At 44.3% G+C, this 288,358-nt stretch overlaps 3 protein-coding genes across 7 annotated transcripts in view; all 3 read right to left on the reverse strand.

The window, feature by feature from the left end:
* Sc5d (sterol-C5-desaturase) overlaps positions 1–5,822 on the reverse strand; it is an 11,944-nt gene extending 6,122 nt beyond the window's left edge. Inside the window, exons 1-4 of one of the 2 annotated variants that reach the window (XM_041657450.1) lie at positions 5,727–5,822; positions 3,624–3,706; positions 2,015–2,232; positions 821–953 (exon numbers count right to left, since the gene is read on the reverse strand). In XM_041657450.1, coding sequence (XP_041513384.1) covers positions 821–953; positions 2,015–2,224 — 343 coding nt within the window. In that variant the 5' untranslated portion in view covers positions 2,225–2,232; positions 3,624–3,706; positions 5,727–5,822. Of the gene's footprint in view, positions 1–820; positions 954–2,014; positions 2,233–3,623; positions 3,707–5,621 lie in introns of both variants that reach the window. The other variant, XM_041657449.1, reaches the window with a different exon arrangement.
* An 80,582-nt stretch (positions 5,823–86,404) lies between these two features.
* LOC121451665 (tubulin-specific chaperone cofactor E-like protein) lies at positions 86,405–231,054 on the reverse strand. Of its 3 annotated transcripts, XM_041657361.1 has the most exons (30): positions 230,872–231,054; positions 210,819–210,968; positions 207,769–207,908; positions 202,460–202,641; positions 200,239–200,495; positions 196,046–196,172; positions 194,340–194,456; positions 156,409–156,473; positions 153,000–153,133; positions 150,114–150,401; positions 146,281–146,418; positions 145,499–145,664; positions 141,223–141,635; positions 134,822–135,392; positions 132,164–132,756; positions 130,502–131,075; positions 124,666–125,267; positions 116,462–117,023; positions 109,918–110,117; positions 105,599–105,982; positions 103,086–103,372; positions 101,234–101,514; positions 97,853–97,963; positions 96,493–96,695; positions 95,124–95,287; positions 94,445–94,693; positions 89,266–89,428; positions 88,080–88,167; positions 87,690–87,806; positions 86,405–87,000 (listed from the first exon to the last, which is right to left on the reverse strand). In XM_041657361.1, the coding sequence occupies exons 2-30, from the start codon at positions 210,949–210,951 to the stop codon at positions 86,897–86,899; spliced, it is 7,413 nt and encodes a 2,470-aa protein (XP_041513295.1). In that variant the 5' UTR covers positions 210,952–210,968; positions 230,872–231,054; the 3' UTR covers positions 86,405–86,896. The 3 variants fall into 3 exon arrangements, with proteins under 3 accessions (XP_041513295.1, XP_041513296.1, XP_041513297.1); XM_041657362.1 differs by lacking the exons at positions 194,340–194,456; positions 196,046–196,172; positions 200,239–200,495; ... (2 more) ...; positions 210,819–210,968; positions 230,872–231,054 and having other exon boundaries at positions 101,234–101,529; positions 156,409–156,472; XM_041657363.1 differs by lacking the exons at positions 86,405–87,000; positions 87,690–87,806; positions 88,080–88,167; ... (18 more) ...; positions 153,000–153,133; positions 156,409–156,473 and adding an exon at positions 169,702–173,307.
* A 51,086-nt stretch (positions 231,055–282,140) lies between these two features.
* The window catches only part of Grik4 (glutamate ionotropic receptor kainate type subunit 4), a 426,914-nt gene continuing 420,696 nt past the window's right edge, over positions 282,141–288,358 (reverse strand). The window contains exons 19-20 of one of the 2 annotated variants that reach the window (XM_041657560.1): positions 286,531–286,649; positions 282,141–283,048 (exon numbers count right to left, since the gene is read on the reverse strand). In XM_041657560.1, the coding sequence (XP_041513494.1) occupies positions 282,692–283,048; positions 286,531–286,649 (476 nt within the window). In that variant the 3' untranslated portion in view covers positions 282,141–282,691. The remainder of the gene's footprint in view (positions 283,049–286,530; positions 286,650–288,358) is intronic. The other variant, XM_041657559.1, reaches the window with a different exon arrangement.

A 288,358-nucleotide genomic window follows, 5' to 3' on the forward strand; every position in this document is an offset into this window, starting at 1 on the left:
GCATGTTTGGAGACTTAAAGAAAGAAACCGTAAGACAATCACGGAGGCACACTTGGTGATTTTAAAGCCAGCCCGGGCTACACAGCAAGACTCTGTCAAGAAAGAAGAGAAAGAAAAAGGGAGGGGAGAAGGAAGGAAGAAAGGAAAGGGGAGAAGGGAGGAAGCAGGCAGGCCGGCTAGAAAGATGGTTCACCAGTAAAGCACTTGTCTCACAGGCCTGAGGGCCTGAGTTTGATTCTTAAGAACCATACAAAAAAAAAAAAAAAAGAAAGAAAGAAATGCTAACTGTGATGATGGGGATTTGGATCCCACACTGGTGAGGTAGGAACACTGGTGCTGGCTGGCTGGCCAGCCAGTCTGGACCAACTGGCAAACTCCAGGCCAATGAGAGAACCTGTCTAGACTTGACCAGGTGACACATGCCTTTAACTCCAGCACCTGGGAAACAGAGGCGACAGACAGACGGATCTCTGTGTGGTTTTGCTCCATTTAAGTAAGTTCCAGGCCATTCAGGGCTACATACTGAAGGCCTGTCTCAAAAAAAAAAAAAAAAAAAAAGCAAAACAAAACAAAGCAAAAGAATAAAAACAAACAATGCCCCCCACCCCCCAAATCAACAACAGCAACAAGAACAAAAAAACAACAATAAAAACCCAGGAGGTAAAGAATATTGCTGAAGCTGGCATTTGAGGTAGCCCTCTAACCTGTTTCATGCATGAACACATATGCACATACACATGAAGAAAGAACAAAAGAACAAACAACACAACAATAACAGCTTGTACTTAAGCACCCCCACCCGCCCCCAGTATCTGCTCACCACTTGGGAAGTCTCCTATGTCATCATAGAGCTTGCTGTAACCTCTTAGCTCCAGGAGGAACAGTGAAATGGTGGGGATACTAATCCAGGGCAAAGACTTGACCGTGAACATGATCTCTCGATAGACTTGATTCTGAAGATGAAAGTTCCAATTATTTAAAAGTCACAAAATCTGTTCAACAAAAACTGTCATAAAGTTGATTGGGGGTGGTTTTTAAATATTTTCTGTTCATAGTTGGACTCTGGCTCGTATCAGGTAAGAACTCTACCACCAAACTATATTCCTACCCCTCAATTTTCTCTCTTTTCCTCAGATTCTATTTCATATTTTATTTTTAAATGTGTGTGTCTGTGTGCATGTAGATATGTGCCTATAAATGCAATGTTTGCAGAGACCAGAAGGCCCCAGAGGCTGATGTTTTAGGCAGCTGTGAGTTGTCAACATAGGTGCTGGGTACCAAACTTGGGTCCTCTGCAGAAAAAAAACATGCACTCTCAACTGTTGCGCCCCCTCTCCAGGCCCACTAAATTCTCTTTTATACTAAGAAGCCAACTTCCTAACTTTTCCTGTGAAGACTTTAACACACAGGAAAGCATAAGAGAGGCATTCCTTTATACCAACCAAAGGCAGCAAGTACCTTCACTTCTGAATTCTTTTCTCGTCTTCACCACGTCTATATGTTGAGTAGTCTGTATGGAGTAAAGCCTATGGAGCAATCTTTAAGTGAACTTCCCTCACCAGTTCCTTTCAGTCCAGGGACTACCCGACCAGTGACAGTGGCGGTCACAGAAAATTGTTCCAAGCTGATTATGAACAAGTCTCAACCGCTGACCTTGAATCCCCAGCTTAGCCGCCGAAAAAACACATAGCAAAACTACCTTTCATCTTGCAATGGCCAGAGGGTAAAATATTTACATAAGCACAATAACTGCATACATATATTTATTCACCAATATCAGCAAAGTAATTCTCATCTATGTACATGGGGAAGTAAGATTTGCAGCTGGCGGAAAACCAGATCCACTTATTATTTAGAATATAAAAAAGAAAGAAGTGATTAACCCCTATAAAAACATCCAACCCATTCAGGGGGCTGTTTTCAAAAACTTCATTTACATATAACCAGTTTAATTAGCTGAAAAAGTCACCATACATTGTATCATTAAGGTAACATAAACTCGAAAATCTCTTACCTTTAAAAACTGTGGATGCTTCATTAATGAATGATCATAGACAAAATAATAGCTCAGGGTTGCGCAGAAGAAGTAGAGGATATAAGCACCCAGGTTTGTGACAATCAGGAGACTAATGGTTTGCCGGACGATGTTGTCCTCGGGCCACGAGACTGGGTATACGTATGGAGTAAAGAAGTAGTGATCGGCGACGCTGAGAACCAGGTCCATGGCAGCCCCTGCACAACAAGTGTGTGGCACTTTACTCCTCACATCTCCACAATGTTTCAGAAAAGCTGTAGGCAGTTTCTGGACTAACAACAATCTTACGTAGCACAGACGTGGCCACCAGCCTCCCCTGGTGCCAGAAGAGAATATATATACATATATCATTCCTAGTCTGACCTCTTCATATCATATAATGCTGAAATTAGATATTAATCACATGTGAAGATCAGGATGGAGCAACACAGTGCAAGATACCTTTGATAGGGTTTCTTCTCCCTTGCCTATTGCCCTAAGGTTTGGCTTGCACGCTAGCTATTACCCTAAGTAATGCCTTTAACAATTTTCCCATAAGCGTTCACAACATAGCCACTCATGCTAGCTTACTACCCTCAGGCACTCTCGTCTAATAACCTTCCAGTAGTTTCCCAATCATGTCTCCAGAAGCAACAGAATCAATGTGTAGCATATCCTCGAGGGTAGCCTCCCCTGAGCTATTCCCGGTTTTTTTAGACTTAGGAAACCCTTCATTTGGGCCGGGGAGATGGCTTAGTCAGCCAAGTGCCTGCCTTGGAAACATGAGGACTGAGTCTGGAGTCCCTGAACCCAGGTGAAGAGCAGGGCATGGTGGCTTGTGTCTAAATAATCCCACTGATGGCAAGATGGGAAGGAGACACAGGAGGACCCTGGAACTTCCTGGTCGGCTAGCTCAGCCTACCTAGGAGAGTCTCAGGCCAATGAGAGACCCTATCTCAAACACAGGGTAGAAGGCACCCAGGGACAGCAACTGAAGCTATTGTGCTGTAAACATTCTTTCTAACATGAAGCCAAGGAGGAGAATGTGCTAAAGAGTCGTCTACGCAGAAGGAACGTTCCCAAGTATCTTTCATTAGACTTCCAGATATTTCCTACAGTCCCATTTTCTTCATTTCTAGGTTCTTCCCTCTTACTACTGCTGCTAACAGGCACCAGTCTATTAACGTGCATTAACAGTAGTGCATGTATGCTGTCTGGTTTCATGATCAATGCAGCCACTAGCAATACCTGTTTACTTTTTTATTGTCACGCCTATGTTATCAAACACGGCTAGTATTTCATTTTTCTCTCCTAGGCAATATTTTGGTTGTCACTTCTGGTTAAAATTCAACAGTTTGTCTTGCCAGTCCAAAAGTCATGAGTGGCGTTAGTTCCCACATGGTCTCTTTCAGTAGGAGGCGTCAGAAACATACCACACACTGGGAGCGCCCTCAATACGTCCTGGGCAGTACTGACAGCAGCTTCCTTCTTGCTGCCACCCAGCAGGCTGTCTTCAGCCACTTCTGACATTTTCCCAAGGAAGTAAATCAAAAGTTAACAAAACAACAAAAAGCCAAACATTGCCAGAGGGCACAGGCAGGAGGAGTACCTGGAATGCTGCCCACGAAACAAGAGGTGCACGTCAGTCACTTGGAGTCAGGACCTGTCATCAGATGAGTGTGAGCACTGAACCTACGACAGAAAGAAGACAGCTGATTGGTTCCCAGGGTTTGCAGGCTCTGAGATGGAGACTGTGTGTAACCCGGGGCAGGCTGCTCAGCTGCTCTCCACAGGTATGGAACCACTTGTAACAATGGAGGAGGGTACCTGTCTCTCCAGAATCCCGGGGTGGGGTGGATTCAACTCCATAGGAAAGAGAAGACATCTTGGTGCTTACTTAATCCATATCTACCTTGAGTGATACTGAGCACAGCTTCATCCATTTGTAATAAATTACACTTTGTCTATGAATGGTCTTGATTTTATCCTTTAATCACTTCCCCCTGGGATGGTTCAGTTTCTCTGAAAACCTCTTCTACCTCTCCTCCTTTTCCTCCAGCTCCATTACTCAGGCCATCCTCCCTCCACAGCCTTCCAAGTAGCCTAGCCCAGAAGTTTGCAGCACCACGCCCAGCTAGGATCTGATTTATTAAGAGGCTTAGCCCTTTGCTTATGGGATGAATCACAAATATTTTTTCTCACTTTGTCATGAAAAAAATAAATTTATATTAAGGGTTAGGTGTTTGGATCTCCATCATATATGCTACTGATCATTCAATTTAACTTGTACCAAGTTTTATATACAGTAATAAACACCCACACATTCATATAATTTTGTATGTAATTTAAAGGACTAAACCCCTTAAAGTCAGAGGCTCTGTGGACTCTCAGTTATTTGGGCACTGCTGCTTGAAACTGAAGTTTACATGAAACTTATACTGCCTTGAAGAAGAAGCATGTTCCCCCCTTTAGAACATGGTTATCAATTAAACGGGTCTGGGCTGTAATTCAGTGATATTCCTTCAGCCTAGTATGAACAAAGTCCTGGTTCTTCCCCCAGAATCAGTTAATATGCAAATAAACACACTATTGTACTTTGACAACTTAAAACTAGTATATTTTTCTTAACTAAAAGAAAAAGCACAGAAACAATAGTTAGCATTTATATATTCTTCGAAAAGCCTATAATTATTAATTCACCACCCCACACCACCCCCACCCCAGCCCCAGGGTCTTAGCTATGTAGCCTGGAACTTCAATCTCCTGCTTCAGCCTCCTGAGCTCCCAGATTCCTCGTACCACATCTCCTCTGACATTTACACATTTGGAGGCATAATGGAGAGGTCCTCTCATCTAAGTCTCACCAGTCCATAAGGTATATACTTGTATAAGCGTAATATACAGGACAGTGAAGGCAGGAATAATTTAAATAACTTTGTCTGTAAGGAGTAGTCGATGTGATGTAAAGCCCACTGCTTGCTTCTTCTACATCACTACCTCTCTAGAGTCACACAGACAGATAAGGAACTCTGAGTTCTCCACACTAACTATATTACATAATGCATGCCCCAAAAATCCAAGTTAAAGATCAGGGGGGTCACACGGCTGTTATCAGCAAACACTTTAACAAAACAACTGAGGGCGCCACAAACTCAGCTAACCCACAAAGTTTTGACAAACCCAACCACTTTCCAGACTGGTAACTTCTCTAATGGGGCCAGGTTTTCAATGGGACCACCTTCGAGTTTACTAGCAATAAAGCAGGGAAGCCAGGTTACGCGACTTTTCCTAATGATGCTCAAGGAAGCATGCCGCCTTCTTGCAGTCTTCAAAAAAGGCAGGGAGAGCTGGCCCACTACCCTCACTAAGTCGCAGTAACTGTCAGATCAGACGCAGGTCGCAAAGCAACGCACCAGCGTTTCCCATCTCTGCCTGGATGTGGGATCCACAACAGGCAACCTCCAACACGGGTGGCGACCCAGCTCTCCCGGGTTGGTGTCCTTCCCTGCCCCTCAATAGCCCTGTCCACATCGCAGGCCCCTCGGCCCAAGGTGTCCACCCGGCCACCACCCCATGCCACCTGCGCCTCTAGCGGGGACGGTCACACCTGTGCGGAGGATGCTGTCCCAGCATCCGGCAACTGGGGATCCCTTGCGATCGTTCGCAGGTCCTTCCACTCTTGGGTATCCAGCTGCCCGCACACCGAACCTACCTGCCGGGCCAGAGCCGCTCAGCACGCCGCCGCTACACCGCCAGCGGGGGCTGGAGCTGGAGAGTGCGAGACACCGCCCGCCCAGCAGAGCCCCGCCCACGTGGAGGCAGTCCGCCAATCAGCGGCCGGCGCCATAAGCTGATGTGACGGCGAATCGCGCGACCTGGAGCGGCGCGGCCTCCGTGGTCACGTGACCGCAGCTCGCGAGCCCCGTCCCCCGGTCGACTCACGTCTGAGCTTAACCCGACGCTGTGGGCCGCACGTCTGCGTGAGCACGGTCACCTGCCCACTTTCTTCCCGCCGTGGAAACCACCCGGGATCAAGGCAAAATGGCATTCAGCCTGAAGGAAAATCAATGAGGTTTCTTTTGAAGTTAAAAGCGGAGGCATTTGCCAATGCTTGTGGCTTAAACATTAATAATTTTTTTTCACCTACCCGGAACAGATCCTTTTCTGTAGCATTGAAAGTTTAGCATTTGCATAAAATATGTAAAGTGAAAAAAAAATCTGTGTAGTTTAGTCAATTAAAGAAGCAGTTATCTATGGAGAAATAAGAAAAAGGTTATGATCTGACCGAACCTGGCTTACATAGGTGTTCAAACACTGACAAGATGAAAATACAGATAGAAAAAATAAATTTAAAGATCAAATTAGCTAATTATGACTCAAGAATCTAGGCAATAATCCATTCTATAAAATAAAAGAGCTTATCAAAAGTGAGCGGTAGAGATTGGCTGTATCAGCTAAAGGAAATGAACCTTAGAAGAAGAAAAGGCCAAAAGGATGGATGCTTTCGAAGTGGCATTCATAGGACTTACCTGTTCTGATTGGCTGCTGTCCTTTCTTTTTCCCAATGTAAAGGGTGGGTACTTCAAAAGTCAGTTTAGTTAAGTGGCAATGACCTTAAGGGACTCCATTCTGGCTTGGTCTGGTCTTCTAGACATCTGAGGCAAGAGACTAGTTCAAAATAATGATCCTCCATAAATTTCACTTAATAAGTGTGTTTTCCAGGGTTCTGTAGAGGGACAGAACTGATAACACGAATATATACATAAAGAGTTGTGAAACCAGCTTATATTAAAATAATAAGTAGTCTCACACCTGGAATAGCCCAATAGCTGTTCCACCCTGGAGGCTGGTTATTTCACCAGGCAGTGACTATCTCACACTGAAAGAATGAACAGCCTGGTAGAAGGTCTGCTCACAGGTTTGGGTGCTTCAGCAGTCCCTGTCTACCACCAAAAACTGGGAAGGTCTCCGGAGAGTCTCTGGTTCTCTGTCAACAATGCAAGCTTGGAAATGTTGGCTTTGATGTCGGCGATGGAATCAGCAGCAGCAAGGTCAGTGGCAAGGGGAAGACCGGAGGCCAAGCAAGGTAAAGGGAAAACATCCTCCTTCTATTCTACCCCTCCCTTTTTAATTGGGGGGGGCACTATCAGAAATGCTGCCCACATGTAAGGTATCTTCTTTCGTATCAGTTAAGACAGTCACATCAATGAGCCTCCCTACTCAGATCATTCTAATTTGTGGCAAGTAGTCACTAAAACCAGCCACCGCACTAAGATAAAGCAAATCTGTGCAGAATTAAGCAGGAGGATGGGTGAGTTCCAGAGGTGTGCCTTGGTATGAGAGTATAGGATTTGCCTTGTGACAGTGGACCTGGCACATCACCATTTTCTGGGGCTTCAACTATAGTGGTTCCCAAAGTCCTGTATCCCATCCATAGCATTAACAGTATTGGGGCAGTTACTAGGAATGTAGATGTGGGGGTTATGCTTCAATGTTAGAGGTAACCTGATAACTTCCATTCCGATTCCTTATATAAACAAGCTGTTCCCCCACCCCCAGAGAAGTCTTTGCTCTATGTATAGAATAAAGTGCTCTCCAACACTAGAATACAAATAAAAGCCAATTCAGTTTCTAAACATATCTTGTCATTTTGTCTTCTGACATTCCTGTAATGGTTAACCTTGATTTTCAATCCATTGGATTAATAAACACATAAGAGGGGCTGGAGAAACTGCTCAGTGGTTAAGAGCATGACTGCTCTTCTTCATTTCCCAGTCTCCACATTGCAGCTCACGAACATATGTAATTCCAGGTTCTGCTGCCCTTTTCTAGCCTCTGCAGGAACCAGGCACACCCACAGTGTGCAGACATATATACGGGCAAAACACCACACACACGCACGTGTGCACGCACACACCACACACACACACACACACACACACACTGATAACCACCTAAGAGATTAGGAAGCATAGTGTAGCATAAGAGCACTTCTATCAAATCCTGAGGCTCTGACTTATTAATGACATCATCCAGTGATGGATTAAAATGTAAGGACTATTGAGAGAGAGTAGAAGAGTGGAATGTAGGGACCGATGGGAGGAAGGTCACTGGTGAGGGAAGCCTTGCCCTGGCTTCCTTCCTGTATCTCCTTTTCTGCTTCCTGACCACTTCCTCCTCACCATGATGGACTAACACCTCTGAAATAGTGAGTCAAAATAAGACATCCCTCCTCTGAGCTAATTATGTAAATTATTGTGGCTCAGCAAGTCCAAGTCTGACTAATGTAATCCCCTTTGGTTGACTGGATTTCATATTTAAATAAATAAATAAACTTTACAGAACCAACTGGAAAATCTGACCTGGGTTCCTCTGTGGGAATAACCAGCTGCAGTCACATTGACTGCTTCTGTCACGTGGCCCTTGGCCTTCTGGTTTAAGTGAAGCTCCACAACTCTTACCAACTTCCCTGTTGTGCCATTTCCTGGTAACAGCAGTCATTGGCTTGTGTGCCTTCTTGATGTGGGAATGTCATATATCCGTTGCTTTCATTTGTTAAGTAATAAAGAAACTGCTTAGCCTGATAGGTTAGAACATAGGTGGGTGGAGTAAACAGAACAGAATGCTGGGAGGAAGAGGAAGTGAGCTCAGACACCATGCCGCTCCTCTCCAGGGCAGACGCAATGAAGCTCCGACCCAGGATGGACGTAGGCTAGAATCTTCCTGGTAAGTGCACCTCATGGTGCTCCACACATTAATAGAAATGGGCCAAGCAGTGTTTATATGAATACAGTTTGTGTGTCATTATTTTGGGGCATAAGCTAGCCAGACAGCCAGGAGCCGGGCAGCAGGAACGCAGCCCATAGTTCCTTCAATACCTCTGACCTAGCATCTTGGGATTAGGAAGAGAAAACACTTTACATAATGAAATTTAAAATGTGAGAAGAATAAATGGTGAAGGGGTGTGTGTGTGTGTGTGTGTGTGTGTGTGTGTGTGTGTGTGATGTACAAGTATGTGCCTGTGGCACTCAGGAGACAGTGTTGAGGAGTCAGTTCTCACTTTCCACCCTCTGTTAAGACAGGATTTCTCTAGTTTCTACTGCCTCAATACTGTATACTCCAGGCTAGTTGGTTCATAAGCTTATGAAAGAGGATCAATCCCCAACACCCACATAAAGAGCTAGACATGTTGGCTCATAATTGTAATCCTATCCCCAGGGAAATGAAAACAGGAAGATCCCTGGGGTTTCCTGTCTAGCTAGCCAAGCCTAACTAGTGAGCGGTGGGTTAGTGAGAGACCCTGTCTCTCAAAACAAGGTGGGTGGCCATTGAAGAATGACATCTGAAGGTGAGTATTGACCTCTATATGTACCTGCGCACATGCACGCACAAACACGCATTCACACACATGCACACACACACACACAACACACAGGAAATTGTAGCAGGCTTAAACACCAGAAAGGAGAGCTGTTGGATAACATATTTTAAGCTATCTAGCACAATTGGTCTAGAGATAATAAGAAAATAAAGTTACAGTTTGAATATGGGTAGTGTCCCTATAATCCCACGTATTAAGATCTTGATAATTGTGGGTCCCTAGGTCATTAAAGACATTCCCTTGCTTGGGACAGGATTCAAAAAGTAGAAAAAAGTATTGAATTATAAACCAAGGTCAAACAGGGCCAGAGAGAAGCTTTTATTGACTTATTTTTACAAGATTAACTAAGGCTGTACAAATAGGAGTAACAGACCCAGAAGCTAGACGAGTAAGTACTATTGAATCTCTGGAGTTTGAACATACCAACTTAGAATGCAAAAAGATACTTGGGCCTTTAGAGTTTAGGTAAGCACCAATGGACAAACAGATCCTGCATATAATGAACATTGAGACATTTGACTATAATACTGAATCTTGGGTAGGAGAAGCAATTTCCAAAGGAATAAGGAGACATCAAAATGCCAAATGTTTCAGTTGTGATAGAATACAATACAGGGAAGGATCCAAGTAGTTCTCTTTGAGGTCAGAAAAGGCTGATTGAGTTATCACACATTTATTAGAAGTTATGGCCATCATGGGTATACCTGCACAAATAAAGACAGATAATGGTCTAGCATATGTCTCTAGGAAAATGAAACCATTTTTTTGCTTATTATAATATGAAGCATATTACAAGTATACCAAACAATCCCACAGGTCAGGCAGTTATAGAACTATAAAGGATATGCTAAACAAATAGAAAGGGATGAAAAATACCCCCAGGAATAGATTACATAATGCTTTATTAAATTTGAACTTTCTTAACGCTAATGAGAAAGGAAAAACAGCAGCAGAGAGACATTGGATAATAGAAAAATCTTCTGAATTAAATCAGCTGGGGGTATTTCAAGGATGTGTTGACCTCACAATGAAAACCAGGAGATGTGCTATGTTGGGGAAGGGGTTTTGCTCTTGTTTCCATAGGAGAAGAAAAGCTATGGATACTATCAAAATTAATAAAGATTCAGTTTGAAAAAGAGAAACCTCCTGAGAAAGAGAAATGACAGCTCATCCACAAAGGTGACAACCATACAGGTAGTAAAGGAAACTCATAAGGGTTGGGGCAGGGTTCTATTTTTGTCTTTGCAGAAAAACACTCATCTTCAAAAAAATCTAGAGACCTTGGACATCTAGATGCTTAAAGGAGAAAAGATAACTATCCATAAAGAATCACCAAGCTAAGAGAATTATGACTTATAAGGACAGGTCATCTGAGGGTAAGAATCTCTGAACATAAACTAGAATAATAGTCATGACTCACTTAAAAATCAAAGCTGGCTTGGGAGTTGGACAATGGCTTTGTCCTTCTCTAAATCCAAGCGTGTTGTTAAGAGAAAAATTCAGAGTTTTTGTCTCATGTCAGGTGCCATCTGGTATGGGACAGAAAGAAGAAAGAATTTAGAAAAAAAATTACTTTTTTTCATACCTATTTTTGTCTCTATTGTACCTTTCATTGAATATATGTCTGTATAAATTATGTTTAAGTTTTCTACAATGAACAATGGATTTTCCTGCAGTAATCTTTGGAGTTTCCAGGAAGAAGATGGGACCCCACAATGACTCCACCGGGTTGATATAACGTCATGATGCTGATAGCACTACAATAAGACCTGTTTTGGGTACCAACTGCTCAAGATGGTTTCGACTTAGTTAGCTGAAATGGTGCACCTTTTTACAACGTTCTGGCCAAAATTCTAAATATGAGTCTCAGAAAAACCTTACTGAATACTCAGAGACTATTTGCAATTATACCAGACAGAAATCTTGAAACTTAACCATTATTTTACTTTCACTCCATAGAAAAAAAACATCACCCCCATGACAGCTGGAAGTAATTCTAGAAGACAACGTCCCCTCTCCCAACAAAGTTTGTCCTCAGGGTTAGGGACATCAATTAAGGGTTGATTATAATTGGTATAGGATTGGGGGTTGGGGTGGAAATTATGTAAGCTCAGGATCTCTTTTTTTAAAAAAAATGGGAAATTGGATGGGATAATAGATTAGTATGAGAAAACTCACACTAATCATAGTGAGTAATTGAGTGAATACTTATGAGCTATTATTTATAGGCAATTTACACTGGTATAAATTCTTGTATATTGTTACAAATTCAAATTGTATTGACTATGTTCCTATTTCTGTTTATAGTATTTGTACACCCAGGCAAAGTTGTTTTGTCATACTATATGCATACATGCTTCTACCTCTGCTAAAGACATTTTGTATATTGATATAATTTTAGGATATATTTATCATATTGAAATATACATTTCTACCTCTGACCAAGATACTTATATACTGTTTACATTTTGAGGTCATTGTCCTCATTTGTTGCACAGTTGTTTAAAGATTGTTTAATATTCTAGTATGAAGTCCTAGTCTTTAAGTTATATAGGTATTAAGAATTATAGGTCAATAGTCATCCATGTTTGTTATAGTAAGACTAATCAGGTTCTTTAGATACATAGAAATTGATAGGTAATCTTCAACCACTTCAAAGAGCTGTAGAATATGGCATTTAAATAACTTAGGGTTTTGTTGATGTGAGACATGATTGCTTCTGGCAGCACCAATCTATTCCTGAGAGAATGTTGAGCACCAAAGACACTCCACTTGGAGCTTGTTTTCTTCTTGGCAAAACTGGCCTTTGGGCAAGGAACTGCCCGTGCATCAACTACTGACAAAATGCATGATGTCTGGCCAGGACAAGCAGAATACAATAAAAAAGACTGTCAAATCTTGCGAAGACAGGGTAAGACAGCTTTGAAAATTTTCCTGCTTCTGAAAATGATCTGTCAGTTACTCTAGCCCTTAGCCAAAGTTGGTTGCTTCAACATTGCAAATGAGACTTGGGTGATTGCCCAGGTAGCCAGTTGTCTCTGTCATTTGTTGCACATTTTGGAAGTTGCTTGATTGCACTTCCTGCTTACTCAAGTAATATTATTTCTCTTCTTAGATCTTCGATGGGTTTGAAGATTAGATAGTTGTAGTTACTTGGCCAAGTTATTTATAATACAAGACTTAGACTCCTTAGGCTAGGGTAATTATTGAAACATTTATCACATGTTTCTTGCTTGATGTTTCTGCTGGTTAGAATTCTAATTTTTATACTTGATATGGAGAGTGTGGGAAGGCAGGCAGAGAGTAAAATCCCTTCCATGTCCTTGTATGTGGGCTGCTACCAGATGGTGTGGCCAAGATTTAGAGTAGGTCTCCCTTCCTCAAATATTCCACTCAAAAAGTCCCTCATAGGTGTGCCCAGCTCTGTGGGTTTTAGTTGACTCGAGAGTCATTCAGTTTGACAACCAAGATTAGCCATCACACCCTGGAAGGGGCTTTGGAACCCTGGTTCATATTTTCTCTCTCTCTCTCTCTGCTTTTTAGCTCCTGATGTAAGAAGTTCACTCAACGCATGCTCCCACCATCATCGTCTGGCACCATTACAGAGGCCCAAAGCTTCAGGACACACCTGCACACCTTCAGAACCACGAGCTACATAACCCTTTTCTCTTTATCAGCTAATTGACTAGCTGAGGAATACAGAAATTTGGTACCAAGGAAGAGGGCCATTGTCATCCATGTGAGGAGGTGGAGGAGCCTTTGGAATTGGTTTGTGGGAAGAGTATGGAGGTTTTGGATGAACAAGCTAGAGCAATCCTAAAATGCTATTGAGAGGGCTGGATAGATAGCTCCATGGTTAATAGCACACACTCTTCTTCTAACGGACCTGAGTTCATCTCCCAAGTACCAAGGTCAGGGAGCCCACTGCCATTTATAACTCCAGCACCAGGGATCTGATGCTTTTGGCCTCAGCACTCTCAAGTACATGTGCTCACACACGCAAACACACACACATACACCCACAGAGACAGATACACACATGCACACTCTTGTATATACACATAGATATACTCACATACACATGATTAAAAATAAAATAAATCTTAACAAACACGGCTAAGAGGAGCTTGATGTGGGACAGTTGTGATGGCTTTGAAGAGGATGTTGATAGCAGTGTGAATAGTGAAAGTCATGCTGGTAACATTTCAGATGAAAAAGATTGTGGAACTGGAGAAAAGGCCCTCTTACTGATACCATGGCAAAGACTTGAACAATGCTGTGGCATTTTATGAATGCTAATCTTAAAGACAATGAACTGGTTTACCTGACAAACACTGATTTCTTTCTCTATTTTTTCATTTTTATTCGTTCTTTGATAATTTTGTGCAATATATTTTGATCATAGTCACCTGTCCCAGACTCCTCCTATATCTGTTTTTCCTTCCAATCTACCCAACTCTCTCCTCTTTACCTGCCCTCAAATCTGTCAAGGTCAGTTTCTGCTGCCCATATTCTCTTGGATGTGTGACTTTGACTAGAGGGTAGTCTTCCCCTCAGGGGTGGCACCCTTAAAGAAACCTGACTCTTCCTCTCCGAGCAACTATTATTGCCAAAAGCCCATTGGCTGTGGAGGGCTTCATGCCCACCCCCTTCCCACACTGGAGTTAGGTCTGGCTTGTGTTACTGCAGGTTTTGCGCATGGTGTCTTGGTGCTGTGAGCTCGTATGTGCAGAAAGTACTACCTCCTTACACTCACCCACCTCTGGCCCTTATACTCTTTACACTTCCTCTTCTACAATGACCTTTGAGCCTTGGGAGGAGGAGATGTGATATAGATGTTTCATTTAAGACTGAACATTACTTGGTCTCTTATTCTCTGCATCTTGATCAGTTGTGGGTTTCCGTGTTGGTTGCTATCTTCTACAACAGGACGCTTCTCTGATGAGTGTTGATAGATTCACAAATCTGGGTCCATGCCACATATCTTGCAGAGATTTTAGGACATCACACCAAAGGAATTACTGGTTGCTTTCAGTCATATTCACAGTGAGGTTAAAAAGATTGGAGAGACCTGTAGTTTAGTCAAAAAGAGAAAAAGTATGTAAAGGTGTGGGCAAGAAGGTTGCAATTGGTAAGCCTTAGCAATTGTGTTGGCTAGACTTATGTCAACTTGAAAGATCAGGTCAATAGGAAAAATGTCTCAAGACTTCCCCGGAAATCAGCAAGTGCTGAGTGTAGAAGCACAGATGTATTTCAAAGACTTTCTACTGTAACTCATTACAAAATTGAGCTCCAGGGAAGCGTGTGAGTCCCCAGGATTCCACTTCTGTGTTTAGCAATTGCCATGGATTAAGTGGAGCCGAGCAGCTTGTTCCAGCGGCAGACATTGGTGCGTCCACACGACACTGGCTTTACCACTGTGGCAGAGTGCAAGAGTTACCCAGCCATGACCATTTCAAAAACTCTGGACGGTCAGCCAGTGAGTTACAGAGCTGAAGTTCCTGCAAAAACTCTCTCAATGGGTGTTGCATAGTGGAGCCGTGGGAGTCAAGTGAGTGTTTGCAAGGGTGACAGTGGGAAGAAGCATCAGGAACGTGCAATGCCTGCCAAAGGAAGCTGCATGTGACCGACAGAGGCAGCCCAAGCCAGCAGTCAAACTGATTTTAACCACACCACACATAGCATGCAAACAATACGGAAACATAAGCACACACAAGGGCATACATATAAACACACATGAAAATAAGCTCAAAGATTTTATAGATTTCCTTTCTATTTCTCCTTTGTCCATTTTAAAGATTAGATCACATCTGATTATTTCCTACATGGTACTAGTAATCCTTACTCTGAAATCTGTACTTCCAGAAACATCTCTTTCTTAAATTAGGCCAAAGGTCAGCAGGTGCAGTTTGGTTCTACAGACATAAGGTAGTATGTTCACCTGTTTCCAAAAGCTAAACATTCAAGGGGGAAGTATCCTTATTAATAGGAAAATATTCTGAAACATCAATTTTAGGTCATTTTCTTCTTTACTTTGACTTACAGCTACTTATTTATACTCCCTGTATGTACCTCTGTGTCTAGAAGAGAAAGAAGAAGGAACAAACAACCTGGACTTCTCACACTCCTTTCCCACCCTACACTAGGCAACATTAGCCTGTTCTGTATTTAAACCAAGATACGGTGAGTTTCCATCTGGACTGGACACTACAGGATCATTCAGAGTAGCAAATTAATGGCTCGGGTGGCTAATTTTCAGGTGATGTCCCTAGATACTATGAACACAGCAAATTTTAACATGCACACACATACACGCGTGCGTGCACACACACAAGAATGCACGTGTTATCTGAATGAAGAAATAGTTCCTCACATGTATTTGCTGACTCTGTGTGTGAGCTTGTGCATGTTTGTATAAACACATGTGCACATCCATGCCACATTACATGTGTGGAGGTCAGAGGACAACTCACAAAAGTTGGTCCTTTCCTTCCATCCTTTGAATTACAGGGCTAGACCTCAGGTCTTCAGGCTTAGCTTTAGCACTGGGCCACCTCAATGGCTATCTTTGGGCTTTAAAGACATAGTTAGAGAGAGCAGCTGGGCAAATGAGATCTCATGGCTTCATCCATGCTGGTCTTAGAAAGCTATAGAGGCTCTTTCCTCAAAATACCACTCAGGGCTTAGACAGAAGTAGACAGGAATCTGTTGTGATGGGTAGGAGATAAATGCTGTAAATGCAAGCTGAGAAGACAGTGTCACGGAGGTCAGCAGGGTGCTCAGATGTGCAGGCCACAGTCTCATAGGACACATTAAAGCCGAAAAGTAGGGAGCATGGTTAGGAAAGGGGGGAAGGTTGAGGGATAAACTGGGGCAAGAAGCAACCGTTCTTAGTGTTTGTGGACCAGACTGTAATGCTTCATGAAGCTTGCTTCTCTGAGAATTGTCCCATTTCAGTGCACCTCAACAGGGTGTCAGGTGGCTCTCCTGCAGGCAAAAGAGTAGCTTGGGATATTGGTGGATCAGTCCCTCCCACGATGTCTCTGTTGATTGTTCTGCATTGTTTCCAGGAACAGGGTATGGAGAGCTCCCGGGAGATGCCAGTCCTTGGACTTCTGATGGCATTCATTAGCTACCACATGAGCCTTTTTTGGCTTGAAAACCAAGGTGAAGAAACCAGAGTACCATGGAAGCAAAGAGCAGAGCTGAGGACCTAGGTGCAAGTCAAGGGCATTCAGCGGCTGTGTTTCAGAATATCCCTGTGTGGGTCATCAGGGGTGTCACAGACAGTGCAGCAAGGGTGGGGGACACAGCGCCACACCACCATCTCTAGCAGCCTGAGACATTCTGTTCAGAGATTTCCACTCAAGTGAAGCTGGGCTTCTCAGTTTTACCACCTGAAAGAATTTCTGGTAAGTCAGTAGGAAGCAACACTGAAGCTTGTTTTAAAAGCTTTGAGGCACGACCTTAAGTGTCTTTTGGCCATTTGAACTTCTTCTGTTGAGAATTCTCTGTTCAGTTCAGTGCCCCATTTTTTAATTGGGTTAATTAGCATTTTAAAGTCTAGTTTCTTGAGTTCTCTATATATTTTGGAGATCAGACCTTTGTCTGTTGCGGGGTTGGTGAAGATCTTCTCCCAGTCAGTAGGTTGCCTTTTTGTCTTAGTGACAGTGTCCTTTGCTTTCCAGAAGCTTCTCAGTTTTAGTAGGTCCCATTTATTCAATGTTGCCCTTAACGTCTGTGCTGCTGGGGTTATACATAGGAAGCGATCTCCTGTGCTCATCTGTTGTAGGGTACTTCCCACTTTCTCTTCTATCAGGTTCAGTGTGTTCGGACTGATATTGAGGTCTTTGATCCATTTGGACTTGAGTTTTGTACATGGTGATAGATATGGGTCTATTTTCATTCTTCTACAGGTTGACATCCAGTTGTGCCAGCACCATTTGTTGAAGATGCTTTCTTTCTTCCATTGTATACTTTTAGCTCCTTTATCGAAAATGAGGTGATCAAAGGTCATGCTTAACCTCCTTAGTGATCAGGGAAATGCAAATCAAAACAACTTTGAGATATCATCTTACACCTGTCAGAATGGCTAAAATCAAAAACACCAATGATAGCCTTTGCTGGAGAGGCTATGGAGGAAGGGGTACCCTCATCCATTGCTGGTGGGAATGCAATCTTGTGCAACCACTTTGGAAATCAGTGTTTCGGTTTCTCAGGAAATTCGGGATCAACTTACCCCTGGATCCAGCAATACCACTCTTGGGAATATACCCAAGAGATGCCCTACCATATGACAAAAGCATTTGTTCAACTATGTTCATAGCAGTATCATTTGTAATAGCCAAAACCTGGAGACAACCTAGATGCCCTTCAATGGAAGAATGGATGAAGAAAGTGTGAAATATATACACATTAGAGTACTACGCTGCGGTAAAAAACAATGACTTCTCAAATTTTGCATGCAAATGGATGGAAATAGAAAACACTATCCTGAGTGAGGTAACCCAGACCCCAAAAGATGAACATGGGATGTACTCACTCATAATTGGTTTCTAGCCATAAATAAAGGTCACGGAGTCAAAAAAAAAAAAAGCTTTGAGGCCTGAAAAGAGGAGATGGCCCTGGTGTGGGAGGTCCTTCTATGTGCTGCTTTGATCGGTTAATGAATAAAGAACTGCGTTGAGCCTATGGCAGGGAAGAACAGAACTAGGCATGGGTTGGGGGGGGGGGGAGACGGACATGGAGACATGAGACTAGGCTGTATGCTGGGAGAAAAAAGGGCGGAGTCAGAGAGCCACCTGAGACAGACATGCTGAAACTTTAGCCAGAAAAGAGGCTGGATGTGTGCTTTACCTTGGCATAAATAATGTAAGAGGCCATGTCCAACTGGGCAGGTAACTTAAAGTCTACTGGCAGTAGGAATTCCTACAGCATGGCCCCACTGGGAAAATGATTGCAGTGCAAGCTTGAGGGCCTGAGTTTGAATCCCCAGCATCGGTGGGAAATCCAGTTAGTGTGTAGCCCTGGGCTGGAGGGAGGAGTTAGGTGGAGCCCAGAAGCTGACTGGTTAGTCAGTATAACTGAGATAGTATGCTCCGCGTTCAGTGAGAGATCTCATTTTAAAAAATGAGATAGAGAGTAAAGAAGACATCCTGATGCCAACCTCTGGCCTCCACGTGTGCCCACATTGATAAGCTCAGCTGCAATCACATGTGTACACATGTGTACCAACCCCTCCCCAACACAGAAAGAAACACCTAAGTATAGACACTAACTACAGGGAGGGGGAGGGAAGAATAGTGTTGGCTCTTCATGGTAGGTAGCCCAGAAGGCCTCTGCTTCATGATGGCTCTGCCTATATTACCTTCAAGCATTTGTCAATAAGCTTGTGCCACCAAAGCCTCCAGGTTAGTGGTTCTCAACCTTCCTAATGCTGCAACTCTTTAATACAGGTCCTCATGTCGTGGTGACTGTTCAGTTGGAAGCTCTGCCTCGGCCCACTCCTCCCTCTCCAAACCCTGCTTGCTCAGAAAGACCATCAAAAGTCCAGGCTCCTCCCCCAAAGCTCAAGACCAGTCCTACAGAGTATTTAGGCTCCTGGTCCCTAGATCTGCCACCTCAATTCTGGGGGGCTGAAAAGGTCACCTGAGAGCGCTTGGCTCAATAAACCTGGTCTTTTTAATTTGACTTGATCTGGCTTACTGTGTCAGTAGAGAAACCCACTATCGAGGATCCAAAAATAGCCATAAAATTATTTTTGCTTCTATTTCATAACTGTAATTTCTCTACTATTATGAACTGTAATATACATGTTTGTGTTCTCTGATGGTTTTAGGCAAGCCCTCTGAAAAGGTCATTTGACCCCAAAAGGGATCATGACCCACAGGTTGAGAACTCCTGCTCTAGACTTTTTTTGCGACAGATGTACAACATGGTATATTTTGTAGATTAGCTCCTTATCAGATAGATGATTTAAGAAGATTTTCTTCCATTCCATGGCCTGAATCTACATTTTATTGATTACTTCATTTGCTTCTCAGAAGGTTCAATATCGTCCCATTTGTTTATTTTTTTATTATTCATTTTGTAGCTTAACCAAAAAAAATCATTACCAAATGTTTGAATGGAAGCTTCACCCCAGTCCCTGACATTTATGTATCCAAAGAGTCTGAAATGTTCAGATGGAAGTTCTAACCCAAGCCCCCTTCCCTTGGAGTTGCTCAGTCCAAACTCTGCCCCTGAGAAAGCCTGCCAAATGATGACCCCTCCCCAGAGATGCTCAAGACCACTCCCACAGGGTATTTAAACTGTCCCCCAGAAAACAAACACGTGGTTTTCAAGTCTTCCTTTCCTTTCCTGTCTCCTCTCTGGGGGGGCTGGAAAACTGTCTGGGAGCATGGTATCCATTAAACCTGGACCTTTTCTAATTCTGTTTTTGTTTGATCTGATTTGGATTACTGCATCGGCAGAGAGGCTTATTGGGGTGCAGAAACTTTTCATGTAGAGGTACCATTGAGGGGCTGTTTTTCTCGCACTGGCCCAGGGCTATGTGATGAGGAAACCCCCTTCTCCCACGTACCTGATCTCCATCAGTTTTCAACTGGGTAAGTCGTCCTTTCCAAATCATTGCCTTAGAGGCCCAGGGCCTCCTGTGATTTGGGGGGTGTCCTGCCAAACACTCAGCTGTGCCAGACCTCTGACCTGTTACCAGGACAAGGACCTGCCTTTTTGTCCAAACAGCTGGACCTCACTGTCTGTGGATGGCAGCCATGCTTGAGATCTCTGGCAGCAGCAGCTAAACTCACCTGGGAGGCTCTCAAGAACACCCTGTTGAAGCCAGGCACGGTATATTCCACCCACTGCCTCTCAGAACTTCTGAATCATTCTTCTCTCTTCCTCCTTGGGCCTTCAACCCCAAATTACCTTGGCCTCCAGTCCTGCCCTAAACCCTGCAACCCTCCTTCCTGTCCTCTTCCTCTCTGGTACCTCCTCTCACTCCTGCCTAGAGGCTGCAATGGCCTTATGCTCACCTTGGCCTGGTCTTCTAGATCAACCACTTAGAAATCCCCCACTCCCCTCTGTTTGTTGATGGAAGTTCCTTTATAGACAGGTCAGGGAACCACCAGGTAGCACAAGCAGTGGTCACTTCCACTAAAACAATTGAAGTGACCCGCCTGTCTATGGGGACCTCTTCACAAAGGCCAAATTAATTGCTTTGACTAGAGCACTCCAGATAGCCAAGTGTCAATGGGCTAACATCTATACTGACTCTAAATATGCCTTTTTTAATAGCCCATACTCATCTGTCCTCTGGAAGGAAAGGGGCTTCCTCACTACCAAGGATACTCCCATAGTTAACTGGCCCTTATAGCCAAACTCTTGGAGGCCCTCCAGCTTCCTGCAGAAGTAGCCATAATTCACTACAGGAGACACCAGTCCTCCAAGGACCCAGGGGCCTTAGGCAATGCCAAGGCTGACTCGTTAGCCCACAGGCTGGCCTCCAGCTCCTCTGGATCAACAGAACATATTTTGGTTTTGACTCCCTCCTATCAGCCCTGCTATCAACCAGAAGACAGGGACAAACTCATGAAAAAGGGGGCCACACAAAGGATTGATGGTTCTACCTAAATAGCAGTCTCATTCTTCCACAGGGCCAGGCATTGCTTATCATTTCAGACATCCACCAGACCATACACATGGACAATGGGGCCAGCCTTCACTTCCAGGGTCATGGAGCTCATGTCAGAAGCTCTCAGCATCTCCTGGAAGCTCCACATCCCCTACCATCCACAATCCTTGGGAAAGGTGGAGAGGACCAATGGACTCATTAAGCAACAGCTAATCAAGCTCTCCACTGAACTCAGGTTATCTTGGCCCTTCCTTCTCCCCATTGCCCTTACCCACCCCACATTCTCCTACAGGTCTAAGCCCTTGAGAGCTTCTTTATGGCAGGCCCTTCCTCCTCAATCACCTCCTCCCAACCCAAATGCCTCCATTGGCTGGGTCCCTACCCTACCTCCTCCTTCTGAGGTCCCTTTTCTGTTCACATGCTGACAGCTATCTCCCTGCCCCCACACCAACAGACCCAATTGCCCCTGAGCCTGCTCTCGCTGGGGGACAGAGTACTCCTCAAACAGCTAGTTCCTAGGTTTTTTTTTTTTTTGAGCCTCGATGGACAAGACCTAACACAGTGATCCTCACCACAACTTTGGCTGCCAAGCTCCTGGGACAACCATGCTGGTACCACCTCTCCAGGTTCAGGATACTTGGTCTGTCCAGAAGTTGGGACCCTCCGGTTTTTCAAGATGTTGCAATGAAGGGTCTATCTGCTCTTCTTCCTGACACACTCATCTTTGTCAGTACAACCAAGACATGATATCAATCTATTTTTTCTCCTAGCAACCTGCCTTCTCAACTCTCTCAGGGAACAGATGCCTGAGGCCTCCAGGAAGGCAGTTAACTGGATGCCTCTCCACCCACAACTCCCAACTCTCCCCTCCCCCACGTGGCACCATGCCTGCAGAAAGCAGCCAGACATGGACCGGCATCCATATATCCAAAGAGTCTGGGATGTTTGGATGGAAGCCTCACCCAAGCCCCTGACATCCGCATATCCACAGAATCTGGAATGTTCTGGTGGAAGTTCAATCCCTAGTCTCCTTCCCCTGAGAAATTCCACCAAACATTGACCCCTCTGCAGAGATGCTCAAGACCACTCCCACAGGGTATTTAAACTGGCATCCAGACAACAAACAAGTGGTTTTCCAGTCTTCCTTTCTTGTCTCCTCTCTGGAGGGGGGGGGGGCTGAAAAGCCATCCAGGAACATGGTATCCATTAAACCTGGACTTTTTCTAATTGAGTTTTATTTGGTCTGATTTGGATTATTGCGTCAGTAGAGAGGCTTATTGGGGTGCAGAAACTTTTCACTAAAACCAAAACTTTCTTCTGGAAGTTTTATGGTTTCAGTGAAGTGACTGAGATAATGCTATCTTGTTTTGATCTTACCTTGTCTCCAGTTTGTGTCTGTGTCTGCTCAAGCATTTTTTCAGCCCCTAGTCTGTAGCATGATTAGTAAAAACCTGGAAATAGATATTAAGGTTCAACCTGAAAGCCAGAAAAGCAAAACAGCCAGTCACTGGTTCTTACCTCTATCTCAATCTGAAATGGCAATCCTGCCTCCAGGAATCTCAGAATGAGATTGTGTCTGAGAGATGTCTCTTCCCATCTTATATTCCTCTCTAGGGCTGAGATTAAAGGCATGCACCACTACTGCCTAGTTCCTATGGCAACCTAGTGTGGCTACTGAGATTAAAGGTGTGTCACCACTGCATGGACTGTAAAGATGGGGCTGTTTTATTCTCTGACCTTCAGTTAAGCTTTATTTATTGAAAATACAAAATAAATATCACTACACTAGTCTCCTGAACAATCACATCAGCCTTGGCAACATATTCAGGACATCCTATGACCTTGACTAAAGCCCAGATGTACAACCAAAACAGTCGATGTGTTCTGAGAAAACAGTTGTCACAAGGTTCCCCCTTACCTACACCTGACAATTGTGTCATTGAGGTTTTCCTGTATAAATGTTGTCCTCTGGAGTTTCAATCCCAATAGGTTTTCTAAGACACCAGCCAGTTCATGGTCACTGGCTAAGAAAGGGACCCTCATTTAGCCTGATATGGGGTGGTGGGCTGTAACTCCTCGCAGGTCCTACAACATCAGGTTTTGCAGTTAAGTCTTTGTGTGTGGTGTATCATAAGGGCCAAATCTCATCCTCTTGCATGCAGAGTTCTAGTTTTCTCCCCATCACTATTGAATTCCAACCTGTGAAGTGTGGGAAAACATGAAATTTGAAGGGAAAAGATGAGTAAATGGGGAGGGCATTGGATTAGACAGGAGGGAATGGAGGACGAACCTGATCTATGTTGTAATAGGAGCGGCGGGGCTGCGTCCCCGGCACCCGGCTGCCCGCATGGCTAGCTTATGCCCCGAAATAATTACACGGAAACTGTATTCTTTTAAACACTGCCTGACCCATTAGTTCCAGCCTCTTATTGGCTAGCTCTTACATATTGACCTAACCCTTTTCTAATAATCTGTGTAGCCCACGAGCTGGCTTACCAGGAATGATCTTAACCTGCATCTGCCTGGAGTGGGAGAATCATGGCAACTCACTTGACTCAGCTTCTTTCTCCCAGCATTCTGTTCTGTTTACTCCACCTACCTAATTTTATGTCCTATTAAAGGGCCAAGGCAGTCTCTTTATTTAACCAATGAAATTAACACAAAACAGAAGACTCTCCCCCATCAGATCCAAACACATTATACGAAGGCACATAATTATCTTTGGTGGTATAACAGCTTGTGCCAGGTTAGCACTTGTGGTCAGCTACATTGGTTACCAAATGAAAAGATGCCTAATGAATTTGAGCAAATGTCAGATCAATCTGGAAGATAGTGACCTGCGTGGCTGCCACAAAGATTCTCATTTTTTAGAGCATATCATTGACCACTCTGGACACAGTTTGATGAACAGAGTGGAGAGAAGGATGAAACAATCCTTTTCTGAAAGACCAGGCACTCACAAAGAAAAAAAAACAAAAAAAACAAAAAAATCCTAAAATGTATAGATAATTATACTGTCCACCACTAAGACTGGTATTAAAGAATGTCTTCTCTATAAAAAAATTTTAACATCTTGAGTAAATTGGAATTTTTACATATTTGTTTTATTTTATTATACTTAAAATGATGTTGATGAACATGGGTCTGTGTGTGCTTATGTACATGAGTGCAGGTGTCCTCAGAGACCAGAGGCCTTTGGTCTGTAGAGCAGGAGCTATGGGAGCCTGTGAATTAACCAGCTTGAGTGATGGGATCTGAATCGGGTCCTCTGCAAGAGCAGTGAAGGAGACTTCTGCAGAGTTGGGGCTCTCTCCTGGACCCCGGTTAGGCAGGAAGCATACACAAACACCTGCCTTCACAGAGAGATCCTCTATTTATTGGGGAAGAGGAGTTAAAGTGGCTGCTTAAGCAGAGGAAAGAGGAGAGGTCTGTGCTAGGATGGGCTAGGAGGTGGTGGTATATTTTGTCTAGGCATGTTAATTAAGGCAGCCAAAAGGAGGATTTTTGATTGCTGAACTTCAATACTGTGATAGCTGGACCTTGGTAGTCAGTCTCAGAAGGAGGAAGTGGCCACAAAAAAGGGAACAGACCTTTGTGGCTAGCTTTAGGAATGTAACCTTATATTATTTAGCAAGACAGAGGGAAGTGGGGAGAAGGGTAAGGCCTGCCAGAGCCACAGGCTCCCATGGGCCAGTCTCCCTTTAAGCAGTGTGCACTCTCAACATCTCTCTGCCTGGAAAACTTGCACGTCGTAATGTGTATAAATAAAAGCAAGTCTAATTTCAGTAAGAGAGATGAATTTTAGCCTGTTTATATACCACAGTGCTTCAGGGCTGTGGAAACGCATTGTAGCTTTACCTATCAACTCATATGAGCCTCAGAAATAGATAAGTGGGGAAAAAAAAAACAGGCCAGGGGAAAAACATACAACTTGATGATTTTAGTATCGTAATACGGCACAAGTGGGATCAAGTGGGCCCCAAAGTGGGTGAGTCCAAACCATGGCTGAGGGACAGACAAATATGCCATACAGACAGAGTTTGAGTGTGGAGTTTATTGCGACAAAGGGAATGGGAAGAGAAGAAAGAACAGGAGAGACAGAGAGACATAGACAAAGAGAGAAGGAGAGAGTGATAGAGGGAGACAGAAATGCCACCTCCTCAGAGAGAATGGCAGAGAGAAGGGAGTGGGTGGAGCTTGTCTTTTAAAGGGACCTTTGCACCTGAGCACAGGCTAGGACCCTGGGCTGGCCAGCCTGGGTCCATCCTGCCAGATGACAGGGCAGCCACCATAATCCCTGAATCCTAACAAATAATGCTTTCCAAAACTCGGCAGATCTTCCCTCCGTACACAGTAATATATCATACACTGTAAGTGAATTTTCACAAGAGCTATTGATCCATGTGCAGAGGAGAATAAGATAAGAGAGTGCCCGTTGGCTTCCGGGAATTAATCTATTTTGTTCCTTAAGCTTGGAGATGGTTGTGGAGTATTCAGCCAGGCAGGCAGCTCGGCAGTGGAACATTTGTCAACATTGGAGAGTATTGAGTTTGACCCCCAGAACAGTAAAAACAAACAAACAAGAACAGCCAAACGACACCGACACCGAAATCACCTCGCCTCAGAGCTTCAGAGCTGGGGATGTAGCTCAGCTGTAGGAGGCTTGCCCAGCATACACAAAGTTCTGAATTTGACCCCCAGCACAGAGTAACAGCGCAAGTTGGCTTACACCTGCAATTCCAACGCTCAGGAAGCAGAGGCAGGAGGATCAGAAGTTCAAGGTCATCCTTGACTACATAATGAGTTGGAGGCCATCTTAGGGTATATGAAACCCAATATAAAAAGAAACAAGCCCAAGTAAACAAGAAATCAACACCTTGCCTGAGCAGATAATTGTTTTCATTGGTGAAGGGAACTCTCTCCAGCCTGAGCACAACAGACATGGCTCTGGCAGGCCTTCCTCTCCCCCTTTCCCTCCTCCTCACTAAAATCTTTTAGACTGCATCCCTAAAGCTAGCCACAAAAGTCTCTTCCTTTATTTGGCCACTTCCTCCTCCTGATGCCAACTGCCAGGTTCTAGCTATCAAAGTATTGATTTCCAGAAATCAAAATCCCCCTGTGGCTGTCCTAATTAACATGTCCAATCAAAATTAAACACCTCGTCCTAACACGGGGTTCTCTTTTACCTTTATAAACTGCCCTTTGCCTATGGACCACAACTGTCTCTTCTCTATCCAGAGGCAGCCCTGTGTCTCTTGAGGACCAATACCCCTTTGTCTTCTCGCTTGTTCCCTTCCCCTTCTCCATCGTCCTCTATCTCCTGTCTTTGTCTTTTATTCCCTGCCCTTTGTCCCTCTGGGGCAAATAAATCTCCTTCCTGCTGAGAACTTGGTCTGAGGGTGTCTTGTACCAGTGCTGATTCTTTCAATCTGCACTATTTAAATAATAAGTACATTTTATTCATTATTTTGTATAAGTGACTTTTGTTTATTTAAAAAAGTTAAGTTTTGTTTTTAAAATCAGCCTAAATCCTATCAGAAGGTCTTCATTATGAAATTGGTGCTTTTACTTGGAAAACAACATATCAAATGGGTCCATCTAGTGGTGAGTCAGAGAATCGCCAGCGTACCTGGATGTCCACCAAGCGAATAAGGCTTTTACATGGTAAAATCCTGGAAAGCCTATGATTTCCCCCATTCTCTTTCCCTTCCGGGTCAGGCTTCTCTTTCCCTTTCGGGTATTACAGTGCTTGCTTGCTGTGTGCCATCCTGTGGCAGGGACACTTTCCACACCTTTCTTCATCTACACACACATACATATAGACATCCCCTCCCAGTGTAGAGGTGTATCCTCACAGCGACACATGGTTCAGGTCACTCTGTAAGAGTATCTCATTGAAAGACACAAACAAGGTGCAGAGCGTGATGAAGCCTGTTGGGACAGCTGCTGGGACAGCCGATTCCAATTTTTCATTGTTTCTTTGATGAATTGTTCAAAGACTGTAGGCTCCTGTACGGAGCTTTGCCGCAGGGCATGAAAATTCACTGCTGTAGTAGAGGCAGGGATATCAGGAGTTTAAGGTCATCCTTGGCTAATAGAGTTTGGAGTCCAGTTACATCTAATCAAGTCTCAAAGAAACAACCAACTAACCAACAAACAAAAATCAAACAGGCTGTAGTACCAACTCCTGGGCTCAATCCCGTCTTATTAACAGTGTAACCGTGTATCAATACCTCAACTCTTTTTTCTTCTTCAGCTTTCTCATTTGTGGAATAAGGATTATTCCACAAATATATTGATATATTTTGGTCTCATATAGTTATTGTAAAGATGAAGTGACTGTTAGCTGTCAGGTAATTAGAAAATACTAAGAACATAAGAAGCATGCAATAAAGATTAGCTATTATTTTTGTGTTTGCAAATTTGAAAACATTCAGAGTTTTATGTGGTGATTTTTTTGCTTGTGCTCTAACAAATAAAGCTTACCTGAAGATCAGAGTACAGCACTAAGCCACTAAGCCATAGAGGCCAGGCAGTGGTGGCACACACCTTTAATCCCAGCACTTGGGATGCAGAGGCAGATGGATCTCTGTGAGTTCAAGGCCACCCTGGCCTACACGAGATTGATCTAGTCTAAAAGAGAAACAGAGCAAGGCAGTAGTGGCAGGCACCTTTAATTCCAGTACTTGGAAATCACACATCTTTAATCTGAGCAATAGAGAGGTGGAGACAGGAAGGGATATGACTGGGCAGAGAGGTGGGGCTTTCTGACTCAGGCAGAAAAATAGCAGAAGATGACCTTGCAGGTGTAATTTTTTTTTTTTTTTTGGTTTTTCGAGACAGGGTTTCTCTGTAGCTTTGGAGCCTGTCCTGGAACTCCCTTTGTAGACCAGGCTGGCCTCGAACTCACAGAGATCCTCCTGCCTCTGCCTCCCAAGTGCTGGGATTAAAGGCGTGAGCCACCACCACCCGGCTCAGGTGTAATTTTTAAAAGAAGGGGAGATCTGTGTTAGAATGGGTTAAGATGGGGTGGTAAAGGAGACAGGAGATGAGGGATGAGGGGAAGGGGACAAGGGAAAGAGGCAGGTAGGATTTGTTCTGGAAGGACAAAGGACTGCCTCTGGATAGAGGAGACACTTAGGCAAGTGGAGGTTTATAAAGGTAAGGGAGAAACCCTGTGTTCCAATGAGGTGTTTCATTTTAATTGCACAAGTTTGCCAAGTGAGCCAAGGGGACTTTTGATTGTTGGATTTGGTAGTCAGTCTCAGGAGGAGGAAGTGACCAAATAAGGAAACAGACCTTGGTGGCCAGCTTTAGGAATGTGATCTAATGGTTTTTATGGAGGACGAGGAAAGGGGAGAAGAGCAAGGCCTGTAGGAGCCATGTTTGCCAAGCTTGGGCAGAGGGAAGGGGGAAGAGGGGAAAGGCCCGCCAGAACCACATGCTCGAGCCCGCTTGTGTGCCTTCAGTAACAGCACTTAAAACACGTGATTAACTAAAACTTTCAAGTCAGTTAGAAACGTTCCTTCTCCTCTATTTAAAATCATGATACAAAAATTTATTGTCTGTGACAGGAATCTTGTAAACAGAAGATAATGATTTTAGTTTATTAAAAACATGAAAAATCTACTTAAAACTTTTAAAGACTATAGAGACTTCATTCGGTAAATTAAAATCTAAGCTATGAATCAGCTGGCTTATGCATGACTACAGAAGGTTGGTGATGAAATAGTAAGAAGCAGAAAGAAATATTTCCGAGATCTCCTGGAGTTCTGCTGAAGACCTGTAGAGTGCATTATTCGACAGCAATCAAAATTCTGGCTTGTTCCGTGGAGATGGATGAAATAATCCTGAAATTACTTTGAATAAGATTATTTTCAATTAAAAAAAAAGAGATCCAGGTCTGGCTGTACGCTTCTATAATCCCAGTACTTGAGAGGCAGAGGCCGGAGGCTCATGAGTTTGTTGCCAGCCTTTCTGTATGATTGTGTCACAACAATCAGTCAGCCAATCAAATAAACTAACAAATCATAAATCAAACAAGGGGAAGGAAATGGAGGAAAGAGAGAGAGGGAGACAGAACAGTCCACCCATGTTCTGAAATGTGTTTTAAATGTGATATGGACACAAAGACAGATGTTTCCAGCAGTACGGTGGATTGGCCAAACCGTAAACATGTGACATTACATATGAAACTCTATGCTGAGTGTCTCTCCATAGTCATGCCTGTTAGACTCCATGACCTCAGGGCACTACGGGAACAGCCCAGTCACACAAAATGAAAATCAGTTCACAGACATTTGACAACACAACACGTCAGTCACAATAACACTGATTCAAACATCACTAAGACCCCACTTCTTAAAACAGGGAAAACTGGTGGACTCAGGAACTATTTATTAATTTCTTCTGGATCTCTATGTGATGATCTACATCAACATACATGGAAATATTTATATTTTTGTCCTAGTGAAGATATGGTGTTGGTTTATCTTTAAACAATTTAAAAGATCAAACTGTACTCATGATAGTGTTAAATGAAGCATTCTTTAAAGTAAAAATGGAAAATAGGGACAAACTTAGAATATTTTACAATGGAGGCTATGAAGAGGGCAAGTTCATTTTATTTACCTTTTATATTTATTTGTCTTATGCTTGTGAGTGTTTGCTTGAATTTATGTGTACCCACAGCCATGCAGTGCCCAAGGAGGCCAGAAGAGGGTAGCAGAACTCCTGGAATGGTGTTAGAGGCATCATGTGGGTGCTGGAAACTGAATCCAGGTCCCCTGCAAGAGCAGCAAGTGCTCTTAGCAGCTGAGCCATCTCTCTGACCCTCAAAATTTCATTTTCTACTGAGTTAAGCATCCATTGCTACTCAAAAATGAAGAGTGTTGAGTTTGAGGGGTGTCACCGTGTATTGAACTCTTGTTATGAAGCAGATCATACACACACACACACACACACAGACACACACACACACAGACACACACAGACAAACACGTATGTGCATGCACTCACACACACACACACACACAGTCTCAGGCTCTCACAATCACTGTGCAAGGTAGAGATTTTCTATTCTCAGTGTCTAGATTTGAGGTCCATGCTCTCATGGAATCTCACGGCTCACAAAGGCAGCACAGATAGTAAGGGAGGAAGCTGCCCTCGTTGCCTACCTTGCCCACAGCTGATCAAAGGGAATGGACCTTGCTCAGCTCCTAATGAGGCGTCATTCTTTGGCCGGTTCGCTGTGACCTATGATTTCTAAACCCTCATCCAAACCGGCCTTCCTCACCACACAGTCTGACTCTGGTTCAGGAGCAGCCAATCCCACCGCAGACCCCTGACTAGTGTTATGGGCTGACACACAAAGCTCTGTCCGAGCGAGATGACAGGAATTGCCACATAATCTCCATCTAGTCCAATTTTAGAAACAGCCAGTCAGGTAGTTGGTGGGGGCAAAAGTTTGGAGAACATGAGATAAGTATTAAGGGTGTTGACTAATAAAAAATTAGAAGAAGCCATTGGTTGGGGCCGAACTCTTCCTGAGGTCCCAGCAGACCAGACTAACACCCACAGAGTACTCACTTACACTGGGATCGTATATTCTAGGGATTGGGAGACAGAAACAATAGTTTCAAAGCAGGTCAATATGGAGTATGCCAGTAAGCTTGCTTCTGCCTTCATAATCACCAAAAAACTACTGTAAGCTAACTAGCTAATTGTTTTTCTAGTGTTCTCCCTCTGCGTGTCCTTCCTTGAAGGAAAAGAATTGAAATAATCAATCCCCTTATAAATAATCAGTCCCCTTTAGCGTTCTTAGGTTTGGGTTTCGTTTGTGCAGTGTGGAGAATCAAACCTGGTACTTCTCACAGAGTAGACAAATGTCCTGCTCCTGAGCCGTGGCCCCCAACCCCATGTTCCCCACTCCTAATTTCCTTGTTTTCTCTGTCGAGAAAAACAGACTCTTCTTGCCCAACTCACCGAAACATCTAGTCAGTTTCTTGAAATGTTGTGGGATCCTAGACTCACAAACCAAGCAGACTGAGAAGACAACAACCGAATCTGTAATGTTTTCTCTTTACAGAGCAGTCATGACTCAGAGGTGTCCCCTCCCCCTAAGTCTGTGCGTGAGAAACTTAACCTCCAATTCAACACAGTTGTGAAATGAGACCTTTGAGAAGTGACCGAGTCTTGAGGACTCTGCCCTCACAATGGGTTGATGTGCTTGTGGAAATAGCTTGTTACTAATGTTATGAGTGTGGGTTTGCTATAAAAGTGACGATAGCCCTGTCTTGCTTTTACACCTTTATCCATGGGATTATGTTGCAAGGAGACCGCTTGTTTGTCCTGGCTTCTCAGCCCCGAAATAACCACACAGAAACTGTGTTAATTAATCACTGCTTAGCCCATCAGCTCTAGCTTCTATTGGCTAACTCTTACATATTAATTTTACCCATTTCTATATAATCTGTATATCACCACGAGGTCGTGGCCTACCAGCAAAGTTTTAGCACATCTACCTCTGGCTGCAGATCCATGGTGTCTCCCTGACTCTGCCTTCTTCCTCCCAGAAATCAGTTCTGTCTTTCCACCTAACTAAGTTTTGTCCTATCAACAGGCTAAGGCAGTTTCTTTATTCATTAACCAAGAAAAGCAACACACAGACAGAAGGACTCCCCACACACACCAGGATAAGGTAAGGCAAAGTCCTTGCCAGTAGCCCCAGATCTTGGACTCTCTAGCTCTAGACTGTTAAAAAAAATTATCTTTAATACAAATCATCTGGTGTGTGGTGGTGTTAGAGCCACAGGAAAAGAAAACAGAGGGTAATTAAGCTTGCTCTCAAGACATCTCCTAATTAACAGAAATAGGGATAAACTGTTTCATCAACCAGTGACAGAAAGACCAGGGAAAAGAAGAAATGGATAGAATTGATCAAAAAAGAAAAGAGAAACAATTGCTGACCATGCTAAATTCTACAAATGGTGCCTACCCTATAAAATCAGACTCACTTTGTGAGTCAGTATCTTCTCATCCCTACCACCTGTTCTGAAGTTCTAAAGGGAGGGTCATTAAGACCCAGAAGTAAATTCACAAGTCTCAGGGAGTCCCTGAAACTTAGCTGGTGCACAAAGTTCTCCTTACCCCAACATTACGTAAGAAGTGAGGACTGCTGAAAAGAGAAGACGTACCCATCTGCCCAGCTGCCCGCAGGTTGTCCAGAGAACTCTTGGTGCTAGCTTTTGTAAGTCATCTCCTATGCTAGAGTGAGCTTTTGTTGATGCAGCTGACTTTGTCTCACTTATGCGTCTTGAAGTAACCCCTTCACCCATACTTCTGTAAGTAGCTACAGTAAACTCATTGGTTACTCAGGTTGGACTTGGGTGGTACTATTGCTTTGGTCTGGCATCAAATAACTATCTGGTACGAGCAGACAACTGTTCACATCTCCCAAGGCATAGTGTCACACCATGTCACCTTTTTAGATTAGTTTCCTGCATGGCCTTTGTCAGAGCTCTTGATTCCGGCTACACAATCAGCTGCGTGCGTACAAACACACCATGCCTGCTAGTAACAACTTGCCCTCAGTTCCAGAGTCATCCTTTTTTTTTTTTTTTGAATCTGTCATACAAGTATACCATTGTTGGCCTGACTCCTTCTGTTGTATCCTATAAGACACAAGAGAAGCTCCTCTAAAAAGCTTTTCAGAACCTTCTTCATCAGACTAAAGTCACCTGAGCAGAGCTCCACTGTTCTTGGAGTTGGATTCAATCTAGAAAGTTCTTCTGAGATCTCTAAGTCATGAGCATATAGTAAACAAACAAGCAATAGAGGGAGGGCCAGCATCGAAACTTTTAGAATATCAACCCAAATAACCTCTAAGGTGAGTTTTTGTGTATTTGCTTTCTTTCTTTTTCTGAAAGGGTTTCTCCCTGTAACACCTTGGCTACCCTAGAGCTTGCTCTGTAGACCAGACTCAGATCAAACCAGGATCCGAGAGATCTACCTGCCTCTGCCTCTTGAGTGCTGGGATTAAAGGCGTGCACCACCACTACCTAGCTCAACTATCCCTTCTAGACAGGGAGGAAGCCTTTGGGTTATGGTCATCCACATATCCTTGTTTTACTTTCTGAGTTAAAGCAAGTGTATTCTAAGATACACACAGTATGTAATTATATACACACAGTATATATAATGTGTACACACATGTATATACATGCATATTATTGACTCTGAAGGAGTAGACAGTTTTAATTCATTTGTAACTCATAACAAACAGATCTGGCCCTAAACTAACGTGAATGCTCCCTGGAACAGTCCATGTGTACTTGAGACAGCCAATAAATTGCTCCTGAAAGGGTAAGGCAGCTCTCTGAGTCCTGCAGAGAAATGATGCAAGTTCTTCTGGCTCTCTGCCTTCCGTTTATCCATTTGGTTCACTGGTTTGTGAGCAAATTTCTGTATGAACCTTCCAAAGCTGCTGTAGCACCATAGAGTAAAGAGAGGAGTGTGGCGGCACTTTGTACTTGTGTAAGTAGAGCAGCAGTCCCAGGTGAGCACATCATTTCAAAATATTCTTTTCTATGTTCCTCATGTAACACTAGCCTGGAAGGAATTACACACATTTAAAAAATGATACAGCCGGGTGGTGGTGGTGCACACCTTTAATCCCAGCACTCGGGAGGCAGAGGCAGGCGGATCTCTGTGAGTTCGAGGCCAGCCTGGTCTACAAGAGCTAGTTCCAGGACAGGAACCAAAAGCTACAGAGAAACCCTGTCTCGAAAATCAAAAAAAAAAAAAAAAAAAAAAAAAAAAAAAAAAAAAAAAAAAAAGATACAATAAGAACTCTTCCCAATGAGCTTGCACCAAAGTGGGTGTTATAATTCTACGTTCCTAGGGAATGGTTCTTTCAATTCAGAAACTTGAGTTTTCTTCAATGTCTGCCACCCAAGAGATGCCCTATTATACAACAAAAGTATATGCTCAACTATGTTCATAGCAGCATTGTTTGTAATAGCCAGAACCTGGAAACAACCTAGATGCCCTTCAATGGAAGAATGGATGAAGAAAGTGTGAAATATATACATATTAGAGTACTACTCAGCAGTAAAAACCAATGACTTTTTGAATTTTGCATGCAAATGGATGGAAATAGAAAACACTATCCTGAGTGAGGTAAGCCAGACCCAAAAAGAGGAACATGGGATGTACTCACTCATATATGGTTTCTAGCCATAAATAAAGGACATTGAGCCTATAATTTGTGATCCTAGAGAAGCTAAATAAGAAGGTGAACCCAAAGAAAAACATATAGACATCCTCCTGGATATTAACCTTCATCTGGCAATGAAAGGAGATAGAGACAGAGTCCCACATTGGAGCACCCAAGGTCCAAATCAGGAGCAGAAGGAGAGAGAGCACGAGCAAGGAACTCAGGGCCATGAGGGGTCCACCCACACACTGAGACAATGGGGATGTTCTTTCGGGAACTCACCAAGGCCAGCTGGACTGGGTCTGAAAAAGCCTGGGATAAAACCGGACTCGCTGAACATAGAGGACAATGAGGACTGCTGAGAAGTCAAGAACAATGGCACTGGGTTTTGATCCTACTGCACGTACTGGCTTTGTGGGAGCCTAGGCTGTTTGGATGCTCACCTTACTAGACCTGGATGAAGGTGGGAGGTCCTTGGACTCCCCACAGGGCAGGGAACCCGGTCTGCTCTTGGGGCTGATGAGAGAGGGGGAGTTGATTGGGGGAGGGGGAGGGATATGGGAGGCGGTGGCAGGGAAGAGACAGAAATCTTTAATAAATAAATAAATTAATTAATTAAAAAAACAAAAACATACTAAGTAAGAAAGAAATAAAAGAAAAATATATAGTATACAATTCCAGTAATATGGATGCTAAATAATCTAAAATACACCCATAGGAAGCACAGCAGTGAGTGTCTGGAATCATAGGCGTGTGGAGCTTGATTGGATGGGGAACCAGGTTAACTTTTGAGGTATTGGGAATTTTCTTTTTATTGACTGTAGTTGTGGTCGTTCTAAAGATTTACACACTTGGAAAAATCCATCAAATAATAAATTTTGTACCAGCAAAATTTTTTTGGGGGGGGGAGATGTGGGGGGAATTACATCCAAAGCTATTGCAAAGTGAGATAGGTCATGGACAGAGACGGGAACTTTGGAAACAGCATTGTTAGAAACCATGGGTTTTGTGTTAAGCAGTGTTTTGTTTTGTTTTTTCCCTGACACAAAATATCTAATTAAAAAGAAACTTAAATGAGGGAAAATGTGGTTTCAGTCTATGGTAGGTTGGCTCCGTCTCCTTAGGGCTGTGGTGAGCCAATATATCCTGTCAGAAGACTGTAGCTGCTCACCTCACAGAAGCCAGGAGTCGGAGAGACAGGGAGGAGCCAGAGACAAGTAATAACCTCAAAGGCTCCCCCTACCCAGCCCTCCCCTCCTGCTCAGTGTGAATGCAATAGTGGGTTAACCAGTTGATGAAGCCAGTACCCTTGTGACCCAGCCATCTCTCGGGATCAGCACCAGCTGGGGACCAAGTCTTAAATATTAAGTCTTGGTAACAATTTCATTTCCAAAAAACCTCATTAATAATTGTTTTGAAGACAGGCCATGCCTGCCAGAAAGCGAAGTAGGCTGCCTACAGATCTATTTACTTTGTGTTTCCCTAGATCCAATCCCCATGCCTCATCCCCAGCTCTGCAGCGGGACAACTGTGGCACCCCTGTTCCCAAATTCTATGGATCCCACAGACCTTCCTCTCTTAGCCTTCCTCCCTCTTCTTGCAGCTTTATCCCAGCCCCCGACTCCAGCAGGCATTCCCTGCTAACCCACAGACCACTCCTGCAAGGGAAGCAGGTAGACTATCTTTAAATCCTCCCCTCTCTTTCTGTCCCTCTTGATTGGACACCCTAGTCTCATTCCATTTCTATAGCAGATCCTCTGGGGTAACCTCTCTTCACTGTCTCCCCCTATTCCAAGAAGATGAAACAAGCAGATTCTGGTTGAACACTCTGCTCTCCTTCCTCCTCGGAGTTCCCAGTACTCAGAAATACATTTTACCCATTGCCATTGTTCTTGAGTTCTCAGTAGTCCTCATTGTCCGCTATGTTCAGAGAGTCCGGTTTTATCCCAGGCTTTTCCAGACCCAGGCCAGCTGGTCTTGGTGAGTTCCCAGTAGGACATCCCCATTGTCTAAGTGTGTGGGTGTACCCCTCACGGTCCTGAGTTCCTTGCTTGTGCTCTCTCTCCTTCTGCTCCTGATTTGGACCTTGAGAATTCAGTCCTGTGCTCCAATGTGGACACACTGGCTTTGTGGGAGCCTAGGCAGTTTGGATGCTCAACTTACTAGACCTGGATGGAGGTGGGGGTTCCTTGGACTTCCCACAGGACAGAGAACCCTGATTGCTTTTCGGGAAAACTAAGGAACAAAACACCCACCCAAGAAAGACAGACCCAGAAATCAGCACCTAGACCTATAATCATTCTAATTCTAGATGCCTAGACACCAGCATTTTGTTATTTTGGGGTTATCTTGATACCCAAATCACATAAAGACCCAACATAGAGTTACAGACCAATTTTCCTTATAAACCTGAGTACAGAAATACTTAATAAAATACTAGCAAACAGAATTCAAGAACACATCAAAAAAATTACCCACCATGATCAAGTAGGTTTCATCCCAGAGATGCAGGAATGATTCAATATATATATATATATATATATATATATATATATATATATATATATATAACAGTCAATAAATGTAATTCACCATATAAACAAACTGAAAGACAAAAACCACATAATCATTTCATTAGATGCAGAAAAGGCCTTTGACATAATCCAACACCACGTCATGATAAAAAAAAAAGGGTGCTGTAGGAAGTCCTACAGCCAGTAGTTACCTGCTCACTGGGGCATGGCCTCTTAAACTATTTTATGTTGATGCTGAGTATGAGTCTGGCCTCTTTTTTGGCTGCGAGATTCAGTTTCTGATCTCTGTTCCAGCAGAGGATTCTGATTTGTGAGTGTATTTCTAAATAAATAACCATCTATTTCTCAATTCTGAGCTAGTATGGGATTTCTTTTAAGTGTCCTTCTTCAAAAAGGATATTAGGGATACAAGGGACATATCTAAACACAAAAAAGCAGTTTCTGGCGAAGCCATAGCCAACATTGTAGGGTAAAAGGGTCAGCCAAAGAAATCTACCCTTACCCTGAAACCAGAGCCAGTGAAAAAAACACATTCTGACCCTGAAACCTGAGTCAATGAGAGAAACACTCTTTAGCCCTGAAACCAGAACTAAAGAAACACACCCTGATCCTGAAACTAGAGCCAAAAGGTTAAAAAAGGGCCAGTGAAAGAAACATTCTTTGGCCCTGAAACCAGAGCCAAATCTTCCCCTGACCAACTGAGCATGAAACCAACCAATCCCTGAGCACAAAACAAACCAATCCCTGAGCATATAATCTAGCCAATTTGAGCTTGTCCAAGATCAAGGGGATTGAGATCTGACCAATTCCCTCCCTGAAAATCTTCTCCCTGGACATTCTCTGCCTCTAAGAAGCCTTATATAACCCCTGTGCCTGTTCAGTTGGTAGCTGCCCTTCTCCACCCTGGCAGAGGCAGATACACTTCTGGATTCCTCCTCCCCAAATAAATCACTTGAAAGATTTTTGGGTGAAGACTTTCTTTTGCTGTTGTGGAGAAGAATATTTGCTGGGAACTCTCTTTGCATAGTGTCGCAGAGAAGCAATGTACACTTCTGCTGGGAAGCTCCCTTAGGAGAACCTAGCAGAGGTAACAACTTCTGGAGCCAGAGCTCTATTTCTGCAGGGATTTCCCCCTTAGCAGAGTGAAGCAGAGAAGTAACTATTTGGGCCAGAGCTAGGAGGAAACAGACCTCCCTGTTGGGAAGCTCCCTAGTAGAGCTGAGCAGAGAAGCAACAGATACTCTGCTGGGAAACTCTCTTCGAGGAGTGGAGCAGAATCTCAGCAAGGAGCAGGGTTACCACATCCTCCGCGGAGATCATCCCCCACCAGACCCAGCTTCAGGTATATCCTGACTTCCCAACAGTCAGGATACCTTTCTCCCCACAGCTGTAGGTATCCAGGACACCTTCTCTTCACAGCTTCAGATATAACCTGACTTCCCAACAAGCCAGGGTACCTTTCCTTCCAGAGCTGTAGTACTTGCAAACATCAACTTAAGTGGAGAGAAACTCAAAGCAATTCCACCAAAATCAGGAACAAGACAAGGTTATCCACTATCTCCAAACCTATACAATATGGTTCAATAAGTTAATATACCTTAGCTAGAATAGCAAGATTGAAGGACTTTCCCTTTGGAAAGAAAGAAGTCTAAGGATTTTTTCGTGTTTGGTTTTGTGGTGGCTTGAAAGAAAATGGCCCCCAAAAGAAATGGCATTATTAGGAGGTGTGACCTTGTTTGAGTAGGCGTGGTCTTGTTGGAGTAAGTGCATCACTGTGGAGATGGGGCTTTGAGGTCTCATATATGTTTAGGATACCACCCAGGACCTGAGACCACTCCCTGTTGCCTACATAAGATGTAGACCTCTCAGCTACCTCTCTAGCACCATGGCTACCTGCACATCACCATGTGCCTCCATGAGGATGATAATGGACTGAGCCTCTGGACAGCAAGCAAGCCACTAAAATTAAATGTTGTCTTTTATAAGAGTTGCTGTGCTCATGGTGTCTCTTCACAGCAACAGAAACCCTAAGACAGGATGTATCTCCTAAAAGCCTATTTCTAATGACAGCCAGAAAGAGAGTGGATCTGGAGGGAAAGGGAGGAGAAGAACTTGGAGGAGTAAGGGGGGGGGTAGAATCTATTTTCAGAAAAAAAGAGTATTTTTGATATAAGTAGGCTGAAGAGTGAAGGAGCTTAGGGAGTGTAAAAAGTTTTTTACTTAAAAAAAATTAAAAAAAAGTTTTTTACTTTTATTTATTTATTCTGTGGGTGTGTGCATGGGTGCATGGTGAACATAGGTATGTGAGAGTTAGAAACAAGTTCTGAGCGTTCATTCTCTCCCTCCGTCATGCAGGTTCCTGTAGTTGATTGTTTTTTCACTCTACTCCTTCACTGTTGGCTTTTTGCTCTTTGACTGTTTTTGGAGCCCACCACCCAGCTCCCAAATAAATACACACAGAGACATATTCTTACTTATGAATGCCTGGCCTTAGCTTAACTTGTCTCTAGCCAGCTTTTCTTAAATTATTACCTCTACCTTTTGCCTCTGAGCTTTTGCCTTTCTCTATTTCTGTATATCTTTTCTTCTCTTCTTATTCTGTAACTGGTTGTATGGCTGTGTGGCTGTGTGACTGGCCCCTTCTTTTCTCGCTCCTTGTTCTCCCTCTTCCAAGATTTCTCCAATGATTTATTCTCTCTGCCTGCCAGCCCCACCAATCCTTTCTCCTGCCTCACTATTGGCTGTTCAGCTCTTTATTAGACCAATCAACTGTTTTAGATAGACAAAGTAACACAGCTTCACAGATTTAAACAAAAGCAACGTAAGAGAATGCAGCGCATCTTTGCATCGCTAAACAAATACTCCACAGCATAAACAAATGTAACACACCTTAAAATAATATTCTACAACAGGTTCCAGAGATGAAACACACACTGTCAGGCTTCTTGGCAAGCCCTGTTACCCCCTGAGCCAGTTTTGCTACCCCCTCCCCTGCAATGCAGTTCTTTTTAAGAACTTTTGCTTTGAACCAAAGTCAAGAAATGGGTGATAGCTTGTGGCAGTCAAGTATGTTTCTTAACATTGGTTATTGAAGGCATGACTGGATGCTGCCCAGTGATGGGAGTGAGACTAATGATATGAGAGAAAATTGTGATGAAGGTAAGAGTGTCCTGGATACAAACCTCAGAGAAAGCATCCATCTTGGACCAGAGCTGGAAGGGCATCCTTCACATTCGCTGGGCAGTGGACTGGGGAGGGGCAACAGATGAGCGGCTCTCTTTGATGTCTGTGTGCATTAAGGATGACTTGGGGGAGAAGCTATTGGGGGCTTAAGGAGAGACAGTAACCCAGGAATGCCCTCTAGAAGAGAGCATTTTCTAGAGAATATGAGAGGGATGTTTGGTTGAGGTGACTGTGCCTTTAAGCTTTATCCAGAGGGAAGCCCATGGGCACAGAAATGAGGTTTCCAGCAGCTACGCTCAGCTCCTGGACCACAGGCACACAGTTTTCAGGATGGTTTTTCTGCCCCCTGAGGTTGACATATTCCAGGTGACATTTGAATAGAGCTGGCAAAGCTGCTTGCTAGTTTCAAGGCAGGGATTATCTGATATCCACAGGTGTATCATGTGGGTGCTATGTAGGTGAGGTGTGAAGCAAAGATAAGAAGTGTGCCATAGATAAAAGGAAAGTGGCTATTAGCAGGTAGAAAGCTCTGCCCGGGTGAGAGAATTTAGGGGAGGTCAGGAAATCAATTGAAAAGCTAAGAGATGGAGATCTGTGAGTCTGGCACTTAAAACCAAGATGGCAGATTTGTTCTTTTTTTTTTTTATGTGAGTGATGGTTGCCGTGAGTGGAGGTCAGTCCCTAGCTTGTCTATGGTTTGCGATAGGTTTCTGCATGCATCCAAAGTCTCCAGAACGGATAGGCTGCAGGCATAGACATGGGAAAGAACTGTAAGCCCAGACTAGAGGCTAAATAGGCGGTGTGAGTGACCAACTGGACTTAGCAAGTAATGACCTCACAGAAAGACAGAAGTCTAATTGTCTTACTTCTCACCACTAGCTCTAGCCCGCTCGCTCTTCAGGCTCTCTTAGTGTGTTTTGGAAGGTGGGAAAGAAGAATCAAAACCAAATTGATTTCAGCTGTGTTTTAATGTGTGCTCCCCCCCCCCCCCCGCCACGCCATTGATTTTCTACCTTGAATCACTTACTCTGTTTTTCTGGATGAATAAAGTTTGAAGCAAGGTCTGCTGATGGGATTAGAGGTGTTCAGAAGGATTTTTTTCCATGATTGCCCAATGCTAGCAGCTGTTACAATGCTGGGGGTGAAATTCTACTCATGGAATTACTTTGCTCAGCCTTGTTGACTGGTGCAGACCCAAAGCCAACTGTTGGTACCTGGTATCATGCCAAGATTCCTCCTCCACCCTCCACAATCACCTGTACAGGGCAAACCTTCATCCCCAGCACACTTTTTCTATTATTAGTATCCCTCAAATAATAAGAAAAACCCAACCCTGTTATTAATAAACATAATTATAGTAATAATCCTTTATGTAATGTCTCCTACATGCCTGGTACTATACTGGTTATAATAAGGCCTTAAAATCCAGCATACTGCAACACCAAATGGTAACTCATTAAGGTCTGTCTGTCCATACAATGTGTGCATTCTGCCAATTGAACAAGTTGTGGAACTTGTCAGGCTTGGCTGCAAGTGGCTTTGCTTGCAGAGCCATCTCCCCAGCCCTCGTTGGCTTTTGTTTTCCTCCAGACCTCTGTGCTCTGGTTGTGTAATGTGATGTGCCCTACTCACTGTGATCTGGCAAAGGTTTAAGGCCATGATAAAGAGATTATGGCCCAAACATTCTTGAGCAAGATCACATTGTATGAAAAACTGGCTATAGATGGAGACTCAGAGTTGGATTTGAAATGGATGTGTTCACACTCTTGTATTTGTCCTCATTGTGCACAGAAGTATTTGCAAAGGTAGGCCTGCCTCTCGAAGATAATTTCCCAAGAGAGAGAAGCAGGCCCGTGAAGAAATAGGTGTAAAAAACAGCAAACAAGATAAACTCATCACGTGAGATGTAATTGATAGATTTGAGAGATGTTAAAGAGACCGGCTGACTCATTGCTTAGTCCCACCAAGGCTAGTCAAGTTGTGGAGACTCCTGTTGCCGGGTGTTTTTTTTCCCCACTTTTCCATCGCTGCTGAAAGTCTGTGTTCCTGGAACAGCTGTGCCTAACAACACCCACTGCTCCAGTTTCCCAGTTACTGTGTAAGTTTAGTGTTTTCATTGTTGGCAGTTTGGTTTCTGGGGTACTGGGGTTATGTCTTGGGCAAGAACTCTATCATCAAGCTTAACTCTCACCCTACTTTGCTTCCTGAAATCACCCCTAACTCCTGTTTCAGTAAGCACATATAGCAACTCTATTCTAAACTGCCTCTTTCTGTAACTGTGCTCCATCCTGTGCACACAACCACGTGTGCTTCCCTGCACAGCAGGAGAGGGGCCACCTGGGAATCTGTGTTTCCTATCACTGCTCTCTCTGGCAAAAGAGGCCTGGCTCATCTTCAGTCTTGATGCTGAAAGCATGGGGTAGATGGAAAGGGTGGGATACACAGTCCTGAGAAGGTGGGTGACTGCCAACAGCGGGCCAGAGACTGGTGGATGATGTAACCATAATATAAAAAGCACAGTGGCCAATTATTGAGAGGAGAAGAGAAACAACTAAGAGTTGTGCTTTTTTTAAAAAAACAAACAAACAAAAGCCATAAAATTTGGGGAAACTGGGTAAAAGGCTCATGCTTGTAAGGTATAGGGGAATTATTGGTGCTATTTTTATACTTATGTCTAAAATTATGTCCAAATGAATGTTTAACCAACTTTAACAAATGTGTGTTTAGCACAATTTTTATGAATGAAGGCAATGAGTGGGGCCTGGGTGTCCCAGTTCCCATGGTACACACACTCCATTGCTGTTAACTTGTCCTCACACAGAGGTCATGCCTAACACACCTCTTCAGGGCAGCATAGACAGAGGAGGAGATACAGCATGGGGCCAGGGAGGTGTTATGTAATGTTAATAGGAAGCCATTGGACACTTTGAGCTATAGATAGTATAATAGCACATAGCAAGAGTAGCCTTTGGGCAGGACAAAATGGAGGACGGGAAGTTGCCAATGGATGTTGAAATGGGGAAGAAAGGGAGAGATGGGCGCTAGGTTTTAAGGGTAGAATTGACAAAATCTGGCTTTTTCCCTGTGATGCCATCAATAAGACAGAGGACCCTGGATGCTATCAAAAGAAACAACACTAAAGAGCAGGACTGAGCCAGCGACCTAGGCTGGAACAGGCCTGAGACAGCAAGCTCCCCAGGAGCAGGAGCTGGGGAGTAAAAGCTGAGCAAGTGGGCCAGAGCCAGAGACCCCTGTGTGAGGGTCTAGGCATGATTCTGGAACCTTTGAGGAGATAGACCTGAGCCAGGACCCCTGCAGGTCTGGGCATGAGTCTGGAACCTCTGAGGGAGTAGGCCTGAGCCAGGTTTTCTGCTGGTCCAGGCACATGGAGTCTGGGACGTCCTAGGGAGAATATCAGAGCTAGAGACCTTTGCAGGACCAACCCCAAGCCAGGGACTTCTGAAGGAGTGGGTGCAGACCAGGGACATTTACAAAAACAGGTCTGAGTCAGCAAACTAGGCCAGAGCAGGCCTGAGACAGCGAACTCCATGGGAGTGGAGCAAAGCTCAGGATTACCGAGTGACCTCCAGTAAGTAGAACCATGGCACTGACAGTACCATAAGGAACAACAATCTGAATCTTGGATCCACTGGAACCTAGAAGATTAATCAACAGAGTCACAGACAGCCCCAACCACACCAATTAGAGGAAAAGATGAGTAGACAAGGTAAGAATACATGCAACACCACAAAGAGTAACATGACAACAATAAAATCTAAAGACCCTACAACAGCAAGACTTGAACAACCTAATATAGATGAAGCAGCAGAAAATGACCTAATAAATAACTTCAGGAGAATGTTCAAGACTATTAAGAGGAAATGAGAAATTCCCTCAAAATAATGGAGGAAAAGCCAAACAAAAAATTGGAAGACAGCAAATCCCTTAAAAAAAAAACAAAAAACAAAATAAAGCAATCAAGCATATGAAAGAAACTATTCAAAACTTGAAAACTGAATTAGAGACAATAAAAACACAAGCTGAGGGAATTATAGAAACAAAAATCCTGAAAAAACAATTAGGAACCACAAATGCAAACATAAACAGCAGAATACAAGAGATGGAAGAGAGAATCTCAAGCAGTGAAGATACAATAGAGAAAATAGACTCATCAGTCAAAGAAAACATTAAATCTAACAAAATCTTAACACAAAATATCCAGGAAATATGGGACACCATGAAAAGACCAAACCTAAGAATGATAGGTATAGAAGAAGAAAAAGAAGTTCAACTCAAAAGCATAGGAAATATATTTAACAAAGTCATAGAAGAAAATTTTTCCAACCTAAAGAAAGATATGCCTACAAAGATACAAGAAGCTTGCAGAACACCAAATAGATTGGATCAAAAAAAAAGTCTCCTTGATACATAATAATCAAAATACTAACCATACAGAATAAAGAAAGAGTATTAAGAGCTGCAAAGGTAAAAGGCCAAGTAACATATAAAGGCAGGCCTATCAGAATTACACCTAGATTCTCATTGGAGACAATGAAAGCCAGAAGGTCATGGTCAAGTGTTATGTAGACATTAAGAGACCACAGATGACAGCCCAGACAACTATACCCAGCAAAACTTCCACTATAGAAGGACAAAACAAGATATTCCATGACAAAATCAGATTTAACCAATACCTAGCCACAAACCCAGCCCTACACAAAGCACTGGAAAAAAAATCCAGCCCAAAGAAGTTGCCTACATCAACTAAAACACAGATAATTGATGATCTCACAACAGCAAATCCCAAAGAAGGAGGAAAACACACAAATTAACATCATCATCAACACAAACTAAATTAACAGGAGATAGCAATCACTAGTCATTAATATTTCTTAATATAAGTGGACTTAACTCACCTATAAAAAGACTCAAGCTAACAGATTGGATATGAAAACAGAATCCATACAAGAAGCACACCTCAACCTCAAAGACAGACATCGCCTCAGAGTAAAGGGTTGAGAAATTTTTTCTTTCAATCAAATAGACCTAAGAAACAAGCTGGTGTAGCTATCCTAATACCTAACAAGATAGATTTCAAACTAAAATATATCAAAAGAGACAAAGAAGGATATTTCATATTAGTCACAGGAAAAATCCATCACGAGGAAATCTCAGTACTGAACATCTATGTCCCAAATACAGGGGCACCCTCATATGTAAAAGAAATATTTATAAAGCTTAAATCTTACATTAAACCCCACACACTAATAGTGGGAGACTTTACCACTCCACTCTCAACACTAGAGAGGTAAGTCAGACAAAAAATTAACAGAGAAATAAGGGAACTAACAGATGTTATGACTCAAATGTACTTAACAGACATCTATAGAATATTCCATCAAAACATAAAAGAATATACCTTCTTTTCAGCACCTCATGGAACCTTCTCAAAAACTGACCACATACTCAGTAACAAAACAAACCTCAACAGATTAAAAAAAAACTGGAATAACCCCATGTATCGTATCAGATCACCATGGCTTAAAACTAGAATTCAACAGCAATACTAATTCCAGAAAGCACACACACACACACACACACACACACACACACATGAAAATTAAACAATGCTCACCTAAATTATCAATGGGTCAAGGAAGAAATAAAGGAAGAAAAGGCTTCCAAAATTCAATGAAAATGACCACACAACATATATGGGACACAATGAAAGCATTGTTAAGGGGAAAGTTCATAGCACTAAATACCTACATAAGAAGCTGGAAAAAAAATCCCAAACTAGCGAATTAACAGAACATTTGAAAACTTTGGAACAAAAAGAAGCAAACTCACCCAGGAGAACTGGATGGCAAGGAATAATCAAATTGAGAGCTGAAATCAACAAAATAGAAATAATGAAAACAGTACAAAGAATCAATGAGACAAAGAGTTGGTTCTTTGAGAAAATCAACAAAATAGACAAACCTTTATCCAAATTAACCAAAAGGCAGAGAGAGAATATCTAAGTTAACAAAATCAGAATTAAAAAAGGGGACATAACAACAGACACAGAGGAATTCAGAGAATCATCAGATCATATTTTGAAAACCTGTACACCACAAAATTGGAAAATTTAAAGGAAATGGACAACTTTCTGGATAAATATTACTTGCCAAAATTAAATTGAGACCAGATAAGCAAATTAAACAGACCTATAACTGCTGAAGAAATAGAAACAGTCATCAAAAGTCTCCCCCCCCCCAAAAAAAAGCCCAGGACCTCAAAATTCTACAAGATTTTCATAGAAGAACTAATATCAATACTCCAATAGAATTATTATTCCACACAATAGAAACAGAAGAAATATTGCCAAACTCTTTTTGTGAGGCTACAATTACCCTGATACCCAAACAACATAAAGACATTACTAAAAAAGAGAACTACAGACCAATCTCACTCATGAACATTGATGCAAAAATACTAAATAAAATACTGGCAAATCAAATCCAAGAACACATCATAACCATCATCCCCCATAACCAAGTCGGATTCATTCCAGATATGCAAGGATTGTTCAACATATGAAAATCTGTCAACATAATCCATCATATAAACAAACTGAAAAATAAAAACCACATGATCATCTCATTATATGCTGAAAAAGCTTTCGACAAAATACAACATCAATTCATGACAAAAATTTTGGAGAGAGATGGGATACAAGGAACATACCTAAACATAATAAAGGCAATATACAGCAAGCCAACAACCAACATCAAACTAAATGGAGAGAAACTCCTGGCGATCCTACTGAAATCAGGAACAAGACAAGGTTGTCGACTCTCTCCATATCTATTCTTTATAGTTCTTGAGGTTCTAGCTGGATCAATAAGACAAGAAAAGGAGATCAAGGGGATACACACCAGAAAAGAAGAAGTCAAACTCTCACTATTTGATGATTATATGACAGTTTACATAAGCGATCCCAAAAATTCTACCAAGGAATTTCTACAACTTATAAACACTTTCAGTAATGTAGAAGGATACAAGATTAACTCAAAAAAATCAGTAGCCCTCCTGTACACACATGATAAAAGGACTGGGAAAGAAATCAGAGCAACAACACCCTTCACAATAGCCACAAATAGCATAAAATATCTCAGAGTAGATCTAACCAAACAAGTGAAAGGCTTGTATGACAAGAACTTTAAATCTTTGAAGAAAGAAATTGAAGAAGACACTAGAATGTGGAAAGATCTCCCATGCTCTTGGGAAGGCAGAATTAACATAGTAAAAATGGCAGTCTTACCAAAAGCAATCTACAGATTCAATACAATGCCCATCATAGTCCCAGGAAAATTTTTCACAGACCTCAAGTTGGCCCTTAACTTCATATGGAAAAGCAAAAACCCAGGATAGTCAAAACAATCCTGTACAACAAAAGAACTTCTGGAGGCATCACATTCCCTGACTTCAGACTCTACTACAGAGCTCCAGTATTGAAAACAGCCTGTTTATTGTCAAAATAACAGACAGGAGGACCGATGGAACTGAATTGAAGATCTGGATATTAATCCACACACCTTCAAACACATGATTTTTGACAAAGAAGCAAAAAATATCAAATGGAAAAAAGAAAGCATATTTAACAAATGGTGTTGGCATGACTGGATATCAACATGTAGAAGAATGAAAATAGATCCATATCTATCACCATGCACAAAACTGAAGTCCAAATAGATCAAAGTCCTCAACATAAAACCAGCCACACTGAACCTCATAGAAGAGAAAGTGGGAAGTACACTTGAACACATTGGCATAGGAGACCACTTCCTAAATATAACCCCAGTAGCACAGACACTGAGAGAAAAAAATTAGTAAATGGGACCTCCTGAAATTGAAAAGCTTCTATAAAGCAAAGGACATGATCAACAAGACAAAATGGCAGCCCACAGAATGGGAAAAGATCTTCACCAACCTCACATCAGACAGAGGTCTGATCTCCAAAATATACAAAGAACTCAAGAAATTGGTCACCAAAAAAACAAATAATCCAATAAAAAATGGAGTACAGACTTAAACAGAGAACTCTTAACAGAGGAATCTAAAATGGATGAAAGACACTTAAAGAAATATTCAACATCCTTAGTCATCAGAAAAATGCAAATCAAAATAATTCTGAGATTCCATCTTTCACCTGTAAGAATGGCCAAGATCAAAAACACTGATGACAACTTATGCTGAATAGGATTTGGTGAAAGGGAACACTCTTGCATTGCTGGTGGGAGTGCAAGCTGGTATAGCCCCTTTGGATATCAGTGTGGCAATTTCTCAGAAAATTAAGAAATAACCTTCCTTAAGACAGAGCAATATCACTTTTGAGTATATATTCAAAGGATGCTCAATCGTGCCACAAGGACATATACTCAACTATGTTCATAGCAGCATTGTTTGCCATAGCCAGAACCTGGAAACAACTTAAATGCCCCTCGACTGAAGAATGGATAAGGAAAATGTGGCACATTTATACAATGGAGTACTACACAGCAGAAAAAATAACAACCTCTTGAAATTTGCAGTTGATAGGATGGAGCTAGAAAACATCATTTTGAGTGAGGTAACTCAGACACAGAAAGACAGTTATCACATGTACTCACTTATAGGTTGTTTTTAAACATAAAGCAAAGAAAACTGGCCTAAGAATCACAATCTCAGAGAACCTAGACAACAATGAGGACACTAAGAGAGACACAATTTGATCTAATCTACATGGGAAGTAGAAAAAGACAGATCTGAGTAAATTGGGAGCATGGGAACCTTGGGAGAGAGTTGAGGGGGAGGGGAGCAGATAAAAATGTAGCACTCAATAAAAATCAATAATATATATTATTAATTATATATAAAATATTTATATATAAAATAAAAATGTATTATATATTGATTATATGTATAACACACACGTATATGTATATGTATATGTATCATGACTGGAGCAGATGCAGATTAGTTTTGGCATCACCAACTTGAATTTGGGATGCCCAGAAGTCATTGAAGGGATCATTGGGTAATCACAGTTACCAGTTCAATGGTATGGATCTAGAAGCAGCTTAGCTGTATGGAAGGGGCTGATGACACTGTAGCATGAATGGGGGGCATCAGGTAGCTAAGCTGCTGGCTAGGGCTCGGGCCATAAGCAGATATCACCCATGGGTGATAGCAGTGAAGGAACGACAGCTGGTGAGGAGTCGTGAGGAAGAAGCAGGAGACCTGTTTTGGTGCTGAGGATCCAAATGCAAGCGGGACACTGTCAAATGTTAACCCAGATGCTCTGTTCCCCTCACAATGCTCTTGGTCTCTCCAGGCTGTAGCCAGGACTTTCTGTGCTGTTGTCTTTATCTGGATGGCCAATGTCAAAAAGCCAGCCTCCAGGAGGGTCTTCTTGCTGCATCCCAAAATGGTGGAGGAGACACAGCAAGACCAACAGCGGCAGTGCTAGCTGGATTCTTTCTTCCGATAAGCTCACCAGTTCCATCTTGCCCCTCACTATATGACATTTTTAAATCCCAATCCCTCCCCATAGATCCCCACCTCTGGACACCATCTATGTGTGTGTCATGGAGTGAGCTTTAGAAGGCTTTAGGGGGCATTTGAATTATGGCCAAGGCCTTGAGGAAGGAGTGATGAGGCAAAAGAGGAGTCAGAATTCTGGATTCTGAGTTTCAAGGTATGCTGTCCAAAAACAAGCAAAACAATGCATATTAAAATGAACTAAAGGCCAGGGAGAGGCGTCAAAGGATAAAAGCTCTTGCAACCAAGCCCGAAGGACTGAGTTCAATCCCTGGGACCCACATCATAGAAAGAGAGAGAGAACTCCCAACAGTGGTCCTCTGGCCTCCCTAGACACGCCATGACATGATGCACCACATATATTCAAGACATAAATCAATGATAATTTCAAGTGGGCTAAATTCCAAAACAGATACTTCATCAAAGAAGATACACACGTGGTAATTGTCACCTTGAAAGGTAGACAACAGTGTGTTATTAGTTGAAATTCAAAACTATAATGGGGCTTTACTACATGCCTATTAGAATGACTAAAATCCAAAACAAAAGCTGACAATAGCAAATGCTGGCGAGGAGGCAGAGCAACAGGGAGTCTGACTCACTGCTGGTGGGAACACAACATGGCGCAGCCTCCTTGGAAGAGAGTTTGGCAGTTTCTTCTCCGGATAAACCCTGGGTAGAGTGTGCGTTTAAGTTGGAAACAAACACAGTACTTGGAATGGGTTTGAGGAAACTTGTACCATATGCAGATTTTCTCCAAGTGGCTAAACAAAGAGCGAAAAGTGGGTAACAAGAAAAGGAAATGCTCCCAGTGCAGAGCCGGCAGCACAAACGTGTCCACACACCTGTGTGGCACACCATTGACAGCTTTCTGTGCACAAGACTGACAGCCGTGCTCCATGTGGTCACAATTTCCCACTGTAACAACACGCCGACACTTCCCTCAGGAAAATTATTCTTAAGGATGGCGTGATGGGTGTTCCTGCATCTGACCGGTTCCAACTTTAGGTGTGTACAGAAGCAGGCACCTGCAAAAGATTCCTTACCTGGTGTCAGGCAATGGCATAGGAGGAACTCAGCGACAGAATGAAGTCCTCATGGCTGCACTCGTGTGTTCATATGGTAGGTGAGACCTCCACAGGGGAATTTCAGATGGAGGGAAAGCGATGGAGCAACTTTGGCTGTGTTTCGGGTACACAGTCTGTCTTTACTCTGAAACCATCATTTGCACACACTTGTTCAGGTTCTTTAGATCAGTTGATGTAGCCGACCCGACAAGAAAACATTTTGACACAAAAATATGCAGAGACCAAAAAAAAAAGATATGGAAAAAAAGGCGGATCTCTGTGAGTTCGAGACCAGCCTGGTCTACAGAGCTAGTTCCAGGACAGGCTCCAAAGCCACAGAGAAACCCTGTCTCGAAACCCCCCCCCCCAAAAAATGCAGAGAGACAGCTCATTCATCATTAACAGCATAACCACCCCCGAATCCTTTCCAGAGGCAATGAAAGTGTCCTTCAGTAGGCAAATGTGGACTGACGGGGTGGTGTGTTCATGCAATGGGATATTGTTCAGTGAGAAAAGGAAATTCCTTGACAGTCACAACAAGGCATACATGGACAAATCATATTGTATATATGCTAAGTGAAAAAGGCCACATTCTATATCATATACTACCTTTTTCTTTTCTCTCAATCTACCACTTCCTATAGTTATCATGTTAAATGTCTTCCATTTGTTAACGGTGTAGTGTCTAGCTTGGAACTATTGGGATATGGTGGGAAATTCTATCTTTTCAAAAAATAGTATTTAGGGGCTGGAGAGATGGCTCAGTGATTAAGAGCATTGCCTGTTCTTCCAAAGGTCCTGAGTTCAATTCCTGGCAACCACATGGTGGCTCACAACCATCTGTAATGAGGTCTGGTGCCCTCTTCTGGCCTGCAGACATACACACAGACAAAATATTGTATACATAATAAATAAATAAATATTTTAAAAAACTAGTATTTATGAATTATGCATAATGAGTTTCGTTGCAACATTCTCACGTGTGTACATAACATATTTCCACCATGTTGACTCCCATTATGCTCTCTGGCCTCTTTCTCACTCATGCTGATCCTGCTTCCCTTCCCAGCCAATCACCACTGTCCTCTCATGTCTTTGGTTAAATGCTCCACTGAGTTTGCTGACCAGTGCATAGACATCTTACCAGCAGCCTCCCCTCTGGATAAAATACCTCTTTCTTATTCAGCAACCACTCACTGCCTGCAGATTCTCAGGGACAGGCGGTCCCAGCAGCCACTCACTGCCTGCAGATCCTCAGGGACAGGTGGTCCCAACCACCACTCACTGCCTGCAGAGTCACAGGGACTGGTGGTCCCTCCTGAGATAGGGCCTAGTGACATGTCTTGTAGCTGTTGAAGATATGTGTATGGGAATTCCAGAGCCTCTGTCTTCTTCTTCTGCTTCCTGCCCATCACAATGTGAATTGCTTTAGTCCACCAAGTATGTTCTACCACGGTGTGGTGCTTCCCCATGGTCCATGGGCAGCGAGGCCACCCAGCAATCGAGTGAAGCCTTACATACCTTGAGACAAAGTGAAGCGTTCCTCTCTATAAGTTGCTTAGTGTGACTTTTCTTTCAGTAACAGAAAGGCCTCTGGCATATCCATTATATTATTAAAAAGACAGAAGGCATCGAAACAATACAAGATGATCAGTGGCTTCTAGGGCCTTGGAGATAGAGGGAAGAATAAGTGCAGCCCAGGGAATGTTTAGGGCAGCGAGACATTCTGCATGATATAGTAACAGGGGATACATGACACTGGAGCTGTGTCGAAACCTGTAGAATTTTACAGCATAGAGCGAGCTGTGATGCATGCAAAGTTTGTAAAGCCTTTAGAGAGTCTCCATGTGAAACTGAGAACGTGGTGGAACAGTCTACCTGTACTGTGAGCATATGAAGTAAGAGTTGCTAGAACTGGCATTATTTTAAGTACTTCCTCGAGGTAAAAGTGGCTAAATGGGTGGCAGGTACTGTGACCCGGGCTGTCACTCTTGGAGTGGGAGGCAGCAGATAAAACGATTCACATCGAAGTCTTTCTCATTTTAGAAGGATTGGTGTGATTCCACTAAAGCCACCCCAATGATTCTGGAAGATGCCCCTCAGGTCCCGATCCTTCACTGAACCACTGGTGCAAAGTCCCAGAGCCACAGGTTCTGGGAAAGAGGATGTGGGATCTCGGTGTCTGCATCATGCTGCTTATCCAAAGATGGTTGAACAGGGATATGTAAGTATGTAAGTCGTGGATACGTAAGTACGGTTTAGCATATGCACTTATATTTTATTTTTTTCTAACATTTTAAATTGATTCTTTGGAATTTCACATCATGTACCCCAATCCCACCCATTTTCCAGTCCTTCTATGTCTGCCCTCTACCCTTAAAACCTCCCCCCAAAAGAGAATTTTAAAAAATTAAAAATGAAATTAAACAAATAAAAATCTCGCTGACCCCTCTGGGCAATGACCTGCTCCACTATGACCATACGCTTTTCTCACCCCCAGCACAATTGCCTCGTCTGCAGTTCCACTGTGTGTGCCAATTCATGCTTCCTTCTCTCCTCCTCCCCATCACATATTCGCTCATCGTAGTGGTCCTGGGAGCTGCCGTGTGTCATGCAGTAGACCCTTCTGCCCAAACATCTCTGCTTGAAAATGTTCATTTCAATGAGGCGTTGGTCTGGTTCGAGGCCTGTGAATTCGGCCACACCATCAATCCTGGACCCTCACTGAGACTGCTCTTGAATATCCTGCTGTTGGGACAGGTCATGGAGACCCTGCAGCTAGGGTTCTGCCAGCTTTCCTGTGCCCACACCATTGGGGTTAGCTATTTCGCACCACCAGGGCCAGCAGCTCTCCTACGTGGTCAGTAAGGTGACCAGGGAGGGGAGGGGACACCTCTGTGCCCATGTCCATTCTTGCACTATTCACTGAGGAGTGGGGCCAACTCTTCCCCAGTGGCCAAGGGGCAGAGCTAGCTCAGCACTGCCCACAGATATCAACACGGATTCAGGCGCAGCCCAGACCACAAGCATCTGCATGCTTTTTGTTGGTAACACGGAACACAGACATCAACACAGACCCTGGTTGTGGTAGAACCATGGACCCAGACATGGACTATGGACCCAGCCCATGGCAGCACGGGCTGCCCCCCCCCCTATATCAGCTTGTTCCTCACAGCTCCAGCTCTGCCTCCTCCACAGCACACAGACCACTCTGCTTCTCTTTCTCTCCCATCTCTCCACCACATACACGCTCATCTTAGTGGCTCCGTGTGGCTGCAGGCCGGGCCTGTAGTCCCGGTCTCTCAGTGCTTGCTTTCTTATTCTGCCAGCCATGAGGGCTTGGAAACCAGCATGGTAGCAACAACCACACTTGACACTAGACTTTGCGTTTCTGGAACAATCTTTTGATTAAGAGAACAAGGGGCCCTTGGAGGAATGACAGACTGTAGGTAGGTGGCACATTGTCATTCGAGAAATAAGTGCCCAATCTCCTCTTACAGCTCAGATCTGATGCCTGCCACCCAAGCTTCTGCTTCAAATATGTGTCCCCTTGGTGGTGGCCCCGTTTGAGGAGGTTGTGGCATCCTTAGAGGTGGGGTTTGGCTGGCAGAAGCGGGCCATTCTGTTACAGTCTCTGATTTCTAGTCCTCTGTACTGTGAATGACTCCCACTGCCGCCAACTGCTATGTACGCTCCCGCCTTGGTGGACTGAAGCCTTTGAAACCACAAACCCAAGTAAGTCTTCCCTGCATGATGTGTTTGTCAGATGCTATGGTCACAGTGCTGTGGGGGTGACTAATGTCCTCTGAGTGACAGTCAACAGCTGTGACTTCTGTTTCCACCAGGACTGGGGCTTTTGTCCCCAGACAGACCGCTCCTGAAGGAAGACACTAGGGAGACAGGGTTTGCTGGCAGAAAGTGCTGACATACGAGATGACTGATGGAGAGACTCTGTGGTGACATTCTGTTTGTCATCTAACAAAGAAAGCTCACCTGAAGATCAGAGTGCAGAGCTAAGCCACTAGTTAGCCAGAGAGGCCAAGCAGTGGAGGCTCACACCTTTAATCCCAGCACTATGGGAGGCAGAGGCAGATGAATCTCGGTGAGTTCAAGGCCACCCTGGGCTACTTGAGAGTGATTCAGTCTAAAAGAGAAAAAGAGCCAGGCGGTCACGGCTCACACCTTTAATCCTAGTACTTGAGAGTCATGTGCCTTTAATCCCAACACTAGGGAGATGGAGACTGGAAGGGATATGGCTGGGCAGAGAGAGGACTATAAGGCGGGAGGACACAGTAGCTTGTGGCATTCAGTCTGAGGATTTGTAGAGACAAGATCTTGCTCACCTTATTCTGAGGATTCAGCAGAGGGAAAAGGTCTCTTTAGAGGCTGGCTCCTTCACCTCTCTGATCTTTCAGCATTTACCTCAATATCTGACTCTGGTTTTTATTATTAAGACCAATTTGAATTCACATTACAAGACTTGGAAGCCTGACAGAGATGTTCTCCACGACTGTCCCATCTACAGCCAGAACAACTTTTGATTTCTTACTCTTCTTGGTTCAAAAGGCATCCAGTTTTTCCAGGGCAGCCTGTGGTGCTGCTCCCCTTTGACCTTGGTTCTTCCAGTTCTGAGAAGTTGGAGTGGCGCCATGGCCACGTTTGCAATGACAGAAGATTGTCTCCATGCCTGGCATAGGGCTGTCAGTGTGGGTTGCAGCCACTCTGTCTTCATAGCTTTGAAGATCAGTGTGAGCTTTATGTGAGCTCTTGTCATGGGAACAGTGTGAGATCCAACGATGTTGAAACTGATGATTATTTGGATTTTAAAAAGAACTTTGTCAAATCCATCTGTCGAAATCTAAAAAGAGAACCTCCCCACACTGTATCATGGAGAGGATCCCAGCATGCTCCTGGGCTCTTCTGAGTCATTTTTTCTGCTTTCACCCTGACATCAGAAAGCAACCCAGCAGGGGCTTACTCCAGCTTTGGCCAACCCACGTCTTTGTCTTCCTTAACTAGCTCCTACCCGAGTGATGTGTACATAGCATCACGGCGGGTTAGGAGGAGCCAGTGGGAGGGAAGGAACTCTGCCCAGTGTGAGCTCTGCCCGTGTTCTTGCATTTGAAGAATGGGGCAGGATGTGCACACAAGACGAACCAGGCAAAATGTGTTTCAGCTGCAGCATAAGGCGGCCACTGTGACCTCCTGAGCGCTGAAGAAGAGGGAGGCCACAGCAGCTTAACCACAGGGTGGGGCCCGAGGGGAGAGGAGTTCACTTTCTTGGTCAATAGTTGTGTGTGTGTGTGTGTGTGCAAGTAAATACCTGTATGTGCATGTACATGTATCTAAATCAGTGCTGACTTTTACATTTAAATATTTTAAATGACTACAAGTGATTTTAGGGGCAGGATTCTGAGATACGGTCTTACTATTTAATTAATTTTGTATCCCAGTAGAGTCTCACACTCACAATAATACTTCTGCTTCAGCCTTCCAAGTTTGAGGACCACATGGATGAGCCAACAGGCCTCGCTGGGAAAAAAAAGATACAAAATCTAACTGCTAAAGATCCATGGTCACATTAGAAGAATTTGAAAAAAAAGATAGAATAAAGTAGGGTTAGATTGCAACACAATATGTAAAATAAACCCTCTGAGGGCTCAAACTGATATGCATGAATGATTAGGTGGGGGTTAATGGTAAAATCTTTCAGGTACAAGAATTTCAGATGAGATGTGGCTGCTCTGCACTGTGAAGCTAAGGCAAAGCCTCCCAACTTCAAGTACAGGCTGTGCACACCATCTTCCTTCCATAGAGTGTAATGTCGAAAAAAAGAGCAAATAGGAATGGCTTTGAAATGGAGACATCTAACATGACTCCAGACACCGTGTTAGCATCAGCATCTCAACACCAAATCACATCAATGTGTAGGATGACAACAGCATTTGGCCTCCATGAGCTTTCTCCCTCGGGGACGTGATCATAATTTAATTACTGGGAAAGCACCAGTCAACTCCCAATATTACTCTGTAAGACTTCTGTAGCCATGTGCTAATGAGCTCTCCTGAAGACCAACAAGGGAAAGTTTAGGAAATGCATAGGACAAGAGATGTCTGAAGGGATGTGTTGACTCCATATGCTCTAACATCGACCTGGACAGAGAAAGACCTTGGGACGTGATGGCGGAAACTGGAATGAGTGATGGGCTCTGGGCATGCTCTGCATCAGGACTGCTTCATCAGCTGTTAACAAGGTACCATGTAAGATGTTAAATGATGGGGAAATTCAGTGAGCCTCGGGAATTCTCTACACGGCCTGCAGTTTCTCAGTAAATCTAAAATAGTTCCAAAATATAAGGTTAATTTTTTAAAAGTATAATAGATGAGAAAAGAAATCCTGAGCTTAGAAAATGTCAAACTTAGAAGAACATTGGTTAGTCAAAAGCAATCTTCACCACCCAGAGGGGGGAAGAGGTTTCCTTTTAAAGAAGAAAAAAGAGAAATTACCCGAGAATTAAAACTTTGTATTTTAGAACTGGAGAGATGGCTCAGTGGATAAGAGTACTTGTCTACTCTTCCAGAGTTCAATTTCTAGCAACCACATGATGGCTCACAACCATCTGTACTGGAACACTAATATGTGTGTGTGTGTATACACATACAAATATATGTGTATATTATATGAATAAATAAATCTTTAAAAAATTATTTTGCATTTCCAAGACAAAGAAGTCCATGCCTGCTTACCGTCCTCCAGAGTAAATCCAGAGCTTCAGGGCCCAAAGGAAGGATCTGTTTCCCTGTGGGATGGAAAGTTGTCCAGTTCCCAGTGTGCCATGGGAGCATGATGGAAATGACTAAAAGGGACTTCCAGGCACATTGGCCTGAGGCATCCGCACAGTCTCTGCATATCTCAGATTTTTTTTTCTGTGTATGGGGATGCGAAGCTGTGAACCAGCATCCCGGCAGCCCTGGAGCATCCTGCAGTAAAGGCAGTGACCCACGGCCATCTGTGTGGTCCAGTGACTGGAGACCAAGCAGCAGCAGGACACCTTAACTAACTCCACACTAGATTGGCATTGAAGATTCCTGTACCTTGTTAATAAGCCTCCTAAATTTAGTTAAGATCTTAAGAAAAGACAACAGAAGTCTCTTCAGTGGTTGGTACCGAATTAACTAGGGCTTGGAATCTATTTCCTAGAGAATCTAAGTACAGATGTAGAAAAATAACTATATGTTGTATACCCTAAAGTGTGTAAGATGATAATTCAAGCTCGTTGAATGAAGAACGGCCATTTTAAGAAGAGTAATGCTGATTAATTTCCTGGACTAATGATAAATATAGGAAAGACCCTATATTGGTCTCCTGGGACCATGACAGAAATGCTTCCTGGAAGCTAGAAGGGCAAAGCCAAGAAGCCACCTGGATCATATTCCCTCTGAAGTCTCCAGGGAAGAGTCCTTTCTTTCCTTCAAGAGTCTATTGGCTGCTACGTGCCCTGGGCATTCCTTAGTTAGGTTTGTATGACCCCAAGCTCAGCCATCGTCAGAGGAATTTCTCACTGTAGAGCTGTATCTCTTTGTTTCAAAAACCTTCCTCCTCTCTCCCATAAAAACCCCAGACACGTACAAGCCCATCCTAAGCCACTGCGGTCTCATTCTAACTGGATATAGAGCTTCAAAGGTTCTCCTTCTACATAATGTAACATGCCTATTAAAGGAATCCTACAGCATGTCTTCTTTGGTGACAGTGATGTCTGTCATGGCAACTGTAGCCATGCTAGTGGGGATGTGAAGGTCTGCATTTTCTGTCATTGGAATGTTAAACATCCTTTAGCATCCTTTTTGGTCATTTGTGTGTCTTCTTTGGGGAAATATTACTCAAATAATTTACTCTAAGCACTTTAAATTGGATGATTTACACTAGTATTGAGTTGGAGAAGCTTATTATGTATTCTGTATACAAAGCTCTTATCAGACACATGATGTGAAAGTAATTTCTCCTAGTTTTTGACTTGTCCTTTCAGTTTCTTGATGTCTTTTACAGCACCAAAGTTTTCTTTCTTTCTTTTTTTCAAGACAGAGTTTCTCTGTAGCTTTGGGGCCTGTCCTGGAATTAACTCTGTAGACCAGACTGGTCTCAGACTCACAGAGATCCTTCTGCCTCTGCCTCCCGAGTGCTGGAATTAAAAGTGTGTACCACCACTGCCCGGCCAACAGCACCAAAGTTTTACGTTTTGATGAAATCCAACTTATGTATTTTTTTCATTTGCATTTCTGATATCATATCTAAGAAGGCATTGCCTAATCCAAGAGGGTGAATATTTGTCTAAGAGTTTACCTAAAAACATTCAAGTTGTGGACCATGCACTTTGATCCACTTTGAGTTATGTTTAGACATGACAGAAGGTCACATGCAAAGAAAGAATGTAACATCACTTTATACACACTAATACTTAGTCATTCCAGCATCATTTGTTGAAGGATAAAAACCCCTTATTTCTTTCCCACTGATTTCTTTGCATATGATATATATATATATATATATATATATATATATATTGACATATATATATGTCTATATATAATGTTATGTAAGTTTATCTCTAAATATTCTTCTTTTCTGCCCAATCCCACACAGTCTTAATTAATGTAGCTTTGTGTTAAGTTGTGAGATCAGAATATGATTTTTTCCAAGCTTGTTTCTTTTTTCCCCCTGAAGATATCTTTAGACATTCAGGATCCTTACATGTTCACATGTTCATATGAACTTATCTACTTCTGGGGGAAATTACATCTGCGAGATTTTTGTAGTAGACTGCATTGAATCTGTAGCTCAATTTAGGGACTATTGCTAAATTATTAGGTCGAATAGCAGCCTCCAAAAGTTACAACTTGTCTTAAATCAGAGAACCTGTGACTGTGACCTTTTAAGAGAAGATTTTCCCAGATATGATAAAGTTAAAGACCCTCAAATGAGATTATACTGAGCTAGTGCTGGTGGTCTAACCTCAGGAGGCTAAGGTAGGAGGATCACAAGCTCAAGACCTATCTGGGCTACAGAACAAATTCAAGGTGCATAATTCAATCCCTGATAACATTTTTTTAATAAGAAGGGGCTGGAGGTGGATGAAGAAATGGTGATAGTGATGATGATCCTGGCTCTAAGATTATATGACGAACCTTACATCCAATGGATACCCATTTTGTAAAAGAAGGAGGAGGTGAGGAGCGGGGAGGAGAAGATGGCAATGGTGATCCTGGCTATAAGAATATATGGTGGACCCTACATCCAATGAGAGTTATATTTATAAAGGGGCAGAAGGATGTTTCAGACTCAGACACGCAAGCATGTAAAGATAGAGAAAGAGATTGGCACCACACACTCCCAAGCCAGGCCTGCGTGTTCTCACCAGTGACTGGAAGAGGAGGCAAATATTTCCCCTAACACTTTTGGAGGGAGACATTCCCGTTGAGACATTGATTTCTGCCCTCACCCTGATTTGTTTCTTTACTTAAACAATTTTAAGCTGATTCGGGGCTTCAATGGGAGATTCTGCCAATTGCTTTTGTTTCTCTGTGTCGGGGTGATACTATCATTTCTTGGTACATCATATGACTTTTGTGGTTGAAACCTGGAGCCCTCAAGCAGAGTGCAGCCATCCTGCATTCTCCCACTACTTGGGGTTTGTTGTCTTCAGCCCGTTGAGTGACTGCTCTGTGCTGATTGCTTAGCATCTGTCTTTCCCCTCAGGTGTGGCTACTGGACTTTCAGCTTGGTTAGATTGGCGGTTACTTAAACCATTAGAAAGATGTATCTTTTGATGCTAAGGATCACTAAGACTCCCAGACTCCTTGCCTAGCACGTTTGACGTTCCCTGTTCAAATCCTAGGACTGTTCCCTGTAGTGATATGTCATTTGTATTTTAATAAATGAAGTTTTCCTGAAGATCAGAGAGTAAAACAGCTACCCTACTTAGTCTTACAGACCAGGCAGTGGTGACACACACCCTTAATCCCAGCAGCCACACTAGTTTGCCATAGAAACCGGGTGGTAGTGGTACACGCTTTTAAACCCAGCCCTAGAGAGGTATATAAGATGAGAAGAGACAACTCTTAGACACAATCTCATTCTGAGGATTCCTGGAGGCAAGATCACCATTTTGGACTGAGGTAGAGGTAAGAGCCAGTGACTGGCTGTCTTGCTTTTCTGACCTTCAGGTTGAACCCCAATATCAGTCTCAGGGCTTTTATTAATCATGCCACAGTTATTTCACACACCTTAAAAAAGTACAAAACAAAACAAGACTCAATGTATGTTTTGGGGGATATGTAGTAATAAGAGCGGCGGGGCTGCGTTCCCAACACCCCAGCCGCCTGCTCGGCTAGCTTATGCCCGAAATAGCAACACACAAACTGTATTCACTGCTTGGCCCATTCTCTTCTAGGCTAATTCTCACATATTAATTTAGCCCATTTCTAATCATCTGTGTCTAGCACCCCAAGGTGCGCTTACCGGGAAGATTCTAGCCTATGTCCATCCTGGGTGGGAGCTTCATCCCGGGAGCGGGGCATGGCATCTCTCTCAGGCGTCTGCTCCCGAGAGGAGAGCTGTTGAGTCTGAGCTCACTTCCTCTTCCTCCCAGCGTCCTGTTCTGCCTACTCCTCCCACCTATCTTTCAACCAATAAAATGTGCCAAGGCAGTTCCTTTATTAGCCAATGACCTTCCTCCATCAGGGATATCCTCAACACCCAGCCAGTTATTTGACAATTTTATCTTAGCCTTCACTTTTCTACTTGAGAAGGATTAGTGGTGAGACCTTAGGATCTTCCCACTTGCCTTTCTAGCTTCCCATTAACAATCTGCTATGGTTTTAAGGTTGACCATCCCTAAATATCCATCTATCAAATGCATGGTTCCTAGGGTGATGCTATTGGGGATGGTGGGGGTCGAGGTTTTCAGAGGTCAGGACTAGCAGAAAGCTCTATTAGTTGCCATTCTAAAAGAACAGAGCAGGTATCATGAACACATACTAAAGGAGATTTCTTAGACTGGCTTACACAATAGGATCAGAGTAGCTCAACAATGGCTGCCTCACACCAGCGAGCCCGAGAATCCAATGGTGCAATAGAAAGCTGAATGGCTCAACAGTCCCAGTCCTCGTGCTGAAAGCCTGAAGGAATCTATTCCTTGAGAGTCGCTGGTTTTCTGTGGTGAGATTTTGTTTGTGCTATAACAAATAAAGCCTGCCTGAAGATCAGAGTGTGGAGCTAAGCACACCAGTTAGCCGTATTCAGCTCACATTGGAAGCCAGAAGAAGCTGGCTTTTGATATCAGTGAAAACATGCAACAACAGCCACCACAACAGCAACAGCCACCACAACAGCAACAGCCAGCAACAGCAACAGCCAGCAATAGCAACAGCAACAGCCAGCAACAGCAACAGCCACCACAACAGCAACAGCAACAGCCAGCAACAGCAACAGCAACAGCCAGCAACAGCAACAGCCAGCAACAGCAACAGCAACAGCCACAACAGCCAGCAACACGTAGACGAACTTGCCAGGAAGGGCAAAGGCAAGCAGATAAAACCAAGTATTTCTTTCTGCCCGTTCCTCTCATCTGGGTTGCCACTAGAAGGTGCTGACCACACTTAGGGTTGATCTTCCCACTTCAAACAATCTGGCCAAGCAAATCCCTCATAGGTCCTCCCAGCAGCTTACCTTTTAATTGATTCCAGCTCCAGTCAAACTGACAAATAAGATAAATCATCAAGAATCCTTCAAACCTGTGGGGTGCCGTACCTCATCATGATGTGCCAACAGGCCCTAAACAGCCATGCCAGCCTGAATGTGGACTTGATGAAAACACTTTTTTTTCCCTCTTTGTAAGTTCATTATCTCAAGTATTTCTTTTAGTGACCCAAACTGTCGGTTTCTTAAACCCCCACGAAGACATGCCATGTATCAGCTTCCTCTTTCCTCGCCTTAAGCCTTTTAGTTTTCTGGCACTCTGAAGGAGTCTTAGTTAGGGTTTCTGTTGCTGCAAGGAAACAACATGACCAGACAGCAAGTTGGGGAGGAACTTGTTTATCACTGAAGACATCAGGAATCTCAAATGGGGCAGGATCCTGGAGGCAGGAGCTGATGCAGAAGCAATGCAGGGTGCTTGTTTCTGGCTTCCTCCCCATGATTTGCTCATTCTGCGTTCTTTACAGAACCAAGGACCACCAGACCAGGGATGATCCCATCCACAATGGACTGGGCCCTCCCCCATCAATCACTAATTAAGAAACTGCCTTCCAGATGGATCTAATGGAGGCATTTTCTCAATTAAGATTCCCTCCTTTCTGATAACTCTAGCTTATGACAAGTTGGCCTAAGACTAGTCCGGATAAATGGCATTGGCTTATTGTTGCTGTCTCTACGGTATCTAGGCAGCTGACTTTCATGGCTGCCAGTGAGATAGAGAGGAATGAGATCAAACTGAATCAAACGTCCCATTATCTTTCCCCTCCCAGCCCCTGTCTCTGCTTGTCTGTTTTCCTGATCTATCACTTATTTCCTTCTGCCTTTCAGGGAGTCCTCTCACTGAACCTGGAGCTAGACCAACAGTCAGCAAGCCCCAGAGGTCTTCCGGTCTTCAGGATCCCCAGTAGTGCTGAGGTTACAGGCATGTGTGACCTTGTTTTGGTTTTTCTATGGGTGCTAAGGAATTGAACTCAAGTCCTCTTGTTTGCATAACAAGCATTTTTACTCACTGAACTATCTCCCCAGCCCTCAGAGATTTCTTGCTTTTGTTCTGTTTGGTTTTAGTACTAGGAATTGAACGTAGGTCCACATGTTTCTAAGGCAGATTTCTACCTCTGAGCTAAAGATACAGCTCCAGCTCTTGATTGTTCTTCCCTTTACCTAGATCCAAATGGTTTGCTTAAGAGAGAGAAAATTAAAGTTTCCCTTTGCCTCAAACCTTTGGTTTGTTACCAGAGCTCCGTGGAAGTTGGTTCTGATTGGTTTTGCCAGTGCCCCTGCTGCCTGTCTGGAGGCGTCTGGAGATCCCCATAGGCCATTCCCCTGATAACCTACGGTCTTTGGATTTTGTTGTCATTATTTATTTATTTTTTAAGCTGAACATATATTGTCAGATGTGTTCCAAATATCAAGAGCAGTTTAGATGATTGTTTGCACTGTAGATTAAGCATATTGATGAGGATCTTGCCAAAGCAGAGTATCTTTTTGTGCACTGAGGTGGGTAACGGGAGGAGGGGGAGCCTGATTTACATCTGGATGTTGTGAGCTGGCTGTTTATCTTGGAGTTGCGTGTAAATGTCAGCTTGGAGAGAGGGAGAGAGGGTTGCTTATACATTAGTGAAGCTGAAATAAGCAGCCAGGCTCCTCAAATGCCATTAATAAAACATCGGAGGGTGTTCTTTTGAGTTAAGCAGGTCTGCGTGGCTATGCCTAAGATGACTGAGAAATGTTTTCCTTTGAAAACTCAGTTCCTGAAGGGAGGAGTCAAAATCCATTTCTCAATAAAAAAAAAAAAAAAGAAAAAAGAAAAATTTGTCTTTCTTTCCAATAAAATGTCACAACATGTGTAATAGGACCTCTCCTACACCATGGCCTCTCTTGAAGATGCCCAGCCCTCCAGCAAGTCAGAATGAGAAGGAGTAAGTGAGTCACTGTGTCCTCCGGCTGGGGGATGATTCAAACCAGCACAGTGGCAATGGTACCCTCCCACACACTGGCTAGCCCTCAGCTCAGCTTTGCTTCTACGGCATTGCTGGATAAACAAGCCTCATGTGGAACATGACAAGGTCACGTTTGTATTTTGACAGATGTCGCTCATGTTTGGAAGCCATGCACTGGGGTAACGTGTCATCACCAGGAGAATTAACTACCCATCTGTGGTGACTGTGAACTTGGGCCTTGTATGAGGACACTACTCGGCATTCTATCTATAAGGTCCCTTCCTCATCACCCAGCATGCCATGTAGGGAAACTGATATTGTAATACTAGAGAGACTCATGGAATCTATTCTAGCTTAACATCACATGCATGCGCGTTCACACACACAATACACACAAGTATGTGTCTATGCATACATATGTATATGCATGTTTTTTTCCTAATATCTCACCATTTCTATCTCAGCTCTGGGACCTCTGAAATAGTTAGTGTGGACTGTGGGCTGAGAATGTATATTTCTAACTATTTTCTGATAAAAAAAATGTTGGTCACAGGCGATAGACAGAATGGCTATCGCAACACAAGGGATTTGTTTTAGGTCTATGTTACTCTGCAGTCTCATGAAAATACCAAGTTTTCCCTTAACTCAACTGGAAGGGTGTTTGGAGTCCTACTATGGGTCAAGCAAACACTTTGCTGAGTCCAGAAAGTAAAGTTCATGAACTCAGCCACCTGGGGAGGATAAGCCAGTAGACAGGAGGTAGGAACAGACCATTGCCATGAGATGTGATAGGTACCCTAACTATTCTCTCTGTGGGAACTCGGGGTCACTTCCTCAAGGAGATTGATTGGCTCTCTTCAATATTACTAATTTTTCTTAGGAAATTTATATGTGTTTGCCATGTCCAATGTAATCTTTGGGATTATGTTTACATGTTGGAAGTGGATTAACATACATTGCTTCATGTACATAAGCTTTTTGTGGCAAGAATACTTACATCTCTAACTTTCTTCAGGATCACAGCTCATTGTGACCGACTACCATTGCCATGTGGCCCAACCGGCCTCTCAGACTCGCTCCTCCTGTCTAAATGCAATTTTAATCATTTATCAACATCTTTCCACACCCTCCTTGCGCCATGTCCATGCGTACAATGAGTTCTCCCAGAAGATAACCTGAAAGGTTCGCTAGGCTTTGTGTGCGGTTATTTTTATATTTCAAAATGATCTTATCTCGGAGTGTAAAGTTCACTTCTGCCTTTTCATATCCCCCATTCCCAAGAACCACAAAAAGTTTCTGGCAGGTCACAAGCGCATGATCTTCTGTACAAGCAAGTGTGAAAAGGGGGATTCTTGTTCGCCATGCTTGAGCAGCCGTAGCAATAGAAGATGTGCCCATAAATGTTTCGCGTCTCTGTTCCTTTTAAGTGTAATTAAAATAACTGGGCTAGTGCGTAGGTTACAATATTTGCTGGGAAGCCACTTGCTGATATGGTTCCTTTGAACGCCTGGATAGCAGTGATTAAAATGCATAAGGGGGTGTTTTCTGGAATGAATCAGTCAAGTTCCATTTTAGATGGCAAGCGCTGAGTGAGAAAAATGAGAGCCACATCACTTCAGTATTACTCGAGACTCTCCGCCTGGTATTTTTCATAAGAGAGGATTTTCACATTCCTCATAAACGTTTGCCGATATCCACTGCTAATATCCACTATTTAAATTACTCTGCATAGCATCTACGCTGATAAATGAGGTGTCAAAAATATAAAAGCCATTTTTTTCTTTCTTTCTTTTTTCTCTTTCTCTCTTTTTTCTTTTCTTTCTTTTTTTCTTTTTCTCTTTTTTTCTTTTTTTTTGGTTTTTCAAAATAGAACTTCTCTACATAGCCCTGGCTGTCTCAGAACGTGCTATGTAGACCAGGCTGGCCTTAAACTCAGATCCTCCTGCTTCTGCCCTCTGAGTGTTTGTGTTAAAGGCATGCACCACCACCGCCTGGCAAAAAAATCATTTCTTAACCAGTGCCCTGTGATGCTTCGTTGGCATGGTCTCTCTGACTTCCTTATACCCTTGGCTAATTTTTTTTAAAGATTTGTTTATTTATTATGTATACAACGTTCTGCCTCCATGTATGCCTGCACACCAGAGGAGGGCGCCAGATCTCATTACAGATCTCATTACAGGTGGTTGTGAGCCACCATGTGGTTGCTGGGAATTGAACTCAGGACCTTTGGAAGAGCAGCCAGTGCTCTTAACCACTGAGCCATCTCTCCAGTCCCACCCTTGGCTAATTTTTAATTGAGATGACAAAGAGAACAGAAGGTGGAAACTTCGGGACCTGGAGTGGAGGGGAGAATAATAATGGCTGGTGTGCCTGGTCTTCTCACTGAACTTTTGGCAGCTGTGTGAGCAGTGGCTCTCTCTATGCTTGGCAGCAGGTGTTGACACGCAACACCATATCAAAGCACTTTTGCAGAGATTGTGATGTGGATTCTGATTTGGAGTGGGCAGGGTATCAGAGCTTGGCCCTCAAACCCAAAATCACCCTGGCTGTGAGTGACTCACGGAAGTACAGATTTCTTAAGAATCCCTGCCTCCTTCACAAATTCCACCCACAGGGACGACATCCTCTGTGAGTCAGAGATTGATCTGTCCCTACTGGGAGATGTTCTCTATCACCACCATGGATGAGCGTACTTAAAACCCACTAAGGGAGCAGAGAAGAAACATTAACTTTATTCGTATGACTTTTTAGTTACCAAGGAAACAAATTAAACTTTACTAACAATGAATACATTAGTCAATCCTGATGCTTTCGTTCAATTTGTAAATTGGATAGCTGCTACCTATGGCAGGCTAGTCCCCAGTATTCCAAGCAAAACGTGGAAATATCACAGTGTAACAGGCTTGACAGTGGTGTTTTCAGTCACTATCTCTTATCATGCTGTCGCCTAGACACATTATTTACACTAATTTGTGTAAAATTCATGGTTTCTAAAGGATCTTGGCTAAAGAAGAGTCTGACAAGGAGATCACAGACAAAATACAAAAACAGCATCACAAGATGCACAACTTAGCAAGAAAATGAAATGAAGCTTCCATGTGAGAAACAACCCTTGTGACATCAGCTGGTCCCTACAGTGACACATTATACATATAGGTCATAGAATTGTGACAAATAAGTGTTAATTTTTTTGTAGTAGAAATTAGAAAACTTAAAACTCCCATCAAATTGTTTAGGATTGAGCCAAAAATCTTTTCAGAGAGACATTTGTAGTGTTAAATACTTACGGTAGGGAAGAGTAGATATCTAATTAGTTCAGCCTGTACTTTGAGAAGTTATAGGGAAAAAAAACAAAAGTAACTCAAAGAAAACAGGTAGCAAAAATGGGCAGAAATTACTGTAACAGACACACTATTAGAAAAGATTAACAACATTAAAAGCTGGCTTGTCGAAAAATACATAAAGTTGAGGCTGGAGAGAGGGCTCTTGGCTGAGTGTTTGCTCTTCCTGGGGACTAGAGTTTGCTCTCCAGAACCCTTGTAGGATAACTCACAACAATCTATAATTCTGTCTCTATGGAATCCAGTTCCCTCTTCTGTCCTCCATGAGCATTATACTCATATGCACACACCGCCCCACACATACACATGTGATTAAAACTAAAATTTTGCTGGGTGTGGCTGCCTTTAATCCCAGCACTTGGGGGGGGGGGGGCAGAGTCAGGAGGCAGGTGGATCTCTAAATTTGAAGCTGGCCTGGTCTAACAAGTGAGCTCCAGGACAGCCAGGGATACAGAGAGAAACACTGTCTCAAAAACCAAAAACAAAAAATAAATAAAAATATATCTTGAAAATACAATAAATAGGTATAATAACTTATAACATTTAAACTTTAATTAAAAGTCCCTGGAAAGGCATAAGATTAAAACTGATTCAAAAATAATTAGAGAATTAGAAGATGTTACAGCTGTTAAAGAAACCGAATCGGTTAAAATATGAGTAAATTAAAATATATTCCCCCCCAAAACTTCCTCTTGCTCTATGTAGGTTTTGAGGGAGAAACTTCAAAAACAAAGAAAGAAAGGAAGGAAGGAAGGAAGGAAGGAAGGAAGGAAGTTCTAATCTCTGAATGCAATTATGGGCAAACCAGGAAATATTCTATAACTCACAAGGCAAAGAATTTTGGTTTAAAATTTCAGCGAGGAATATATGCAGGAAAAAATATAGGGAAATATGAACTAATTATTAGCAATATCACAATGTCAAAAGAGTAATCCTTCGTAAAAAAATTATTGTTGTTAAAAACATAAGTCAGGCAGTGGTGGCACATGCCTTTAACTCCAGCATTTGGGAAGTAGACACAGGCAGATCTCTATGAGTTCGAGGGCAGCTTGGTCTAAAAAGTGAGTTCCAGTACAGTCAGAGCTGTTACACAGAGAAACCCTATCTCAAAAATAAAATAAAATAAATGTGGTAGTATAAAAAGCAAGCACCTGATCACATTAATCAATTAAGAGATAAACTATATGTTCACTACATGTTGAAAATCATATGAGAAAATTCAGTATTGTCATAATACAAGTTATTGGAAAAGGAGAGGTATAGAAGAATAGTCACAAAAACTTCAAAAGCAGAGATTAGCTTAATGGGGGAAGCAGGAAAGTTTTCACTTGTCAAAATGAACAACCCAAAGCTCCCATTATACACACTGAACAGTGTTCTGGATATCCTAACACAGCCAGGCAAAATAATCGAAAGGTATGTGATGTGGGATTCCCCTCTGTATGCTATGAATATGTTTTATTACCATCGGTTATTAAAGAAATTGTTTTGGCTTAGCAGAGTAAAGCCAGGCGGGAAATCTGAACAGAGATAGAGAGAGAAAGTAGGCGGAGTCAGGGAGATGCCAGAAGCTTACCGGTAGGCTACAGCCTTATGGAGATACACAGATTAATAGAAATGGGTTAATTTAAGATGTAAGAGTTAGCTAAAAAATATGCCTAAGCTATTGGCCAAACAGTATTGTAATCAATATAGTTTCTGTGCTATTATTCAGGGAAATGAACAAGCAGTCTCCATTTACTGTTATGAACATCATGGCTGTGGTAGAGGGCTTGCGGTGTACACAGACCTGAGACAGAAATGAAGATAATAAAGATAGGTAGAGATAGAGATGGATGGGGTGATATGCAGAGAGATACATACAGATAAGTTATCAGAACTCCAGAGATTATCAAAATAGAAACATTCAATATACAAAAGCACCCGCATTTCAACATCAGCAACAATAGAAAATATATTAAGAAAGAAATATCATTTCCATTAACAATAAACCTTAAATGCCAGCATTTTGAAAATAAATATTTCCGAAACCTCATGAGCAAAAATGAAGCATATTTGGAAAGAAATTAAAACTCAAAATGGATGCAGATAATATGTTTGTCGTACTGTGTAGTTCTATAAAGGGGTCTGTTTGAAAATGAATCTTTTCATATAATGCAATTCTTATAAAAAATTCTCACAGTTTTTGGTTGCTTGTTTTGATTTTGGAGAACTTGAGCTGATTTTAACATCTATACGTAAGAGCAGAGACGTGAGACTAAGACATCTTAACAAAGGGACTAAAACAGAAAGGTGCGCTCTGCAGTGTGTGAGATGTGTTATAAAACTATAGCAATTAAGACCCTGGCTTTAGGGCACACGGAAATAAATAAGCCAATAGATAAAACAGAGAGTTCAAAAAAATCTGTATGTAAAGGGGCACTAAAAATCAACGGAAAAAAGATAGGCTATTGCGTAAGCAGGCTTCGGCTTCTCATGACCTGGTGGTAGGAAAAATGGAATTTTATTTCAATTTCATACAAAACACAATCCTAGTGGATTCATTATGTAAATATTATTATTTTTTTGTTAAAAACATTTAGGGGAGCAGAGGCAGGCAGATCTCTGTGAGTTCGAGGCCAGCCTGGTCTACAAGAGGTAGTTCCAGGACAGGCACCAAAGCTACAGAGAAACCCTGTCTCGGGAAAAAAAAAAAAAGTTTAGGGGAATAGCTTTCCATTCCTGAATTTTGGGTAGGACATGAATTTTTAAAACATATACAGTGAGACACTACTAATTATTGAAGGAGTAAAATTAAGAATTTGAATCTGTTTTTAAAATATATCTCAAGATGGGAGAATGCATTTCCAGTACACGGAAGTGTAAATACTAGAGTCTGGACTCTAAATGATTCAATCGGAAGTGACGAGTAACTAGACAGATGAACAGCAGACACAAACAGAGGCCAGTAAAAATGGTACAGACGTTTATGCACTGATATAATTCACCTCAGCAGAAATGAAAATTTAAAGATATCTTTTTTTCCCATTTCCTTTTTCAAAATGTGTATCCATATGTTCAGGTGTCCATGGAGGCCAGAAGAGGGCACCAGATTCCCCGGAACTGGAGTTACAAGCAGTTGGGAGGCACTGGATGTGCTTGTTGGACCCTGAAATCAGGTTCTCTGCAAGAAAAATACATGCTCTTAACTGCGGAACCATCTCTCTCCAGTCCCCTTTATGTCAAAACCTTGAAATGTAGTCTCAGACTCAACAGACTTGGGGGAAACCAACTTTGCAAACCTAGATGTAGGCAAGGCAACACAGCTGCAGAAAAACTGAAAGAAACTGATAACAAGCAGGGAGAGAGGCTGGGGTGAGTGACAAGGTTTATCCTTCCAGGGCATGGTTCCCCCAAATCACTTCTTCCAGTGAGGCCCGCCTTCTACTTCCCACCATCTCCCTGTAATGATGCCACTTCCTCAGTCCACCAAGTGATTTGTCTGTTGGTGAAGTAAGAGCCCTCACGGTTTAACCAGCCCTCAGTGAGGGAATGTACTAACCTTCAACCTACCGGCGGGGACTTAGCTTTTGTCAGGAGAACCTTTTGGAGGGATGTGTGATACCCAGACTCTGATGGGACCTAAATGAATGTCCCGTCTATTGTGATTCTTCAAACCGTGTATGTGCTCTTTTATAAATGCGCAATACTTCACAACAAAAATATAAATTAACTGTTTATAATTCTGAAAATACTTGGACATTTTTCTTTGATTACTTGCAAATGTGTTTCTCAAAACAGCTTAATAATTAGACACCACATCCCTAAGCTAAAATAGCATAACATTAGAAATCTTAAATTAAAAATTAACATTATTAATTTTTGCTAGTATTTATAAAAAAATTCCAGATATTTCAAGTTTCTCAAAAATAGAGTGAATAGACATTTCCCTTCTATGCTATTATTATGCAATGATTATTTGAAATTTAACTCTTTTAATAATTTTTGTATGTGTCATAGCATATATTTGTAAATTCATGCTGACATTTCATTTGGTGGGATAGCATACGCTAAGACAAAAGTCTGATTTTACCATCGGCTGACCTTGAATTCATGGCAATCCTCCCAGCTCAGTGTTCCAGGTGCTTGCATAACAAGTATGCCTGGTGAGATTTTATTTTTTTAGTAAAGACCTTTTTTTAAGATTTATGTATTATTTATACAACATTCTGCCTGCACACCAGAAGAGGGCACCAGATTTCATCATAGATGGTTGAGAGCCACCATTTGGTTGCTGGGAATTGAACTCAGGACCTCTGGAAAAGCAGTCAGTGCTCTTAACCTCTGAGCCATCTCTCCAGCCCCTAGACATTTTTTTTCTTAAGATGGAATATAACTATATATCCAAGCCCCTCCCCCCTGAAATCATAACCCCCTTGTCTCAGTCTCCTGAGAGGCTTATAGGTGAATATCATCCAGCCTTACCCCACTACTCAGAAATACCAAAACGCTTGCAGGCCTTTCGTCAGGACAGGGTTAAACAGCAGTACTCAAGCTGAATGAAGGTGCTTAAGGTCCACAGGAGTGCACAGGAGTGCACATCCCACATGCCGCTCTTCAACGTGGTACCCAGGATTATGATGAGTTTGCAGAGGACCCTGAAATGCCCATCTTTTGAATCATACTTCACACAGTTCTGCCATGAGTAGCTCATCTGCCGCAATTTTGTCCTTAACTTAGACCCCAATTAAGACACATCTCTCGAGAGCTACGTACGGTCTAGACTGCACAGATCTGCTTCTTCTGCAATTAGCGTGGAGATGATGCCATTGACCTGTATGGAAGGGTGCCATAAGGAAGAAACGGCCCTTTGAATTCATGCCAACAATTGGAATGAAGATGTAATGGAGATACAATGCGGGGAAGGGGAGCAGATCCTGGAGCTCCATCTGCGGTGAGGGCAGGGGCAGCGGTGTGGGCAGGGGGAGCGGTGAGGGCAGGGGCAGCGGTGTGGGGGGCAGGGGCAGTGGTGCGGGCAGGGGGCAGCGGTGTGGGCAGGGGGCAGCGGTGTGGGCGGGGGGCAGCGGTGTAGGCAGGGGGCAGCGGTGTGGGCAGGGGGCAGCGGTGCCTTCTCACTGCGACAACACACAAGAGCACTCAGAAGGTAGTGTTTCCCTTCTCTGTGCAGGGGACAATTAGGCTGTTCTGCGTGATCCCGAGACTTGAGAGTCTGCCTCTGCCCCCCGCATTTGATCCTTGTTTTAGATGGCCGTCGTGGCTGGCAGAAAGAACCTCCTGCGGATGAGAAGAGACTCAATAGCAAGCCTTACCACATGGTGACACCTATTTTCCCCTCCCTACACACTAGTTAATCTAAGCAAAAAAAAAAAAAATCTTTTTATCCTATGAAAATTGAGTGGCTTTGTGATTGTTTGCTGGAAAGCCTGGCGGTCCATCCTCAGTCCTTGACGTAGGTTTGATCCCATGTCTCTAAAAGGAGTCTCAGCGGCTCCTTATACTATCCATCCCTTTTCCTCATCTACTGGCAATATTTTAAATGTAAATTTCCTGCGTTTCTGCTACTGCTGTAAAGAACTGTCCGGCTGTTTTGAGAAGAAGGACAGTGGAAGGATGGCCATGAACGAAAGGAGACTTGAGAAGGTGAGTCCGTCAAGTTGGGTCTAGTAAGTTCGGGCACGGCCTCAGCAAATGTGCAGCTCACAATACAGTCCGTCATGTATGCGTCTCTCCCTCTTCCATATTTAAACAGTAATTAGACCTTCCTGTAGTAAATTCTAACAACCCAAGGAGCTCTCCGTGGCTTTGCAGTTGCTCTGGTGTTTGTGTGGTTTTGAGATGGGGGCGGGGGTCTTACTATGTAACCTAGGTTGGCTTTGAACATCCCATCCTTCTGTCCCTACGTCCCAAATGCTAAGAGTACAGGCCTGTGTCCCCGACTTTGACTCTTTATGGAGAGCTAAGCACATCTGTGTTGCTTTTGCTTCTAAAATGGTGTTTATGGCCCCGTAAAAACACTTGAGGTGAGTCCTTTTAGTTAATTGGAAAAGATTAGTCAAGTATTTTTTGATTGAATTTTCTTTAGGGCTTGTGTGTGTGCATGCTTGTGTGCGCACGAGCCTGAGGGTACGTGTGTGTGCGCGCGCTTGTGTGTGTGTGTGAGTGCATGCTTGTGTGCGCATGGGCCTGAGGGTACGTGTGTGCGTGCGCACGCTTGTGTGCAGAGGTCAAAAGTCAATCGCAGGCTCATTCTGCAGCCACCATCCACTGTTTTGAGCTAGGGAGCTCCGAACGTGGAGCTTTCTGATTAGTTGGTGCTGATTGGCGGTGAGCTCAAGGGATCTGCCTGTGTCCACCTCTACTTTTCTTGAATTTTTTGTTTTTTTGTTGTTGTTTGTTTGCTTTGACTTTCATTTTATTTAATTCTTTGTGTCTTTTACATTATACATTTCAGTCCCATTCATTTCTTATCCCTGTGTATCTGCCCTCTGTCCTTGTAGTCCCACCCCCATAAAATTTAAGAGGAATAAAAAAGGGGGGAATCTTGTCATGGAAGCTGTAGTGTGCCATAGTGAGTCATGCAATGAACCCCTTTGTCCATAAATCTTTTCTTGCACGTGTTCATTGCAAAGAGTCGTTGGTCTGATTTGAGGCCCCTGGTTTCTGCTTCACTATGGATGCTGCGTTCTCGCTGGATTCCTCTGGGTTATCCTGTTATTGCCCTGTGTCATGGAGATCCTGCAGCTTTGGGTCTGCAGGACCAGTACTTTCACATGTTCCAACAGATCACAGATGGGCTGGATGTTGGGATGGGCTGACCCATAACCTTGGTTCTGGGCCTGGGTAGTTGCAAAGTTGGTCAGCCTGCCAGCTCTCCCTTGTCCTCACCACAAGGGAGAGCTCTCCTGCATTCCCCTGGCTGTTTCACCCCTTGTAGTGATGAGCAGGGGGCAGGCCAGTTCTCCTGCTTTCATGTCCTCAGGGTCGGATCTCCCACATCTACACCTTCAGGGCCCGCTTTACTGTGCTGCCCAGGTAAGGTGCAAGGGCCACTCTCCTGAGTGCTGCAGCAGATGGGGGTCAGGGCTAATCCTCCTTCTCTTATGACCTCAGAGTCAGCTCTCTCGTCTGCCTCAGGCATTGATGGGCAAGGGAAGGGGGATGGGGAATTTGGGGTGGGAAGATGACACCTCTCCCCCAGCCATGCCCCCACATACAGGTGAGTAATGGGAACAGTTCCTCCATGCTCACAATATGTGTGGCTCGTCCACACTTGTGCCAAAGGGGATGGCTGTACTGTGCTGCCCATGCAAGGTGCAGGACCTGCTCTCCCAAGTGGTAGCTAGTGGCAGTCACGTTTTAGAAAACAAACTTGGGTCCTAATGTTTGCCAAGCCCTGGTTGTTTTTTCCTGCTCTGAGTCAGTTGTGGGGAAAGCCATCTTAGAACAACTTTGTATGAATCGATCTTTTTAAAAGGAACTCCGGGTTTGCTTTTCTTTTGCCACACTAGCTGAGAACATTTTCATCTTACATTTCTACCTGCTGCTACCATTTAGCAAGAAGATCTAAGTGCATTAATAATGGGTCGGAAATGAGTGTGTTTACATAATTTTTAATAAATGCAATCTGCTCATTTTCTTTTCATTAATGCATTACTGTTCTTAGGAGCTTTTAATTTCTCCTGCCTTTTAGGAAAGCCTACACGCTGGATGATTTTCCTGCTTAAATGGCACTTCGGCATTCAGAAACACCAGTAAGCTCTGGGAAACTATTCCCACAAGAGGCTTCTGGGAAAAAGCTTTTCCAGTAAGTGGATCAGTGTTTTTAAGATGCTAATAACCGTGCTGATTTGGTCCCTCCTAGGGTTGTAGTTAAAATTAATTGAAAAACAACAACAGAACGCTCCTACACTTCACACAGAGACCAAATAGTGTCAGGAAACGGTGAACAAGCGAAGCCGATCTCGCGGTAATTAATGGCTCCCTTTCGGTGACGTTGGAAACTAGTGGCTTAGCAGAAGGAAATATTTTCCTCATATTTTAGAGTAATTTATATTGTCAAGAGGAAAATAAGAGTTAGATTGTCATTTTTAAGGATTGATTTTCCTTTGGCTTACATGTATGTCTGTGTTCGTGTATTGACAGAGGCAGGTGAGGGCAGTGCCTGCTGAGGCTAGGGAGGGGCATCAGAGTCTCTGGAGCTGGAGTTACAGCTCTGAGTCACCTAGTGTGGATGCTCTGGGAACTAAACTCAGGCCCTCTTCAAGACTGAGAACACTCGTAAGCACTGGCCCGTCTCTCCAGCCGCCTTGCTAGCAGAGGAATAGTTCTTTGCTGGCTAATCTTTTGCACAGTTGCTCTACAGCAAAACCTAAAGCTGTTGAGCTAACAACACACAGTTTCCTTAAACTACTGCACAATCAGTGAACACAGAGACCCATGTTATGTGACTTAGAGTTGTCCTTTGACTTGATACTTTGGGCAGCTCATCCTTTATCTGTAGGTTGTACAGCTTCTCAAAAAGGCTAAATACCTTGCCTGTGACCCATGGTGCTCAGTATGATTAACCTCTTCGCCCTGCTTCAAATCCCCACCAACCCTGGGAGGAGTCACATCACCCCTTTGAGTTTTGCTGGGCTCTTTCTGGTCATCCTTTGGTCTCCTTATTTAATTTCTTCCTCGAATTCTTAATACTCTCTCGGTGTGTGCACATGCAAGCGAACCCATGCATGATGTGTAGGGACACACATGTGCCAGAATGAATGCATGTGTGGAGGTCAGAAGAAAGTCTGTAACGTCAGTTCTCTATTTCCATTTCTATGTGGGCTCCTGAGATCCAACTCAGGTCACGAGGATCGCACAGCGAGCCCTTTGCCCACTGAACCATCTTGCGGGAGACTAATTTCTACTTTTTGTTCCACTCATCTTTGGTCTCTATTCCCCTACCTCTCCTAATTCTGTCCAGAGTCTAAAATATTATCAGAATCTACATGGCTGCTGTCTACAGCTGGTCTGCTAAGCTCCTGCCATGTGTCTTGCTGCCTACTTGACACCTCTTCTTGGATCTCTTAAGACATCTCACGCTCAACACCTACAAAACTCAATTCCTGATTTCCTTTCTCAAACTACAGATTTCTCCCAGCTCCGTAGACGCTGTCAGCACACTTCCATCTGTATAGGTCAGATACTCCTTGCTACCTCTGTCCTTCCTTCAAACCCCAAATATAACTCAGTCCCACAGCCTCTGGCTCCCAAACGGAGTTTAGAGCCGTCTGTTTCTCCCCACGCCTATGTCCCAGTGCTGAAGGCAGAATCCCAAGCCCCTCTTGCATAGTATTTGCATATAACCCATTCACATTATCCTAAATATCTTTATTAACTCGCCTCTGGGTTACTTACAAAATATATTGTGATGCAATGATATGCAAATAATTGTGATATTAAGCTATTTAAGCAATATTTAAAAAGAAGGAAGTATTACCACAATTAAGAACAGTGTAGGGCAGGGTGACCGTACACACTTCCCACACTCTTACATGTGGAGGTCAGAGGACACCTTTTAGAAATCATGTTTCTCAATCTATTGTGAATTCCAGGAATATTGAGCTTAGGCCATCAGGATTTCATGGCAAGCACTTTGATCCAGTAAACCCTTTCACTGATCCTGGCATAAAAACAAACAGTAAGTGATTTTCTTACTTACTAAGTTTTCTAGCAGCTACCTGCCTATTTGTCCCCTAAATAAATTCAGACTACTTCTCATGGCTGATAAGGTCATGCCTACCCTTCTACCCCTAAAGCACACCAACCTCAAACATTCTATCCACACTGGCCAAGACACAGCTCCCCTGCTCTGTTCTGTCTGAAACCCTCTCCTGACTCCTCCATCTTCATGCTGTATACTTCCTCCTCCCTTCCAGGACAAGTTGTGGGAGTCAGTTTTCTCCTTCCACCAAGTTGGTCCGAGGGATGGAACTCAGGTCATCAGACATTACACCTTACCAGCTGTGCCATCTTGCTGGCCCTAAGTTAGTGTCTTTTTTTTTTTAAATTTATTTATTTATTAAGGATTTCTGCCTCCTCCCCGCCACTGCCTCCTATTTCCCTCCCCCTCCCCCGATCAAGTCCCTCTCCCTCATCAGCTCGAAGAGCAATCAGGGTTCCCTGACCTGTGGGAAGTCCAAGGACCGCCCACCTCCATCCAGGTCTAGTAAGGTGAGTATCCAAACTGCCTAGGCTCCCCCAAAGCCAGTACGTGCAGTAGGATCAAAAACCCATTGCCATTGTTCTTGAGTTCTCAGTAGTCCTCATTGTCCGCTATGTTCAGCAAGTACGGTTTTACCTTCATCAGGCGATGAAAGGAGACAGAGACAGAGACCCACATTGGAACACCAGACAGAAATCTCAAGGTCCAAATCAGGAGCAGAAGGAGAGGGAGCACAAGCAAGGAACTCAGGACCGCGAGGGGTGCACCCACACACTAAGACAATGGGGATGTTCTATTGGGAATTCACCAAAGCATGGGTTAGTGTCGTTTTTGATCTTCACATTTAGCCCCTGAATTCCCACCTTGCTCTAAAGCACAGTCTCTTTTTGATGCAGGAATTAGACCAGCCTATGTAATCTTCTAAGTGGCTTTTAAAGAGAAGTTGGCTTCTGTTGTTCTCTGATTCTGCCTAAACAACAACACAAGGATAAGACACAGGCTCTTATAATGGGCATTTCTTTCCTCCCCTTCTTCCTCTCTTCCTCTGCCTCGGAGGCGTTTGTTAGCCAGGATGTACTACATGTTCTAGTGTTCTATCTCTTGTGCTTTAACGCAAGCCTGGGATCTCATTTTTCTTTGAGATCAGTTCAAAAGAACTGTGTTTCTTTTATAAAACATAACCAAATCTCAGGGCATCTTTTCTCTCCCAGGGCTACAGGACTTCTCCAAAAAGCGGACAGACCAGTGGCTGGAGACCAGTGACCTCAACAGTCAATTCCTGGTGCTATGAACCGTGGGGGAGGGGAAGAACTTTTACCAAATTTATATGGCTTGGAAAGGGAAAGCTTAAGACCAAATAATAAAAATTATAAGGTTGGTAAAATGAAGTTTTTTCCATTGCCATTCATCCTGAGGCCTCAAACTTCATGCACAAACCCTATCTAAAGAAATAAAATAGAACCTGCCTCAAGCAAATGTCCAAGAAATAGTTTTACAACATCTTAGGGGGAAATTAAGATTTTCCTAGAGGTACAACCAATCCAACTCCTGTGGATTAGCTTTAATATTTATTGCCTGGCTGTTCAGGGTACTCCATTAATTTTTTTGTTATAAAATCATGTGTTTACTTGAAAGGAATAGTATCAAGATACTTTTTTCTTTCCTTTCCATCAGTTTAGCAGCCACAAGGGATATTTCGTTAAATTCAACTTTCTTACCCAAGGAACACTTGTCTAGAAATTTCCTTTCTCGGGTCTCAATTGCAGTAGGATTTGGGTTTGTTTTTTTGTTGTTTTTTTTTTCCATTGAATTAAGACTAAGAGGCATTGCTCTTATAATGTCCTCACATATCTCAGGGTTAAGGTAATTTTATTTACCTTTGTGTTGGCTAATCTTTTTTTTTTTTTTTTTTTTAGACTTTCGAGACAGGGTTTCTCTGTAGCTTTGGTTCCTGTCCTGGAACTAGCTCTTCTAGACCAGGCTGGCCTCAAACTCACAGAGATCTGCCTGCCTCTGCCTCCCAAGTGCTTGTGTTGGCTAATCTTATGTCAACTTGTCTGAAGGGAGAGGACCTCCATTGAGAAAGTACCTCCATTAGACCCATCTGTAGGGCATTTTCTTAATTAGTGATTGATGTGGGAGGGCTGAGCCTATTGTGGGTAGTACCACTCCTGGGCTGGTGGTCAAGGATTCTACAAGAAAACAGGCTGAGCAATCCAGGGGGAACAAATCAGTAAGCAGCTCCTCTCTATGACTTCAGCCTCAGCTCCTGCCTCCAGATTCCTGCCCCATTTGAGTTCCTCTCCTGACTTTTTGATGCTAAACAGCAAACAAACCCTTGTCTCTTTCATTTGGTGTTTTGTCGCAGCAATAGAAACCCTAACTAAGACAGTCTTTTGGTACAACCTGCCTAGGTGTTCTAGAAGAAATGACCTCATCTTCTCTCAGCCTCTCTGGAAAGAGATGAGACTTTGGCAGCATCTGGTCAGCCAAGCTCCTTAAGGGTCCCATGAATAGCGGGGACCAGTGTGGGACTCACTTGAGCCTCTGGCCCCTTTGTAATCTCTCTGCCACTCCTAGCTGTGTTTTGTCCATGACTGATCAGAATCTTCTCGTCATACCTTCCAAAAATGAAAGAACTCCGCAGCTTACATTTTCCCAGCCCACATGCATTTGCTTTCTTCTGGCGAGAGGAACAACTCAGAATAGAATTGGCATAAATAATGTAGGAACCAGTGAGCAGGCTTCCTTCCCCCTCCCAGGTCTTTACACAAGTAAAATGTTAGAGACAGAGAGCCAGTGCTCAGTGGCCCAAGTTTGCGTTTTAAGAAAGGACGTATTTTTAATAAGGGACCTAAAGATGAAGATTGTGTTGTTGTCTTATGTGCGTGTATACGTTTAGAGGAGGGGCTTGTATATCTGCCTCTACTCTTCTCTGCCTTATTCCTTTAAGATGAGTCTCCCGCTGAACCAGGAGCTAGGCTGGTTAGTGTTCAGTAAAGCTCAGCACTGCTCCTGACCCTCGCTTCCACAGCACCAGCGTTCTAGGCCCAGGCAACCATGCCTGACTTTCTGTCTGGGTGCTGGGGATTTGAACTCAAGTCCTCAGGCTTGAGCAGAAAGCACTCTCGCCCGCTGAGTTCTCTCTCCAGCAGCCCTCGTTGTTATGTTTGTTGTGCGGTCATATCAGAATATCCCAGAATGCCAGTTCTTGGTAACTCTGATTAGCATGCATATTTTACTATAAAATTTTCAAATCACTATACTTTAAGTCCTATCATTTTGTTCTCCCTACAAAATATGGGAAGCCCTCAAAATATGGTTGAACTAGAATGCCTTCATCCCGAGCCAGCTGTGAAGTTATTGGTTCCCTTGGTTTTGATGAGTCCTGATGCCTCTTTGGGGGGTCCAGGGAGGATGGTAAATTTTGTTGAATACGTGTGTTTAAATTATAATGGTGGAATTACAGTAAAGTTTTTATGGTGATGGTGATCTGGTGTCATAAAAAGGAAACATTTAGACTCATTTCCCTGTGATTTAGGCAGCTCTTGCTTTGGGGACAATTTGCCCACTCAGAATATCTTTAAACTAGTGATCATCACCAGGTAAATGTTCAGTGTGGACCAAGGGAGTGTTGAAGGTATAGGTGATAAGTTTTCTTTCCCTCTATTAATTTAGCTTTCTGAATAAAAGTGAATGAGTGAAGGTAGTCCTCTACAAAGTGACCAGGCTTAACTACAGTTAGAGCATGCTAGCCTGTGGGAGACAAGCCTTAAAATCTAACCTCTACGTGGGCCAAGATTCTGCTTATCCTGAATTAATAGGGCACTACCACTCATCTATCTTGGACGTTTACAGTCAGCATTTAGAACCTGAAACTTTTTTGTAACAGGCCAACGTGTGTGTGTGTGTGTGTGTGTGTGTGTGTGTGTGTTATTCATGGTTGTTTTCTCTCATTTTGTGCTGTGAATATTCCGATAGGACACCCAGGTGCATTCACAGGAGACAGTGAATTCTTTCCCCCTTGTCGAATCGGTTTGCCAAACTGCTTTCTGATCATGACTCTTCACGCAGCAGACTCCCTGCTCTGCGTGGATGCAAATAGCCCTTAACAGCACGTGGCAAGCGTCATTGCAAAGATTCATGGAAAATGTGAAAGAACACACACACTTATGACCCCACATACTTGGGAGGCTGGACACCACAGGTCCATGTAGGACCTAAAACACATTGAGGACCAGCATGAATACTGAATCATAAATGTTTATGAAAATTATGGTTTGGATGTGAAATGTCCCTCTCCATCCCCCTCCCCCCTCATGTATTTAATCGCTTGGTCTCTAGTTAGTGGCACTGTCTGGAGAGGTGGTGGAACCTTGGGGACTGGGCCTAGCTAGTGTAAGCTAGTTGCTGTCAGGCCTTGAAGTGGGTGTCTGTTTCTGGTTCCAGCCACAGCTCTCTACTCTCCCGTCAGCTACAAAGTAAATAAGCTAAAGAATAAGATATAGCGGTCGCAGACTGTGCCACATCATTCCATCCCTGCCACGGTGGATGGCAGCCCTGAAAACTCTGAACCAAAATATATCTTTCCTTCCTTAAGTTCTTGTGTCAAGCACTCTGTAGAGACAATGGGGAAAAAAGCCATTGCAGTAGCTAAGAGTAGTAGCCCTGTCTTTTCTGACTTGGGCTAACATATAACCTAGAAAGAAAATTATATATAAAGACAGTCTTTAAAAATTTTTTAATAATTTTGAGTAGATTTAACGCAAAGATTTGCCAATCTTGAGAAACTAAACATGTTACTGTCTTTAATAGGATGTTTTTATTCCAGTTAAAATGGGACTACATAGTTGGATTCTTTTGTACCCTGAAGTATTATTACACAAGGAAATTTAAGAATTAAGAGGAGGAAGCCTCATAGATTCCTGGTTATTAAAATATTATTCCCATTCAAATATCTCTCATTAGGAATTGACTGTTATAGAAAAAGTGTGCATGAAAACCCCATTTATATATACACACATCCATACATATATACATATATATAACATACATACGTGGGATTTTCATGTACATTTATTCTCTAATGTATATATGAGAGTGGGCTCAGGTTTCCCCTAGTACTTGATACTATATGTGTTTTAACTTCAACTTAGCACCTCTGTAAGGTCTCCTCCAACGTGCAGTGTGATTCAAAGCCAAACAATATTAAATACAGCGGGAACGCATTCGTTATGGAGGGCACTGCATTTGCATAACATATTGCAATTTCATCTAATGGGAGAGCATCTTAGCTCCCCAAATATTTCACAATGGATATTTTATGCTAACAAACAAAACAGCAGCTAACCTAGAGGCTATGTGCAAACAGCAAGCACACAAAATGTACAGTGAATATTATTCCTCCACTTGTTCCCTCAGCAAACAGAATTTGATTGCCGGGTTCTTCCTGGAATGATGAATCTTTTGTGTTTTATTTCTATCTATAGACACTGAGATCTGTCCCTCTGCCACGGCGATGTTTTCTTAGAAGAGAGCCGTATTTCAGTGAACATAATTAAACCATCACTAGCAGATCCTTCCATTAGTCAGAGTCGAGTTACTGCTCTTGCTTGGTAGATACGGAGCTCAGCGGCTTACATTCTCCTGGAGGGAAAAGGCCACTAAATATTTCATGAGCTCTCTTCTCGGTCTGATTGTTTATTTCGCAACGTTTTAAAGAGATACTTAATGTTTTTCAGCAGCTATCTCTGTCATCGCGTTAGAGAAATAGATATTAAGGGCAAAATTTGCATGGGATGCCCAAAGCTGGTATTTTCTCGGAACAAGTCTTACTGTGCGCATAAAAATCAATCCTACCAAGTTCTTCAGAAGATGCCCTTGGCATTTGATGTGTTTTCTAAACTGTATTCTGGTAATGTTCTGTATCTAAGGTGTGGGGAGGCGGGGATTGTAATTTGATTGCTGTGGTTTGGTACAATTTGGGTTTCATGCTAAATTAAAAATAGACACTAGAGGGTGCTGTTTGATTTTCTTTTTTTTCACTGGTCTGGCTGCCGCTGTCAGTACACCCATGACGGGAAGTCCCCCAGCAACGAAATAGGAGGTGAAGAGATACCCTAAGGTTTTGGAGGGAGTCGGAGAGATTCTAACAGGGTAGCTCTTAACTAATTTAGAATTAGTAGGGAACAATGCTTTGTATCCCAGCCCTGGTAGTTGTTACCTTTCAATAATTACCTAATTCCTTTAGTTGTGAGTTTTATTAGATTTCAAGCTCTCGCTAAATGTCAAATGGCTCTAAAAATAGTTGGAATATTAGACTATGTTAAATAATTAGTGCTCTCAAAACTCTGCCATGAAGATTTCGAGTAAAGCACATACCTAACACGAGTTAAGAAGCCAATTATAGCATCCCCAGCTGTCACAAATACCAGTTCCATGCTCCCCGGTGTTACTCTTGGTATCAAATACCCAGTCAACAAGCTTCCCAACCGGATTTCTTCTCTTTTATACCCTAAATTAACACACCCTTTCTTCCCTTTCCCCCTTGAGTACAAAGACAAGATAAAGTTCTAGAATCATCTTTTTTGTTTATTTGTTTGAGATGGGGTCTCACATAGCTTGAAATGGCCTTTGAACTCCTGATCCTCCTGCCTCCACTTCCTAGGGTTGGGATAATAGGGATGTACCACCACACCTGGCTTCCAAATTATCTTAGTCAGCTATCACGGGGCTTATATTTCTCTAGTATCATTTTTCTAACCTAAGAATATTTAAAGGCCAGCATGATGGCTCATTTGGTAAAGGCACTTGCCATCAAGTCTGATGACCTGAATTTGATCCATGAGACTCAGAAGGAGAGAGAATCAGCTGGCACAAGCTGTCCTCTGACTTCCAACATGTGTGTTAGCACACACAAACAGATAAGTAAATATGAGTTCTACAGGCGACTCAAAGAAACGTCTGTGTTCTCATTTTGCAGGGAAGAAGATGAAGATGAGCATCAGGGGTGTTAAAAAATTTGTGTTTGGGGCAGAGTGTGAGACAAGTCAGGGCCGGCTCCCTGTCTTCCTGCCTTCAGGGAAATGGGCTAAGTGGCCTGCCTGTGTGTTCTCATTCCTGCGGGAGTATTTCTCAGCTCCGAGAGAAGTGCCTGTCCTGAAGCCACCATGGAAGCCACTGCTGCTGATTTCCAGTCTTCCTTACAGGGGCCATCTCACAAGGTCTCTGAAACTCAGGTATAGTCACATGACTCGCATCAGCCTACGGAATGGGGACAGCAACAGTAAGTGAGACTTCCAGGCAGAGAAGTGACAGAGCTGGGGCCATGGTGGGAAGGGTGCGGTTCTGCATGCCCTCCTCCTTTGAGCCACAAATTGATCTGGTAGCATCAAAATACGATGACACCTCCATCCGCAGCTTGCCCCCCAGGAGGGCAATGAATGGTAGAATCCATAGAATGTGAGCCTTCACTGTTTAAGCCTCTGTGATTGCAGAGTCTTGTGCTAAGGCACCACAGCATGGCTTTCAGACAGGTGAGAAAGTCAAAGGAATGAAATTGTGGCAAAAAGATCATTTTATTTTATCTTACGTATGTACTATGGTGTGTATGTGTGTGTGCATACTCACATGTATGTGAATACAGATGTGTGTGCACCTTTGTGTGCACGCGTTGATGGTCCAAAGTTGACAGCAGATGGCTATCACTCTTCAACTTATTCCTGAGTCAGTCCCTCTCAGCTGAACCCAGAGCTCACTGATCAGATAAATCATTTACTCATCGTGCCCCAGGAATCCTGTCTCTGCCATCCAAAGTTGAGAGTACAGTGGGTCTCCACACCTTCCTGGCTTACACATGGCTTCTGAACTCTAAGCCTCATGTTTGCACACTGAGTACTTTATCCACTGAGCCCCATCCTCAACCCAAATCTTCACTTTAGAAGCTCAAGCCAAAACCAACAGTACTAAGTCTAGTCACTTTTGATGACGTGGTGAGAATCAGTAAAGATAAATTACTAAGCAGTATTTCTTTTCCTTCTTGATGCTTTTGTTCATACTTTATCTAAGCAACCCAATGAGACCGTATTGGGCTTGGCCCATCTGACCTGATGGGAAAGACCTGGCCTGCTCTGGAGTGGATGGAAGTGGCGCAACAGCTCGGCCGAGGCTCTCATCTCATCTATGTGAAGTTTTCACATAGACAGAGAAGATGCAGCTGATCATCAGCTTCTGCCCCAGCAAAGATGAATATGGAGAGCTGACCCAGAATGGTCAACCACGTTCAGTGTTTTCTCCAAAGACCCTAAGGTGTCCGTCTACACTGAAGCACACATTTCCTCATCTCCATCTGTCCCCATCCTTCTCCTAGCTCCAGGGCACGTGCAGATACTCCTACGTCTGCTGGAAATCTCTGGTCCTGCCAACAGAGCCAACTCAGGGCAGCCTCTGACGACACCTTGCTTCCTCAAGCTCAGTGGCAGAGAGATGCAGGTGTCTTTGACACGTGAAATGACAGTCATTGCTCAGAGCTTATGTACAAAGAGGTCACACGTTTTCCCTCAGCTTCTCAGAGTTTCCAGAAAAAAAAATTTAATTGCCATAGATCTGATTCCAAGATAACTTCAAAACAAACTTGAAGTATGGCTTACTGTGTTTCTAGCCTTAGAAAGGGAGGCACCCCAGGAATGGATTTAGTAAGCCCTTTATCTTGTAGCTAATAAGAGTATGTGCTTATGTACCACATATAAAGGAGGATGCTACCTGCCTATCTTCGGCGAGTATGTTTGTGCTCTGAGGATGCTCTGTGAGTGCGAACCAACAAGGACATCACACACATCTGGCTGACAATGCTTGCCTGGTCCAGTGGCTACTATTGTTTCCTTTCTGTTGTTTAATCCGAGCATGCTACTAGTCTACATATAGAATTTCATCGCAAATCATGAGAATACACGAACGCAAAGTTTATTTAAGGATAAAACACATTAAAAATTATTTGGTTGATTTGTAAAAAGTGAAGGAGTGGGTTTAAGGGTTGGGTGAGGTTCTCCAGGTCTGCAAACATTATATCCAGTGGTTGAAGCTGGTATGGCAAGGTGGAGGCCGCAGCACGGGGGAGGAAGGAGTTAAGTGTGATCAGTGGGCAGGGCTTGCACATCAGAGATCACACTGCTGAACAGAAGAGGGACTGCCTAGAGGGAGTCATAGCTTTAATTCAGAGTTACGGCAATAGGCCCGTCTCTAACAACAGGGGTCCAGAAACCGCAGGGGACAGACTGAGTTTTCTCATCAGGCTTCTATAACCAGAGGCTTTCCCTGACTCGCTTTTGGCCTGAACCACAGTCCCCAGTGCCAACTGTATGGGCGTTAGGGTAAATGTATGCTTTCTCCCCATTCGTTTTGAAAAGCCGCCATTGCATACCATGGAAAAGGAGCCAGGAACTTCAGTGTCCTCCATATCTGACTGCTGGGGGAAGGTGGCATGAGTTTGAGAGGCTGTATACATTCAAACAGGTTTGGCCTTGGGGACACACACTTTTTATACCTACAGGGACTGAAGGAAGCACCATGAGTTCATTGTGAGGTTGTGCCTGATGTATAGACAAAATGCCATAGCGAAAACTGGGTCACGATGAGAAGAAGCGTCCAGACTTGAAGTTCGACAGAAGAATTCGAGGCTGTGGACAGAAAAGAGCATAGCAAGAACATGTCAGTTCAACAGGCTTCAGACCTGCCCGGCGGCACTCAAATAAAGGGAATGTCTTGGGAAAATCCAAATGGCCCTGATTAAGAAAGAGAAAAAAAAAAAAAAAAGCAAATAAATCCAACCTCTAAGAGAGCCCTGTGCTCCTTAGACAGGGGAAATCAGATGCCAAGGTTATCGACTTTCTGTCTGATTGTGTTTCTTTGAGCTAGGGTCTCACTGTACAACCCAATCTGATGTGGAGCTCACGAGCCTCCTGCCTCAGCCTTGCAGTTGCTGGAACTTCGGGTATGTGCCACCATGTCCACCTAAGACTACTAACTTCAGCTCAAGGGGGCTTGGCTGAAATTTGATGGTCAACATATAGCCTAGAAATTACTGAACCAATTTTAATTGTCCACATCTTGTAGAGGAAAGAACAGTGGCCCAAGGTATTTGTTGGTGGTGGTAGTGGTGTTTTTTTGGTGGGTTTTTTTTGGGTGGGGGGTTATTTGTTTGTTTATTTTTCTGTTTGCTTTGGGGTGCTGGAACTCCTTGGGTTCCCCCTGTCTTTCTCTGGGACTGTCACAGACAAGACACTAAGTGGGCTTCAGCTGAGTTTCTCTTCATGGCGAAGGAGCTTCCTAGGTCACCTAGCATCCCGTCTCTTCAGAAGAGGCCCACCTCTGCAGCTCCTGCCATCCTCCTGTAGGGAGCCAGTCACACAGCTGCACAGAGGCCCATCCACCCGGCTGGTGCAGATCTGCTCGCAACCCCCATTGTCCTCACACCAGTCCAGCCCTGAAAACGAACACATGGGAGACTTGATGACAGAAATACCAACCCTGCAACTCAGAATCAAGGCAGGGTCGGGGGCTTGAAGGAGAGGAGGGAAGAAAGAGTTGCTAAAACCCAATGAAAAGGTTTTCCTGGAGAACATAGGCAGTCCGCTCATACTGGTGTCTCTGGTGTCGCCCCCTTATCCATCAGACACACGTCACAAGTGAGGCTCGTCTGAGCCCTGACCTCCCATTGTCTTAGTAATTTATAGTGTGTTTTAGGGAACATACATACTTTTTCTCCTAATAGGTCCCACTGAAATGATCTGTTCTTTGGGCTCTTTTGTATAATCTGTGGCGATCCTGGAATTTTGCGGGCAATTCTGAAAGACAGAACACCAGAGGGGGATTTCACACAATTAAGCTGATAACTTATTCTTCACCATGTTTCCACCTCCAAGAGAGACAGCGGCTTCGGCCTCCAGCACTATCGCTGCTCAGATTAATTAGAACCAATGCATTCTTGATCATCGAGCCCACTGGGACTCGAGGCTTTATGTCAAGCAGAATTAAATATACTCTCCACACTAGAATGAGACTCAAAGAGGCTCTCTGCTCAGGAATGAAAATTGCTGGCTCTCGCCTGATACTAATGTATGCAGCGCCATCTGATAGTAGCTCTGACCATAACTTACATCCAGCTTCTGTAAACATGAGGGAACCATAAAGATGAAACCTGAAAGACGAGGAATAAGAATCCAGAGCAATAACATCTCGAGGACATAGCCATCATGGTAAGGATGTAAGTCTGGCATAGAGGAGGTGATGGATTTGCCCTTTTGCCTGCAATCCCACCCAGTTCCAGACTGTTAGACGGTAGTGCAGATCTGATGAACCATTGAGCACTTGGATGCATTGAATTCTGAGTTTGAGTACCAATGTTGTGATGCTCAGCCCAGGGGCTATTCAATGCAGGAAGCGTGACTCAATACACTGCTGCAGACTACTGTGACAGTCCTTACTCAGGTCGGTCTTGTCTGTTCGGGGTATAGACATTCTTGGAGACAGCTTCAAAGTGTTACTACTGGAGAGGAAATACTACTGCTCTCTAGAGGCCCATAATGCTCTTAGCACCCTACACTACACAGCTCAGCTCTCCTTCACAGCGTTGCTCCATCCAAGATGTGAATGGCTCCAGGAACCCTTGCCTAGTGTGATGTCGATGACCTTGTCTCCTTGACATCAGTTCTCCATCCAAGATGTCAATGGCTCCAGGAACCCTTGCCTAGTGTGATGTCAATGACCTTGTAGTATTTTAGAGACTGAGCACTACATGGAGATCATTCCACTATACACTCTGTACCAAATATGACCACCCACTCTTGAAGGTGTTTGGATGCCTCCAACGCTGCCACCGGGCATCCACAGTCACCGTGGGGCAGCTAGAGAAAGGCTGAGCACATCGTTTTTTTTACACTTACAATTTTGCAGGAGTATTTTTCCGAGTCACAGAGGGACACTGCACAGTGAAGATGAACTTCATCATAATCTCCGATGAATTTGAAGACAGTGACATGAAAACGGCAGGTTAGGGACACTCCGTTCTCCTCGATGCCAATGGTGTTATCTTTGATGTTCTGACACCTATTCAGGAAAAAAAAATCATGGACTCCAGCTTTGTTTGGTTGTTTGTTTTTTTTCTCTCTCTTAGAGGTTAATCCTCATCTTTATTTCAATTTCTCACATTTCATATAAAATGGCTATAAACACCAAGAATGACTTCGCATTTGAAAGTGACCTCTGGATTGCTCCAGTGAGCCATTTATTACCACTCCCTCCTATTTTCATTGTTTGTTTTGAAACACTGACTGCCACCTTGAATCACTAACCTAACAGCAACAACCAATGAAATGTTTGCGGGGACCGCCCTCAATTTCCCAATGCTTCAGGAACTCGGTCCGCCCCCTCACAGCGCCATGTTCCACAGGAGACAATTTAACAAACACAAGTCCCACTTCCTCTGTTTTCTCCAGTTAATTATCGATGTTGGCAGGGGCCCTGATTCAGATCCCTTGGGGACTCTTCCCACACTAAAGTAGTTAGGAGCTAGAGGGAAGGAGGAGCAGGATGGCTGAGTCCCAGGGATTGTTTTGGTGGAGGGGGACTGCCTCTTTCTCACCACCCTTGGCTTATTGTTGTGTCACCAAAACCCAGTTCCCACCACCAGCACATCCCCCCAGAGGCATGGTGATTTTTCCCTCCCACAACCACTTAAAAGTTCCCAGCTGCATTATCGTCTGTTCTGCTTGTGTCTTCACGTGAGGTCTTCCCCACTGGAAGGCCTTTCTGCTCTTTTTTCCTGGGCCCAACCTATAGCACCCACTCCCATGGAAGTATCTCTGATGTGCATGCCAGAACCAGGCAGCAACAGGTAGCCTTTCCCGGACTTGACAGCAGGGCCCTGTGGAGTCCTTCTAGTGTAGGGAGAAAGTCACAGTTACCACTGAGGCTCTGCCATACCACATGGCATATGGCAGATATTCAAAAATCATTTTTGAATAGTTGAATGAGGGAAGGAAGGAAGGGAGGGAGGGAGGGAGGAAGAGAGGAAGGGAAGAAGAAAGGGAGGGAGGAAGAGAGGGAGGAAGGAAGGGAGGGAGGGAGGAAGAGAGGGAGGGAGGAAGGAAGGGAGGGAGGAAGAGAGGAAAGGAGGAAGGAAGTGCCATGGCCACTGTGAGTCCAGAGGAGCCACAAGACTTTTAAGGGATAACGATCTTAAAAGGTGTCTCTTTTTCTTTCTCGTTTCTTTCCCCCAAGTCCACTGGATTAAATAGCTCAGCAATAAGGAAAATTAAAAATTGAAGTTATCCTTCAGTGTTCCCACACCTATTAGTTTTCGTAATTAGACAAAATGCAACTTGGCTTTTCGGAGCAGTAGTCTCTTAAACGCTTTGAAAGAAAGGCTAAGTGTGCCACGGTTTTCTTTGTCATTATTATTCATTGGGAGGATCAGAGTCAGCTCAAGGATTTTCAGACTCCCAGTCTTCACAGGGACCTTCCGTCTTAGGACAGGCCCCCTCCTCTCTCTCTGTACGTGGAGGCATAAATTTTAGGTATCAGAAAGTCCTGCAAACGAGCAAAGGGTATGGCTGTCTGTACACTCTATTAGAGCAAGCAAACAATTCTTAAGAGCTCTTTCCAATGGCGTCCTGTCCAGACTGTTCCTTTTGTTGGGGCAAGGGGTTGTCACAGAAGCCTTCAATGTCTCCCATTCTCAATTGTAAGTATACAGTTTTCAATACCACTACAGACGAAGATTCCTTGCCAGCTCCGGTTGGCGGGAGGGTGGATCACGGTTTTTGGCAACAGTGTGGACCACAGACATCCACAAAGCCTCAGGCAGCAGCACAGACCATGGACTCGGCAAGGCCTCTGGTGGCAGTGTAGACCATGGACAAGAGAGCGCTTAAAGTTTGTGACAGGGACGCTGAAATGTAGTTTTTCCCAGTTGATGACTTCTGCCTGGGGGTTGGGGAAGAACTCAGTTTTCTTTAAGGAGCTGGCCACTGGGAGATTGACCATGCTGCAATGAGTATATGGGCAACATTGGACTCAGTGTGTGTTTGTGTGTGTGTGTGTGTATGTGTGTGTGTGTGTGTGTGTGTGTGTTTCTTCTTCTCCTCCTCCTTCTCCTTCCTCTTCTTTTGGGAGAGGGAACTAGGGTCAGGGGATGGACCTGGGAGGACTAGGGAGTGTGATTGGGGTGCATTATGTGAAATTCTCAAATAATCAATAAAAACATTGTGTTGGGGTAGGGAGGAGAAAGCAAACAAGCCAAGACTATTAATCGACACTTGTCCTTTTGCCTATCGGGACACCTGAACAGAAGGGAGACGTGGCCTGGATCCCCAAATGACTGGACCAGTAGTAGAAGCTGATGTTGTCTCTTATCTTCCACTTCGCTGGGGAGGAACACCTCCCCCCCGCCCCGCCCCGTACATGAAAGGGTCCATTTTGCTACTCATTCACTAAGCTGAGCATGTTTCCCCATGAATTCATTGGGAGTGTGGGGGGAAAACAATATGCACATGCCTCATAGAAAGGTTAGAACTGATGAATTCCAGTTCTCTCTGAGGATGAGGTAATTTCTCACATAACAATGGTTTAATTTGAAGGCCTTTATTTAGACAGACCCAGGGGTAAGCTGAGATTTATGAACATGTTTGCTGGCTCGCTCTCCCTCTCTGGGTCAAGTCTATTAAATACTATTTTTAAAATGCTAAATACCACGTCGTCCTTCAAAGGATACCTAAACTTTGTCATTTGGGTTTGTAGCTGGAGCACAGCTCCTGTCTTAGCTTCTTTACTTCAATAAAGGAAGGTGGTAAAAGGGGGTGGGGGGAGAAGAGACACAGGAAAAGAGAAAAAAAACGGTACTGTCGATGCCGTCTTCAGGGACTGAGAGACACCTAGCAGTCTCCAAGTCCCCACTCTGCTCTTGGAGGGCTGAATATCTACTCAGAAAGATGAAGACTTTAGTGAGGGCTTTGCCGAGAAATTCCACAACACACCCAGACAATGCACTGGGTAGCACCCAGGGCACATAGGTCACTATGTGTTCAGACAGCTAAAATGACCCCTCTGCCTCCTGCTGGTTGGTGGCCTTGGGCGATATCTACCTAACTTCTCTGAGGTTGTTATCAGCAAAATTGTGGACTTTCACAACTTTCTCCGGGCCTCTCCCCATTCTCTCAGAGTTCCCATTCCTTTTCTTGTAGTCACAAAGCTAATGACAACTTCCAGAACTGCACTCCCCACCATCGAGACCTCTGAGGTAGGTGGCAACCGGGGCCGGGGAAGTTCAATGCTGTCTCTTCCCAATAAGGGTGATCCTATATGAGCATATCTGGAATTAGATGTGCCCCATTCTCAGTGAGGACAGCAGTGGCAGAATGTGAGGCCAGGATTGCCAGCAGCTGCCTAACTGGGCCAATGGCAGAGACAGACGGACAGGTGAAGGCAAGAGAAAACGGGAGAGCCTTGACATCTCCTTGAATCCGATCATCCCTGACATTCAGCCCTCATCCGTGACTGCGTTTCAGAAGCAGTAAATTCCCTTTTTATTTTTGTGTCAGCCAAATCACACTGACTTCCACCAGATTGAAAGAAATCTGATTAATGTAGTCACTCCAATTAAGAAAGCTTGTACCGTGGTGACAAAAGCATTGGAAAGTCAGACGGTGGGGGTGTTTACACTCTTCTTCTGGTGTACTAAAACGTCATCGTATTTTACACTTAAAGCAACCACATCTTTTTTTTTGCATAAGTATACCATGATAATAAAATAAATTAGTATGAAATTTATTAGTATAGGTGTAAATGGCCAAGCAACCCCATGTTCTTACTCTTTCTTGTTTGGTCTAGCCTTCTCATTCATGAATTGGATAAATTTTGTTGGGTAACCATGTTTCAGGAGATATGTGAGGGGCAGGCATATTATAGCAAGGATGAAGAAGCATGGTTAGCCTAAGATACCCCCTCTGACATATGGTCCTACTTTCTATAGTTTTGGTTATTCACGTTCAATCACAGTACAACAATATTCAGTGGAAAGACTAAGAAATAATTTATGAGGTTTGAAATTGCATGCCGTTCCGAGGACTACGACGGAATCTGGTGAAGCCCTGCTCCAGCAAGCCAGGACTCAATCATCCCTTCGTCTTCTTGTGTGTCCTTGCTGTGCATGGTACTTACCCAGCAGTCATTCGGTAGCCGCCTCGGCCGTCAGACTGATTAGTGTGGGAGCCCAGTGCATGCACTAGTCATCTGTCTGTAGTCCTGAAGCTGAGTCCCAGGGCCTGCATTGTCCACCTCCCTCCTCTACCACATCAACACCGTGTCTTCTCATCATCACAAGGAGATGAAGGGTGAGTGCACTAAGTAAGATGCTTGGAGGGAGAAACAGTGCTCGCACAACTTCTATTACTCTACATTGTCGCAAAAGCTCTTTTAATTATTAGCTATCCTCGTTAATCTCTTAATGGGCCTAATTTACAAGCTCAACTTTCTTATGGGTATAGGGCAGTGTGATCAGAACTGTCTACGGCTGCAGGACGTCACTGGGAGTCTTGGAATGTGTTCCATCTCCATAACGGGGAATCATGATATCCTAATTGCTTTTTACTTTCGGTGTTATTGCTGTTGCTCTTGTTGTTGGCACTGGGAGCTGCTCTCATGCCTTAGCACGGGCTGGCAGAGAGCTCTACCAACGAGCGCCGTCCTTGCTCCCTTCTTTGCTATTTGTGCACCTGCCGCAGGCCTGGACCGCCACTCACTCTCACTACATTGCTCATTTTCAGAATTCCAGATTCCTCTCGAAATGAAGGCGGAAGCGAGAGAGTCGGGACTCCTTATTTAAAGCATTATATGGTAAATGCCTCCTGCAGGGGATCTGCCCCTAACTTGTGTGACTTTTGGCGAGTTGCTGAATCTTATACAGTCTACCTCCCAGGGTATGGGAGAGAAGAATCTGCTCATATAAAACACTGGTAGGTGTCAACAGAAGTTAGCGCTATTCCCACTCTTAAAGGATGATACAGAAAATGGTACGTTAAAGGCTCTGAGCTTGTTGCCAATGGCAAGGCTGCCGCGGCCACTTACCCTCCTTCAATGATGAAGTACCGAAGCTTGTCATTGCTGTCTCGGGAGGGGGTGGCGTAGCATTTGTTGAGTGTGAGGATCAAGTGTGTGGAGTCAGCTCCAACCACGAAGACCCCCACGTAGAGAACATCGCGAGTCGTCAGCACAACTTCCCCCTGGCGGTACGGGTGTTTGTACGAGGCGTTTTTGTAGAGCGCCATCTTGGTAGTGAAGCTACCCTCTTGAGTTGGAACTGTCAGGTTGATGACACTAACAAAGAAAGACTCACATGTGAGGTGAAGAACCCCCCCCAAAAAATTGTTATTTATTCAATGACCTGCTGTTTTCCAAGCTAAAATGTAGAGGAAGGCAGAGCATGCAGGCCTAAAGTGTAAGGCTGCCTTGAGTAATTTAGTCCCTACATGGGGCAATTTACATTTAAATGAAATTAAATAAAATAAAAAATTCAATTTATCAGTCCCCGGAGCCAAATTTCCAACACTCATTGGTCACAGGTAGTTACTGTACCACATAGTTCAGCAGCGAAGCATTCCCGTCATTAGTCGAGAGCATCTTGTTTCCGGAAATGTGAATTATATTTTCTCTGGTGCCTCAAAGACAAATGCTAGCTATTCTGAGGCCGCTAACCTTAGCTGTCAAGGAGAGAGGAAGCATAAGAGCAGCCCGTGAAATTCTTTACCTCAGCATAGGCTTCACGACAGAGTCCAAGGAGATCTTGATATCCAGCTCATAAGCGCATGAAAATTCCACATTGATCGTGCGGTCCCGAGTGATGATGTTGCCCGTGTTGTTGGCGCTCTCGATCCAGATTGTGTTTTTATACATGATATGAGTGCCATTGGACTGCAGATCAAGGGGAGGTCAGAAATCATTAAAATACGGGAGCACGCAGTTAGCATTTCAAATCTGTCTCCCGGAATGGTAGAGAAATGGCTTTGTTCCATACCAAACCCAGAGGCTAGAATACATCAGCATGGAAGCAGCCTCAGCACCAACTGGGGGAAAGAAATATTGCCATAGATGCGAGCAGTGCCCTTCAGTCTGATAACCTTGAGTGCCCACAGGAGGCAGATTCCATGTGCCACTGAATTCCAGTTACAAACAGATATCTGATATCTGTTGGAACTCGGGCGAGGGAGAGCACAGACTAGGGCTAGGGAAACCATGAACTTGGGCTAGGGAGAGCATGGACTAGGGCTAGGGAGAGCATGGACTCGGGCTAGGGAGAGCATGGACTAGGGCTAGGGAAACCATGACCTTGGGCTAGGGAGAGCATGGACTAGGGCTAGGGAGAGCATGGACTCGGGCTAGGGAAACCATGAACTCGGGCTAGGGAGAACACGGACTTGGGCTAGGGAGAGCACGGACTCGGGCTAGGAAGAGCATGAACTCAGGTAGGGAAAGCATGAGATACTGACAATGCCCAGAAAATGTAAATTGAATTGGAAATTCTTTTTCGGTCCTTAACCTGAAATCTCCCTTCTAACAAACATTTTTTCCCAGGTACTCTTACAAGTACCAACTGAACAAGTGAGTTTCACCTCCTTAGCCCATTCTCCCTCTGATGAAAGCACTTTGTTACGTCATAGGAAGAAACAAGAGATGATGTGAGATGCTTCATTAAACCAAGTGCTGGAAACCCCGACACTAAAAGTCGGGGCCTTTCTATATTTATACCGCCAACTCCTTTCTTCAGCTGGCATCCTTATGACCTAAACCAGCTGGACCAGGCTCTATTTACCTGGAAAGACAACAGAAGCATGCGAAAGGTAACAAAAGTCTTGCAGATAAATAGAACAAAGGACCGCAGTGGGCATTGCAAACCAAGGAAAGAAGTGTCCCACTCAGAACGTGTTTTCCGTTCACTCAACCACTGGGCCCCAAATGATGATCGCTCTTTCTGTCTTTGATTGTTGCATGTGTGCTCTGCTACGCGTCAGTAAGTGTTCTAAGCACACTGCCCTGACTTTTAGGATGATCAATGAACACACTCCAGGAGATGACACTGCCTCAGCCAAATGCTCTCTCCGCCCGCCCCATTTTCTCACCTGCACAATGTTTCCGCAGTTCCCTTTGGTATTGTTGATCTGAAAGGAGATAAAATCCTCCCCCTCGATGCCAAGGCACTGTCTGTCATTGATCCTCACACCCTCTCTCTCGAAGCCCAGCTGGAAGAGCTTGCACTTAGAAATGGATACTTCCATCTGGGCCGCCTTGCAGGTCACCTCTGCGTCGATGATGTCATGTGAGTCTGTGGGAACAGTCAGGAGGACAAGGCTGTCAGGGGGAGTCGGTCTTGCTGCATGGGTGGGCTGGGACCCCCTTGGCTGTGTTTCTTTAGAAGCAGGAAGCAATCTCCACTCAGAGGCTGCAATTCTTTCTAATTACACTTTGATCACACCAACTGAGTACATGAATTCATTCGAAGCAATAACCTGGGCGTTGGTGGAGGCTTATTAAAAAGATAAAAATGCTAATAAAGTGCCTTTTGTCTTCTCTGTAGAAACCCAGGCCTTCCTCCCACACAGGCTGGTGGCAGGTACTTTTCTGTAAGTGACACACAGAATCTGTCACAGTGTGGTCTGGCTGGGGAGCTGATGCCTCAGGGAAAACAGTGCTGGCCTGACCCTACCACCCACCGCCCTGGCTGAGCCCCGCTCAACAGAACCTCTAGGGAGTCTGGGTGAGCTCCACTAGAAGGCTTTATCTCTGAGTACCTAAGCACCATAGAAACAAAGAAAAATGTTTTTGCTGCCTACATGAACATGTCCCTTCCTATGCAACATTCTAGTCGACTGGGCTTTTATCTTTGAATGATGCTAATATTAGCATGTGCTGTGAGTTACTTGGTTTGGAAAAGGTCGTAAAGCCAAAAGACAAAGCACTTCCCCTTTAAGCTGGCATCCAGGTGGGCTCTGCTAAGGACAATGCCATTTCTAACCCTGGGGAACTAAGGTCAGGGACAGAAGGAACACTGGTTATCTGCTGTTCACATCAAACATTGCAGCCCAGTCTTCAGGATCAAATATCTTTGGGCCAGATAAAGCAGGCTGGAAGTCTGTCTTAAGGCATCTGGCTCTCTAATTCTTTCTTGTTGGCATCAAACCATTTACTTATTTGGGAGTCTAAAAGAGCAACTTGGATCTGTCTGATGTTACTTGGACTCACGTAGGAATGACTAGTTCTATTCATATACGCATCTGCGTGTCAGGATGTATTGAAAAGGATATTGCTATGAGGAAAAGATCATTAGCCTATGTTGACCCTGTCAAATTGTTTCCTAGACCCTGAAGGTTTTGCTTTGGGTTTCTAGCACAGTGCAGGGTGGGCACACAGTCCCTTCCCTGGCATTTTTCTTGATAAGCTTCCTCATTAGAGCTTCTGGGCAGAGATGCGTTAGCCACTCACTGTTTCCGTATGGGGGCGGCTCAATGCAGCCACACAATTCTCCTCCGTTGTCCAGCTCACAGGTCCTGTTGGGACAGTCCGCCCCCACACAGGGGTCTTCAACCACTCCTGCTAAAAAGGAAAACACAGAAACGCACAATTTGATTTTCACACCTACATGCAGTAGCATTGGATTACACTACAGATTTGACACACAGTTCAGTAGGGACCGGTCAGGTGGGAAAGCTGGCAGGCAGGGTAAACTCCAGGAAATAAAGGCAAGTACTTGTGATTGTATGTTTACTGCGACTCTGCACTATGCCTTAGCATGAATTAGCATGACTGACGCTCACAAATGCTCCTCAAGCTGAATATTAGAAACCCAGTTTCACAGCTAAAACTTACCCAACTTACCCAAGATCATCCAGGCAGGTAAGTTGTAGAAATAAAAACCAGACTTATCTACCAAGTAATTCCATAAATTCTGTACCCACCATACCATATCACAGTACATTTTATACATATTGTAATTACTTGAATTCTCTATATTTATAGAAAATTCACATCCAAATAATTAGTTTCTTGCTTTCCAGCATCCAACCATCTCATAGGCAGTGCTCAACAAATATTTATCAATAACAAAAATCTTAGGACTCCTAAGATTGCAGAGAAGCCCCTCCTATGAGACTTCTTTGATTCACGGTGCACCTTCTCCCCAAACATCTACTTGATTTTATAAAGGTAGGCAGATCAACAACTATGCATCATTCTCCAATTCAATCAACTGTACCATTTTGCTAAAGGGAACAAGGAATAAGGTAATGTGAAAGCTTAGGAGGTGTAAAACACCAGCCTGTTATTATGAGCAATATTCCTGTAAGCCATGACTCTTCGTCGTCCCTTTGACACTCGCTAACTGAAAGTGTTCTCTTTAAGAGACTAATTCTTTATACGATGAATATCCTTCCACCCAAGAGAGAAAGAGCCTTGCTCAACGTGCCATAGCTTTTTGCTAAGGATACACTTGCCCGTCATGAGGGAAGTTGCTCTGGGAGCTCTTTATGGGGCTTAGAAAGGTCACACATGTCAGTTATTAGAAACCATCTCAGATCAACTGCATATGTGGTGGTAATCAATAACAAGACACTGGGGACTTAAAAACTACTCAGCAAGCAGAATTTTAAGTGATCATCACAGACACATACAAAAAAAAATAAGGTTAATAACAAAATTCGGGGCTCAGCAGTTAAGGACAGTTGCTACTCTTTTAGGAGAGCCAGGTTTGGTTCTCAGCACCCATATAATGGCTCGCAACCATCTGTAATTCTAGTTTGAGGGGACTCAACTTCCTCCTTTAGTCTCTTCATACACTAGACATACACATGCTGTGCATACGTATATATAGACAAATACATGTGCATAAGATAAAAATAAATGTTTTTAAAATACAATCTTCAACACACACATGCCTTGTTCAATGTGGATGTCAATCCCTGCTACTGAGTAACTAATTCTATGTGATGAGATGGGGTGGGAAGTTCTTCTGTATATGTGTTGCTTTTATTGGTTAATGAATAAAAAGGCTGTGTGGGCCTATGGCAGGACAGAAAAGAGCAAGGTGGGAATTCCAAGCAGAGACAGAGGAGGAAAGGAGATGGAGTCATAGAGACACACGTAGCTGCTGAAGGAGAGAGACAACCTGGGACCTTACCAGTAAACCACAAAATAATAGGAGTGGGTTAATGTAAGAGTTAGTTAATAAGAAGCCTGAGCTAATAGGTCAAGCAGTGTTGTAATTAATATAGTCTCTGTGTTATTATTTGGGTTTGGGCAGCTGGGAACCAAACGAGCTGTCTCCATCTACAGTGAGAGTACAGAGATGGCTCAGCATTGTGCCTTATTTTCTAGAAAGACGAGTGAAGGAAAGCCATCAGCATTGCTTAGATGTGTCTATTCTGAAAAGTCTTTCTGTTTTTAAGACCTTTCTCTGCTCACCCAATGTGTTCAATATTTGACACAGGAACAAGCACACAGCAGGCAGTCAGCAGAGGGTGTCCATGGCTAATTCCATAGGAGACTGGCAAAAGAGAACAGAAATGATGAACAGTGTATGGCCTGCAGGAAGAAGAGCTCATCCAAAATGTAGAGGTCCTTCTCCCTCTTGACACACAAGGTATAAACACGCTCTGGCAGGAAGAAGCTTGTGTGTGTGTGTGTGTGTGTGTGTGTGTGTGTGTGTTTGTGTGTGTGTGTACAGATAAAAGCCAAACAAATTTCAAAATTCAAACACTTAACTTTTAAGTTAGTTAAATTGTTTTACTTATGAATACACTAAACTCTGAGTTACCAAACAGATTTTTCAACAGACTAGTAATTTTTTAACAGTTTCTGAAATCACCAAAGACATATTTTAATTAACTACATGATTTTTAGGTTCTGAACTGGGTGCACCTCAACCACTTAATCATATTTACTCTACAGACTCACTAATGCATGTGTGCTTTAGAAATGATCCTGAAAACCTACTGGCTCTTAGATGCACTCAGGGTTGGTATTGTGTCTGCCTACAAACACATATTCTGTTGTTCACACCATCATACCGTACTGATGGAAATGGCCATTTATATAATGGGCACACCTATACTTATTACCCACTTATTTGTGTCTGTATTATTAAGAATTACTTCATCAGGCAGTGGTGGCACATGTCTTCAATACTAGCACTTGGGAGGCAGAGTCAGGAGGATCTTTGCGAGTTGTAGGCCAACCTGGTCTACAAGAGCTAGTTCCATGCTACAGAGAAATCCTGTCGAAGAAGAAGAAGAAGAAGAGGAAGAGGAAGAGGAAGAGGAAGAGGAAGAGGAAGAAGAAGAAGAAGAAGAAGAAGAAGAAGAAGAAGAAGAAGAAGAAATTACTTCATTTATTTAAGACGGTAAACACACTGAAACATGGAAATACTACATACACTGAAGTTTCTTACTACAGAACACAACACATGAAGAAGAAGTTTTTATTTCACCATCTAGTTTAATGTATGAACCCTACAGACACCCATCTGCAGCTTCCTTTGAAACCAGATAGAGCTAGTACACTCCAGCTCATCTTTCCACCGGCAATGCCTTCCCCTTTCTGCTATGGAAGTCATGGAAGAGCTGAGTTGAGAACTAAGAGCAACTAGGAGTCTCAAACTACCTACGCCCTTCCACCAAGTCACTAGACTACTGCTTCTTCCACCTAGATTCCCCCCACCCCCTGGAAAGGCCCCCTCTTTGACTCTGGGGGCAGCCGACAGCACTCTCCTCTCCTCCTCAGGGAGCAGATGGACAAGGAAAGGTGGGGTGGACCCGACATCAGAGCAGTGCCACCCACACAGCACCCACAGAGAGAAAAGGATTCTCTTACAGCAGTTCTCCTTCTCAATCCACTCGGTGCTGAGGATGCCGAAGGAGCGGCAGGCCTCCCCGTAGGCGGCCAGGGAGCCGCAGAGCTGGAACTTCTTGTGGTTGTAGCAGCCGTCCAGGTAGCAGGACTCGTAGAAGGGGAGAGGATCAAGAAGGCCGTAGCAAGGCTGAAAGAAGCCCTTCATGTCGGTGAGCTTCAGGCAGTAGCCATCCCCCTGCATGGTCTGGATGTGCACGTTGTCGCACGTGGCTGCGTACTGGGAGAACTGGAGCTCGTTGCAGCTGGGGGCGAGAGGTCTGGTCAGAATGCGGGAAGCGGAAACCGCCATCTGAGTTCGCCCACAGAACGTAAGACCACGTCTGTCGTGTCTGCTGGGCTAGCTAGGCCTGGAGCTCATATGATATGCAGATGTCAACTAACTAGCATTGTGACCTTAGGAAAGTCAGGTTCCAACTGTCTCTATCCACTTAAAAAAGTGAAACAATTTCGATTGTTCATATCGCTGGGATAGAGTGAAGATAAAATACCAGAATGGATTATTAACCAACAGGTATTGATATAACAGTCATTCGCACTTCAATATAGTTCACTGATATCATTGGCACAATAATGGTTAACAGCATATTGGCAAAATAACAATACCAACAATAACGATGCCTACAGGATTAAAGAATGAGGAGGAAATTCAGGAGCTTCTAGACAGTTCCAATTTAGCTGTCAGAGATCAAAAGCAAAATATTTGTAAGAGAGCTGTGTGCAGCTGAAGATAGTTCATAGCAGGAAAACCAAAGACAGGCAGGAGGAAACAAAACAAAGTGTAAACAAAAACACAGCCTCTCCGGGGCCTAGAACCTTGCTTATTCGTGGGCAACCCAGAAGAGCTTAAATGCCCAAAAGCAGCTGTACTACTTGTGAGCCACTTTGTGGGACATAGAGGGAGAGGCGGCACCAAAGTAGAAGCAGAGGATTCTAGTCCTGGCTTGGCACTTCCAGGACCTCCTCATGCAAATGAGCCATTTAGAATGTTTCTCTAAGTAAAGAGAGATACCCAACTAGATGCTAAAATCCTTCCCAGCTCTGGGTCCACTGAGTTATAGACTCATTTACATATCATCTTGACATGATATATTATTCAGCGTTTGCTTAGGGCAAGGCCAGAAGCTTGGAGCACCCTTTCTACAGCTGGGTACTTAGATGGTATCTGACATGTAGGGTATGAAGAGGCCAGGCCCTTGGAGAAGCAAAGAAATGTCAGGAAGAAGAAACATGTTCACAGAGCCAGAAAGGTGTCCGCGGGATTCTGCAGCTGAGGGAGACCCTAAATCAAGATCCTCTGCAATACCGTGTTTAGCTCCGACTCAGCTGACCAGAGGGGAAGTGGCTGGTAATCACCTCTATAGCCCATGTTTACAGAACGACTTCTTCATTCACAACATCAGTAAAGCCTTCTGGGAAGATTGCAGGTTACCCAAGCAGCCTCAGCACTAAGTAGCAAAGAGCTGCCTTTCTCCAATGTCATCTCTCCATTGCATCACCAGTAGGCGATCCTAGATCTCAGGTAGATAGCTGGCGACAGCTTCAGATTCTAGTCCCAGGCACACTCTTGTGAGTGGCTGAGAGCAGGATCACATGACAACTTAGAATTCTATCATCTAAACCCCGCTCCTACAGTTGGAAAATTTACTGGGTCCTCCAAGGCACCTAAACTCCAAAGGCCAAACACAGAGTTCTGCATGACAGGATGAGAAAGGATGCTAAGGGAAGTACACGCCCCGTTCACACCTCCTATGTATGTAGGGAGACTGGAGCAAAAAGTCCGTGGCCATGGTTTGAACTACTGGGATACACTCACCTCTTCTGCATGCCATTGGTCTTCCAGCTCTGGGCCAGCACCACACTGCTCACCACCGGTTTCCCCCGCAAGGTCACATAATCATCAGTCATGTCCCCATTGAAGTTGCCACAGAGGCCACACACTTTGTTCTGCAGCCTCTCACTGATGCTGATTTTAATGATGTTGAAACCATTGTAGTATATCTGGATGTCGGGGCTGGTGTCGATCACCAGAAACCCCTCGCTGCTGTAGATTTTGGTTGCCAAGCCAGTTATAAATGGTACATTTACTTGTGTGCCGTTCACCTATTAGATGCAGAGAGATAGGAAGTCCTTACCTGAGGGCTGGGATTGGCCCATCTTTTCAGCAAAGAGCCAGATGTTACAGGCCCTGATTTCTCTACCACAGTTACCCAACTCTGCCCATGTGCTGGGCCATCACCCACCCTGTGTAACAAAGTGAGTGGCTAGCTTCCAATCAACCTTTATTTACAAAGTCAGACAGGTGAGGTGGCAGCTCAGTCAGCATAGCGCTGCCCTCACGAACATGAGGAAATGCTTTTAGTGTGAGGAACCCACAGTGCAAAAAGTCAGCAACCCATGGTGGCTCATGCTTGTAATTCCAGAGCTAGGGAGAGGCTGAAACAGGAGAATCTCTGGGGCTTGTAAGGACAGCCAGTCTAACTCACTCCTCAAGCTCCAGGCAGCTGAGAGACCCCACCTCCAAAATGAATAAATAACTAAACAAGCAAACACACAAATAAATATATATGGGCAACCTGAGGAAAGATGCCTGAGGTTGTCCTCTGACTGCCACACACACCAGAGCACACATGGGTATACACGTGCATTAACACACAGACACCGCAAGTAGATGTGGTCACAGGCTACAGACTCACCACCCCTGCCCCAGAGTTTACGAATATACACTTATCCCGCGGTTTCCAGAAAGGAAGCCAACTCTAGGAATAGAAAAGTTAAGAGGGAAGAAAACATTAGAACAGTACGCCTTCCTTTAATGGATAGATTTCTGTGTTAAACTTTCCCCAGCATCTACCAGTTACTGAAAATGACATCATAATCTTGTTCTAAGGAGAGTCCAACATGGTTACAATGGATCTTGGGATAGCTGCCACGTTTATTGCTTTCTTATTTATAATGTGCAAACCTCAGGTCTTCCCTGCTGTCTCATAAACACGGTATTTTCTGCATTTGTCATTTTCCTGGTCTATAAAATGTCTTAGCCTTTGGGATTAGATATAATGTGTTTTTCCTGTGCTTACAAATGTGATTACAAAATCAATTGGATTCCCCCCCCAACCCTTAGTTATTAGTAATGTTCCATAAAAAAAAAAAAGATGGCTTTAAAAAAATCCTGCCTTTTCTTTTGACTGGCTTGGGGTATTACTTAGCAGTGCTGTCTGTGTGGCTCTCCTGAGGGTCACTTTCACCTCGTCCTGTGTTCCTACCAGCGCAGCTGTGTCCCTGCAGGCCATTTTGCCAGAGGAATTAGAGTGTCAAAACCAGCTGCAGCTTTCCCGGAAGTTTAAAGCCGGTAGTAAAACCCGGATTCTTCCCTTTAAGTTTGCAAAAAGTCGGTCTCTTCCCTGGCACTATATGCCAAGCTATTTGATGACTCCTTAAATAAAAGTTCATTCAATGCTAGATTTAGCTGAGCTGGTAGTGGAAGGCCAATGAAAGGCCCAATGTTCCAGAACATGTACACGGGGCTCTTCTCCTCACATCCCCACCTTGTACCTGAGCTCACTGTAATGGAGCCTGGCTTCATCTTTTGGGTCAACCTAATGTGGCCAGTCTGGTATAGCTGCAGACCGGGGCCCAATAGTTCATTATTTTCCTACGTGGAATGAGTAACGGCATTTAAACCAAATATTCGTTTTGTGGGGGGTGAGTGGGCCCTTCACATGTGTTTATATACAGGTCTTAGATTTAAAATTTTTAACAGCCAAGGCAATGACCATAGGAAGAATCAACCTAAGATAAATTTGACATTTTCTTTCAGTTGGAACATCATCATGGGGCTGCCGGTGGAGGCGGCTGCTCTCCTTGGCTTTATTCGCATCATTGTTTTTATAGGTAAATAAACACCTGCCATCTCTGTTTAGGGAATGCGTGGCAGAAATGAGGGTTGGTCTTAGTATAAGTGGGCAACGTCAAGAATAATTGTAAAGGCTCTTAAGATTTAATGAGATGCCTTTTGGAAATTAATCCAGAGTAAAAGCTGACTTATCTACCATTTTATCACCTGGAGCCCAGTTGCCAGCCTGCTGTCAATACAGCCTGAGACACTAAGTTTCCTGCAAGGCCTTTAAAAGCATGGGTAACAAAGGCAATGGCCTATTCTTATGCCCGCAGAAGTTTCGGGCTTCAACTCTCTAAAATGTGGCCATGTGTGTAGGATACTTGGAGCAATCCCTTATTACCCTTCAACTCAGTTATTTGGGATAAACTACAACGAACAGCCCACTATTAAAGCCCCGGCTCCCTTGGAACATTTCTTAAGAATCAAACCTTGACAGTATTGCGGTCATTGATGAGAATCTGCTCTTCGTTGATGTAGAAATAGACAGGGGAGATGATGGTGAGGTTGGGAGAGGACCACTTGTCAAAGTTGATGATGAGCTGGAAGGAGATGTCCGGCAGCTTCTGGCAGATGGTGGATAGCACGAAGGCGCAGTTGGCCGGGAAGCGCAGGAAGGCACCATCGAAGGTGCGGAAGACGCCACCCCCTGCCGCTAAGCAGTAGGAGGTCTTGGTGCTGAAGCAGCCACGCACCCCACTGCGCAGGGCACACTCCTCATCTGACTTGCACTGGCGTGGGTCGCACTGGATCAGGTTGCGCCTGAAGCAGCGGCAGCGCCTCGTGCAGTCTCCATTCCAGAACAGCTGCTTGGGCTGGAAGAGAAGTGCCATTGGAGTTAAACTGAGACCTCAGATTGCCCTGGAGACCCCAGAGCCCAGCCTAGCCTCCCTTTCACAGCGCTGGTGTTTCACTAGAGAGTGGAAGGGAGGCTGCCTGGATTCAAACACATATCCCTTTGATGCAATTCAGAGGCCAAAGAATACGCAATTTAGATTTTATTGGTTTCAATCAAGAACTCTGAACCTCTATGGCTGGGGTTGTTGAACTAATCAGAGCCTACCCGAATGTGCAGCCAGCTGTTAGAGGAGGTAGGTGAAGAGGAAAAATGCGTTGTAGATTTTCTTAAGCCTGAGAATCATGCTTCTAAGAAATATAGGCTCCCCTTTAAGATGAAATTTAAATTCACTCGGGAATGGAAGACCGGTGCTTTAAATCTCAACCCTCAAAAGAAAATGATAATCAACTCCTATGAGCAGCCATTTCACCATTTCCCCATTCGGAGCTCTTCCCTCACTCCAGCCTGCTTCTGATTTGCCTCTACTGCAAGCGCCTCCATTTCCCGGGGCTCTAAAGGTGACGTGTCCAGCCAACACCTAGGTCTTTTTCTTTTCTTCTATGAAAAGAAAGCTCTAGGATCAGGTCACTCGCCAGTCAGTCCCAGCCCTATCACCCTATATACTCCATCTGGGGATCATCACTAACTCCCATAGTGAGTTTGCTCGTCTGAAGTGGGGATCCTAATCACATCTCACAGGGCAGGCAGTTGTGAAGGTCAAACTAAACACGACGTGTAAAGCACATTTCCCGGCATCAAGTAACAACCCGATATATGCTCACCGCTGTTAGTTTTACACAAGAGCCTCTCAGCCTCCTTCAGAGGCTTTATACAAAATCATTTAAATGCCTATGCCACGAGGTCTCCTCACGGATGAGACACTGGTTTAGATTCTTCTTCAGATGGGCAGCAATCTGCAGACACAATCCTACTTGATAGAGTTTATAGCCTTAACCTTGTACTTGCTCTAGATTGGGAATGTTGGGGAACAATCATGGCCGTCTACGTGGGAGGACCACAATAAGTAGACGATGAGAGAAAGGGCTAGGCAATGCCTTTCCGGCTGACCATCCCTTGTCATATGTACTATGAATAAGAGGAGTTTGGATTTGGGAGCTTTTCAGACTTAGGAGTAATTGCACATATATGATGAGCTATCTTGGGAAGAGGACCCATGTTCAAACATAAAATTCATTTTATGTTTCATATATTCATTCTACATTTAGCCTGATAATTTCATATGATATTTTACATATCTTGTGTCAAAGTTTCATAGAGTGATTTTTTTTTTTTTTTTGCCTATAGCATCAGGTCAGTGCTCAAAGGACTTTATATTCTGTAGCATTTTGTATTTCAGATTTTTGGATCAGAGATGCGTAATTTATATCAATTTGGCAGACATAAAAGATGTCTTAAGATGCACAAAGGGGCCGATGATTCTCTCGGGTCCCTGTTTTCTTCTTTCACTACAGATTTCACGATACCCTGAGACTGACTGATTGCGACTCAGATTCAAGGGTGAGCAGAGGGCAAGCTCTTCCAACCAGTGTGTCATTCATCCTCCAAGTGAAGACATCAGGAGCCAGGTCCCCGCTCCTCCTAGATCTGTAACACATCCCGGGTCCCAGAAGCCTCACGAACTGGCTTCATTTCTCTTATCAGATTTATACAATAATTGAGTGCTTGGCCTGGCCTCTGTTTGATAAGAACACAGACTTTACATTGGTGGGAAGGAAAAGATAACCTGATGTTTGTAGATATGATCAGGGGTAAATAATTCATCCACAGAAGAACTTGATTGCGAAACCAGCACCAAGGGGAGTGACTGGCCCCATGCTGCTTTCTTTACCTTAATTAGACAGCTGGGTGATTACCCTACATGCTAATGACTAGATGTGTTCTCTCTTTATTTCCAGAGAAATCTGCTGTATAAACAAGCCTCCGAGCTTGTTTGAATTGAAGCAAATGGATGTGGATTATTTGTTCTGTGACTTTGTCACTTCCCGGATAGAAGCTGTTGTCAAAACCCACTGACTTTCCGATGAAAAACCAGATAATAATGTTGATAGAACTAATAGCTGCCGAGGGTTGTTATGAGACTTTCTGGGGGAGTCCAAGTGTTCTATATGCATCATTTACTAACATGTCTGGATCTTTTCTTTTATTTACTAAATGTTTCTCAAGAGAATAAGAGCCACCACCTTAACAACAGCAGTACCAATCACTGAAGGACTGGATGCCCGGTGCCAGGCTGGGTAACTAGCGTGGGGCATATGGATGACCCTATTGAGAAGCCACAGTCGGCTACATTTCATTCATAGGAGGCAGAAGGTCAGGGAAATGAGACAGTTGGCTCAATGTCATCCTCCAACAGTGAGACAGCCAAGGCAAAGCTCAAATCCTGTTCCCTTCGGCCACGCTGACACTTGGGATCCCTGTGAAAGGGTACATGACACAGCGAATAGACAGACATATTTGGGCCGTCTCCAGGCTAGGAGCAGAGTTTAGAAGTGTGCTCTTTGAGTCTGGAACCTGGTTATAATCGCTCCCCGATGAGGAGAACATGGAAATGATTTTCTTTCTCTGCCTTTCAAATGATCTTCCCAAGAGTTAAGTTGGGTCCTAGTCCTCTGGAGAAGCCCTCTTGCTAATTCTACTATTCTATGCTATGTTCACCCTGTCTTTCAGATATAACCTCCAAATGTCTTTTCCAATGAAAACGAAATTGAGCATAATGCCTACATTTCTATTCTTTTATTTATTCCCCAAATAAAGGCCGCTCAGTCAATCTCAAATGAGTCAAAGCATCTTTACAGAAAGGAGACATTATTTATTTTTGCCTATTCGAGTTCCAGTTCAGACGCTTCAATTAGATTTCTGGCAAGCTTTCCTACCTTCATTTAAAATTGATCTGCTCTGTGGGGCATCATTTTTCACTTGTTGATATGCTATTTTGTAATTGTTCCCATCTTTAAAGCACAATTTTTGTTTCTCTTGCGAATAGGTATTTCTAAGTCCCTTAAGGGAATACACTTCCTTGTCCTCTGAATTGCTACTCAAACAGTGGCTGGCACACGGCCAATGAATGCTCAGCGTGTGGAGTTAACTGTCTGCTCACTCACATGTAAATAAAGATTGCTCTTGAGGCAACAGGACTGGCTGAAGACCTTCTCATCAAGGCTTTCTTTAGTTTGGTGTTATGGAACATTAACTACCAGATGGCTAGAGATGTGCCTCCATGCTAGAACACTCTCCCAACGTGTTTGAGGACCTGAGTTCTATCCCTAGTGCTGCCTCTTCTCCCAAATCTAAATAGTAAAATGATTCAGCAAGCCAGTATGTTTACTTGGGAAATGTGGAAGAGGGGCTTCTTGGTCGGCATTCTGTTTCTGTTCTCCTGCCCCCATCCCGGGAGAAGCAAAAGGTGGGATGAAGCTGAATGACAAATGGCATACGTGTGGGCGCTTCAGTAGCCAGAGAGGGCAGGCCACTCCTCCCAGCCTCCAGCCCCATATTTTCTGCTTAAAAACATCCTTAACGGAGACAGCCACAAATGTCAGATTCACAGCCACTGTATTTCCAAACTAGAGCCCTGTCGGAAGCTTTCAGAGCAAGATTTACAGGGAGGCAGTCAGAAAGGCATGAGAGAGAGGAGGAGGAGGAGGCCTTGCCCATGCAGAGGAGGCAGGAGAGTGAGGCCTGGCTGCAATTCCAAACCTCACAGAGAGCAAAGGCCTCTCCAGAACACCCCTTAACTTCCCAGCTCTGGCGTCAGATCATCTATGCTACAGTAAGCCCCACGTTCGTCAGTCATAACAGAGCAGGAAACCTGGGCAGTTCTGGCTGCCCCCTTGGCCTTGTAGAGAAGCCAGCCAGGTGTGGAGGAAGAGGCCAGCTGCCTCCTATACCCACCTCATAGTATTTGCCATCCGAGTAGCAGCCGCAGTTGTGGGGCAAGATGCAGCTCTTGCCGTTGAGGACGTAGCCCGCGTCACACTGGCAGCCCTCCACACAGTAGTGATTGCAGTCACTCTTCAGGCGGATGGCAGCACAGCGGGGCTGGCAGACGCTCACACAGCTCTCATAGTGGCTGTTGGGAGGGCAGGTGACCGCTGGAACAGAAGGGACTAGTCACAAGGAGCTGTAAATGGTTTTCTCACAGCCTTGCTTAGGGAGGTCGAGGGTGTGGGGCAAGGGAAGAGGTGTGAGGCTTGCCACTCTTCCTCACTCATACCCTTTGACTATGAAAAGCCTCTGCCCAGTTTCTTATCCTCTAAATAACAGTCCAGTGTGCAGAGGGAAGGGACTGGAGTCTCCTCACAGAATCTTCATCCTTTCTTCAGCACTAGCTTTTGCGATCTTTATTGCCTGCCACTGAGAAAACTCACCAGTCAGAACAAATCCCCGCTTGGACTAGAAAAGGCATGCGCACCAGCCCCACATCCTGGGCTTCATTCATATTGATCCCCTTATTCATACCCTGCTTCTCCCAACTGCCCATTCTTCGGGTCCCACTTAGAGAAACATGATGTAGTGTCCTCCTCCTGTTATCAATATCAGTTACCCTCACCTCAGAATCTCTACAGACCCTTACGTCTATCTAAACTGGTGGTTTATATCAGCAAGACTCCCGCGCTATGTAATGTCTGAAAATGTGTGTGTGTGTGTGTGTGTGTGTGTGTGTGTGTGTGTGTGTAAATCAATTACATGCTACTGGTTCTGATTTGCATCTAAAACTGCATCCATGGAAGGTAGAGAAAATACTGGTGAATAACGAAGGTTACGAACAGGTTTCTTAGGATCTCTAAGGTTCAGCTTCTGTGTGTAGATAATGCAGATACCAACAGCACCTAAATTTGTATGCTTAGAAGAGCGCTGGCCATGTAGTGTTCAATAAGTATTAACCAAACATTAAAGCAAGTCTTGCTTGAAGGTTTTATAGATGCTGCCATCTTAATCAATGCATGCTGAAAGCACAACAACCATTCATGTGGAAACGTCTACTCTACAATATATGGACGGTTTGGGGGGGTTATCCTTCATCTAGTGGTAAAGAGGTACCTTTAGAGTGCATAGTCCTAAAAATTTTAAGGCATGGGTATGTTCATATAAGCACTACCATAGTATGGTATCATAGTTTTGAAAAATATTTAGTTCAAAAGATAATATCCTCGTGTCATAGAAAATACAAACTGCCTGAGAGCAATAACTAACAAATTACAGTGGATTCTTGCATAAATCGTCTCTGCACATAGATGCGTGCGCACGCATCTTCACCGCAGCCTTGGCTTTTACATAAATGGGAGCATAATCTACAAACCTCACTGCACATTGCTTTTTAATGACGATATTTCTTCCATTCACTCTCAAATTATTGTCTTTACACAGCTTCAGGGCGTGTGCCTTTTATGTGAATATCATTGTATGTGTAGTTTTGCCCTCATAAATTAGGCTGCAGAATAAGTTCCGAAACGTGGAGTTTTTAAGTCAAAGGATAGGAACCCCTATATTATTGTTGTTACTGCTGCTACCACTGCTTCAGTGCTGGAGATCCAACCCAGGTCTCACACCTGCTAGGTAAGCATTCTACCATTGAGCTATGCTACCAGCCCCTCAAGTGTGTGGCAGATATCCCTGAACTGCGCTGGAAGAGAAGAGAGTGTCCCAATGAACGAACAAGGAGATTCAGTTTCCTGGGGTCTTGATGACTACAACCAAAATTTCTGATTTCTGGAAATGTGGAAAGTTAAAAGAAATCTATTTCTGCTGTTTGTGCATTTAGTTCACATTTCTTTGAGCCTTATTATCTTTTCATTTGTTCATAATCATTTTTCTGTCTCCCGAGAATTGCCTTTTCTCATCCATTACACACTGTGTTGCTGAAGTTCCTTCTTATTAAACTGTAAGTGCTTTTTACAAATTAAAAATGTGCTTTTGTGTGCCGCATGTATTACGAAATACTTATCATTTGTCTCTGACTTTGCTTCTTTTGAAAAAAATTCACTTTTTTAATTATGTTTTTACCATGTAGAGAGGTAAAGATTTTTATGAGGTCAAGTTTATCTGGTTTTCCTCAACAGCTTTGATTGGGGGGGGGGGGACAAACTCCTTTGTTTCATTCAAGTACTTTCGTAATTCAATTTTTTTTTTTTTTTTTTTTTTGGTTTTTCGAGACAGGGTTTCTCTGTGGTTTTGGAGCCTGTCCTGGAACTAGCTCTTGTAGACCAAGCTGGTCTCGAACTCACAGAGATCCACCTGCCTCTGCCTCCCGAGTGCTGGGATTAAAGGCGTGCGCCACCACCGCCCGGCTCGTAATTCAATTTTTAAATGTTTAATCTTTATTATCTCTAGACTGTATGTTGTATCCAGAAGTGAAGGGAAGATTAAACTCTTATTTTTCCCAGAGAGTTTCCCCACCATCTTCTTACAATTTATTAGACAAACCTTCCTTTCCTCAAGCTCTCTGAAACCAGCTTTGCTGTATATCGAATCTATTGATTAGGTGACCAGGTCTTTTGCTGACGTGCTCAGATTTTCACCGGTTTGTCTTTCCATTGCTGCAGTTTATTCTTGTTATCTGCTGCTAGCGAACTTCATCATGAGAAAGTATTGACAGTGAATGTTAGTTTATTAATGTAACATGAATACTATTAGTAGAGAATATTAGTAGTAAAATGTAGCCATTTTCGTATCTCAGAAGGCACTTATTTCTCTTTCTCCATATTTAAGACCTTGGATTCTTCCCTGGCATCCAAACAGCAATGAAAACATGGTGGCTGATCAATAGACACCTGATTGTCAAAATCAAATTTTCAAATTTTAGAAACTGATTTATTGCTCCTCTCCTCCCAAATGTGCTTCTGAGAGCTGGAGAATGATGACTGGTCACATGTGCTGTGTCCAAGAACGTGACTCTTGTTGAGGCCAGAAGACCTATTTAAAATTAAGCCTGGGAGGATGGCAGGGTGCACAGACCCCAAGGAAAAGCAATGGAACAGAATGGAATGGGCGAGCTCTTTGGAATCAGTCTGACCTGACTCCGAACACTGACTCTACCATTAGCTGGCAGGGTCACCTTGCGCAGGTTCCTTATGTTTTCTGAACTCATTTATTTCCTCCCCTATAAAATGGGGGTGATGCTGCAGCTCTCTTACCAAGCAGCTGCTAAAATGAGATCGTTTGGAAGCTGCTAGTTCCTTCTTTCCTTTTCCTTCCTGTGAGTAACAAAGGTGCTTTGTCCTTCCACGATTTGGATGGGGTCGAGGATGGCGGGACTAGTTATAGTAGCTATTCATTTTTAAAAATTAATCTACAGGAGTCTGTTAGATTTGCAGGGGGAATAAGTAAAACAAATCCTTAATGTTTAAACACTGATGAAGGGGAACCCCGAAACGATTATGCTAATCAGTTTTGACCGCTCGTATGCCAAGTGCTTAGGTGGGCATCAGAGAGGCATTGGTTCCTGATGGCCAATAGGGCAAGGCTGCCTCTGTATGCACTTTCCCTCTTCCACAAGTTGCTTTCTTTTTACGCTGCCTACTTTCCAGTTGCCCCTCTAGAAAGCCCACATGCCACACATCTTGAACAGGGCCTGGAAACAGCAAGAATGAAGGAGCACTACAAACGTGTGCCTTTTACTGTGTTCTCACCGTCTTCTCTCCAAGTTCCTCAAGGAGCAACTAAAATTAGCTCACCAGCCTCAGCTGACGGGATTTTAGGTGGGGTTAGTAATTAAGACCATTTATCTCCCATTTTTCCTCCAAGGCCATTTGTTCAACGTGGGTAGAGAGGTTTTCAATGCATTTACAAATAAGATAATTGAGTAATAAATTATCCCATTGATAGGAGCAGCCGATATTGTTGAGAAAAATTGGCATTTTACCTTGTAACCAATAAAACGTATGGGTTGAATGGACAGTTTGGTTTACTCCCACTAAGTCGAAAAAGGTTCACTTTTCCCTGAAAGTGCTGTTCTTATACATAACGTGTGAATGATGCATTGGGTTAATTTTTAGTGGAATGATGACCCCCAACTTCCCAGAGGTCAAAGTCACCTAGGATTCAAAGGACCATGTCAGGCCAGGCTTTTTGTGAATGTCTCACTCAAATTGGAAAGCTAAGCCGCCGGCAACCCTGCCTTGTTTCCCACACCACCCACAAACCATCTTCAAAGGATACGTTTGTCCTCTGGGTCTAGCTTCCCTCTTTCTCACCCATTCACAGCCACCATCCTCCCACCTGTTCCACATCTGGAATCTTTACCCCTGGTTTGAAACGCTGAAACAGGAAAAGCTAAGTCACTCTGCACTGGGAACCTTTCTCTGGGACAAACTTGGGGCAGCTGATCTGTGCAGGGGTGGAATCTAAGGTTAACAGTCTGAATGCCCTGAACAGAAGTCTCTATGACTAGGTTAACCAATGCACACAGAAGTGTAGGAGCAGAACTTTGAAGAGAAAAGAGGACCTGGTCAGGAGGACAGGAGGAAATGGAAACTCTTCTTCATATCTCTCGTCACAGGTCAAGTTCCATCACAGTAACTCTGCCTTCAGACAGAGGGTCCTATGGCTTCCCAGCTCAATTCTTTCTCCTTCCCACAAGTGACAAAAGCTGAGGCCTATTAGTTGAGGGTGAAGTCTTGGTGATGGTAGTTCCTTTAATACCTTACCTTAGTTGTCACAGTTAGACATGATGGCATTTGGCATACATTATACCTGACTGTCCCTCCCTCCGCCCACCCCCGTCCAATTCATTTCAGCCATTCCAGAAAACCAGAGCCAATAAGCAAGGCTCCAGAGAAAGAGCTAGCTCCCTGTGACAGACCTCAAGGAAAAGCAGGCTGAAGCTCCTCATAGAAACCTGCTTTCTCATTCCGTGCCATGCTCAGGTGTCTCTGCCAAGAGCCTGTTTTTCAGACATGGAGGAAGGCAAGCACTCCAGTCCCCCTGCACTGACTCCAGTGAATCCCCAGTAGCCCTCCAGGGCAATCTCCAGATTGCTCTAGGCCCAGGACTTTCATGAGCACATTTGTTTGAAAACACTAGAGGCTGATCTGTCTGGACAGTCATCCACAGACATCTTGTCCGCCACCTTCCTTGCTTGAGAACTGAACGTGGATGATACAGTCTCGGTATCGTTTCCCTCCCCTCTCTCTTCTCCGCACCCCAAACCGTTTCCACCAATTCAATGGCTGTATATGAAATGCAGACTGATCATTAAAACACAATAGCTCTGCATCCAAATCTCCCATTTCCAGGATGAAAATGAGAGTTTGTTCTCTGTGAAGCCTGCTGCACCCTTTATTTAGAGTTCTGAGCATCCAGCATTAATTTGCACTCCTTTTATACAATCAGATCTTTTATACAAAGCAATGTGCTATAGTTAATGAGATTAGGATGGGAAAATAGGATGTAACAGGTTAACTAAAGACCCACGGTGGCTTCATCCTCAACCTTTTCCTACAGGCACCTACTGAATGCCGGCAAGTACTCTAGCTAACTCTTCTCCTATAGTTTATAGTCCACTAGTGTAGCACATGGGTATGGGGTGAGAAGGTCAAATCCCAGCCTTGCCATTGAGACTGACTGTCTAACCTTAGTCAAGTAACTCAACTCCTATGAGTTTCAATTTCATCTTGCCTATTTGGGTTATTGAAAAGAATCAATGAGAAAACATTGATCAGAGTATTTTAGCAGAGGGTTTGACTCACAGCAAGTCATTAATATAATACTACCACCTATCATTTATTGTGTGCTGGGATTCCAATGATTTGATTTTACCCTTTTGATATTACTGTGGATAAATGGTACAGGCAGCATTATAGCTGCTCTTAGGAGAAGAAGCTGAGTACCAGGGAGGAAAGTGAGTGGGTTACACTGATCCTTAAGGACCAAGTTGAGGCTAGAATCCATGACCTCTACTCCCTTTTCTAATGCTCTTAATATTCTACAGTCATGAAGTCAAGACTATATTTATATATGTATATATGTATATGCATATGTATATATGTATAATATAATGTATATATGTATGTGTCAGACAGAATGACATATATAAGGAAGGTATGTAAGTTATCCATGCAATTATGGACCCATGAGGTTCAAGAGTAAATGAACAAACTAACTGTCCAGCTCTTCCCCTGTTAGTCTCTAGGGAGTATCTTATTGTGTACTTTGAATTCAAATGCAGTATGTGGCGTTCTGTGCATTAGATACCTGGTCTTATTCCACTCTCCAAGGCAACCCATCAAATTCATGGTGTTGACCCCTCTCTACAGAGAAAGAAAGGAAACTGTAGGAGGCTACAGCTTCTGTTTGAGATAGAAGACTCGGTCACAAAGTGCATGCCCTGAAGTCACTCTTCTCAATTTGCTCTCACTTCTGTGGAGCTGAGAGATCAGCCTCTCACACCTATCATAAATAAAAAGGAGCAAGCCAGAAAGACAGAAGATGGACTCACTGCAGGATGTGTAGTTCCTCCAGCCGGTCACTGCAATCCCTTGAGTCTGGCAGGTGCTGGCATAGTTTTGGAGCCAGCTGCAGGCTGTCTGCACAGCACCCCCATCAATACAGGAGTCAAACAAACAGTTTTTGTAGAAGAAGGTGGGGTTGACTTTGCTGTGACACTTGGCAAAGCCAGCATTCTGGTTGGGGATGAGGCCACACAGCTGTTGCACTTTGGAGAAACCTTCAACTTTGGCACAGGATGGGCAGCGGTCCCCACAGCCCACCTGGCAGAAGGTGTCTCTCTTCACCCAGCTCTGCCCAAACTCATTGATGCTCAGTGCAAGCAGCCCCATGGGCATCTCCAAGTCATCATCAGGGTTGCCATTGTAGCGTCCACAAAGGCCATAGGTGCTGTTCTGCATACTCCGGGGGAGAGTGATGGACAGGAAGGTTTTCCAGTCATACACGACCTTCAGGCCGAAGTCAGTCTCCACCACCACGTGAAAGCCAAAAGAAAAGATGTTTATCTTCCCTTGTCCTAACTTCAGGGGCAGGTACAAACGCTCATCGTTGACCTGTAAGGGACAGAGAAGAGAAGAGAAAAAGCCCAGTTGGCCCAAGGATTTCTCAGACCTCCTAGTCATCAGTTTCTTGAAGCACACATTCCATAGGTGGCTTGCCCAGGTAGAACATGGACTTTGTATGTAGTGTTGTTTATGCCAGTCAATTCTTATTATTAGGATTTGAACAGACTTAAATGACTATCCTTTGTACACTAATATACCTATTTATTTCGGTGCCTTCTGTTTGTTTATACAGCATTCTTTTCCCCTAGGAGTTCAAATTGTTTTCTCTAAGGTAATGAGAGGGTAATAAAAATTCAATTAACACTGAGAATAAAATACCAAAACTTAGAACTCCTGTGTTTCTATTTCTAGCTCTACGGTGGATTTATTTTAGGCAATCTCCAATGTATTAATTCCATTGGGATTTTTTTTTTTGAGGATGACTTTTGGTTCCTCTACCTGCCACACCACTCGCCACACACCCCCATCTCTCTCATCCTCAGCATTGCTCCTATGCTCCTTCTCCAATAAAGCAAGATTCTCTGAGTCTAAGATCACGGTTAGTAGAATCACTCCCTCACCTGGGCAGGCACAGCATGTCATATTTAGAATTCTCTTATATCTCCTCTAGATCAAACACGTGTACATGATCATTGAGGTATACATCCAAACCTTCCCTTTGATGCAACTGGTTATAGGTACTTCTGTCTTATCTGCAAGATTAGAAGCAACCTAAAGGCAGGAGTCATTATGTCCACCTTCTCCTTACGACCTTCTACACGACTCACAGTTTAGTTTCCCAAATGAACCAAGCACACCATCCTAGCCCACTATCTCCTACGATTCAACTGTGATGTTTTTCCTGGTCCTGGCCAGGACCCTCGTCCCATGCACTGTGGCTGTGGTACAATGATAACACAGATGTCCATAGCCCACACAAAGGCAAGCCCTGGCCAATGAATGGTCCACACTGGTGACTATCTCCATGATATAGGTCATTTTCTGAATATTTAGAATCCTAGTACCTAACGCCAGTCTTTATTTCTTCCTCTAGGCTTTCCCTCACTTTCCTAAGAAGCCCTGTCTCGGGGCTTGCTTCTAAGGAATGTTCCCCCAACACACCAAACAGGTCCTTCCTTTATGTCCTTTCACCCCTCAACACTCAGCTCTGCTTCTATGCATATTTTTCCAGGTAGAATCCATTCATCTAACAGACATCAGTGTGGCAACTACTGTGTGCCAGGCACAGTGCCAGGCTGGGGCAAGGCAAGAGCCTGTTTTCCAGAATATAACAAGGCAAGGACTTGAACAGATAGTGAGACTGTCTGATAGAAGCATTAACACAGGCTCAGATATGCATGGACCTCAGACTCAGCCTGGGTAACAGAATTAGTGGAGCCTACAGAAGACAAATACTCACGTGGAGTCTTAAAGGACACACAAGGGTGGGTGAGGTGAGGAGGAAGGAGCATAGCCAAAGCAAAAGCCCAGACAAGATCAAATAGCTTACTAACAATGAAAGATGATCACACTTTAGTACCGATGAAAAATCAAATGCAACTTTGGGAATAAAAGATGATCTAAAGACAGAGAGGTTGGAAGGACTTCAGTCAAGGATGGTCACGTTTTTAGTGTCCATCAGGCAAAGAGACTGTGACAGAAAGCTTGACCCATGGATGTCAGTCTTTAGGTGAGGGGACATTATCTAAGATCTTAACAGGAGAATTTAAATAGAATAATGAGATCAGAAAACACACTGCACATAAAATAACAAGTAGGAGATCCAGAAAGAAAGATGATCCACAGAGGACTTCTGTTAGAAAGGGAGAAAGGGTCGGAGAGAGCTTGAGGAGTGGGCTTTGATATAGAGTAAGCATGCTTATTGGTGTCAGGGAAAGACCATAGAGAAAGAAGGCTGAAGATACTGGAGGAAGGGAAGAGGGCAGACAGGCCACACCCACAGGTTAAGGACAATGGAAAGGAGAGATGTCTGCATCTAGGCAGGGGAAAAATTGAATCATGAAGAGACAAGATTCCTCAAGGGTGGAGGGAGGACAAAGAAGGTGGAACACAGCTTGCTTCCCAACAGTAAACTTAAAGGCGAAAGTAGGTGGGCCATGTGCAAACACAGACTCTCCCCACCCCCCAGCAGATCACCAGGACAAAAGAGGCCACAGAAGTTCAGAGACACCTTGGAGGCTAATAATCTTGGCCGATGAGTGCAGCTTGCTTGTCTTGTATTATGGGTTCTTTAGTACCTGAAGTCACATGGGAGATACCAACCCAGGGAGGCAAAACAATGCAATTAAACCTTGCACATGCACTGTCAAACAGAACCTTGAAAGAAAGCATAGCCTCCATCTCTAACCAACTCGGATCTCCCTGTCTCTATTGCCCCATGATGCTACCTGTCATAGCCCATTGCCTTGACTCTCTCTGGAAATAAGGAGTGGGAGAATAGGGACCCCAGGGAGAGGAGTTCAGACGGAAGGAAAGCAGGAGGTTGATATTGCCAAAGGGTTTGATGGATGAAGTTAAAGGTGCATCAGAGGGTGAGTAGAAGGCACAAGGATGGTAGTTATCACACATCAGTACTTCCATGCCCAGAGGGAACTGAATCCATCACCCCTGAAGACATCAACTCCCAGGATACTTCAGACCCTTCTGTAATATACTAGCAATCTATTCATGGACTCTAGACACATAGTCTATCAGGCATTTGACCGCATGTGTCAACACATGTTCACAGCTCAATGTGAAATCATAAATTTACTTAAGCATTATGAATTGTTTTGTTATTGTTGTTATAGGTGTGTGTGTGTGTGTGTGTGTGTGTGTGTAACTAATTCAGATGTCAGTCGAACAGATGATGATGTTTTGTGACAATATTAGAGAGATGGACACACCTGCATGACCACCCCCAGGTTACTTGTAAGATGAAGATGCCATGGTAACAATGCTACACCACACAGTTTAGGAAAGAATGAAAAAAAAAATCCACACATACAGAATAGATGCAAATATAGACACGATTGATGATGTTGGTTAAGCCTGTGGATATGAGAGCTGTGGCAGGGAGTCTGATTTTACTGGAGATGAGATCACGTGCTAGCATTTCCATGACAGTTTCCCTCTGTGGGTTTCAGCTCACACCCCACACCCCACTTTCACTTCAGTTCTGCCCTGGTGCTTCCCTGACCAAGATGCTCTCAGCTCATTCTCTGCCTACTAGACAGGCTCCTCCAGGTTTAGATCTGGGTCACCTCTTCCAAGAACCCTTCCCTGAAGTCTAAAGCAGAACATTTTTGTATGCTTCATGATTACCACTGACGTTGACTGTTAGCAGGTCCATTTCTCCCACTAGGCTCTTATGAGGGAAACCATGTTTAATTATTTCTGCTGGGTTTTTTTTTTCATTCTTGATGCCACGTGTAACACATTCCTTGACTGGGGAAATACTTCCTATATAACCATGAGGATCTGGATTCAAATCCCAAGAACACATAGAAGCCTGAACACAATAGTACATGTCCTTTGTCCTGTAGTCCTACAGGAGGGGAGAGGCACAGACAGGAGAATCTACAGATGCTTCTAGCCAGCGGGCCTGGTGAGCTCAGTGAAGAATGAGAGACAGTATCGCAGACAAGGTAGAATTTGAGGACCAACATCCGGACTTGTCCTATGACCTACACAAGCATGCTGTGTGGAATACACAAGCTTTTACTCAAACACATGAATGTGCATGCATACACATACAGCTCTTTTAAATTTTCATCTTTTAGTACAGAGAGGGTTGTTGAACTGAACCATACCAGAGCGAAGCCCCAAAACTAATAAGAGGTTGAGAGAGGGTCCCCCATAGCCCAGCCTGGTCTGTACAGAGCATGTTTGCTCCTAGCTTTATTTGCCGTGTTAATTTTTCCATTGCCTGCAGCACAGTTCAGTGCACACAAAGGTCAGAATCATAGCAGAATCTCATGTCCCAGAGAGTGCCTTCTATATTATCCTCCATTTCTAGGAGCACGGTGGTGGCCTGGGGCTCTGGGCTGCACTTGGTCTTGTACTTTATTTCCCACTGTCACGGTGACAGCCATTATTCTTCAGCTATGGTGACTAATAATAACATCATGAAAAAACAAATGCAAATCACTGAATAAGCAGGTCCTGTAATGCATATTAATAATTCAAAGCAACTGCTAAATCTATCCCATGGGCTCCCAAAGTAAAAAGCCTTTGGTGAATCCCGAACTTGGCCTTCGTGTCAGGAGTTTGAAAGCTATCTGCTCTGTTCCCAGAATGGCACTTAGAAAGAAGGGTCCTGGCCAGGAGTCCTCATGACCCCTTGACCTCCGCATCTTTGATGCTAATTTCTCTCTATCTGCCTCTGTTACGAGTGGAATGTGTACCCCAGGAAGATAATCTGAGGCTATAACTCATGCTACCTGTGAATGTAGCCTAAACTGGGAAACACAGTCTTTAAGGACATAACCAAGATGAGATGAGGTCATGGTGGACTAAGCAGACCCCGCCCACATCCAAGGATGGCTGTCCTTAAAAGGAAAGGGAGATGGGCTGGAGAGATGGCTCAGAGGTTAAGAGCATTGTCTGCCCTTCCAAAGGTCCTGAGTTCAATTCCCGGCAACCACATGGTGGCTCACAACCATCTGTAATGGGGTCTGGTGCCCTCTTCTGGCCTGCAGGCATACTCACAGACAGAATATTGTATACATAATAAATAAATAAATAAATAAATAAATAAATAAATAAATGGAAAGGGAGATATGGATACTGATAAACAGGGTACAGAGAGTCCTTATGGTTCTTATCCATGAGCACATTTCACAAGACCAGGGCAGGGCACGTGCCTGGAAGGCAGCCTGACTCTGTGCGGCTTAGCCCAACAATGGGAGGAAAAGAAAGGAAATGCACAAAGAGAATGGGGAACTAGCTCCTCTGAAGGACAGAGGAGGCATGTCATGTTCGTGAATGTGTTGATTAGTGGTTTTATTGTTTTGTTTGTTTGTTTGTTCATTTTGTTTATTGATTGTCCTGACAACTTGATACAAGCTAGACTCATCTGGGGAGAAGGAACCTCAACTGGAAAAATGCCTCCATCAGATCGTCTACAGGCAAGTCTGTGGTACTTTTTTTTCATTAATGATTGATGTAGGAAGACCCAAACCACTGGAGGCAGGGCTCCCCTGGGCTGGTGGCCCCCGGATTACATAAAACAAAGCAAGCTAAGCAGTGTTCCTCCATGGACTCTTTAGTACCTGCCTTGGCTTCCACTGTTGCCTGTAAAACCAAATCAACCTTTGCTCCCCCAAGTTGCTTTTGGTCACCTCATTTATCACAGCATTTATCTTACCAGTAGTAAGAAAACGAAAACAACAAGAATCCAATGAGCTATCTGTGCAAATGACTAGGAAGAGGTTAAGCAAAAACCTGTACAACCTCAGATATCTACACCTTCATGCAAGGCAAGGCAGAAGCAGGATGTGCAGTAAAGTAGGTTGGCAAGGCTTATCAGCAGGCAAATATATTTTAGCGGGGAAACAATCCAACAACCTTGAAAGGCAAAAAAAAAAGTGGAAGGGTATTGTGAATATCAAGGAGATAATTAGCTACATGAAAATTTATAAACCTAAGGGTAGAAATGTATCAGAGAAGGTAAAGGCAGGAGAGGACAAAAGTGAGGTAATAGCACAGACAGTGAGCGACACCTTTGTTTTGCCTCTGATGAGGATGGGATGGACAGAAGGTGCTACAGTGAGGTGCTTCAACTATCAAGACATCTGCTAGGAATTTTGATCTCAAGGCTGGGGAAGTGACTTAGCTGGTAAAGTGTTTATACACAAACAAATTCCCAGAAGCTACATAAAAAGCCAGGCTTGCTGGCACATGCCTGCAACTTCAGCATTGGGAAAAGACCAGAGAATCCAAGAGTTGTGTTGGCAAGCTAATCTAGCCAGTTACTAGCTCCAGGCTCACTAACAGTTGAGAGATCCAATCTTAAAAAGTAATAATTAGGGTTGGAGAGATGGCTCACTGGTTAAGAACTCTGGCTGTTTTTCCAGAGGACCCAGGTTTAATTCCCAGCATCCACATAGTAGCTCACAACTGTCTGTTTTAGGAGAGATCCAATCACTATCTTCTCTTGGCCTCTGTGGGCACCAGGCACATGTGTGGTTTACATACATACATACATACATACATACATACATACATACAAACAGGCAAAATACCCATACATTTAAAATAAAATTGAAAAAAAATTGCATGGTGATCAATAAAGGGAGACAAACACAGACACACACACGCGCACACACACACGATCACACACACACAGAGAGAGGTATGGATACCTGTATACACACAAAGAAAAGCAGTCTAATCTGGCTAAGAGACAGACACCTGGCATATTCCTCACTAGCCTCATTGGCCCATTTAATAGCTCAGATTGCTAAAGAAATGACCAGAAGCAGAATGAAACACACAGGAACTTTAAAAGAAAAGGGTCATGATGTCACCTCAGTCATTCACTTGACAAGTGTCACTGTGAATGGGGCACAATTCCAATCTATAGTGAGACTCTTCACCAGAAACAAAACATAAACACTCTATCGCTACACTAAGGACGCTGCCTTAAATGCCAAGAAGGAAGTTTATCCAATAAATGTAAAAGGGAGGCTTTTCTGGAAGCTGTACCCTCTCTGTGTCAAAGCTAAATGGACCCCCAGGAGGAACTAAAACCAGGAGGACCTCTCGGGCAATAGTAGCCCATTGTGTTTTGCTTAGTTCACTTTATTCCAACATTTCAAAAAGAAAACCTACGATATGTAAAGAGGTCCTTTTGGAGATGATGAATTATAGCACAAACCTGTGAGGGGAAGGTTCATCCGCTAAATCCGTGCCTGTGAAACAGCCCCACAGTCTACCCTACCAAGCGAGCTGGCTGGTAGTCAACATCTGAGCATCAGGTTCAGATAAGACAGTATAGCAGGGAAAGCTTCTCTGCCACGGGGGCTGCTGTCCAAGAAACTCACGGGACTCCTTGTTCCTACTGCTCCCATCATCATGGTTCAAGAAGGCGTCATGGATGAGAGGGTTGTAAGAGTAGAAGGAGGGACCCAAAGCCTTCGTGAGTAAAGACAGTATAGCGGGCCCCCAAGTACTCCAGATGTGAGTAAGACTCTGGAACTCAGATGCCGTGGCACCCAACAGGGAGAATGAGAGAGGTCAGTGAGGCCAGATCAGGCAGAGGACAGGTTGGTCTCAGGAAAGGGGATGACGAATGAGGACATTAGTGCCATTGAGAGAAGCACGGTCTGTGCCAGGCATGCAGTTTCTTGCAGATAAACTAGAAGGTCATGGGATCGCCCTAGGTTGCACAGTGGTTATCAACACTAGATTTGAACCTAGATCTTTGCTCTTGATGCATCCTTCTATGATCTAAGGTCCATTGCGAGCACTTCTTCTGCCTGTGACTTGGGCAATCCTTTGCTCTCTAATCCCCAAGGCCTCCCTCTAATAGCACACTATGATTGCCTTTGGATACTGGACCGCCATGGCTCAGCAGCATCCATCTGGACCAGGACACTGTCTCCATAAGTGCTGAATTCCTTCTGGAGGTTGGTCTTTTACTACTCACCATCACAGTGTGCTTGTAAGCCCGGTGAATCACAATGCTGTAGCCAAACACGCTCACATCCACCTGCTTCACCCACAAGGCCAGTGATGGGTCCCGATCCTCATTCTTGGCTGTTACAACGAACTTGGGGAAAGAGTCTGAGATGGATCTGCTTCCTGTGGTGCAGAGGATGAGAGGGCAACTGGTCTGAAAGTCAAAGGGATAGCCATCAAAGGTGAGGTAGTGGCCATAACCGGAGACGATACACGAAGCATCGGTACGGGGCTGGCAGTAGAATAAGCCACTCTCTTCCATGCAGTATTCATCATCTCTGCAGGGAATGGTCTCACAGTGGACACTGTTGTCTGTGCCATTGCAGTAGCAGAAGATCTGGCAGTCCTGGTCCACCCAGAAGGTCTCATTGGTGGCAAGTTGATGCCCTTCAAAGTTGCAGCCACACTCACTCCGGGTCACACACTGACTGCCCTGCAGGGCATAGCCTTCATCACACTGGCATCCCTCTGAGCAGCTCTCCACACAGATGGGGCCCAGGGCCAGGGTCTCACAGGTCTCTGTACATGTCATACACTCCTCAAAATGACTGTTTTCTGGGCAGTCTAGAGCTGAGGGTGGTCAAAGAGAAGACAAGTTTGAGAATTGAACAGAGGGTAGAGACAAAAGTATGCTGTCATGTGCACTTTTGCAAAACTACGTGTGTGCAATCACATGTGGACTCATATTTGTGTAGGACAATGAGTTCTATGAAGTTGTATGGTTAAATGCTGTCATTCTCCCCGGCACGATCAAGGGCCAAAGGACACTTACAGGCTTCAACTGTGTATTTGATCTTCTATGTAAAAGATTCTTTGTCTATGAACACCTGCTACATGTGGCCCTTTTGTGAGCCTCATCTCAATCACCTGGATTAGGAAAAGTCTTTTTTTATTAATCACTATTCTATAGGTGAGGATAGGGAATGCCAATGATGTAGCTTATCTACCCGATGAGAACCAAGCAGGGGTTCAAACAGGTGCCTTGACTTAGATTCTGAAGATGGTGTGTGATGTGCTACAAAGCCACTTGTTCTATGGCCATAGAGACCTCTCTCAGCCCTGACTTGTGAATATCTCTGAGCTCCAGTTCAATAATAGCCATATTTACCTGCTAGGATTGTTCTGAGGATTAATAAGTTAATATGCTGAGTACATAGTAGAGTATCAATAAACAGCACGACCCCACCCCCCCAAACCCTGGAGCATCTTTCTCTTAAACATTTTGCCTTGGTCTGATTCCTTTCCTTTGTCTTTTATTTCTCTGTATCTGACACCCTGTGGTCTCCTTCACCCCCTCTCCTTGCTCTGTAGGCAATGATCCATCTGTCTCTTCTCACACTGTCCTCTGCCAGGATATCCCCCTACAACACTAGGTCTCTACACATCTTTTCAAATCACACTTTCTCCCAGCAGCCTTCCTTGTTAGATCAAGGCTCTGTCATAGAGGAGCACATGCGACTCTCTGTGAGGTTTTGGGTTAGCACCCCACTTCTCTCCATGCTGTGGCTGGTGACAATTTGACAGGAGCAGGGACAGAATCCAACAGCACAGGAGACATCTGCCTACAAGTCTGTGTGGTCTAAAGAGCTACAAAGGTCCCCACCCCTCCAGGAAAACAAGATCTTGTTTACAGAACTTTTTTGGCTCTTAGACCTACAATCCTCCCTTGCCAATGTCTTTTGATCCAAGGACATGAAGGACACTGCAGAGAAATAAATTACATGGACATAATAGTTCTGCCCACAAGGACCAACTCAATCGTTCTGCACTGTGGACTGAAAGCCCATCTTTTTTATTTCCCTCTAGGCTAAAGGACTCTCTCCATTTCTGTTGACTACAAAACCATACGGCTTTGGAGTTGAAGGCTAGTTCAACACTGATTATAGATGTCTAGATAGAGGGATTTTCACACTTGTCTCTAAATTATGAATGCTATAGCACCGACTGCAGGTTTATGGGGAAAGCAAATAACATGACTTATTTAAATGGCTGTTGCTTCTGACTTATTGTGTTGTCTGGATTTGTCTGAAAGTCTGGAACATAGAGATGCAGAGTCATAAAACTTTCCCCTACCCCTGAAATCACTCTGGGAAATGACTAAATTGGGGATGTGGCTCTGCCAACAAGAGGGCTGGTTAAAAATGGCCAAACACGGATAGCATGGTAGTCTCTTTACAAGTTCAAAGAAGATGCTATTCCTTGTCTGTAGCTGCCATTCAATCCTTTTTTTTTTCCAGGACCCAGTCATAACAAGCCCTTGCTGCTCAGACAGCTGGCTGATCAAGTATACACACTTTGGTTATTCTCAACAGATTCAAACGAGCCAACTTAGTGGCTAGACCAGGTGTAAGCCTGGCTCTTTTCCCAATGAAACTATTCTCCATGTGGCCACCTCTGCCCAAATCCCCCTTTAACGAGTGCTAACAAAAACTACCTCCATGCCACTGGCCTGGATGAGGCTTGGTGACATGCCTTTCTCAGGAATCCTCACAGCCAGGCCAGGCTAAACTGAGTGCCACAAAAATGTGTTCTGTACAGTACAAAACAACCCATAAGCACTCCCTGCCGGGCAGGAGCTACTTATCTAAAAGGATGACCTGGCAGCAGCATAGATCTGGGATGAGGGATCTTGGCAAACCCACACCATGTGTGAAATCAAGCCAGAAAGCTGGGTGTGAGAACAGGGGCAAAGGAGAGGCTAGAGAAAGGAGGTGTGCGGGAGAGCAGATCAGAGGGGCTTTGGGGAAGTAGTTCAAGATCCCACTTGGTAGAGCAGTCAGCAGGAACATAGTGGCTTTCCTGCTGACAGAGACTTTGCAAAGAGTTCGGCTTCAAGACTCATGGCATCTGTTGCTAGTCCCTTCTGAACAAAGCTAAGGCTCATCAGCAGCGTACTCACCCAAGGTGAAAGTCACCAGGTCTCCCACATACTTATTAGAATTCTTAAGTTCATAAATTAGAGGCTTAAAACGCATGTGCCTGCATGCACGCGCGCGCACTTGTGTGTGTGTGTGTGTGTGTTTCACTCTGCTGAAAGAACCTATAGCAAAGCAAAGATACCTCCAAGAGCACTGGGTAACTGATTCCCAGGTGTTTGTCTCATCACACCCCTCACTGAAAGGAAGTAGAGCCCCTTGATATAAGGGCTGAATGTGGCCCAGGGAGGAGAGAATTGAGAGATAAATGTGAATCTTTTGTTTGATTGGAAACTAAGACAGAGCTAAAAAGCACAACGGAGGCATGACAAAGAACAGGAGTCAGTTTGAAGGTTCCCACAGGCCAAACATGAAGTAATTTTAACATCAAAATTCTTTCTAAATGTAATATGAAATATAAAAGAACCACCCCAGAATCCGTGTCTATATTGTTGAGACAAGGTGACATAGACAAGAGGTCTGAGCAGATGGGTCGATCAACTGAGGGAGAGTTGGGAGAGATGGGAAGGCTCTTGCGCTGGGATGGTGATTTCTGAGAGGTAACATAGGGAAGACGATGCTCCACGTGGAATTGTACAGTTGATAATCACAGTGCAGAAGTATAGCACAAGCTAGAATTGACCATAGGTGTGCAACCAGGGCGGAGATTTTGATGGACAGCAATAATGGACAATGTCAAAAACTCTCCCCACATTTTGCTTTTTGGCTGTAAGAGAAAACTCATGGGAATCTACCGAGGAGCCATTCTCCCATACCTTGACCTGGACATAAGCAGGCACCTCACCCACAAGGGGGAAGGCTGGATCTAGCCTGGGTCTGCTGGGAGAGCCTTGAGGAGGCGCAGTGGTGCGCAGCTGGGGTTCACATGAGTCTAAATGAGAAGCAATTCTATTTTAAAGGACACAGAAAGCTAAGGGATGCTTCAAATCATATTACGGGGCACATTATAGGACTAAAGAAACATGTTTTAAGATATGAACCTAGACAAGATCTGTGCAGAGGGGAAAAGCATAAAAGGTGTTGCTGAGTCAGGTGACAAGACTGGAATGCAGATCTTAGGTTGTTCTATCTACATTAGATTTCCTCAAGTAGATAACTGTACCGCGGTTACATAAGCTTCCCTCATAAGTCTCAGGGAGTAACTACTGAAGAACTAGTGGGGATAGGTGACTGGGTGGGATCTCCAAGCCCCCTCAAAGTTAAAGGTCCCCAGCAAGGTCTTTGGAACATTAGGGGTGTGCCTTGAAATGGAGAGTAGGAATCCAGTGCTTCCTCTCCCTCCCCTTCCTACAATGAACATTTTTTTCTTCCCCAGATGTACTCCACCATGCTGCACCCTCACTGCTGGCCCCAGAGCAATAGGGTCAATAGGGACCATCAGCCCTTGAGCTGAACTATGAGCCAAAAAATAATGTTCTCTCTTTGTAGGCTGATTACCCTTGGGCATTTTGTTATAGTCCCAGAAGGTTGAGGAAAGGGCCATGATATGTGCAAATTTCTCTCTGATTGGGGTAGGGGAGGGCAGATGGGGGAAGGAAACAAAAGGGATAGACTGTACACAACAGGTTTGGTCTGGGTAATAGGTACATAGGAACACTCACAATCTTTGTGTAACTTTGAAACTATTTTTTTTTTAAATGATCACACTTAGAGTGGGTCATGCCAGAAAGATACACAGACCTAGAAGTTGGCATCTTCACAGTTTAGGTTTTGGTTTAGGGCCAGTCTTTAGTGGAGAGAGCAATGTGTAGAAGGCCTGGCCATACCATTCTTACTGTCCTGTATGGGTTCTGCTCTCTCAGCCCCTCCCCTTCTGCTTCTTCTGATAAGCTGGGTGTTAGGTATCTTGTCTGCTCAGGAGTAATTCTAATGACTACTAGTATCACCACTGCCCGGCTGAGAGGGATCACATACTCTGGGGACAAAATGAAGAGCCAGGTACATGGGACTGTCTTAATTGCCATTGTCAGGTTTGCCCCAGGGAGATACACTGATCTCCAACACCCTGAAAAGCTTCCCAGCTGATTGTGCCCTACCAAAATGAATGGGGCTCTTCTTTACTCAAGGTGAAGGCACCCATGGAGCCATCACCAAGATTTCTAATCTTTTAACCCAGTGTCTGTGCTCTCTGTGGATAAAACCACCAGACAATGGGATGGCTAACTGCTCTACAATGAAAAGATGCTGTGTGCTGAGAAAGAAAAAGAAGGGACTTAGGAGGAGATGAGGTTGATGAAGTACCCACCGCACAAACACGAAGATCCCTAGCATCTATAGAAAACCTCAGCACTGAGAAGTGGAACCCTGGAGCTCTCTAGTCAGTGAGTCTAGCCAAACAGTGAACTTAGATTCAGTAAGAGACACTGTTTCAAAAGACAAGGCTGGAGTGGCTGAAGAGGTGGGTCAACAATTAAGAGTGTGCAGAGGACCTGAGTTTGGGTACCAGTACCCATACTGGGATGCTCACAATGGTCTGTAACTCTAGCCCCAAGGCATTGGATGTTCTCTGGTCTCCAATGTGTACACACGCGCGCGTGCACACACACACACACACACACACACACACACACACACTTTAAAAATCTCTTCAACCAAAGAAAGTAAGGTGGGAAGGAATAGTGGAAGATATCAATGTCAATCTCTAGCCTCTACACACACATGTACATATGTACATGCACACATAGAAACCATATACACAGACACACACACGAAAATAAAGATGAGAAACAGTCTAGTCTGGGGTAATGGGATCAAAGACAGGTCATCGGACTCCCCTTGATCTCGGTCCCACTAAGAAGTCCTGACTAGCAAACCGTGGTAGAGGATGCATCCCCAGCCTTAGCCTCCCCACAGTGAGCCCTAACTTACGGCAGAAGTCATAGGTCCTCCAGGGGCCCACCTCCACATCTGCATTCTTGCAAGCACTGGCATAGCGGGCCACGGAATCACACAGCTCCGACTCATTGCCTCCGCTCTGGCACAGGCGGAAGAGGCAGGTGCGGTAGTAGGCAGTGACGTTGACCACCCCGTGACACTCTAGGAAGGAGCTGTTGGAGGGGTCGTTGATGATACCGCACCGGGAGCGGCCCCGGTAGAACTTGAGCAGCTCCGAGTCATTGTTGCAGGCCTTCAGCAGGTCCCCACACTCGCCATTACAAATTTCCTCAAAGGTCGTCCAGCTCTCCAAGAACACTGCCAGGTTGTCTGTACATTTGCCATTAGGAAGGCAGAACTCGTCGCTAGCATTGGCGTTGAAGAAGCCACACAGGCCCCCAGTACAGTTGAAGTACACGGTGGACAGTCGAATGTACAACAGGCCCACATCAGAGTACTGGACTGACACCACGCCTTTGGACTCCACGGTTGTGCTGTTTTTGTTTCGATGAATCTCCAGCCTCCCCGAAGGATGGAAGAAGGGTAATTCCACATCTTGACCATTGAGCTGAAAAAATCAAAAGCGCTGTTATCAGTGACCGGGACTCATGAAGGACCCATGAAGGACCCACTGCCTCTGAGGCTGGGAAAGAGCCGGCTCTGCGCCAGGACAAGCTCTGTGAAAACACCACGGAGCTGATGCTGTATGGAAACTGGACACAGACCCCAACTGTCTGTTCGTAGGCTTGTTTCTTTCTTCTGAAATTCCCATTCTCTCATTACCTTAGTGTGCCCCAGACCTTAAGCTGGTCCCACACAAACACACTGAGTGAAACCGTCTTGAGAAGCTGTATTCCTCCTGCAGCCATTCCCCTTCCAGCACTGGTTCCCACACAGCCCCCTTCCTCCACACCTTTCTGCTTCCTTCTTTTGTCATCGGATTTTAATTTTTCCTGTGCCCCAGACCACTGGAGCACATGGAGGAGAGCTAATGTCTAGATGTCCGTTCACCTGTGCCTGCTGTTCCTTCACTAGGCTAACCTCTGCCAATTCACATAGCCCCTCGGCACCTTCTATGGAATCGAGCATTGCCCAAGATTCCTTCCAGAACCAATGAACCTGGACTCCTGATCATGGCGACCTTAGCCCATGCCAGAGGGCAGGCACCCCAAGGAATCTTTCCTTGCCTTCTATATTGAGAACTCCCTTCTACCTGCAGAAGGAACATTACAGCATGCAGAACACAGATGACAACACCCGGCTTACCTGCACTTAAATCCCATTTTGAAGCTGTGTGTCCCAGAAAAAAGTGTCTTAACCTTTCTGTACCTTAGTTTTGACAGCTATGTGATAAAGGTAATACTATAAACTACTTCATGAAAAAGGCTTAGAAAAGTGCTTGGCACACAGCCTTCTGTGGAGATTTGTACTTATAGAGAGGGACTTTTACTCTCCGATTCAGAAAAGTCCAACCTGGCTCCATTTCTCTACCTGCTAAAATCTCATTTGGGGTCAATAGTTTTTAAAACGCCACCATATGGGAGCCATGTTCTTTTCAGAATCCATTCACAGCCAGAGGAAGAGAGCCAAACCAGATGAAACGGGCAAGTTCCATCACTCCATCCGAAGACCCTCGAAGGAAGCAAGGAATCTTACCTTGACTTCCAAAGCCCCAACTCCTCCTATCTTGACCTCTTGGTCAGCCACGAGGATCCGAAGACCCCGGAGCCAAGCAGGCCCGGCGTCAGGCTTCTTCTTGTTGATGTCAATTTCCAAGTACTCAGGACGCTCGGGGCAGGTCTTGAGGAGTGTGTAAGAGAACTCCGATGGGAATGCGTAGGCGGCACCATCAAATGTATGCAGCACCTGGTTCTGGCTGAGCAGGCACACAGTCTCCCGCTTGGGGAAGCAGCCCTGGTAGCCATCCTCCACAGCACACACCTCCCCACTCCGGCAGGTCTTGTTGAAGCAGTAGACATCCCCTCCCTCCTCGCATAAGCACTGCACCGTGCAGTTGGCCGTGGCCCAGAAGAACTCCCCCATGGTGTAGTAGTGGCCGTCGAAGTCACAGCCACACTTGTGCAAGGGGACACACTGGCTGGTGCTGAGAACAAAGCCCTCGTTGCACTCACAACCTTCCGTGCACGGGGTGGCACAGTTCTGAGAGGCCGTCAGGTCTGAGCAGGTGTCAGGGCAACTACTGGTGCAGACAGAATAATGGCTGAAGCTTGGGCACCGCACGGTGGACACTGGTGAGGAAAAAGGAAGACAGCTCAGTCATAGGTGAGTAGACCCAAAGCCAACCAGGACAGGGGCTGGGAGAAAACACAAATGCTCCTCCCAGATCATCCAGGCCCCAGAGTGAGAGCCGGGTGGCCACTTACTGAGGAAGAGACTGAAGGGGGACACCTGTAAGTATTGACTCAATTGCTTTCTCTATATGCTGGGGCTGTGAGGTTTTACCTGAACTCAAACCCACTAAATTTCACCTTGAAGTTGCTCCCTACTAACTTAGCCCTATTCCTCAATCAAGGGTTATTACTCGATGATCTACGGTCATGAAGATGTTTTCCAATCCTCCACCAAGGACATAGGAGATGCCTTGATTTTTAAAGAGCATGGCCCATTCTTAGGAGGAAATAAAACTTTCAGGAGAAATGAAAATTGTGCCCGTTAGAGCAGCAATTTGAGGACATGAAATTTCAAACAAGAAGGCACTTAAAATATCAGAGTGTGACCGAGGCAGACTGTGGAAATGAATTCCTGGGACATTAAAAATGAGAAAGGAGCTGAGTAGTCTGCAGAGATTGTGTGCCTGTTCCTCTGGGAGGCTTGCTGGGAGCTAGTTGCTGCCTTCCGAGGCCCGTCCGTGCCTTAGAAGCTTGCGTCTCTTATTTAAAAGCGTTCAAGTCTACATAAATGTTTGAATCTAGTTGAATCCAGCAGGCATAAGTCTAGCAAACCAGCTTTGAATTAAATATAATTTATCCAAGTAAGGGGGTGAATATAAGACGAGAATCAGACCACTAGGAAAAATATACAACCGTTATTTATAAAAATTTACTTGGGCAATTTGGATGCTCTTGGATTATATAAGGCTCAAAGAGAAGCCATATTCAACTTGAATCTGAATTATGAGATGGCTCCTCAGAGTATAATGGAGGCTGGCCAATCATTCACACAGCAAGAAAGATACACTGTCTCTCGGTAGTGTGACCAATATACTGAGATTTGAATCTGACAGACAATGATTTGTGTGGCTCCAACTCACGCTTGTGGAGGGAAGCCCCGTATAGCCTTGGAATTCAGAGAAACTTAAATCTCACCTCCACACACAGCCTCTCAAAGGCATGGACAGCAACTGTCCATTTACTCATGTGAAGGGAGCCAGGGCCCAGGAAGGAGACAGTTATTATTGTGCCTTTATACTTTTATATAAGTAGGAAAGGGGAGATTCAACTGGGATGGGGAGGAGGAGAGAAACAGCTGACAGCTAAGCAGTATGGGAAAACTTCATCCATAAGCCTATTGTAAAATGTTCTGGACATGGACATGCACATGCTTTTAATCCTAGCACTTGAGAGGCAGAGGCAGGCAGATCTCTGCGAGTTTGAGGCCAGCCTGGTTTATAGACCAAGTTTCAAGATAGCCAGGGCTAGAGGAAGAAACCCTGTCTTGAAAAAAAACAAAACAAAAAACAACAACAAAACCCCAAACAAACAAACAAACAAATAAAAAGTCCTGGATACCCCCAGTAGTCCAGGTGCCTCCTGACTCCCGGCAAGAAAGGGCTTCCATATTGATGCTAGGCTGTATTCTCTGTCTATGGCCCTTTCTCGGACAGGTCAGATGGGATGCTGTAGAACAAACTGCACAAACTCTGAAGGCCCTGGAGGTGGGGACCTAAGCTAAGGAGCTAAAGAGCCAGGGCGGAAGCCTCCACCTGGGAGGGAAGTCACGCCCCCACGAGGGCTCTATCCCCTAAGCTACCTTCTGCCCTTCCTCATGAGCCAACTGTGGAAGCTCCCCTCTCTGGCTCAGGTCTGGGCTGCCATCCCCACTACGGGGTTTCCTCCAGCCGTGCATTTTCTGCCATTCATTTCCTGTTTCTAGATGCCTTATATTCATCGATGCTACCTTATTTCTTGGTTCTGACAGTGGGAGCAAAGAGCTCTTCATCATTCATTCTGTATAATTTGTGACATTTCAATACCACCCTCACTCTCAGCCAGACCCTATCTGGAGGAGCCCTGACATCCAATCCCTGTCCCTGGAATGGAGGGCTGTCTTTCATAGAACAGCACACCAGCTTACCACACCCAGTTTGGATTCTCCAGTCTCCGATTGGGATGCCCAGGGCTTGACACACCAAGGCGTAGGCCTGAATGGCTTGGCAGAGGAGCGTGCCGTTGTCCCTCACGCTGCACAAGTCATACACACAGCTGTGCACGAAAGCTGTGGCATCCACAACAGTGCCACACTCCCACAGGGGACCGTCAGTCTTGTTGAGGAAGCCGCAGTAGTCAGAACCAAAGTAGAGAGCCTCGGTGGCCGCATCGCACTGGGTACAATTGTCCACACAGCCGGAACCACACTTCCAGTCGGCATGGTAGACACGCCAGCTCTCTCCCAGGTCCAGCACCGACATGGCGGGCCTGCCATCTGGGCGGAGGAAGTCATCCAGTGGGTTTTTATTGTAGTTCCCACAGAGCCCACAGGTGGAGTTTATGTAAGAGCCTGGGATGGAAATGGAGGCGTAGTGCTGGCCGTCAAACGTCACTAAGAGCCCAAAATCTGTTTCCACGGCAGTAGACATGCCACTCTGGTAGATTTTCACTGCCCCCAACTCTAAGGTGACAGGCAAAGAAGTCACCAGGTCATTAACCTGCCAACAGTAACAGTAGAAGGCAGGTGAGCAGGTGGCCACACATGCACTCCAGCACAGGTTGGCAAGGGATGGCAGGACGACTGTTTAGATATCTGGGGGAGGGGGGATTACTTAGGAAATGGTGAGCTCTGGGCCGGAAGGCACTGGCCATTTGAGCCCAATAACTCTGACAGTTCTAGTGCCATCGTGCATGCCTCTGGGGACTGGCTGGCTGGCGCCCTTCTTGCCCGGCTCTAGCCTGACTTCAAGCTTTTGCCTGAGTGGTGCACCGCTTTGATTTCCCTTTTTTATTTCTCTAAAGATTCATTAAATCCGGAGTATCACATGTGTTTTCCATGACCCCCTCACTAACTGCCCTTTGTACCCACTGGCCCTCTTGCCAGATGTTATGTGGTTGTGCCAACTTTAGAATGCTGTTGATCTTAGAGGTCACCCTAGGGCCTTACTCTAAGCATGCTGCACTGTGGTTTCCTGATTTCTGAACTACACCATTCAATCACTCAACATCAACAAGTCTAAATACTTGTTAAATACCACACACTAAGCCAGGATCCGAGAAGCACAGGGTTAAAGAAATAATATTCACCCTTGTTCCTCAAGGCGCTCTCCGCCTAGAGAAGAAGAGGAACACAAACAGATATTTATAGTAGTCAGTTTTAAATATGAATCAAGGGGTGCGATGGGAGAACAGAGTGAACACTTAACCCAGCCTTGGGGACTCATACATGGTTTTTAGAGGCAGTTAAATCTGACTTGAGTTTTTAGAGATAAACTCAAGTTGCCAGATAAAAGCCCTGGGGTGGGTGTTGAGCAGAGAATTCCAGGACAAAAGAATAAAGGCAGGGAATTAGAGGTAACTGTGTGGGGTGGGAAGAGTTATGGGATGCTGAGGGTTGCTGAGGAAATCAGTAGCCAGAGAGGAAGCTGAAGACACAGACCAAGCCCTGGGGCTGCTCTGATGTCAGGCAGTGTTCTAAGACTTTAGAGTCACAAAGTGAATTGATCAAAATTCCCTTCCTTATGTAACCTAGCATTTAGCAAGGGAGACTAACCACCAGCAAAATGAAGGTGTACAGCATCTAAAGACGTGTGAATGAGGATTACGAATCCCAATGTTGAGAAGGAAGTTTTATGGCTGTAAGTGAATGGTCAGGACGCAGCTTCATGGGAAGGTGACATCCAAGAGAGGAAGAAGCCTTGGGGTGAGCTGTCATGGGGAGAGACCAGCAGGCCCTCAGGTGGGGGTGCTCTGGGTGCTACAGCCATCAGGGTCTCCATGTGGTAGACCTGAGCAAGCAGTGGCGGGCAGTGGTAGTTGATGTCAGGCAGGGTAGCAGCCAGAACAAGACAGGACTTTGGTTTTAGCTCTGAGCAAAATGTTGAGCCAAGTGGGTGTTTAAAGCAAAGGATCCACAGGATCTGACTTCCACTTTGAAAAAACCACTCTGGCTCCCATGTTGAGAACAGACCTTGAAGGGCCTTTAAAAACAAGACAGCACAAATAGACCTGAATTTCTACTCAGTAGGGAGCAAGCCCCTGAAGGGTCATGAACAAAGAAATAACACAGGAGGTTTGTATTTCAGGAAGCTGATCCTGGCTGGCAGGAAGTGCCTGATGAACTAAGCCAAGATGAGCAGCAAGGAGCCTAGACAGCAGCTGCCAGGGCCCAAGAGAAGACAGGGGTTAAAGCAAAAACAGGACACAAAGTGGGAGGCACAAGCTGCGCACCCCACTCGATTGTCCCTCTCAGTCTCTCCTGTGGTTGATTCAGAACTGGGGGAAAAATCAAGAGTGAATCTTAATCATCTAGAAAACACGAACAGGTGCTTCTAACAGAGAGTCAAACTTTACCTTCACAGTTGCTGTGCCTAGCTTCTGAAGCTGTTCCTGTTCAAGACCTGGGGTGAAATGATTAGTCAGGGTCCTCGGTGGGCTTGACTTTAACTGCACTTCAGCTTCCCAGGCTGACCTAGATTCACACTGGTTTCTGGCATATAGAAACATCTAGACGGGAGCCTGACCTTCCATTTGGTCAGTACGTTCCCAGTTGAAAATGAGTTGGTAAACTGCCTAGGTATTGCGCCCAAGGTTTGCTGAAGTAAACACCTCAGGTATTCTCTGAGACTGGAAGCAGACCCTCAGCAGAATTACCCTTAATGGTCTACTCACACTGATGTCGGCTCTGACCAGTCTGTACCTCAAAATTCTGGTAACTTCTGCCCAGTTTAACTCAGTTTTAAAGCTACAACTACACTTTTAGGAATTTGTCCTAGTGGCCCCCCACTCCTGGTACCAGTGTTCTGTCTTAACCTGCTTGAATTGTAATGAAATATTTATAAACCACAGAAGCCTGGAAATTCAGGATAGGAATGCCCACAGGTTAGTGTTGTAAGGGCCAGTTTTCTGGTTCGTAGATATGTATTCATGTGATAGAAAGGGCAAATTAGCTTTCTATGGCCTTCTATAGGGCATCAATCATATTACCTAATTATTTCCCCCATCCCATCTTCTAATACTACCTTCAGGAGAATTTATTAATGGAACATCAACATATGAATGGGGAGAGCATAAACCTTCAGACTGTGCCAGTGGTAGAAGACTGAAGAAGCCTGAGACACTGTCCTGCAGTTAGAAATGGGAAACCACTGGCGATGGTGGCGCACACCTTTAATCCCAGCACTCAGGAGGCAGAGGCAGGTGGATCTCTGTGAGTTCGAGCCCATCCTGGTCTACAAGAGCTAGTTCCAGGACAGGCTCCAAAGCCACAGAGAAACCTTGTCTCAGAAACCAAAAAGAAATGGGAAAACCAAGGAGTTGGGTCATTTGCCTCTATCTCATAGGTAGGGCTAAGTCAATAGGGGTACAGAAAGCCACTTTATAGGAAAGGGAAGCCTGCCAGAGTGACAAACAATTATCCCCTGTCCCTGTTTGGGTGTGGAAGAGTAAATCTTCTCTAAGATTGGTCTAATTTCAAATTCCAAGTACGTTAATTGCTGGATGCCTCCCTTCCCTCTCCCTTAAGTTCCTATTCCTAGCAAGGAGACAAAGTCTTCAATGCCTCAAAGCAGAAGTCATCAGCCTCTGGATTTTGCTACAGTCCCTAAACCCCCACCATGGGTTCCCTGTCTCTGTTCTCATTCTCCTCTGGTTGGAGAGTTTTTCTCCCGACCCAAGAGTGCACGGTGCTTTCTGTACTCTTGCCACATCCAGCCACCACATTTATGCTCCCCAAGACTCAAAGCAGGAGCCCCTGGAGAACAATAAATGCCCTTGACATGTGATGTATTGCTTCATTGCTACCTTTAATTCACTAGTAACAGACAAACCTCTTAGCCTTTCCTTCTCCTTAGGTTCTACGCACTTTCCTCGTCAGCGGGTCTCTCCGAAGATGTGTGCAGGGACAGGGTGTGAAGGGAGAAGAGGAATCACAAAGTGTGGGGCTTGGAAACGATAATGTGGGATCAGCATGTGCTGAGTGCCTACTGTGTGCCAGCCTCTGTGATGCGGATGTACATGTTTGTTCTAATCAATGTGTGTGAAACCTTAAAGGTTCCTACATGTTCTCTTCACTGTAAATGAGGCTAGAGCTTGTGACAGAACCGGACAGCTACTGAGGTCCAAAGCCATGCTGCCCTGGCCTGGATTAGCTCTGAGAAGAGGCAACAAGTCCAAGCTATTGTCTAGGTGCCCGGTAGGTGACACAACTTCCCCCCCTTTACAGAAAAGGAAAATGAAGCAGAGGCCACTCTGCTGGAAGAGATAGCACAGGTACAGGGCAGGTCCCACTCCATAGTCGGAGCTCTCCCTACCCCATGGGCTACATGGCCTGCCCAGCCCCTGGAAGTACCCTAAACCATTCAGGTTCATGGTGGGGAGAAACCAGAAAACCTTTCATCACCGGGAGACATTTGCTAAGTATGGACACTCAGTCATGTTGACTTTCTTTGGACTTCATTAGCATACATAACCCAAATTGCTTATCATATGAGAATGGGTTCAGCAGGAAAAAAACCCATTGAAAGAACGCTGCTTCTAATCCAGCAAATGGAGGCAGGGTTGGAGAAAGGGGGCATGTGGTTTGCAAGGGCACAGCTTGGGTCATCCCTGGCACAATACCGCTGGCTAGGAGGTCAGCAGCTTCCCAGTAGTCTCCAGCTCCTTCCTGTTTCCTGGGCCTCTCCCTGGCTGTCCCCACATCACCCTGGGGCAGGGCCCTGCATCCGTCTAGCCACTCTGCCCAGGGTGGCAGGTGTATTCCAAGGCACTGGAAACAGTTTGGCAAAGGGAAAAGGACGTCGTTGTTAGCTTGCAGTTGGAGTCACATAACCTTTTCTTGCCGAAGCATTGGTATTCACATCCACAGCTCCCTGTCGCTACAGAAAATTGAGGAATCCGCGCCCTACGCCTGGACGGCGGAATAGAGCCATGCAAAATTAGCAGAGCTGCTGGGCCTCAAAGAGACGACAGTGTCCTTTCTTTCATTAAAAAGAGAAAAAAGAAGTAGAAAGTCTGAGCTTGAGCAAAAAGGAATTTTAATCAAAGTAGAAAATAGGGACGAAGCAAGACCCTTCCTTTTCAACTATTGGTATCAAACACACTGGTTTACAACACAGGCGAGCTGGCAAAGCTGGTGAAAAAAAAATTAGCTGGAAAGGTATCTATCCATGGGGATCAAAATGGCTCTCAATGGCACCATACAAATTTACATTGGAAAAAGTCCAAACTCCTGTACGAGACTTCTTCGCTGATAGATGAACCTGTCCCTAGAGAGACTGGCCAAATAGCAAGCAAATTGGCATTTCAACCATGGTCACAGCTCACTTTCCTAATTAGAAAGCCGATGGCCCGCACACATGAGAATGGCAGCACCAGAAAAAGGAGAATTGGTTCCCTGGTTTTGCCTTTTGTCGAATATGCGAGCGCAATGAAAACTACAGGGCATTTTTTTTTTATTAGTTCTGGGTGGCCCTCTGTTTAACAGCCAAACATGGGATTAAAGATTGCATGGGATACAGCAATCACCCCTTGTGGTCTTCAAGTTAAGACTGCTTGAATAAATACATAGTTACACCAAGGTCTTCATTAACGTTATGAAAATTGAGGCCTCCATCAATTGAGTAATTGCCAGTAGCTCCTAGCGTTCCCTTTTTAGTCAGTGCCCCTGTAACAAGAGTCATTTACATATGCTAAACAGGCCAGAGATTTGTGCTCCTCTCTGTCAGTGTGGGCAGAAGTGGCGGTTTCTGCAGAGGAGCGTTTGGGTAAAGATTTCCTGGGATCTTTTCATACAGGACTCATTAAGGAAGTCATCAAATCTGCTTTAGGGTAGTGCCTGTGTAGACATCAATCAATGTGGAAGTTTCTCTGTGAATGAAACAAGAGTTCCCTGGCAAACAGAATCAGGGTGCTGAGTGGATCGAGGATGACTCCAAGGCTATATATATACTGTCCAAGCCTGGACATGACCATATGACTTTAATTATTGCAAGCCAAGTCTACGAGGAACTAAGTTTGTCGGTTACGGTAACTTCTGAGAGACGTACACCTGTATGTATGTGTACACATGTGCATGTGAAAATATGAGCACATCAGTAAGAGAACTAGGAGTGTGCATGTGTTTGTTTTTTTTTAAATATATGGTCTTGTTATGAGGCTTTTGCACAAATAAACTTCGGCTTATTAAAGCATCTTCCAAGGCAAGAAGTGCATCTACCTGTTTGGCACTATAGAAAGACAAACAATGAAACAGTAGACAGAGGGAAACTTTCCCCAGGACAAAGTATCCTGGATTCTCCATCTCCCCATGATATATGGAGAGGGTCTTACCTTGACTTTTCCATAGCTTCCTTTAGGGATGAGAATCTTGTAGCCATTGACCTCAACAGAGAGCTCCTTCACCCACGAGACAGCAGAGCCCCCTCGGTGCTCGTTCTTGGCCTCCACACTGAAGAAGGGGAGGCTGGAGGTTTGCAGACACTGTCGGGCCAATAGGTAAGCACAAGAGCCTTGGAAGTGGAAGAGGAAGCCATCGAAGGTGTGGTAGTGTGGTTCCCCGAACACCACACAGGTGCTGGTCTCTACAGGGCTGCAGTAGAAGAACCGGCCCTTGGGCTCGCACACCTCATAGGGGCTGCAGGAGGCTTCCTGACAGTAAATCTCATTGTTAAAATCCAGACAGCGGCACTTGACGGTGCAGTTCAGGTCATCCCAAAACACCTCCCCTCGCCGGAGGAACTGTCCTGGGAATAAGGACAGCAGAGCCAACACTTACTACTTCCCCTCTGTGCCAGGCACTGGGACAAAGGCTTGGCTTTGATTATGCCTTCTCGACCCACTCATGAACCCACTTAGGTAGAGATTAAAGACTGTCACCCTCATTTAACAATTGGGGAAACTGAGGCTTAAGAGCAGTTGAATAATTTCATTTAACGCCGCTCAGCAACTCAGCCAAGATTTCAAGCGGAGTGGGTCTGAATCCAGTGTGAGTTGCTGGCATTGTTAACTCCCCAGCTGGTGAGCAAGCCCACATTCAAGCAAAGACACATTGCCTTCGTCTGTGGGAAAGTCTCTGACACTCAGGAGCCATTTCCTTTTCAAGAATACGAGCAAGGGCATTCCAAAAGCAGACCCAGCTGATAGGACTGGGTCTCAGGACTCAGCAATCAGTTGTTCCTTTCCTAATTGGTTCATTGAATCAACAGTCTAGGCAGCATGTATGCAAAAAGGTCAACAGCACAAATCAGGAGGCAGCCATAAATCGCAGCTTCCTGGGAATAGTCTAGAAAAGACTGACCTCTTCTGTGCTACTTTCAAAGGTTCATAAATACTACAGATGCTGCTCAGGCTGAATTTCAACCCTTGCGAGTTGTTTTCTCTCCAACTCCAGATTGTGCCCAAGTCTGGTATTCCTCTCTCTTTATCTTCTGGAGAGAACCTGTTGTCCAAGTCAAGGTCAGGGGAAGGACCAGGGGAATGACTTTAAGGCAGGTGCTAATTTGTAATAAATATTCACTACAGTTTATTTGACAGACATTTAATCTTTAAAATCATTTCCCTAAATAAATTATGTAAAACACACACACACACCCCAAGACGAAATATCTTGCAAGTTATACAAGTCTACCATCTTAACCCCAGAAGAAGGCAGGGGACTGTAGGAACAGCTCTTTCTATATCTGTCCAACAAGAATATGTCTCAACAAGCAATTATGCCTCCTACCTGTTGAGATTTGCAGCTAAAAGGAGATAATAGATGTATTCATATTCCCAGTAGGTTGTATGTATCCGCCCTTAAAACAGACCCTAAGTCCTCTAGCACTTTGGCGCTAGCTCAAGGCTGCACATCTTTTAACAGCCTTCATTCAGTATCATTTCCAGTCTCTGCATTTCCAGGCTTCCAATAAATGAGAGCAAAATGACTCTGAATAGAGGAGGTTTGGAGCAAAAGGTAGATGCTCTGTGATAATTTTGTTTGTGCAATGGTGATTTAATAAGCCAGCTCCATGGAATCGAGTCCCTTGCTATAACCCAGGCCAAATCCCAATCTCATTAGATTGATATACGTCCAGTGGCACATAAAAATGCACAAGTCCTGTGTGGATATTGAATTTGCCCTGCATATGAAACCCAAACACATAACTCAAGAGGGAAAGAAAGCTGTGAAAGTGGGAACATTGCACACAGCCCGCATCAGTCTGTCCCCACAGCTCTGCCCGCCAATGCTGTCTGTCATCCCAGTGCTCATTCCCAGGACTCGGGTGCGAGGTTGCCATTGAGAGCTCATGTTGCACTCAGCAGTCAGTGAACTCTACATCGCTTGAGCAAAAGGGAAGACATGCTAGGGAGAGAGTCTGAGCCGAGATGAGGAGGCAAGGGGATAGCATCTCAACAGTGTTAAGATAGTGTTAACTAGTGTGATGGGGAAACTATCAACCTATCACATCTAATTAGGGTGTGGCTACCTGGGGCCCAAGTAGAAATACTGGTAGATCCAGGTGTGCCCTCTCTCTCTGCGCAGTGCTCGCCAGACCTATTGGATTTCGGACCTCCCACTCTTGTAGCGTGAGTTTTCGCTTTTCAACTATTAAAAAAAAAATGCAACTGTTGTTTTTGAGCTGGTCTGGTTATTTATCATGCCGACCTAATTCGTCAGCATTAGTGTTGTGTTGATTTTCCCAAAAGGGAAGAGGGACAGTCTCAGAAATCATGCGTGGGGGGGGAGGGGCTTTGGGACCAGATTCTTTCCTATCCAGATTAATACCCACTAAGCTGCATAGTGCTTCTTGATATTCCAGCATGAAGGACTTCACAGAATCCACAAGGCTAAGATGCCCAGGCAAACCATCCTCACATGCAACCTTGCCTGAGGGCAAAGTCAAGAGGTTAGTAAATCAGTAGGTGAATGCAGGGAGCATGGGAACTTCAGACCATATGAAACTGGCTTTTCTATGTGTTGAATATGGAATCTGCATCAAGAGAGGCATCTGGCAGCAAAAGAGGCAGTCCATGTTTTCTACCCAAGGAAGAGAGATCTCCTTAGCCCAAAGCAAAAGGTTCTTACAGATCTGCAATCACTTTGCCCAACACATCCTGTGCTTCCACAATACTTTGTGCCATGTTTTTTATTTGTGCTACACTATGTCACCATTATTTCTGTGGTTATTTCTTTTGCTGTAATATTATCGTGGGCAACTATAATACTGACATCTCTGCTATCTGAAGAGTAGTTGGGGTTCAGTGGGTCTCTTACATTGTTCTTTAGAAAGATAAAGTGGATGGATTTGGTGCATCAGTGGACATGTGAATAGATGGGTTGATAAGAAGACTAACGTAAGGATGGATGGATGGGTGGATAGTGGATGGGAGAATGAGGGGATGGGAGGATGGGTGGATGGGAGGATGGGTAGGTGGGAGAACGGGAGGATGGGTGGATGGGTGAATGGGAGGATGGGCTGATGGGAGGATGGGTGGAGGGGAGGATGGGTAGATGGGAGAATGAGAGAATGGGAGGATGGGTGGATGGGAGGATGGGCTGATGGGAGGATGGGTAGATGGGAGAACGGGAGGATGGGTGGATGGGTGGATGAGCGGATGGGAGAACGGGAGGATGGGTGGATGGGCGGATGGGAGGATGGGTAGGTGGAAGAATGGGAGGATGGGTGGATGGGTGGCTAGGGGAATGAGTGAATAGGATGGTAGATGAAGATGGGGTGGGTAGAGAGGGAAATGTTGGATTGGTGAGTAGCTCAGCAAAAGGATGGAGAGGTAGATGATGGTCACTAGGTGAGCATCAGACAAACAGACAATTTCTTGCTTCTTGTTGCTGTAGCCTCTACTTCTACATACAGAGTTATTAACAGAAATCCTGTTTCCTGAATCCTTTGAATACATAGGGGACAGGAAACAATACCCAGGGATGCTCCTGTGAGAACTCCAGGGCTATTATGCAGTTCTGAAGAGATTTTGGTAGTTGAGAAAAGATGCCACCACACTACAGAAACCAATGTAAAGGGAACTCACCGAGGAGCCTGTCCACACAGACTAGGAGCAGCTTTGATTCCCCCAGTCCCTACAATGTCTTCCTACCCCTCCAAGGTTTTTAGAAGCTCCCCTAAAAAGTCTGCTACTTTTTTCTTTCTCCTTGTACTAGGAGTTACTGATTTACCACTACAGGGACTTGGCGACACTCCAAGTTCACCCACTCCTGTGGCTCTACGGCATGCAGATGGCAGGAGAAGAGTAAAGATGAGGATGGAATCTTAAAGAGGAAGCAACAACAACAACAAAAATAACATGAGGACAGGAGGGCTCCCTTCTGTCCATGTGGCTGAGAAATAACTTAGGATCCTGGTGCATTTTGAAGATAGTCCAAAGTAGTATCTGCATGCACCCTACAGGCAAGGACTTGGAAGTATACTGCACGCAGTATTCCTCCTGGGCTGATGAACATGCGTGCTAAAATTACCTTGATCTCTACCAGGCAGCTGAAAGATGTCAAAAGAGTAAGCCATCAGGAAGGAGTCCGCCCCCGTGGCTGGAAAGCTCGCCTGTCAATCCAAGGAAAAGGAACCCTGCTCTGTCAGAGAAAAGAGGAAAGGTTTACCCCTGGAGGTGCAGCCATTGGCCGGGTCGATTTCCTTCCCGTCAACTTTAAATGCCCAGCGTCCTGGAACATTGACATTCGTGGTCTCTTGGATATTTACAATCTCAGGAGTTCTTGACCCCGGTAGGCTGAAGAAATTCGTGAGGTTTCCACCATTAAATCCCGCCTAGAGCGAGAGCGAGAGAGAGAGAGAGAGAGAGAGAGAGAGAGAGAGAGAAGAAGAAGAAGAGGAAGAGGAGAGGAGAGAGAGAGAGGAGAGAGAGAGAGGAGAGAGAGAGAGAGTTTTGAGTGAACACCATTTCTATTAGTTACCTGAGCTAACTACTTGTTTTTGTTTGTTTGTTTTGTATTTTTAGTTTTTTTGATACAGGGTTTCTCTGTGTAACAGCCCCAGCTGTCCTGGAACTAACTCTATAGACCAGGCTGGCCTCAAACTCACAGAGATCCATCTAACTCTGCCTCCCCAGTGTTGGGATTAAGGGTGTGTGCCAGCACTGCTCAGCACCAACTACTTTAAGAATCCATCACACCTGGAAACAAGAGGTTACTTTTTCCCTGAACTCCACCAGGCCACCATTCAAGGTGTGGAAGGCCTATCTAGTTCACCCCATGCCCAGATTAAAGTAGAAAAGATGAACAAGGCTAGCCCCTCAGTGCAACTACAAATCAGACATGTTTCAAGAACAAAGGTATCGGCAGGGCTCTGTCCATGATGCTAAGCAAAGCAAGCAAAGGATGCAATAATTTAAATCTACAAGAGGACAAGACGGGGAGCCTCTTACCTGTGCCATCACACCCCCAAGGCCTGTCAGGGGGTCGCCACCACTCGCTGTCCCAGTAGTCCAGTTGATTTCATAGTAATTAAAGAGTGTGAATGTATAGGAGCCATCGGACACCAGCACGGCCTGGAAGGTGTTCACCTGCAGAATGTGCAGAACAAGCTCAGGAGCGCCTCACCCAGTGGTGGCTCCCCGCCACTCCACAACCTCTATGGACTGACCCCCCTACCCTCCACCCTACCACCAAACAGCTCTGAACTGTACTGCTTCTGGGTCCTCATGCTCTGTCTTTTCTTGAAATTTGTCCTTGCCTCCAGTGCAAAAATGCAAGCTGTGTAGGACGGTGTATCCAAATGAGAAATTGACTGAGATAAACCTGGAGTCTGACTCAGTGCTCCCCCCACCCCGCCCCACCCCGTGACATCTCTTTTGGACCAAAAGAGAAGATTCAGAGGACCTGGCTGAGCATGCTATGACTTGAGAACACCTATAGATGGCAGCATGAGAATAAACTATAGGAAAGAGTCAAGCCAGGGACGTCAGCACCCATCCCTGCTCCCACAGCCAGAGTGGGCAGGGTGGGGCAGGGAGGGACGCAGAGAACCCAAAGCTCCAGTACAGTGGTCCTCTGGACTGGGCTCTCCCAGTTCCTAGAAGACATCGCTAGTCTGGATGAGATGTCTCCCCTTTTTAAAACGAAAGTTGGGAAGTGATTTTTAAGAATCACTTTCTGGAAAGAAAATATTCCTCTAATTGAGCATTTATGCATGACTTAGTATCTGCAAAATCATCAGTGCTCATCCGTAACTCAGACTGAAGCTAAGATGGCAATGGTTTCAGTCCATTCCATTTAGAGCTAACTACAGACTAAGGGAAATGAGTTGCTGGAAACTGAGCAGTGACAGGGTCATGGTACATGGGATCGCAGCCAGAACACCCAGTCTACCTCTCAGGACATGGTCACTCCATGCCGTCTTAATCACAAACTTTTGAGAGGACAGAGATGTTATATAAATCCAAACCAACCTCGCAGTTGGTACTCAGATATAAGATTCATCAAGCTTTGACCTTTCCTATTTCCTTTTCCTAATCCCCACCCTTGGGCCTGTGTTTTCAGGTAATGCAGATCAAAAGAGAATTAAAAGTAGCCATTATGACCTTTCTCTGTTCAAGCCTCATCCTTTTCCCATCTGCCTGAGAGCGCCCCAGTTAGCATTCAGAGAGAGAGCAGAGGAAGACCCAAATTCCTATCCTGTGTAATCAGACTGGGGTGGAGGATCTTGGAAGCCCATTCTAGACAGTCCCAGGGAGGAGTACCTTGTTGGTAAAGAAAAGCCCCTTTTGTGAAAGAGAGCCTTCTCCTCTGGCCCTGTGCCTGCCACAGCCGATGGCGTTTATGATAGAGTTGGCTGTGTATATGCCTTCATTCTTTGGGTTCGTTTAACAAAAGAGGAAAGTGGGACACAGAAATGAATGATCAATAAACTCAAGGTTTCTACAAGATCACTAGTCGGGCCAGATTCAAAGGATAGGTACAAAGTTAGGGTCGTGCAAGGACTGAAGCTGGACCCTGTTCACAGTAGGATGCCCCTTGAGAAGTGAATTTCTATCAACTTTAGGTTGGAAATACCTGTGGCTCAAGAAGTCCTGAGAGTTCCTCCCCAAATCACGCCATCTCTTGTTACTCCTAAACCAACCAGGTACCCCAAAGCTGACCTGTCTAACATATGCACACTCCTCGGGTGTTCACACACACACATACACACACACACACACACACACAAACACACATACACAAACACACACACACATACACACACATACACACACATATACACACACTTATATACACACATAAATACACATATACGCACACATACACATATACACACACATACATACACATATACACACACATACACATATACACACACACTCACATATACACATACTCATACCTATGCACACATTTTTCCCAATACTCATTTTAAGACCTTTCTAGATCTGTTTTTGCACACGAATTCAGAGAACTCAAGATACTACCTGGGGGAAGCGCCTAAAGAAAGCGGTTAGGAGCCAGCCTACAGAGTTCAGCATGAAGCCTCTGCTCTGTCTCTTAGGAGGCTTGAGCCCCTCTTATTGTCCCCTTGGAACATAGCACTTGGGGAATTTTTATGGGGCTTAAGAAACAGCCGACTCCAGGGCTGGCACATAGTTAGAACTTCAGTAAACACCAGTTCTCCTTAAATACATCCATTTCCTCTTTAGTTGGGCTTCCATGGCACTTCCTTTCCTTAAGGTCTCTCCAACCACCTATTTAGTGGACCCAGTGATAAGCAGGCAGTCTTGGATTGGAGAGGTGGATCCATTTCAAAGATAGGGATGATGGGCACGTTGCTATTCTACAGAAACCACCTTTTTCTTTTCTCTCATAGAGCTCAAATCCTTCAAAGTTTCACTGTTCATCCTCATGGAAATAGATCTTACTTGCTTCGGAAACTGGCCCCGAACTAGGAAGCAGAAAGCACCCACATTATCTGGCCATTTTTACGGCCAGAAGAGGTTTCGGTAGAGGAAAATGGTGGTCAGCATTTGATGGGCATTTCTTCTCTCCCCTACCCCTTCACTGACACTAAAATTTATCGATTACTGGCACCCTGCATTCTAGCGCTGTAAGATATGAGGCTTAAAGAACATAAAGTATCACCCGAGGAGTCGTTAGCGATCCATAACGTGACAGAGGGAAATGCATGCTTCTTTAGGGGTTATTTCTAGCCAATGCATCTGCCGTTTATACGTGCGTCTTTCTGTTCTGCAGGACCTCTTAGCAATAAAGTGCTTTGAGCTTCTCTAGTCAGACAATACTAAACCACATGCTCATTGCATCCTAGCCATGAATTGCAAGAGCAGCACTTTTGAACCTCTCTCTGGTACACAGGAATTTCAGTTCTACCCCTAAATAGTCAACTCATTGCCAGGAAAACAGATGGAATTAGAAATAACCCTACGAAAGAAGAGAACAGATATTTTTAAAGCATCTCTGCTTACTAGGGAACTGGAGTTGAAGATGCATGTGTTTGCAACTTCAAAAACCTCTATTATTGTGGTCACCCAAGCAAGCTGCATGTGTCCATGGAAACTGGGGTTTTTCCCCTTTAGGCAGAAAGTTGATTGCCTCTATGATATTACCAGAGATAATCTTTTTTATTTGACTTTTATTCGACTGCTCATTTGGGATCTCAGAGCAGATGTTGAAACTTTATTCAGGAATTGCTTTAACTGCCCACTCTAATTAACATCAAATATGAATCATTTCAGCCCTGGTCATAATAAAAAAAAAGTCATAACATAATAAAATGAACCAGGCTGTTTGTTCCCAAATCAGACACCCTGCTTTTCTCTTCCTATCATATTTTATTGAGGGGGAGAAAAGGGAAATTATTGATAGTGAGAAACATTTGTGCCCCTGGCAAGAGAAAACGGCCTCTGTTTCCCTCAAAAGATCCCTAATCGCATGGCCTTGAATAAGTCTCGGGGTCTCAGTTACTCTCTCACAAAATCGAGTGCTGCCTCCTGCAAGAATATTGTCAAGGAACGCCTCTTAGACACTGGTAATGAATTGTGACGGGTGACGCATCTGAAATATTTCAGCTGACTGGACTGGTTCACAGTGATATTTCCCTCTGTTTCCTGGAAAGTGGGTGGCAAGACCTATTAGTGTAACTCAAGCGAGCTGACATTCCTCAGCTCTTGCAATTAGACTGCAGCTCGGTAGTGAGGACGGACAGGACCGAGGTGTCAGAGGCCCGCGGAAAGGGGGAAAGTTGAGTGATTACAGGCGTGGTGCTGCTGCCTCCGTAGAACGTGACTTCCTCCCAGGTCACGATGAAAACCCAAGTGGCAGAGAAGGTCGCCATGTCTTTGAAGTACTTCCTGATGTCCTTGGTGGCCCTTCTCAAGATGGCGGAGTCCATGGTCTCTCTGTAATAGATCTCCCCCCGAATTCCATTGTGTACATCTGCCCAAAATGGAGCAATGAAGGCCCTCCCGTCCGTCAGGGGAAAGGACTCCGGCGTAAACTGGCTCACTAGCACGTTGAAGGAAACAACACCATTGTTATTGACCTACAAAAATAAGAGAGGTTTTGCACAGGGGACCTGAAAATAGGGAAACTTCAGAGTCACAGATTAAGACAGACACACAGCCAATCACCTGGATGAAAGGGGCTTTTAAATTGCTGACTTTGAAGCCCTGAGTACCTGTTCCCAATGCTCAGATGAGGAGGTTCACTTACTCCCAGACAGTCTCATTGGTTTTCTTTCACTTTCAATTTGTAGTCAGCATCATTCCTTATTAATAACCAGCCTCGTTTTCATGTTCTCGGTCCGATCTCTATTTGCATTTATTAAATGCTACTGGGCTGTGGGGGGTGTGTGTGCGTGTATGTGTGTGCGTGTGTGTGTTAGGTCAACCTGGGGATAATGAGACAAAAAAGACTAATTTGTTGAGAGCCACATGTTCACAGATGCAAACCAGACAGGGGAAAACAAACAAACTCAAAAGTACAGTTCAAGTTAATAATTGAAGCACTTCATAGCGTACCCTGAGTCTTACTCTATAATAAGTCAGGGATAGATGACTCAAACACCCCTTGGCTGAACTCAGATCTCAGGGTGAGCCGTATCACCGTATCTCTCTGGGTGAGACATAAACAAACAAAGGAAAACTTCTCTTGTTATTGTAAGTTCTTCCTCACTCAGAAAAAGGACAAGGCTAAGACCTAAGGATGTCCAGTCTCTGTCCGGCTCTTGTCATTTGACAGTGTCTTTGTGCCATCGCTGCATAGAAATTGAGACATGAGTACTTCGCATTGAATGTAAAAATACTACCGAGTGGTGGTTGTTTTATGACCTACAAATGGCTTAGGAATAACAAAACCTTACTGCAGTGTGTTCCCTAGGTTCATTCAGGACCTGAAATCCATCCTGTGTCTGAGAGAAACACCTGTGATGGGGATACTCACAGTTCCTGGGCAGAGGAATGCCGGGGATGATTGCCCTCTACATCACACTGTTTGTTCTATTCCCACCAATCAGCAACAGGCTAGACATTAGCAGTGACCCTAATTCCTTGGGGAAGTGCTTTGCCACTAGACTGAGGACACCTCAGCACGCATCGGAAGAAATTCTGTGAGGTTTTGGTGTGAGAGGGCCAGAGCAGGGGAATGTTGGAATCCTGTTGTCTTCAAGGAACAAAGAACCACCCAGAGGTCTTCGGATGATTGAAAGACTGTACTACTCAAAGCACTGGGAACTCGTGCAATAGTTTGCCACCGCCCCCCCCCCCCTCGCCCAATGATCCTGCCCTCAACTATGGTTTGTGCTTCTTCAAGGCCATGAACTGTGAAGCTCTATGTCACACTGTGCAATGGGAGAGAAAGAGGAACTGGCTGAAATACAGGCCCTAGGGGCCTGGGAGGCTAAGACTCCCAGAATGGAAGGCCTTTCATTTTCAAAAGCAGGTCAGCACACTTCAGAACTCACAGTCAGCTCCCTCAGACACAGTCCAGGGAGGCCCCCTCTGTGAGGAGGATGCCAGAGCCATGTATTTGCTAGGGGAGATCTGGTGTAATTAAAACACAGAGGCTCACCTGCAGAGGAGGCTGGCGGGGAGAGAGAAAGACAGAAAGACGTATGTGTTTTGATTGTATTCTATGGTTGAGAGCAGTGGCTCTCAGACTTTGAGGGGCACCAGGATTACCTGGAGAGCTCATTAAGGCAGATTAGTAGGCTCTCTCCCCTGGTTTCTGAGTCAGCTCGGGTGGAAGGTGACAAGGCAGGTGGCGCTGCCCTTGGTTCAGGAACCCTTCCTTAGAGTAGTGGGAGAGGGGGTGATTTTCTCGCTGCATGCCAGCAACCACCAAAGCAGCAGCCTCGGGGCAAACATGGAAATGCTCCAAATTCATTTGTTTGTTCCTCCAGGGTAGGGCACAGACCTAGGGTGAGATGCGGCAGAATCTGCCTATGCCTCCCTTGGTCCATGAAGGCAGAGATGAAGACAGGCTCAGCTGCTCCAAACCACAGTCTCCCAGCAGCAATTTAAACCCTCCAAACTACACAGCCTGAGAAGGCAGGTGCCAGGAGAGCTCTGACAGCCACGGAAGCACTTCCTAGTGCGGGCTCAGCCATGGCACGGGCTCGACAATGGCACCCTCTGGCACAGCTACCGACCTGAGAAGGGTGGCCAGTTCTGCAAACAACTTTTATGCAATCATTGATTATCCATCTCTCGTGCTCCAGCTCAGCCTCAAATTGGTTGGAAGCCCAAGAAGAGCAGATGCCTAAACTTTTCACACCCCCAGAAGGGAGAAAAAAAAATGATATTGCTCCTATTGTGGTTCATTGTATCTTTTTTTTTTTTCTTTATCTTGTTGAGTAGCCAAAATGATGTGCATGGCATTGGAGCCTCTGCTTCACTTCGGGGTTTAATCACCCACAAAGGCAATTTATTGCCCTGTATACTCCTCCACTATGAACATTAGCCATTAAATATACCTTTGACTTTCTTAATCATAAAACCCATCAGCTCATGAAATCTCAGAACTTGTCGTTTTGGACGCCGATAAATTCTCTATCGTCAGAGCCCTGGAAAGGGGTATTCAAAGTGTTTTCCTTAATGACAAACAGAAGGGAGAGGCGCTCGGGAGCCGCTGCTGCACTTACATAGACGGTGCGGTAAGGAACACCAAAGAAGAAAACGGGGATGGCCAGCTTAATCTCAGATGAGCTTCCATCGTCTACTTTGGGGGTTTTGGTGTCATTCTGCCAAAATGGATACATGAGCTCCCTGGGCTGGGCTGTCAAGAGAGATGGTGGTTACAAAGATTAGACGGCAGCTGCCACTTCCATTCGGCAAGCTACTCCCCTCCCACCCACTAAAGTCAGTTTGTCTGAGTGTGGTTTATAAGCCAAAGGCAAGGCAGACAGGCTTTCCACCCCGAGTCTATGCTATACCTAGTCCATGATCTTTGATCTTCTGTCTCTGGGGGAAAAGGGACACACACAGTCTCTACTTAAAGCAAAGACCTACACGCTTTATTATTGTGTGCCGGTGCACTGAAGAGAGCAGTGGCGAGTGTGGGTGGGAAGGTCATGCCACCATGGGTACCTGGGGCTCTCAGGGTATGGAGGCAGCCTTTAGATCTGCATGGCTGAGGAGGACTTGCTTCTTGAGTAGACGACCAGATGGTGAGAAGGTGGGTGTAACCAGAGAGCACCCTTCAAAGCTAAGAATTCTATTTACCAGGAGGGTCCTAAGAGTTTTTTCCTAAGACCCCTGTCCTTCCTGCCACACAGCAGAAGGCATCAGAGCCCAAGAGGAATATTATTGGAATCAGCACAAAGTGGGGAGAAAAGGGTTGGTAGTCACTGCCTGTAAGTGACCTTGACGGAGACTGGCCCAAGGCTCTCTGCCCAAGCTCTAGTCACAAAAAGCAGACATGGGATTCTCCAGCAGAGGGAGTTCTGTGTGTACGTGTGTGTGTGTGTGTGTGTGTGTGTGTGTGTACGTGGAGTGCTGAAGGGTGGACACAATGTTCCTCCTCGTCCTCTTAGTCAGAGATGAGGCGTTACACAGACCCCCTTCCAGGACGCTTGGGGTGCAAACTCTTGCAAGGTATGGCCCAGACTGGTGGGAAAAAAAATAAGACAATGTCCCCAGGGCCTATGCTACCAGGGACCTGGCACAACTGCCCCTCTGAAGTAATCAACATGTCATGTCTGGTGTCACTTTTCTCTGTCACTGTTCTTTCTCCTTTTGAATGAAAGTTGGATAACAGAACATTTTTCTTCCTTTGAAAGTTTATCTGTAGTTTTCTGGGGGTGGGGGTGGGGGTACCTGATCCATGTGGGGGTGGGGCAGCTGATCCACACTGGGCTGTGGTCACAGCCCTCAAGCCTGTCTGTCCAGAAGCTGACACCCAGTCTCATGTCACCGCACTCTCCGGGAAAATCCCTGCTTTGCACTGATGGAGCTGATAGGGGGGAGGACAGCTGGTCGTGGCTAGTTCTTCCCCTTGGGGAGCCTTTTAGTAAATGGATAACAGCCCCTGCAAAGAGCTTGCAGAGTGGACAGAGAGCAGCCTGGAGGGCCAGGCAAAGCGCCCACACCTTTGCTCTGGAGTTGGTGCAGGTCTGCCTGAATAAAGGTTCACTCTCTGGGGGACAGCATCAGGAAAGCAGGGCACTAGTCCAGTCATTAGTATTCACACATTATGCCGCGCATCTCAGAAGTCCGGGAAACTGACCAAATCCTAACCTGTAGGAGAGGCTGTGGCTGATTGAATCTGGGGAGCACTCAGCCAGTGATCTGGGTTTGAGATCACAATCCGTATTCAGAAAGGCTCTTCGAGCATTCTTACATTATGGCAACAAAGTGCAAATTTTTAGAAGATAAAAACTTAAAAAAAAAACTGTTCGTAATTCTTACTTTGGTATTAAACACAGGTACTTATTACATTTGAAGGTGATAGACTGCCTTGAATTGCTAGCACATATAGAGGCAAACTACAGGTCTGTCCTTCATAGGGAACTTTTTGGGAGTCATGCCCAGTACGGAAAACATCTCCAGTTCACATGGCATGCAATCCTTTCCAGGCAAAGGTCTAATTTGTATTTTGCACAGCAGTGGCTAATCTGTCTGGAGAAGGAAATATCAAGCCTGCTTTTAAGGACACAGAAGGCATTGACGATGGAGACCGCCTTAACTCTCTGTTTGTTCCAAGATTCTTCACTTAGTTTGTGATGTTGAACAGAAATAACACACAGCTAACAGTCTCCATCTCAAGAATATTACAGATAAGCACATCCAACACCGTACAACCTCAATAAAGATTTGTTGAATAAATAGGACACTCAACAAAAGGGGACAGAAGTAAACAGCAGTGATTGCCATCTTAGAACCTATTACCATTGAAAACAGCACATTTGGCAGCATGGCCTATGGCTAGTGTCAGAGTTAGCCACAGAAACACTATCCCTACCCATGCTTGCTCTAAACTAGGAATTACACAGTAAGTAGAGTTGTGTTTCTAGGGTTTCTCCTTTTCACCAAAGAAAAACACACTTCCTTGAAGTAGAGGTGGGAAATGGAGTCACTGGGATTATTGGAGGGAAATCACTCTATTGTTACTTTGGGTTATGTAATACAACTTTTTTTTTTTTTATTTTCGAGACAGGGTTTCTCTGTAGCTTTTTTTTTTTTTTTTTTGGTTCCTGTTCTGGAACTAGCTCTTCTAGACCAGGCTGGCCTCGAACTCACAGAGATCTGCCTGCCTCTGCCTCCTGAGTGCTGGGATTAAAGGCGTGTGCCACCACCGCCCGGCTGTAATACAACTATTAATTCACCCAATTCTAGGACAGTGGGCATGATCTTAAAGGAAAGGTCCTTCCAAGACCTGAAACCATGTGGCATCTGAACTTAACATATAAACATGCAAAACAAAGGTGTTTTGGAATATAAACCCTAGAAGAACAAGATGTACACAGATTGCCCTATCTTTCTAATCTAAAAGCCCAAGAACAGCAGGAGGAAGACATACACATGGTCCTTTGCTAACTTAAGGCAGAGACAGAGAGAAAAGGAGGGATCATGAGCACTCAGGGAGCTAAGTAGCTTATTCCATTTGTAGTTTTACATTTTTGGCCAATGTCATCGGTCCCTGAGAAACAGGTCACCAACACCATCGTTACTGCTGCAGCTTCCTAACTTGGAGCTAACGTAAGAACACTCTTTAAAGTCTCCAGCATACGCTAGATGGGATCGATGACGAGAGAGGTGATGGACAGCCTCAACTCCTACATGTACTTGCACGAGAATAAGTCTGCATTATTTTATAGACCTTCACCGGTATATACAAATTGTATTCAAAGTTAAATAAGAAAAAGTGAGCATCATTCAAAGTTAATGCATTTTACCCTTGACAACAGAGTTTAATTTACTTTTTTTCCCCACCTTGTTGTATCTGCAGACACATGTACACCTGCCCTTGCAATTATGATGCCAACAAAAGTGTCTCTTTATAAATTCAAGAGCGTGCTGATCAAGAGCTTTATGAGATTCTGTCGTACTCACCTTGGTGCTGAACAAGTGCGAAGATGAAAGAGACCCAAATTCTAAGTAATGATGAATAATTCATCCTGAAATTTTAAAAAAAGAAAAAGGAAAAAAAAATCCCCTGCTTGCCAGAGTAAATACAACATCAGGTGTGTTTGGTGGCAAACCCCTGAGACACACCACAACCATCACAGAACACATTCACATCACGGCGTCAATCCTGCCGAGTTGGTCGGAATTCCCAGAAGGCTCGTGGGTCCTCCTGAGCTTAACACTTGGGGAACAAGGTAGACCCCCCAGAAGAAGACTGCCTAGAAGTGTACATGGGTGGTCAGGGAATTAGAGGGGAGTCGATGCAACTTGCAAGGAGCAAGGGAAAGGTGTCTACTCTGCATCTGATTCAAACAAAAATAGCATCCAACTCCAAAAATGCAGGTCCCAGACTGGGTCTCGGGAACGCTAGCCTTTATAAGACCCAGCAGTCCTAATCTCACAGGGCATTCTTCATCAGGGTCAAAGAAATGTTGGTTAAAAGACCACGTGTTTCTCCAGGTAGGAGGATTTAGAGTATGTCATCCTCTTCTCAATGACATGGAGCCAATCCAGTATTTTACTAATCAGACTCACAGGTGGTCTAAGATTGCCCACCGACATTCTGCAGTGAAATGAATGATCGATGGCTGGCTTTGGTGCTCAAAGAGCATCCCACCAGAGTGGCTCCTTGGAAATACAACAGAAATAGAACCCGGCACGTGAGCAACTTGTTAGTTCCGGGAAATTAATTAAAAGTAGGAACATCACAAAGCTGAACTCGTTTGCATGTTAATTTACGCTCAGTTGAGTGGGTGGCTTTACCCTCTGGTAGGAACGTAGATAGTCTGCGCTGCTCCGAAAAAGCTGAGATGCAAGCACACCCGCAAGCTCCAAGTTCAACGTGCACCTGCTTGAGAACCTAGGCACAGACCAGGAAACCTGCTCCCAACAGCGTTCTTAAAGATAAACACCCTGCTCTTATCATTTGAGGTTATCAGTTTTTTTTTTTAAAGCCAAACTTTTAGAAGAAACCAATGAGATGATACTGTGAGAGTCTCATGGCAATCTTCAGCTACCAGTCATGCCCATTGAGGTCTCAAGCATAGAGCAAATCTAGTTAGTTTGGCTGCAGATGGCAGAGGACTGACTCTAGCAGATATCACATGCAGCTCGGGCGGAGGCAGCGCAAGCTTCAGGCTGGAGGCCTTGGGGGAGCAGTGCGGACAGCAGCAGCAAGGAGGAGTCATTTAGATAGTTGTATTTATGAAAACATGCCACTAACCTGTTCTGTCGAGGCTGGAGGAATTGAGTGGAAAATAATAAGCCAAATCTTGGTGAGTCCAGAAAATTAGGTATAAGAATTCACACTGGTTCTCCCGTCTCTCTGCCAATTATTTCTGATCCCTGAAATGACGTCCGAATCCTGAACTCTTAAAACCAAAAATTCGGTTCGTCCTGCGCTAGCGTCGGGGAGTGTTGAGTTGCAATCAAGTTGCTTTCTATTGATTAAGGAAAAGTAAATCTGAAGATCGGTTTCAGGACTGCGTGGAGAGTCTCTTTTCCTGAAAAACTAGACCTCCCCTCTCCTTTAAAAGGAAAAAAAAAGTGGATTCAGATGGAAATGTCAGGTACTTGGAGCCGAAACCTTGGTTTTCTCTGATCGGAATCACTTTGCACTGAAAACACAAAGGAAACCCTCCCTTTCTCTTTGTACCCAGAAGAAGGCAAGTGTCTAGCATTACAGAATTAGCATCCACCAGCATGGGAGAAAACCCAACAAAGCGGCTCCCTCCGACAGTTAAATGAAGTTGGTTTTCTACTGAAGTTTCCTTTTTCTTTCTCTCTTTCTCTCTCTCCTTCCTTCCTCCATCCCTCCCTCTGTCTCTCCCTCTCCACTGTCTGTCCCTCTTTTCTTTCTTTCTTTCTTTCTTTCTCTTTCTTTCTTTTTCTTTTCTCTCTTTCTTTTTCTTTCTTCCTTTCCTTCCTTCCTTCCTTCTCCCTCTCTTCCATTCTCTCTTGCTTTCTTCTTTCTTTCTTCTTTTCTTATCTGTTCACATACAGACTCTACTCTGATCCCCCCTTCCTCCCCACCCCCCCCACAGGTATATATAAAGTATTTAATGAAACTTTCCCAAATAAAAGGTATTTATTCCTTGTTCTCTCTCTGATTCATTCAGGGATGCTCAAGGGCACTTCCCAGGCAAAGGAGAAAAAGGAAACTACGCCTGTGACCCTTAGGCTGATAACCCTAAGGGTCTTCACAGGTAGTGGGGTACAGGCTTCCCCTGATGAAAGTGCCCAGGAAGGACTTTGGAAGGGGGTTCAAACAAAGAAAGACCATTCAGCTTGATGCTTGCACAAGACCAGTGAACATAAACTAAATCCAATCCAAATTAGTTAACTCTGGGCAAATACACATACAAGCAACACTAGATGAACTCATTAGATTGTGTTTCCATTTGTGCATATAAATATAAATATATATGTATATATACATGCATGTACATATGCATGTATGTGTGCAAGTCTATGTAACAATAATAATTAAGAGATCATGAATTTGAAAGGGGGAGTTTGAGGGGAGGGGGGGTAAGAGTGATATAGATACAATCTTCATATACAAAAATCTCAAAGAAAAATTTAAACATGTGGAGACTGCAAAATAGCTCTTGCTACCAACAAAATTAAAATACTCAAAGTGGAATTCACTAAAAAAAAAGAAGTAATTTGGCTGCAGTGGAGAGGTCCTCTTGTGAATCAAATCAATAGGGATTTCACATTTGTCCAACTCTTTCTCTGGCCGGACACTGAAATGTTGCCTGCACCAGAAATAAAATGAATCAAAACAATCCCAGTTTTGCATATGTTGAGCTAAAAGGACAAGAGTGTTAGGAGAACCAGGTTTTTACCATAAGTTTCCCCATCTTTTGCCAAAAACCTGTTTTAATTGTGTAAGCATTGCACAATGCGTTTATTCTTTCCCTGGAAATGTGAATTCTCCCCATAGACTCGCTTACAGATGTCAAATGACTCCTTTCTTCCAACGGGCACACATTTATGAAACGGAAGACGTAGTTGTTTGATGCCTGTGTGAAATAGAATTAAATTCAAGTCCAAGACTCACCTAGAGCAACAGAGTCCTTTGCCTGGCCCTGATTAAGCTTTTAGTCCAGTCTCATCAGACCTGACTGTCCAGAGGTAAAACAGGATGAATCTTAAGACCCTGCTGGTGGTATATTCTAATTGCTTCAGTTTCCCTTTCTCCTGCACTCAAGGATACTTCTACCTCAGCCTTTTGACCCACATTAAATTCTTTATCCTTCTTGAGGCGGAACTGCTGCCGGGAGGGAGGCCATCTGGGCAGAACCATAGTCACAAGATGGCGGCATAAATGAATAAGAATGACTTTGGGACTCTGGCAACCAGTGAGAACCAGGTGCTTGGGAAAGTGGCTGATCTGGCCGAGGCTTGCTGGGCTGGAAGCGGGTCGGTGGGGGCGTGCTCTGGTTGCACACTCTGGTGGTCACAGATGGATGAATAACAAAGTCTTCTATTCATAGCAAGACACGTTGGGTTGAAGGTGAGAGGGGCGTAAAGATTCCTGCCAGGATTTCAACTGGGGATGGATGAAGTTGGGGTGGGTTGGTGCCAGTTACCCAAGATATTCCTGCTTTATGGACATGACATAAATTGACACTGCTTCATAACTGACAGAAAAGACACCAGGGAAAGAAGTAAGTAGAAATGAATTTCCCTGAAAGAAAAGAGAACAGTTGTTAGGCACTGAATATTTCTGTTTTGTGCTCCACGTTTCTTATGCTCTTTCTATGAAAGAGATGGCTGATTGGAGCGACTGTGAAATGAAGCAAGATGTCCTGTGGGGAAGGTTTTTGCTCCAGAGACTCCTGTTGAGTGACAAGATTCTGTTAGGTGCTCGTATCAAGAAGCTCTACTAGAGAGCAACAGGGCCTGTGTGGAAAAAAAAAATACAAAAATTACATATGTATACACACATGCCTATTGTATGATTCATTATAAATACATATTTATGCATATTCTGTGTGTACATAAAATTAAATATAAATGTCCTTACATACATAGTCATGTGCCACATGGCAATATTTCTGTCCACAGCAAACCACATATACAACAGTGGTCGCAAAAGATGACATCACCAAGTTAGACTGTAGTCCTAGTTGGTGTAGGAGCTCTATGACATCTGCACAATGACAACGTTGTCAGCAATGTATTTCTCAGAAACCATCACCATTGTTAAGCTGGGAGGTACATGTGTCAAGGAGAGATGCCTTCGAGCATTTGAAAGAGCTCCCTCCCTGTCAGTCAAGGTAGTAAATACAAAAGAGGGTACGTTCTGGGCTTGGGGCGGGGATTAACTGGTCAAGATTCCTGTCACTCTTAAGAGTTGAGGGATGGTGGAGTCTATCACTGGTCAGGCTGGTGGCTAGAGATTGGCTGTGCACTACTGCAGACTAATCAAAGCGATAGCTGCCTTGCCAACGTTCTCTCTTTTTCAGAGCCGAGTGTGGCTTCAGGTATATGAATGACACATTGGGGATGAAGGCCAGCAGTAGCTTCTGTCTTAGGAAACAAATGGCAACACACATTCAAAGCTTTATCCCAGGGCTATGGGCGGTCACCGTGGTAGTTTGAGTGTCTCAGTGCAGCAGTGTTGAGAGCTGTGCCTCAGGAGAAGTGTTTGGAGAGGGGATGTGTTAGGGGTGGAGCCTCGCTGATCAACTGATGCTGTCTCCTGAGAGTAAGTTGTAGTTCTGGCAGGACAGGGCCACCATGAGAGCAGGCTGTTGTGAAGTCTTGGCCTTCTCTGTTCTATGTTGGCCTTTCTTCTTTTCACTATGCCTGGAACAATAGAAGGCTACCACACTAAGCAGTACCAGCATTATTCTCTTAGACTTGCAGAATCATGACACCAACAAAACCTCTTTTCTTTATAATTCACATGGTCTCTAGCATTCTGTTATAATGTCAGACAATGGACTAAGACACTTCTTTCATAATATAATGCCGAGTGTTCTGCACCATCTGGGTCTCCCAGTACATCATGCTGATTCACTACATAGTAACAACCCTCAGCATCCTGGGCACGATGAGCTAGGGATGGCAGAAGGTTAGCTGTCCTGGTGCCATCTGTTCTACAAAGTGGAAGATAAATCCTCCAGACTCGAAAACACTGTTTTAATAAAACTTTCAAAACCTGGTGGCCAAGAACACCTCCCCCAAAGTGAAAGGCAACATCCTTGTTTTGTAGCTCTAGAAGACTCTCCTTTCTTTGTCTATGCTTTTGGGTTCCGAAGGCCATACATTCCAAACCTAAGAAAATGGCTCCAGTCCTGAAGGTCAGCCCGCATGGAGCTGGGCCGACGGTGTGAATGAATTCTATAGCAGCTCTAGGCTACAACGCAAACAGCTCTGTCGCTCGGGCCCTAGGTCCTGCTGCCCATTTGATGTGGTAGATGTTAGCAGTGGAGAGAGATGAAATGCGTAGTTCCTAGCAAAGCCTGGTGGTTAAGCTACAATGCAGGCCCCCGGTGTTCTGCAATCAGGTCACACCTCTGGCAGTGAAGAGATACGCCTCTTCAAATTAAACTGCTGGCGTGTGACTGGGGCCTCTGATGGGACATTTGCCCAAGAGACCAATGGCCATGTAGTTATTTTCTCTTATGATCTGAGCCCTATTGGATCCAAGGCCCAAAGGCAGGTAGACCCCAGCAATCTATCATAGGGTAGAAATGAAACTCAGAGAAGAGTCATGAACAAAATGCCTAACTCGGTAGTTCAGGCTCTGTCACCTGCCACCCAGAACTCAGATCCCACCAGAGTTTGTGTAGGTGATGTGTACTGTGTGTGTGTGTGTGTGTGTGTGTGTGTGTGTGTGCGTGTATATGTGTATAGCAGATAAATTGTAGCTATGCGACAGCATCACATGTATGTCTTGTGTGATTCTCCTGGGAATTTTCACGAACATTGGCGATTTTAACAATGAGAAGGAGGCATCTTCCTGGTGTGTGGAGCTTTGAGTAATCCATCACATCGTGTACTTTTCACCAAAGGAGAAGAGTTTTGCGGAGACAGTATGGGCAAACTCAGAGGCAGTGCTGAACCACATTGCCAGCTGGACAGCGACTCGAAAAGTTGGAAAACCGGTGACAACAGTGACAGGGAGGTCTGGCGTGGAGACACATGAACAGACAGAAGGGAGAGAATGCAAAGTGTGAAGATCTTTGTGTCGTATATCAACACCCACGAGAGCATCTGCTACAGAAGAGGGACTCCATAGACAAAAGCACTCGACCGGCTGATGTGACGCAGGCTTTGTCAGGGTTGGTACAATGGGTACATTTATAACGTGGCCACAGCCACAGGGATGGAGTTAGAGGGAACCAAGGCTATGAACTCCCATTTAGCAAGGCTCTTCTAGTGTCTCTGATCTCCAAATGCTCAATCTGTGGATGACTGAGCACAGCTGAGCCCTCAGCATGCCACTGCTTCTCAGGGACAGTGACTGACCTCAAATGGCAGGAAAATGATTCAATCAAACCACTTTTATCCTGGAAGACTGAAGAGAGATAAAGTCTAAACTTAAATATTTCTAGTTTAGATATGAAGTGTCCTCCAAAAGACTCATGCACTCAAGTCTTGGTCCTGAAGCTAGCAGTGTTGAGAAGTAATTCTCTGGGGAAGCAGCTAGATCCCGAGGGCTCTGGCACCGACTAGTGATCCCCGGGTTTATCATGTTTGACAGACTGTTGGGATGTTGCAGAGCTGTGGAGAATGGCCTGGTTGGAGGAAGTACATCACTAGGGGCATGTCACTTTCTTCCATGCTCTTTGCTTTCTGGCTTTCATGAGACAAACAGCCTCTGCAGCACACTGCTGCCACCATGATATTCTGCCTTACCCTAGGGCCCAAAGCAATGGCTCTAACCGCTAGGTCCAGGCAATCCATGAATTGAACCGTGAAACTGCTTCTTTCTCTCAGGTATCTGCCACAGTGATGAAAAGTCTGCCTAACACATGTGAGCATGCCTTTCTTGCCCAGAGACTTGAGCCAGCACTATTAATGGGAGGAAGTCTTGCAGGATGCAGGATCCAGAGGTCCTCACAAGGAAAAGCATTTCACAGTGAAGGGGCTGTGAGCGTGGGCCCTGGCAGTGGATATGCATGTTACAGCATAAAAAGCATGGCTGAGCTGATGCCATCCCAGGGAAGCAGTGAAATGAATGGCAGATGCGCAGGGATGGGGGTGCTCTCACCAGAGACATAGCAAGAACCCATGCAAGCACAATCTAGGACGCCCTGGGTCCTTTGTGTTAGATGAGCTGACAAGATGAACAGGGGGCAAAGGGCTCCATTTACAGAATGGGTTTGTGGACAGATAATAGCGTAGAGCTCGGGTAACTCACTCTGGTGCCTCTTGGTATGACTTTGCTTACTTCTGACTGAGCAGCATATGGTTACTGGGGTCTCAGGATATCCACAAATCAAGGTTCGGATGAAGCTATCAGGTAAGCTTCTAAGTCCAGCATAAGACAAGGGCTGAGGTGCTACAATAGACAGAAGAGGGATTCTTCAGACCCCGGTTATGGCCCCGTAATAAACTGCAGTGACAGGCCAGATGTAGATCACGACCCTAACCTCCCTCTCCCCAGTTCCCCCTCAGAAACAGGACCTCAGAGCCTAAAGGAGTTCCCCCAGTGGTGGCGAGAGGACTGGAGCCATTCTTGCCTCGGGTAGACTCTGTCTCCATAAGACACAGTGGCCAGATGTACCTTCAGTGATTTCTAGGAGACTGGAAAGAATATGCTATGCGAACAGCTCCCAACAGTCACCTCTTCAGGGTCCACACTGCGTTCAGAATGGGGGTATGTCCTTGTGCTTTCACCCCAGTGACTGAGGAAATCATTGGTAGAAGGCCAGAGCCAATTCTGTTTATGGCAGGACTCGCCCAGCAAGAATTCTTGTTCCAGAACATTCCTTTGGATGGGACTACCTTTGATGGATCTGCAGCTCAGTCTGAAGGCTTTTCCTGCTCCATTCTGATGCTTCTCTTTTCTTTCCCAGGTGTTACTCCCCACAGACCTGCCGTTCCCCCACTGTATCTCAAATTTTGCTTCCCAAGAAACTGAGCCTGGGGTGTTGGTGCCTTGAATCCCATACAAACTCGGTGTTTCCTGAATACACTTACTCCTGCCACTTACCTGGTGACTAGTGAGGGCCATCCCCAAGGTCCCCAGGTCTAGCTGAGGCAACTATTATCTAAGACTATACATGCATTTTTCCCTAGGAAAGAGTGATAGCATATCCTCAAAGTGAATGGCATGATGGAGGAAAACACAATTGCGTTCCTCTGGGTGTGTGTTCTATATAATAGACTATTACACACACACACACACACACCGAATGACCTCCAAGAGTCTCACTCTAGAAGTACACCTCTTCTATTTGCCTTCAGATCTTCACTCTAGGTCATATTCATGTAAACAAATGGCCTCTCCTCTTTTTTGTTTGTTTGTTAGAGATAGGGTCTATGTAACCCTGGCTAGCTTGGCATGTGCTATGTAGACCAGGGTGGCCTCAAATTCACAGTGACCACCTGCCTCTGTCTCCTAGGTGCTAGGATTAAAGGTGAACAACACCACATCCAGGTAATTTCATTTTCTTTATTGCTATATGGAACGGGCATGATGTATGCATGGAGGTCACGGGACAACTCTCGGAAGCCAGCTCTCTCCTTTCAACTTTGTATCTAGGTTTTGGATGTAGGTCACCAGGCTTGCACAGCAAGCGCCTCTACCTGCTGAGCCATCTTGCAGGTTCAGTTTTCCATCCTTGCAAACAAAGTTTTAAAACCCAATAATATTTCCAAAATTTATTATTCCCCTAAGTTCTATTTCTTTCTGTTCTAGTCACATTTGTGCTATATATTCTGGGCCAATATTCATATGAAAAATATGATGTTGGATCTTTGAAAATCACAGAGTGATGCTTATTAATGTTTATTTATGAACCAGAATACTCCCTAAAGGCTCAATAACAAAAGATGTTCATATTTGAAATTTTAGCGATTTTCTGAAACCAACTTAAGTGTGTATAAGCAAAGAATTCATTATTAATTTGTGATATCGGAAAGGAGCCAGGGCCTCACACACATTAGGCAAGTCCTGCACCATGGGGCTACCTTCCCAGCTACAGTTAAGCAGCTAAAACAGGAAGTACCAAGTAGATTCATGCAATTAAAACCTCAGAAGTGGCTTTGTTCTAATATCCATGCAGGCACATTGAGATTGGAGGGCACAGGCTCACTATATTCTCCATCCCCACAAAGAACAGCACGGATTCTCTACAAGACACTTAAATGGCAGGCTCTGAGTCAGCTCTGACTAAAGCTTATTACAGACAATAAACACAGGATTTCAGGGTGAGCGACCTGACTTCCAGGGGCACTCAGGTGAAAAAGTGCTCACACATTGTTTGACACGAGTAACATGCCTTTTGTGGCAGAGATAAATCCTCCCAGGCCAGGCTGCAGAGAACAATGGTTCTTAGGCCAGGTGATGTGGGCTCACTGTGATGATTACATGCCAATTGATGTGGCGGAGAAACATTCACTTTAGTAAGGCCCAACTTGGGCATGTCCCTGGGAGCGTTTCCGGACACTGGGTCTGAAGGGCTCTGATATCATCGTCTAACCCACTGATAGACTCAGAATCTGATAGACAGTTGAGAGTCTGTGGAGACCGTGGTGGGTGGGGCCTGGCTGAAGAAGTGTGATGTGGGCGGGTCTATCCTGCCCCTGCCCCTTCCTGCTTCTTTTCTGCCATGTTCACCCTGCACTGTGAGGTTCTATCTCACCAAGAGCTCAGGACCAATAGAGCTGATTGGACTGAAGTCTCTGAAAAAAATCTAAACTAGAATGAACCCTTCTTCCCTTGGGCCTGATACCATGTGGCATCGGTCATGTGTTGAATCCAAGTGCCTGGGCTGCAAAGCCTGGCTGGGAAGGTGAACTCTGCCAAAAACCCAAGCTCAACCACAGTAAAGCTTTAGACTCTGTAGGGCTGTGCCAAATAGTAAACCATTGCAACTTTGTGTTCTTTTGCTTTTGTTTTGTTGAGACAGGATCTCACTGTGTAGTCCTGGTTGGCTTAGAACTCAGTATGTAGACCAGGCTGGCCTTGAACTCACAGAGACTGACTTGCCTCTGGCTCTCAAGTGCTGGGATTAAAGGCGCAAACCACCTTGCCTGAGCCTTTATATGTTAATTTTTTATTATCCCACCGGAGAATAATTTGATAATATCTATCAACATTGCAAACTCTCTCGTCTTCTGATCCAGAGGCCCCAGACATGGGAATGTAGACTCTAGACACTTTCAAGCACACAAAAGAACCGGCGCTGCTTCTGGCAACAAACTGAAAGCAGGAGAGAGAGAGAGAGAGAGAGAGAGAGAGAGAGAGAGAGAGAGAGAAGAGAGAGAGAAACTCAAATGTACCCAATAGGGTACTCATCAGATACATCAGTTTGTACAATGATTACTTCCAGTGTATAAAGAGGCGAAGATGATTTCCTACATCCTATCCCAGAGACATCTCCATGGACAAAGAAAGCAAGGCTGCTGACAGCACACAATGTGCACCTTAGGATGTGTAAGAGCAAAGCAGCTAGAATGTATATTTGGATATGCTATTATTTGTGTAAACTCTGGGAGACAAGACGCAGTAGAGATATTACAATGGGGGCCTTTCAATGTCTCCCTTACATTGCTGGAGTCCTGAACCTTGTGGAAGTCACCTGTTGGAAATTAAATTTAAACCTTTTTTTCTATTTTTTATTTTTTGGTTTTTCAAGACAGGGTTTCTCTGTCCTGGAACTAGCTCTTGTAGATCAGGCTGGCCTCAAACTCACAAAGATCCGCGTACCTCTGCCTCCCAAGTGCTGGGATTAAAGGCATGTTTAAACATCTTAATGTTGTCTCTTTGTAATGTAAAATATGAAACTTAGAAAAAAAGCATTTTAATACAACCGAGACAATTCACATCACCCCTGCTGTATTTCCTGAGTAAAGGAGACAGCTGCCCTCAAATGTGCCCATGGCATTTTTCCTTTTTAATTCCTTCATGTTTAACCCTCCCATGACTGTTCTTTCTTAACACACTGATTGTGTTACCTGAAGTGACCAAGGAAGAGGTGGCTGTGAAGGACTCCACAAATTCAAACTGCACTGGAATTGGCCTGGCAGACTCAGCTCCTGCAGGCCAGAATAGATAGCCCATCTCTATTTTGTAGGCAATATTTATATGCTTCACACAGCTCCTTCTTGAATGCAAGGGAGGAACAATAGCAGTGGCAGCCACAAAAGGGCTCCACCAGGCTATAAACATATTTTCCCTTCCTTGATAAATGCTGATTGACATTAATCTCAATTGCAATGAGTGCCCCTCTCACTTTTGGCTCCATACTGAAACCAAGAATGACCTAAGTGAAAAACCGAATTAGCAGTTTCCTGACATCATATTACAGGTTCATTTTATCGACAGCACCAATCATAAGCACCCAATATGGCCTCTCAGAGAAGTAGGAATCTCAGTAGCTAGCCACCAACCACAAAGTGACAATTCTGTTATTGACACCGGGGCTTATGAAGCTGGACTGAGCACTGTCAGCCACACCAGTGACTCTTTTCTGAGCGACACAAAGATTAACAATGGAGGTGCAGGTTGGAAGGAGGGCTGCGGCCCTAGGCACAACACACAACTGTCAATTCGCTGGAGCCAAGTGCCATTTGCCCACGGTGCTGCTTTGGACAAGTTAAATAACCTATCTGTGCATCCATTTCACTCTCTAGGGAAAAACCGGCACAACAGTGCCTGCTTCAGTAAGTCAACAGGAAGACCAATGGGAGTTTCTGTTCCAGAGGGGCTGGAAAGCGACAAGTGACCTTAGGGGTACCTGGAGGAAGCAGCAGTAGTTTCAGATCAGGTAGATGCCTGAATGCGAATCTACCTTCTAAGTATTTGGAGCACCCAAAAATAAAGGATGACTGTGGTAGTGTGAATGTAATTGGCTGCCATTATCTCATAAGGAGAGGCACTACTAGGAGGTGTGGCTTTACTGAAATGGGTGTAGCTTTGTTGGAGGAAGTATGTCACTGTGGGGGTGGGCTTTGAGGTTTTTCCTATGCCCAGGATACCAACCAGTTTCTCAGTCGACTTTCTGTTGCCTTCTTATCAAGATGTAAAAACTCTCAGCTCCAGCAGCATGTCTGCCTACCTGCCACCATGCTCCCCATCATGATGAGAACAGACTGCACCTCTGAAACCGTAAGCAGCCCTCCCAAGGAAATGTTCTCCTTTATGAGTTGTCGTGGTCATGGTGTCTCTCCACAGAATTAAAACCCCTAAGACAGTAACTAGACAGACTTTAACCCAAGTTGAAGGCATCCACTCTTTGAACAGGAAACAGACCTCCCCTCGATTAAACAGAGGACACCCACATCCTTCTGAAGCACTGAGAGGACTTCATGGGCACTACCTTTTAAGTACAGGAGCACACTCTCTGGTCCTTAATTCTCCAAAGAATGTTAATTCCTACCAGTTTACCAAGAAATCATAGATGAACAGATAAGGGTAAAATGCCCCAAACCTGGAGGCAATGTTTTTAAGAAAAATGGCAAATTTGTACTTCACCAAAATGAAAATCTCACTCTTACTCAATAAAGAGGGTGCTGAGTAGTTAGAAAGCTTTGTCCCCAAAGGATAAAAACAAAACAAGGAGGTTGGAGAGATGGCTCACAGAGGTTAAGAGCATTGCCTGCTCTTCCAAAGGTCCTGAGTTCAATTCCCAGCAACCACATGGTGGCTCACAACCATCTGTAATGGGGTCTGGTGCCCTCTTCTGGCCTGCAGACATACACACAGACAGAATATTGTATACATAATAAATAAATAAATAAATAAATAAATAAAATAAAATAGAATAAATAAACAAAACAATGTAGAAAATGTGTTGGAAACCTAGAATTTGTTAACAAGAAAGTAAAAGCTTTTTTTTCTTGAAAATTTTAATTGAGATTTTTTTTCAGCCTCAGCAAAATTGCTATTATACTTGGCAGGATGGCCAGGCTCCTACTAGCTTAAGCCACTTCTCCCAAGAAGGCATTCCAGAACCGATGTCCATCTGTATAAAAATGATCACACGTCTTTGTCCCAACCCTCCAAAAGAAACATCCAGAACACAAGAAGCAAATGGACTTGGATTTTTAATTTTTTAAAGATTATCTTTCTATATATATTAATAAAAAGTGCAAAGAATAGACCTTCATGTTTAAATTATATTCTAAAATAAAATATATATATATTTATATTTCCATTAACTGCAGGAGACAACTGTAAAGGGCCTGAGAGTCCAGTCCCTCTCTGTCACTACAATAAACATACATTTTAAGGAAGCACCTATGAAAAACAGTAGAGTTCACAATAACATTTGGGGACACAGAGCTTCTGGGCATTCTTGAAAGCAGTTTGTTTGCATTTCGGTCTTACATGGCATAAAGGGAAAAGTCAAATTCATCAACAGAAATGACAATGCGTAAGAACTATCGAGCATTCTGGAGTCATGGCCTACTTGCCCTTGGGCCTAAGCTGCCGTGCAGAGAGCCACGCTGTGTTAGGAAAAGCTATTAGTGGCATGGCTCCCACAGTGATCACCTCTGCTGCTTTCTTACGCATCTATGGCCACGGCTGCAGAATCTAGGAGATCTCAACCATCAAACCCAATCCATTTGGACCACAGCTTTAGCAGCTCCACCCACAGCGAAGACTCCTGATTTGGGTTTGGCTTTCTTTTTTGCGTTATTCCTTTCCTTTTCCACAACTGAAAAGAATTTCTACTTTAGGAAGGCATGTTCTCTCTGCTATGCCTGAAGGCACATCTCTGTAATACCGGTGAGGACAGCGTTTGCCTCCTAACTGTCAACATGTGCTCCCACTCAATCTGATGAAGTCAACATTAAAACACAGACAACTATAGACAAGCATGGTGCGTGACGTGCAGACTCAAAGGTCCACAGTCTTTTCTTTCCTCCTTCTGCATCTGTTATAAAAATAATTTTATAACAGCTTATAATAAAATTCTAAATAATTATAAATGTCTACACAGCACCGATTTTACTTCAAAAGCAGCCTCTTTACTCAGCCACCCAACTAAGTCTGTAAATACGCATGCTCAAGCAGCTTTTCTCATTTACTCCTGTAATTCTAAAAGCCCAAGGACTGTATCTGAGATTTTCTTCACTGGAAATGATCCGGCAATTATTCAAACCACCAATTACAATGCCCTAGAATACCTACATCAGTTATTGGATGAGAAGTTCCCTTTACATGCAACTGTAATAAAGGATTAGGCCTGCAGAAGATAAACACTGTTCTGTAGTAACAGAAGAAACAGGTCTCAAAGAGTAAAAAAGCGTTTCGTAAAACTTTGTCATATATAAAATATCTTATTGTGACCATTCCACTTCTGACCAAAGTGTAAGTGCTCACTCTGCCTTCTGCCGTGGGATGGAAGTGGCTCCAAAGTTCAAAAATAAGAGTGCATCTGTTTCCCAGGCTGACGAAAGCAAAGTCTGCATTTCAGCTCCTCCCGCAAACCCCTCCGCACTCACGCGCACACACAAAGCACCCAGTCTTCATCTTCGTGACACTGTCGCCACACTTTTCTTATTTCCAAAAAAAAAATCTGTCAAGAAAATGCAATTGCAAAATAACTGCCCTTGTCTATACTGGCCGGATCCCTGCTGCTCATCTTTAGGATTCTGAGATAGTCTGCAGCAGGGAAGCTGGCCGCACTCATCTTTCTAATCCCTTTGGTTTTCACCTTTAGCCTGCGGTGAAGCCGGCCTGCTTCCCTAGGCCTGATCAATAGCTTTAGACATACCGAACCTGAAGTGCATCAAGAGAACAAACACCCGCCCCATGGCGGAGGAAACTTGAAAACACAACTCCCCACCCGTGAAGAAGTCATCAGAGTCCCCTAAGGAGTTTACAAGAAACTAAGTTTGTAGGAGAGGTGGAACCCTATAACAAAGGTGAAAAGACAATGGGGGGAAATAAAGACCAAAATCAAACAACAAACAAACACAAAACCAACCAGGCAACAGGTGCATTCTTTGAGATCCTCTGCTGCCTCCCACCAGTAGCCAGTGGACTAGAAAAAAAAAAATCTCTATAGTGAAGAAAGGACTTAAATCTAACTAACAAAGAACGGAAGGCCAGAGAAATAGGTTCCAGAGTATGCAAGGAACTGGTGTTAAATCCTTCTGCAAAAGAAACCCGGGCTGTTGTGACACTCAAACTTCACTCATCGATTAGGCAAAAACCATCCACAGGGGACATAAAATAAAATACAAAACAACTGTTAATTATGACATCACAAAGTCCCAAGAAAAAGGTGGGAACCACAGTTCCCTTTGATTAAAGTCTCTCACTTTTAATGACACTGCAAGGACAAGGGCTTCGGATGCGCAACAAGGGCAGGAGAGCCAGCAGGCTCAGTTTCTCCAATCCCTCCACCTCCTCCTTCACACAGGCCTGGCCGCCCGTCGGCTGACTCTCTGCTACGGAGTATATACCCAGAACTGTCCAGGCTCGTACTTTATTTCCAGTAGCTTATGAGGGAAAGCTGCCAAGAAATAACAACCACTGAGCAGAAAGAAAAGACGTAATGGGAGTGATAGCTGGCCAATGCACAACGGGCGTTCAGCGGGGCGGCAGCAGAGAGGTTAGAGCCCTCTGCCCATGCTTCCAGGACAACGGCATGTTTTCTTGGGTTAACTCTCACCTACTTCTCTTTAAAAGCCTAACGGAGTTCCTGAGATCAGATTCAGGCTGAAAAAATGCTTAAAATACTCAAAAGTATTTAAAATGGGAAATGGGGGGAGGGAGACAAAATTTGAGGGGAAAAACCCACTAAGTAAATTACAAAGAGAATAAAACAGGTAAGTATGTGCAAGTCAGAGTGAAAAACTGGAGCCCAGAAAGGAAAAGAGGAGGAGGAAAAGAATGACTGGAGACAGGGACGGAAGGTGCTGGCCCTTCAGGGAAGATCCTGTCTCTGGATTTGAACACTGTGCACCACCCCTCTTAGGCACCACTCTGTCTTCCAGCCTAGCAGGAAAGAGCTCAGAGGCTGACAAACCCCAGCAACACAGTAAGAAGTCGGTGATTTCTCTGTCATCTTTCAAGAAAGAGAGGGAGAGAAAGACAGAGAGAGAGAGAGAGAGAGAGAGAGAGAGAGAGAGAGAGAGAGAGAGAGATAAAGACTGGAGATGCAGCAAGGTCTGCTGACTGAGCTGTGGTAGAAAATACCAAAAACAATCCCAGTCTAGGGGAAGAAAATATACAAAACCCCTTCAAAAGCCAAACAAAAACCAAAACGAAACGGAAATGTCCTTCTTCCTAAAGAAAAACACACTGGAAACAAACACCCTGCAGGAAGTCCTTATGTGAGTTTTTACAAGGCTGGTAGAGGTTATTTTGTTTTTGATTCCACAAAAATTTTATCTCCATCCCTAATGCCGAAAGAGTGCAGAGCTCGGGAGCTGTACTTCATCTCTTCGGGGCCAAAGGGTGCCTCATGGTCAAAGTAGTACAGAAGCATGCTGCTCGTGGGCAACTGGACTAGAGTCTTGAGTTGTTTCTTCAGTTCGGCTACTGTTTGGTCCAGACGGATGCTCATTTCTTCTACTTGGTCATTAAAATGGACTTCTACCTTTGCGCTGCTCTGGGGCCTTAGGTCCACTTCTGCCAAAGGCTCCAATCTCCCGTATTTTGTAATGAGTTCATGATACCTACGGTATAAAAAGAACAGTGTCACCTTCAACAACTCACTCACAACACACAAGCAAACTACACCTCTGCTCGCACCATCTTTTCTCATCTTCTCCTGTGACTGTCCCATTCTTCCTACATGCAGAGCTAGCTACTGAATGACCGCTGTGGCTTCTGCGCTGTGCTGAGGTCAAAGGAAAACCACAAGCTTGTGGAGAGAAGCATTTCTCTTGAAGATGAGCCCCATGCCTCTGCTATGTACAAACAGGCTTAAAGGGGCTGAGGATGTCTCTCAGTTAGCAGAGTGATTGCACACCTGTCACCTAGCACTCAGGAGGTAGGGGTAGAAGGATTAGAAGTTCAAGGTCATCCTCAGCTATGTAGCAAGGTCAAGGTCAGCCTTGGCTCTATGATACCCTCTCTCAATCAATTGGGGATGGAAAAAAGTTAGAGAAAGAAAACAACCTAGAGAAGCAGGGGCTGCAAAGGCAACAGGGAAGAGTCCAATCCCTCCCCAGATTGTGCTTTTCTTGGGTGTTAGCACTGAGAAGTGAAAATGCCTAACTAAGCACATGTTTCTTGGTAATACAGGGGGATGGTAGGGGAGCAGTTTCTCCAAGTACCAAGAAACCATAATCTATAGAACAAAAATACCATGTATTTCAGCTATTATCCAACTCCTTTAACGAAGTTTTGTTGGAATGTTCCAGTCTGGCTCCAGCTAAATACAAGAGTTATAAAAAGATCAAGGATTCATTCTTGGAAAAAGAGACCATAAATAAAGATGTTCTGTCATCGGGGCAGAGATAAAAAAGCAAAGCACATTAAGAGAAAAGTGAGTTCCAGCGGTGAGAACAGGGTCCCCAATAGTAAGTTCCTACACAGAAATTCTTGTAGCTACGGCCAGCCTTGAGGGAATGAAGTCTGAGCTGATGGAGGAAGTTGGACAGTCTCCTACATACCAGAGAGGGGGAAAGCCACCATGAGTTTGGCTGTAACTAAGACTTGCTGAGGTTAATCAAGGATCAGAACCTGACAGTCACGTAGCATGATGCTCCAGCTCTCCCACTCTACTTCTGGCTTCTCCTCAGCACGATCAGTGTCATAATAAGGTTAGTAGAACACTAATGACACAGTAAGACATTGTGCTGCGAGATGGAGGGAGAGGCAGGGCGGAGCAGAAATAGCACAGGCCCTGACTTTCAAGTCTGCGTTGTGATTAACACGATGACTTTGCAGCTCTCCAAGCCCTCTGGATCTGCTTCCTCATTAGCAAGTGTAGGATGCTGCGTCCTGCCCTTCCTACCTGAAGGACAGCCATAAATAAAACCAGTGAGTAAGGCCCTGTACATTCTAAGTTCATATACAAAAAAATGGCATTATATCTTTGGAGCTTACAATATTAACACACACACACACACCCCTTAGAACCTACAACTGAAGTGTCCTTGGGAGGGACTTAGAGACGGTGCTGGTGTGACGTGACAGCCTGTAGAACTGTCTCGAGTGCTTGAGCCCAGATTAAAACAAACAAAGAAAACAAAACCCAAAACCACACACCATCAGCAGCAACACAAGAATGGGGCATAACCCCATGGCCAAAACCTTTCCAATGGAGCCCAGAGCTCAGTAGTGTGGGAAATAGAAGATCAAGTCAGATCTTCAGACTGTGGAAACTACTGCAGAGAAAGAAGGTAAAGAGAGAAAGTCTTCCTCAGTGAAAACACAGAGCCAGGGATGAAGGAGTCAGCCATGGTACAGAGGAACCAAGATGGAGAAAGGCCCAGGGATCAGAAGCCTGGCTGGCTGTCCACTGTTAGGATGTTAGCAAAGGCCAAGCCATCACAACACAGGAGGGGACACACACACACACACACACACACACACACACACACACACACTATGACCACAACCACCAGGACTTGAGATTGCAGAAGGCTCCACATTGAAACCTTCCCCATGCCTTCCTGTCGCATGCCTTCACACAAGCAGAGACATTGTGATATGCATCAAAAGCTGAAAAATGGCAGCTGAGGCCATATGGTCAAATGAGCTGACCCAACTTAAAGACATGTTTCCCCTCCAGACTACAGAAAAGTAGAAACAAGAGCAACACCATCAAACTCTGCCTACAAGGGACAGAAGAGGCAACAACAAAGGGGTCAAGGAAAGCTAACACACGACAGGTTTCAGCAACCTGAGAAGTGTCCACTTCCAAACAAAAACTACATCAGCCACAGAAACAGAAGCACATATCCCAGGAAAAGGAGGAGAGGGAAGAAACAAGAGGTGAAAAGGCAGAGGCAGAATGCAATCTGAAGCAAGCACACCCAGAGGAGAGAGGAAAGGACACACAGGCACTGCGGTCTAGGACGCAGGAAGAGTGGAAGGACAAAATCCAAGAGTTCAAGGAGATGGTGAACAGATGCGGGGTGCGGGGTGGGAGGGAGAGAAGCGGTGGGTGCCACCACTGCCAACCAGACAAGCCACTGTCCCTAGCCCAATTCTGTGCAGCAATGATTTTAGCTAGGATAAAGGACAGAGGGAATAGAGTTGCCATGAATTCTTCTAGTGAAAAAAGGCAATAGCAGGATTAGAGAATTAATAATAAAACCTGAGCCTGCTTAAATATGAAACTAAAACTTAACAATGGTAACTTTTGTATTTCTAGACTCACTTGACACTGAAGACAAATGAAACGATTTCAAGCATAAACATTACTATAAGCTAAGCTATACATAGAGCCACCAGCCTCACTGCTGCAAATGAGGAAGTGGATTTAGAAATCACATGATCCCTATGCTGGGACACTGTACTGTCCTACACATTTCTCAAGATCAACCGCATACAGAAATAACCGACTACTACCCCCAATTAGTTTTCTTCCAATCTTTCATATCTTAGAAAACAGCACTGAAAACTATCCAATTACTCTAGCCAAACACTAAAAGCCAGTCTAGCTTCTTCCTGTTGTGTCTCTTTCCTCCAGTGCTTTCATCCAATAAATTAACATGTTTTAATTCTTCTTTCTCCTAAATGTTGTATTAATCTATTGCTTCCTTGTCCGTGTGTCTTATCAATTCAAGTCACTCTCATTAATTGTCTTAACACACATTTTCTTTCAATATATGTCTATATTTGTTGAATCTCTTCCTGGTTGGCCTTCTTAGACTGCAGAGTTTAAAAAAATAAAAACTACATTTCCCACATTCCCTTGCAGATGAGATTTAACTTCCACCACTATCAGTCAGCCTTGAACGAATCTAGCACACACAGCATGGGGACAGTCTGGCTAGCAGCTTCTTCAGTACCAAACTGAAGTTCAAGCAAGGTTCCTTCCAGGAGTCAACAGCCTGGCAGCATCCTGCTGATCTGGAGGTCAAACTAAGGTGACTAGCTAAGCACCAAGGACAGAGCTTGAGATAAGCACCTCCTCCACCAGGTCACTACAGAGGAACAGTGCCCTTGCAGGCACTTTTGTGGCATTATTCTAGAGGCGAGCCTACGGAGACTGCTGAGGTCTACTCTTCCAGGTCTTCTAAGGAATCTGTATGGACATTAGTCATGGCATAAAACCCCTTCTTAAGGAGTTATGACCTCCCATGAAACTACAACTAATCCTAACAAATGCTTCAATGAAAAGGGGCTACAAACGGCACAGATTCCAGTGGTACACTATTCTAGAGAAGCCAAAACAACAGGTCCAGCAAACAAGCTGTAGCTGACAGAGGGTAGGAGTCAGGGGAAAAGGTTGAGGAGGGAATATATTTTAGATGATGGGAATTTTAGATTCTGGTTGTGCTGGAGGTTATATAATGGGACTGTCAAAATTCAGAACTATAAACTAAAAAGGGTGAAAATGTACTCCGTGTCAGTCATATTGCAATAAATCAGATTTTAAAAAAGAAAATGTAGGGCTACAAAAATGCCTCAGTGGCTAAGAGTGCTTGGCAGGCAAGCATGACAGTCTGAACAGAGAGCAGAACCCATGTAAAATACTGCCTAACCGCAGTACTGTCGCGGCGGGGCCCAGAAATTGTTGGGGCTAGCTGGTCACCAACTCCAGGCGAAGCTGGAGTCTATTTCAAGAGGAATAGGGTAGAAAGTTGATGTGGGAGTGTCATATATCAATCTGTTGATTTCATTGGTTAAGTAATAAACAAACTGCTTGGGCTCATAGCTTAGAACATAGGTCGGTGGAGAAAACAGAACAGAATGCTGGGAGGAAGAGGAAGTGAGGTAAGATGCCTCAGACAGAGACACCATGCTCCGCTCTCCCGGGCAGACGCGATTCAGCTTCGACCCAGGATGGACGTAGGCTAGAATCTTCCTGGTAAGCACACCTTGGGGTGCAACACAGATGATTAGAAATGGGCTAAATTAATATGTGAGAATTAGCCTAGAAGAGGCTAGATAGAAATGGGCCAAGCAGTGTCTAAAAGAATACAGTTTCAGTGTAATTATTTCGGGTAAAGCTAGCTGTGCGGGCGGCCAGGTGCCGGGGACGCAGCCCCGCCGCTCCTCTTACAATAGAAAGTGACAGTGGAGGACACCCAGTGTCCTCAGGCCTGTACATGCACACACATCACACATATACATACACTCATATATACACACATCCCAAATTTCTTAAAATCTAAAATGGATCCAGATATAAGGTAACCATTTAATAGGATCCACCAAGACGAAGGGGAAAAGCAGAAGCGAACATCATGACTAGAATGTGAAAGGCGATGATCACTGCCTGCTTTCCACATGGCAAGGCTCTCACTAGGGTTCATACTAACAGCGTTAGCATACAGCAGCACTGAATCAACTGCTTTGTGACCATCTCCGTACAGAAATTCAGCACAACTGCAGTGACTTTTGTTAGGAAACCGCTACCAGCGGTTGCCTGGGAACTACATGCTTCATGACTGCTAAGCACGTGAATAGAAAGATGCGCTTTTTGCTGTCATGTGGAAGTATTGTCCTCACAGTGAAAACAGAGCAATGTAGAAACTGAGACACATAGCCCACAGATCATAAGAATACTGCTGTGAGTATGGAATCTTAAAGCTAAATGAAATACTTACTAGAAAAATAAGAAATTACCAGCCCAACTCATTTTACAAAGCTGGTACAACACTTAAAAACCCAGAAGAGCAGAAGATTATTATAGGCCAATTTTACATTTTAAAATAAATGGGAACATTCCGGATAGCATAAAATTAAATCCTACCTGCTTATAAAGAATATTTCTTAGTCTATAACTAGCTGAACACTGGAATGCAAAAATGGTTCAGCAAAGGAAACACATTGTTAAATCCAGACTAAAGGAAGAAAACGACAATCAAATGCAAAAAGACCATTCTATAAAACCTGGTGTTATTCAAAGACCAAAGATACACCCTAGAAAGTCAAGAATAAAACTATTTCAACTCAGTAAAAGTCCAGTTTCATGTCAGAAGGCTTCACCCTGAAGTCTGGATACATTCTCCTCAAACAGGAAGGGGATCACTGGATGGCTTCCCACACTGCCTTTCCGTCTGGGTGGTTTTAAGGATTGAAGTCAGAGCCTCCATCATGCATGTGGCACAAGTGTTCTACCATTTGAGCCACATCCCAGCCTGTCTGTCATTTTAATATCACACCAGAAAAAGAAATGAACAGCACAGAAATTATTTGAGGAGATAACTGTGTGCAGGGAACTCCCCAAGGAAGTAAATATGAACTACTCCGTATGCCGTTAGGAAAGACAGACGACCAGCATGCAAAGCCTTCACTGGCCTTCCTAAAATGGAAAAGGGGATCTCATTTGAAAGAGCAACAAAAATTAAGAAAGTACCTAGAAAGGAACTTAACAATGCTGTGTTAAGACATTGTGAGAGAAACGGAAAGCACCTGTGAAGGACACAGAACGTTCTGCATTCCACACAGAGAGCAGTCAGCAGAGGCAGGATGCTAATTCTCCCCACATTTATCAACAAACTCACTGTGCTCTGTAGTTTCTGCAGGGTGAAACTTATAGTTCTAAAGGCGTCATGGGACACAAACAGCCCTACAATAACTAAAATAATTTGAAAAACACTTGTGAGGGAGGGGTTTACCTTTGCACACACAAGACCAGCACAGGCTTCAAGCCAGTCAAACTGCATCAAGGAACTCACGAAATGTCACCCCTAGCTGAAGAGCTACTGGCAGCTCATAGCCACTGGAGAAGGGAGTACCAGTTCAGTGGATGACCCCACACCTATGCATACTGCCAGTACCAACTGGACTTAATGGTAAAAAACAAAGAATATAATAAATGAAGTTGGGAGGGAGATAAAGTGGGGAAAGTTGGAGAGGGGTGGGGATCCTGTTTCCAAGAAAATACAACTGAAAAGACCAGGTGGAAATGCTACAGACCATAGGAAGATACTTCATTTCCACAGAAATATAAACCCAACTTTATATTTTGGTGGTGGTTTTAAGAAGAGATTTCAAAGATACACATCAAGTTATTGGCACAAGGGGCTGGAGAAATGACTCAACAGTTAGGAGCACTTACTACTAATTTTGCAGAGGACTGGAGTTCAGTTCCAGTGTCTACATCAGACAGCTCACAACCACCCAGAACAGGGGGATTTGACAAACTCTTCTGGCTTCTGTGGGCACCTGCATTCATGTGCGCACCACCCCACCCCCCAAATAAAACCTTTAAAAAAATCTTGCTCTGGTTTCTTTCTGGAATAGGATGAGAGGAGAGGCAAAAAGAATCCCATTTTCTTTTCTGCAATATTATTTCTTCTTAATTAAAAATAAACCAAAGATAATGAGAAATATTAACCTCATCAGTTCTGAATGGTGGAAATTTGGTGTTTTATTACTCTTAGTATTTTTCAATATTATTTTTCATTAAAAAATACCACGAAAAAGATAACTGGCTACTTGTTTGGCCAAAGTTGAAGTTCATAGAGCAAAGCCAATGTCTGCAAGACCAGGGAACTTGGGAGGCTCACTCTCCCTCTCCTTTGCTCATCTCTAACTGCTATCAAGATAGGAAGGCAGCTACCTCCTGCCAGGCTGGGAAAGAGGCAAGAAGTCAAAACCAAGTCCTGGGTAATTGGAATGACAAAGCCTGCAAGCTCCAGGGAAAGCTAACATTTCAGAGGGTCTCCAAGGAACAGGGAGGAGAAAGCCCCTTTGTCTCTCATCAAACTCCCAGCCCAAGGTGAGCAGTGCTGTGTCACCCTCTTGACAGAGGATGATGGAGCTTGGCAACGCAGAGAACCCCAGGAGACCCGCATCCAGGGGAGGAATGTTCTTCACAACAGCAGGCCCTCTGTGTGGAAGGAATATGAGGTAACGGACACAGTGTGCTAGGATTCCTCCAGCCTGGGAGACAAAACGGGCCTTCATCAGGGTGGTGTCCAAATACAGCCCGCTGCCCTGTCTCACAATCACAGGCAGATACAATCAGCTCGGCTAAGAAAAGCCATTAGTTTCTAGCAGGAAAACACCCTCCATACTTCACAAAGCATACCACTGGTGACAACGAAGTAAGCACTCTAGGAACTGGCCGCCTAATCCTTGACATGGTAAAGAAGCCTTCCCAGGACACAGTTTGGGGGCAGGAAGCTTTGGAAGGGCCGCAGAGCAAAGACTAGCTTAAGAAAGCCCCCCTCTGGCTCTGATGGCAGCACCGCTCTGTGCAGCAGCTAACAGTTAACTGTTAGCACTTACAACTCATGGATGAGATATGAAACTTTAAAGTCTAAAAAAAGGCACCCCAAATCACTTACTTCACCCTACTGTGCTCAAAATAAAAAGTCACTGCACCCCCAAAGATACATGGCATGCTGACATTCAAAAGGAAGCTGCCGCCTTTTGTCCTTTTTCTCTCTCTTTAAAATTAAACAGTGGGCTACATATTAGTTCAGGACTAAAACAGCAATTTAATTCCCATCTCTCAGAGGAGATGGAGAGAGGAAGCAAACACAAGATAAAGAGAAAATGGTAAGCAAAAGCAATGTGACAGACATCTGATAAAGGGCAAAATAAAAATAATACACACGTGCAGAAGCTGTCAGCGCAGAGACTCCTGCCTCCCTGAACGATGTTTATATCCCCTGGAGGAGTCGCCACTATAAATATCTGAAAACAAGTAGGGCCGTGCAATGTGTTTTCTAGGGACAGAATTCTATAACTCAGCCAAACGTGGGCATCTCTAAAAAGATCTGCGGTGCCCAGCACACGGCCTCTTTTACTACAGTCTCCATTACTAATTCAGTCTCCGGGTCTCTCTGCCCCTCCCTGAAACCAGAACCTAAGCCCACCTTTTGAACCGACCCATACACACCAACTTGCAGCAATTTCCTACTCACAGTAAGGAAAACAACAGCTAAGTCCTGAGCTACCCACCCCAGCTCCCCCTACCCCACCAGGGCCAGCACTGCCCGGTTCCACCTTTCACTACTTATGTGAGAACACCATGCAGAATCTTCTGCTCACCTTCATTAGGTTAATTCAAACATTTTCTAGCAAAGGATGGTCTTTTCCCTGACCTCATCCTCCTCACCCGCTCCGAGTGCAGTGATGCTACTAATTCCTGCAGTGTTCTAGGTCCTGGGGAGAAAGACACTGGTCAGGACCTGCTGCTCCTGCCTAGCTGACAGTACAGCATGTAGGAGGGATGGAGGGATTAACTACAAACCGACAAACAATATGATGTAAATCAGGTGTTGGTGAGAAAATCAACCTAAGTGAAGGGAATTACAGGAGGCAAAGGTGTGCTGTTTTAGCTAGGGCGTGCAAAGACAGACTCTCAAGTAAGGTGAAAGGAAGAGGAAAAAGCCACACAGGTAACCTGCTTGGTGCAGTCCAAATTGAGAGGGGAGGAGGGGGAGAGCACATGTGCCAGAGCCCGAGGAAAGAGGGTTACTAGATGCCTTGGTAGTCAGAAAGCAGGTTGCTGCTTCTGTCGTTTGAAATATACACACACTTGAGTTTCTGTCAACTGGTGGGTTCACGGACTGGTTACTAGGCTGCTGTAATGTAACAGTACAGGCGAGACCCGTGAAAGTTTAGATGCAAGAACATGGCAGACAGAAATTACAAGCCATCTAAGGCTAGTTCGTGAAAGTCTAACTTAAAAACACAAGAACCCAGAGATGGTCTAGATCAGTGGTTCTCAATCTGGGTTGCAACCCTTTTGGCAAAGCTCTGTCTCCAAAAATATTTACATTATGTTCATAATAGCAGCAAAATGGCTATTATGAAGTAGCACTGAGAACAATTGTATGGCTGGGGCTCACCACAGCATGAGGAACTGTATTAAAGGGTTGAAGCATTAGGAAGGCTGAGAGCCACTGGTCTAGATAAAGGCTAAGGAGAACAAAATCGTGGGTGACTCCATAGCTCTTGCAAGAGCTTAGGGCAGGAACAGAGGAGCGAGGAGTGGGCAGAGGGGCAGATGTAGGGGAGGAGGATCAGGTGTGGAGGGAACACATCAAAATCTGACATGCTCTGCTTCATCATCCAAGTGATAAATCAAGCAGATAACTGGATACACTAGTCTGTAGCTGAGGGACAGGCCACTGTGGCAGGTACCGCAACACAGGTGGCATTCAGAGACACAGGACTGGCGAATGGCATGAAATGGATGAGTGCAGAAAAGAAGAATCTAAGGAGGAAAGGCCTGGGGAAACTCAATCTCTAGAGGTCAGGACCCAGCAGGGAAAGCTAAAGCAAGTCTCTCCAGACACTGTTGTTTGCCCATGCACCCCCAGTTCTGGCCCAGTGCCACTTGGTTTGCAGCAAATATTCAGTAAATAAATTAAACTTTCCCCTGAACCCTGGGGCTAGGATCTAGAGTCAATTCCTAGAAGTTCTCCTAGTGAGGCACAAGAATCCAGTAATTGAAACATGACCAGCCAGGAGAGGACATCTCTCCAGCCACCTGCAGCACACACTTGATTTACTGTGAAACAGTATACCACTGCTCCACGAGCCACTGGGAGACGAGGCACAGAGGAAGGCTCTAAAAGAACAGGCCTATTGACCAGCAAACACCAGGATGCTCAAGGGCCAAGACTCTGAGAACAGAGGCTTTTCTTCTTTGGTTGTCTCACAAAGTAAATAAACACGCTGTCTCTGTCTGATGGCTCAGTTTCGTGCTAGCCAGTTATTCACCATAAGCACCATAGCAAGGAGGCCCCACCCAGCAAGAGAGGGCAGTGAAAAGGGTAACTGGGCACCTGTAGGCAATAACTGAACTCTTACAAGACATGCTCACAACACTGATGTATGGTTCTCTTCAGTGCCCTAAACATTTTATTCTGGGGTAGGAAAACAGACTCAGTAAATCTCTGGTTTGTCCATAGTGAGTTTCATTGGTAAGATGATAGATCACAACCAAACAGATGTGAAGAAAGCTACTGAGTCACTAGGTTAGCTCTGCTACCTAAGGGACCCTCAGCTCAGCATCCCGGCCCTTCATGTGTCACTCAGAGACAACCTGGGTCTCTTTCCTTGCTGATGTCTAAGTTGAGTAGAGTGGCGTATGCCTAATTAACACGAGGCAGGAAAACCAGAGAGAGGTTTTCAGGGAACTGAAACTAGGGGAGAGTGTAGTGGAAGACAAAGTACAGGAAACCATGTTACTAGAGGAGACTGTAGAGGAAGTCGGTACAGGAAACCATGTTACTAGAGGAGACTGTAGAGGAAGTCGGTACAGGAAATCGTGTTGCTAGAGGAGACTGTAGAGGAAGTCAGGACAGGAAACCGTGTTACTAGAGGAGACTGTAGAGGAAGTAGGTACAGGAAACCATGTTACTAGAGGAGACTGTAGAGGAAGTCGGTACAGGAAATCGTGTTGCTAGAGGAGACTGTAGAGGAAGTCAGGACAGGAAACCATGTTACTAGAGGAGACTGTAGAGGAAGTCGGTACAGGAAACCGTGTTACTAGAGGAGATTGTAGAGGAAGTCAGGACAGGAAACCGTGTTACTAGAGGAGACTGTAGAGGAAGTAGGTACAGGAAACTGAGCTGGACGCTGACTTAAGAGTACCACTCCCCCCAACACACCAACAGATTTAGTCACAGGAAGAGAAATGTTTTCTCCAAAACAAATGGACACACCTTCCAAGAGAGCAAAGCCCTTGTGACTCAGTACAAACAGTGGATTACCTCAGGAGTCACACTTCCATAGGGCTGTGTGCCACATCCGTGCTTTAGGAAGAGGTAATCTAGGTAACTTGGAAGAGAAGAGGGTGAGTCCAGCACCAATGCTCTGCTCATGTATCACTGCTTCCATTCAGTGATGGCGGACTATACGTGCTATGCACTTGAGTGCATATGGACTACATACTATTATCTGTCACTTCCTCTGGCTGTCAACCACAAATGCCACTACTGCTACTTTAAAAGTTGCATTACATTCATTTATTCTGCGGGTACGGGTGCCATGGCACATACGGAGGCACAAAAAGCACTTTCGGGAGAGAGTTTTCTCTTCTCACCATGTGGGTACCAGAGATGCTACCCATGCTGTCAGGCTTGGTGGCAAGCACCTTCATCTGTTGTGCCATGTCATGAACACCCAGTTTCTTTCTGAATGCATAACATGGTTTGACATATCATTAGGGCTCAAAAAATTTACTGAATAAATCCACCAAGAAATAAATATAAAAACTACTAGGGAATATGCATTGTAGTGGATGATGGAAGTCAACTTTGGCTATCTATATCTAAATTTACTTCTGATTACGGCATCAGGGAAAGAGGATGACTCAAAACACATGAAATGCAAGCAGCTAAAAAAAAAGTACGAACAGTAAAGAGAAGATATTTTATGTTCCCCAAAAACTAGAAGAGAAAAAATGACATATGCCTGTCATTTTAAATCTTAAGTACTAGGCAAAGATGCAGGCATGACAGATTGTGTGTATTTCTGTGTCCATCACATGTGTGCAAGAGCCCAAGGATGTCACAAGAGGGCATTAGATCCCATGGAACTAGAGTTCCAGACTGCCACATGGATGCCAGGAACCAAGTTGGGTCTTTTGCAAAAGCAGAAAGCACTCTTAACTGCTGAGTCATTTTTCTAGTTCCTTCAGAGGTTGTTGGCAGTGTATGTAGATCTGAGGACTCACGGGCATGTAGACCTTTGCATCACAAAGGTCTGATGGCAATGGTGGCACACCACTGATGAGGGAGTGTCATATATCAATCTGTTTATTTCATTGGTTAAGCAATAAAGAAACTGCTTGGCCCTCATAGGTTAAAACATAGGTGGGAGGAGTAAACAGAACAGAATGCTGGGAGGAAGAGGAAATGAGCTCAGACTAGACAGCTCTGCTCTCTGGAGCAGAGACGCCATGCTCCCCTCTCCTGGGCGGATGCGATAGCTCTGCTCTCTGGGACACACGCGATGAAGCTCCGACCTAGGATGGATGTAGGCTAGAATCTCCCTGGTAAGCCACCTCGTGGGCTACAGCAGATTATTAGAAATGGGCTAGTCCAGGTGCGAGAGTTAGCCTAGAAGAGGCTAGATAGAAATGGGCCAAGCAGTGTTTAAATGAATACAGTTTGTGTGTTGTTATTTCGGAGCATAAACTAGCCAGGCGGCCAGGGTGCTGGGGACGCAGCCCCGCCGCTCCTATTACAACACACCACCTGCTGAGTTCTGTTCAACCTTCACTAGCAGAAGCATGTTGCTCATGTATGGATACATAAATCCTGGCTGGGCCATGAGTTCCACTGACCCTGCCCAGATATAATTCTCTAATCTTCTTGTCAGTTGTGTGAGCCGCACAACATCTATTATTCTCTTACTAAATTCCTACCCGACTTAACCTGTTCAGAGTTGATTCTATTGCTTGCACTAAGAAATCAATAGCAGAGATTGGATGAATTACAAGCAATAACCTCTCAGGTAATGAAGGGTAACCTGTGCTTGGTTTCTGCCTGGGAGTGGCCAGTGGGTATCATATCAGTGCTCACAGAGACATTCTTAAATCCTCTGGGTGGAGACGTGGAAGGACTAATTATCACCCTGGTCACGTGCAAGGCTCAGGGTGACTGACAGTACTGCCAAGAATGAGGAGCTTATGAATCCAAGGCCATGAGGCATAGCACCTATTAGCTTATGGGCTTAAATAAAAGGAAATTAGGGTGAGATCCCCATAAACTATGCCCAGGGAGGAGACTGAAATGCAGGTACTATTCAAAACACAATCTAGTCAGGCATGGTGGTGCATGCTTAATATCCCAGCACTCACAAGACCGAGGAAGGAGCATCAAGAATTCACAGCTAGGGGATGGAGGGATAGTTCAGAGTTTAAGAATGTTTCCTGCTTAGTTTGGTTCTCAGAACACTTGTTAGGCAACTAACAAATCACCGGTTAACTCCAGCTCCAGGGAATCAAAGAGCTCTTCTGGCCTTCATAGGTGTCCATACAACTCATCCTCTTGACATACTTAAATAAAAATTAATTTAAATCGCATGAATTTGAGGCTAGCCTGGGCTACATAATAAAGATCCAATTCATGCCCTCCCTGAAAGAATTCTTTATTTTTCTAACAAAACAGCTAAGGCAGCCTTAAAAAATATACAAGAGTTTATATCTTTGTTTCTTAACTGCAAGCGAGTAAAGTCTGTAATAATCAAATGACGACAGTAAAGCTGAGGAGTGCGAAAGGAAAAAGAGGGCGGTGGGGGGGATGGCTCAGAAGAACACAAGCTTCTCTTGCAGTGGACCATGGCTCAGTTCCTAGCACTGCCACTGGGTGGCCCCAAGTTCCCCACAACTCCAGCTCCAGGGGATCTAACACCTCTGTCTGCACCACGGCTGCACTCACAGTCAAACCACATACATACAGATCCACACATGCCTACATACATACAGATCCACACATGCCTACATACATACAGATCCACACACGCCTACATACATACACATCCACACACGCCTACATACATACAGATCCACACACGCCTACATGCATACAGATCCACACACGCCTACATGCATACAGATCCACACACGCCTACATGCATACAGATCCACACATGCCTACATACATACAGATCCACACACGCCTACATGCATACAGATCCACACACGCCTACATGCATACAGATCCACACATGCCTACATACATACAGATCCACACACGCCTACATACATACACATCCACACATGCCTACATACATACAGATCCACACACGTCTACATGCATACAGATCCACACACGCCTACATGCATACAGATCCACACACGCCTACATGCATACAGATCCACACACGCCTACATGCATACAGATCCACACACGCCTACACATAATTTTTTAAAAAATCTATAAAGTAAAATATCTTTAGAAAAGAGGGCAAGAGAGGGCTGGAATGAAGGTGTATGGAGGCTTTGAAAGTCCCTGTGAACATGGTAAGCCTTCCATGCTTAATAATGAGTCTGATTCATTAAAATCCCCTTATCAGCACGCACTAAGACCTTCCACATACACATCCTGACCAGTTAGCATCCGATCAGGGCACACTCAGAGATGTTAATCACAAAACACAACTCTGGTCACTGAGAAGACAGATGATCAGAACTAAGTATACAAGGAGAGCCTGCAAGCTCAGACCAAGAAAGAAAGGGCACTTTTAGCTTCTGCTGGCCCTGTTAGCATAGAACTTGCCAAAATGTCTCAAATCTGATAGCCCCCATTAGCAGCTGAGAGCAGTTACAGTGTATATCCAGCTGGCTAACCAGAAGGTGAATTTAATCATGGTCTAGGCTAAAGGAAGCTGAGATGCCAATGTGTGTGTGTGTGTGTGTGTGTGTGTGTGTGTGTGTGTGTGTGTAAGTATGTGTGCATGCATGCAGCAGGCAGACAGACAGACAAACAGTGTGCAAGAATTCAAAACCTTGAGGAACACAAGAATAACACAAGTGATCATGTTTGTCACCCACACGGCCCTTTACACACCTTCTATTCACAAAACCTTAGAAGGACTTCTTACTCTAAGAGGAGCACCCACAGTTCTGAAAAAGCCTTCAAAGGCCCAAGATGCAGGCAGAGGACTGGAATTAGTCTATCCACGTCCATTTGAAAGACAGGAGTAGCCAAGCGGTGGCACTTAAGCGCTAGTGGATGGGAAAGTGGGCACAGTGAGATAAAGAGGTAGAAAGGAAGGGAGAGTCCTTAAATAGTCTGTGTCAGAGGCTGGAGAGAGAGAGCTCTGACAGTACAGAGCCTGCAGCCTAGGTTCAGATCCATAACACCACTGTGAAAGGTCAGGGATATAATCTATATCTGTATATACACACCTATAATCTCTGAAATAGGAGGACTCCTGGAACTTGTCTGCAAGCTAGTCTAACTAAATCATTGAGCCCTAGCTTCAATGAGAAACCTTGTCTCAAAAAATCATGTGGAGGGCAACTGAGGAAAGCAGCAGAAGGCAATCTCTGGCCTCCATATTCATTGGCGTGTATGTGTGCACACACACATATATATATACACATACCTATACCAGAATAAAGGAATGCATTAAAGTAAACAGTCTGTGTGAATCCTTTGCAGCAGTGAGTGGATTGTGGAGTCTTTAGGATCACTTTAAGGAGCCTATGAACTTGGTTCTACTACAGCATTAAACTGAGAGAACCACAGACAGTGTTACCATACAGACTTGGTGACTGGTAACTCTCCTTACATTTCTACTGACCTCTTCACTTGGGTCAAAATAATGCCAGTTCTTCCTGAGTCGGAGTAGGCCTGCGACCCCAAGGGCTGCCAGCCGAGTGCATGCCAGACCCTGAGCCCATCCAGCAAACAGCTTTTACACTGGCAAGCTTTATAAGGTTTCAAAGCTTAGTCCTCAGAACAACATCCCCCTGGAAATGCACCTCATAGCTACCCATTCTATTTCTACACAATGCCAGGCCAAATGTATCGCCCAAAAGTGTTTGTAGAAATGTCAGCCAAGGTAGGTTATTAAGTGTCAGGAGAAATAAAGGAGTCACATTTAGGCATGGTGGAATCCAGAGGCTAGCTCTCTTTAGCATCTCCCTATACTACCAGGTCGAGAGGGAGAGCTTCCAGACAAGGAAGCACAGATATGTAAAACTAGACTCCAACAGAAACTGCTGGCTCTGGCTGTATTTCCTGAAGTCAAAGAGAGTTATAAGCAAATGGGGGGTTGAGGGGGGTGGCAGCAATGGGAGAAAGCAGTGATGTCAGCTGTGGCCTAGGGTCAGTGTATAACAGTATCGATCCACATTTATATTTGGTTCACTGTTATGCGCATGTACATACCTACGAATTTCAATTTATTTCCCATTTCTTTCTCATATTTCATAATTCTGTAAAAGGTAAACTAGAGTGGTCAACTTCACTGCTGAGTCAACTTGTATCATGATATAAAAGTAAAAGTAATATGGATGTCACCGAAGGTCCAAGACTTAGCACTAAAGCTATCCATCCAGAAACACACTGCCATTTGCACAAGGACCACAATGAGGATGCACATGAACACTGGCTTTCTTACACCTGGGAAAAGGAATACACAGATGTTGGAAAGATTAAGAAGTAAGCTGTTACTTTTGGTGAAATTGTGATGAAGATCAGGATGCTGGAGATGTACCTCATAGAGAGAGAGATAGACAGAGAGAGACAGAGACAGAGAGAGGGACAGAGACAGAGAGAGACAGAGAGACAGAGAGTGTGTGTGTGTGTGTTCACCAGGCAAACCTGGGTTCTATCCTCAGCACTGTCCAATAGAAAAGCAAAATGAACAACCAAAAATCTGATGTTTCAGTGACTCTCAAAAGCAGTTCAGGAAAATTTCTAGAAAGAACAATGGTGGTTAAAACAAGAATGGTGGTCACATCTGTAGTCCCCATACTTAGAAGGCAGAGACAAGAAGGCCTAGGTTCAAGGTCAGTTGGGGTTGAAGTGAAAGCCAATGAAAGCCCCTATTAGAATGGGAGTCACACAGGAGGGTCCTGGTCATCCTCATTGGCTAGCTCTACAAAGCCACTAGTACATAGTAGGGACTTAATACAGATTTTTAAATGACAGAAATCACTGGCCAAAGACATAACCGGAGGAGTCAGAGGTAGTGCCCAGCACCGTGATGTCCACAGACAACAGTGCCACATCACACAGGATCTGAAGGTTGTCAATGCCTCTCTTGGTTCCTGACTAACAATTCTTCCCAAAATTCTAATAAAGCATTTCTCTGCTGATTAAAACTAATCAAGGTTGATTTCCATGGCTTTCATTGTAGAACACTATTACAGAGGAATAAATTCACTTCAAGATAATTACACCATTATTCCTTTTTGTCAATCTGCACCTACATAGCTGTATCTGCAGGTATTAGTAAGTTAGTCAAATGAAAATAGATGCTGAACCATATTTTAAGTTTAAGATATACCTACTTTCTGTGTGTACTCCTGTGTGTGTGTGAGTGAACATTAAGCAGCCAGCACACCTGGGTGCACCAGTCAGTGTTCATGACATGATGTGTGTGGAGGTCACAAGACAACATGCAGGACTGGGCTGTGTTCTTCCACACCACAGGTCAGACTCCCACCATCAGGCTTGGTGGTGAACACCATCACTCATGGACCTGATAAGTCACCTTGCCAGCCACGGACTACCTTTTAAACCTCTTTCTTTTTTTCATTTAGTTTAAGCCTCATATTATAGTGTTTATTTTAAAATATAATAAATAACACCCCCCCCAGCTAGCTATTCTGAATTAAAGAATTTTGAGAATCTTTAATTTCTCTAATACTTTAAATACTTGAGAGTTTAAGTATTTCTAAACAACCACAGAGTTCTTTATGCAAATTTATAGCCCTACAAAATGACCACCACTTTATGTCACAAATATTAGTCTGTAAATATTAACTCATTTGAGGAGAAAGCATGCACACCCAGCAAGACTGGATCAGAATCATGAGTATTTGTAGACATAAGGTTCAACTAACCTGCCTCACATCCCTCCCCACGTCCACCTTGCTTGGTTGAACCTTGGTTCTAGTATGGGTTCCTATTATTCTTGAAGATTTCTTGCTGTGGTTTTGCAGCTTTGGTTTGACTGTTCATAGTGGTGTTTTCGTTTGATTGTTTTAAGACATTTAGCCCTTGCTAACCTCAAAATAGGTAGCCAAAGATAGCCTTGAACTCCCAACTCTTTAATGCTAGGATTACAGATGTAATTACCAAACCTCCTCCTCCTCCTCTTTCCTCCTTTCCTACTTCTTTTCCTTCTTCTTCTTTTTTCTTTTGTCCAAGAAAGGGGTTCTCCCAGGCTTTTTCAGACCCAGGCCAGCTGGCCTTGGTGAGTTTCTGATAAATCATCCCCACTATCTCAGTGTGTGGGTGCACCACTCACGGTCCTGAGTTCCTTGCTCGTGCTCTCTCTCCTTCTGCTCCTGATTTGGACCTTGAGATTTCTGTCCGGTGCTCCAATGTGGGTCTCTGTCTCTGTCTCCTTTCATCGCCTGATGAAGGTTAATATTCAGGAGGATGCCTATATGTTTTTCTTTGGGTTCTCCTTCTTATTTAGCTTCTCTAGGATCACGAATTATAGGCTCAATGTCCTTTATTTATGGCTAGAAACCAAATATGAGTGAGTACATCCCAAACCGGACTCGCTGAACATAGCAGACAATGAGGACTACTGAGAACTCAAGAACAATGGCAATGGGTTTTTGATCCTACTGCACGTACTGGCTTTGTGGGACCCTAGGCAGTTTGGATGCTCACCTTACTAGACCTGGATGGAGGTGGGTGGTCCTTGGACTTCCCACAGGGCAGGGAACCCTGATTGCTCTTTGGGCTGATGAGGGAGGGAGACTTGATTGGGGGAGGGGGAGGGAAATGGGAGGCGGCATCAGGGAAGAGACAGAAATCTTTAATAAATAAATAAATAAATAAATAAATAAATAAATACTAATCCCCCCCCCCCCAATAAAGGGGTTCTCTATGTAGCTATAGCTATCACTGAAACTCCTGGTTCTATTATCTCTTCTACCTCCTGAGGTCTGGGATTACAGGTAAATGCCACTGTGCCCAGCTATTTCTTTTTTCTTTTCTTTTTAATATTTCAAGGATAGCTTCTTTCTTTGTTCCTTTCTTGTATGTGTGTGTATCTGCGTATGTGGATGTGGTGCATATGTGCTGTAGTGTGCATGTGGAGGTCAGAGGTCAGCCTCTGTCTCACCTTCCACCTTATCTGAGACAGTGTCTCACTGTTCTTTTTCCACTGTGCACATAAAGCTAGCTGGTCCAAGGGCTTCAGATTCTCCTGTCTTCCCCTCCTATTTCCCCAGAAGGCTAAGATATCTCTTGGCACTAAGCATCTAACTTTAACTGTCCTCACGCTTCCTTAGCAAGCATACTCACCTCACTGAGCATCTTTCTTTCTTCTTTCTTTCCTTTCTAATATTTATATGTGTTGTTTTTCTGTCGGCTTAGTGGTTGCACCTGAATCTACTGATTTTAACTGCCATCTGTGCCCTGCCACCACTTGGGATGAGGCCTGGCAGGATTCCTGGTCCTGCCGGCACCAACACAGGCTTGGCCATGGCCACTAAATGTAGGGTTGTTTTTTTTTTAATATTTATTTATTTATTATGTATACAATATTCTGTGTATATTCCTACAGGCCAGAAGAAGGCACCAGACCTCACTACAGATGGTTGTGAGCCAACATGTGGTGCTGGGAAATGAACTCAGGACCTCTGGAATAGCAGCCAATGCTCTTAACCACTGAGCCATCTCTCTAGACCCTAAATGTAGGTTTTAACTAAGTTTCTATTGTTCTATTTATCAATAAAGACTTGGGAGCCAGATGTTGGAGTCAAAATCTGCTAGATTAAAGAAACTGAAAAGCAACCAGTTGACTGACCTTTCTTTTTGGCAGGCAACCAAGCAAAAGAAGCATCTCTCCACTTGTTCCAAATCAAAGCCACCCCCCAACACACCAAATCTCTAGGTCCCTCCCTACTACTTCCTGTTTGTCTATCTTTATTCCTTAGTCCTCCATACTCTCAATGGCCAATTCTTGCCAACTAGTCACTGGCTCTGCCCCCGATCCAAGTTTAATTTTATTAACACAGTCTTGGAGTTTCACAGTGCTATCAAATATCCTGTAACATACATGTATGAGTATTTTGCTTACATGTATGTGTGGCACATGCATTCCTGGTACCTTAGGAAGTCAGAAGGAACCCAGGTCCTTTGCAAGAACAAGTGCTCTAAATGACCCAGTCATCCTCCTACCCCCCAAGCTTTTTCTTACATAAGGGAGGCATGGAACTTTTCTGGCAAGCAATTCTATTTGTCCACACCTGGAAAGCTGTTTTTGGGGTTCTCTTTTCTTTTGTATTTGGTGAAATGCACCCTCTATCCTTCCCTTTATCTCTGGAGTATTACAGGGCCTTCTTCACACTAGCCAGAACGTCCTCCCCAAACTCAGACAATGCTATCTCGGCCTGCTACTCCTCCTATGCAGCTACCCACACTCATCCCTTCGAGAGCCCACTTTCTAGTCCTTTCCTCGCTTGCCAAGCCTGCTGATCTGCAGAAGCTGCCACATCAAAGCAAACACAGCACACAGCTTGAGGACAGATGACTCGTGCTCCGAGAAGAGAAACTGGTGACACAAAGCGCGGCGCGGGAAAACAGCTGTTAGCCAGATACCAGCCCTTTGTCTACAGAAGACTGGAGAGGATGCACGGCAGTGGTTCTCATCCTGCCTAACGCTGCAACCCTTTAATACAGTCCCTCATGTTGCAGTGAGCCTTAGCCAAAAAATTATTTCACTGCTACTTTATAACTGTAACTTTGATACCATTATGAACCATAATGTAAATATCTGACATGTGACCCCTGTGAAAGGGTCATTTGATCCCCCAAAGCGGTCATGACCCATAAGTTGAAAACCACTGCAGTATGGAAAGAAAGATAAAATATGTCTGCTTTTATGTCTTCCTTTTCTCTCTAAGTCCAAGTACCAAAGGATCAGACCCTGGCCTGGCTCTCTACTGCACCTGCTGAGAGCTTTTTACCTGAATGGCACTTCCTCCTGTGGGACGTCCACGTAGTACCGGATGAAAAACCTCTCAGAATCTTCTCGTTCTCCATCGGTGACAACGCTGCCATTGAGTTTGGAAACAGAGGGCAGTCTATAAGTGAAAGCCAAATCAGGACATTTTAAGAAGCTGGAAATAAAACAATGGGCTGTCGTTTTTGAAAGGACACAGCTGGCTGGGCCTTGTTCCTGTGTGAAGACTGACACACAGTGAAGTCATCAAAAGGATGAAATAAAGACCGTTGTATTTTTGGATATGATGCTGATCTTCTGTTTCAAACCTAACATTTCAGAGCATGGCTCTAAGTCACACTGTCCACCTTAGGTGATGAACGCAGCCCATTGATGTGGCGGAAGTACCCAGTAGCTCCACTTTAAAATTGGCTTTTATTCTTTTTTTTTTCCTGTACGTGTCTATCTTTGTACTTACATGTGAAGGTGTCTAAAGAGACCCAGAGAGGGTAACAGGCTCTTTAGAGCTGGAGATACAGGTAGCTGTATAGCACCTGATATGGGTACTGGGAACCAAACTCAGGTCCTTGGGAGAGCAGCAAGTACTCTTAACAACTGAGCCACCTCTCTAGTCCATTTTAAAAAGCAGAAAGGTAAAATTGTAACAATATATTTTATTTAATATAATATAACCAGAATATGAGCATTTCCACATGTAATCAATATTTTAAGAAGTCATGATTTCTTCTGTAGTCTCTTACTCATGAACTAAGGGAAATCTAGTGTCTGTTTTATATTTCAAATTAGCAGAGGCATTATTTGAAGTGCTCATAGCCACCTAGACTGGTGGCTGCCATGTTAAATAGCACAAGTTCAAAGTGTAGTTCGTACAAAATGAATATATAACTCACAAATCATCTTATGCTTGTAAATGAACTGTGTGAAGAACATAAAGCCTAAAGCCTGCCTACCACAAGACTCGGGCTTCCCAAGAGAACAGTGAGCCTTCTGACTGTGGTTAGAAGTACGGGCATGGGAGTGTGGAGCCAGGCATTAGCTGGGCAAAAGATCAATGCTGTGCTTAAGGAGGCCTCTTCTGCAGAAACCCCAAAGCCTACTGCCCATCCTTCAAGAGCTCCACGTGGGGTGCACACAGAGAGCAAAGCAAAGCCCTGGGGCTCTTTTCATTTTAGCCTAAATCTTCTTTCTGCTAAAGGTTCATACGAGCATCCACACTGGAGGGAAGCTGCAGCAATGTGCAGAGATAGCGCCAGAGACAGAAAAAGCCAGGAGCATGGAAGATGGTAACAGCCAGCCTTCTTAAGTCAACCAAGAGATAGATTCCCAAGAAGAAAAGACACACTGAGAAGGCTCCATTTCCAGGTATAAATGCTCTTTACATGACCACTGTGTTAGAGGAAATAAGGATACCTGCAGCAGATGATTCTCCATCAATAGGCTTTCACTCATCACCCTAAATGGGCTTTCAAATATTCTAAGCATTTAATGACAAACAGAGAAAACATCTATTTACAAGGGTGTAAAGTGGCCAAGGCAGGACAGCTACAGGTCTTGCTCACGCCATTATATTTCTTCTTATCCAGGCCTGAGTGCTACAGAAGCAGCTTAAGCACAATCTGCTCAGGAGAGGGACAATGCACAGCACCCCAAAGAGTATCCTGCCCTTTAAGGCCCCTTCAGAAAGCAGCAGGAGGGAGCAGGACAACATACCTGGCCACCACCAGTTTCCTGCGTTCCTCAGTGGTATATGGCTGCAGAAGAGGAATTCCTAGCAATCTCACTTCTTCAAGCTTGGGGAAGGAATTTAGTTTGTCAATGTCTTCCCATGACTGCAAACCTAATTGGAAAAAAAGATATTATTTAGGTAAACCCAGAAAAGAACAAAAGGAAGAAGATAAAGATGGCCAAGCAGTTACCTAGCAATTCCTGAAATGCTGAGGTGCAAACAGCCAGCCAGAATCTGGCCCCTTTCCAAGGATACAGTAATGGACATGGTTAAACTTCAAAGTAACTTCCCTGGAAAACAGGCTCAGCGCTCTGCTGCGTGTCTATATTCTCACCTGCTCAAGTGAAGGCAGGAGGATCTGGAGTTCAAGGGCAGCTAAGGCAGGATAGTAAGGCGCTGCCAAAAGCAACAAAAACGACAAACAAACCCACTTGCCAGAGCTTCTCCCATCTTTGTGAGTTCAACTGTGAAGGACAGAGAGGGTGGGCCTGGTTCTTCAACACGCTCCCATCTCCTGTTCCACAACAACGGCATCTAATTGGGTCATCACGGTTCCAGTAAACAGGCGCATGCTGTGATTTTTCTAAAAAGTTACTCAATTGACTTCTTTTACTGAAACGCAGACTAATGGACTGCGACTCTCTGAGGTGATGGTGGCAGGGCAAACTTTCCCCTAACGTGTTCTAACATGACAAGAGCAGAGAGCTAGAAACTAAGACTTATTACCTTCATGCTACCCTCATGCTGGGGGCAGGAAAATGGGTGCAAGATCACTGGCAAAACCAACCCGAACCATGAGTACAGTAACCCCAAACCCTGAAGTAAGTAGTGAGGGGAAGACACTGAGCTCTAAACTGCAGTTCTCGCTGGCCGTGGGCAAGTGTGTCACCCAAGCCGATATCTGACTCCCAAGTCAGACACACACACGCGACATCCCAAGAGAACGAGTGGCCATGGGAAATCCATTTCAGAGAACATAACTGCTTTGTGTTTGCCGTGCCCTGCAGCAAGGGTGAAGTCAGAGGGAGGACACGTGAGGATGCTGGCACAGAACTATCTCAAGTCACAGCTGTCCTCTTCTCTTACCAGTGGGTGCGTCTACCTAGATGCAGGAGAGTTATGCCAAGGGTTGTCAATCTGTGAAATAAAAAGCTTCCATGTGCAAAATCGTGGCTTTTAGAATGCATTTTTAGGGGCCAGTGAGATGGCTAAGCAGATAAAGGTGCCTGACACCAAGTCTGACCATCTGAGTTCAGTTCCTGAGGACATACATGGTAAAAGGAGAAAGCTGACTTCTGCAAGTTGTCCTCTGGCCTCTGTACGTGTGCCATGGCATGTGTGTAACGTTCAGAAAAGACGCATCGGACTCGCTGAACATAGCAGACAATGAGGACTACTGAGAACTAAAGAACAATGGCAATGGGTTTTTGATCCTACTGCACGTACTGGCTTTGTGGGACCCTAGGCAGTTTGGATGCTCACCTTACTAGACCTGGATGGAGGTGGGTGGTCCTTGGACTTCCCACAGGGCAGGGAACCCTGATTGCTCTTTGGACTGATGAGGGAGGGGGACTTGATCAGGGGAGGGGGAGGGAAATGGGAGGCGGTGGCGGGGAGGAGGCAGAAATCTTTAATAAATAACTAAATTTAAATAAATAAATAAATAAATAAAAAGAAAGAAAAAAACGCATTTCCTACTCATCATCATAATCTCTATAGAGAATTAAACTAAGTTCATCTTTTTCAGTTTTAAGTCACAGCTATTTTTAAGTATGTAGTTGTTTTAAGAACTAGGAAGAAAGCTAAGTTTAAAAATGAGAGAAAAGTCAGATTGGGAGAAGTTTTTTTGCAAAAGACACATTTAACAAAAGTCCATTGATGGAAAGATACAAAAACTTTTAAAGTTCAATAAGCTGGGTCTGGTAGAACCAGTCTATTCTCCCAGCTACTCAAGGGGCTAAAAAAGGAGGGTCATAGGTTCAAGACTAACTTGATCAACTTAGTGAGACCTCATCTCAAAATCAAAAGTAAAAAGAAGGCAAGAAATATAGGTCACTGATAGACAGCACAAACGAGACCCTAGGCTCACTCTACAGCATTGAAATCAATTCAACTACAACCTAAAAACCCAACTAACAGCCTATTAACTCAGATATCAAACTAACAACAATCCAACTAATAACCCAACAAAAATCCAACTTACAACCCAACTAATAGTTCAACCTGTTGTGTGGCAGGTTCCTCCAGATTAAAATCTTCTATCTTGAAGGAAAATATTTAAGGCAGAATGTTTACAGGGAGGGGAAACAACAGACCATTCTAAGGGGCATGAAATGCTATAGGGATGCTCCTAAGACTGGAAGTAAACAACTGAACATTAGTTTCAGGAAGTTCCTGAAACTGACTAGATTCACTAGGTCCCTCCCTCCCTCCCCAACAATATAAATGGTAAAGACTGCTGAGAATCAAGGGCAGACAAGCCCACATGCCTGGACAAAGTAGAGACTAGTCAGACTGCCTAGAAAAAAACAAAGACCAACTGATCCACTTGGACAAGGACACCGTCCACCTTGCTGACTTGCCTCTTCAGTGTGCTCCGGGTCTCCAGTTTTTGTGCACTGTCACTCATGCTGGGTGGGTTTGCTGATACAACCATCATTGTGCAATTTCTGCTCCTGTAAGTAATCTCTCGCCCATAGTTCTATAAATAACCCCAAGAAAACTCACAGGTTCATCAAGTTGGACTTTTGATGGTATCTTTTTTTTTTTTTTTTTTTTGGTCAGTACCTTATCTGGAGTGTTTGCTCTCATCTTCCCAAGAATAGTATCTCAACCCAGTGACAATCCAACTAACAACCTAACTATAACCAAAAGTGAAAAAAATCCCTAAACCCACCTTTTCACAGATGACAACATAGGAAAAGTAAGCAGACAGAAAGGCTCTTCCCTGTTTGGCAGTTAGGGAACTTTAAATTGAAGACCCTTATTAGAAGTCAAAGCATACATCACTGCCAACACCCAATGCTGTCAAGCATGTGGGGCAACACAACTCCTCATGCAGAGCTGGGAGAAATGGAAACTGGTGCAACTGCTTTGACAGTTTAGGTTTCTTTCAAAACTAAGTACAATCTTACTATATGATTCAGCTGTTCTACCTTTATCATTTACCTAAACAAACTGAAAGCTTATGCCCACTTGAAAATCTGAACAAATGGTTTCAGCTTTACTCATAGTTGTTCAAACTGGAAAGTAAATCAAAGCCTTCAGCAGAGGATGGATAAACTATGGTGCCCCCTAGAAAATGGAGTATCATTTTAGGCTGACAAGAAAGGACTTCTCAAGTGATGACAAGGCATGAGGGGCTTAAATACGAATTACCAAGTGAAAGATACCTATTTAAAGAAGCACCACATGGCATGACTCTAAATAAATGACTGTGGCTGAGGTGGAAGTGCAGAGACAACAGAGGACCAGAGCATGTCAGCATTAGAGGGAAGAACAGGTGGACCACGGGGCACCGGGAGAGCACTGAGCCAGTCTGTGCACACCACAGGGAGGAGCTGTTCTGCTCATTTCTCAAAGCCCATGGGGTTCACCCTATTGACTCTCAGATGCATGACATGTCAGAACCAGCTCATTGATGGGCACGGTACAAACATGCCAGTGGGGGTGGGAGGTACAAAATGGGGGCAGGTTGTTCACACATGAGAAACCATCTGTACTTTCTACTTAAGTTTTCCGTGAACCTAAAGCTGGTCTTAAATAAAAATCATTAACACATATTCATTCTTGTAATGTACAGGATACAGCAGCAATAAGGTGACAATCAAGAATGTATGGATGAGCATTTAAAAAGGCTGCCAGACCAGGATTCCTTACTCTGCATCTAGGTAAAATGATATAGTTTATAATTCTTTTCTGTCTTTTAATAACTACATCAATTTCATTTTACTTCTTTATGACTCTTTTTAATGTATAAAATATAAATTGTGAAAATAATTCTATGCTCCTTAACACTTATTACTTAAGAAGAAAATGATGTCTTAAATTAAGTGGATCGTAGGTACATGAAAACCTACCCTGTTACCAGTATAGTTATGAACAAAACACATTTTTATTATATTCCATGATGAACTTGACCAGACTGACACAGAACGAGGGCAAGCCTGTGCCTCACCTGACTTGTGAAGGCTGATGGATCGCAGATTAGGAAACAGCCTCGCCAGGGAGTCAGCAGGCTCCTCGATAGCATTCAAGTGATTGTTGGCCAGGACCAGGGTATCCAGTGAAGGGAACATTACACCGAGCTTTCGGATTTCAGTCCAGTCTTGGAGGTTATTGTCTGTTATGTGTAGGAGCTTAAGGGAATGACAGCAAACAGAAGGACAAGACACTGTTTCATAGTCATTAAGGCACAGGAAGAGCTCCTCCAGACTGCAGAGAGAAAGGAAACAGCCAATTGTTTAGAGCAGTTGAGTTTTACCTTCAGACACACCGCCATACATTCAGTAACTAAAGGACGCAAGGGCCAGGAACCCCAGGAGGATGGGGAAGGAAGAGCATCAATCCAAGGCTAGCCTGGCTACTCAGTGATACACTGTCTTAAAAACTAAAAATAAACAATCACACTATATATAAGACTCTGGCTATATCACAGACAAAATATAAATGGGTTTTCCTGCAGCTCAGAACAGTGTATCTCTGGGAAGGGAAATCCAGAGTGAAGCATCAGAGGCTGCTGGGAGCTGCTGCTGGGTTAGTCCTGTGCTTAACCGAACGCCAGAGCATGCGGCACTAACTCTTAGAACAAGTGTCCTCTGGAGCAATGAAACTGAAGTGCAAGTCTACAACACAGGAAAGAATGCCCGGCTTCCAAGGAGGGACAGACTTAATTAAGCCGAGAGACAACAGAAGAAAATCCCAGAAAACGTGGAGAAATGTTTATAAAAAGAAACGATAACTACCATATCCCTACCCTGTGTCAGCCCTTGTGCCAGGAACATATAATGGTGTCCACTTCACAGGCAAGGAAACTGGGCCCAAAGAGGTTAAGGGGATGTCAAAGGTCACATGGTTAGCAAGTGACACCTGAATTTAAGTTAATTCAACTGCCACAACTAATGGTACACACAAGTCATTCTGGCACCTACAGGGTAGAGCCAGGAGAATAAGGAGTTCAATGCCAGCCTCGGCTACACAGTGAGTGTGAGGCCAGCCTGGGCTTCATGAGACCCTGTCTCAAAGAACAATTAATTCGGTGCCATACTAGAAGCTGTTCATCGTGAAGAAAGCTGATTAGCTTAACAGTGAAGAACTCAGGTGCAGTGAGTGGTGTGAGGCCGGATCCTGGGAGCCTGGATCATTTGTCCCCAGTTAGTCCCTTGGGCAGCTGAGGATAGGCAACCTGAAATGACCCTATCCTATAGCAATACTGACGAATATCTTGCATACTACCATAGAACCTTCATCTGGTGATGGATGGAGATAGAGACAGAGACCCACACTGGAGCACTGGTCTGAGCTCCCAAGGTCCCAATGAGGAGCAGAAGGAGGGAGAAGATGAGCAAGGAAGTCGGGACCACGAGGGGCACACCCACCCACTGAGACAAGGGGGCTGATCTATTGGGAGCTCACCAAGGCCAGCTGGACTGTGACTGAAAAAGCATGGGATAAAACCGACTCTTTGAACATGGCAAACAATGAGGGCTGATGAGAAGCCAAGGACAATGGCACGGGGTTTTGACCCTACTTCATGTTCTGGCTTTGTGGGAGCCTAGCCAGTTTGGTTGTTCACCTTCCTAGACATGGACGGAGGGGGGCGGACCTTGGACTTTCCACAGGGGAGGGAACCCTGACTGCTCTATGGACTGGAGAGGGAGGGGGAGAGGAGTTTGGGGGAGCAGGAGAAGGGTGGGAGGAGGGGGAGGGAAATGGGAGGCTGGGAAGAGGCGGATACTATTTTTTCCTTTTCTCAATAAAAAAAAAAGAAAGAAAAAGCAAAAAAAAAAAAAGAAAAATCAAAGAAATTCCAGCTTTCTTTCTTTCTGGCAGAGGTTTCCTCTGTGCAGGTCCACTTTGCATCAGCCTACAGAGGTGCCCAGTCATCTCAACGTCAACACATTTTTTTTCTTCTAAAGAAAAGGCTAAAGCAATTCTTAAATTGGGCAATCAGAAGATTAAAGAGGTGCTCGGGACAGCAAGTGCTTCTCAAGAGCCATCCCATGTCTCCCAGCTGTGCCCCTGGAAAGGTGAGCAGGTCACCCCACACTCTCACCCCAGTGACTTCATTTTTCTGACCTTTTTCCATTCAACCTACAGCTCTAGAGTTTCTGAGCTGAGAGATCAGCAGAGACACATATGGCAACATGACCCCACTCCCCTGTGCTCGCTGGGCTTACTCTGGTAACTCCTGAAGTATCGTGTGCACTGTTTCCCATGATGCTTTGCTGTTGTTGAGGACAAGTTTGCGAACCCCCGAGAAGGACCCAGCACATGTTCTCTCTAGAACCGACAGATTCAGAGGATTGGAACTCAGGTTTAGAAACTCCAGCTGAGGAACATTTGACACAATCTTACTGACCTGCGGAGAAAAGAGAGATGTGAGTCAGGCGGACATTGCAGCCTTGAAAGAGCAGTCACGTGCGCGAAGGCCTGAATAGGTCCCCAGGTGAAGGGCTTGTACCTCGAAGAGTCCCACTTAGCAAAGGCACCTACAGAGCAGGAGGAGTGGTTCAACAAATTACGGCAAATCATTTAGTCTGTTTCCAAGGAAGAGTTAGTGGCACTGGAAGGATTCCCTGTGTGACCATTAGCAAGGCCCTGATTTTGCCCAGTACGATACACTCTCACAGAAGTAAGATAAAAGGATAATTTAGATGATATTCTAGGCTATACATTTTTAAAGAGCTAAGATTAAGTCAGCTCTTAATCTTAGTGCAGTTCTCTCTGACTACCTTCACCCGCTCATTCTCATCACCTCACAATGTCTGAGTAAAAGCTTCCTCAGCTCCACCCCAACCCTTCTGTAAGGATCTGTGTGTCCAAAGCTGACTGGAGAGACATCACCACTCAGGGATGCTTCAGTTTGTTTCCGAGGCAAAAAAAAAAAAAAAAAAAAAAAAAAAAAACACTTTAAAATGTATTTATTCAAAAGCCCAAGACATCCAGAATAGACCAACAGACAGAAAGACAGATGATACACAGACAGACAGATGGAGACTGGTGAAGGAGAAAACATGATCACCAATACACCACTTTATGGCTTACTCAGCAACCTATAAAAAAAGTGAAGCAGGAGGTGTGGCTGAGTCTAACTATACGCTCTTAACAGTTCTAGCTTTCTGGATACATACTCGTTCTCCGAACAAACTGCCAGCTGTGACTTTCTCGTGGTGAAAACGAGGACACTGAAGCTCAGAGACATTCAACAACTTTGACTGTGGTCCCACTGTACATCACGAGTATAGCCGGGAGGAAACGAAGAACAACTGGAGAGCAGTGGGCACGGGCAGTGAGGACCGAGTGAAGGGAGCTGGAATGATGCTCACACCTACAAATGTATTAAGTCTCGCAGGGCCAGGCAGCAGTGGAGTCAGAGAGGAGCAGTAGGGACTCATTTAGGAGTGTGGAAGGCTTGCTTTCAAATCAGTTTCCAACAGTTGCTAGCTGACTGGCTTCATCTCTTAACCTTTCCAAGTCTGTTTCCTTGCTGACAAAAGGGGAAAGTACCCAGATGGCCCAGGACCCTGTGAAGGGTTAAATGAGATGCGCGTGGATGTCACTCAGGGTTGACATCTCTGTACCAGTTTGTTTTCGGAGCTCTGGAAGAGACGCTGGGTACATCCAGAGAGGACCATGGGCAGAAGAAAAGGTGAGCTGCAGCTTCATCAGGCCACAGCGCCTGCTCAGTTCAGTGAGATTAACTCAAGGGAGGCTCCCAGGAGTCCGTCAGAGGAAAGGCCCTCCTCCCATTCACCATTCATCCACTCTGCACACTCAATGTTCCACAAATGAAGAAGGGAGCTGTCGAATAGGGAAGATGCACTGAGCTGCTGTATTCAGCGTGAGGGATGCCGACAGTATGAGGATATTCCCTCGCAGCCGCTTCTGTGAGTGAGTGTTACCAAACCGTAATGCAATGCGTGGCTGTGCCTATAACATAGCTCAATAGCTCACGCAGGGACCAATAGTGCATTACATTCCATGACCTAAATACCAATGAGAAGGACTTTCACACACTAGACGATGACCAGAAACCATCACCTCCCTCTAGATTTCTATAATAAAGAGCAAAATGCTTTTTAAAAAAAATGAGTTACTTAAAGGTTGTGAAACAAATTCTGGGGATTCCCAAGGCTAACGGCTGTGTGGCCTCTTTATCATCTACATTGGCCAAGTGTCCAGTGGGACCCTGCGCATGTTCCTGAACACTACACAGGACTCACACTAAGCAATCAGGCAGGAAGCATTTTCTGTGCTAGAAACAAATATTTTCTTTTAAAGTATGAAGATCCAAAAGGCTTCCTGTGTCACCTCACATGGATGCTAAGGAAAACATAGTATTCATTAGATTGATTAAAATTTACTTATGATAGAAAAATTTCCCAAGTGCAAAGTCGACAAACTCTGTTGAGTTTCTACGGCAGCTCTTCATGTGCTGTCTTTAAATCACAGATTAAAAAGACTCCCCTGGCTGGAATGAGTTGAATTTGATCATGTGCAAAAGTGAGGAGCTGAACTCGCATCACCTCTCAGACCTCTACAGATCAGGGTTTCATAGGGGTCCTCTACCCAGGCACCCATAAAGGGGGAAACTCAAGATGTAAGGAAATGGGGACGGGATCGCAGATAACCATCGGTAATTTAAGCCCAAGCTTTTCTCTACCTCACCTGACTGGCTAACTCCTCCCTCCTTTCAAACACTTGATTCAATTTCTTTTATAAAATGGTTTCAATAAGAAAAAAAGGGGGGGGGAACAGAGATACGTTGGGAAAGGTTGAGCAAAATTCTATCCAGCCAAAAATTCAAGTCACTAGCTAAAAACTGGAACTGCTTTATATACAAGTGCCGAATGAAGAAAAATGGACACATTTTTATCTCCCTCCAGACTACTACAGTTCTCACCCAGTGTGTTTGAGCCTTGAGATATATAGCAGCTGAGAGCTTAAAACAAAAGAAATGGCTCCTAACTTGTAACATTAGTGACCACTCAGGAAACTCAAAGAACATTCCACATTACTTTGCTCCACATGGTTATGTTAATGCAGGCTGAAGTCAACTTGGTCAATGTCTAGGGGGAAATGATCTTCATAATCAGACACATGGATTGTAAGGGGATTGAAATGTGATGTCTTTAAACCAGTAACCCATGAAGCATTTGTAGCCTGGCAAAGAGTTTAATCAAAGCAAAAGAAAAAAATCAATATTCTTTTGTTGTCAGTTTTCCTCCAGTCCCTTTACACTCTGATATATACTCTAAAAGAGTGGGATCAACTACAGTTAGGATTCGGAGGATTACAGAAATGGTTAAAAAAAAAAAAAGAGTAAACTAAATGAGAAACTTGAAAGCAACAGCATCAGCAGGCTACCAAGTGCATAGGAGGATGCTCAAACAAAGTGCAGATACTTCAAATAAATATGCAGCCCCTGGCTGTATGCAGTGTGGTCTGGGAAATAACACAGACCTTTGCTAAAGCAGACAGAAAGCCTGGTTCCTAGTGTAAGCTCTGTGTGCTGGCCCACCCTATGGATAGCTCCCTTCTGACGTGCAATTTACCATTACTAAACTGCTCTGAATAGTGAGCAAAAGCTCAGGTCCAAAGTCAAAGTACAGGTCAAAACCCAGCCTGTGGGGCAGTTCACATCACCAAACAACAAAGTTAGAGGACTCAGCAGAGGAGGAGTGAGAGAAGGATGTGGTCTGAACCCCCACCGTCCACACCCCACAGCAGTAGGACCACAAATCTACCCAACTCTGGGGAGTCAGAGCTTCATCAACAGGACTGAAGAGAGTCCCAGCTTGGGAGGACTAGCAGGGTGGCTCTTTCTGCATCCGGGCAGTGTAGACAGAGCATGCCTGGTGACTGGGTGTCTCTGAACCAAAAAAGTACAAGCTATGATTTGTGATTAGTAAGATAAGTAGTTTATCCAGGCAAACGGATACATGTAAGGGTGGAAACCGCTTCTCGAGCAGCCCGAGGAGTCTACACTTCCACTATAAGTCGGATGACATAAACATTCAAGTATTTTGATAAAAATCCTGTCACAACAGGAACTGCCACTAAGACATGGACACCAAATTAAATAGAACAGGGGAACAGATACATAAAAAAAGCTGAACAAACAGTTCACTGAGTTTTCTTAACCAAGAAAGCTGTTTTAGGATTCGTGTAACACTTGATGGCTACGGAGTATTTCAATGGCTAATTACCAGCACCTGTATACTGGTGTGATACACGAAAGGACCAGGTGAATTCTGGGAAGTCATGGTAAGAGTTGCAGCAAGCGGTCTTCACCAATCCATAAATGCAGCCAGTCACTCCTTAACATAGGCAACAGACATCTGATGCTCTAGTACACAGGGTGGTGGTGATTTAAAAAAGACAGAAACCTTCATCGAAAACAAGCTCACAGTCTCTTGAAAAAATATGGAGTCAGCAAGTGACCACACCACTCTGAGACGAATCCTTCTGCAGTAGTAGGCACAGATGCTCTGGGGTAATCTGGCTGCCTGAGTTCAGAGAGCAGGGGAATCGGACACATGGATGACAACCCAGGCAGTGGCCAGAAAATGACAGAAAAACGTGATTAAAGCAAGGAAGCTCCCGTGCCATTTGCCTGTGTTGTCTGCAATTGACAGCGCAGGGCTAAAGATAGACATGAAGTTCTGGGAACAGCAGAGAGCTATGTGATGAGGGCCATTCCTCAGGATTCAAGCCTCGGTTGCTAAGCAGGGGAAAGCAAGGGAAGGGTGTCACGCAGCAGAGTCCAGGGTGATTCATTTGCTACAGAAGTGTGTGGTGTACTATGCAGCGATGGAGAAACAGGAGACAACAGGAATGAGAAAATCCATCAAGCAAACCTCTACAGATAATCAAAGCAAAAAGTATGAGCGTGATTTGAATGAACCAAGTAGGAAGAACTGGCTTCCCCTTATACTTTGTGGTAGTTTCGATCAGGAAATGTTTTAGTAAGTTAGGGATTGACATCTACGATAACAAGAAGGAATGCTATGAAGCTGTTAGTGTGTAGTTCGAGTTACTCTCAGGTCAAAAGGCATCAGATGTATCAAACTACTCAACACTTGGTTAAAATAAGGGAAGTTCTGAAGGATTTGTCAAAGATTTCAGTAACAAGAAAATGACTATAATCTCGGTTTCGGTGGAAGCAATTCCAAGTCAATCTACAGAGATAAACCCAGAAGTGGAAGCAGGGCATGAGCAGAAGATGTAGGACTGAGAAAGAGAAAGCACTGTTGCAGTCGAAGTGTCCGTAGGCTCATTAACCTTTCAATGCCTGGAATAAAATGTCTCTGTGCTGCCCACACTAATAAAAGCAGGGTGGCAGCAATAAACACTAACTGGGGAGCACTGCAGGGAGCACACACAGAGGCTCCAGTGAGAACTAGAGTCAGAGTATGCAAAGAGCACAGCAGGAGCACAATGGTACCCAACGCCTTTCCCCAGTGCAGCACCGCACAGGCTGTACCTCGTGCCAGTCTTCCAGTTTGTTGTCAGAAAGATCGAGCTCTGACACGTGAGCGCAGAAGGCAGCGATTTCTCTTTCGTCTCCCGCGCAGGTGATTCCGCAGCTGTTCAGCACGAGCACACTGGGGAGGTTGAGGCGATCTGAATCACAGGAGACACAAAACACTTGCTCCATTCAGCCTAGTTCTCTTTTCATTATTATTCCCCCATATATTACATCCCGACCAGCTTCCCCTCCTCTCGCCCCCCCCCCCGTCTCTCCCCCTCACCTCTCCTCTCCCCCAGACCCACCCCCTCTTCTCTCCACAGAAAAGAGCAGACCTCCCAGGGACATCAACCAAACACTGCACAACAGGCTACAATAAGACCAAGCACAGACCATTACATCAAGGCTGGATGAGGCAACCCAGTAGGAGGAAAAGGAAATCACAAGTAGGCAAAAGAGTCAGAGACCACACACCCCCACTCCTAACTCTTAAGAATCCCACAAGAACACCAACCTACTCAGCCATAACATATATGTAGAAGACATAGGTCAGAACCCTACAGGCTCCCTGATCTCTGTGATTCCCCATGTGTCCCATTAGTTGATTCTGTGGACCGTGTTCTCGTGGTGTCCCTGACCACTCTAGTTCCTCCAATTCTTTCTCCCCCTCCTCCACAGGACTCTCCTAGCTCCACCTAATGTTTGGCTGTGGGACTTGGCATCTGCTCCCATCAGTTGCTGGAAGAAGTCTCTCTGGTCTCTTTGATGACGATTCTGCTATAGCCTAATTTTTGCCTATGTATGTTTAGCACCCAGAAATCATCAGGTTAAAAAAAAAACTACCTGTATCTTCTGCATTCCAAGAAGGCCTCGAAAATATAGTGGGATCTTGGGGCCTTGAATCCTAAAGGAAGAATTAAATATGGGCCAAAGAAACTCAGAAGTGCTGAACCCCCACCATGAAAGGTCTTCTCAGCTCTGCTCCTGGCTGGGCATCTGTCAGCCACCAGCAACACCCACACTGCTGGCTTCTTGCACACACACGGGACCCAGGTAACCTGTGTCTCAGAGCACCGCTGACCGACCTCAGGTCTGCAATTCTACAGCATCTGCACTCTTTCCTCTCGAAGTTCCTTTCAAAAGTTATCTCCAATAGTTCATAGATTCAGTAGAGTTGACCCCCCAGCATCCATCAAATCTATGAAGTGTTGGAACATCTGAAAGGGATGAACTCACAGATCAAAAACAGCAGGACCTCCATGACACAAGACAACAACAGGATATCCAAGAGGAGCCCATTATTGCTGGAGTATCAGAAACCAGAGAACTTGAGCCAAACCAATGACTCATGGTAATGAACACTTGCAAGTAAAGATGAACAGACGAAAGGGTGAACTCTGTGACTCAGTGGGCCACACTACAGCTTCCATGACAAGATTCTTTTTTTGTTTTTGTTTGGTTTGGTTTTTTATTTTCCTTTTGAATTTGGTTTTGATTTGAGGAGAGTTAGCGAGGGCAGAGGGTGGACGCAAGGGTACAGGGATGTAAAGGGATAAGAAAGCATGATGTGAAATCCACAAAGCATCAATAAAAGTTAAAAAAAAAACCTATCAAACTTCTCACAAGCTATCTGCTAAGCCGCCTCTTCAAGTCTGTGTGTTCAAAACATCTTCTTCACTTATAGAAAGACAATTAAAATGCTGTTTCTTTCATTTCTGCCTAACAATTATTCCCTTTTTAGATTCATGTGTTAACAGATTTTTCCCATATGAAAATATAGCCTTCTTTTAAAATAAATTCCTAATTGGAGAAAAAGTTTCAGAATCTGAAAAACACAAAACTATGGCCGGCCAAATACAGAATCTGGCCTGGTATGCCCTAGTGTGTCAGCAAAGGCACTCACTGTCTCACAGAAAGAGACAGACGTGACACCTCAACCACTTTTTCTCCCATTTGGAAAAAAACCAAGGGCTCCTGAAGGGCATGATTCATAATTTGAGGCCTTGAATTATATAGTTTTTCTACTAAGTACTATTTTAGTATCAAATTCCTGATGTAGACCAGAGCCTAGGCAACAAACTGCCAACTCAGAGGTACATGATTACAAAGCTGGAGACAGTTCTATTGAGAAATGACTGTCAGTAGACTCTTGAGTACTGGAATAAAGCAAGGATTCCCTATGAACTCTCCTGAATGACAAAGAACTACTTCTAAAATCTGCTAAGTACAGCTAGGATAAAAAGGCTAGCAAAAACCCACCTTGCACACTTCCCTCTTCTAGAATGTCTTTGTCTCCTCTCTAATCATACTCTACATTCTCCAAGGGCTAGTTAACCTTTGAACCCTTTCCTGATAGTTTTATCTTCTAAATTTCATTCTTCGTCACTGTGGTTTTCATTTGGCTCAACATAAGCTACATTGTGATATACCTTAATCAATGTGAATGTCGTGTAATCTAACCAAGACCTGTGAAGGGCCTCAAGGGCAATGGTCAGCCTCGTACTATTCTGTATTCTTCGAGTTCCTTGAAAGGGTATGCACTTGAAGGATTATTCCCCAAGTATCAGTCTTGCCCTGTAAAGACAACTATAATGTCTCTGACCAATCTGGAAGAGAGCAGCTCTGTGAGGCTCTTTAAGAAAACACTGGAGTGAGATGACCCAGGCCCAGAAAGACAGCTATCAATGCACTCACTCATAAGTGGCTTTTAGACATAAAGCAAAGAAAAAACAGCCTACAATTCACAATCCCAGAGAACCTAGACAAAAAGAGGATCTAATCTACATGGGAAGTAGAAAAAGACAAGATCTCATGAGTAAATTGGGAGCATGGGGACCATGGAAGAGGATAGAAGGGGAGGGGAGAGAAAGAAAGGGGAGCGGAGAAAAATACATATCTCAATGAAAACAAATGAAAAAAGAAAACTCTGGAATCATAACATGTAATGATGACCATTTGACTCATAATTCAAAATAAACAAGGCACTCACTCACAAATAAGGCGATGTTGTAAGCTAACCCAGATAATCGCAGATAAAGACATGTTCTTTGTTCCACCTGCCTTACCTTTCATAGGAGAGCCCTGAGGAGTGGCTGGAACATGGACTCCCATCCCAGGGCCACGGCGGTAAGGGAAGTTTTCAGGACTGTATTTTTCACACAACACTTGCATAAAACTTCTTCCACTGGGCTGGTCCATCTTCTTTTCTGAAAAGTCTACAAGAAAACGAGAAATCATCAAAATTATCTACTTACTCATGTAAGAACTATTTTTTGTTTATGAAGCAGGAGGCTGGGCACTGCAGATGTGTACAGCATATTACTGCCCCAGGCAAACTTCTGTGCTGAGACCATGAAATGTGCGGAGGACAGCAATGACGGCTCAGCATGGTGTGCACAACATCACTAAATGGTAGTCCAGCACTTGGGGGGAGGGTGTCTTCCAGCCGTGGATAACAAGGATGCCCTTGGTTGGTAGGTAAGGTTCATGTATTAATTAGAAAAAGACTGAACACAGGAGCAGATTAAACATCAGGTTAACTATGGACAGTTCGCATGAATTCTTTAATACTGTCCCTTGAAATTCCTTCTCTCCCCACAGTAACAGAGCCTTTGTGTGTATATACATGTGTGTGTGGGGGTGTGGACGCATGCATACTTGTCTTTAGAAACATATGAATAAGAAGTGGCTGATGGGATAGCAATCTCTGTGGTAATTTACAGAAATCTTGAAGACAGCCAGTGCTTTCCATCTGATCTTTTGCTTCCTGTTTCCTCTATTCTTTTGCTGCAGAACAGATGCCTTGCTGGAACGTGATCCAGGAAAGAAGCCTGATGGAAGTAGACGTGAGCAAAAGGGACCCAGGTCCCCAAGATCTCCATGGACCTAAGCTCTCAGACTGGCAGGAACCTTAGGAATTCAAGTGACCAATAACAGTCAGTTTTAACGTAAGCCACTGCCCTTCTCCACTGCCTGGTCCCTTATTATTGGACCTAAGTCCACCTAAGAGAGAGTGCTCTTTCTTCTGGTGCGGAATTTAGGTAAAGTCTGTCACTTCGCTTCTCTATTTGATCTCATCTAGGGGCCCGAACATTCAGTAAGTCTGGCACTTTCTCCACACTACGCACACATCAAAGGAGAGAAGAGCAAACACGCTGACCTCTGACAGCCTGATAAGACACTACCCTAAGGGACTGCTCCGTGCTCCAGGTTTCACATCAGCCAGAATACGGGCAACCACAATTAGTCTCCAATTACCAGCCAGCATACTACTTTTTAAAATTAAAGTAATCAATAGAAAGGCTTGGAAATGGCACAGTGATAAGAGTGCACAGCGGCCTATGAATAACTTCAAGAAACACGGGGCTGCCAAAGCAGTTACAGTAGGAACTACTGCACACTCCATCAGTAGCTGAACAGAACGGGAGAGAGCTGGCTTTGGAGGAGGGAACACAGTTTGATTGCTTTGTTTGTATTGTTTTGTTTGTTTTAACTCATCATGGTACTTGACTATTTGACAAATATGATGGAACCAGGACCAAAGGGGAAGGAGTTAGGTCGACACCACAGACACACAGGCATAAGATGAGACCTGAGCGGATACAGGGGAACAATCAGTGCATATGGCTGGCTCAAGACAGGATTAGTAAGTAAGGTTTTGGGGGAATATGGTGGCTAGCAAAAGGAGAGGTGGGCTGTGGGCTGTAAGACAACCTCAGGTTTCTGGTGCTGACTGCTGTAACTAGTCAAGAGATGAGGAACTGCACTTCCTCCATGGGCAGTGTGGGCACCTGGTGACATTGCAGGAAACAGCATGTTAGGTGAGAAATGTTAGCTGAAGATGGACTCACATGTCACCTGAATAGAGGACATGTTATGAGGAATGACAGGACAAAAGAACTCTGGGGCCTGGGGACAGAAGAGGCAATGAATGACAAAAAAGGGAGCAGGAACAACCAAAGAGCAGAAAGCACAGCCCCAGGCCAGGACCTTTGAGGAGGTGTGGAGGAAGATGGAATGACAAGCCCCTCAGTAACGAGGGCCTTAACCTAACAGAGCGGTTGGAGAGATGGCTCTATGCTTAACAACACTTGATGCTCCCCCAGTGGACCTTGGCTTGGTTTTAAACACCGACATGGAAGCTCAAAACAGTCTACAACCGCAGTTCCAGTGGATCCAAACCCTCTGCTGGCCTCCTCAGGCACGAGGTACACGTGGTGCACACACATATGTAAGCAAACACTCAGGCACACAAAAAATAAAAATTAATAAGTCATGAAAAACAATTAGAGATTTGAATGCAGTTACACATTAACTAGGGATGTGAAAGACTGGAAGACACCAGAAGGAACGAGCATTAAAGAGTTTCCCAGAGAGCTGTTAGATACCGACCAGACAATGCTTCTTATTGCTCCCAATGAGTGCTGACATTTATTTCACCGTAGCAACACTGCTCTACTTATGCTTATATAGTTAAGTAAGCCAAATTCTGGGTCTTTTTCCTGGGATATTATACTAACTCTGTCACTAAATTATGCAGAGAGCAGAAGTGTGGATTCTGTACAGAGTCACAGCACACATGCAGCATGCACATGTATATGGCACGGGCTTGATAAATGGCGCTGAGTATTAAAGTCATTCATCTCCAGGGCGCTGAGTAGAAACGGCAGAGACTCTGGGAAGAGGGCAGATTAAGCCCACTCAGTTTTCATCACTTAATAGCTCTGTGACCCAACAGACAAGATGCACCACCACCCGCGGTAGCAAACATGCCAGCCAACATTTAACTCCCCATGAAAAGAAGCACATCCATCTCATTACTATGCAAATTTGATTTTTTTTGTCCTAAATAAGCATTAAAATTATATGTATACCAAATAATTTCTTTAAGGTAAAATTTTATTATCAAGAAATATTTGATTTACATATTTTATTTATCTATATACCTGAGGTTGTGTAAAAATTTCTTGGATGAAACGGGTCACAGGTGAAAGTTTTAAAAAGCCATGACCTGTGGAGTACGTGGCTCCTAGGGACAATGAAGCACTTCAAGTGTGCTACTTGCATTACAAGGCTGGAGGCCAGCTCCCAGCTACACATGGCTGTTCATCCTGCATCGGTATCATGATAAAAACCCACGGACACGGGAAGTTCATGGCTTTCACAGACTAGGGACACATGAATTAGTTCCTAACCTCTCTCCTCCTCACCCCCGATGATTTAAACATCCCCCTCAGGTTTGCAGCAAGAGTTTAAGAGAAACCGAAGACAGAAATAGCCACTAAGCTGTCTGCCCTCAACTGCAACCTGAGCACGTTTACAGGACTCTGTGGAATCCGTGCAGATGCCTAGAACACATGTGTTCACTCAACACATGCCTATCCAGGGAACACGTGCTTCTCTGTATAATCTGCCCGAGTTCCCCAGGCAGTTTCACCCCTTTATTTGTGAGCTTCCTGTCGGCACCTGTTTCAGTACTATTGCTATGTGACAGGTTAGTTCACTGACCTACGGTGCTAACGGTCGGAAGAGCTACTGAGAGCTTCGGGAACCCTCAGATCAGAAGGTTCTTTGCTCATGGAAACTCTCTACCGCCAACAGCAGCCACGGCCCAGAGGCTCCGCCACTAGTAAAGGATGCCACAGCTCTAGCAATGCCTGTCTCAGGCAGGACACCAGGGGAGTTTTTTTAGAAATGGTTAACAAAAACATCAGAGAAGTTACATTGCCATCTCCCATAAACAGACAGTTCAAAAGACTAACGTACGTGGGAAGGCAGACTGTCACTGTGGCAGCCAAGGTCTCCGTGTTCAGGCAGCATCTCTGATCTGGAGGCTGCTGCAGCACTTACACCACATGACTCAAGGGCAGCTACTCGGACACCACTGAAATGTAGACCACGCCAGCCATGCAAAGTAAGTGCTGACTCGAGTGAAGGTCGTGCCAGGAGATAAACAAGTGTGGGAACTTGGAAGTTTTCCCTTGAGCCTTTAAGCTTGAGAACTCTTCCAGAGCCGGGCCTGCTGGTGCCTGCCTGTAATCCTCCATACCTGAGAGGCAGAGGCAGGAGAATCCTAGGTCCAATCCAAGGTAGCCTGGACTACTAGTGATTTCTAGGCCACCCTGAACTGCTTCCCGAGGCTCTGTCTCAAAATGAAAATTAATAATAGAGAAGGCCAGGAGCATAGTTTGGGGGTAGTGTTCTTGCTCGGCGCATACAAAGCCGCAGGTTCACCCTCCTCTCAACAAAACAAAGCCCTCTTCCAATATTCAGGAAGAGAAACTATGTAGTGTTCTCTGTGAGATTACGAAGTGACTCCAGGCCCCTTTACTGGTCATTGCCAGCACAGTTTACTGAAGAGTCTTCCAGCAATGCAGGCTTCACACATGCACACATGGCCGCTCAACTGGAACCTTAGAGACGAATAGATTGGTAACACAAAATCTGCTCGGACCTGCTGTATTTTAGGAGGAATGGTGGGTGAGAAAGGGAGGCTGAAAACCAAGAAGACTGAAAGATGAGGAAATGTAGAATGGAAAAGATCTTTAACTGCAGTCTTTTAAAAGGCTTGGGGGTGGCGGGTAATCTATGGCTTTCTGGAAATAACAGGAGTCAGGTTACACCCGTCTACCTCTGCAGTTGGCAGAGTGCAAATGCATTTTAAACTGTTCTGAATTGGTGCTTGAAACCAGCGAGCCAGGAATCTTGGGTGATGCTGCTGGGTTCCATTACAGGTGGTGAAATATGCGAAAATCTCAAACCTTTGTGTCTCAAGATCCTGATCCAATATCATGTAAAGCACCTGAAGAAAGTCACAGCAAAGCACGGGTGGGGCAGGCGCACAGGGCACTCCTGCTGGGTGGATGGATATGGGAGGAGAGCCACACAGATAGTGTACCAGTCCCACACTCCTGCTGGGTGGATGGATATGGGAGGAGAGCCACACAGATAGTGTACCAGTCCCACACTCCTGCTGGGTGGATGGATATGGGAGGAGAGCCACACAGATAGTGTACCAGTCCCACACTCCTGCTGGGTGGATGGATATGGGAGGAGAGCCACACAGATAGTGTACCAGTCCCACACTCCTGCTGGGTGGATGGATATGGGAGGAGAGCCACACAGATAGTGTACCAGTCCCACACTCCTGCTGGGTGGATGGATATGGGAGGAGAGCCACACAGATAGTGTACCAGTCCCACACTCCTGCTGGGTGGATGGATATGGGAGGAGAGCCACACAGATAGTGTACCAGTCCCACACTCCTGCTGGGTGGATGGATATGGGAGGAGAGCCACATAGATAGTGTACCAGTCCCACACTCCTGCTGGGTGGATGGATATGGGAGGAGAGCCACACAGATAGTGTACCAGTCCCACATGCACACTATCAAACAGCCTGGCCTCTACGTTCCCGCCCAAAAAGGGGGAGATTAAAATAAGCATGAAACCCAACACAACCGTGAGCAGAAAACGGGTTAAAGCTGACCCTGGGTGCTAAGGTTAGTTAAGATGTAACCTCTAGTCAGCAGTGGCCGTGCTGTCCACAGACACAACGTGGAACGGGGTGCGTCCTAAAACATAAACACAACCAGCCCTGCTCACAACTTCCGAAAGACAGAGATACAATCTCAGAGGGCCAAAATGTAAAATCTAAACCTTATAAGAATAGAATTATTGGCTTGTATATACACTATCCCTGGAGAGAAATGAACTACAAGCAGGACAGCAACCGAGGCTGAGAGAAGGCCTGGGAAGGAGGGCAGCGAGGAACCCTGCCACTGTTGACTTGGAGGCAGCTGAGCTCAGCAGACCCAGGTGCCATCTTTCCGAGTGGGTGTTTTCATGTAATTTATACAGGTATGACCCAATCGTCTGTCGGCTTTTTATTATTTATTTAATCTCCTCAGGATTTATAGTTTCTATGAAAAAGGAAGATGGTGTTTCCGACATGTGGACTATATAGTGTTCTAATAGGTCTAAAGGAATGATGAGGAAGAAACAAGAAATAGAACGGACGATCCAACAGAAGAAGGCAGCTTTGTAAAATGCAGTGGACAAGTGGGAGAGCGCATACCTGAGCCTCCGAAGCAAACTTCAGCATCGGGACCAGGGGAGGAGTGTAGGCGGTCAGGCAGGTGACAGCAGCCACCAGGTCCTACAGATTCTCACTGCTCCCTCACTAGGACAAAGGCAAGTTCCACTCTGGACTATGGGCCATGCAGCAGGGCTACAGGGACATCCGGCAAGCCTCTACCAGTCAAGTGCAGTTGCACAACCATACCAGGAAGCAGAGCTGAACTAAGTTCAGTTGGTGGCCTTGGAACTTCGGGCCACCAGGTCACCACTATCTGGAGACCCACAGAGAAGGGTTTCCACGGTGGAGCACTCTCTGGGTAGTCCCTAGGGGCTACAATTGTCAATGGCTGGGGACCAGAATTACACTTTAGGAAAAGAAATAAAAATATTTATCCTAACCTAGGAAAACACTGATTTGGACCCAATTATATATAAGTCAGTCTTAGAAGTAGGGGATGCTGGCAGCGTATCTGACTCCATTTATCCGAAGAAGACAGAAAACTACACTCTGAAAGCACCGGCCAATGTTGACCTAAGAAAAAAGAAGGCAAACATTTTGCCTAAGTTTGCACCATTCTCCTGCAGCTTCTCTTAGTCAGGCGAGGTTTCACACCAGTGACGTTTCTTTCCATGTAGATGTCTGCTTTCTTCAGAAGACTATCCGACCGTGGGACTCACAAACTGTTGGGCAGGGGTAAACAAAGGTTTTTCATTTTCTCTGTGACGTCTTTTTGAACTCTAACAAGTCATCCCAATGAGGTCTATCTGCCTGCTCATTTATGTATTGAATAGGCATTTCCATGGAGTGTATTTCACTTAGAGGATCAGTGAACATACGTGTACCAGAGGCTCAATCTGTGCTGAGCACTAGAGAAAGGAAGAAGAAATAAAATTCAAACCCTGACTCAGAGCATTTGCCCCGTAGAAGGAACTGAATGAGATAATACTTGTATAAACAAGTCACACAAAAGGGGGAAAGTGGGTGTTAGATAGATGGATCAGTAATTGAGCGGGCTCCCAGTAATTGAGAGCTCTTGCAAAGGACCTGGTTTCAGTTCCCAGCATCCATGCATTGGCCCATAACTGTCTCTAACTCCAGTTCCAGTGGGGCAGTGTCTCTTCTGACATACACATATACATACATACATATATATCTGCTTGTATCCATATATACAATATATATTTATATATATTAAGAAACACAGGAAGTGTTAACTTTAGAAAGTATGACAAAGTAAGTGAATCCTGGGCCATCTAACGGGAGGGCCAGCTGGAGAAGACTATTCCAAGTACAAAAGACAAAGGAACATGGACAGGCAAAGAGACCTGAAACACTACCAACACCACTAGAATACAGGGCAGCGGGGGAGGAAGTGCAGACGACTTCCTAGGAAGATGTTCAGGAGATGCTAGCCTCACTCCGCCAGAGGTTGCCCTGCGGAGATAAAGAATGATAACCTCTCACAGGGCACTGTGGACCAGTGCAAAGATGGAGTTCCCAATCTTCAATAGTAAAAACAGAAATCAGCCTGGTGGTGGTGGTGCATGCCTTTAATCTCAGCTCTTAGGATGCAGAGGCAGGTGGATCTCTGTGAGTTTGAGATCAGCCTGGTCTACAGAGTGAGTTCCAGGACAGCAAGGATTGTTACACAGGGAAACCTTGTCTCGAAAAATGAAAGAAGAAAAGGATAGGAACAAAAGACAGAGAGATGGGACTTGAAGATCCTTACAGTGTGGAGCAATTTGTTCACCTCAGGGTCAGTGGCAGCAATTCCAGCACAGACAAGGGAGTTAAACCACACCACAGAGCAATGAGGAAATAAAGAGGAAGCAGAGACAAAGAACATGGGCCTGGTCTGAGGGACTTGGATGAAAGTGGAAGAGATGAACAGCTGCTGAAGAAAACCCAGAGTTAATACTTGCTGATTTTTAAGGTAAAAAACAGAAATGCATTGGCTAAGTATAAGGGGAGTCTGGGAAGGTCAGCAGGTCAACCGAAAGTGACAGAATGAAGCCTAAAGGAAGGCACTCTGCTGGGTCGTGCTCCACAATCACCCGGGATACCAGCTTTCTTAATTTTTTCAAGTTCTTTTCTTAGTCTATTTGACTTTCACTAAGTGTGGATGCCTCCTCTAATCGCATCACAAAAAAGCTTTCTGTTTTTGACACTAAACCTCGCTAGATCCTTCAACATTGTATTCTAGGAAGCTGCAGGGTTTTACTTGCTTCATTTCTGAACAAGTGTGTCTGGGCCATAGCACAAGTGCATCACCACTGAGACACAATCACGCTTGGGGCTACGTACAGACAATGTACGGAAGAGTTACATATTTCCCTCAGGAAAAGATTTTAAGATTCTCAAGATGAGTAATCACCTTACTGGTTTAAAAAACTACATTATCTGATCTGAATGTTTTAAAACTTTTACTTGAAAGTAAGCAAGCAGTAAGGTCAGAACCACAGGACATGTAACTCCTGCCGTGGGGCCTTCCTTTCCTGACCTAGACGTGGCAGTAAATGCAGCCAAACGCCTTTCCTCTCTGCTGCAAATGTAGCCATAGCCACACCAGAACACACAAGCCAGTGGCAGGGAATGCACTTTATGGTGTTTGTCCTCCCAGACCTCGCTTTCCAGGCTGTGGAGGTGTGTATTCTCAACTCAAGGATAAAGTGGCTTTTAGACACATAACTTTAGAATCTGCCTCCAAGCTCACGAAACACTTGTGTCCACACATACATACAAACTACAAGCCTACAAAAATTCCTGTTCAGGGTCTTAAACCCATTAAGGAGCTGTTACAGTGGAAGTCACAAATACTAGCCACACCTTCCAAATGGACACCTCAAGGACACAGTCCAGGGCAGTAAAAAAGGTGGATCTCTTTCTCCTGACACTCCCAATTTAATCTGTGCTGAAGTCAACGTGCAGCCCCTCAACTCTACCTGCTCCCTCTGGGGTTATGTAATATATCTAGCTAGATGGCCTCTTTGGTTGAAAAGTAAAGAAAAGGTAAAGAGGTAAAGTAGAGAAAACTCTAGCAAACTTTCAGAGCTACCCTGCAGAGACACGGCTAGCCAACTTGCTAGCTCCCTCTTCACATTCCAGATACAAGACAAGTCTGGCTGGTAACTCATCATCACCCCCACGTCATATCACCATGATCTCACACCAGTCAATCAATCACCCTATTCTCAGAGCCTCTCTGTCACCTGCATTCCACACAATATCTTAGTGTAATAGGCACCCCATCATACTTTTTACACACACACACACACACACACACCTGTCAATGAAAACATCAGCAGATGAAATGTGAATTCGTCAAATTCTTCATTCTTAGGCCAAAGGTCTAGCAGCACCACAGGTCTCCTTACAAGCAACATGAACTTCAGGTCCGAAGTTCTGTCCTTGACGCAGTGACATAAGAGATGCTAAAACTGAGGCTGTATGTTAGTTACCCAGGTGAGCTCTGCGTTTTCTACTGTAAGCCATACCGTAGCACATAAGTCACACACAAGTGTTGGCAAGGTTTTCTCCGCTACAGGGACACACTAGCAAACACAGCTGATGCACATGCTAGCTGTTTAGTGTATTCAAGCACAGGACCTGAAATGCCTGACCCAGGGGGAGGAAACCTGACAAAGTACCTCTTCATGCAGAATTATTTCATAAGTATTCATTTCTAAATAATTCCTAATGTTTGTAGTTTCTAAATGACTAAAACATTCTGCAAACCAACTGCCCATATTCCTATTAGGCACCCAGAAACAGAAAAGAATGCTTCCCAGACACTCGGCAACCACAACACAGAGGTTAGCATTTCCTGCACTCTACTTCAGCATCTTCCAAAGAGACTCCTCCTGAAGCCCTCATACCCATCTCACTCGCAAACAAATCAACACCCACCTGATGTTTCCATTTGACCTGGGTCCCATCTGGAGGGATCTCACACCTTTATCATCGCACTGACTCAGAGCAGGATTAGAGACACTGACTCTTGAACCCAAACCTCTCCACACAGAGATTAGCAATCACTTTAAAGCCTAGAAATTTTCCACAGGCGCTCTCTGAGACACACTCACACTTATCTGTATTTACAGCCTGGGCAACTGAGGGGATTTGCTCAGGCTTCTGGGGCCCAACCAGTCTGCTAAGTCATCCTTCTTGTATCTAATCTGCTGAGCCATGCTGACTTCATTAAAAAAGGAACACTTCATGTCAACAGTACACAGCATCACATACAAATCCTAGAACTAGACCTTGAGAAAGTGCATGAAAATTATTGCAGGCAAATTCTTACTGTAACTACGTTGAAGGCACTGAAGCCAAGCACAGAACAAGAGCCCTGCCTGGTCACTCACCAAAGCGGCGGAACTATTTGCAGCCACTGTCTCTGGAACAGCAGCACAGCACCCCCTCTTGAATGGATCACTTGTGCATATTTTCTTGCAGCTGTAGCACACAAGTTTAAGGTCATTACCTAGCTGTCTACAGATTACTTCATTATCTCTGCACTACAGAAGCAGCTAGGGAAGCCACTATGGGAAGGCCGAGGCTCATCAGGAACGGACAGCTAACGTATCGTACAACAGCCCTCTGCAGATAACAAAGAACTCTGGTAACCATGGGTTGCCAGACATTAGAAGAGCCACATGGAGAGTATGCCAAAGTTTACACACGGGAAGCAAAGTCACAAGTTCCATTCCATGCCGTGCTCCAGCCCTGTTGCCTGTGCTGACTCCGGAGCTAATGATAGAGTCCAGCAGGCCGTGTGGCTGAAGATCTCCAAGCCTTCGTGTGCTTATGCAACAGAAAGAGTAAAAGAGTACCCTGAACTCCCACCTCAGAGACTTGCTGGAGAACAAATGGAGCGGTACCAGGAAACACATGCCCACCACCTACCACGACCATTACTTGGAGTGACCATGGGAGTAGGGGTATTGGTTTGGACAGCTTACTTACAATCCTTGTTAAATAGATTTGATCTAGACTTTTAGGACCCATGACCATGCTGATTAATGGCAAATAATGAGGCAGCATAGTGAAAATGTCTGATGTTCATAAAGCCTTCCTTGTTAACTGGATGACTTTCTGCCACCTTTCCACCTGCCTGAAGGATAAAATAGGTAAGTTGTAATAAATGCATTTAGAGACATGAGTTATGAAGGATAAAATCATCATCTATACATTTCTTGTTAATATGAGAACACACATTGCTAAAGGAATGAAAGTTATTCTTTCATAAAGGGTACTTGCCTTTATAAAACTTAGGCCTTAAAATATTAATGATGCTCATGAAAAACATGATCTTAATGAGTCACTGCAATAAGGGTTTAATAATTTAGATTTATTTTTAACATAGTAAGAACTGAAAATCTTTCCTAATTTGCTTCAAACCTATGGACTTAGTAACAATGCCATGATTATAAATACAATAAAAGTATCCTTCAGAAAAGAAAGTCTTTTTATTGCACTAATGGCATATGTCAATCAGAAAACTTAGTATTTTAAAGACATCGCACTAAATTATTCTCTTAGAATAGTACTGAGATGCGTGTATGACAAGGAGAACATTGGAGCTAACCATCTCCTGAAAACTCATCTCCAGCATTTCACAGCTCCGTTCCACACGGCTTCCATGTCTCAAATCCATTTGCTTGCCAAAATGGATCTGCACATCATCACTCAGGGTTCCTGTAGTTACTTGTAGATACATGCAGAGGGTTGAGGATGTGAGTCACCAATGAGGACCTGCAGCTGAGCAGAACTGGGTGGGACTCTGCCCTCTGGTTCCAGCTCTCCTGCTGTAAACAGGCTCCCATTTGGGGGATCTAGTCAGATCTAGGTTGGTCGTGGTTTTGTGAGTCTACTGCTGTCGCTGTTTAAGAAGTCTCCCAAGACTAGCGCTGAAATGGGATGTGCTCCAAAGACACAGGAGGCTCTGCTGCGTCTCTCGGAGAAAACACACCTGCTAGACAGCTTCACTCAGGCAAATCACAGCACAGTAAATTCACTGGGAGCCAAGCAAGTAAACAAGTGTCTTAAAACAGATACACAGAGGATGTCATGCATGGATTGTCACTGCTCGTTTGACCGACCATGTCCTGGGGGTCACGCGCTTACAGGAACTAGCCTGTATTTCCTGTGGGAGCAAGTGTTTCACATCCACTAACTCTGGGTGGCTTTGCGGGAAACCAACTACACTTCATTCAAGAACAATCTAGGGAAAGAAGATTAGACCAAGAGAAGAGAAAGCAGGCCCATGTAAATAAGACATGCAGGGGCAGAGAAATCACAAGAAAAACATAAACCAGTCAATAATTAATCCTGGGACAGAGAAAATATATCTGGAAAAATAAAAATAAAAAGATGGGAGAGAAGAAAGTCAGCGCCAACCTCAGAGCAGCACAGGGAAAAGGTCATCTTCAGATAAAAGGGAAGAGCAAGCGTCCCCAGGGAGGCGAACAGGCAGTCAGCCTAAGGACTGCTGCATGCCCTTGACTTAGACGGCACAACAAAACATCTGCAACACAGAAAGAAGCTGGACAGCGAAACTTAAAGTCTTTGATCGTCAAGACATTAAAAATGTAAAAGACAAGTCTGAAACTGGAAAAAGATTATGCATTACACATAAAGCATAAAGATTTCTTTTTATAAAGAAAAATTAAAATCCAACAGAAAAAATGGATAAAAGACATGAACAAGTATGTATCAGGAGATAACTCTCAACTGGCTAATAAATTTATATGAAAGATGATCATAATAATCATCCAGACAAAAATGAAAATCTCCGCAGTTTTACACACACACACACACACACACACACACAGTCATGCATGTACACACGTACAGAGAGAAAGAGAGAGAGAGACAGAGACAGACAGACACAGAGGGAGAGAGAGAGAACCCAGAGAGGAACTAACCAGAGTAGAGCGGTGTTGAGAGTTGAGCACAGCCATACCCATGGGAGGCACCCTTGGAGGATGGAGGCCTTTGATTAGGAAGCGCCTGGGGCAGAATCAGAATCAGACCTCTTCATCCCTCAGTCTGGCTGCTCTTCCTTCATCAGCATCACATGCAAATCCACCTTGTTCTCCCTGTTTTTATCCCCTGGTCCAGATCAAGCAGCCATAGCCCTCTGTAACAGTTTCCTCACCGGTGTCTCCTAGCTTCCTGGGAGCTACACAACATGTAAGTCAAGTGGTGTCCTTCAAAATGCTGATGGCCTCCTTTCTCCCTCGGAATAAAACCAATCTCAACCGTGTACCTCCCAGGCTTTATTTCCTTAGGTTTCCCGAGCTCTGCTCTCTGCCTATCCTTCTAACCCCACTTCCTTCCACTCTTTTCCTTTTCTTTCTAAAATTGCCCAGCTAATTTCCCCTTCGTTGGCTCTCTGCCGAGAGCTTCATCTCAGCATGCATGTGTCTCAAATTTAAAGACAAGTGTCACCTTCCCAAAGAGGCTGCCTCTGACCACACTATCAAACACAGACACGGTGTCACTGTCGTCACCCTCTCTTCATCCTCTTCTACTCCACAAGACACGTCTTGTCCCCACCAGAGTGAGGCTGTGTCAGCCCCATCGTGTTACCACAGCAGAGCCTGGCACACAGCAAGTACTGGGTGGATGAACGGAAAACTGGATGTCATTTTGTATAGACATGACACAGTAGGAGAATCAAGTACACTGGTGGGGGGAATCACCAAAGACTGGGAAGAAGAATCTGGAAAATCACAGGGAAAGCATTATCCTAAGAACAATTTTAACACCATCTGCAAAAGTACTTTGGGGCTACATTCCTAAGGATGCTAATCAGATTTTCATACCACAAGATTCTGAGTTTTGAAAACGAAACTACTTAAAAATCTCCTGGTGTGTGTGTGTGTGTGTGTGTGTGTGTGTATTTAATATTCTACTTTAAGAAAAACATTGTGCTTAAGAGGATGCTTCCAAGAGCTGGAGAGACAGGCCAGTGGTCAAGAGCATGTACTACTCCTATGGAGGACCTGTGCCAGGAGGCTCACAACCACATACAACTTGTTCCGAAGGATCCAATGCCCTCTTCTGGACTTCACAGGCACCTGCACTCCCATGCATGTACCCACACACAGGCACATAGTATATACATAATTAGAAATAAAAAAAAAATCTTTATTTTTAAAAAAAGCACGCTTCATTAAGTTCTGAGTTCATTCTCACTCACCATTAAGTAGTTTACACAAGTTACCTTTCTATGCCTGTGTCCTGGACAGTAAAATGAAGCAACACATTGCTGGTTTGAGCTGTTGTGAACACTACGGAATAAAATTCTTTCAATGAAAGCATCTAGTTAAGTGGTCAGCAAATTGTATGGAATTAATAAACGGTTGTCAGTGTGAACACTAAGAGAGGGAAGTCACGGCAAAGAGAAGCCTAAGGTAAATAAATCACCAACATCCTCTCCCTCTTGAGTTTACACGGTTTGCACACAACAGCTAGAAACACAACCAAGGCTAACCCTGCTCCCACCAACAAGTCAAGTATACACGTGGAGTTCATACAGAAGCATGGGCAGAGCACTCTAAGAACATGGAGGGTGTGACTAACTTCACTAAGGACGTGGGTCACACGTGATATGGTCTGGAAAGGAGCCATCAGAAACCCACCAGATGGAAAAGTGGGGAGCTGGTGTACCTGTAACAGTGAGTGACAGATGTAGGTAGAGAGGGCCTGGTGTCACTGCTGTGGTGTATTGTGGGAAGGGGCCTAGAAGGTGAGTACAGCTGTGGTCCCACCACAAGGAGCTATGTTTATAGAGTTTACATTCTCTTCACTGGGCAATGGGGAAATGGGGAGTGGAGTAAACAAGCTATTTTAATAGCAATCTTTTTAAAGACAGAAGAACATTCTTATGTCTTTAATTACTACATAGATCCTGGATCTGTTAACCTAAAGTGGAAAATCTGATCCGCCTGAATTCCTGAGACCATGCAAGCAGTTCCTGTATTAGTGAAGACTGGGCTGGGGTCTGGCCTCCTGATCAACCGGTTTCCTGGCCAGGACGATGCTGTTAAAGCCACCATCTTCACAACAACAGAGAAACCTGAGTTTCCTGTGTGCAAATGCTGTGCTGTCTGCCACTGCTATCTCATTTAATTCTCACGACACTCATAAAAGGCGCTATTAACCCCATTTGAGACCAGAAAATCCAGGCAAAACAAAGCCCTGGGTCATTTGACTAGTGACTGACAGAGCCAGGATTCCAAGGGAGGCTGACTTCAAAGCCCGGGAATTAAAGCTGGAATTAAGCCTGTTGAAAGAGGACATTGCTCAGTTCATTAAACATCATGTGCTCAAAAGCCATCTGTGTGTACCTGCTACAGTTTAAAGCATTATGCTAGGTTGGTCACTTGTAAATTTTACTGGGCAGAACAATCGTGGAGCAGAGCACTAAGTCATAGATTCCTGGGCTCCACCCAGAGATTTTGGTTCCGGAAGCCTGGGAAGGAATCAGGGATCTACTTTCTAACTGTAGGTTCTGCAGAATACTCACTAGTGTTGTGAACGATGTTGGCTAGCTTCAAGATTCAAGGTGGTGTCAGAGCCTGACCTCTGGGTACTTCTGGCACAGGAACACAAGTGCAAATACTTCACATGAGAGAGGTTACACGAGATGAAGGGAGAAGAAACAAGATTTGACAAAGAAAGGGACACCCTTTTCCAGGCAAAGGGAGGCACAATGAAGAGTATCTGCTTTGGGAAATGGAATGATGGTCACAGAGAAAATTGGGGAAAGCTGGAGAAGGCCCTGAATGTCCACCATTGCACTAGGGGCTTTATTTAGCGCCTCCACTGGGAAGCAGCTAGCTATTGGATTTTGTGGAGAAAAGAAATAACGATAGCCACCTTTTCTATAAGAGCTCTCTCTCTCTCTCAAAGCTGGGCAAGATCAAGTGGAATCAGAATGTCACACATCAAGACAGCTGGCCAACCACAGATCTAAGCCCCAAGAGAAAAATCAGGAGGCATCGCCTCAAAGGGTAGGAAAGGCAACGCCATGACAAACCGTATGTAGGATACAGCTCAGGGTATTTGTCACCTACTAAACCCAAATTGTAGCCCCAAGCTACTTTTCAGAAATCTTCCCGGAGTATATCGGTCAGAGGTAGAGCATTCGCCTAGCATGGGTCAGGCCCTAGGTTCAATCTCCAGTTTGGTGACAGGGAAGCGGGGGGGGGGGGGGGGGGGGTATTGGTGGTCTCTTATATAGCTGGCCAGACCCAGAATCCATGAAGCACTCAAAAAAAGCACAGTTCAGGAATAAGATGTGTAGACAGGCCTGAGTAGCCCACATAGATGTTAAACCATTGAAATATCAAGAAACACACACACACACAAACACACATGCACACACAAGAGTCATTATTCAGAGCAACGCAATCTCATTTTACACGGAATTCTAACAAGTACTAAGAATCCAATTTCCAAACCCTCAGCAGTCTGGAAGCAAAATTTACAAGGGCAGAAGAGCCTTCTGTGGGTGTGAGGGTCAAGAGAAGAAATAAACACTTAAAAAGGACACAGGATCACACTCAGTGAGTGTGCCAAAGCCGTTTATTCAGGTGTACAAATGATCCTCCCAAGATATAAAATGAGTGGGGATCTTCCTGAGTGAACTCAACACCTACTACAAAACGTTCTTCAAAACAAGCAATGTCTGGCTGGTCAGAAGGCACAGTGTCCAAAGATGGTTCACACATACCAGCCTAACCCTTCTCCACAGTAGCCATGCCACAGCCAACAGTGCGGGCAGGAGGCCCGTTTTATAAACCTCAGTCTGCCAGCGACCTGTGCGTTCATACAGCGTCTACCGAAGACATGCTCGATGGATGAGGTTTAACTTGGGCAACATTTTCCTGGTGATCATGCCTCTGATTCCATCTTCATCCTCAATGCAAAGCAGCACTGTCTGAAGGGTACAACCTGTCATCAGTTACTGAAATGAGGTGACATGTCACATTGCTGTGGGACGCTTGTACACTGTGTGAAGATATATTGCTGGGATTGGTTTAATAAAGAGCTGAACGGCCAATAGCCAGGCAGGAAGTATAGGGAGGACTTCCGGGCAGAGAGGAAGTAAAAAAAGAAAATTGAGGAGCAGAAGAGACATCAACAAGACATGGGGGAAATCAGACATACAGAAAGAAAAGTAAAAGCCACATGGTAAAAAGTAGATTAATAAAAATGGGTTAATTTAAGTGATAAGAGCTAGTTAGGAACAAACTAAGATTTAGGCCAAGCTTTCATAATTAATAAGATTATTTGGGAGCTGACTGACGGGACAGAGAAAGCCCCGTTACACTACATGCTGGATGTCCTGGACAGGCTGTGTGAGAACTTTCAAGGGAGGCAGCAACACATGAAGGCCCCTCACTTTGTTTGCTAACACCAATCAATGTTTATTAAGAATTAACATTGGCTGGGCAATGGTGTCCCACACCTTTAATCCCAGCACTAGGGAGGCAGAAGCAAGTGGATCTCTGTGAGTTCAAGGCCAGTCTGATCTACAGAGTGAGTTCTAGGACACTCAGGGCTACACAGAGAAACCCTGTCTGGAAAAAAAAAATGAGTTAAAACTTCATTGTTTTTTTCTATGGATTTCATCTATTTTGTGTGGCTGTGTACATATCTGCAGATACACATACATGTATGAAGGCCAGCGATGGATGTGAGCTATCTTCCTTAGGTTTTAAGACAGTCTCTCATCAACCCTGGAGCTCACTGACTTAGCCCCTGGGATCTTGCCGTCTTGACCTCCCAAGTGCTTGGACTAGAGGTATGCCACAACACCTAGCTTCTTTAGGATACTAGGGAACACAAAGTCCTCACACGTGCAGGGGAAGCCACTTACCTACTGAGTTACCTCCCCAGCCTGCCATCTATTTTGTAAACATTCAAAGAAGTATCTTCATAGAAGAAACTCAGGTATTCCCTGAAGGTCATAGTCAATTTCTGATGGTTTAAAATGTGTACCAACACATGAGCTTTCTATCCTGATACAGACGGAAAGCAAATCCATCATCTAAAAACAACCCAAGAACTTGAGATGACATCAAAGGGCAGAAAGGTCAATCAGTCTTCCTTTCTTTCTTTCTCTCTTTATTTCTTTTTACAAACTGATTTCGTTTTTATGTGCATGAATGTGGGTATACCCGTGTGAGTACGTGCCACGTGTGTACAGGTGGCCACAGAGGCCAGAGGAAGTTTATGATCCCCTTGGAACTGGAGCTACAGGCAGATGTGAGCCCCCTGACATGAGAGTTGGGAACAAAACCCCGGTCCTCTGAAAGAGCAGGGGCTCTCTCCAGTCTCACCACTCAGAGTTACTGTTTAATACTGGAACAGAAAAAAAAAAGCCTGTGAAGTATTACAGAAAGATAACGTGACGGAATGAACTAGGCCTGACGTGTTTCTTAGGCACAGCAAAGGCTAGAGAAAATAAAAGCACACTTGCCCCCAGTTTCATCAAAAACCAGCGTTGTGGTACTTCAGGAAATGGGTCAAACACATGGTAATGGTTACAATGGAAGCACTCAGCTGCCCCATCCGAAGAGCACACTGTTCTCCAGAAGCTTACAGTATAGGGACATTGACTCGCCCAAGGCATAGGCCTAAAAATGACATTTTCTCTAACCACAAATTGTGACTTGTGAATCGATTTCATGGGATTCTGTCAGCATTTTTCTTTCCACTGGGGGAAAAAAATGGAATATAGCAGAAATAAGCAGAAGGCACCTGACAAGGGTAAACAAGGCAGCGTGAGGCCAAGCCTGGTACCTCATGCCTTGGAGCTCAGCACTGGGGAGGTTGATACAGCAGGACTACAGTCAGTAGCAGGCTAGCCCTGGGCTACACGGTTGAGTTCAAGGCCAACCGTACCAAGAGCTTCTGTATGAAAACAAAACAAATACACACAAAAACAGTACTTTATGAAGCTTTTCATTCATATGTAGATGTATGTACTAAAATATAATGTCTTTATTACTGAAGTTTTTGGTTTTAAGTTAGGAAAGTCATTACACAGAGAACTAAAGCCAGAGGACCCAGACTGACTAGCCATACTTAATCCTCAGGTCCTGCTCAAGCTCTCTGAACAAGATGGGCCTATGGAAACCTGTTCAAGAGCCACAGAGACAGCCACAAAGAAGAAACACAGCAGGGGCAAGCCCAGCCAAGCCTGTTTGGCCCCAAAGGCCTTGCCACCTTTCCCAAACAATCCGCTCAAGCTCTCTTTGCTCAGTATGGACCCATAGAAACCTATTTAAGAACTCCTTGGCACACACACTTAAACATCCACACAAAAACAGAGTCCCAGCCAAGCACTTAGCTGGCCTTGAGGTCCAGCCAGCCCTAAGGCGGTGCCTACAAACTAGCGTAGCTAAGCAACGTTGGAGTGAAGCTCCTCCTTCCTCCACTGTCTGTCAACAGTCCCAACTCTTTCAATTAACTTTTCTTCAACTACAACTTCTGCAACCACTGCCTGTGTTCATAAGGAGCAACTCTTCCTTGCTTAAATCCCAGACTGTCTTCCTATCAGCAGTCCCAGAAACCTGTACTCTTGATTCTCAACACACAGACCTTTCAACCACTCCCGAAAACCAAGATGGGGTCTCCGGGCAGCTCGCAATCTTACTTCGACTTGGGGCAACTATATGCTCCCCAAATTCCTTTCAGCAGTCCTGGAAGGGACAGGCCTAGTGACCCAGGAGTATACGAACGGCTGCTGTTTCCCAGCAAGACACCAAACCTTACAGATAGGGACACACATTTTCCTGATTCAATTATTCAAAGCTAAGTTTCCCACCAAGGGAGCATCTCCCATACTCCAGGCCTCAGGGAGGTTGAGAGCATCCTAGCTTATTCCCGCTGCCCAGCCTCCCTCTGTCAATGCTCGGTCCTCCCGGGGTCCCAGGTCTGGCTTCCTAACCCCACTGCCCCACTCTTAGGAGAACACGCCTTGGGCCTCTGGCCCCAGCAGAGCGGCGGCCGAGCTACACTCACCCCTCGGCCTGGGAGGCGGCGGCTCCTCAGGCTGCGCCTCCGCCCGCCCGGCCACCGCCGTTGCCGCCGCTAGGCCTCCGGCCTGCTCCCAGCCGGCCCCGGCCCGGCTCCGCTTCACCTCGACCCCCTCTCCGGCCGCCGGAGCCCAGTGTCCTGCATTGACCCGGAAGCAGCTTTCGGGGGCCCCCCAACAACAACACGTGACCCAGCCGCACGTGTCACGTCCGCTGCGTGATTGGGAGGGGCCGTGCGCTGAGCCTCCGAAACCAAGCTGCGGTTGCCATGGCAACCGGGAGGGTGGTAGCCACCTAGACTTGATCAGAAACGCACCCTGTCTGCTTGCTTTCCTTATTGGTGCACCAGGGGAGCACCCGCTGGTCCAAAGACCGATCACTTGCAAGAGAAATGTCTTGCAATGACTGAACCTGGCCAAACACCTGCAGTCTTGGCCTGACTCTGTGCCACCCTGACTATTTGTGACACTACCTGTCTGTGACTCTGCTGACCTCATCTATAAAATTTCCTGTAAAGCTCTCTATGCGTCATGTGCATCTAGGTGTGAGGACAATCCGCCCCTTGCTCTGTGCCCCCTCCAGGCCTGGGGCACCTGAAGCTTCCGACACTAACAGTTACAGCTGTCACCTATCGAGTGCTTTAACAGCCACAGCCCCTAAACACACAGGAGATGAAAGAAAGAAAGAAAGAAAGAAAGAAAGAAAGAAAGAAAGGAAGGAAGGAAGAAAAGGCTTCTGCAAATCTCCTAGTGATCTGCTTAAGACCACCATTTAGTCAAAATGGCCAGGCTGAGATTTGAAGCCAAATCAAGCTAGCTCCAAAGAACATGCGCATCACACCAGGCTATGCATAGGCCCTGCTCCAGAAGCCTCATGCGGGCTGCTTGGCTTTCATGCTTCTCTGTTCCTTTCTTTGCAGGACACTGCCTGTGGAATGGGGATGCTGCAGGCTGACCCTGAGGAGGACGCAGCTTTGCACAGATACATGCGTGGAAATTCTAGGAGCTGAGGAGATCTCTATGCACAAAGCCCATGTGCTTTTGTGTAGCATGTGTCCAGGAAGACGTGGGGGGATGCTATGAACACGCATATGTACATATTGATATTTCCCGAGAGACAGGATAAAATCTCTAGATCAGTCCCAGTCTTGCTTACCATCCTCAGCCTCTAGGGACTTAAATTGGTCATTTTCTTTTGTTTTTTTTTTTTCTTGTCCCATAGGTGAGGATTAGGCTGGAGGGAGATGTGAGAAGGACCTGGTTGATGAATGTGTTCCAAGGACAATGACTTGGGCAGTGAGTGGGCTTAGAGAACTCAGGTGATTGCCTCCAGCCCTGGAGAGCACTTTACTGACACCTTAGAATGTAATGACTTTGAGGGGCCCAGGTCATAGACAGAGTCACAGCTAAAAGCAGCCTCAGTGAGGAGGATCATGGGAAGAGCAGAGTGAACTGGAGGACCATGGGAGTAGTAGAGTGAACTGGAGGACTGTGGGAAGAGCAGAGTGAACTAGAGGATCATGGGAAGAGCAGAGTGAACTGGAGGACTGTAGGAAGAGCAGAGTGAGCTGGAGGACCATGGGAAGAGCAGAGTGAACTGGAGGATCATGGGAGTAGTACAGTGAACTGGAGGACCATGGGAAGAGCAGAGTGAACTGGAGGACTGTAGGAAGAGCAGAGTGAGCTGGAGGATCATGGGAAGAGAAGAGTGAACTGGAGGACTGTGGGAAGAGCAGAGTGAACTGGAGGACCATGGGAAGAGCAGAGTGAACTGGAGGATCGTGGGAAGAGCAGAGTGAACTGGAGGATCATGGGAGTAGTAGAGTGAACTGGAGGACCATGGGAAGAGCAGAGTGAACTGGAGGACCATGGGAGTAGTAGAGTGAACTGGAGGACCATGGGAAGAGCAGAGTGAACTGGAGGACTGTGGGAAGGGCAGAGTGAACTGGAGGACCATGGGAAGAGCAGAGTGAACTGGAGGACTGTGGGAAGAGCAGAGTGAACTGGAGGACTGTAGGAAGAGCAGAGTGAACTGGAGGATCATGGGAAGAGCAGAGTGAGCTGGAGGACCATGGGAAGAGCAGAGTGAACTGGAGGACCGTGGGAAGAGCAACTGAACTGGAGGATCGTGGGAAGAGCAGAGTGAACTGGAGGATCATGGGAAGAGCAGAGTGAACTGGAGGATCATGGGAAGCGCAGAATGAACTGAAAACAGAAGGAAGAACAAGGGCAAGGGTCTCCCCTCTTGATACTCTGCTAGCTTGCTTCTGCCTAAATACCCAGATGGCAAACTTGCTATGACTCCAAGTTCTATAGAGGACACTCAGAAATACTTAGCAAGATAGGTATCTTATGAGCAACTAGGGGGAAGTAAGAGCTGTAATTCTTTACTATTAACAAATCCCATTGCTATGACTAGAAACACACATGTAGATATTGAATGTGATGGTCTCCTTAGAGAACAAACTTAGAAATTAATGTTTCTACCTGTCTCCATCTCCCCACGGCAGCTAGAATCCTCTAAAACTTGAATCAGACTGTATCACTCCCTGGAGCTGAAAACCCTTCCCGAGACTCCCAGTGACTCTTCTTCATCTCATCATGAAACTTAAAATCAACCACCTGCTCCTTGGAGTTCTTTACAATCTACCGAAGTTCCCAGCCTCATTTCTTGCCTATATCGATATTCTACAGCTGCTTCATTCAGTCTGCAAGCTAAGAGCTATATGTGGCTACTTAGTTTTAATTAAAATCAGGAGTCGGGGGTATATCTCGGTTGGTAGGGAGAATGCTTGGCCAGCATGCAGGTGCAGCAAGCGCTGGATTCAGCCCTGGGCACCATATAACCCAGGTGTGGTGCCGCACATCTTGGTCACCAGCAATTGGAAGTTTGTAACAAGAGCCTCAGGCATTCAAGGTTGCCCATAGTGAGTTTGGGGCCAATATGGGTGATATGATACTCTGTCTCAAAAAATTAAAAAATAAAATAAAATGAAGGACTAAGGATGTAGATCCTGTGTAAATCCCGTGCCATGTTGTCCAAGAATCCTATAGAATCCCCCAGAACCAACACGCACAGAGAGAGAGAGAGAGAGAGAGAGAGAGAGAGAGAGAGAAAGAGACAGAGAGACAGAGACAGAGACAGATCACACACATACATACATAAGCATACACACACAACTTATGTTAAATTAGTGTTTTCCAAGTCACATGATACTACTATCACTTTAAGCACTATCATCACACGTGGCTACTGACTATCATATCAAATTGTTCACATATGGAATAGTTTATCATCACAGAAACTTCTAGTGGGCAAGGACACTCTCACTAACAAATCTCCATCACGTGTCTTGCTTTGTAGGAATTCTTCTGCTAAGCCATTTGAGTAAAACCTTTCTATCTTTTTTTGATGGAAAATTGCACATGATTGCTTGTTTGTTGCAAGAATTAAGCATCAGTGGAGGCGGGAGCTAGGTCGATGCTATGTGGGGTTCAATGGAGGCTGGAGTTAGTTTTGTGGTATTCATCATCAATTCCCATCATTCCTAAAGGGTCATCATCGAGCAAAGAGTGGTAGACACTGAGCCAAGATGAAAGGAAAAGTAATAAAGGGACAACCATTTAGCCATTTTATTAGAAACTGTGGATACTTTGATCATTTTGATTAAAAAAAAAAGCAGCAATTCCATAAGATTCAACCCAATAGTAATGATAAGTTTAGGCTGGGTATGTGGTACATGTCTGTAACCCTAGTGCTCAGGAGGCTGAAACAGAAGAATTATGAGTTTCAGGCTATCCTGGGCTACAGAATGACACCCTAAGAAAGGAAGGAAGGAAAAAAGGGAAGGAGGGAGGAAGAGGGAAGAGAAAGGAAAGGAAGAGAAAAGAAAGAAAAGAGAAGGCTTTTTGGAAGAATTGGAGTTGTTTTCGTAAGTTCTCATGAATTCCTTGTAGTTAAAATGGGCTAAACAAAGCAGAATCTGCTCTAACAATGTGTAGTGGTTCTTGGAGCAGCTGGTCTGGTTGACCAGTTGGTTCTTTGATTCAGGATTTGCCATGCCCTAAGAGCAGTCTTAACTGCTTTCTGAGTTCTCTTTGTGTCAGCTGCTGCTGGAGGTATTTTACATCGATTTTTCCTTTTAATCCTCACAGTGATCTCATGCAGTTTATCTGATACTATCAGATCTGTCAAGAGAGGCTCGGCTTAGGTAATGCACCCAGGAACACACAGATAGTAAGTGGAGAGGCCAAATTCATATTGAGGTCAGTCTGACACAGGAATCTGAGTTCATCATAGCCCTGTAATAATGGGCTAGCATTCAATTGTGAAGTCTCAGCCAGATGTTTGCACATCCTTTTGATTCAGCAAATGCCTATTTATAATCAGGGTGTATCTGTATATCTTAGACATAGTGAGGTGGCTTGAGTCAAACAAACATGGATTGGCAGGGAACCATGTTGCAGTGTGGTTAGAAAGATAATATGCACATCCAAAAAATTGATCCAGCACAATAAAGGAATGAAGGGATATTTGTTTAGTTTTACTCTTGTTCTTGTATTTTATTTTATCGAGGTATGGGTCTTATTCTGTAACTTAGACTGGCCTCAGCCTTACAGTCGTCCTACATCAGTCAGCTTCCAACACGCTGGATTACAGGTTCATGGCACCACACCTGGAAGGATGCTAGCTCTAAAGAGAGTAGGGTGTCACACTTGCAGCTAAAGTCTTTTCTCATGCGCACAGTGGGATAATGCAGGGTAACAATACATCAGTGTGAAGACAGGAACATGGAGGGGGAAAAGCAGCTACTTGACTTGAAAAAAACATAAATGGTTGGGGAAAATTGTTTTGAATATCTGCCCTGGTTTTTCTAGTATCCAGCGTGTCTCTTGAACTCTTGGCCTTAGACCATTAACTATTGAATAACTTGAGTTGTGTAAACTACCAGCATAAGACACCTGAAATGGCGTGTAACAGATTGCATAGATTATATCGTATACATTGTACATATGTGTGTTTCCATCAAATTCACACAAACTCTCACTCATTCTTCCACATGTCTCTTTAAAATTTTTAATTCTTTGGTTCTACATTTTATTTTTAAAAACATAGGATGCCAGGACAGGTGCTGCTCAAGAGATTGAAGCAGGAAGATCACAAGTCCAAGATCGGCCTGAGCAACTAAGTAAGACTGTGCCTAAAGACAGGGAGGAGAGAAGGGTGGGAGGAGGGGGAGAAGGGTGGGAGGAGGGGGAGAAGGGTGGGAGGAGGGGGAGGGAAATGGGAGGCTGGGAGGAGGAGGAAATTTGTTTTTTTTTTCTTTTCTCAATAAAAAAAAAAAAAAGACAGGGAGGAGAAAGGACTGAGGGTATAGCCCAGTAGCAGTGTTTGCTTAGAAGGCTTGGGGCTCTGTGTCCAAACCTTCCCAGAACTACACAAGAAGACAAAAATGGCTGGTAACTTTCAGAATGTGGCCTGTACTGTCAAATTTCACAAGCAAACAGAGGTTAAAAAATTCTCAAACAAGAGAGTCTTATCTAGGGAATATCAGCATTTCCTTACAGGGCAGAGGATACTCGTTTTACAAACTGCTCAGTGTGTTTTCCTGTAGTTTCCATAGATGGATCAGACAGCAGACGCTTCACTTCCAAGAAGGGCTCCGCTTACTAAAGTCATTTGCAATAAATTGCTGGAAGCCTCACTAACCCCTCTTGATTTTTATTGGAAAGAATGACATACAGGAAAGAAAATACTTTACATAAGTGTGTCTCAGTGAAGTGCGTCTCCTCTGTCCATGTCACCGCCACCAGGACATGTCACAGGACGTTGTGAATTCCCTACAACCTCTGCTCGGTTCCTACATGCTCCATCCTCCCCAAATTTACCTATCATTCTGATTTCTTATGTTGTAGTTTCTTCCCCCTGTTTAAAAAAATCTATATAAATGATATCAAATGAGATGAATTCTTTGATAACACCATAGGGTTATTTGTGCTATTCCCTCAGATTGTGGGTGATTAACTTTTATCACCAAACTGGATTTCATGTTATAACCACACCACAGGCAATTTTTCTGTTGGTGGACTTTTGAAACATGTCCATTCTGAAGCTATAATGTAGAGTGATCTTGTGCTTGCCTCACAATGAATGCATCTAGTTATTGCTGTAGGAAATAAGCTCAAAAGCAAAACCAGTAGATTCTAGCTTCTGATTAGCTTCGGAGAATATAAATGTGGGGTCAAGCAGTATGTATAATTTAAATTTTTCTAATGACCACATTAGAGAAGTTTTAAAAGGTGAAGCTGCTGTTAAACATTCAGTTCATTAGGTCTATATATCCAAGATATTCCATTTAATCTTACTATTAATATGAAAATGACTCATTTAAAAACCTTTTCATAGTAAGTCTTCAAAGTACCAAGTACATTTTATGCTTTGGGCAATTTAACCACATTTCCAGTGCTCAGAAAGGATGACTCAGTGGGTACAGTGATTGCTGTGCAAGCCTGAGGATCTGAGTTCAGATCCCCAGCAACCATGTAAAAGCCAGTCACTGTGTTATGTGCTCGCTGCTCTGGGGTTGGGATGGAGAGTGGAACAGTCACAGTGTGTAGGGTTAAGCCAGCCCCTTTAGGGGGCGGGCTTGCCTCGGGCAAATGTTTACTTATAAATCAGGCGCGCCCCTTCCTGCTTCTTGTGCTCCGCAGGAACCTCGGTCCTGTAAGTTTATTTCTTCATTAAAGCTGTATATTTTTCTTTACAGTCTGCCTGCATTTATTTACGCCGTTACAACAGTGCTATGTGCTTGCTGCTCTTGTGTAGGAATGGAGAGTGGAACAGTCACAGTGCTGTGTGCTTGCTGCTCTGAGGTTGGGATGGAAAGTGGAACAGTCACAGTGCTGTGTGCTCGCTGCTCTGGTGTAGGGATGGAGAGTGTTAGGTATCCAGAGACAGGTGAATCCCACAGACTCCCTGACTGGCCAGTCTAGTTTTAGGTTCAGTGAGAAACCAGATTTCAAAAAGTAATGGGGAAATTAGTAGACAAAGATGTCCAACATCAACTTATGATTTCCACAAGTATATACATATACAGAATACCGACCACCACAAAAATTTTAAAAAAGTGGTTACTGACCATAGTTGCATTTTTACTGCCATGACAAAACACCGTGTCCAAGATAAGTTATTTTTTGAGAGCATTTGATTTGGGGAGAAGGATGGCAGAGGGTAGCCAAGTCCATGATCATAGGGCAGGGATCATGACAGCAGGCAAGCCAGAATAATATTGGAGCAGTAGCTGAGAGTTTACATGTTGAAACAATAACCATGAGGCAGAGAGAGGTGAACTGGGAATGGTGTTGGCTTTTGAAACCGCAAAGTCCACCTCCAGTGACACATTTCCTCGAACAAGGCCACACCTCCTAATCCTTCCCAAACAGTTTCACTAGCTGGGAACTTAGTACTCAAATATATGAATCTATGAAGGTAATTTCCTCATTCAAATCACCACAGTATGACTATAAACAAATGACCAGTTTCTACAGTAGATTTACCAATGTCTGTCACTAAGAGCAAAGCATGCAGCCTTCTCCCATCGTTCCTACACTTGGGACTGTCCAACTTTAATTTTAGCCCTTTAACTATCAGGTTTCTTTCCTTTCTTAACTTGCACTTTGTTAATGAAAAGGAGAGAGGGTCCCTTTTCTTGGTTCTGCTCTTGCATTTCTCTTTTTTCTTTTCTTTTCCATTGATTGTTCTCTTTTTTCTCTCCAAAAACAAAACAACATCCACAACCACCAACAGCAAAAAAAAAAACCTAGCAATAAAAACTCTGAGTAATATTTATACATTAGTTCCTTGAATGATTGCCAGATTTCTCTAATAAAACCATCTTGACAGAGTTTTTCAAGTGATATATATTTTAATGATACACTTAAATATTTCATGATTGTAGATAGGACTGTTTAATTTTTCTATTTCTTCTTGAGATGGTATTCTTTTTTCGTTTTGTTTTGCTTTTTTGGAGACAGGGTTTCTCTGTAGTTATGAGTCTGTCCTGGAACTAGCTCTTGTAACCCAGGCTGACTTCGAACTCAGAGAGATCCACCTGCCTCTGCCTCCCAAGTGCTGGGATTAAAGGTGTGTGCCACCACCACTGACTTTATTTTTCTTGAGAGTGTAGTTGACTTTTTTATTATGATATCGAATCAAAAGCAAATATATAGGAATAGTCTTGAAGTCTTGTCCCATCTGAGGCAAATCTGAGAACAGGTCGAGATCTTTCTGCTGAAGCATAGTTATGTTTTTCCAGTATCTCTCAATGAGAAGGGTCACATCTGTACACTGAAGAAATTTCACCCTAAGGGACAACAGATTTCCTCCACACATCCTCCTTGCTTCTCCCCAGAAGACAAATATTTTTTACACCAAATTACCACCCAGAAGTACTCCAAGGCCTGGTGGTGATAGCACAAGCCTTGATCCCAGCATCATCATCATCATCATCATCATCATCATCATCATCATTATTATTATTATTATAACAAATTTGTTTGTTTGTTTTCTTTTACTTATTTATTTATATATTAAAGATTTCTGCCTCCTCCCCACCATCGCCTCCCATTTCCCTCCCCCTTCCCCGATAAAGTCCCCCTCCCTCATCAGCCCAAAGAGCAATCAGGATTCCCTGCCCTGTGGGAAGTCCAAGGACCACCCACCTCCATCCAGGTCTAGTAAGGTGAGCATCCAAACTGCCTAGGCTCCCACAAAGCCAGTACGTGCAGTAGGATCAAAAACCCATTGCCATTGTTCTTGAGTTCTCAGCAGCCCTCATTGTCCGCTATGTTCAGCGAGACTGGTTTTATCCCATGCTATTTCAGACTCTGGCCAGCTGGCCTTGGTGAGTTCCCAATAGAACATCCCCATTGTTTCAGTGTGTGGGTGCACCCCTCGCGGTCCTGAGTTCCTTGCTCATGCTCTCTCTCCATCTGCTCCTGATTTGGACCTTGAGATTTCAGTCAGGTGCTCCAATGTGGGTCTCTGTCTCTGTCTCCTTTCATCGCCTGATGAAGGTTAATATTCAGGAGGATATACCTTCTTATTTAGCTTCTCTAGGATCACGAATTATAGGCTCAATGTCCTTTATTTATGGCTAGAAACCAAATATGAGTGAGTACATCCCATGTTCCTCTTTTTGGGTCTGGCTTACCTCACTCAGGATAGTGTTTTCTATTTCCGTCCATTTGTATGCAAAATTCAAGAAGTCATTGTTTTTTACTTCTGAGTAGTACTTGAATATGTATATATTCCATACTTTCTTCATCCATTCTTACATTGAAGGGCATCTCGGTTGTTTCCAGGTTCTGGCTATTACAAACAATGCTCCTATGAACATAGTTGAGCATACACTTTTGTTGTATGATAGGGAATCTCTTGGGTATATTCCCAAGAGTGGTATTACTGGGTCCAGGGGTAGGTTGATCCCGAATTTCCTGAAAAACAGCCACACTGCTTTCCAAAGTAGTTGTACAAGTTTGCATTCCCACCAGCAATGGATGAGTGTACCCCTTTCTCCACAACCTCTCCAGCAAAGGCTATCATTGGTGTTTTTTATTTTAGCCATTCTGACAGGTGTAAGATGGTATCTTAAAGTTGTCTTGATTTGCATTTCCCTGATCGCTATTTTCCCTGATCACTAAGGAAGTTGAGCATGATCTTAAGTGTCTTTTGGCCATTTGAACTTCTTCTGTTGAGAATTCTCTGTTCAGCTCAGTGCCCCATTTCATAATTGGGTTGATTAGCCTTTAAGGTTTAGTTTCTTGAGTTCTTTATATATTTTGGAGATCAGACCTTTGTCAATTGCGGAGTTGATGAAGATCTTCTCCCAGTCAGTGGGTTGCCTTTTTGTCTTAGTGACAGTGTCCTTTGCTTTACGAAGCTTCTCAGTCTCAGGAGGTCCCATTTATTCAATGATGCCCTTAGTGTCTGTGCTGCTGGGGTTATACATAGGAAGTGGTCTCCTGTGCCCATGTGTTGTAGAGTACTTCCCACTTTCTCTTCTATCAGGTTCAGTGTGTTCAGACTGATATTGAGGCCTTTAATCCATTTAGACTTGAGTTTTGTGCACGGTGATAGACATGGATCTATTTTCATTCTTCTACAGATTGACATCCAGTTGTGCCAGCACAATTTGTTGAAGATGCTCTCTTTTTTCCATTGTGTACTTTTAGCTCCTTTGTCGAAAATCAGGTGTTCATAGGTTTGTGGGTTAAAGTCAGGGTCTTCTATTCGATTCCATTGGTCGACTTCTCTGTTTTTATGCCAATACCAAGCTGTTTTCAATACTGTAGCTCTGTAATAGAGTTTGAAGTCAGTGATGGTAATGCCTCCAGATGATCCTTTATTGTATAAGATTGTTTTGGCTATCCTGGGTTTTTTGTTTTTCCATAGAAAGTTGATTATTGTCTTCTCCAGATCTGTGAAGAATTTTGGTGGGATTTTGATGGGGATTGCATTGAATCTATAGATTGCTTTTGGTAGAATTGCCATTTTTATTATGTTGATCCTCCCAATCCAAGAGCAAGGGAGATCCTTCCATTTTCTGGTGTCCTCTTCAATTTCTTTCTTCAAAGACTTAAAGTTCTTGTCAAATAGATCTTTCACTTCCTTGGTCAGAGTTACCCCGAGATATTTTATGCTATTTGTGGCCACCAAGGATTTTTAAATGGTTCCTATCTGGGAATTTGTTTGTAGGTCTATGGTTCCAACTTATTAGCATGAAGCTCTTTCAGATGCAACATTTTTCATAGCTGCAGTCTTTCCAATGGGTCTTCATTTTTATTCTAGTAACAATTACTTGTGCCATGCTCTTTGTTCCGTCAGTCTGACCCGCTTTTGTTTTTGTTGCTACTTTCCTTCTGCTGTTCTGCTTCCTTGTTTGTTTGTTTGTTTGTTTGGGGGGTAGAATTTCTTGAAACCAGCCTGGCTCCAAATCATTATGTGCAGAGGATAACTTTGAACACTTTCTTCACCTCCTCTGCTTCCTGGCTGCTGAGATTACAGGCTTCTGCCACCATATCTGGCTTGACTCTTTCTGTTGCTGTTTGACAAAAATTGCTATTGTTTTTCTCTCTTCCTTCCTAAAAATTGCCTTTAAAATGAGACATCTGTGTGAGGACAGTGCAGGCAGACAGCCTGCATTTGGATAGGTTCGCACTTTCACTCTCATTTGATTTCCTGTATTTTCTGATTTCTTTAGTTGGTTGATCTGATAGATTAACAGTAATTAATTTTTCAGCATTGAATCAAACTTTCATATCTATGATAGACCCTACTTGGGTGTGATATATAATTCTTACGGCTTATTGTTTGAATTTGCCAATATTCTGTTGGAGATATTTGCATCTATTTCATTGTTCATATTGATGTATCCTGACCAGTCTGGCCATTGAGGTGATGCTGATGTCATAGGATGACTTATCAAGTGTTCTTTCTTTTCTGTCATCTGAGGAGATTTTGGAGAGTTGGTATAATTTCTTCTTAAGTACTTGGTAGAATTTGCTAATTTACCATCTGGGCTATGTCTTTCTCTTTTTTTAGAAGGTGACTTAATATTGGCCCAAATTATTTAATAGACATTGGCTATTTAGATTGTCAATTAATTTTTCTGTAAGTTTTAATAGGTTGTGTCTTGGAAGAAATTGGCACATTTCATCAAGGTTATCAAATTTGTGGTCACTGAATTAATTTTCTTTTCCTGTTCTGTCCATCTCTGGGGCCAATAGTGGTGTTCTTTTTTTTTTCATTCCTGATATTATATTTATTTATGTTTCACTCTTTTATTCTCAGCTTATCATATTATTGATTTTTTCAAAGAGACATTGTTTTCTTTCTCTATTGAACTTCTGTTCTAGATTTCACTGATTTATCTTCTAGTATTTGTTTCTTTTGCCTGATTTGGCTTTAACTTAATGTATTGTTGCTGCTATTTTTAATTATTAGAGATAGGGTCCCACCATGTATCCCAAACTGGTGTCAAACTCTCAGTCTTTCTCTCTCAAGTCTCAAGGCTTAGCACATGCAGCTCTGTTCTTTTTCAAGTTTCCTACAATGGAGTTTCATTGACTGACTTTGGATCTTCTTTTTATGCATTGATTGCTATAAACTCTCCGATTAACATTGCTTTTGTTATATCCCACACATTTTGATGTTTTAGAGGGTTTTGTCTCAACATATCTTGTAATTTCAATTGTGATTTATTCTTTTATCCCAGAGTTATTTACAAGATAGTAAGATCAGATAACTTTGTTACCTTAAAATTTACTCAAAGTACAAGATTAATTTTCTCACACCAGAAGCAAATCACGTTTGCTGCATTGTTTAGTTTTCCACCTCCTTCTGGTTCCCCGGGGTGGCCAGTCCAGTTATTTGTCTTCTACAGTCACCTCCTGATGATTACACAAATACAACCCACTTGACTTGCCACTCCCCATAGCGAGCAGACAGGCAACAGTTTTTTCAGTCACATTGTACACCAGCCCCAAGATTCATGGTGCTTGCTCTACACTCAACAATTAGAACGCCCCTTAGAAAATCTGCTGGGGTGACATCCTGGACCTGGAGAAAAGTTAGGACTCTCTCCCAAGTCTCTCCCTCCTACTACAAGTGAGTTCTGTGCTCATATCTTTTATATATACGTATTTATTGAGCTCTACGTTTTTCTCTGCTCCCCTCCCTGCCTCTCCCCTTTCTCCTTCAATCCTCCCCTAAGGTCCCCATGCTCCCAATTTACTCAGGAGATCTTGTCTTTTTATACTTTCTACTTCCCATGTAGATTATATCTATGTAAGTATCTCTTAGTGTCTGTATTGTTGTCTAAATTCTCTGGGATTGTGGTTTGTAGGCTGGCTTTCTTTGCCTTATGTTTAAAAACCACCTATGAGTGAGTGCATGTGATAATCGTCTTTCTGTGTCTGGGTTACCTCACTTAAAATAATGTTTTCTAGCTCCATACATTTTTCTGCGAAATTTAAGCTGTTGTTATTTTTTTTCTGCTGTAGTACTCCATTGTGTAAATGTACCACATTTTTCTTATCCATTTTTCAGTCAAGGGGCATTTAGGTTGTTTCCAGGATCTGGCTATGACAAACAAAGCTGCTATGAACATAGTTGAGCACATGTCCTTGTGGCACGATTGAGCATCCTTTGGATATATACCCAAAAGGGCTATTACTGTGTCTTGAGGAAGGTTGTTTCCTAATTTTCTGAGAAATTGCCACACTGACATCCAAAGGGGTTGTACCAGCTTGCATTCCCACCAGCAATGCAGAAGTGTTCCCTTTTCCCCACAACCTCTCCAGCATAGTGCTTTTTATTTTGACCATTCTTACAGGTGTAAGATAGAATCTCAGAGTTGTTTTGATTTGCATTTCTCTGATGACTATGGATGTTGAACATTTCCTTAAATGTCTTTCAGCCATTTTAGAATCCTCTGTTGAGAGTTCTCTGTTTAGGTCTGTACTCCATTTTTTTTATTGGATTATGTGATCTTTTGGTGTCCAATTTCTTGAGTTCTTTGTCTATTTTTGAAATCAGAACTCTGCCTGATGTGGGGTTAGTGAAGATCTTTTCCCATTCTGTAAGCCTGTGAACATATCTTAAGCTCCTCCTTCTTATTGGCAATGCAAAGCAGGGCGACCCCTTCTTCAGGGCTCTATAAGTAATATGCCACTTCTGTTATTTCATGTACTTTATTATATATCCTATTCTGTGCTTCACCTAGCTTGTATATCTGAGCCTAGCCTCTCTGGCGCAGGGGTCCCCTAGAGCATGTCTATCTTGATAGAAAGAAGCCAGGCAGGAGGCACAAGGGCATTTACCTGTGTAAATAGGTTTGCCATGTGATGAACACCTGGTCACAGATTAGATAAGACCTTAGACAGTTCATCATAACAAGAAAGCATCCTATGGACCAGGGAGATAGCTCATCAGATAAAAGTATTGCCGTACAAGCCTGACAACCTGAGTTTGACAATCTGAAAGCATATTTAGAAAGCCAGATGTGCCGTTCACATCTGTAATCCCAGTATTCCTATAGTGAAATGGAAGATGGAGACAGGAGAATCAACTTGTATATACAGTGTAGCAGTAAAGACAACAACTCTGCCTCTAAACAAGGACTCCCAAAAATGGTCCTTTGCCATCCACACCTGTACCCTGAACACACCAGGCTTTTCCTTCCTCCTCCCACCCACACACAATTTTTAAGTCTCTTATTAAAACCCTGCTGCAAATAACCATGACCAAATCCCCTGGAGCCCTTTCAGGACATGGCTAAAATGTGTAGCCACTGTCCAGATAACGACCTCAGTACCAAACTACACAAAGTCTGAGAAGTTAATTTTTTAATGTTTAAATATAAGGAAATATTTTTTAAAACTTTTTTTAAGTTTTATTATATGAGTGTTTCCCTGAATGCATCTGTGTGTTCTACATGCATTCTTGGTGCCTGCAGAGGCCAGAAGAGGATGTCAGATCCTGAAATTGGATCTTAGAATGGTTGTGCACCACAGTCCTGGGTACTGGGAACTAAAAAAGCACCAAGAGATCTTAACCACTGAGCCATCTTTTCAGTCCCTAATGTATGGCAATCTTAAAGGGATTTCAAAAAATTAAGTTCTAGTTTTCTGTTTTAATTTAATTTTAGTGTGTGTGTGTGTGTGTATGTGTGTGTGTGTGTGTGTGTGTGTGTGTGCGCGCGCGCGCGCGCACGTGCTCATCCTTAGGGATCAAGTCCAGGGCCTCAATCGTGCTAGTGCTCTACCACTGAGCTACATAATCCATCCCATAATTTCAATTTTACTTAAAATGTGATCAAAGAATATATTCCATAGGATTTCAGTTCTTTGAACACTATGCAATTTTGCTTTAATCTATGGTGCACATGCAATTAATTCTTTGTGAATGATAAGCAAAGAATTTGTTTTCCATAATTGCTGAATCCCCTGTTTTACACAAGCGATTAGATCAAGTTCCTTAACTATGGGGTACAATTGTTCATATTCTTACTGGTTTTCACTACATATTGGTTTCATAGTAACTGGTACAAACAGGTTGACTGTTTTACTTGTTCCTAAGAACTTTAAGTTGAAAATCCTCACTGTGACCATAGAAAAATCTGTTTTTCTTTATAATTCTGATCAATTTTGATTTATGTCTTTGGAGGTATAATTCCCATAGTAGAAAGTATATGAAAAAATTCAAATCCTCTTTCTTGTAGATTAAAGTTCTCATTGAGAAATACCCCACTTATCTCCAGCTGATGCTTTCTGAACAGCCTTAAGGTCTATCTTGCCGGACAGTAATCACTTCCCTCTGTAAAACTCCTGTCCCTTATGTCTTAGCTGTATCTCTAATAAGAAAAATGCACAGAACTATGGTCTTTTGAGACAATTGGATGATACTCATCCTTTAATTGAAGAATTTTATCCTCATATATTTAATATAAATATAATATGCTTTAGGTTAAGTTCATCATTTTATCATTCTACCTATGGTTGTTCATTTTCCCTTCCTTCTAAATAACTGAGTAAGGTTTTTAATCCATTTCCTCCACTGTCATCTTATATACACCTTCATCCTTAGTGTTTAACAGAGATTATAATATGTATTCTAGACATAATAAAATCTAATATTGCTTAAAATGACTGCCATTTCCTCAGACAATATGAAGATTTTAATCCCACTATCTCCACCTGAATTGCAGACTATTGCTGTCATGGGTTGTGACATAAATATTCAAAGGCCATAGGAAAATGCTAATATTCTCTTAATGGTCAGTATTCATCTAAATAGAACTGTGTAGTTATAAACTTAATTGTTTTTTCTTTTTTATTATGGTAAAGCACATAAAACATAAAATTTACCATTCAACCATTTAAATTGTGCAATTACATGCCATTATGTAATTTACTATAATGGGCAACCACCTCCCTTCTGCCTTTCCAGGACTTTTCATTATTCCAAATGCAAAGTTGACCCCCATTAAACTATAGCTGCCTACCACCCTACCTCCACCTCTGGAAACCCTTTTTGTACTTCTGACCTTATGAATTTTCTTAGGTTCCTACATTTCATATCAGAAGAATCAGACTATATTCATCCTTTTGTGCCTTGCTCATACCATGTAAGGTGTTTTCATGGTTTAAAGAATGCTTTGAAATTTTATTCATTATTAAACAGAAAAATATTACAACTGAGAGACTCAGGGGCCACTTGGTATCTGCAGGGATTGGTTTCAGAACCTTCTTCAGATATGCAAGTGGCTTGTATAAAATGGGATCACATTTGCATATAACACACACACACACATATACATCTATATATTTCTCCCATAGTTTAGGCCATCTCATGTTTTTTAGGCCATCTACAGATCACTCACAATACCTAACACACTGTAAATACTATATAAATAGTTACTGTATTGTACTATTTAGGGAATAATATGAAAAAGTCTGTAGATTACTCCATACAGATACGTTAGCTTTCCACATATTTTTAGTCCTTGGTTGGTTGAGTTCTTGCAGAGTCTGGGTTTATGGTGGGTCTCATGAACCTGTTTCAACTCTTGTGCTGGGGATGTGACTCATTATAGAATCCTTGTTTATTCTGTGAGGCTTATTTCTACTTCCTAACTGCTGTGAACAGCACTGTGAATAGTGGCCAGCAAATACCTGAGTTCCTGCTTTTAATCCTCTTGCTTGTTGATGGAGGAAGGTCATTGGCTAATAAAGGAACTGCCCTGGCCCATTTTATTGGTTAGAAGATAGGTGGGAGGTGTAAACAGAACAGAACGCTGGGAGGAAGAGGAAGTGAGGTCAGAGACTTGACAGCTCTCCTCTAGGGAGCAGACGCCTGAGAGAGACGCCATGCCCCGCTCCCGGCATGAAGCTCCGACCCAGGATGGACTAGGCTAGAATCTTCCCGGTAAGACGGGTTCTCACAGATTATTAGAGATGGGTTGATCGGGATGTGAGAATTAGCCTGTAAGTGCTAGTGCTAAAGGGCCAAGCAGTGCTTAAAAGAATACAGTGTCTGTGTAATTATTTTGGGGCATAAGCTAGCCGAGCAGGCAGCCGGGGTGCTGGGAACGCAGCCCCGCCGCCCCCATTACTACAGCTTGTGTCTCTCCTGAGCTCATATAGTGAAATCACTCACAATGTGGGTATATATTAAGAGATGGGAAAGTGATTCAGTTAACTGATGTAAAGATTGTGGGACTTGATTGATATTAGTGCCCTTATTAAAAAGATGTCAATGGGTGGGGCACTGTCTCTTGAGCTCTCCCCAAGCTGTCCCATTCACTCAGAGGAAAGACTTTAGGAAGAAGGAGGCCATGTGCATGGCAGGAAACTCATCAATGGGATCTGATCTCAGACTCTCAACCTTCAAATCAGTGAGAAAATAAAACTGTGCTTGTTTGAGGGAAGAGAGAGAGAGAGAGAGAGAGAGAGAGAGAGAGAGAGAGAGAGAGACTTGTTATGTATCACTGCTGGGCCTGGTACTCACTGAGTAGCCCAAACTGTCCTCAACTCACAGGAATCCTCCTGTCTCAGCTTCTGCAGTGTTGGAGTACAGATATGTATTACCACTCCTGGCTGTTTTTTGTTGTTGTTGTTGTTGTTGTTTAAGGTCATATGGTCCTTGACATTTTCTTATGGCTGTTTTTCATGACTGATGCCTACCTAGAGGGGGAATTGCTGGATCAAATTAATCAGACCATATAGTTTCCCACAGTGGCTACGGTGCGCTTGTGTTTTCATTCTCCTGATATTCTACTTTAATGCAACAATTTTTTCACCGATTTTGCCATTTCTACCCATGTTTCTAGCATCTTGTCAAACTGAACATTACAAAGTTTCCCTGTGTGTTATTCTTTTTTATTTATTTATTTATTTTGGTTTTTGAGACAGAGCTTCTCTGTGTGGCCCTAGCTGTCCTGGAATTAACTCTGTAGACAGGCTGGCCTAAATCTCACTGAAATCCACCTACTTTGTATCCTGAGTGCTGGAATTAAAGGGGTGCACCACCACTGTCCAGCTTGTCTTAGTCTTCTGATGATTCCTTTCCTAAGAATTTTCCCCTCATGTTCACATCTGTTTCATTTTAAACTAGGTTTTGTGTTTGGTGTAGAGACAGGTTCAACTTTATTCTTCTGGCACTATTGGCTGGAAACATGATCCTCTCCCCCACTGCATGGATTCAGACCCTTGCTGATATTCAGTGAAACCTCTGGAATCCATCGTCTTTAAGTCAGCACCATATTGTTTTTATTTTACTGTAGCTTTTGTACTAAAATTTTAAATCATATAGTGTAATAGCACCAACTCTGCTCTCTTTCTAGATTGCTTTGAATATAGGGGATCTCTTGAGATTCGATGTGAGTTTTAGGATGCATGTGTCTGATTCTACAGAATTATCATTGGGATGTTAATGAATTTTTTATACCACCTAGAGTAGTATTGGCATCTAAACAATATTAAGTTTACAGTCCAATAACACAGGATAGCTTTCTGTTTATTTGTGTCTCCTTTCATTTCTTTCAGTTCTATGTTGTAATTTTCAGCATATAAATCCTTTGCCTCCTAGGTAAGTTTATTCCTAAGTATTTTATCCTTCTCAATACAATTGTAATGAGATTGCTTTCTTGGCTTCATTTTCTACTATTCATTCATACAGTATAGAAATATAACAATTTGTCCATGTTGCTGTTATATCCTGTAATTTTATTTCTTCTAATAGTTTAGGTGGAAAACAGTTAGGAATCTGTAAGTGTAGACTCTTGTCATCCAGAAACAAATATCTTCTTTATAATGTAGGTCCCTCTCCTTCCTTCCATCTACCTAATTGCTCTGCCCAGAACTTCCTATATGAGGTAGATTAGAATGGACACAATTCCTGCCTGATCCCGCAGCTGTTCAGCCCCAAATAAACACACAGAGGTCTACATTAATCATAAACTGGTTGGCCTAGTATCTCAAGCTTCTTGTTAACTAACTCTTACATCTTACATTAACTCATAATTCTTGTCTGTGTTAGCCACATAGCTTGGTACCTTTTTCAGCTAGGCATTCTCATCTTGCTTCCTTTGTATCTGGATGAAGGCTACAGACTAACCTTTCTTCTTCCCAGAATTCTCCTATTCTCATTGCTCTGCCTCTACTCCCTACCTGGTTGCCCCATTACTTTCTGCCTAGTTACTTGCCAATCAGCATTTTATTAAAATACATGTGACAGGGTACAGACCATTGTCCCACAGCACCCCTCCTTTTTTTCAAAACAAGAACTCTGAATTAAATCTCCTTTGTTTAGCTTTTCTCCTGACCATTATCCATAACATCTTACAAACAACACTCTAAACAAAGATAAATATCCATAATCCATTTTGGGGGAATATGGGTGTAGTTTTCCCAGCTACTCTCTGCTGATTGCACTGATAATCTTATGGGGACCTAAAGAAAGTTTAGAATTATGATCAAGTCCTGACTGGAGTATTCTGTGAGACTTGCTCATCTCAGTCAGCAGTCTTGAATCTGTTCTGGATGTAGAACTCAGACACCTGGGCCATCTGCTCCTATTGGAGATTTCTCAGAACAAATCCACAGCTTCTCATTTCCTAGAGAAATAAAAGCAAAACGTCCTCTCTAAAATAACGTATCTTTTTACTTCAATTTTGAAGTCAAGGCATTTTCAAAATATATATGTTTAATTAATCCAGCAGCATTTATAATGAATGTCTTTTAGCAGCTGTTGCTCCTTTCTCAGTATTCAAACAATTCAAAGACAATACAATAACATACAGTATCCAGACTCTTTGTGCATTTCCCATCTTTATGTGGCTTTATTTTAAATTCTATTTCTTTTTTCTTTTTAATTTTTGGGTTTTTTTTTTTTTTGAGACTAGGTTTCTCTATGTATCTTTGTTTGTCCTGGCACTTACTATGTAGACCTGGTTTGCTTTGAACTCACAGAGATTCGCCTGCCTCTGCCTTTCAAGTATTGGGATTAAAGGTGTGTGCCACCACATACAACTTCATTCTTTTTTTTTCTTTTAAGGACTTTATCCTTCTTCTTTTCTCTCCCAAGCCTACATATATTTTAAAACACACTGTAAACCATTTTGAGGTCTTTTCCATCTGAATTTGCCTTTATTGTGTATCTATTATCCTTTTCAGACTAGGATTGCTTCTAAAAATTCTTAAGTGCTTCTTAAAAACTTAAGTGGCAGCATTGCTAGGGCAAATAAGCCCTGCCTGCTTGCTCCACCCGGTCCAACATGACAGAAGTTCACTCACTGTCTCTGAGAGCCATTCTTTCTGCCCCAGATCCAGAGTTGGGTCACAGCAGGTCTGTGTTCCATTAAGCAAGTTGTAGTACTCTATTCACAAATCTCATTTAAATGCTCGGTCTCCTAAAAGAGCTAGAGTTAGTGCTGGCAGCATGGCCCAGGAAGCCGCTACCGCTGAATCAGGGAAACCTCTCTTAAGGGAACTGCGGCATGCCACTAGATGAAAAAAAATGTGGCTAATTTTTGCTTTTTTTGTGTCTAGAGTTCCTTTCCAAGCTGTCTCAGGTTTTACATGGGTATAGTCAACCACGTTGGAGTGCCAATTTGTTGTAGGAGAGCCACTTGTTTGTTCCTGGTTTCCCAGACCTGAAATAATCACTCAGAAACTATATTCTTTAAATCACTGGTTGTCCCATCAGCTCTAGCTTCTTATAGGCTAACTACTACATATAAATTTAACCCATTTCTATTAGTCTATGTATCACCACATGGCCATGGCTTACTGGCAAATTTTCAGCATGTCTGTCTCTGGCAGTGGCTCCATGGCTTCTCACCTGACTCCGCCTTCTTTCTCCCAGTGTTCAGTTTAGTTTTCCCCACCTAGCTAAGTTCTGCTAAGCCACTGGCTGAAACAGCTCCTTTATTCATTAACCAATAAAAGCAACATATATACAGAAGGCCCTCCCATGTAAAGCACAACACCACTTCTGTTCTTCACACTATTCGCTACACACTAAGGTATGGTATGCACCTATACTATGGGACAGTTCATGAGTCTCAGGCAAGGGCCTGGAGATTGACACACAGACAGACACACAGAGAGACAGAGACACAAGGACACAGGTCATCCTTGAATTTCCCAAGAATGCCCCCTTTATTGTATTCCAGTGCAGCTTATATAGGGATCCTTAACTGATAGCCACATCCCAGCCAAACCCACCAGAAACCACTCCCCTGCCATCAGGAACTCCTGAGGGTCTCATGTTCAGAGCAGCTGCAAACACAGGGGAAAACGTTGTTTTGCTCGGAGCAGCTGCAAGCATTGGAAAACAAGTTGTTTACAGGAAATTCAGGGTTTAGGGGTCCATAGCCCCCACATTCCCATACCATAATTCCTTCTCCTTCATCTCCTTTTTTCTAATTTTAGAGAAATGGCCTTCTACCATTCTCCACTGAATGTAATGCTACCTATAAGTTTACTTCCTTCAACTCCTAGCTCATTGAATGTTGAATCAAGGAAGAATATTTTATTTTTGCCATATTCTTCATATATATCAGTTGACAACCATGTGCCTTTTCTACTTCATTCTATTAATGTAGTGTGATTATGTTGATTGATCTTCACATCTTAAAACACCTCTCCTTCCGGAGGAAAACTCCATTTGTTCATGATATGTAAGACAGTAAGACTCTGGTGAAATTGGTTTGCTGGTATTTTGTTGAGAAGTCTTGCATCAGTATTCATAAGGGTTATTTGTCTGGAGAGCAATGGGGGTTGGTAGGCTCTTCGGCTATAGTGTCAGTATAACGCTGATCTCATAGACTGAGGTAGGAGATATGCCCTTATCTTCAACTCTTTGGAAGAGTTTCAAAAGGATTGATAGCGATTCATGTATTACTTAAGGATGAGGGAATGTTTAAACAATGTGCTTTGGGGTGATTTTGTCCTTCTGAAAGCATCACAAATTGTTCATATACAGACCTGGATGGTGTTAGTCAATCACTTGACGTGGCCTCTTGATGCAATAAAGAGATGTTAGAAACACAAAACGCAAGAGGCAGCTGCCAGCACTACAGAAGCCTGTTCCACAGTGAACTTCATTTTAATCCATGGAGGGAATATGCTCTAAATAATGACTAAGATATAAATAAATAAACAGGTACACAATTTTGTGGGAAAGTACACTTGAATATGCTGGCACAGGAGAACAGGTACAAAATTTATGACCATCTTCAAGATTATGGACTGTGCCTATTTGTTAGTGTTTGTTTGCATATGTATCCACGTTCATGTGTGTGCACATGTGTGCAGGGGTGTGGGCATGCATGCAGAGGCCAGAAGACAACCTCAGGTATCATTCTTTAGGTACTGTCCACATCAGGCTGAGTTTTTTTTTTTCTTATCCCTGGCTGGCACTGGGCCCAAGGATTCACTTGTCTCTACCTCCCTTCCTAGCACTGAAACCACAAGGACTTGCCACCACACCTGCTTTTCTGGGGATCCGGGGAACTCAGGTTGCATAGAAACACTTTACCAAACGTACTAAACGATGCCCCCAGTCCCAGCTTACATTGTTTTTTACACCAGGCAACACAGTAGGTTTGTTAACACCATCATGGTCATAAACAAGGCTCCAGTGTCATTAATGATAGAACTCTTCAGTTTCCTTGTGTCATTGTGACCAACACTGTATAAGGAACCTATCGTTAACCAAAGCAATGTAAGTAATGTTATGAAGTACACAAGTATATGTCTGTCATCCAAATACTAACCAGACCAGTCCCTGCTTGGCTTCCAAGACCAGATATATTCAGGACAGTATACACCCCCTACACACACACACAACCTAGATTATTCCTAAATTAAATGAATTTTTCTACAGTTTTGTCTTCCCAGCCCTACGACGCTACCAAAAGGATGCTCAGCCTCTAAGCCTCTCAATTTTCTCCCTTGAGTTAACTGACCACTCAGGGACACCACCACCAGTATCTGTATGGGTTTCTGTCTTTCCATGGATCTTGGTTCTTTTGACTGCCTTGCTAATTACCTGTCACTTACAAACAGGTTGCTTTTGAGTGGAAAGCCTATTTTGGACCATTTTTAAGAGGGTGTGTCCATCAGGGTGGGGAAGGGATGGTGGAATTCAAGGCAATGGGAACATAGACCTGAGGCTCAACAGACAGGGAAGAAGTAGACAGGAAGTGGGACTGGACTACTAACCTCAGACCCTCTACCAGTACCCGATTCTGTGAGGCTCCTGAACCCTCCTGAAGGTTGCACATAATAAGGGCGTGAGGCACCCGCACAAGTGAACATAAGGGGACATCTCACACTCAAACCATAGCCCCTGCCCTGGCCGCAATAGACTCATGATCATCTCATAGTGAAAATTACTCCTAGTTCAACTCAAAAGTCCCTATAATCTTGACAATGTCAAAATTCATGTATTGAAAACATACCCACCCACGTGTCCTCTTTCATCTATGTGCAAATAGCTTTCCCTATTTCTCTATTTTATGAATTTTTCCTTGCCAAACTTCATATTTTCATATATTTCTTCTATCACTATAGGTCTGGAAAAACACAGTGAGCAACAATCCCACAACCTGAACGTTACATTACCTGGGAATTTTCTCTGGTAAACAAATTAGCCCATTGCTTTCGAGTTTAGCCTCACTCAGATTTTCAGGGTCCGGGCAGAATGCAGCAGACTGTTTGTTAGCAGAGTATGGCATACATGGCCTCTATTCCAGTTCCTAACGCAGTCTCTGCCTCTGAAGTCTCATCAGTCCCATCTACTGTCCTCAATCTTATCAGCGCCCTGGATTTCTGAGCTCCCACCAGAATGCCCTACTAAGAGCTTACTTACAGGACTTTGGGACGTCTCTAGCCTGCAGTTACAAACTCTACTGCACCCCACCCACAAGCCAGTTTCAAGGTCCTCCAAACTGTGGTCAGGTGCCGCGCACCGCAGCCCCCGTGTCTGCGCTCTGTGCGCTGGCACCCAGTTCGCGAGCTTCGGGCAAGGGAGCTGGAGGTTAAAATACACAGACACACTGACAGAGAGACAGCAACACGGGTCATCCTTGAATTCCCCAAGAATGCCCCCTTTATTGTGTTCAGGGGCAGATTATATAGAGATAGCCACGCCCCAGCCAAACCCACCAGAAACCACTCTCCTGCCATCAGGAACTCCTGAAGGTCTCGTGCTCAGAGCAGCTGTAGGCACTCAGATCAGGGCATTACAAGGAATTCAGGATCTGGGGTCTCACTGCTCCCAACAGTCAGGTTTACCAAGGCAGCGCCTCTATTTTTCAGTATCAGTTATTATTCTCTTCTCCATTGTGACTAGATATCTGCCTGTAAGCGACTTAAATGGGGACACATTTGTTTTGGTTCACAGTTTGAAAGTGGTTAGTCCATTCGTGATGGTGTAGACACGGCGGGTTCATTATAGTGGGAACATGTGACTGAGAATAACAGCTCAACAGATCAGAAAGCCTTACAGATTAAAATAAAACCTACATCCTAGCGGCTCTCCACTTGTTAGAAATGACAGGTGCCAACCTATCTAGTATTTGGCCTCTCTTTCATTTCTGATTTTTTTTTTTTACTAATCTTTAATTTCACTTAGGAAGCATAATGAGAATATAGATATGAGTAACTCAGAAGAATTTTAGTGAGCCCACTAAAGTAGCTAAATGTCTAAATGAGTATTGTTCTTAGTTTGTCATGTAATTGTGTAGCTTTTAAAGGCATTTTATGAATTCAATTTGTTTGTCTTTGGAAAGAATTGATCATTTAAGCATATACCTCTTTCAAAAGTATATAGTTCTAGGATGGAAATACAGCTCAGTAATAGAGAACTTGTCTACATATACAAGTCCTGTGTTCAGTCCCCAGCATTGTGAAAACAAAGTCAAATACTTCTAGACGACCTGCAGATGGGTGATAGCGTTCCAGGAGTCCGCGTGTAGCTCAAGGCTAGGACTAGGATGTGGTATTTGGTTTAAGATAATGAAATGTGAATAGAAGGACAGCATTGGAAGGCAAGCAAACTGATGATTGCATATGGAGGTTGAACATTTTTTTAAAAGATTTTTTATTTATTATGTATACAACAGTCTGCCTCCCTGTATGCCAGAAGAGGGCGCCAGATCTCATTACAGATGGTTTTGAGCCACCATGTGGTTGCTGGGAATTGAACTCAGGACCTCGGGCAGAATAGTCAGTGCTCTTAACAGCTGAGCCATCTCTTCAGCCCTGGAGGTTGAACATTTAAGAACTATTTGTAGACCCCAGTGGGGGTGCACAGGAACACCGACTCGGGTCTACACTGGCAGATTCTAAGTGACTCAGGCATGCAGCTCTTTGGCTAGCCTGCCACCCTCCAATCTCTGCAAACACTTAGCTCAGTAAAACTGTGTCATAGTAAGCGTCGCTTCCAAACCGAGGAATGCATCATAGGTAAGCCTGCCATGCTGATAAAATTAAATATTGCACCCAGCTAGCCATCTGTCTTAGAAGGTTTTGCTGTTTATCTACCTCGGGAGGTTCCACTGAACTCTGTGAATATGTCACTTTAAAAGATGGTACCAATTTAAAAACAACACCGAGAACAATTAAAAAGATTGTGTGCGGTGCTCGCTTAAAGGATCCAGACCACTACAGAGGGCTAGGAAGACAGCCCTCTCTGATGGAACATTCTCCAGTTATGTATTATTTCATTACTTACTTGTTGTGCTTTTATCGGTATTTTTCATCTTCGACATACTCCCATCTGGCTCCCTTAAACTTGGCTCTCTTCATGGTTATAAATGAGGTAAATAAGTCAAACTATTGAAAGGGAGAAAAAAAAATGAGACAAAGAAAGGCCAAAGGGGGCTTAATGGGAGCAGAGAGTCTTAGCCTGTTCATTCACACGCTGAGTGTGTGGTGAGAACGGGTGTAACCTCCATGCTGTCAGGCCGCCTCTCCATTACGTTAAAGTTCCTCCCTGAGTTAATGGCCCAGTTCATTCATTCATTCACTGACCCAGTGGTGACTTTAGGACATGTTTGTGAATTGCTTGGGACTCCTTCCAATGAGCGCTGAGAAGTCTGTGTGCTCTCTACGTGACCCTGGATAACCTTATGACTACTTCAGGCAGGGCAGTAAAATGTCATGTACAGTTAGTTTCCTTTTCTTCTAAGGCACCTGTACTTAGTCCTTGGTCACCATGCTGCACAGAAACCCAGGGGGCCACACAGAGAAACTCATGTGATATTACAGCAGCCATGAACAATAACCTATGCTAAGTTCACGGCCTGTTAATGTACCAAAGAGTTCCACAATAGCCCGGAATGGAGGATAACAAAGGTTTGTTTGTTTATTTATTTATTTATTTATTAAAGATTTCTGTCTCTTCCCTGCCACCGCCTCCCATATCCCTCCCCCTCCCCCAATCAACTCCCCCTCTCTCATCAGCCTGAAGAGCAGACCGGGTTCCCTGCCCTGTGGGAAGTCCAAGGACCTCCCACCTCCTTCCAGGTCTAGTAAGGTGAACATCCAAACAGCCTAGGCTCCCACAAAGCCAGTATGTGCAGTAGGATCAAAACCCAGTGCCATTGTTCTTGACTTCTCAGCAGTCCTCATTGTCCGCTATGTTCAGTGATGGACCCAAAAAGAGGAACATGGGATGTACTCACTCATATTTGGTTTCTAGCCATAAATAAAATTCATTGAGCCTACAAAGGTTTATTTATTTGGGGATAAACTCACAGTAAGAATAACAACCCACAGTTCTCTGCATGTGCTGGGAACTGGAACCGAATCCAGCATCGAAGCAGGCCATGTAAGCTTTTTGTCTGCATTTGTAGTACATCCAACCACACCCAAAGTGGGCTGGTATCTTAAAGGCTATTGGCTGAAGGAGTTCCCACAGCAATCAATTACTGTTAACATCCTGAGCTGTGAGCAAAAGAGCCCTCGTGTATTTCCAACCTTTAGAACCTGAGACTTTTGAGTGTTCCCTGCCGAGACCACCGACTGCGTGGAGCAGAGATAAACCATCCTAGCATTCCTTCTCTGAGTTCCTGACTGGCCCGGTCTCTGAGCATCATTAAATAACTGTTTCAGGCAAACCAAGTTTGAAGAGGTTTGTTGCACAGCAACCAGTAACAGAGCCCACTCATAGTTGAAGGCTGAAATTGGCACCATCTGTTTCCTGGATCATCTTGGATGTATTGTTCTTCCTATGCCTGTCCCTGTCAGGCTCCTTCTATATTCTGTGTGCCCCACTCCCTACACTACAGTTTGTAATTCTTACATGGATAGCTCCATACTCTCACATTCCCCACATCTCTGATGATGCTATTACTTCATCATAGATATCCACGTGAGACGACTTGGGTTTGAATACCATATGGACCACCCAATAGTAGAGCAAGCAACTTCTCCAATCCTTATCAAAAAAAAGAGAGATATGAATTTGACCCATTTATAGGCTGGAGATAGAGTTTGGTAGCAGAATGTAGTCTTTGTGAGACTCTGAGTTTGTCTTCGGTGCTACAAGAAAAAAAAAAGTAGGACCTAGTCATAAATTAAGTGGTTAGAGTATTTAAAGAGCTTAGTGATTGGCCCATAGAAAACACTCCATAAGGGGGCTGGAGAGATGGCTCAGCGGTTAAGAGCATTGCCTGCTCTTCCAAAGGTCCTGAGTTCAATTCCTGGCAACCACATGGTGGCTCACAACCATCTGAAATGAGGTCTGGTGCCCTCTTCTGGCCTTCAGGCATACACGCAGAAAGAATACTGTATACATAATAAATAAATAAATATTTAAAAAAAAAAAAAAGAAAACACTCCATAAATACTAGCTATTATTACAAGTCCCTTCTAGTCTCTTGTCTATGGGGCATTGAGACTTAAGTAAAAACCTCTATTTATATTTATATGGCAATATCTCAATATGTCAATATGTAAAGACATCTCCATCTACCAGACAAACTTAAGTTGCTTCTTTTTTTACAGACTGGCTAGCATTTGTTAGATAGAAACTAAAGATACTTGAGAAGAGGGATCCTTGACTGAAGAAGCATTGCCTCCATCAGATTGGCCGGTTGGCATGACGGATGAGCAATGTGTGAGGGCTCAGTCTACTGCGGGCAGCACCACCCTGGGCAGGTGGTCCTGGGTTGTATAAGACGGCAGGCTGAGTGTGAACAGAAAAGTGAGCAGCTTTCCTCCATGGTTCCTGCCTCTGCTCCTGCTTGAGTTTCCACCCTGACTCACTTCAGAGATGCCTGTTATCAAAATGTGTAAGCCAAGCAAACGTTTGCCTACCTAAATTGCTTTCGGGCCAGCTGTTATCACAGTAACAGAAAGCAAATTAAAATAGTACTCAAATAATCCTTCATTATAACTTTGCTGTTTCCTCCCCCATCCTCCCACTTTTTCCATCTCCTCCTCCTCTTCCTTCTTCTCCTCTGTCTCCTCCTCCTTTTCTCCTTCTCCTTCTTCTTTATCTTCTGTCTCATTGTATACTCTGGCTGGCCTGGAACTTTCTGTATAGACCAGGATGGCTTCAGATTCTCAAATATCTGCCTACCTCTGCCTCCAACTGCTAGGATTAGAGGTGTGTTTTATCCTAAATTGGGTGTTATTATAAATTTTTGGTGAGTTATTATTGTATATGTGACACACACTAGTAACCAATTTCCATAAGGGAAATGTTTAAGACAGCATCCTCACAGAAGTAAACAATGTCCTTGTTTGTATGAATGTGAACACATGTGCATGTGTATGTGTGCATGTGTGTTTCTGTGTGTATGTGTATGTATATGTGTGTGCACATATGAATGTATATGTGTGTTTTGATTTATAGGTACAATAAATATCACAAATAGGGGAATTATGTGAAAATTGATTATATGATTATGATAGGGCAATACTAAATTCTTTGTCCAAATACTCATTTCCAGGATAAGATCTCTGCTTACCATGGTTACCATAGTTGATGATCAACATAAGGGGCAATTACAGCATCCATTAGTTCTTTAATAACACCTGTGTGTCAGCCACCACCCTAAGTGCTCCATACCTCATTTATTTAAAAATACCCTCAACCACAATGCCCTATCCCTACTGTCCATCTTGAAGGACAGAACTTAAGATGGAGTAGACTGTGCCAGCCCCAGCAGAGCCCAACACTGATGGGGAGAGTCACAGAGAAAGCTAGTGGGCTGCCCTCTGCCTCCATCTCCAAATAAAATGGTGCTTCTGCATCCTTCATCTTCCTTCATGGTCACCTGACCTCAGACTTCACTGGAAAAAGTGGGAGTTGCTTAGCAATCTGGGTTTTTAAAAATCCATAAATAGATTCAATCTCTCTCTCTCCTTCTCTCTTTCTCTCTCTCTCCCTCCTCCCCTCCCCCAGTACATGCACATGTGTGTTGGTATCCAAAGAGTCCAAAAGAAGGCCATGGGTCTCTTGCAACTAGAGCTATAGGCAGTTGTGAGCTGACTGACATGGGTGCTCAGAACCAAACTCTGGCCTTCTGCAAGAGCAGCAAATGCTCTTCCATCTCTCCAGCCCCAGCATTCAGTTCTTATTGCCTCCTTTTCTCATTTATTTCTCCAGTTTCTTCCTACCCCATGCCATCTATTGCTGTGGACTGATGTCATCGTCATGCCCATTAGTTCTCAATTGTCTAGACTTCCATACACAATTGACTCTTTAATACTACCCTTCAGACAATCTAGAGACATCTCAGATTTACCATGCTCCAAACTGCACTTTCAGGCCCTTCTTCAAACTCCTCCCAATCTGTCCTCTTCATTTTAGTAAATGCTATCACTTCCCACCCTGATTTCTAAAGGTAGTAACACAGAATTCCTTCTTGACTGTACCAAATGTTGTCTACCTCCCAAGTATGCCTAATTTCTGTCTCCACAGATACTCAGCTCAGATTTGCCCTCTTTAAACAAATGTTTAGCAAACAAATAGGAAACACATTACTATGTTTGCCTACTTGAGAAACTCTGGGACAGGTTGCTGGGAGTTTTAAGATCTGAGAAGTTCGTACCATTGCCAGTAGGATTATAAAACAGTAGAGCTAGAGAATGCTAAAAATGAGTGGGGCAAAACTTTTTCTAGCTCTTGGAATGGACAGGGAATTTACCTGGGACAGATAAGAACCCAGGGTCCTGAATCCTGTTAAGTCTCTGTGTTCAGCTGAGTGGGAAGGAATGATCTCAGAGGGCAGGGGTCAGCAATGAGGCACAGGCTAAAACCTTCCCAGCTGTGCCAAAATAAATAGTTTCTTGTCATAAAGTGATTTCTTCATGTGTTTGGTCTCAGTAACAGAAAGATGACTAATACAAAGGACATGGCATTAAAACCACTATTCCACAAAACAGACATGATTGCAAGGAAGTGGTCTTCTCTTAGACAGGGACTTAGGCGCTGTGACCCTGGAGAGTTACTCCCAAGAGGTCTGCGTGTCCCCAAGGGTGGCACATTCCAACACACAACCATACCCCAAAGTACATGTGCTGTATTTTGTTGTTGCTGTTTTTAAGGCAGCTGGCCTGGAGCTATCTACCTTGGCTATACTTGAATTGGTTCTGCCCAGCTTTGATTCTCTACAGCTGGGGTTAGATGCACATAGTACCAACCCTGGCCTCTGATGGCAATTAAAAAAAAAAACTATCAACACTGGTAGTTTAAAAACACTAATTCTCAGTTTATTTTTATAGATTTAATTATTTATGTATCCGGTCTGTGTGGGTGTATTTGAATGTGCGGGTCTGCATGCCAGAAGCATACTGAGTGCTCTCTTCCTTCTCTACATGGATTCCCTGAAGCGAGGTCTCTCCTTAAACCTCAGCTACTGCCTTCTGGGAAGTATCCTGTCTCCACCCACGTCAAAATCGGGGTTATAGAAGTGTGGGGTCGCCAGCCTTACCACATGCTGGTTCTCGACTCAGGTCATCCTGACTTCAGAGCAAGCACCCTTAAACCACCAAGTGTTCACTTTTTATTCCTAAAAGTATAGAGGACTCTATTACGTGGAGGGTTTGAAGAATAACTTTCCACTAGAAAAGGGACTTTTTGGTTAAAAAAAAAAAGTTTGCAGATCAAGTATCTTTAAAATGATTTTAGCCTAGTAAGTAAATCATGATGGCTGTTAGATTTTGGAATTTAATGTGTTCAGATAATGGACTGAGCACTTTAGAGAGATTTGTCTCATTCCATCGCTGTAGTTGCTTTATGAAATGGGTGCTCTTATTATCATAATGCTCCACAGTTGACAAAGATGGCACATGGTGATATAAGTACAACAGTTTGTCCAAAGCACATAACAAAAAGTGGTAGGGGCTGGTGTGCGGCTCAGAGGTTAAAGGTGCTTACTGCCAGGCCTAGTGACCAGAGTTTAATTCCAGAGACCCACAAGATGGAAGTCGAGAAGTGACTCCTACAAGTTACCCTGTGACCTCCGTATGTATACTGGGGCATCTACAAGTGTGTGCCTGAGCATGTACGCACACACATGTATGCATGCGCAGACACAGACACAGACACAGACACACACACACACACACACACACACACACACACACACACACACCAGTAAATAAGTAAGTGAAAGAAGAAGGTAGAAGTGGGAACTGGGTCTAAAGGCCTGGCTCCAAGGCCCTTGCTTTGGCCATAAGGCACTGACCATCAATCACCAGAGCAATGCCCACTGAGGAGAAGACACAGACCACATGTCTGAAATGTTCAGGAGAACGAGAACTGAAAACTTCTGCGTCCTGTCTAAGAGCCATCCGCTCATCCCCACACACTCCTGGAAACTTCTGTTGTCCTCTCCTTCACAAGACCCTACTTTTCTTCAGAGCTCTATGTGCGATCATTAACGGGCAACCCAGCATTTTAGGCAGAGTGGAGGGAAAATGAGTGAGCCTTGACGTCTCTCTTTTAGGCTCAAAAGGAACCATCTTTCCTGATAAAAGCATACCAACCTCCACAGACTCTCACTGAGTTCTGACAGGATTGACTAAAGAGTCCCGAGGGGAAAGGGGGCATCAGTTTCTTCTCCCCAGCCAGCTACCCACATCGGTCTTTTGGTTCCATGTTAACCATACGCTGGAATAGGAAATCTGTTTTAAGATAGTTGTGAGTCAGGCCAGTGAGATGTATAGGTGTTAGCCGTGCAATCCTGGCAACCTGAGTTCAGTCCCTGAATCCCACACATGTGCCCCAACCACCCCCAATTTGGCACACACTGATAAATAATGTCTACACGTGAATTATTGTTCTATTTGCTATAGCAACTCTTCGCAGGGACTTACACTGTGGGCTGTGTTATAAGCAGCCCAGAGGTATTTAAAGTGCTCTGGAGCTCATGATAGGTTGTTCATAAATATTATGACATACCATAACATTTCATACAAGAGACTTGAGCAGTTCTATCCTTGAGGTTTCTAGATCCAATCATCCATGGATGCTGAGGGACCACTTCACACCTGATTCCAAACTGAGACTGTTACCTCCATCTTGGTTATGATGGGCATTATGGTTCCTCTTTCCAGTCAAGGACCAAGTATATAACTCGAGTGTGCTAACATGTATTTTTGAATCCACAGTATGGCTCGATACGTTTGATTTTTTTTTCAAAAAGAAGAAAAATAAAAGCAGACATACCAGAGAGTCAAAGCAAAGCCCCCACGACCCAAAAGAGTCTAATGTGACCCTTCGTGCATACAGATGGCAATGGTTGAAAAGTGCTGGCCCTTGGCTTTCTGCCCCATCAATTATCTGCTGGGTGCTACTGCAAGTGCCTCAGAGCGGCATTGCTATTGTCTTCCAGGGCGCTGACAGGATTTTTGCTTACACACAAGCAGTGCTACCTCATCCCAGAGTCTCCCACCAGGAAAATGGGGCAGAAAATTGCTTCCCTGCACTGTTCTTCCTTTAGTAAGTTATTTCCAGGTTCCAGCAGCCTGTCTCAAGCAGCACTTTCAGGCAGCAGTTCCTGAGGTTCAGCACTGCAATAAATGGCGCGTGTGCGGAGGGGTGCTTATTTGAATCCAGATGAGAGCTAATGACTTGACTGCCTTCTAAAGGGCCGCATTTAAAAATGAAGTTTCCATGAAAGAAATAAACTTTACACCATCCGCTCTTTATTGAGTTAGCCCCAGAACACCTAAAGTGACAGCCCTTTAAAGCATAATTTTCACAGAGTGGTATAGAGTGCTGTGCTATAGATGTAGGCTTAGGCATCTACAGATGAGTGCTTTTATATCTTAAAGTTGGGTGGAAGGAGAAGGGAGAAAAGCAGGAGCTGGAACAGCGACGATTCCAGAGTGGCCGCTGAAACATGCCCCTGGGGATATTGTACACATTTTACACAGGGACCTCAAGCTCAGCTGCCGAGATATCAGAAAGGAAAATAACTTTGTCAGTTTATAGAATCTGCAGGATAAAACCAATTGCTCAAGGGACATTAAGCTATTTTTGTCCCCAAGATCAGATCAGGCTTTTTCCCCCTGGAGGTCTGATGGAGTTTGTGGCATCTTATACTGTGTGTTTCCTGCTCAATTTTTTTCCTTTACAGGAGAGCCAGTGAATTCCACTGGTGTCTCTGTCAGCGAGCCACATCTTATTCCAGAAGAACAACTGCAGGGGCCTGGTAGAGTAGAGTTCCTTGTTAATCAACCAGGTACAAGCAATCAATTCAGCTGACGCCAGAATGTATCCTATCAATAAAAGTCTGCAAAGTCGTGAGCCGAGTGACAGTTACATTTTGCCACCAGGTGCATCACAGGTGGCTTTTGGTCAACTGGTAAAGCTCTTGCTTCCTCTTCAGTCGACACCATAGCAATCAGAGGGAAGATAGGACTAAAAGGGGTGGGAAAGAAAGGCAGGGAAATCCCAAGTGTGTAAAAAGTGGGAAAGAAACCCTCAACTCTGGAATCCAGTTGAAAACTTTGCCAGCATCAGAACAAGAATTGGTCTGCATGGAATCACACCTGATGGAGATGTATAATCAACTCCTGAGATTGGCTAAAGTCTGACCTATGCTATGATCACGCAATGATTATCAGCTGCCTGCATATGCGTGGGCCTATAGGCAGTGCCCACCTGGCAGTTCAGGGTTGGCAGCCCATGCCTACTTAAGGGAAAGAGAGAGGTTTGCCCGAGAAGAGAGTTCAAAGAGAGAGGGAAAGAGAGAGAGAGAGGTCAAAGAGAGAGAGAGAGAAAGAGAGGAATAAATTGCAGTGAGAAGAGCTCCGGTGGTCGCATCATTCCTTGCTGGACGAGGTAGAGCCGTGACACCATCACTGTCGACTACTTAAGGCCATGCTCCCTAGCCACAAACCTACGACTTTCTAAGAACCTCATCTGAACCTGAATTTACAGGAAAGACATACACTGCACCCTTTGCAATCCCTGCATCCCCAGGGGCTCCTGGTTTTACCTTATTGGATTAAAACTCTACTTACGTGTCTCTGGAGCCACGTTATGGACCCTGCTTACCAAAGATAGAAGGATTAAATTCTTCCTTAGCAATTTTTAGGGGTGAAACTGGAGAACCACCAAAAGAATATGTATGGCCAACGCTAAGACAATAAACCGCTTAATTTCTCTTGGAGAAGCTATAGCCATGTTTGGCCGTGTCTGAATTTCCCCTGCTTGGAAGCACACGCCCCCATTTGGGCATGCCTTACTTTCCGAGTACTTCTCTTCTCTCTTACCCACTTGCTTAACTTATATTAACATATATTTAATAAAACTTCTAACTCTGCTTTACCATACTAGCGACATCTTCAATTCCTTTCAGCACTGAAGCCAAGAATCCTGGTTTGGCCTGAGCTGAGGTCCCTAAAAATCCAAGGGAACTCCCTAGGCTGGTGAGAGGTGGCAGTATGGAGCTGAGGCTTTGTCCTCCTCACGCATGACTGACAATAACCATGAGGAGAAATAATGATCAGAAACATTGTCCCAATGCCTCAGAGTACTGCCTGCTACTAAGTGGCAAGCCCTGATTCAGCTCTGTCCTGACTTTCCTTTCTACCACGCGCTTTGGTATTCCGAGGAAAATTTAATTACGATGGGTTTTCCCCCTGGCTGGTCACAGTCACTTTCCATTTTGTATTACTTCCTTCCAAATGCCACACAGGACTAAAAATCATTTGGAAAAACAAATCAGTCTGCTGATCCTTTGAGTAGATTTAATACTCTAGTTGAGAACAAAAGCCAAACACGTCTCAATCCTTTTATGCTGCTGGTAGCAACAGTGTAATCTGAGTTCCTGAAGAGCCCTGTCCAGATTTCTGTTGTCTGACACATTCTCATTAAAAACCACTTATCTGCATTCCTTTAAACAGGATCCTGCTCCTTTCATGATGTGGGGTTTTGTTTGCTTGCTTGTGTCTGCTGGAGTTCACTGGTACACTCAACTCTTCGCCAGCCACGGTGCAAGCTTCCCATAGTCCAGCTTTGATAGACGAGCCCAGACTGTGAGAATCTCCCTCAGGAAGGGCCTTTTTGCTGGCATAAGATCAATAAGTCAGCCTCTGCAAATAGCTAACTGAGGCTTGTCCACTTAATTAAGAAAACTCGAATGACAACGTAGTTCACAGCATAGAGAGGCCAGGGTTTTCACAGAGTCTTATCCACGTGGAAATATGAAAAGTTGTTCCACTCTTCTCACTGTGAATTATTGCATAGCACTGCTTAAACCATAACTGTAGAAATTTCTTCCTAAACCGGACATGGTAGCTCATGGCTATATCCCAGCACTCAGAAAATAGAGACAGGAGGATCAGAAGTTCAAAGTCACCCTCAGGTACACAACAAATTCTAGACCACCAGTCCTGCCTGACTCCATCCCGCTCACCGTGTGTGTGTGTGTGTGTGTGTGTGTGAGAGAGAGAGAGAGAGAGAGAGAGAGAGAGAGAGAAAGACAGACTCAAAAAATAATATCCATTTCTTTCTTTCTGTATCTTTAGGACTTGGAATATAGATAAAGCACTTGCCTAGTATGGGGGTTGGGAATTGAGGGGCTAGGCTCAATTACTAGCACTACAAAAATAACAAATGTTCATACGTTCTTGGTATGTCTCAGTTTCCAGCATATTTTTGGTTGTGATTTTGGACTGCTCACTTTGCTCTCATAGAAGTCTTCCGTGAACAGTCTTGCTCATTCTTGCTTGTGAGCATTTACATGTTTTTCAGAGTATGTGATACGGCAGCATTGAGAGTCCATCAAGGCTGACTCACCATGGCCTATGGGAGAGATTGTCAAATATTCTCCAGTTTATACTCAGCAGCAGTGGGTGCATTAGAGTGCCCCCGTCCCCTCCCCTCCTTATCAGCGCTTGACTCTCTAGAGTTATTTATTTATCCTTCCTGCTGTTGGGGGAGTTTCTTCGTTGTTTCTAATGTCTCTGGTGTTTAAAAGGCCTGTTGTAAATGGTGTGAACGACGGAGAAGAGTGTGCTCAGTGAGGCCCATTGACCATGGTGAAGAAAACTGGTTATTATGACCTGAGCTTTCATGACTGTGTTTTAAAAAGACTGATTGGTATTTTGATCAGTCTCATAAAACAAAATCCCTTCCCCTTCATCTACAATCCTAGGCTCCCTTTATTCAGATTTATGAATTAGGGGCAACCCCCGAGCAAATGTCAAGACAAACTCGCATCTGAATGGGAACGGCATCTGCTGAGAAATGGGAAGGCTGGCATTAGACAATGAACACCCTTGAAGATATTTCCAGTTACTAGGGTGGAGTGGGGCTCAAGATTTGGTCACTTTATGGAAATAAATCTGGAAGATAGGCAGGGATGCCCGCAAAGGAGCCCTGTGAGGATGAACTCTGCCCTTGAGAGCAACCGCCTCTCCTGAGAGAGCCCAGTTAATCAGTCACATTTTAATCTGTGTTGGTTTTCCCGGTGTTACCTTTGAGCCTGTTAGTGAAACCTCTCATGGTTTTGACCTTGTTTCACCTCTGCTACGGGAAATGAAGAAGCTTGACTTAAGTTCATTCGAGGTCAAATGAAGAAATAGGAGTGATCTCAGAAACAAAGATGGCAGCCACTGTGATTCGTGCCAAGATGCCAAGAAGATGAATCCTGAAGGGACCAAAATCCAGTTGTCAAATCCAGCATCCCTCTCTCATGCAGAGATTCTACCCCTGTGTCAGACAGCTTCCAATAACTGCGACAGATGCCTGAGATGGGTCCATCTAAGAAGAGGAACTGGGAGACAGCTCCGTTGGTAAAGCGCTTGCTGTGCAAGATGAGGACCTGAGTTCAGATCCCCATGGCAAGGTTGCATGCAGGGGTGCAGTTCTAGCCCTGGGAAGAAGGAGATCACGGGTCCATGGTATCTCCTGATTAAGTAAGCTCCATGTTTTGAGAGAGGCTTTGTTTCAAAAACTAAAGTAGAAAATGTGTGAGTTCCTTTTCTCTAGCTGTGATAAAATATCCGACAAGAAGCAACTTAGAGGAAGAAGGGTTTCTTCTGGCTCGGGGTTTGGAGAGGGACCGTTCGTGATGGCAGAGAAAGCATGGCAGCACCCCCATATATGAACCATGTGCATGTATACAACACATATACATAAAGAAGAGGAATGCTTTATTTGAGGCTTACAGTTCTAGAGCCTATAATGGAGCGTGTGCTCCAGGATCCATGGTGAGGCAGCATACCCAGTGAGTAGTGTATAAATGTAAAGCCAGCCATTGTTATAGAATAAAGCTCATGGTGACCCAGAAGTGAAAGCAGAGATGAGGGATGGAGGCATCCATCATCCTTCCAGGTTACACCAGCTGTGGTAGTGCTAAGCAGAGGACCAAACCTTTGGGAACATTCTAGAATGCTAATTGCCCTTGTAACTTTGCAAGCTTTGATTAGGGGTTTTTATTTGGGTTTATTACATAGATTTCCTTACATAGGCTGATGTAGTAGGGTAAGTTCTGCCTCACACAACTGTGAATAATCCCTTTATCCTATTATTTCCAGTGCAGCGGCATGAAGACACAGAAAGAAAAAAAATCTTTAAAGTTTAGCAAAGTTGAGCACAAGTTTGGATAAGTTTGCGACCTTGGACAAATTCCTTAAGCCTCCAGTTCTCCAACTACATAATAAAGGTAATGAGGCTGCCTTACAGTTAATTGAATTATGTAGGAAAAATTACACAAAAGCACTTAGTATACTCCTAGAACACAAAGACATGAAAGAAACACCGGTGCCCTTACTTCCCATCCCCTGCGCTCTATGCCCGACTTTCCCACAGCCCCTAGTACCTCTGTAACTCCCAACTGAGGCCAGGAGCCCCTTGGGTAGGTCTCTGGGCAACAGACCCCCTGTGAATCTCCATCAAAGTTGACCTCTCCCTTATCAAATTTCTGATCGTATCTCTACCATTGGGTAATCACTGGTTTATAACGATGAACTCAGCATTTTATTCCTTTACCCAAAGAATCAACTGCTGCTGGTGAATTTTAAGCCACACTTCCTGTACACTGGGGAATGCACTATCTGGGCACTCAGTTTAATTGACGCTCTCGTCCACCCTTAGTGTAACTGCCTCACCTTTGGACCCGATGACCCTTAGGACCTAGCAATGGAATTATGAATAGTCTTGACCCTTAGTGGCTCCAGTAGCTGGTCACTAACACATCTCTCAGTTTCCATTTCAAATCTGCCTCAAGGGCAGTTTCTCTTCCAGGAAGAGAGCCAGCCTCTGATAAAGACTGAGTGGGGTCTCAACCTTACACATGGATGCTCAGCAATCCGGGAACTTTCTTTCCTCAGGCAGGACCAGCTCAGGGGGAAAGTGGAGATCAAGCAGGCTTAATCTCTCACCTTGGCCTTCTGTCTGGAGGGCAGCGGGATCTGAGGTAATTCCTGTTTCCACTCTTGACAGGGTTCTTTGGCCATAGGTGGCTGCCGGCCGCTTAGGACTATCAGTCTGACATATTTCTCCAGTTCCGCATGACGACTAAAATACCATTTAAATCTTTCCCCAGCTTTTCTCAAACCATGTGAGCATTACCAAGCATGAAATTATCAACTAAAAACTCAATTTTGAGAAGCTGGCTCTTTGGGAAAAATAAGAAAGAACATCTCTTCCTGTTAGTGCCGAGATTTGCTTTTTAAAACATTTTTTTCTTCAATAATTTAGTTATTGTGTGCTTCTTAATCTTTGGAGATTAGGCTGAATTTTTCACCTAGACTCCAATTTACTCATAAATCTCTTCATTTGGCTTAATTTAAATGTTTTGGCCAACTTCATGGTTTAATAACGAGAAGTCAAATTGGAGCCTTAATGACTCCTAAGAAAGGAATTTTCATTTTGTCTGGAATTAAAGGAGCTGTTAAGGGGGCAGACTTCCCGCCAGACAAGCTGCTACTACCTCTGCTCGCGGGTGCCAAAGGCAGCGAGATGTTATATGTTGCTTTACACCCAGGGTAATTCTCCAATCTGATTACTCGAAAATCCTTCAAAATCCAGCCCTGCTTCCAGCCCCCTGATTACTGTGCCCTATTGATCAGCTATGAACTCTGCATTGAATGCGGGCCACCTGAGAAGCACCCAGCTCCCCCGTGAGCCCCTCATGTGCTACCCATCAGCGCCAAGGCAAGTGACCCAACTCCAACGCAAGTTGTGTAATGGGGGCCCTGAGACCTCGATTATCAGATAACTGAGCAGTAGAGGGTACTATTTCAGCACTTTGACCGGAGCAGCCCTCGTTTAAGAGAGCTCTGAGAAGTTTTTAAAGCCCCCTTTCAGTAAGCTTACCACTGGAGAGGGATATCCACTTCATGGCTACGTAGCTTCAAATTCCCTCTTATTCCAGAGCTGAGAGGAAATACTAGCTGGGCAGGTCCCCTTGTGAAGAAGGAGGTGCCCTGGATTCTTTGCCTTGTAGAGACTATAGTGGGTCCTCTGAGACGCTTCGTGAGAGACCGCCTGGCACCAGGCATAAGAATGGGAGCTGGGTTGTATAGACTGATCCATTCTGCTGTGGACTCACTGGTATGACCTTGGTGGAGTTTTCCAAGCCACGCTTCCTTATCGCATGCCCTTCTAAACAAGGTTATCCTAGGATTTCCCAAGCATCATTGTGAGCTTCACTTTCGTCACAGGTTGTAAAATAACTCAGGAGCAAGAAGCTTGCTTTATAGTGTGTGTGTGTGTGTGTGTGTGTGTGTGTGTGTGTGTGCGCATGTGTGTGCATGTATGTGCGTGTGCATGTGTGTAGTGTGTTTATGCATGTATTGATTGGTGATTAAGTGAGAAATCCATTCCTCATTTCATCACACATGTGAGTCTTATTCCTCAGGGACCTCAAGTTCCATTCCAGAGGTGTGTGCCCCTTCTGTTCACTGATAACCACATTGGGTAAGCCTCATCTGTATGTACCTACCTGTAGTAATAACACACTGATCCTAAAACAGTTTTTTTTTTAAAAAAAAAAAAAAAAAAGCATTGTTGGATACTGACAGATACTGACATTGGGTAGGTTTTAGGTTTTATTTGTTTTATTCATCTTCTTTTTGGATTTTCTTTGTTGAATATGTTTATTACTTAAGTGATTTTTTTTCTTTAAGAACTTAGCATATGGATTAACTGGTACATCAGTGAAAGTTTCACAAAATCAAATTAAGAGTCAGAGTCCAGTGAGTGGTGTGGTGCGTGCATCTCTCCGATGGCGACTGCTGTGCTCCGGACTCATTGTCTAGGCAGAAACATGTGCTCAGAGGACATCTAAGGACCATGCCTAACAACAGCACACCTTCTTGTTGACTCCCAGGTTTATTAGGAGGTGGCATGCCCCCTGCTATTATGCCTTTTGCGGCCCTGTCTTTTGTTACTTCTATGATTTGGGAACTATGTGCGTCCTATTTATTGAGTGAGAGCGGACTCTGTGTCGTGTTACTTCCCGCTGCGCTGCAGTTTGTACACAGATGGATCCCATATCTGATAATAGCAGCTGAACGTTGGCCTGAAAGGACTTTTATGAAAAATAGTAATGACTTCATTTTGTTTTGCTGGATTTTGTGAGACCAGTTTTTTTTTTTTTCTACGTAGCCCAGACTTAGAACTCCCTGACCTTCTGGTTGCTCCTTGTGGATGCTGGGGGGAAGTCAGAGGACAGCTCCAAGGGTGACTCTTTAGGTGCTGTTTCCCTCACTTGGGTTTTTGGTTTGTTTGTTTTGTTTTGAGCAGAGCCCCTCACTGGCTTGGAACCCACCAGGTAGGCTCGTCTGAATGGCCAGTGAGCCCCAGAGGCATATCTGCTTCCATCTTCCCATCACTGGGGTTATACACATGCACTAACTAGGATTTTTCAATACTTAGGATCGAACTCAGGACCTTGTATTTGAGAGAGTCAGTTCTTTGCTGACCAAGCTAGCTCCCTGTCCTACAGCTGCTATTACAAGTATATACTTACTGTGTATAACCATCCTCACCATGCTATCAACTAACTTTCAGGAAAACTGACTTCCAACCAAATATAAGAATTACCTATGAAATAGGCCACATCGTGTTAAGCTGTTGGCCAAAGAGTCCTATAGAGCCTCCCAAACATCACAGGCTATTGCCAAGTCTTAGTTACTTCCACAATCTGATGGTTGGGCCCTCATAATCGGATGGTTGGGCCCTCATAATCTGATGACTGGGCCCTATTGCTCAATCTACAACTTATGTTACTGAATACGGAGAAATCGAGCAACCAGGAGCTTCAGCCCTACTGACCAGCATTCACGGTGCTGGAAGGTACGGTTTGGTGCATGCTACCAGAGAGAAAGTAATCATCAGTTTAGCCCAGCTACCAGTACTGCAACCCACCAGAGAGACAGGCCTGCAGGACGTACTGGCACAATCGTGGTACAAAAGCAAACAGCCACTTGCTATCGGATTTATGGCTCACTCCATGAAGTGGAGCCCGCACATGATAAATGCTAAAGTGACCAAGAACCTGAGCCTAGATCGGCTATAGATCATAGGACAAATCCTACTACTATTTTTCTGCTAAGTGAACATAGCCATAAAACGACTCCCAATGGCACAGTGTTTTATTCATAGATCCGAGCATCACCCTGCTCTCACCAGAGAAGCTGCTTCTCACAGTATGTGGTGATTAATACAGAGACTCACACCTGGACTGTGTGTAGACAGAGAGAAACTGGGGAACACTCAACTCAAAAGGAGATGCTTTATGAAAAGCCCTCCAGAAAGACTGTAAGGACCAGAGGGGATGGATGACTCCAAGGAGACAGAAGCTTCCAGACACAACAGGACAGAGGCATATATGCACTCACGGAGACTGTGGCAGAACAGACCAATGCAAGTTCAAATGGGACAAAATGTCAGCATTGAGAGAGGGAAGTGGACACAAAGTCTACATTCTAGGGCAGGTCACATGTCCAGGAGTAGTTGCCCAGCCCAAAATGGAGTCTGTGTTTCATTGTGTGTGCTTTTTCGTTGTTTTAATTTTTTTTATCTTACTGGTGTTTTTTAGTTTATCTGTTTTGACTTCCAATTTTAAGGTTTTCCCTTTTATTTTAAGAGTGAGAGAAAGAACATGAAATTGGACAAATAGAGAGCTGGGGAGGATCTGGGAAAAGTTGAAGGAAGAAAGAATATGACCAAAATATATTACATAAAACGCACTTAGATTAAAAACATTATAAAAGGAAGAAGAATGGCTTATGCTGTAGTTAATCTGTGTCTGGTTACATTAGCTTCCATATTTCGTTGACAGATGAATACATTGCTTTGTTCCCGTCTGCTGTCTGTCTCTGAGCAGCACGGATTATTGACTCCAGCAGTTATACCAGATAACGCCTCCCACATTTTCCTACTTACTGCATCCATCTTTGCATCTCTTGGCTGGACCACAAGTGTCCCCTCTTCCCTCCAGGATAAGCATAGCATTCGGTAAAGGCTCATTATTTCAAATTTATAGAGTGGCATTTTTAGTCTCAATGGCTTGGGTGTGGTCCGAATGGCCAATATGTAGCAACCAACCACCGGAGAACCTTCCAAACACTTAAGTCAGATGGCAAGCTTAGATCTTTAAAGGCCACCCACAGTTATCCTTAGATTTTCTTCTCTGATAACTTATCCTGACTTTCTTACGCCGGGGAGGAATATCAAAACTCACTTCCACTAAAAACTGTCTTGGCTGAGTTCATATAGCTATACTCAAACCACAAACCTGCATGGTTATTAATAATGAAAAACATTGTGACAGACCTTAATAAAAAAGCTCTTCTAATACAATTCCGTCTCTTAAGTGATATATATTTGTGAGCCTTATAGAGGCAAATTACATCAAAAGCAAATGCAAAACTACCAGGGACAAACAGAATGGCACCAATAAAATGCAGAAGTCCTAGCTGGTTAAGAAAAATGAGCCAATGTGGCCCCTTGCCAAGGCTTTGTCCTTTCTGGAGCATTCTACCCAGGTGAGCTCAGATGACGTGGTGCTGAGGTCTGGTCCCAGTTCTTCAGAGAACAAGAACTTTGCCCTTGACCTTGGAGTTGGAGCCTGGCCTTTCCCTGGCTATAGAACTCTGGGAATGATATTTCACTTTCAGAAGCTTTCATTTGCCAGCCTGGAAATAATAAGATCTAGCTCACAGGGAGCTGGAAGGGGGCGAGCTACTCGGAGAATTGTATGAACAAATGTGCTCACTGTATAGACTGTATCTGGAAAACGCCGGTTCTTCATCGGTCTCTCTTTTCTCCCATCTAAACACCAACATTTAAGAAAAGGGCAGCATTTTCTGAACTTGTCAACATGAGCTGGACCTCCCCTTACAAACACTTGGAATGCTAGGTCTATAATTTGCTGTCTTTCAAACCGCAGTGCTGTGTTCATGTGTTAAAGCAAACCACCAAGGGGAAGGAGGTCTTTTCCTAGTGAAAACAGAGGTTCCGGGGGTTGATTTCAATTGTTTTGATAAAGAACACTGTTTCTGAGCAAGCGTCACCCTGATGGACTAGTCATTAAAATAGATAGTCCACAAGTTTTGATAATTTCATCTGGGATTTTCTTTTTCTTCCTTTTTTAGGATAATGAGGGGAGAAGGGAGCAAGCTTGCTGATTTTCTCAGAACAGGTTGAAAAGTCAGGAGACTGGATTTCTGCAGCCTGTGTGGAAGACATGCAGACAGGAGGAAACAAACATCCCCTCCTACCCTCCAAGTCGACTCCTAGCCGCCTGCAGGTATTATCATCTTGCTTTCCCCACAGGCCTCATGCCCAGGAAAATGAATGAAGTCACAGTTTTGCTTGCTGTAAATTATTAAGCTGTTCTTGGCTTGGCCGCTAGGAATCAAGGGTGCATTAGCATTTCCCTGCCACTCACTTTCACATTCATGGTGTTTTCTGTGTATTTGCTCCCTGTCAGATTTACCGCATTCATTCATGTATTCATTCATAGGAAGCAAGTATGTGCTGGGAATCCTACCCCTGCGAAGGAATGAAAGGCATGTTTCTCGTTAGTCTTGATGGTCTTGATGGAGAAGGTGGGAGGAAGGGGGAGAGCACATGTCATACACACGACAAAGCCAGAAGCCTGGGGGATCATAAAGGGGAGCTCAGAGTGGCCAGCAAGAGTGAGATGGTTCTCTCTACCCTGGACGCTCTCATTGGGGAAATAGTATTCAAGCCAGGGCTTAAATATTGGAGAGCTTTGGCCATGAAAACATGGCCCCATAAGCAGGTAGGAACTATCAGAGCAAAGGCAGGAGGAACATTTTGGATCCTTGCAGAGGAATCCTTGCATAGAGGGGACGGGAAGTGAGAAACTGTCAGAAGGCTGAGATCAAGGAGAGCCTTGGATTATTCGCAAACAACAGCAGCATCAACAACTCTGCTGGTCCATCCCATTAAACACAAAACAGACTAGCTGAACTAAAATGTTTCTGAATTCTCTATCTTCTTACCAGTCGGAACAGTCAGCCTTTAATAAGCCTGTTGCTGGGCTGGTTTGACAGTGGGCTTCTGTCTGGAATGGGGGGAGCTGTGCATGAGTCTGGGGTGGAGAACCTGGGCTCTGCTCCTCTCCCCTCTGACTGACTACATTCGGTCACACCACCTCAAACCATTCTACCAGGCTGCTCACTCAAACTGCAGGAGCAGTGAGCTTCAGCTGGCGAGGGCAGCAAGCTGTAGGCCTTAAGAAGTCAGCTCAGGCACGGTGTCACTCAACTGAGAAGAGGGAAAACTACCTCCTGCTGCACGAATCGGCACAGACATTAAGCTCAGAAATAAGTTACACTGAAGGCTATTAAATGAGAACAAAGTGGTTGAAAGGGAAACGTCTAGCCCAACTACGTTGCCCAGAAGCAGCGGTGAAAGGCTCGAGTGCTAAGAGGTTGTTTTCATTGTGTAAGAACCAGCACATCTGTCTGGGTTACAGTACCACGTGCACTCACACTCACGTACAAACGCCGCCCTCCAACTTTCTCACATACGCGTTTACCCCACACTGACACCCTGGAAAGAACCTGCATTGGCTGTGTTAAACGGCCATGCACACCTCACCACACGCTCTCACACCATCCACATGCACTACACATCTGCTAAGCCCGTCAGACCACATTCCATACACGTCACACACATTACAAGGACACACACTACACACTCACACTGCACACTCACATATACCCTTAAAATCATTGTCAAGACCCTACTCATCTATGCTAAACTGCTCTACACACGCACACACACACACACACACACACCACGCTCACACCTCAGCTCCTCATGTACATATTGAGGTGGACCTGAATGTATTTGCTAAAACACACAGAGAGAATGTAAATATATAGCAGGCACAACACTTTTACACACCTCATAGTCACACACACCTTACAGACAGGCACAAGGACACAAACCTTCATGATTTGGTAAACTGCTCTACAGGCCATACTCAGTGTGCATGCGTGTGTGCGCGCACACACACACACACACACCCCACCAGATTTGAGTTTATAGAAAATGTGTGTGTGGGGGAATCGAAAAACCCAACCAACAAACAAAAAAACCATAACTTTGTCTCCTGCAGAACTATTTTTATCTGATCCTCTCAGCTGGTTTGAAGTCTTGTCACAGGAGAGCTGGTAGCTACACAGTCACAGTCTCTTGGTAACGCTGGCCTGAGCCGTTTGCCTGCCTGTGACTTCGCAGCTTTGCTCTTCACATTTGGCCAAGTTGCCATGATTTAAAATGCTTCTCAGCCCACTCGGTACTCTAGGATTACAGACGATGTGGAAACAGAAGTTACGTTCTCTTACTTTAAATGGAAAAGCCACTGAGAATCTAATCAGAACAATCCAAGTAGAATAACTTTCTAGGCCGACTCCATGAGCTACGGATAAGAGAATGGCTTACTGGGTCGGAAAGGACGGCAGCCCTAGCCGATGCCCCAGTATGGTAGTGATGTGAGGATTTTCTTCCACAGTCGTTTCATATTGGCTCCACACCTTCCATCCTGTATCCTTACGCCTGCCTTCCAATTTTAAACAGAGTCTTTTCAGAAACAAGCTCAGAGTCCTCTCCAGACAGCTGCTGCACATCCCAGCTAGCCTTTCTGCATTTCACCGGGTGAGGCTGGTGCTTCTGCAGCTAATCCTCCTAACACAATTTAAGGAAGCCTGGGAGGGAGACAGTGGTAAGCATCTCTAAGTAACGGTGGCGGAACACCATAGTGAGCATCGCAGGAGAGCCAGATTTCCTCCAGAAGGAAGGCCGTGTGTGGGAAGAAAGACAAGGAGCCACACCAGCCACAGGCTGTTTTTTTTTTTTTTTTTTTATTTATTTGCCAGTCTGAGTTAAGCATGCTCCACTCCAAAGGACATGAAGCAAAGTCTTGATTTCCCAGCATTGGTGTGTTTGCGGAGGCCAGAGAACAACCTCAGGTGGTATTCCTTGTGTGCTGTCTCCTTTAAAAGATTTTACTTAGACAGGCTCTTGTACTTCCCATGAGCTTACCAAAAAGGTTAGGCTGACTTTCAGTATCCAGCTATCTCCACCTCTCCAGCGCTGGTAGAGGTACCCAAGATTTTTTGATGTGTATGAGTGTTTTGATTGCATTTATGTCTATGCAGCGCACATGTGCAGGTGCCCAAAAGGCCAGAGGAGGGCAATAGGTTCCCTAGAACTGGAGGTACAGATGGTGGTGGGTGCTGAGAACCAAATTCAAGTCCCTGGCAAGAGCAGAAAGTGCTCTTCACTGCTGAGCTATGTCTCCAGTGCCCAGCTTTTTGTATGGATTCTGAGGCTCAAACTCTGGTCCTTGAGCTTGCAAGTCAGGCACTGTACCAACTGAGCCATCCCCCAGTCCCCACCACTCTTTCTCACAGGTAAATTTTGTCCTCTCGCAGTACCAATCTACGGCGTTTATTTCCTTGCTATCTTTCACAGAATCTAAAGTGATGCTGGGAAGTAAGAACAATCTAAACCTAACTGCCAATCTGGGGAACAGTTCCATCTCATTCCACCGTGCTCCCATCAGTTACCCTCCAACTTCTCTTCCAAGAGACAAAGTTAGATTAGGTGTGAGGACTATGAAAGGGTGGGCAGGGTCCTTTAGCTAGTTCTCCAAACATTATTCTCCATAGTATGGTTGCACACAGTCCAGCCCAAAAATGGGATCCTACACCCTGTCATGTCGGCACATCAGCCACTGTGCACCAATTCCCCTGCATGGCTTCAATCTACAGGCAGATTATATGCTCAGTTTCCTTATGCCCTTTCTTGGGACCTTTCCTGCCACTTCTGGTCACAGAGAGTTGTCCATTTTATCACCTGAATAGACTTCCTTCCTTCCTCTCCAGTCACAAATTCTGCTGCCTTCCTCATGGTGATGTCTGTGTGGATTTCATCCATTCTCTGGAAACTCCAATGAAATGTGACTGGTCAAGTTCAAATAATAATGCCACGACACCTCTCCCCTTGCTCTTAAGTAATACTGAAGTTGTTGATCACCCAGTTCTAAGACTTGGAGGGTGACCCTCACTCCTCTGGAAGCCATACCTTCAACATACGGTTTTTCCTCTCTATAGGACACGTCTTTTGAAAGCATGCCATCACCAATCTTCTGTGTGTGTGTGTGTGTGTGTGTGCGTGCATGTGCATGTAGAGAGTCACTTTTTCTAAAAGGCGGGAGAAATACTCAAGCTGAAAGCCACTTAAAATTCCGTTTTTTTTTTCTCACGAGAAGACCTCATAGGAAGCCCCAGCTTCCAGACATATCCTTCTGAAAAGACACCTTCTATGCATTCTCCAAACAGGCCTCATTGTTACGACCTGAGCGCTGACAGCCCGCCAGGGAATCAGACCTTTCTTATCATTCCTAGACTACTTTGCCTTGCTGCGAACACCGGGCGGATGGGAGGGCCACAGACTGCTCTCCTGAGCTGCACTCCAGCTCCATCCTGGCCCTGTACACCAAGGGGAAGTCCTCTTTGGATTCCAAAAGAAAATTAAACTCCTTGGAATCCCAAACTAATGAACTTTCACAGAGCGGTCCCAGATGGATTGGCTATCGTGATATTTCGGTCTCACCTAACCAATAAGAGGGCCGTTTGGCAAGTTCCCAGCATGAATATTCTCATATGAGCACTAGAAGAGAGGAAGCCAAAAGATTTCCCAACATCTCTGTGCTCAACTTACACCCCACCTGGGTTCTGAAGCAGAGATCTTGTGACGGTTGGGGCCCTGCAGAGCAATTAAAAGAAATAAAGCAAAGTATTATATTTTAATTGATGTAATCTTCAGGCTCCCAGTGGAATCTGGGGTGACATCTGACTAGAGTTACCCTGGGTATCAGTAGATGACTATTCTGTGAAAGTGCATTTAGGAAGACAAAAAAACCCACAAACCTGAACTCCATTTACATGTATATCCGTTCTGAGGGGTGTGTGTGTGTGTGTGTGTGTGTGTGTGTGTGTGTGTGTGTGTGTGGAGGGTGGAGTTGGCTCAGAGTCCCAGAACTGAAGCCTGAAAGAAGTTACCTAGACTTTGCTGGGATCCGAACAAAGAGTAGAAGGGGTGGGGAGTGAAAAGGGAGGGAGAGAAAAGGAGGGGGAGGAGACGAGGAGAGAGAAGGGGCAGAGAAAAAGAGAAGAAGAGGTAGGTGAAGGATAAGATTTAAAGGGGGACCCTAGCTTTATTCTCTTTTAGAGTCTTACACCTAGGCGGTGAGGGGGAGGGCACAGGGATCACATTTCCCAAGTCCAAATAGCTCTCACCCATCACTAACATTTCAGGGTTTGTTTTATTATAAATATTCCAGTCGAAGAAAGATAAACAGACAAGAAAAAAACTACTTTATATGGTACACAGATTCAGATAGAAAACACAGGATGGGAAAGAAAGCTAATGAGCAATGGATCAAACGTGGAGGAGACAAACCAAGAACCAGAAACAGCTGGGAGCAGATGCACACAGCAGCAACTGGAGGGAGGCAGGCGCAGCGATGGAGTCAGGAAAGCTGCCCAGCGCTGTCAACCTCATCACTATCCCACGAAGGGAAGGAAACAGACGCCACAAATGATGCTTGGGAACGCTGACTTCACTAATCCATTAAAAAAAAAAGTGTCTGTTGATACAAGATATCCCGCTCATAAAAACAAGTTTTGTTTTTTTAAAAAACAATCCTTCCTGTCCAAGATGTGATCTGGCAGAGGGATCCTGGAGTAAGAGGCCTGGGAAAAGGCTGGGGGCTGGAGCAGTTGCGACACCACTGGGGTCTGCTGGCCGGCAGACGTCAAGTGCCCTTCCCACCTAGTCTGTGTTTCTCCACAAAGTATGGCAAAAACAAAAGCAAAACCTCAAGTGCCCCACATAGCTTGCTGCCACTGGATAGCTAAAGAGAAAAATGAAAAAGGATTCAGGGTCACCAACAAGGGGTCTGCTTAGGGCTGACAGGGTACCTCTTAGGTGACTGAGAAGAATCGAGGTTAGAGCTTGTCTCTGGGGTAGCAGCTCTAAGAAACAGCACAGAGAGGATGCCAACCTATCCAGAAGGCAGAACCAGGGGGTTCGGCTCAGCATCTTCAAAAACGTCTTTATTTTAGTATATTCGGAACAAGAGCCATGTGAAGTCAGCTCGACTCCAGGTGACGGTGGTGAAGGTGGAGTCGCTGGCCACTGTCCGGCCTTCTCTTGGAACTGTCGAAGTTTACAGTCAGGAATTGCATAGAGTTTGTTTGCCATCAGAAAACGACGATTCTATGTGAAATTCTGATGACACGCACGTCCGTCAGCTCCGCAGAAGTCCTGGTCCTCTCATCAGGAAAGCAGTCTGGGCCTGGCAAACCTCCAGGTAGAACAGTCCCTGGTTGCCTAGGGAAGTATTGCTGATTCCCAGTCTACAGTAGAGAAGTCAGATACTTCATCCTTGGTCACACAAAGAATGCTACTACCCACACTGAGATCTGGATTTATGTTCCTAGCTCCTCAGTCAGTGACAGGCTAAAAGACTCTGCTCTCTCCCAGGAACTAGGCGAATTGTTGGCTACTTAAGGAAGGTCTTTCTTACTCATAAACATAGGCATGTACGCTTGCGTACTCACACGCATGGGAGCATGAACACACATACACAAGCACACACATACTTGCACCCAGGTTTTATGTCTAGTACCCCCCCAAATCACCCAATCCATAAGAGCCTTGGGGGTAGTGCTTCAGAGGCAGCTACTGAGGTCAGCTGAAAAGAGATGCCATTGTAAAGGGTCTACCATACCAGTGGTGCGGCCCTGTCCTCTCTCCTCTCTGAGTAGGACCTTACAGTGAAAGCCAGGACCACAGCATGGAAAATCACATACCCTCTCCTTACTCCTTACATAGTGCCCAGCATGCTTTGCATATTCTGTCTTCCTTCTCTTTTCAGAGATGAAAATAGGGAAAGAAAAAGAAGAGTCAGATTAACTCTCAGAAACCCGGGCATTTCAAGGTGTCCTCTGGTAGACCACAGGCTAAGTGCTGTTTGCTGGCATTTAACAAGTTGGCTTGATAGACTTTCACCCAAGGCCCTCTACACTTAGGGAGACCATCAAACACTACATGACATGAGGGGGGTAGGGTCAGCACCTAAAACCCTGTGCACCAGCAACTCCAAAATCAGATAGATAGATAGATAGATAGATAGATAGATAGATAGATACAGACAGAGAGAGAGAGAGAGAGAGTCAGACCTCCATCCCCCAACCCACACTCCCCATCCCAAAGCACAAGACAACTGAACCTTAGACCTTGAAACCAGAAGAGACAAAAGAAAAACAGGAAAAAAAGAACATTAACAAAAATATACAAATTCAGAAAAGAAAAACTTCCCTGTTGGGTTTAATTTTTTTTTTTCCTGTTAAGAACTAGACCCAGGGTACAATGGCCCCTTCCTAGGGGGGAATTCAACTGATGAGTCCATCAATTTCTTGAACTTCCCCTGCAGGGGTCCCATTACCCAGACTCCATGTTATTTGGGTTTGAAAGAAAGGCCCTCTGGGAGGAGATGGGTCCTTGTGCCCACAAGGGCCAGCATCTCTGCCACGTGGATGCAACGTCCAGATAGACCTGCTCTCCCACAGGGCGGTATCCTCCTCCTTCTGGAGCATCAGGCTCTGATGCCCTTTGTAAAGTGATTGAGTCTTGAATTTGGAGAAAACGATGTTGCAAAGTCTACCCTCCCGCCTCCCCGCCTGGCTCCGCAGTCCTTCGCGCCACTACTCGGGCTCGCTGCTGTTGGTGGTCTTGTCCCACTCCAGGCTCTCCTCGCTGCGAGCTGGCGATGGTCGCGCCCGCAGGCCTTGGAAGCGGCGGCACTCCGGGCACACGCGAATGTGCGTGCAGCCGCGAGCCACTAGGGCGGCCTCTTGTGCCAGTCTCTGCGCCAGCTGGTCGGGCTCCCCGGCGCCACACAGCTTGCCATTGCTGAGCGTCGCCGTGCCCCGGGGTCGGCGCTCCTCCAGGACAGGGGGTGGGGGTGGCAGGCCTCCAGAGCGTCGCCGCCTCGGGTGGATACTGTCCTGGCACAGGATGATGCTGCGCAGCTCCGTCACCATCTCCTGACACACAGACACCTAAGGAAGACAGCGGAAGTCACAGAGAGCCACTCAGAGGGCCTCATGAGTCTCCTGGGGTCTGCAGGCAGAGGGTGTTGGGACAGCCAGTCATCTCAAGTGTGAAGGTTAAATGAAGGCCTCATTCCCACCCCTGTTTAAGGCTCAAAAGCCCACCACAAACAGCCTTCGTTCAACAACCCTGCCAGATGATGCCCAGCGTTTTGGGAAAGAGGGGGTACCATTTTGGCACATTTGCACTAACGGCTGCTTCCTTCTACTCTGCTTAGTTTCCACCCCTGAGAATTTCTTCCCCTGACCTCAGGTAAAGGTACATCTTGAAACCTACTTAAACCCTTCTATATCAGTCTCCCTGGTATTTGAAAAACTCACCATGTGTTCATTTCGCCTTCAAGCCCAACCATTCCCCTGTCTTTTTAACCATCATGACCTGTTGAGTTGTCCCGGCTGGAAAGGAACATTCCAGAAATACTGTGGGGAAGGAAGTAGCCGCCTGTTCTTCCCTAGTCTCTCTTTCAGCTCCATCAACATGACGGACGTGTCTACCCCTGCTAAAAGCCAACACAGCCTTGACTTCCTTTCAGCTGTCCTGAGTGAGGTCGCCAGCGGTTGGAGATGACGCATCCTGAAGATCACTGGAGTAAACAACCGCCACTTCTGTAGGACCACAGTCTCCTCACGTGAAACACTTGGCTCCAGCTGTACTTCAAAGCTCAGGATATTCCGGAGTTTAGAAAGGCACGACAATGCACGGACACCATGTTACGTTTAACACCCAGTGGGTCTGGGACAAACTCCATATTCAAATACATTGCAGTTTCTACAGCAAAATGTTCGCGTGTTCACATGGAATGCAATGAAGATGGGGACCATTGATCAGACTTTGTGGAGGAATACAAATGCATCGCACTTATGAAAGGCTTGGGCCATTCCTAGTTTTTTTTTGGGGGGGGGGGTCTGAGGACCAGTTGATAAAGAATTGTGAACTTGTTACAATATCCATTTTGAAGATGTGTAGGTGGAAACTCAGGAAATATTGTGCATTTTGTGAAGAACTGACTAATGAGTATCTCATTGAGAATTAGAACTTAATCCTGTCTAAGTCCAAAGTCCAAGCATACTTGGTTGAGTTCTCGGACACTCATGGAGCACGATGGCAGAAGAAGTTTCCTCCTCTTCATGTTCTATCAATGAGGCAAATATGGCGCCAGAGCCACACAGCCAATACAGCTTCCTCTTCATTTCAGCTACTGGAGTAGTCTGAGACTCATTGAATTTCAGGGTAAACCCAGATCCTGCCGGAGCTCTTGGGAGAAACAGGCCATACAATATGGCCCAACTTCATCTCTCAGACATGATTCTAGGCCTATCATTGTCACTAAATAGCAGAAGATTCTTGGCAAACCACTAAACCCCTCTGTGCTTCTCTAATAATTACTATGGCAACAAAAAGCCCCTGCCACCTGCTTAAACCATTACATGTGACAAGAATATAACACAATGCATTTATCATCTTCTGTGGGTCAAGCATTGTGATTTGTCATGGAAATACAGAGATAGCAGGCAGTCCTTAAGTTCAAGTAGCTCCATGTCTATAGCTGTCGTAGCCTGGCATGTAAGCACTTTGTGTCAGTGTGACAGCGGTGCTGAGGTGGCTGTTGGATGGTTGACTGCTGGCCCAGAGTAAAAGGCAGGAGAAGAAATAAGGAATGTTTCACTGGAGAATGTAAGGCTTACTTAATCAGACTCATGTGGAATATATAAATGCTAGCAGCATTTTAAGGAATGGGCAGAAGGGGGAGGGGAACAGAACTGGAAGCAGAAATACCAGGGAACCCAAGAGATCTGATGTTGAATAAGGAAAAGGACAAGAGAGTCTGTGAATGATGGATTCAGACAATGGACAGGGCCCCTTTATAGGGGTGGAGAGAAGCCATTGGAATGGCGTCAAGAGTTGGGAGGGAGGGAAGGAAAGGGAAAGTAATATTGTTATCAAATGTTGCTGAGCGGTGGTGGCTCATGCCTTTAATTCCAGCATTAGGGAGGCAGACGTGGTTGAACCTCTGAGAGTTCAAGGCCAGCCTAGTCTACAAAGAGAGTTTCAGGACAGCCAGGGTGGTTACACAAGAAACCCTGTCTAGATAGATAGATAGATAGATAGATAGATAGATAGATAGATAGATAATCAAATACCGTCAGCTCAGGAGAAGGGTTGTATAAAGAAAGGTGATAGTGACATTACTACTCTTTAAAAGTAACAACTGGTACAGCTGTGGATTTTGGAGGGAGGGTAAACAGAAGCATAGAGGAGAGAGTAAGGTGCTAGAGTAGATGAGCAGTGGTAGGAGCAGGCAGAGGCATTGTGAGGGTAGCGCACCCTGCTGCACTGGCAGTGGCAGCCGGAAGATCCAGAGCCGAGAGGCTAATGTAATGAAAAAGAGAAAAAGTCTCACAGTGCAATTAACATGCAAAAATTTTTGCATTTTCCCTGGGGAGGAATGGAGGACCAATGGGACAAGGCATTCTTGTGCATCCTCCCTGTGGAGGGATGGAGGACCAATGGAACAAGGCATTCTTGTGCATCCTCCCTGTGGAGGGATGGAGGACCAATGGGACAAGGCATTCTTGTGCATCCTCCCTGTGGAGGGATGGAGGACCAATGGGACAAGGCATTCTTGTGCATCCTCCCTGTGGAGGGATGGAGGACCAATGGGACAAGGCATTCTTGTGCATCTTCCCTGTGGAGGGATGGAGGACCAATTGGACAAAGCATTCTTAGGCATTCTCCCTGGGGAGGGATGGAGGACCAATGGGACAAAGCATTCTTGGGCATCCTCCCTGTGGAGGGATGGAGGACCAATGGGACAAGGCATTCTTGTGCATCTTCCCTGTGGAAGGATGGAGGACCAATTGGACAAAGCATTCTTGGGCATTCTCCCTGGGGAGGGATGGAAGACCAATGGGAAAAAGTATCCCTTCTTCTCAGACTTTTCATGGGTGCAAAGTAGATATTAACCCAGCCTCTAAACCACAACTAGAGAATTAAATTTATTAAAATTCCTAAGACAGAAGATGAACCTTTTGGTTTCTTTAAGTTGGGATATCACTGAGGGTTTTCACCTGTACCTATAGGCAAAGACAGTCAAAATGGAAGGTCTGAGGTCATATTTCACATAAATGACCTGGTACTTTTACCCATCTCCCCCAATACTATATAGTTTGTTGTTTATAAAACATCTTTCCTCACATATTAATTTAATGGCTGTGTCAAAGAAAAATATGGAGCCCTTTCTGTGGTTGCACAATCAACACATGACAGTGTCTTCTCAGATCTTTTACTCTGGAGAATAAAATTGTTCCCACTGTCCTGGCCTGTGTGCCCTCTGGGTGTATGCTGCAGGTCCTGTCTGAAGTACATGCAGAAGCCAGTGAGTCTCACACTGCTGTTGGTGGTATGTCTTTGGAAGCCATTGGAAACTTACCTCAGATGCTTCTGAGTGTCTGAGAGTCCATAAAAACTCCAGCATAGCCATGAAAATGGCCACTATTAAGCCACAAATAAGAACCACAAAGATTCCACCAATATTCTCCATTCCCAGGCCTGGAAGAGAGATAAAAAGTATAAGTTACTTGGAAAGAGTGGGATGACCCACCGCAGCAATGCAGAAGTCACTTCAACAACCAGAATGGAGTCTTGGAGATGGTCTCTCAGACTCATTCATTCCTGGAAAAGATTTAATTCATCATTTGAGGAAAGAAGCAGGGCAGTTGCAGTAAATCGGGGCAAGGAAACACAGCTGTGAATGAAGGAGACTGGAAAAACCACAAGACTTTACTAGGCTGGGAGCAGAGGACTGTCTTAGGGGAAAGGGACAGCCCAATCTGATTTAGTTCATAATGACACAACACCAAAACACCTTAAATTCTAAAACTTCTGCCTTATCTTCCTCACAGTGTGTTTTGGTATATAAGGATGTAGAAAGAATTGTGCTTGCCAGACTCAGATTATTATAGGTTGGCCATCCTTAATCCCAAACTCTGAAGCCTGAGCTTTTGAGCAGATAAATAACATTGCTCCAAATTAGATTTCAAGGAACATGGCTAGATTTTCAGGATAGGGGATGCTCAGCCAGCCAGTCTTCCAAAATCCCAAATCTCAAAGCTCTGAAATAATCCTGACCCTGGATATTTGGGAGAAGGGACTAAAATGTTAGCTTATTTTGGAAGGTGAGACTTTTCCCCTACTGGACTAATGCATCCCCAACTTGGCTGTTATCAGAAACTCCTGGGAAACCCGACGTAGAGACCATCAGCCCTTTCTCAAGACCTAAGAAAGCAGCATATTTGAAGCAGACTCTGTATTTTATTATTATTTTTATACCTACTTATTTGTGTGCCAGTGTGTGTGCTCATACTCCCAGCATATGTGCCCCCAGCACAGCTGGATGTTGAGGAGCAGCCCTCTCCCTCTACCACGTAGGGCATCAGGCTTGGCAGCCAGCACCCTCACCTGCCGAGCCATTAACTTTACCGGCTCTGTATTAGGATCAAGCTTCCCAGGGGAGTTTTCCCCAGCCAACCAGGCCTACAACAAGTTTGAAATTGTTTTCTTTGGAATCATGCATGCATTTTTATGTTCTTTACAGTGGTATCGTACCCTCATTGCCTAGCGAGCTAGCTGAAGATATCCTGATACTTATTTGTAGAATGGTTATGACCATTTCAGTTGCAGCACTGATGATGAGGTTAGCCCCACAACTCAGTGCTTTCTTTGGCTGTGGAGGAACCAAACTCATAGACGTGTCAGATGGGATGTTTCATTGAAGGGGGAGCATGGTAAGGGATCAAAAGCTTCTTTAGTCTAAGAAACTGGTGACCGGGAGGTTTATGTCCTGTACTCTTTGGGGTTATTCCGTGTCTGATCTCTAGTTAAGTTGTCATGGGGCATGGGGAGAGTCAGTTTTGCACTTCCTAAGATGCTTCACAGAAAGGACCAGGAATCGGATGTAGCTCAGAAAGCTGGCACAAATATCCCTACCTGGCCATTCCAAGATGCCTCTGGTTTCCCACCACAAAGACCCAGGTGGATGTCTGATTTCTTTTTTTTTTTATTTGTTTTTGTTTTTGTTGTTGTTTAAACAACACAGCGCAGTGGCATTCTCTGACTAGCTGATGGTCCACTTCCAGTGGGCCCAAAGCCTCACATAAGCATACATCACAGAGACCATGCACTCTGGTCTACAGATTCCCATAGTCAGCTCTTCCGAATCTGCACCAATCAATGCAGGGGCCTCTATCTTGATTAATCCA

Source organism: Microtus oregoni, unplaced genomic scaffold (genome assembly GCF_018167655.1).
Source record: "Microtus oregoni isolate MIOR12 unplaced genomic scaffold, Mior012 000008F_ref0000371, whole genome shotgun sequence".
NCBI lineage: Eukaryota > Metazoa > Chordata > Mammalia > Rodentia > Cricetidae > Microtus > Microtus oregoni.

Bases quoted from the DNA above. Each gene is read 5' to 3' on its own strand.
- LOC121451665 (XM_041657361.1), bottom strand. From the start codon at position 210,951: ATGGACCAGCCCAGTGGAAGAAGTTTTATGCAAGTGTTGTGTGAAAAA. The intron at 194,457-196,045 runs GTATGTTGTCCT...TTTCACTTATAG, and splicing joins AGGAAACTGGTGGTGGCCAG to ACTGCCCTCTGTTTCCAAAC. The intron at 103,373-105,598 runs GTTTGATTCTTA...TGCATCTAATAG, and splicing joins ATGACCGCAATACTGTCAAG to GTGAACGGCACACAAGTAAA.